General features: G+C 40.8%; 5 protein-coding genes, 1 non-coding gene and 1 pseudogene across 10 annotated transcripts; 3 read left to right on the top strand and 4 right to left on the bottom strand.

The window, feature by feature from the left end:
* The first annotated feature begins 1486 nt into the window (after window positions 1-1486).
* On the top strand, window positions 1487-5545 carry LOC139290142 (UPF0450 protein C17orf58 homolog). Its single transcript, XM_070911839.1, has 5 exons — window positions 1487-1559; window positions 2261-2902; window positions 3877-3963; window positions 4811-5002; window positions 5358-5545. Exons 1-5 carry the CDS (start codon window positions 1487-1489, stop codon window positions 5543-5545), a joined length of 1182 nt encoding a protein of 393 aa, XP_070767940.1.
* A 5594-nt stretch (window positions 5546-11139) lies between these two features.
* On the bottom strand, window positions 11140-53899 carry LOC139292065 (nucleosome-remodeling factor subunit BPTF-like). The gene is made up of 36 exons (XM_070914213.1): window positions 53326-53899; window positions 49824-50646; window positions 46875-46926; window positions 46551-46719; window positions 43763-44014; window positions 42870-43070; window positions 41696-41884; window positions 41137-41312; window positions 40573-40752; window positions 40048-40229; window positions 39633-39764; window positions 38652-38781; window positions 37576-37711; window positions 36840-37133; window positions 34590-36702; window positions 32105-32229; window positions 31441-31569; window positions 31003-31153; window positions 30557-30596; window positions 29929-30154; window positions 29322-29471; window positions 25796-25926; window positions 25443-25557; window positions 24974-25191; window positions 23852-24089; window positions 23424-23707; window positions 23030-23143; window positions 22491-22652; window positions 21831-21913; window positions 18850-19075; window positions 18291-18613; window positions 17537-17710; window positions 16701-16893; window positions 15853-15937; window positions 13550-13736; window positions 11140-11348 (listed from the first exon to the last, which is right to left on the bottom strand). Exons 1-36 carry the CDS (start codon window positions 53897-53899, stop codon window positions 11312-11314), a joined length of 8994 nt encoding a protein of 2997 aa, XP_070770314.1. The 3' UTR covers window positions 11140-11311.
* A 1394-nt stretch (window positions 53900-55293) lies between these two features.
* trnas-aga (transfer RNA serine (anticodon AGA)) lies at window positions 55294-55375 on the top strand. The gene has a single exon. It is a non-coding gene; the product is annotated as a tRNA-Ser (tRNA).
* Window positions 55376-56009: 634 nt separating this feature from the next.
* On the bottom strand, window positions 56010-64496 carry nol11 (nucleolar protein 11). The gene is made up of 18 exons (XM_070921118.1): window positions 64350-64496; window positions 63700-63813; window positions 63318-63374; window positions 62516-62664; window positions 62206-62263; window positions 61783-61924; window positions 61201-61407; window positions 60444-60520; window positions 59873-59996; window positions 59560-59651; window positions 58928-58993; window positions 58641-58825; window positions 58217-58342; window positions 57704-57955; window positions 57407-57485; window positions 57178-57270; window positions 56841-56948; window positions 56010-56683 (listed from the first exon to the last, which is right to left on the bottom strand). The coding sequence occupies exons 1-18, from the start codon at window positions 64494-64496 to the stop codon at window positions 56570-56572; spliced, it is 2190 nt and encodes a 729-aa protein (XP_070777219.1). The 3' UTR covers window positions 56010-56569.
* Window positions 64497-65859: 1363 nt separating this feature from the next.
* On the bottom strand, window positions 65860-70851 carry LOC139302469 (beta-2-glycoprotein 1-like). The gene is made up of 8 exons (XM_070926177.1): window positions 70758-70851; window positions 70216-70392; window positions 69595-69691; window positions 69075-69151; window positions 68571-68759; window positions 67741-67920; window positions 67246-67443; window positions 65860-65921 (listed from the first exon to the last, which is right to left on the bottom strand). Exons 1-8 carry the CDS (start codon window positions 70831-70833, stop codon window positions 65860-65862), a joined length of 1056 nt encoding a protein of 351 aa, XP_070782278.1. The 5' UTR covers window positions 70834-70851.
* Window positions 70852-74658: 3807 nt separating this feature from the next.
* On the bottom strand, window positions 74659-78483 carry LOC139295030 (beta-2-glycoprotein 1-like; annotated as a pseudogene).
* A 2377-nt stretch (window positions 78484-80860) lies between these two features.
* On the top strand, window positions 80861-218616 carry prkcaa (protein kinase C, alpha, a). 5 transcript variants are annotated; one of them, XM_070917047.1, is made up of 19 exons: window positions 80861-81165; window positions 83631-83662; window positions 134908-134990; window positions 156725-156836; window positions 158291-158419; window positions 169627-169783; window positions 170017-170151; window positions 170492-170585; window positions 173357-173383; window positions 175047-175076; window positions 177200-177343; window positions 177483-177656; window positions 180517-180608; window positions 180953-181015; window positions 181362-181500; window positions 196937-197017; window positions 199217-199324; window positions 207879-208019; window positions 218364-218616. In XM_070917047.1, exons 1-19 carry the CDS (start codon window positions 80999-81001, stop codon window positions 218526-218528), a joined length of 2073 nt encoding a protein of 690 aa, XP_070773148.1. In that variant the 5' UTR covers window positions 80861-80998; the 3' UTR covers window positions 218529-218616. The 5 variants fall into 5 exon arrangements, with proteins under 5 accessions (XP_070773148.1, XP_070773178.1, XP_070773153.1 ...); XM_070917077.1 differs by lacking the exons at window positions 173357-173383; window positions 175047-175076 and adding an exon at window positions 214644-214667 and having other exon boundaries at window positions 207879-208016; window positions 218382-218616; XM_070917052.1 differs by lacking the exon at window positions 173357-173383 and having other exon boundaries at window positions 175047-175080; window positions 177204-177343.
* The last annotated feature ends 15145 nt before the right edge of the window (window positions 218617-233761 follow it).

Here is a 233761-nt window from a genome sequence, read left to right as displayed (position 1 = left end):
TCTTTATAAAAATGAAAAAATGCTTGTACCATTTTGCTTTGTGGATTTGATATTTCTAATATTGTTACTCTCATGTATCAAAAAAAAAACTGACATTTCCATCAAATAAACAACTAAATTACAAAATAACATCTGTTGTGCTCAATGTGTCAAAACATTTTTCTAAATCAGTCCAAAACATCACGGAGGAAATACACTGAAGTTTTCTTGACCCGTCCACAAAAATCCCTATTCTATCAATCTTAATTTCTTGCGGAATCAACCAGTCACCAATCAATCACCATGTCACCACATCCTAGTTGTCTGTAACTGTGACCACTGGAGAACAACACAACAGTTAAGGCTTGTTTCTGACTTCTTCAGTTTGATCTCTTATTTTGAAAGTACTTGCCGGATATTTTACCATGTTATAATATCTGCAATGACGCAGGTGACCGTGACCACTAGAGAATATTGAAACACTCATGTTCATTTGTGTTCTCATCAGATTACTTCAATTTGGTGACTATATTGTGAAAGTGTAAATCGGAAGTTTTAGTGTCTGCATCAACGCTGGATTCACGGATTTAATGTTGTTCTCAGTGTGACCACCAGAGGGCAGCGAGGTCTCATGACCAAATACACTCAGGGCGACCATCAATCTCCAGCCAGCATCAAGGCGGGCTCATGTTAGAGGAGAAGTAGCTTTTTTGCTTTATGTTTGATTTGTTTTCAGTATAGTTGATGGTTTAAAATGTGAAGTAATTTGTTTGAGTGTAACACAAACCTCTCAGTAATATGTTCATTAATTCTTTATTATTCTTTCTTCTATGGATCAGCATTGACTAAATATCCAGAAAACAAGCTTAGTAATAGTGTTTGAATTCAAACGGTATTTATTTTTAGTTTATAGAGGTGAGAGTATGAGTTAAACTGTGTTTCATATTTATTCTCATTGTTAGCATCCCAAGATCTCCTGTAATTTTTGATTTGGTTCATTTTGTAAGAAGAGTTTAATTAAATTGAGTATAAGTATAGAGGTAAAAGTGAAAGCATGGTTTACATTTTGTAGGCTATTACCTTGTCATTTGCAAGTGTCTTCATTCATTTCAAGTGTTAATTGTAAAGAAAAAAATGTAATTTTTGATTCTCTGAAGTAGAGTGTATTTTATGCACCAACATTTAAAAAAAAAAAGTAAGAAAGCAAGTAAACCATCAATACAGATACCAGGACAAATCTAGTTCCCTTTTTCATAAAATCCTACTTTGTAAACAACAGAGAATATCTACACAGATCCACCCCTTTATATTGTAAACAACAATGGGAGCATTTTTAGAATACATTTATGAATGAAAGGAGTGTCAAAGTGTTTATTTCTGTGTTGGGGGACGTCCCACCATCTCTCTTTCCACCCCATCCCATCTCGCTCCTGAGCGGCCTGTATAAAAATCCAAGAATCCCAGCTCCGTGGCAGTCCTTCACATGTGTGCACACCGAGCATCCAGAATGACAGGGATTACTCTGTTTCTCTTGTTTCTGGGGATTCCTCTTTACAAGACTGAAGAGCGTGTTGTCAACGGTGAGTGTAGACATTTATTTTATCACTCAGAATAGTAAGAATTTATAGCTTTGTACATGTTTGTGTTGGCGAAAAACTGATTTTTATCTACATGCTCACTTTGTTGTTTACTGTTTAACACTGGGGGATCTGTAGCTTTGGATCTCACATTTTGTTATTTGTCTAAATATATATATATATATATATATATATATATATATATATATATATAAATATATATATATATTTTTTAAACAATACAATTATTTAAACAATAATCTGAGGCAATTTTGTCTGTATAATTCCCATGGGGAAGTATTACATCATAAGTAAATTACATAATGTGATTTAGATAAAACGTTAAGTGAGAAACAGTTGACATCATTTTATAACTTTGATGGATTGGGGACTTTAATGACTTTGGTTCATTTAAAAAACTAATATCTCAGCTGTAGATTCTTATCAAGTCAGACATTTCCAACCCACACATGCTAAAGGTCAGTGAGTGTTATACTGTAGAATAAAGTGTCAAGTTGTCATGATGAAAGCACAAACACAAACATTTGTCAAACTCGACTAATTAAAAGAAAGACAGATCCTAAACCATGAAGTAGTTCCAAGGAACAGTTATTATGTGAACGAAATCAATCCATAGTTGTAGCTGTCTGTAGGAGCAGAGGAGCTGTGATGTTACATTAACTGTACTGTTTGTGTCAACCCAGAGCTGTACACCCTGATAGAAAAGGGTCAGACCAGCTTTGTGGATCCGGCTCCGAGCAACCAGAGCCGGCTGGTGGTGAAAGAGCCCTCCCTGCCCATCAACGAGCTTCTAGAGAAGAGCAGCAAGACCCTCCATCCTCTCCCGTCTGCTATCTGGCCAAAGCACAGTGACCTGGCCCCCATCCCTCGCCACCACAGTCCCCACAACAAGAGCAAAAAGGGCCCCAAGAGCGACCGTCTGGTGGAGCACAACAGCGAGAAAACCAGAGGAGAAGTCGCCGGTCTGCTTCCCAAAACCCCCCTGACAGGAGCTGCTGCCGCCACCAACCGCACTGTGCAGAAACCCAACCAGGACTTCCAGTCCAACATCAGTCCCCCTCAGCAGACTGAACCAGACGGACACCCCAACTCCAGAATCAGGGGTCCGCCCCAAACACAGCCGCAGGCTCAGCCGCACCAACCGGCCCCCTCCCCGCGCAGAGAGCCCCCCAACCGACGGCTGGACCCAGAGGAGAACCGGCCGGGGAAGTCCAGCCTCTATCAGTCAGGTATCGGTGCAACGACCCGGAACAACAGCCGCCCGCCTGTGGTCTTCAACCGGCGCTCCTCCAGCCTGCTGTACCAGTTCGACATCCTGAGGCGAGGTATGGGAGGATCTGTTGCATCCTGACCTCAGTTTTAACACAGTCTCGTTAAACACCGCCTGTGGGGTCCACATATGTCAAAAGATTGTTTTTGAAGTTTAGCCATCTGGAGAAAGTATTTCTTACCAGCAACAATCTGTGCATTCTGACACTTTAAAATATGATATTACACAATCACAATGACTCAAACCAAATACCAGTCTCTGAATGAAGTAAAAAGCTGCACTTGGGTTTCACTTCTCCTAATATAAAATGTGTTTCCTGCAAAGTTCATCGTAAAACATTTGATCACATAAAGAGCCAACATGGATTTTACTTCACTCCTGACAAAACTACCAAATTACCAAAATGCCTTCAAACAAACAACAAACACATTGGTGTACCCTGGAAGGTTGAAACATGCTGACCGTGTCATTGCAATGTCCCTGGTTTGAGTCCAGCTGGGCACCTTTGTTGCATGTCATCCCTCATCTCTGTCTTTCCTGTCACTCTTCACTGTCTTCTGTCTAATAAGGGCTAAAAAAACAACCTACCCCATAAAACACCTACATTTCCTTGTGGAGATAAGTCAGTCACACAGTAATACCACATAAACTAACACACAGAGTTCACAGAGTTCACACAGAAAGTGATAATGACAGTGATGGTTAGTGAACACCCCCTACCACTAATTACAACCACTTCCCTCAAATCTGGCTGTCAGTGTTTCCCTTTGTGTGCAGTCTTTTGGGAGCGAGAACTTGCAATGAAACTGATGCAGAGCAAACGAGGAGGTTCTGACACTGTAATCAAGATGGAAAATGTGTCACGGATGTGCTCCCATCACACATGTACCACCTCCTCCGGTCCCGTGCGGAGGAATGCGATGCCTGGGTTTTGTAATGACAACCTTGACGCAGGAATGAGAGTCAGACAGTCACTCTCTCTTCTTCTCATCCCTCCGTCCTGTCCTCTGCTTGTCTTCTTCTCCGCAGAGTCCGACTTCACACATGATGCCTTCTGTATGAGCGAGTGCAGGAAGGAGAAGGAGGAGAGGGAGTATTACTGCTACAGTGAGTTTGGTATGTACCCAATGAGGGAGTTTGTCAAAGGTGGACAAACAAAAGTACATTTTTATGATACTGATTGATCCATACAGGTCAATTTTGTCAAATAAGTAGCATCACTGAACATTTTGAACACATCCCTGTCTGTATGTAGATAGTTATTAGCTAATTAATTACCGTCTACTTCTTAAATTGTGAGTTTTGATAATAAAGTACTGTATATATAGCTGTGGCAGCTAAATATGAATTTTGAGGCTATCAGGGTAACAGTTTAAAAGAATAGTTTGACATTTTGGGAAATATGTCACGATGAGTGATAAAACTTTCATGTATGTGTAATAAATATGAAGCTACAGGCAGGAACAACTAGCCTGGCTCTGTCCAAAGGTAACAAAAATCCACCAACCAGCACGTTTAAAACTCACTAATTAACATCCTGTTTGTTAAATCAGTACAAAATAAAGTGTAAATACAGGTGTACACATTTCTTGGAGTCTCTGCTTGTTGCCTGGCAACATCATAGTGACTTTAGTCATATAAACCCGGTAAAAACCTCAATGAGTCATTTTTACACCGGGTTTTGTTCAATTAAAAGTGCAGGTTGGTGGATTTTGTTACCTTTGGACAGAGTCTGGCTAGCTGTTTCCCCCTGCTTTCAGTCTTTATGCTAAGCTAAGCTAACTGGCTGCTGGATGTAGCTTCATATTTCCTGGACAGACAAGAGAGAGGTATCAATCTTCTCATATCACTCTGGGCAAGAAAGGAAATAAGCGTATTTACCAAAATGTCAAACTATTCCTTTAAGAAACAAACTGAATTTCCAACATTTTGACATATTTTGTCTTTCATGTCCCTTAAACAGCTGTCAACGGGATAGTTCACGACATCGATGTGTTGCGCAAAGGAATACGCCTCATTACACTGATGGTGAGCAGTGACGGCTTCTACAAGATGAGCCGTCTCTACGTGACCCCAGACAGCTTCTTCTTCAAAGTTCGCCTTCTGGTCCTGGACACCTACAAGTGCAGCAAGCCCTGCCCTGACATCAAGCTCGGTGAGTGTTGCAGGGTCGCTCGAAAGCCTCGTACAACAAAAGATCTGGATGAGAAAATCTTTTCAGTGCAGCAAAAGACTAAAACTATGTTGACTGTGAAAGTGTGTCTATTAACTATACAGATTACTTTTTTGAGTTATTGAGTGATTTATTAGAGAATAAAGAGAAATATGAGATTGATTTGAGTGTCTAGACCCATAAATTAAGTTTCCACCAAAGTATTCCTCTGTGGCATGTGAGGATTCTGTTTTCCTGAGATCAACAAAAAGCAGTAACAGCTACTTTGTTTAGTGCAAACTACTCGACTGGGCACTTTCTCCCAGTCACTTCAACATTTCCTCTATGTGCTCCCAAGGGACCAGATACATTGTAATGGGCCAGATCTACCACCGGAGGCGCCATCTTCCCAATGACCTCCTGAACCTCCTGGGGGGCAAACTGAAGCCCGGAGACGGCCTCCTGCGAAGCAACAACTACGTCAAGAGGTTCAACAAGCGGAGGCACCAGAAAGCCCTGGAGGCCACCCGCTCCAGGTGTAGGTGAAGCAAAGAGGAGACTATCGCCCCCTGCTGCAGGGGAAGAGACACTGTAGCTCACCTGAACTGATCATAACTAACCCCTCAGTATTGTGCAAGGCAGAAGACATTTTGCGGAAAGGCATTGGATTTATTTTTATATGGACTGCTGTGATGTGTCATAATCCTGGTTCATCGATCTGTTGAGTTCCTGAAGCGCTGACTCTTGGTTCTCTTTGATAGAAAACACAGGCAGCTTCAATTAAATGGATTTTCCATGATCATTTTGTAATGTTTGGGGCATCAGACAAGGGTGTCCCTTCAGCCCACTATTGTTTTCTCTAAATAGCTACTCCACTCGAACTCCTCATTCATTCATGGCTGGTTCATGAAGTCCCTAAATTGTAAAATTGGCTCACGTCTCTCCATTTAGCATGAAATTAGTTTATAGACTGGGTATATTTTATCATCTTGCATCAGCATTCGCAAGGGCATTCTTCTGTTTTATTCATGTGCGTTTAACAAACATTGTCAGATCCAGCCTCCCACTATAATCCAAGCACACACATGAAGACGCTCACAGATAACATTGGCGCAGTAACTCCTCCCAGCACATTTCCAAAGCATGCTCTCATATTTAACAATTGAATACGAGATCTAAAACACTTTCACATGATATCAAAGAGAAACATATCTTCCATACACACATATTGGCTTTTCAAAATAATGCCAGTCGCTTGGTACATTTTAGGAACTGTAGGAACCAACAGGAGGATCTCATCGTACAAATCCAACATTTTTAATCATGTTGATTCCTTTGATTAATCCACGATGCTTCTGAATTGATATGAATGCAAAATGTTGTATTGCACTGAATAGTATTGTTTTGTAACACTCAGTCCCGTGCATGTTGTCACTGTGGTTGTTATTGGTAGGCAGGAAATGCACTATTATTCTTACAAGGACCAAAGGGAGGGAATGAAGGGCCTGAAAAAGCAGCAACAAACCCCCAGTGAAGGAGGAGGAGGAGGAGCACAGGATCTTTGCTTGTCATGAGAGCGGCTTATTTTTCTAACTTTAATTATGTGTCTACGGTGAAATATCTGCCCGAGTAGACTGGGACATCAGAAGGGGCCTTGCTGAATGAGGAAGGGGGTGTGTTGTTGTAGGGACTAAGCCATAAATCTAATCACAGGAATCTGATCCTCTCCGCACCTGGACACATGACTCGGAAAAGAGCCTCCGCCACAGCTCCTCTTGTTTTCTTGCTTACACACAAACATGTACTCCTCTGGGAAGGCCAAAAGCTCAAAAAGGGGTATTTAAAGTATTTAGGCAGGATCAGAGTAAGGAAGAGGTGGGGGAGGGGGGGCAAGGTGGAGGAGAAATAAAGAAGGTTATGTAAAATGACGGGGGGGGGGCTGAAGCAGGAGAAGGGGTGTTGGGTCTGTCTTTCTAAAGGGATAGCTTCTTATTTAATCAGAAATCTCTGGCTTGATTGTAGTACGACCCCTGAGCCCACGCTTCTTCCGAGAGGGGAAAGATTTGCACTGAACACTTACATTGCTTTATTATACATGAACCCAATAAAAATGTGTATTTGTTTTGTACTCAACGACCCTGTGAGGAATTTATTTGTCTTCAAACCGACCCTCCACTCACGCAATCACATCTGCCCACTGACTGAAACATTGATCCTCATTATCATTCCCAGTGATTGCATGAGAAGGAGCCCCTAAAGTAAGACACTCTAATTAGAGTTTAACAACCATGGTCTCTTTTCTGGCCTGCGGGAAGAGAGACTGACTTGGGAACTTGGACATTGAGGCAGGCAGGGCTAAGCCTCTTTTCTCCCCCTCTGTCCGTCTGTCAGCTGGGCCGGTCAGTTCCCAGGCTCGAGGAAGCCTCTATCTGGGATCAGCGCTGGAGGGAACAGATGCAGCAGGCGGGCAGGAAACAGGAGCCTGCTCCACATCTTGGCTACTATCGCAGCGGGAGGACATTCCTCATCACAGAGGATGTAAAGGAGGAGGAGGGAGAGAGAAGAGAGGGGGAGGTGGGAATATCTCTCCATGTTGCTTCCTGTGTGATAGCCCCCAAGCCACAAGGGGGGAGTGAGAGAAAGAGGTAAGGCTGGTGGATTGAAACCACTTGGGGCTTGTGGTCATCTGCGGTGCTTGCAGCGTCCGTGCGAGCCTCTGGATTCATTTAGCGGTTTGTGTGGGGAGTTGAGAGAAGGAGGTGGGGGAGGAGGGTGTGAGAGGAGAGTGAGAGGTCAACCTCGGAGGTGGCTTTTATGTGTCATGTTGATAATTTGATCACAGGAAGAGTTTGTATGAGTGTGTTAGGGGTCATGACCTTGTCCTTACATTTCCCTTAAAGGTCCTGATAATTGACAAGAGTTAAGCTGAGGGGTGAATTTGCCGTGTCAGCCGAATTAACTCAGTGAGGGTATATAATGTAGTGTATTATGCACCTATAAACTAGTCATATTTTTATATACTAGAATATAATGTGCTCACGTGTGTTTATATATTGAACAATAGGATAGATTTGAACTCAGGGCCCCTCTAAAAGATGGAGCCTCAAAAATAAGTAATAATACGCGTGTTGCTTATCATAAGATTCCTATTGTTTCAGTTCATAATGTGCATAATGTGGTGCCTATAGTATTAACAAACAAAATTACAATTAATTAAATTACCACCAATTGCCACAAGGTGAACCTGGAGCCTTTGGGCCCCCGAAGGTCTGGGGCCTTGGGCAAGTCCCCCCCCACTTTGCCTCTTTTGGTGATCGATCAGTTCTTTCCGGGCATTTGACACAAATGATCTCACTAAGAGACAACAGCCATGCTAGTGGCACTGTGAGGCACTGATTTGAGCTAAATGCTACTGTCAGCATGCTAACATTCCCATAATGACAATGCTAACATGCTGATGATAATATAAATATATCTACAAATCTTACATCTATAAAGATGGGGGGCAGATAGTTTCTTCAACATTGACAAAACATTGCCACACACAGCCGAGTCTCGAGTCTTTCCTCTGCTGTTAAATCTATAAAAGGTCTCATGTGATCACTTCATCATTAGTGTTGCACGGTCAGGAACCAGCCTACAATAAACATCTACTCTTTTCATAAATTTGACTTATTTCTGTTTGTTGTTTTTACTTCTTCTTCTGTATTTAATTTCTGTTGCTATACATATGTTTTATGCTCTTGAAAGGTGCTTTATAAATAACCTCACTTATGATGCAAGAAATGTGCAAGACTTGACTAACAATACAATGCACAGTAGCAAACCTGGATAGCCCTGTGTGATGAGGTTAGTTAAACTGCTCTCCAGTGTGTCTAATGAGCAGAGACAAAGAAAACACAACTCTTTTGAAAACTGGTGTCAAAAACATTACTTTATTACCTAGGATGAAATGTCCTATCAAGTACAAAAGAGAATCTCTTCGGAGTTGCCACAATCTGTTAAAAACATAGAGTACTTTTTTTTATTTTTTATCTGCAGTTACGTTTCTTCAACATTACTGAAAAAAAAAACGGAGAACTTTTCATCGATATGAATAAATAATACAAGAAATGCAATGTCAATATAGACGTTATGTTGAACTGGTTGGTTTCTTACAAAAAAAAAAGAAAAACTCTTTACAAGAGTTAACTGTGTCACTCTACCCCATTCAACATCTTTATGCTCACAATATGCAGCACTTTTAATATAAAGGGCAATTTCACCTAAATGTAGAGTTCACTTCAATTAAAGAGAAAAAAAATAGACAGTTAAAATATACAGGCGGGCTTAGTTGCTGGTTCCAAGAGTGAAAAATAAAAGTTTCTACTGCTCTAAAAATCTCTTCTCTCTACATATTTGGACAGCCATAATATACAATAGAGATTACAAACAGTGGATGAAACACATCTTCATCAGATTACAAAGAGACGGACATTTGTGTGAAAGACACACACAAACACAGAAAAGAAGACAGAAGCTACATTATCTCTCAACTCTGCTTACACACACTAAACATGTGAAAAATGTTACGATTGAAACTGAAACATCTCCTTAATTTGAATGGTTTTTGACAACTTAAAAGACGACTGTATTCGTCTTGTGACTGCTCCCCCTCCTACAAAACCGATAACAGATTACAAAAATGTTCCCAAATATGCTAAAAATGTCAGCTATAAAATTTTCATACAAACCCCACGGTACAAAGACTCCCCATTCCCCACTCAAAGTTTACTCCCAGACATGCTGCCGCAGACCGCAACATAACTGAGTTGATGCTGAGTGGAAAAGTCCATTATCCAATTACTTAACCATGCTTTGAGGGCGAGTTGAGAGACATATGTGAGCCAACCTGTCAACTTCAATGAAGGATGCTGGAAGAAGTAGCTGATAGATAAGGGGAGAGAGACTTACAGACTCAGCCACTGACAGAAAGTGTGTATGGAGGGCGGTACAGTACATGTTGGCTAGTTAAGCCTTGTACAGGTTCCACCTTCCCCGAAGGCGGCCTAACAATCTTGTTTCCTCACTTCTTGTCCTTGACCTCCTTCAGTAAGGGGTCGAGTTTAAAAGGGAGCACAGAGCTAGTTAAGATTCTTCACTTGCATTTCAGAAGGACACAAAATGAAAAAAAACAAAAAAACAAGAGGGGCAGGATGTGGTGGGTGGGATGAACTGTCCTGGGTGTTTTCCCTCTGGAAAGTAACATGAAAGTAACAGCCCTCAGACAAAATGAAGACCCCTTGAATTACATGAGTGAGTGCCGTCTACACCCATATGTGGTGATGTTAATCCGACAGAAAAATTCAGCTCTTTTCTACATTTCAGAAATCTCAGCATCAAGCTACCGCGACAGGGAATGTACAGCAAAATGTGACACATGACTGACACATTCAGATCTGATGTGTCACCAAGCGGGGTTTTACAAGGATGGAGATCACGCTGTGTGGGGCTACACACCTGAGGGTGTAGTCAAAATAACTGGGTGCAGTGGAGTTAGGTGTGAAGCATGAAAGGCGACACTGCGCCTGATGTTGGCTCAACAAAGTGGATCTGAAAACTGATTTAAGTGGGTTTTTTCTGGTGGGGGACAAAGTTTGTCCTACAGCACCAATAAAAGTCGTTTCAGTCGTTAAACATGACAAGAATGAACTCCAACTCCAACTGCACATGGATGTGATGCCAGCAGCTTCAGCATTTAGCCACATATGAAGCAGAAGCCAGCTATTTGTTTTCATTTTGACCGTATTAACATTTCCACCTGAGGCAGGGACTGGGCTTTAATGGGACGTTTGTGTCATAAAGATGTGACAGGATGAAAAGAAAGCTTGCACCTCTGGGTGGGAAGATCAAAGCCGACACTTTGCTATATAGGACACACAGAAATGTTGATCAGCTACAGAATGAACACAACTCTTCAAGAGTCTGCTGCTGCCGTGACATCAGACTGAACTTCCAACCAGCCGACTTATCGACTTTATCTGCGTTTCCCATCTGGATCTTTTCTCTCATGGATGGGATGCAATGGCGGGAATGAAACAGGCTGCCAAACAGAGTCCATGGCTGCCCTGCCCGAGACTTCTCTGCCATTATGTCCACAATGATGCTTTGGAAGAAAAGGGGCTTTTCTCTCCCTTTAGCACTGCAACGGCGGCGTTGGAGGTTGGGCGCTTTCACACCAGTTCGTGCTGAGCCTGACTTGGACCACGGGGGTTAATCATTGAGAGGAAACCACAAGGCCTGTCTTTTTGACACTTGGATTTTAGGAGGGAGCTAAGAGGCTGCTGACTGTAGTTTGTTGTTATGAGACCTAAAGAGACGGGCAAAGAGAGGAGGAAGAAAACAGTTGGAAAACTTCTTGTTGTTTCCTTTTTTATTAAAAGCTTTACAATATGACAAAAATATGCACTAGGGGAAATACAAAAAAAAACAAACAAACAAAAACATGTATTGGATGCCAGTGGGTCAGACACTTTGACAGAGATCAAGCAGCCATGTTGGTGAAATGTTATCGAAGTGTATGATGTGATGTCGGCCTGACAGTGTATATACAGGGACTTTTTTTTTTTTTAACTGGAGACCGTCAAGCTTACCATATTTAGAACAGGAAAGCTAAACTACATTTTTCCCCAATCTATCTTTACAGATCCTACCATTATTTCCTTTAGAACATAAAAATAGTCTTCACAAAAAGATATAATATGCACATGAAACATTATACATGGGTACAGCCAATAAAAATAAACTAATAAATGTTGCATGCTTTTTTTTTTTTAATTCTCGGCTAAGAAATGAGGTAAAAATGTTCTGCTGCAGCATGTTATGACCAAGACGATAAACAACAGTTCTGTCAAATTAAAAGATAAGTTATCTGTGGGTGCGGAAACTTAAGTCCGATTTCACAATCAAAATTAATAGCTTTTTGTTTTTGTCAAAACTGAATCTCGAGAAAGAGAATGACAAACTTCATATTTTGTCTTATATCCAACTCAAACATAAACAAAATATCAGTCATCTGTTGCAAGAAGTGTAAGAAAATACAATTTCCCTTGAATGCTTTGTTACCAACATGGCTGCCATTATTAGACAGTAGAAACTTTTTTTTCTTTCCTTTGTTTCTAAAATAAAAAAAGGATCACACCTACAGTGTGGTTTAATATCTGCAGTTTTTAACGCTGTTTTAAACAAGTAAAAACAGCAACATCTGGGATAGCAAATTATTTGTTTTAAGAGTGACCCCGGCACCCAGGAGTTTGACATCACAATCTGCAAGAGAGAGAAAGAGAGAGAGAATGGATGGTGTAAATACACGCGGGTGCAGCACATCACCGTTTTTAGGCACATAAAGCTGGATGCAAACCACAAGACTTACCCAACTAATTAAACATCAGAGCTGAAATCAGAGAAACTCTGTGTGTCGAGATGAGACAAGGCCCAGATCTCACTACCTCCAATTAAACTCACCATGAAATGTTCAGCTTGTTCTTTAGTACAGTAACCAAATTAAAGCACAACAAAGCCACAGAAATGACAATAAGTATATGATATATATATACATATCATATATATCAACCTTGTAGTGTGCATCCACCCACAGCAATCACATCATGCAGCGATGGCGATGCAGTGAGGTGAGTTTAGAGGCATGACCAGATAATGGAGTTGTTAGGGCCATAAAGAACAGAGTTTGTAGAATTGTTTGGATTAAACAGAGCTTTGGTTCTCAGTCTGAACCTGAAAAGCCTGGATCCAGCAGGTTTGAGCTCAGTCAAGCACCAATTTTATGCGTACCTATAATGTACAAATTGTATGGTGAAATAGTAAAAACTCCCAGCTCAAGTCTGATCATTCCATAACTCCACTGAAAACAACACAGCAGAAAATGCACCTTCAGTAAACAGTGAAAGCCGAGGCAGATATGTTGTTATGGGTAGAAAATCAGATGCCTGACGGCTGAATGAAGATGCCACCAAAATGAAAGTAATGCATCCTTTGCAGCGCCCTGAACAATTCAGGCTATTAAAATAATACAAAATATTATTATCATTCTTAAAATGTATTTGTGTGAGATTTATGATTTATGCTGACTTGTTCCAGAGACAGAAGAAGCCTGCTGGTTATCAGTCATGACCCAAAAAGAAAAAAGAAAAATGATTTAAATGTTTAGAGGAAACAAGATGGTGACCCAGGAAATCAAAGAGACAAAGGAATCAATGAACTCCATCAGTGTCTGACATGTATTTTTCCACGAGAAGTTACATTTTATTGCTCTCATTGGAGAAAGTCTGAGTCTACTCAATCTCCAAGGAGGTCAGAGGTTGGAGTCAGCAGCACAGCTGGAGCTGCTAATGACTTAGGGTGCTTTTCATTATGCTAACTTATGCTTCCTTCCTAGTATGATGAAAAGCACCCATAGTCTTCATTCTGAGGAGTGGATGCTCTCTGACTCAAGGCCTTAAATCTGTTTCTTTTCCTCATCAGTGCTGATCATCACCATTATCACCATCTTACCTGCTGGCTTTGAAGCCTTTGAGTTTCTGGACAAAGAAGGTCTCCAGAACCTCGGCACACTGGTAGAAGGGCGAGTCACTGGGGTTGTAGTAGCGGCAGTTGTCGAAGATTTTGGTCATGTCTGCTACAAACTCCGTCAGCTTGACATACTCGCGCTTCTGTATCCTCTCCTCCATAGTGGAAAGGTCTAAGAAAAAATATATTTGGTTAATGATTGTATGTACAGTATGCAATAGAAATTAATTTAAAAAAAACTACAAATTTAACTGCAAACTCTTGCCAGATACAAACATCACATGCGCAGAAACAGCAGATAAATATCTGGCTTTCCTAATCGACTTTGTTCCACAAATCAGCATGTCTGCTTCAAAGTAATTGCAGCTTATGTGGCATGTGTTTGACACACATTCAAATATGTTTCCTGGGAGCACAGTTCATCACTTTATATGTGACAGCAAAAATCCAAAACCTCTGCCAGCTTTAACCTCGACCTACTCAGCCTTCCAGATCAGTTACTGAGATCTGACCGATTTGTCATTCCTGAGGAGAGCGTCATTATCCGAGCGTCATTATCTGAGTGTCAAATCAGTGCTTCCAAGTCTGGGTCTCCCATTAAAAGGAGCTTTCAGTGTTATTAACCTGGTTAAATCACGTAAGAAACTGAAAAAATAAGATACAGTTAGTGAGGAAGCTAACTGGCAACAGCCGAGGCTCCCTGTAATCTGCTGCTGCTGCACGGCGTCCCCGGGGCTGCGTTTTAAACAAACATATCCGACTCTTAACCTCCTTAACCCCCACCCAGCTGGCCAGGGGCTTACAAACCTCACGGTCAATATCAAAGACCTCCTTCTTCTCTGTCATCAGATTCCATCTCAAAACCCTCCAAAAACTACCAACGGCTGGCTGCAGCTACAGCAGCCAAATGCTCCTTTTTATTTTCTGAAAACCATCAAGCTCTTTTTCTTGCGGTGGAAGGGAGAGGGGAGGACTAGAGTTTCCAGGACCGGGCCAACAGGAGCAAAGTGTGGGGCTGGTCCCTTTCCACAGGGAGCCCGGGCAGACCCGGACCAGCTCATTAACGGTTTGTTTGTGCTGAAGTTCAAAAAGGCCCCGTTGACGCAAGTCCCCATTTACATGGCCGGTTTGATCTGAGTTGGAGGGCTTCCTCCCTGCTGGCCTCCTGGTGGCTGTATTTTAATGTTTAAGATATAGAGACTGGGTGTTACTTCCAGTAAGGAGCTGCAGCTTCATATTGCCTGAAGCAATTATGAAATGAAAGCAGCACCACTGAGGGAATTTTATCTTCTGAATAGGGATTGCTCCAAATCCCAGTCTTGGTAATTCAGTATTGAGTATCTGCTGGTTCACGAGTCACGATCTTTATATTTTCCTACACAACAGAGCCAAGTGCAACACTAAAAGTATGCCAATCCACAAAAGATACGAATTTTGAAGAGCTCTGCCTTCAGAATATATGGCCTGGACCAATGCTTTCCTTTAATAGTTTCCCATAATATGTTTGTCCTTTAGTTACTGTGTATGACATAATCTAGGGCAGCAGCTTTCGTATTGATTATTTTCATTATCAATTGATAATGATCAAATTCTGTAAAATAGTGAAAAACGTGTATAGCAATTTCCAAAAGCCCGAAGTGACGTTCGCAAGTTGTTCAAACCAACAGTCCAAAATGCAAATATATTCAATTAACAATGAAACAAAGGAGAGAACACTGAACCAGGAAATATTTTATACTTTATCTTGATAAGTGACTTACACGATTAATTATCACAATTGTTGACAACTACTTTTTTGCACCTGCAAAATCACTGAAATAGATGCCAAAAAGGGAAAAGCACATTAATCAGCCTCAAAAACACATGGTATACTGTGGAAAATAGCCACCGCCTAAGTACATGCAATTGTTAGTAAATGAGTTAAAACATGCAACAGTTACATGGTACTTTAGATTTGTCTTTGATTGAGAGTTTCCTCAATATATTCATTTTATTTTAAAAAGGGAATCAACAGGAAATAATGGGGAAAAAAAGGCTCCCTGAGCAGGTCAGTGATAATACTACAAAGGAGGGGAATGCAGAAAAGTGAGAACATTTAATAAGCTCTGTAGCACAAATACAGGCATGAAGAGTAGCTGCAGTTCCAAATGGGACTGGAGGCTAATTCCTGAGTATTGTAGGAGATTCAGCAGCTGGGAAACATTCAATTACAAACCCTGTTGTCAGTTTTCATTATTGTGTTGGTGTGTGTTATGCGGACAAAGCTTTTACACATTTCCTCCACTCACCCATTGGTTCCTTGATAACCCTGTAGTAGTCTGGGGCGTCATTTGTGTCCACTGGCTCCAGGAACGGCCATGCCATTTTATGTGCCTGGAGAGGAGGGAGGGGCCCGGAGGGAGAGATAAAGAGAAAGAAGAGACACTTGAGAAAGCTGAAACCAATGAAGAAAAACAAACAGCACCATGAAAATGACACTGGAAGCAGGTGGGTCAACACAGATGTTCTCTCTTGCTTTCTTCCCCACTACTATCTCTCGCCCTCCCTTCACACATACACAGACCACAGGAGAGAGGAGAGGAGGAAGAGAAAAGAGAGGGAAGCTAGAGAAAATGCCGAGGCCAGGCAGCTGTCCAAGTAGCGCTCTGGGGAGCCGGACCCATCAGATAAGACGGACACAGAGGGACTTTTGTTTGCAGCTCTTACACTGTTGTGGGGCGATGAGGAGCTGTGTTAGTGTTCGGTCTATCACTTGTAATAAAACTGCCACTACAGTGCTGCTGCTTCAGCTACTACTGGGAGTGTTCTTGTGTCTGTACAGTAAATGTGCAGTGATACAGCAAATTCCTTGTAATGTATGTTACTTGGCAATAAACAGTTTCTGATTCTGATGTAGTAGAGAGAAAACCTCCCCAAAATTCAGTTTACCCACCAGTTTGGTTAGCAGAATAGGGTTTTACTGTACTGTACAATATATAAAAAAAGTACCACAGCACTCACTGTTCCTTTCTTCCTGTAGTGTTTTACACCCTGGATGCTGGGTAAGTGAAATAATGTACCAACATTTAATTCACGTTTACATCACTGTATACAGTACACTGAAAGTGTGTGCAGCTACAATAAATCTGACGTTTACCTGTAAGGAACGCAGAGTTCTCCGCAGGCCCTCGTAGTCCTTGTCAGTGAGCGGCGTGAAGACCGTCATGGCGTCCTCTGTCGACTGACATTGTGGGCACACGTATTCGTCGATGTGGTTGGCCTCGCTCTGCAGGATGCCCACGCAGCGACCGTGGTACCAGTTCTGGCACCGGTCACAGCCGATGTAGAACCTGGGAGGGCAGGAACCACTTGCTTTTACTTGTGATGTGATGTAGGGCCCACTACATTGCATCTCAATGTGCTTTGTAAATAAAGCAATTGTTATTAGAGTAAAGCATTACTTTTACATTACTGCTTTTCACATTTAATCAGTTCTTTCTGTTGATTTATAATCATATTAACTTGTGACACAAGTTAAGTGCCTGGTTACTGCTGGCAAGATCTTGGAGGTTTAGAGACAAACTGCTTCTTTATTGATGTTTTACAAAACGTGTTTGCAGAAATACCAATGATGCTTCATTTCTTCATGTTACATTTCTGCTACTGGGATTTCGAACATTGGTGCTATAGCTGGCCTCGTATTACAACATAATAAATCATCTTGTGTCCAATGCACAGGAAAGTTCAAGTTGTAAGTATGGTGGCTTTGTATGTATTGTATATGATTTTCTTTGAAAATAGATTCACATCCTGGATTAATTTCAGTATCGAGTTCTATCGCATTTGCGATACTTGACGTTTTTAAAATTACATTCTATTATGCCTCAACCTTTACAGTATTGACGTTTTGCATTTTAAGCAGAGGGAGGCACAACACACACACACACACACACAGACACACAGACACACACACACACACACACATCTCCTTACTGGGACTCGTCGTATGGCGTCTGACAGATGCAGTACAGCTCCTCCGTGTTGGTCTCCTGGCCCCGTTTACACTCCATACAGATGTAGTCGTCCATCTTCTTGGCCTCCTTCTCCGTGATGCCCACACATTCTCCGTGATACCAGTTGGTGCAAAGGTCGCAGCCAATGTAGAACCTTTAGAGAGAAAAAGGTTTTGTCACTCATGTCTCGCAGTAGACACGATCATGGTTTTTAAAACAACATTGTTTTTCTGCTTTAGTACATGACCGCATTGATACAATTAGCAAATAGGGTTAACTTTTGGGTTCAATTTTTCTTTTTTTTTTACTAGAGAGGAAATTCCATCTCTCGTCCTAATATTGATTCTACAACCAGTGCTTGCTTACAGGCTGAATGAATGCTCTACACTTGTTGCTGCAGTCTGGAGGCTTGTGTTTGACCAGTCAGCCACGTTTAGAACCGTAAACTCTACCCTTATAGTTTCTGGACCACTGGAAAGTACAACCTCAGGAGCTGGGACCTTTTGGGAGGCAGGAACCAAAACCAGTACTACATTTCTGTAGTTGAAATGCAAGTTAAGTTTCTGAGTTCCTACAAAGGTTAATAGAAAAGTTCCACCGGTCAAATTAGATTAAATTTTTTTTCTTTCTTTGGGAATTCTTTCATTTAAAACAGTGTTTTACTGTGCCTACTGCTACCGTGTCTCCCTTCAGGCTAATAAAATTTGGGAGTATTTGAGAGAGCATCATCATACTTGGTCTCGTCGTAGGGCGTCTTGCAGACGCAGTAGAGCTTGGTGTCCTTCTTGCTCTCCTTGGTGCTCGTCGTCGAGATCATCTTCTTCTTCTTGGACTTGGCTGACGTCACGGTCTCCCTCTCCTCTTCCCGTTTCCTCTTGTGTGTGGAGGTGACGGTGGTGGTGAGGTGGTGTTGAGAGGCGATGCCATGCGTGTGTGCCACAGTATGTTGCTGCTTGTTGTGGGCGGCAGCAGCGGCGGCCTGGGCAGCCTGGTGGGCTGCAGCCTGAGCCCTCTCCTTCTCCCTCCGCATCCGCAGCAGATCCCGCTTTAGCTCCTCCTGAGGAGTGTAATGTCAGGACAGATGAGAGACCTCTATATGGTAAATTCAGATTCTGTAATTTATGTTTAATGATGTCGAAGTGATAAAGTTCTTTCCAAAGCCATTTGTCACACCTCTTCATGTTTACCTTTTAAACAGTGTGCAAAATGCAGAGTGTGTAAATCCATTTTCTTATTTTTCGGCTGTCTTGTCCCTCCCCCTCCCCCTCCCCTCCCCCTCCCCTCCCTTCGTACCTGGGCCTCCAGCTGCAGCTCCTTGTCGAGAAGTGCCCGCTTTTTCAGGATCTCCATCTTGAGGCTCTCTTTGTGCCGGTAAAGGAGCGAGGAGAGCTTACTGGCGTTGGCCAACCTCCTCTTTGCCTCCACCACCTCCTCCTTCTTCCTCCTCTTGGCCGCCTGCCTCTCGTCCTTGTCTATCCGGTCCAGGATGTACTTCATCACTTGGTTGCATACGATCATCCTGGACAGACAGACAGGAGAAGGGAACATGGGGAAGGAATTAATTACAGACTTTTGTCCTCCTGGCCTTTAAAAAGTTACAAAGGATCATAAATGCATACTGTATAGAATAGTAAAGTACTGTATATTGAGGACGAAAAGCCCCTTGAATACAGAATAAAAATGTATAGCCTCGCCTAAAAACACAGTTCCAGAAACAGCCCTACTGAATCTAATGAGGACCCATGTGAAATAGTGCTGTGGCCCATTCAGGTTTTTTTTTTTTTAAATTTTAAAAGGCATAAAATACACATAATACTCCTGCTGAGAGAGAAGAGAAGGATAAAAGAGCAGGGAGGGAAAGGATTATCACATATCTGAATCTTGAATTCAGAAAGTCAGTACAGTCGAAGTCACAGAGGAAGAAAGTTATCCCTCTGACACACCAGTGGGCAGGAGTGGAGTATTAATACAAACAATGCTTCAATGTTTCAGAAAATACAACCTGCACGGCTATTGGCTACTTCAAAAATGCGAACATCTAACTTTCCACATGTAATAAATGGCATGGCGTGTCAATGAACAATGAAAGCATTTCTCTCAACACAAGTCCTTGAGGCATTCTGGTGGCTCAGTTGTGTGAGCTATGCAACTACAAAGTACTGGGTTTGACTAAGGTTCTGGACTTGTATCCCACTTCTATCTGGCTCTAAATCTTTCCTTTTCTCTGCTGTGAACTATAAAATAAAGACTAAAATGCAACAAAAAAAATGCTTTCCCCAACAACTTCCACTTGTACTTGTACTTGGAGATGCTTAGGGGGCAGATGGTTGTAGCTTCTAAAAAACACTTTCCGCATGACTTGACAGACTAATCACACAACCAAACAACATAGCCTTTTAAAATCCTGACCCTAACATGGCTACTTCCTAAAAGCGACGCAGTTGTGTCATCATCCCTGTGAGAACGGAGCACTCAGAGCAGTCGTGTTACTGGGCCACGTGTCTTACACATGCTAGAGGGGTTTTTGGTTGTCCAGTGTTTATTTGGTTGAAACTCTGTGCTTCAGTAGTGGAGTGGAGCTGAGGGTCGGAAGAGAGGTATGGTGAGAGATGGACAGATGACGCCTGGGAAGCCACACTGCTCTTGTAAACATGAGGAAGAAAGGTCATACACGCAAATTAAAGTGCACGTGGGGTTTCAGGGTCATGTGTAGGTTCCTGTACTGTGTGATGCTATAACTTCCTCCAAATCAAAAGGAAACAGCAGAAATGTTAAGCAATGAAGAAGAAAGGAAATATGGGAGACACTATAAAAACCAGGAACATTTTGTCAAAATTGAATGTCAGTATATTACAGTAAATCAAGATAATTCATGGCTCTGTGTCTCCAGTATGTTCACTTGTGTTTGCTAACATTCACAACTGACATCGAAAATTGTTCAGCAACAGAATAACACACAAATACATCCATGGTTGCTGAGGTCAAAGATGGGCCAGGGTTCCTACGAGCACTGAGGTACACACTGCAAATGCAGCGTGAAAGTGGAGGGGACTAATGAAACGGGACACGCAAACACACGCAAGGTGATGTCAGAGTTCGAGATTATTACTAAGAGAGTCATGTTTTGAAGGAAAAGCAAGAGAAAAGGATGACATGAAGAAATGGAAAAGGATGAAAAAATAAGCAGAGAGACAGACAACAGACAGAGCTGCTGTAGTGATGTCACGGCAGTCTGGGTTTGGTATTTCAGGTTTGTGTGAATGGGCACAGTGTTGACACACCGTCTGTGGACATAAACACATGGTTGTCAAGGTCAGCTGTAGGTCAGAGTATAATCTATCTACAGCGTATAATACAGGAGGGAAGGAGGAAAGCCTTTCTAAACATTTCACTACTTCTTGGACTTTTATTCTAGAGATTCTATTTCAGTTTTTATAGTTGTATAGTTTTAACTCTGCTTACAGAATAAAATTGCACCTATTTGAAGGTAACAAACATCTTGAAACTCTTCAGTCATTTGGGAGCTCCAGTACCTGGCTCTTAGGAAATACCTACTGGAAACTGTTGGGCTCATGATAGTACACCAACAGTAGTATTTGTCACAGGGGTGATACTAGGTTAAAGCAAGAAGAGAATTCCCCCAGCAATCAAGAATAATGCCTGTGATATTAGTAATGAAAGTGAGGCTACTCTGAGTTTTCTGCCCATTTTAGACAGTACATACTCAGAGGGAAGCTACAAAGAAAAAAAATATGGTTATTTTATCCCAATAATTTTGTAAACTTGCTACATCCCTATATATCAGTGTATTTTATTGTACAACTCCTCTCATTTATGAAGGGGTTTGTCTTTGTGTTCTTGCTTGTAGGGTCACAGTGAGTACATGCAGCTGTTGGTGGTTACACACCCAAAAGTTCCCATGCTGTGTAGCACCTCCCGACGTGGTGTTGCACAAAAGTCAAACAGAGAGAGGAGAGGAGAGTGTACAGAGTGCCGAAGTGATGTTACAGTTCCATATGATCGGGAGATGGACACAAAAGAAGGCATCAGTTCAAGTGAGAAAAAGTCTCACATATAATGACCCTAAACTTAATTTCTGTGCTGTTACTGTTTCCATTTCTATGTTGTATATGTTCTTCCAAAAACATGTTGCCACAGTGCGCCTGATTAGTGAGAAAAAGCCCTCCAAAATGATTCAAAATGACACCTTTGACTCCACGCAAATTATAATTTTTGCATTTTCACACACACAGTGACAAATTATGGGCACAAACCTCTGATTCTCTTCTCTCTCTGCAGGCGTCATGGTTTTCTTCTGCTTCAGGTGCTCGATTACAGCGTTTTGTTTCATCACCACCTGAAACACACGACACAGGAAGATGTCAAACCACATTTTCAACAAAAGAAAAGATATTTACAGTTTGAGAGGAAATGGCTACACAAAACAGGAGACTATATTCGCATAACATATTTCAATCAAAGAGTGGAAAAAAATTGATAATTAAAAAAATTACAATAGAATCATCTGGATTTATTAAACATAACTAAAGTCACAAAGCGCAGTTGAATTGTGTACTACAAACATCTATAGAAATTGGTTATTATTAAATGTGACCAGGCAGTATAGTATAGTATGTCAAATACACACACACACACACACACACACACACACACACACACACACACACACACACACACACACACACACACACACACACACACACACACACACACACACACACACACACACACACACACACACACACACACACACAGCATTAAACCCAAAAACACAGAGACAGTGCCTGAGCTGTAAAAATAAACCCAGTCTTTGTGGAGGGTTGGAGGATGGTGACTGTTTATGTAGTGATGGCAGGGAGAGAGCGAGCCTTGGACTGAGATGGATGACCTGGCACACAAACAAACACACACACCTGTTTCTGAATGATGTCGCTCTGGCTGGCTGCGTTGAGGGCTTGTTCTCTCTTGGCCTCTGCCGCTTGTCTCTTCTTCTGCTGTTGTTGTTCTCTGAGCTGCTGGATCCTCTGCAGCTGCTCCTGGACAGAAGCTGCCTGGATGGTCACTACATTCCCAATCTGTGAAGACAGCATAGTGTGGTGAGGTATACAATTTTAAATACTCTAGTCTAAATGTGTAAAGTAGTGGTGATCAATCAATTGATGGACTGAATGATGCTGTATTTGTGTAATAAAAAAATTACTAAATTCTGGTTTAAATATCACCGTTACCCCATTACTGATATATAGAAGTGGTTTAAGCAGTTTATAGGGGGAGCATTCAGCTCTGTTTGCCAAATAGCCACTAAGAAAAGCTAAAATGATTTAATATTTTACTCTTCAATCATGGTATGATACAACACAGAAAATTTCTTATTTTTGTTTTCATCAAATTTTACTAAGATCAAACCCCCTTGGCAAGATCCTATGAAGGTAATATATGTAAGGGTCCTTACCTGTCCTCCCTGAGCTGAGGTGGTCCCGGTCTGTTGTATCTGGATAGGAAGCTGCAGTTTGATGTGCTGTGGCAGAGAGCCTCCACCCTGCTGGGCCTGCAGCTGGGCCAACACCTGTGGTCACAACACAGAAGATACACAGATTTAGCCGGCTACATTACAGGCACCCTTAATTTAATAGGACTCCACCTTAAGAATGGCTGGATAGATTCAATTAGCAGTTCAAGGAATGGGTTTAAGTTTGAGCATGCACATTCAACATTTTTAAAATCAGGCTGGCTACAGACTTACATACACCAGCTTTCCAATACAGTAAAGTCTCCTACTGTTGGACTGATCTGACCCACAACTGTTTTGGGAAGCGGAGTGGGGTAATGGCTAATGATATATATACCTGTACCTGCTGCTGCAGTCCAGACATGCTGATGAGCTGGGGCGTCTGCTGCAGCTGCAGCTGGGCAGTTCCTCCCTGCGTTTTCACTTGCAGTGAGGTGGGAGACTGGATGGGCATGTGAGGCTGCGTCTGAGGGGGTAACTGGCCCTGTGGGGTGGCTGACGAAGGGGTGCTGGTGGTGGCCAAGGGGGTCGCCCCTGCCTGGACGGGGGCGGCAGCCTGCTGGGCGGGCTGGGCTGGGGTTTTGGTGGAGGTGGAGTTGGGCTGGCCGGGAACTGTGGTGGCTGGAGAGAGAGAGGGGGAAAGAGGATCAGAGATTTCCCAATCATTTTCACGTGTTTACCTTAAAGTTAGGACAACTAGATAAAAACAAACCAGTCCTAAAATGCTTTTCTGTCAAGTGGATCCATGCTTGTTTCTTATCATACCTGTGCTTGATGTGGGTGTGGCAGCTGAGGCCAAGGGGGTGAAGAGGAAGCGCTGCACCTGGCCGTTAGGCAGTGCTGCCTGCATGAGCTGCTGACCTGGTCCTGGGATGACGGTGACCCCTTGAGGTATGACCTGCAGCTGACCGGTGGTCTGGCCCTGGCCCTGAACCATCACAGTCAGAGCCTGTTGGGTACCACCGACAGCAGCCTGCCGATCCACACCTGAAGCCTGCTGCTTCTACAGGAGGAAGAGAAGAGAGGGGAAGGCTCGTCAGTATACTGTACAGTCCAGTTTAATCCAAAATGACTGCCTGTGGTGAAAGATTGTGGTTGTAACCATTATCCAAAGCATCTGTTCATTTTAGTAACAAAAATGTAGTAAAAAAGTAGCAAAATCTCAAACCTCGTAAATTGGTGAACGCTTTCTAGGAGTCAAACCAAATTTTACTTAAATCCTGTGTTAACAAATCAAGTAATGCTCAACACACTTATTTCAACCTGCCACTGGTAAACAATATCAGTTTAGAAACAGTGTGCTAAACTGATATTGTTTACCAGTAAATCCATGGCTCATTTTCATGGATTTACAACAATCCTATTGATGGGCTTTGCACATCTATTGATAGTAACAACTCCTAACAACTTTTGTAGTTGTTGACTCTTATTGCAATTAATTGTGAGAGAAAAATCATGTCAGTAAAAGCTTTGTTTTGTCATATCTTACACTGAACTCCTGTGAAACTAAGTAGTTTTGACATTTTAAAGTTAAGATGATATATTTTACTTTCTGTGGAGACAAGGGTGTTTGCACAGTTATAATAAAACTACCAACAGATCATATTTATACATAGCCAATGAATGAATCTGAATATTTTCTGCATCTGAAAGTCTTTTTCCTCTTACTGTAATTAAAGGAAAACATGTAAAGAGAAATTATGTTTACAGACCAATGCAATATATTCATCTTTCAATACCAAGACTATACCAAGGAGTGTATATAACTGATATACTCCTTGGCCATGGTATCCTTTATTTTAAATGATTTGTCAGTGTGTTAACTTCAAACCCTGCACACAGGGTGACACAGGACATCCTGGAGTTTTTGGCATCTCCCTCACTAACCTGTGTGAGCTGCGTAAGCTGTGCCAGGGTGAGTTTAACCTGGCCTTGGCCCTGCGCCCGCGGGGTGCCGGGTGGTGTTTGGCTTGCTGCCTGTCCTGCTGTGGTGGGGCTGGCCGCCCCCTGGCCAGTGACAGTGGCGACAGGGCTGGCACCAGATATTGCCGTGGAAACTGCCTGGCCACGAATGATCTGAGTCACTACTTGCTGTCCACCCTGACCTGGAAGAGAAAGGTGTATAAAGATGGCACATTTAACAAGACGTTCACACATGCAGACGTTAAGTGTTTAGCATGGTATAGAAAGAGGCTGGAAAACACACACAAACATCCGCCCACACACTGACTTACAGAGTGGGGACGAAACAGTTCAACTTAAGCTTGTTGCTAAATTTGCTGCCAGTTATTATTGAGGGTGAGCTGTTGTTTGTCCAAATGAAAAGTATTCAAACTCTCATGAAGAGTTACATTACCTTGCTGGACCACGAGGGGTGTTCGGAGTATCGTCTTTCCCATTGGTCCTGTCTGCTGAATCGGTGTTCGGATCACTGTCATTCCTGGACGGATCTGACCACCAGCTGCCAGAACCTAGAAGGATATTTTCATGAAGACGTTACTAATTATTGTTTCAAAGCCAGCATCATAGTAGAAAAACATAGTAGAAAATGCAATGAGAACAACAAATAAACCAGCGGGCAATAGAGGGAGATAAGAAATAAGCAAAACAGAAAATGTACAGACAACAGTTGTGACCACATAAATGATGAACAAATTGATTAAAACAAAAACACCTCTGTGGATACTTCAGAACAGGGAGAAGGCATACCTGTTGCTGGGAGCCTGGGGTATTGGGCCTGATGTTGAGCGTGGTGGTGCGGGGCTGGAATGTGGTGTAGGTCTGGGTACCGCCTGCTGTGCTGGATGGGATGATACCCAACACTTTCTGCTGAACCACACCTGCGGAGAAAAGAGAAACAGAAAGATATCAGAGTGAACAATGAGAGGAAATGAGAAGAAAGAGGCATCAGGAGAGGGGTAGGGTGAAGACGAGGTTTCCACGGAAGCAGTTTGTAAATTCTAATAATCCGTGAAAACATATTCATAAACGGTAGAAAGATGAGAGAAAGACAAGGAGGAACAAGTGAAAGAGAAATGAAATGAGGAAGGGAAGGGACAGTTTATGTAGGTCTGGAGTTTAAAGAAAGCAACAGGGTAAGATGTGTGCTTTAAAGATAGAATTTAATTGTCAGCTTTTTTTTTTAGAGATTATTATATTTATTTGTCAAATACCTGCCTTTACTACATCAAATGCTCAAACATCCCGAATACAATTATTGATGTCAAGCAGAGGTGACACGTTTGCATGTTACAAGTAAGCAGTTGTACAGAAGTCCTGCATTGAAACAACTCAATCCATTATTTGTGGGCTTCTTTCCTTGCTAGATGGCCAGCTTTTGATCACAGCGATGGTAAATATTAGTGGAGCAGGTAAACAAAATCTTCAAAAGTTCACTGAAAGCTTAGTTGGGTTTCCCCCAACATACCTGAACCCCCTCATAAATTATGCATGAATTCAGATCCTACTTTTTAACTTTAATCTGACAAAGGAGCGTTTCATATTTGTTCACCAGGCTCTGTGCCTTAATGAGCTCACGTGAAGCCGGTGGCAGAAATGGAAACCATGAGAGTGTCGCTCTTTTTCCTCTGCTGCTGCTGCTGCTGCCGCCTTCTTGCTGCGGTTTTTCAACCGCAACCGAGCAGGTAAACCTATACATCAAGGGTTTCCCTCTTCAAACAGGGACGTTAAACCCGGTCGTAAGACCAGGGGAGTAGCTGCTCTGGTCACACACATCAAACACGCTTTTCTATGGACTGGCTGTTTGGAGAGGTCGGGGAGTTGGGACTCCGGTGAGTGGAGAGGTACACTTTTATTCAAAAAAGACGGAGGGAAAAAAAGAAAAATGGAATCCCGCTATAGAGGGCTACCTGTCTGGGAAGCAGACCTCAGGGTAAACTTGTTTTCCTGCCTAACTTCCTTAAGCCCTTCCAAAACAAACAGGGCGCCCAACAGTCATGCTGGATAAATACACATGTCCATTAAATGGTTACACTCCACCTGAACTTAGTTTCTCCTTCATGGTTACTTCAAAAGGTAAGAAAAATCACTTTCTTTGTATCCTTGCTGAATATCAATCTCTCTGGTGATTGCAATGTTTTATTGAAGCAGGGCTGTATTAAACAATACATTTATTGTATACTGAGATGCTTTTTTAAATGGCATTATCAATGCATCACGTTGGAAAATTAAGATCTCTTCAGTTGTTTCTTTTCCATATTTCTCTGTTAGTTAGCTTGACAGAAGATAAAACAGGAAAACAGTTATTGAAAAGACTGTTAAAAAGGTTTAAACCTGTAAAAATTGAATCCATATCTATTGGGAAAAATGTGGACATAGCTTAAAAGGGTTCTTTATTTCCCAGATGTTTTTGTATTTTTCATAGAAGCAAAGTTTCAGCTTCAAATGGTGCATTTTTATTTCAAAAATACATCTAATGTGTGCAGCATGCAGTCAGGTAATTAATAATAATAAATGAATAATCCACACGGGTGCTGTCAACAGCTTTAAAGGAGCATGTCAACATGACAGACCACCTCTACTGAGTGTTGAGCTATATCTATCATCCAATAATTTGACAGGACCACAGACAGGCCAGGTGGTGCTCGTACAAACCATCGCCTCATCCGCAGTGTCAATATTGACATTTCAAGAAGTTGAAAAGCACCAAACTTAAGATAGTACAATCCTCAATCCGCAGTCTGGATTTAGAACCTCAGACTACACAAGTCTACCATCCCAAAAACCATCCAGCCAAAATAACAGCTTACTATTAGATTACCATGCCGACAGGACACAACCAGACATGATGTGCCACACCAAACTAAGCTGCTGACTCATGAGGTTGGCACATAGTGGGCACCACAATGGGGTTGGTGCAGACCAGGCTGCCACAGTATCCCAAAACACAGTGAGCGACTGGCTGCTTCTGAAATAGTAGCATCCTTTACATTTGTTCAGCTGGGACCAAATGGAACAAAAAGCTTACCTAGAGCACAAATACACTACCATAGCTGGACTTAACTAAGCTCAGCTTAACATTTGCAGTATGAGTTCATTGATTGAACTATCTCCTCCCTCTTCCTCTCTTGCTCAGACCGAGTCCAGCATCTTTGCATTCAGTCCTTTTGTCCACCTGGCAGATCTGAGACTGTTATTCATTCTCCTTTCAGCTCTGTTTTGGTCTCCACCAACTCATGAGAGAAATATCTAGGTCTTTAGCTGCTAAATACTCCAACTATGTTCACCACCTAGCTGCGAACGCTGTCTGTCAGGTACTTTATATTGGCCTAAAACCACCATTATGAGAGCTGTGAGGGTGAACCAAAACAGTAAAGTTGCAGGCTGGAAAACCAAAACACTGAGCCTAAAGACAGTTTAAAGCTCTGTAGAGCAGAGGGAGACTGTAGAGTTGGTGATGATTTCTATGGGTTAACATTAGACATAGTCATTTGATCCATTGTTATTCTAAAAAATATATAATATATTAATATATACAATGTATCCAGCACAATATTTCAGGGTAAATATATAACATCACTAAAGGACAAACTGAAATAGCAAAATAAAGCCAACAGTGAATCACTGAACAAATCAGGGATGTGGGCAATAATTCTGAGGTCTGGAGTGAGCCTGATAGAAGTGCTGTAGGTGCACGTAATTTCAAGGATGTAAAGAAAAACATGGCTGCATTAGTACCATGGTAAAACTAACTGTGACAGCTGTGTGACTGATTCAGAGAGGCAAGTAGCCAGTGTGTTTATTAGAGACCAGCATCTGAAAACTTGAGCCCTATATCTCTTCTAAGTTGTGGGCTTTTAAAAATCACGGTGTACTTGTGTACTTGGCTTATTGACAGTGCCAATCAGGGACAGAGGAATGTCTAATTTGTGTCTAATTTGTAGATTTCAAAACATTTGGGCCTGTGGTAGCTGGCACCAACAACATTCAAAAAAGAATCTGAAATCTGAAAACGGACTCAGTCCTTCTAAAGCACCATGTGCGTGGTTGGCACGTTAACTTGCTTACAATGGCATCCAATTAACAAGCCAGATCTAATTTGGATCCGTTGACACATTTGAAATGTCTCCGCTGTGGGTCTGAGGTGAAGCAATGAAAACACAAATATACATGCATCCTGAAATGGTGCTGGGTGAAAAGAAATGTCTACACTGAATAAATGTAACTTGTGCCCTCCGTCTGCCTCCAAGGTGTGACTTATTAAAACCTGCCGTACCTCCTTGTGAAGTTGGCACGTTTACTGTGACGATCTTGCTGTTGGCGGGCAGTGGCAGCTTGGTGGTCACTACCTTTCCACCCACTGAGGTTCCCGTAATCTGGAAGGTGTGCCCACCAGACGTGGCCATGGTGGTCTCCGTGCCGGCTCCTAATAAAGCAAACAATTACAACATAACGTCAATAATAAACATCACCACGGTCTTAAAACACAACCATATGCATGAAATTGGAAAAACAACATGTTTTCAGAAATCTTCACACTTTGTTGGGGAAAGGTTAACATTGTCTAGTTTATTACAGCCAATCAACTTACACACCTTTTGTGTCTAAACTACCACAGCTGCAGTGAGTCACACGCATTTGACAGCACAAATGAAGACACAGTTATACCTATTATGAGTACATAAGAGAACAATGTCTAGTAAAGCAATTATAGATTATACCATGATGCTAAATGTGAAGCTGAATAGTGTCTAGTGAACACATGTATTATGATTTGTTCTGACATGCTCTGCTACTTAATTTAGGTAAGAACAAAGAGTACACTGTACTCGCCTGCAGACTAAAGACAACATGGCTATTAGTTACAATCCTATGCAAAGTACCTTGGGTGCTTTGACCCTGTTTGACCCAGGTGGCGAACGACTGCTGGAAGTTCTTGTTCTGCTGGAATGTGACGGGGGTGCCCATCTTGGTGGACAGTACCACCTTGGTGTTGGGGGTGCCCTGGCCTGACAGTGAACCCACGATGACTTTGGGTGTGGCAACAGGCGTTGCGGGAGTCCCCGTTGGGGTAGCTGCGACTGAGCCTGGTTTCTGCTCCAGACGTTTCTGAGATGGTATATAAGGCAGTACATTAACATACGAGTATTCAATAGAAAAGCCAAATTATAACATCAGGTGTGTAGAAATTAGTTATTACAGTGGTATAGATTGGTATAGACGGTGATGTTTGGTGATTAGCTGCTTGAGACCATCAGTAGAAATGAATGGACCTTCTGTTGTCTTGGTCCAGTTTTCAGTCTTTGCTCGAAAAAGATTAAGTGTGTGTAAATCCAAGCAATCAAACATTGTCCTTTTTAAACGTGCCTACAGCTACATGTGAGCTTTTTCCTCCCACAAAAGTAATTATAAGCCTTAGTTGAAACAAATGTTTAAAAAAGGCTTACTTGAATGTGCCTTTGAAGAAAATGAATATTTAGTGGAAAGACTGCTGAACTAAACCACACTCACCTTGGCCTGTTCTGCTGCCTGTGCTTTCTCTTTCTCCACCCTGTAAAAGAAAAAAGAATCTGTCAAGCTTACAACAGAGCCAACATCTGTAAAAAATAAATAAATAAAAAGTTTATACTCTATTAATTTAATGTACCCAACTCCAATCTTTTCATAATTGTTATTCATAAAAGTTAAAAGTGATTATGACGTGGGCAAGGTGATAACAGGTAAATAGCACGGATTAAACACCTTTTGAGTATCAGCCTGAAACAGCTTTAACCTCTAAGTTTGGCAGGACAAGGCTATTTACTTCTAGCAGAGCCAAGAGAATATTTGGACTTAGTAAAATCACCATCCTTAATAATATATGATCCTACAGTTTAACATATTTAAAAATCATTCTGACAGATTGCACAATTGATGCTAGTTAGTGGGTGTAGGCACAACAGGTTTGACCCGCTGACCTTTCTGAGAAGGCTCTGATCTCCCAGAGGTCCAGCTCCTCCTCAGCCACCCAGGTCTCGATCACCACTGGGCCTGTCTGCTTGGCAGGCTCAGGCTTCTTGGGGCGCAAGGCACTGGAGCGCAGCCCCTTCCTCTGAGGAGTGTGGGTTTCTGGGATGGTGGACAGATGAATAAATTAAAGACATAAAAGGGCTGTTTTGAATGCATTTTGTGCTTTGCTAGGGGACAACAGATCAGTGTTATCATGTCCTATTTATTAACATTGCAATACAAAAACAGATGTATACAATAAATGCATAGAAATAGAAACAGATGACTGAGTTCATCCTTTTTTTCTCGACTACGATCATGGTGTTGTCTAGGTAATCCAAAACTTGCATATTTTTTGGTCTGGGACACTTCCAACTTTTTCTTCATAAATAAGAAGTCCATCTAACCTTTCGGAGTCTCAGGCACTCCAAGGGGGCAGATGATTTTGCGGATGCAGTACTCTGAGCGAATGCCATAGGGTCCCACGTCACGACGCTTGATGATCTCAGTGGTGGTGATTTCAGTATCTGATGTCTCTGTAGCAATGAGTGGGGATAGGGCTGGGTTGGTATGGTGATGAGGAGGAGAGCCCGAGAAGATGGAGGAAATGCACTCCAACATAAAAACACCCAAAAGGAGACTGTAGGCTGTGACAGCCATTTTTGCATGTTTCTCTGGGCCAACACAGGGATAACAAGGATAGCCCAAGTAAATATAAGAAGATACTATCAAGTTAAGTCAACAGCAGAAATGCTACAGTTTCTTTAACACCAGGTTGAACGACTCCTGTAGAAACTACATCTATTATCCACAATATAGGTGAAAATGAGCATAAATACAGCAGACGATTCATATAAGAATCATATAAGAAAATTAGGTAATGGTATATAAACATCCAAAAATAATATCTTTTATATCATATATATATTTTTTCTTTATGAAACACAATTAATTCCACCCTCAAAACCAAAACTCAAATTTGAGTAGTTCTTTCCCATCCTCCCAGGGTGAAGGACGTCTTTATCTGGAGGAGGGTGGATTGCTTTGGGAGGGTTGGGGGGGGGATTCTACCTGTACGTGTGGTGCCGACAGCAGCGGATGGTTTGACGGCCATGTCATCCCATCTCAGACAGGCCCACAGGAGCCTCAGCATCAGGCTCACACCAGCCAGAGACTTCACTGTCTGCAGGCGATACCTATAACACAACCCAAAGGTTCAAGTATTAGTCATATATAGTTGCATGTGTATATTTGTCCAAGTATTGTGTGTTGTTTACAACTTCACACCTAAAGAATACTGCTATAGTGAAAGAAACTCCTGGAAAATGGAAATGTCTGTTGTGCACATTTTAGGAAAATTCAATTTAAGTTTTAAACTAAAACATAAACACTACTGATAGAAAGAATACTTGTTCTCGAGCTATGAGCTGAAGGAAGGCTTTTTGGCATTCCTCACTGCCCCGGTGTCATGCAGTTTGTTAGTGCAGGGCAACTGACCGCCAGTGACTTGCTCAGTGTTACAGAAAACACAGCGCAGCACGATCATGGAACAGGAAAAGGCAGACAGACTGAGGTTTTTGGTGATGATGCTGTCCCCTCATGACCATTTCTATGAAAGAAACAGATGGACTGGCTGCCATCTTTAATCAGTCATTTTATATGCTAATTTGGTCGAGGACTACAAAAGCACATAAAACAACAGTTTTAACTCACAAAGTTCAAAGTGGAAGCTTGTGCATATTTCATTTGGTCCTTTTTTAATTTAATGAACTATTTTTGGTGTAACAGATAGTGTGTCTGAGTGTAGAATTATATGACAGGATGTCATCCATCAATGAATACGTTTAGTCTTAGATGAAATATTCCTTCCGTGCATCATTAAGGCCGGAATAGCTGTACAGACAATGAACTTGGCACTTAGGACATTGTCATTTAAAACATCTTGGACATCTACAAAAACATGATCATCACACGGCTGTGTGTGTATGGGGCTTGGTGGATATTCTCTTTCCCATGTGTAACCACAGATGGGAAAATATCCCTGTGTTGCAGGGCTGGGTCACTGCACAAAGTGAACATCCTGACACTTCTCCGACCGCCGGATGATTCACGACTGCTTCGGAAATCTGAGGTCTGGTCAAAATAACCAGAGGTCCCTGTGTGACACCAGGCTCAGAGCCACAACATTGCTCAAGGCCAAAGCCACGAAGATCAGACAGGGAGGGAGACGACGTAATGAACAACAAATCAACAGGACATGGCACTCTGACAAAAGCAGGAGAGGGTTTAAAGGTGGATGCTGAAGGGAAATAGTATCAGCCTTATTCCTACTGTTGTCTTTTGTAAACATCACAATTGCATGTTTTAAGCTATAGCTGTTAAATGAATGTTGTTATAAAAATATTTCAACTACTGTCTATAATTCTATAAGAGCACAAAGCTACACAGGCCTAAGGATAAGTTCAAACTATCTTCTGACTATATTTCTGAGTAAATTAACTGGATATGGATATTTCGATAATAACGTGTAATATGCAGGTGTTTTACTTATATAAGTAGAAAATGTTCTGTCAATCTGATTAACTTTCTTATTTTTGGTTCGAGAGAGACCAAAAGTGCAGTAAATATGTCTGCACTGTCTAAATTAAGACCATCTTTATTGCCACATCACTAGACAGCATTGTGTAATCGGTTGATGTCAATAATGAGTTGGGCAGAACTGAAACTGAAAATATATGGTAAATGTGGATAACTCCTGCTCATACTACCATGTACCACAGCCATATGTTTTGATTTCCATTTCATGGGATCCAGACTTTACATACACTGTACTGTGACACTGAACACACACACATCCTTGACGAATATGTGGCAGACAAACCTCTTCAAGACCGATACACTTTCTCTGGCTGGCTGCTCTGCTACAAAATATAAATCCAAGAAAAACTCTGGGGGTGTCCTCTGATTAAGGTTTATTTAGAAACGTTTTACTCTCAAGTGAAAGCCATATATGAAATACGGGAATAAGTGAATTCCAGTCTAGCCTTAATTTTTAATTAAAAGTACATTTGGAGTGCTGCCATTGCAGGGCTAGTAGACACAAATCATGTCTGACTGTCAAAAACTAAAAATTATACAGTCCAAATTAAAAGTCCATTACAAATTAGATTTGGCCTTTCTCTATTGGAATTTGCTTCTTCATTTGGAATTAAGTTTTGTGTCTCTACGTGCAAAAGATCCACAGTGACTTTTTGGACCATCGTCTCATAGTGAAATCTCTAAGTTGGCATGTCCTCTGTATTTACATTGATTTCCCCCCTCACACAAAGTGACATGCGTGTCAGCTATCAGTTACACTGTACTTGACCCACTGATCACTGAAACACCTCAAATACAAAAGGTGAAATCCACACAATTAAGTGCTACTTAACCAGCAACTTTGTCAGTGAATATGGTGCTCAATAATTATGTTCAAAGTGAGCACAAGGCGGACATTTGTTAGGGTGAGGAGTGTGAGAGAAGTGTGTGAGAAAAATAAAAGAGAGAGTGAGCTTACCTCCAGGTGATGCCAAATGTAGGCCTGGGTGAAGGATATGGCCAGATATCTGACGCTGGCTTGGCATTGTAGCTAAATATGGGAACCTCACGGAATCCACCTCGCCTCCCCAGCACCTTCATGTCGTCGTGTGGCAGTACGAAAATACTCTTGCGGTTGCTCTTGGTGACAAACTTGCGGTAAGAAGGCAGGGCGGTGTCTGAGCGTGTCTTCTTGGTGCGGGAGAACTTGAGGAGGCGGACGCGGCCCTTTGTTGATGAATAGTCCTCCTGGCTCACAGCAACAGTTGACACTGTTGTATCACCACTGGTGTCGGTTGTTGACTTACTGATGGAGGCTGAGAGTGCCGTCTTCTGTTCTTGTGTCACTATTTCACTCTGGCTGTCCTCTGACTGGCCGTCGAGCCCGGAGGAACAGATTTTGGTCACAGTTGTTTTGGTCATGGTAGTAAGGGTGGACACTGCGCTGCTTTCCGTTGTAGACACCACGGGCATTGTCATCTCTCTAGATAAATTTGATGGCGATTTGGCCATCCTCATCTCTGTGGAAACTACTGTCGTGGTGGTTGTGGAGGTTGTGGTTACCTGGGTGATGATGGTCTTGAGTGGGTCTGTCGCCCCACTGTTACTATTCTCCTCTGCAAAGTCGTCGCTCAGACTAGACTCCTCAGCTGAAGGTATAGGAGATGGTGCCATCCTGATGATCTTGATCACAGGACTGGGTTTGGTCTCCGCAGACTGAAATGGTGATGTGCTGTTGTGCTGTAGAGTGCTCTGAATATTAGCTCCAAGTGCGTCTATGTTGTTCTCCAGCCTCATCATCTTCAGTGGAGGTTTGTAGTCCTGGTCCGATATCGTCTTGCTCTCTACCTCTACCTTAGAAGCTAGGCTTGGTTGCTTGCCCTCAACCGCTGTACTATCGTTTACAGGGGCCAAATCTCCGTTCACTAAAGGCTTTTGCTGTGTGCTGTCCTTCAATGACCCAACCAGCCCTTGTTCTTCAACTTTACCAACGCTGTTCACCTTGGCACTGTTGGTAAGCATGCCATTATTTGAGCTCATTACAGAGTTATTCAACATGCTTTCACTCCCCAAGCCATCATTACCATTTACCTGAGGGAGAGGAGAAACTGGCTCGGGAGTGCTATCGCCTTCAGTTCTACCTTGTCCAATGCCTTGCATATTTTCTTGGTTCTCCTCTGGCCCTGTGCCATTTTCCTCTGTACCCGAAAGCCCTGAGCTTAAAGTTTCTGGGTTTTGCTCAATGCGTTTAGAAGGAGATGTGTTTTGACTGCTTTTTTGGTCAAAAACACTTGTAGATGTCCTTACAGAGTCCAGTTTCAAGTTGGGTACCTCAGACCCTGTATTTTCCATATGTGCAGCCTTGGTAACATCTGATGGTACACTGGCTGTTTGTTGCTCTAAAGAGCCATGAATTCCCCCTGCTGTTGTTTCTTGTACATTAGGCAGTTTGACACCCTCTTGCCCTGAACTGTCTGACATAGTTTCTTTTGGCCCCGTAGTCCTTTCCACCAAGCCTGCCTCCAATTCCTGGGGCATGGAGGTGGTTTGGTTTTGTGGTGATGCTGAATCTTCACCTTTACCTGTACTGCAAATGTCTTTGGGCGTGGAGTCCAGAGCAGGAGAAGGAAGAGGAGGAGTGACATCTGTAGTCTTAGAGAGTTCAGCCTGACTCTCCCCTTCAACCTCTCGCCCTCTAACGTCTCCTGGCCCTGGAGTTTGTGTTGTGGAAGATTTCTCCTCAGCTTTCACAGCTTCGCCCAGTGCGAGCTGTGTCTGAGCGAGAGTATGGGGCTTGAGTGGCGACCGTGGCCGAACAGGAGTGCTCAGAGCGGGAGTTGAAGTGGACGAAACTGGTGCAGGAGTCTGAGGTTTGGAGGCAGACACCTGCCGCCTCTGCCTCTCTTCAATGATGTGCTGCTTCACTCGTCGCTCCAGCAGGCTGTCCAGCTTGGAGGACTTCACCTTCTTCTTGTAGGGAACGCGGGTGAGGAAGCCCTTGCTGACATCCACTACATCGTAGTTGAAGGGTCGTGTAGGGCCGTCTTTAGGCTCCTCTTTCATGGGAGCCTTTTTCTCCTGAATACTGGACCCTGAAGAGAAAATGAATTCAGACTTTAATAGGATACACAATATTTAAGTAAATGTGTTCCATAACATAAAACACAACTCATACTCCACATGCAATTGAATACAACGCTATTAGACACTAAGTCGCACTCTGTCATACTTTGCTCTTCATCTGATTGTGAGTCTGTGGGGTCCACCTCCATCTTTTCAGGAGACTCATCTGCTGACAGTTCCTCTTTTTCATCCACCACTTCTTTCTTTTCCTCTTCCATCCTCTCATTAGACTCCAAATCTTCAACTGACATCAGATGGTCTGTTGCAGGCTTTGAGAGGCTAGAGGAGTCTTGATCTTTTGCCTCACTGCTAAAGACAGCAGCTCCCTGAGCTTCTGGTTCAGCTGCACTGGGCCGTCGACTCAAGTCCAGCAGGGTACATTTCTTGCCAAGTTTAGCATCTTTGGAAAACACAGTGACAGTGAGAGTTTATTTTTCAAATTAGTTAATGAACATTTGAAATAATCAGTAGTAGTTAAAGGTAAAAGGATAAACAAGAACACAAACTATCAGTATTAATAAACAAGACTCCAAACTATATGTGTGGTCTTTGATTAGCTCTTTGATCAAATCAATTGATGAAAACCGAGTGAGCAAAAAATCTTTTCAAAGTTTGGAAAATGTTCAGTACAATTTTGAAAGCTCTTTAGAGTTTCAATGACATCCACAGACACATCAAAAGAGAGACTTAACTCATTGAATGCCAACCAACACACAACGACATCATTGAGATTACTGAACGAGAGACTAATTCACTCAGTCAAAGAGACTTTAAATTAGAGAAAACCAAATTCCAAATAACTAAAAACCACATTTTAGGCCCCAAAGTCTCCCATTCCAGACCTTCCAGTTCTTTGCGGTAGTTGGCGTTGGTGTTGCCGGGAAGCCTGGGGACAAACCGCTGCACATAAGTCTTACTGATCCAACTCCAGCCCCCATACCCCGTAACGCGATACTCCTCTCCTTTCTGCTTCCACACCTTCACACAAGAAAGAAGAAGAGGACAAGAAAGTAGAAAAGGAATGAGGATAAGAGGGATAAAGAAACAACAAGACGTGAAAGGTTCAAATGGATAAAACGTAAATTGGAACACACAGAAAAAAGGGGTGGGAAAGGTATAAAGAGATTAAAAGTTTAGAGGTTATTCACACACTGATCACTAATTGCTGAGGGAAATGACTCACAGCTGAGCTCAACTTGCTGCATCAAAGAGCCCTTGATGGTCACTCACGCACGTACGCAAAACATACACACCAGTGTTTCCCACAGCAATGAATCAGTTTTCCAGGCATTAAAGTCTCATTAAAGAAGTAGACCAGACTGAAATAATATTACTGTCAGCCCATTTATCAGTATGTTTCATTTTGTGTTGGCAATAGTCAGGATGGCTGCATCTTATCAAATCCACACTTATACTGCTTTTCAAGAGTAAAATTCAAGCAATTTTCAAGCACTTTCAAGGTACCTAAGCCAAAAATTTCCATTCTGAAAGCAGATGGTCGTCCTCATGACGCCGGGCTTACAACAGAGGCAGAGTGGAGGGGAACGGAAAAACGCCCCCTTCTCATTTTGCCGCCCATGTCAGTCAATCCAGCTCCGGTCCACTCCAGTGACTGCATGTCATGCTCATTTACATGAGGAATGGATTATATTGTGGTGTGCATAAACAAAGGTTGTGATGTTGACAAGAAAAGATGTTGGTCATGCACTCAGCAGTCAAATGACAGGGCAGGGCATAGCACAGAGTATGTTCTAGAGTGTGCAACCTTCCTGATATGCACATGAGTGCAAGAGAGTGTTCCTCGTGTGCATAAATGGCAAAAAATATCTAACTCCTGACATATTAAACTCATATTGTACCCTTTTTGAAATAATCAATTGAAAAGACTAAAGAATTTACAAGTTCGTATGTGACCTACCTGGTGTTTAATTGGAAAGGTGTACTTGACCCAGGTGGCCTGTTGCATTGTCTCCTCATCCTCCAGCTTCTTCTCCCTCTTCTTCACTTTCTCTTTCTCCTCACGCTCCATGGATGTCATGCGGTTTAACCTGAAAACATTTTTTAAAACCGTCAGCAATTGACTCTACCCTAAGACTAGTGACGTGGTGCTGCACAGACAACGTTGTGATTTGTAGCTCGCAAAAACCCTGTTGTATGAGGTGATCGTTCAGTTCACAACAATCTTCTTTTAACCCTTCAGCCGTATATGTATAACTTTCTTATTATTAAGTGTAAATAAACTATTGGAAAGCTTCTTGAGTAATGTAAAAGTATGATTAAAGCCCTGATTAAAGATGAGGAGATGATAGTTGCTCTTGAAACAGTTCCATGAAACACACACACACACACACACACACACACACACACACACACACACACACACAATCAACAATTTGCTGAAATGCAACTTGTAGAGCTCTCTCTCTCTCTCTCTCTCTCTCACTCACTCACTTTGATGCTCACAGTTCAGTCACACACATATACACATTCTGGTCCTAACCTTGTGAAACCTGGACAATCACTTCTTTAAAAGGGGCGTTGTGGTGCTGAAGCAGTAGTAGAGGCAGAGGTGGGTGGTACTGGTAGTGGACTTGCAGTCTAAATATTATGCCTCACAGCTAGGGTGGGCCTTTTGATCTGATCTGGTTATGATCTCCTCTGCCTGCGAAACTGACCACACTTGCCCTGTGTACATGCTTGAAAGTTTTTAACGTATTTCTAAAATACATTTAAAGTGAATTTGTGGAGGGATCCTGTGACTATTATTTATGCGTGTTTGAGAAATGTAATCAGTACGTAAAAGCACATATTTATGAATACATGTAGTATGTATATAGTATGTACAGTATACACACACACACACACACACACGCACACTGTATATACACTATGTGTGTACCTGGTATGGCCCAGTGAGTCCTTCCAGACAGGCAGCATAGCCACAGGTTTGATGGCACACTCCAGGATGGCCAGAGCCAGTGCAAACTCTCTGGCCTTACTGCACATCTGAACTGCTTTGATCCAATTGGTCCTACAAAACAAGAAAATAAACATTAAACACTTTTAAACGTATCTCTTTACTCTGAGCGCTTTTACTTTTAGGCTGCATTTAGTTTTAAGTTTTCAGTCTGGTCATGGTAAAAATGCCACAAGTCTGACTTCTCTTTCATTTCTACGCATAATGTGATTTCATCGCTGAAAGGCACCAACACCAACATGATTGACGACCTAAAGTACTAAAACCAATATCCACTGAACATTTTATATGGTTAAAAACACATAGCAAGACACAAGTCCCTGACTCTGATCTGTACCTGTGTGAGGCCCAGTTAGGGTGCATGAACGGTGCTGGAACATTGTTCTCCAGCTGGATGATGGTGAGTCTCAGCGTGGAGATGGTCAGAACCTTCGAGCCATAAATGGACCCATTCCACTTAAACTCTCCTGCTGGTGTCATGCAGAACTTGTGGGAGAGATGCCGCCTCTTGTCGTGGTCCTGATGAAAAGACAAATTAAGTAGGCTTTAGTCGGGGGTTAAGCTTAAGCATCTGGAAGGCCGGGGACATTTCACTGTGAACTTCATATCATCTTTGTTAGTGTTCCATTTAATATCTGGCTCGTCTCTGGTCCAGTTTGAAAACTTCTTCTTTTGCATGGGCGGTGGAGCCTATCCTGGGTCACTATCCCATCACATACAGACAATCATACCTGGGGACAATTTATAATCGCCAATGGATGTCTTTATAATAATGGGAGAAACTCTTGCAAACACGAGCTAGAATCCACTGAGTATTTATGAACATTCAAATGGCCAAACAAATAGTCGTCATACTACTTGCCTCTCTGTGCTGGTGTTTGTTGAGGGCCACGGCATTGGAGCTGTACTGGTTATGATAGACGCGGTATTTCCCCTCCTGGCCAAGCTTGAAGTATTGGCTGAGTGTCCCCTTCATCACCACGTCCTTGCTGCTGCGTGTGCTGACGCGGGTGACGTCACCTTGTGCATTTACTACTAGTACCTGTAGAGGTAGGAAAAAAAAGATATGTGTAATTTAGATTTACTAAAGACGGTTGTATGACAACAAAGTTCATAATCCAATCTATGATACAATGAACAACTCGTTGCAACCACCTGCTCTGAAAAAAATAAGCATCGTCATTACAGACACAGACGCTGCAGTCTTGAATTTAGCTGAGGTTGTCTCGTTCTTGCTCATCAGCCTTAGAGTCCTGTGATGTTTTACTAGGCGACAAGTTAGTTGGGGACCACGTCTCCAATTCCTCCCTAAGGCCCTTAACCTCATCTTCATACATATATTGTCCAGCTCTGGGCACCTGTGTTAGACACTGCGATTTATTTATTTATTTTCCTGAAAATCATTATCACCCGTGGTTCTTCTCACCTCTTTGCCCTCTTTGAAGACCTTGTTGGCTTCGTGAACAGCAGCAGCCACTTGTTGGTTCTTCAGCTGGCTAAGCTTGCTCTCTGGATTCCTCAGCCGGGTCACCATGCGAGTTGCTGAAGACTTCTTACCGCCAAGACCTGTCGTCTCACCGTTGGCCGAGTCTTTACTGTCCCCTGGAAACCCAATGACAAGTTCAGTCAAAGACGGAAGAAACCAAGTCACATGCAGTTGTAAACTCTATTTGAACTAAGGCCATACGATGTGCAATGATCATTGACAGCCATGCCCTCTTGACAGTGGTAACATAAATACTCGCTGTTATATGCTTGTACCGCTTTGCTCATACAGAGAAAACTACCTTGTAAAATGGGCTGCTAGTCTGTTTAAGGCCTACTAACTGGGATGTACAATGTGTAGATGACTAGTATGATACAGAGGACAGGAATCCATTTTTCTCTTTTGCAAGAGAGACCAGAGTACAGCTGAGTGCATTTTTCCACAGTATAAAATATTACAACAAAACAAGATGTAATTAAGATGTATTGTTCTGTCAGACCTGTGTCATCAAAGCTGGCCAGTGATGACTGGGAGGACTTGTCAGCCAGGTCTGGAGGTTCAGGACCTCTGGGAGGGACCCCAGCTCCCATACTGCTGTTACTGTTCTCCTCGCTGGTCTGGGAGGGCTGGCTCAGGCTGGGGATGCCATCTCCACAGACAGGGACAGAATCTGATGATGGGTTTTCCGCTACACAGACAGACAATCAAAAAGTATTGACCGTTACATAAACAAGGGTAGCTTGTCTAGATTTTTTTGTTCTTCTTTCATGGTTCGTTTAAGTCTTCCAGCAAGGTACAGGTGTTAGCCCAGACTGAAATTATTGAACTACAAAAACAAAGCTGTCAAATCAACAAGCTGTCAAATGTGACCAAGAAATAGGAGGTCCTGCGCAAGTAGAGGCTCAGTCTTGATGAAGACAGAAACTTTCTTGTGATACTTCTCAAAATAGTTAAGGCTGTGGCTCCCTCTACTGATTAGTCATGCGTAATGCATGCACCAAATAACAACTTCTCATGGAGGGAAAGCAACTTGAAAGCAAAGGGCGACCGGTCCACGCAAGGCTAGTGCACACATGCCCACACAGACCTAAACAACGAATGGTGAAGCTCTGTAATTATTAAGGATGAATATGTGATAACATATCTTCAACAAAAGACATTACTCAAACAGAAAGCTACCCAATCAGAGGTTGTGGCTACAAGCCAGCAGCAGAAGAAAAGCTTTTTATAAGAATTAATGCACCAGGCAATGTGAATGCTGCCCCCAGTTGACTGAGGCTCGGTTCTAGTCATGCTGATTGCAGTGACAATGCCATCTGATTGCAAATCAATCGATGCAATCAGCTTCTCAGCTCTTTAGAGAAAAAAAAGGAATTAAGAGCTCAAGTGTGAAAGTGTTCCAAGGCTGAAGCCAGGTTTCAAGAAATAAAAGTTGAACAACTGAACACAAAAGCCAGCAGATGGAATGAGAGCCACATGCAAAGAGGCAAGCTGGGAAATGGTCAGGAGGAACAGCAAAGCACTGCGGGTATATGGCGGAACAAGCAGGTCACTGGTGATGTTAGGGGGATTCAACACACAATCCTGTGAAGTTGCAGACTGCGGCAGTAAAGCAGCAGATCCCCAAAAAGAGCTTAATGAGGTCAACTTCACCCCGAAATGTCCTTGTGTACCTTCGGTGTTGTTAGAGACCTCCATATGGGAACATCCCTCTATCACAGCCTCTATGGTGGAGGCTGGGGGCTTTGGAGCCTCAGTGGCCAGGCTATAGCTCACGGTGGTGGGGATGGTTTGTGTTGGAGCAGAGGTTTCTGGAAGTATAGATCCGTCTGAGATGCTACTGCCACTACTGCCAGTGGGTGGAGCTTCAACAACTACAGATGAACAGCAGCAATGTCGAAAATATTGTGGATTTTAGTTCATAATGCATACATAACTTAGAGACAGTGGAGAGAAGCAGTGATGGTTGGAGCTGACAAATATGGTCAAAACATAAAATCATTCATCATGAATTGGGGAAAAAATAAATAAATCATCTAAATTTGGACATTTTTGGCAAAGCTACATATATTACCTTTACAAATGTATCTCAACTTCTGGGGTTATCTAAATTTGCTTTTTGCTGTGATTTATATTCAGTATGAGTATTCTCTCATGGCTAATTAGACGCCACTTAACGAAGATGTTAGCGTTTTGTTCTCTTGCCCATGCAATAACTGTCTCATCATTCTTTATTGCACTGGATAATACGTATCCAACAAGACACCAATATAAATTAACAAATTAACATATGTGCTTTGTGAGTGCCGAACTTGTTGCTTGAGTCTTGAAAAAGAACACAGCATTTCTAATTGGTCTAAGAGTCTTAATCAATAACTAATTACACTATTGTGATGAAGTCCTTTTTACAAAGGCTCAAAAACAGAATAGAGTGGAGGTACTGAGACCCAGTGAAACCGCTTTTTAGGTCAGACGTTACAACGATTTTAATGTTACTATTATCATTTATTTTCATATTTGGTCGTGTTTTTCTGAATACTTTGTGAAATATAAACGTCATAATTACCTCCAGTTTTGATGCCATCTCTTTTCTCTTCTGTGGCCTCCTCTTTTGTCTCCTCCTCCTCCTTTGTCAGAGCTTTGACCTTGCCCTCCTGCTGCCCCTCGTCCTTTAACTTGGCCTCTTCATCTTCCCTCTCCACATCCGCCTCCTTCTTCTCCTTCTCCAGCCGCGCTTTCTGGGCCTCCTCAGCAGCCCGTCTCTTCACCTCCTCCAGCTCCTCCTCCTTCTTAGCCCGCAACCGTTCCAGGATCTCCTCTGGATGAAAGAGGAAGATGTAAACAAAAGGATGATAGTTGTAAGAGAAAAGAAATGAAGGGCTGAGCCAATAAATAGCCCAGAGTGTAATTTCATGATAATCACACTCAGGAGATGTGATCAACAACACAAGACAGGGAAAAGCAGACAAAGTAATTCATCGAAATGACCATGATGATACTGAGAACACCCTTTTTAAAACTACAAAAATAATCTGAAATGAAAAAATTCATAAAAGCTCATCAGCGATGAATAAATCACAAAATACACATTAAAAGCCAGAACACTGTTGAATTAAGCTGAGTCGAGTTGTGGAAGGAAACTAGAACAACAGCATCTGACTAAAACTCAGTGTAAGAAATCAAGTCTTCAGGTAACAAAGATGACTTGGGGACCATACCAAAATTAATACTAACTAGGACAGCAACTAACGATTATTTTCATTATTGATTAATCTGCTGATTATTGTCACGATTAATCGTTTTGTCTATAAAAAGGTTGTGAAAATGTGAAAAATGCTCATCACATTTTCCCAGAACCCAAAGTGACGCCTTCAAATTGCTTCTTGCTTATTTTTTTCTTCATTCATTGCAGCTCTTATACTTACAGAAAAGACAAAAAAAAGGTGTTTTTGAGGCCCCATTATGCTTGAACTTTATATTCAAACCCAAAACATGGAAAAGACATAGAATTACAGAGACTGTTTAAAGAATTTAAGTGACACGATTTGCATGCTGTTTCGTTGATGTTTAGTGGGAGCAATTCAAATCCTAACCTGCTGTAAAACACCACAATTAAGTTAGATTGTAGTGTGTGGTCAGGGGGCACAATGGTACCATGCAGTGTTTTTGATTTATCACTCCAGTGTCATAATCAGCAGCAGCGATAGTCACATATTGAGAGGTAAGCACATTGGGTCATTAATACACAGTGGAAGACTGTAAAGTCCTTTGCGAGAGCATGACTCACCAGTAGCACCATTACAGATAAACTGAGCAATATAAAACCTCCATCTGCACTGATAGGCTATCTGTATACATTTAACAAAGCAGGAGACAGATGGTTAACTGATGTTGTTCGTATTCATTTGACTTCTAATTGTCATTTAAAAATAGAGGGAAACACGTCAAAGTTGTTATCCTATTCCATCCTACATTAAATCACGAAGAAGGATGTGAGCAGGGCAGCACAAACAAAACCAGAAAAACGAATTAAATGCAGGAAGGACAATCCAAAACACTAAAAACAGAAAAATTCCAATCCTGAAACTAATCAATCAAATGCAGTTGACTAAAAACTGAACCAGACTATATTGTGTTTGTCTGTGTGGAACAGCTTCTATGGAAGATTCAGTGGTCAAGTTGTTTTTGTTTAATACATGTCTTGGTCAGAGTGTATGTAGATGTTATGTCAGTGTTCAGTCTGGCTCACCCAAATAGGAAATCTCGCATCAAGCAGAACAAACAGTACAGTATGCAAATGTTGAGGCTTTCCTTTTATTGACACACAGAACAGGAAACACCAGCTTGTTCCTTCAAATTATGTGGATTGTTTTTTTTCCTCTTTCCCCCCTTTGTTTTATCATCACTGATTTACAAATCCAGAGGCAGGGCTGACACATTCACGATTTCCTTACCAGGTATGACAGTGAAGAAGAAGAACACTGGATGAAAGAATATTTCTTCTGCTTCACACTTGGGGTGCAAAAGTGGACAAAATATCCCACATTTTATATGTGACAGTCATAAAGAGACTGTGTAGAAAACCTGGGTTTTAACGTGACAGAAATTGAATTAAAACGCCTACCTGCTTTCCACATAATGGCGCTTTTGTTATTTCACATACTATCATTTTTCAAATGTTTCAGGATTTTAATGCAGTCTTATGAATTAGTTGTGAAAACAGTTGCCAAATATACTAAAATATACAAAAGTTTGACAAACGCTATATCAATTCTTTCTTTAACTTATCTGTGCACAGTAGATGCTTGATGGAAGTGCTAGTTTCCACTCAAGCTGTTGCATCAAAGGTTAACACCACATGCAGCAGCACCATTTACAGTGTTGTGCTACTTTCCAAAGCGTAATAGTTATGAACTTCCACTGCACAGCAGCCTGAATGCTATAAACAAGACGTGCTCACAGGTGCAGCATTTTCACCGACACAGCAAGCAAAAAACATACACAAAGATTTGGTGGACACCCTGCAGACAGAAAGGAAGGGATGAGGGACTAAAGGGAAGCTCAAGTGCTGGGTACAGGCCAAACTGCGACCAGAGTAAGGTTACATAATAGCTGGGTTGATTCCTATGGCTGAGCTATCTATGACTGGGTGGCATTCATGAGTATTGGGGAGAAAGCAGGCAGAGGAGTAGGAAGAGACAGACAGAAAGAAAAAGGGAAGAAAACTCTCTTTGGGCTTAAAGAGATCCTTCTTCCTCTGTGAGCCATGATTAAATTTGGCGACAGAAGGCATCTCAGATCCTCTGAAAATTGGTTTATTTCATGAAATGGAGAAAGAAAGAAGAGCTCTTTACCATTGGCTGCAGTGAGGAAACACTTGTTGCTGCCACGGGCTTTGTTGGTTAGGTCCTCAGTGATGTCCATATGTGCATGCACCTCGTCCCTTATCTCCTCAAGTGCTGCGTACAAGTCGGCCTCCCAGTACTCCTTATCCAAACAATCTATGAGCTCAGCTACCTGGACCTGGGAAGAACAGAGTTAGGGCATTAACAAGAGTAACAAGTCTAAGTAAGCAAGTCTTAAATAATATATAATATAATATAATAATAAAATAATTCAATTTTATTGTGTGAAGAGCATCCAATCCCAGTAAGAGAAAATGATTAGGTCGCATATACCTTGGTGCTGTAGTACCAGATGGCTTTGTCCTCATGCTCACCATCCTCCTCACTGTAGGGGAGACATGAGAGGAGACAGGAGGAAAATTAGGAGACAGAGAGGGGTAGGACAAACAGGAAAAATAAGATAAGCCTGTCAATAGATACATTTATTTTTTTATTTTCACATCGAATTTACCAGGGACTGCAGATTAGCCAGTTGTCTAAATCTAAACCCTTACATCCATCCATTATACGCATGCAAGTATTGCAGTCACAGAGCCGGCTTGAGTCTCACAGGTCACATGGCAACAATTTCCCAATAACAACTGATCTTAGAGGTTAAGAGTGTTTTCTAAGAGCGTTTCTGCTTAAAATTTTATACGCGCTTCCCAAAACAGCACTTCAGAGCTAGTGTACATGCTTGGCTGTTCTTGGAAACGTTGGCTGTCCATGGTGCTGAAGTAAATTATCAACTGATTTTAAAGTTGCTTGTTGTATTTAACTGTAAGTTGAAATAAATGAAACAAATGAAAACAATAGCATTTAGCATAATTCTTCTACATATTATTATGCTGACACTATTATACATATATGGCAAAAAAGATAAATGTATCTCAACTATAACTCAAAAACTAATTAAAATCTTTAGTTAGGAGTTATGGCAGAGTTAAATTACAATTTGCTTGAAATAACTAATCATCAAAAATCATAAAATATAATACAATCATATCGTCATATAAAATCCCACTGATGATAAACAACAATACTAAATTATTACCTGGCTCCACTTTACACCATTTTAATTCATTAAAACACAGAGAAGTTGAATAATCTATATAAAAATATAAATTCTCCCTGAAATAAGTGAATATGTGTGAACTGTACGGCCTAGCACAATAAGAAATGGATGCTTGAGTATATGTAGCAGCAGCTACAGAGTGGAATATGTAACAGCTTTTTGCTCAGCATGGTCAATGCTGAGGGACTGTGAAGCCTGAGGCCTGTAACAGAAGTGTCTATTCAGCATCCTCCACTTGAGGCACATGTGCGCGCACACATACACAAACACACACTTCTGTGCACATCATTCATTGCACGTACATCCAGTCACACAAACTTTCCTCTGTGCACACTACTTGTATGCACAAACACACACAGCCTCTGAAGGGAGAGGGAAGATCAGTAACGCAGCACCTGCTGGGGGCCAATTTGGAGAGCAGGAGAAGCAGAAAAAGAAGAGAGTAAAATGCAGCGATGACAAACCGCGGGCCACCTACCCTCTTAAATCTTATATTGTTCAGGTGAACTTTATGGTTTATGTAGCAGGCCTTCTGCTGCTGCTGACCCAGCACACACACCATCTGTGACTGCTCAATACCAAGGTAATTTGCTAACGTATGGGACCAATACTGCTGATGGTCAAGTTATGTTAAATGCTATGGATGGATACAGTTATTTTTGGTTTATTAAACAGCAGGTCGAGCCACCGTGCAGACCTGCTGTACTCACATGCAAGATCCTAAGCTTGTGGTATGCTTAACTTTGCACCTAAGTGCTTATTATTTTTTTGTCACTGAGAATAAAATGGTACAGCAGTGACAAAATGTACCATACACATTCCTGCTACATCATGGTTTCATACACGGCATAGGGAAGTTGTTTAATATAACTCAGGCTTTAGTCCTGTAACAGTGCATAATGCATTCTGCAAATCAATTATCATTAAACAAATTTGTGGCATGCATGTTTGACTTTCTTAGTACTGGTCTAGGCTTTTAAAGCTGACACAGTTCATTTGCAGTACATTTGAAAGGGTCAATGCAGGTAATTCGGCCTGGCTTCATGACCCCTCTGCTGACCTGGGTTGAGCTCTAGTTGGACGTAGCCTGGCTTTGAACACCACAACTCTTTGGGGATGGATATTTAATTTACAGTTACAACAATAACAATTCTGTGTTTAAACTATAGGTGCAAACAGTCTCTGTGTTGCTCAGGGATAAACCTGTGACAACATTCCCTCATAAATGGAGGGGGGTCAAATACAGGTTGAACATGTGCTCAGTAAAGCGTGGGTCTCCTATATTAAAAAGGGGTATTATTAATGCCTTGGATTAGCAAGGAGGGTAGGGCAAGTATAATGCCAATCACACAAAGTGCTTTTTGTAAAGGTATATTGTGTCTCAAGAAGATCACAAATCTTACAATGGCCAATCTTTAGATGAGTTGGGGGAAGAAGTAAAATGATACACAAATACTGTTGCATATTATTATAATACTGTGTAATAACAGGAATGTGCCAAAAGGAAATTACAAGATTACTGGCCCTATCTCTCATCCTTATGGTGTTGTTTCTAATTGTTACATGCAGATGGTTTGTGACATTCATGAACACTTGCATAATTTGGCGTCATTGCCAACTTGTGACAACTTTGGAGACTCTGCTTCAGAGCTGATTAAACTGCCTTGAAGCACACTGCTTTTCTACTATTTACTCCAAATACTGGGCAAATTTGGGCAACTGTGTGAGTTGGTGCACTGTAATTGTGCTACCATTTTGGCAAGGACCCTACAAAAAAGATGTTGAATAAAGACCAAATAAACATGTTTCACACAGTCAGTACTAACCATGTGTTTCACTAATATTTGCATATTCTAGTAACTTTGACTAATGACTAGGCCTGAACAATGAATCTAAATATTATCGAAATTGCAATATGGCCAAGTTCAATGACAGAGATGCCTACAGATTATATTCTCCAGATGTAAGGGAACACGCTTGTTTGGTACAGACCACAGCATAAATCACATCATCATCATTTTTCAATTTTTTTCAGTGAAAATGAAATGCAAAAATCCCACTGAAATTGTGACTATGGTGTTTTTTGCATATCGTTTAGCCCTCGTGCACCTCTACTGTTGACTTCTAGCCAATAAACTTGGCACATAAATGTAACATTGTGAACTTACACGACAATGCGGCGGTCAAGGAACCAGTATTTGCGGTGGTGTCGGTCATAGCCGACTGGCAGCTGTCGAATAAATGGTCTGCTCCTCTGCACTTCTGGGATGCAGTCTGCCACACCGGGTACCTTGTGTGCCACACACACCTCACACTGCCACTCGTCCTCCGGCACTTCCTGCAATGGCGGCTTCACACACTCCAGATGGTAAACGGCTGAACATGTCTCACAGCACAGCAGGTCACCTAGGCGATGGCATACCCTGCAGTGGTCGTCGTAGGCAACCACCCCTTCCGACATTAGCTCCTCCCGGGCTATGTTGGTCGCCAGGAACTGGTCCACCAAAAATTGGAGAACCTTGATTTTGCTCTCCAACGGTTCATACGGGTAATCCTCATTCTCCTGGAAAGGCAGAATGTGCCGGTACTCCGGGTCACTCTCACAGTACGCCCGCACCACCTCTGGCCAAGTCATACCATCCACAAAATACAGAGTGGAGTTGACAGAGTCCTTCACGTCAGTGGGACCAAATGTGGTGTTGGAAGTGTCCTCCTCTCTGAGAATAGCTTTGAGCAGTGAGATGTGGGTCTCTGCCAGCAGTGTGCACTGCTCCTGGCTGGCAACTGCTGCACAGAAATCCTCAAAGCGGAACGGGGAGAGCCGCAGCACCGAGCCAAAGTTTCGGAGGACTTCGTAGACGGCAGACACATTGAGGAGCTGTGAGGTAGGAACCAGGAGATCCTCAGAGGATTTGGGAAGCTCCAGGGGAGGAATGTCCTTTGCCTCAAGGATGGGAGACCGCGGTCGCATTGCCCGACTCCTTTTCCGGCCTGCGGGAAGTCAAGGGAAAAGAGCCAGGAGTGAGAAGAAGGGTGGCATACAAAAGGAAAAGCAAATGTGTATATAACCCCCTGCTAACATTGTGCACTACCCGTCTACTCTTTATAATAAATGCTAGTTAATAGGGAGTAACTCTAAGCATTTGAAATGCAGATATTTGAAGAGAAAACCAACGTGTTTGCAGAATTAAAAGGACCATTGTTGCTTTGACTCACCACAAAATGTTAAAACACTGTAACTGTGAGCATTTTCATCAGATGCACAGTATACCACAACAGACTGAGCTGTACTCTCTGATTTTGCACTACTACAGTAGGGGGATACCCCTGGGAAGACTCAGGACAATCTAGGTAGAGTCCCTCTTCCAGCTTGCCTGGTGGCACTTGGGGGATCCCCCTAAAGGCACTTGGGGAACTCCAAGCTTTAAATTGTGTTGTAATAAAAAGGATACAATAACCTAACATACCAATGTAATTTAGATGACCCAACAACTTATCAATTCAAAATATTCAAATTCAAAATACTATATAGGACTAGTGGAACATCTAGTTTGGGGGAATCACAAGCTAGTGCTAATGTGATTGAGGTTATTACTAATACAGCGTGACATTGGAGATTTCACGTTATAAAAAGGTAGACAAGTACATTCTTGTCCCAAGACAATAAGCTAATGCTCCCACTTGATTTACAAGCCTGCCTCTTTCCATTGTGTAATACATGCAGATGGTGCGGCATGTACTGTGCCTGCATACTATATCTGGATTGTGTGTGTCCGAGTACATAATCCTTACATTATCCATTTCTGAACCCAGTAATGTGGAATACGCCTGCATTTGTGGTTGATCTGAATGGGTCAGTGCAGGTCATTCGACCGGGAAGAAACATTTCTTTGATCACTGTAGGATTAGTATTCCATTACTATTGACTAATTACAAAACTGCTATACCCTTATAGTAGACTGGTGTGCGCTTCAAGCCTTCTCGTGTGTTCCTCTCAATATCAAAGATACTGTAATATAATCCTGTAAAATTACACCACTTTATCCACACTGTCTGCCATGTTCTATCTTCAGAATAAACACTGCAGTAACACAGAAAACTGGAAGTTGATAACTGTTTAGCAAATATATTTTACATATTTGTATCAGGTCTGGTATAATTCTGAGGTTGGGCACTGATGTGTAAACAGGGACGGGACTACAGCAGCAGAACTGGCTGCTTCACAAATGGTGACAGCCAGGGATTAACCTGTGACAGCAGTCTGGTATGAATGGGTCAAACAGGGGTTGACCGCCGCAGGTTCATTATTCTGTATCAAACGCAGGGATTGTGTGTAAAAGTGTGTGCGAGTGTGCAATGTGTTAGAAAGCAGCATGGATATGTGTGCCTGTATGTCCATGGCAGTGAAAGCACCATATCATGTCTTTCTGTCTGTCACACTCTGCTGCACAATGCTGCCATGTTCACATGTCTTTAGGAAAAGCAGGCGGCCTGGCCATTGGAAGTTGAGAGGTATGCGAGTAATCCCTGAACCACTTAAATTGCATCTAAGACCAACCAGAGTGCAGTGAAGTGTTATAGGGCGAACAAATCAAGAAATACAATCTACGTTCAAATGTTTCTTTCCAAAGAACATTTTTGTTTCGAAGAAAAATGTATTCCAACAAGCTCTGATGTCACTCTGATAGCAAAAGAGTGAGTTTTTCTGTTGAAGAGATATTGAAATGCACAAAACACCCAAGTCTGGATCACCCATACAACTATTTGTCTAATCACATGAAGAATTACTTCCAGTGGCTGGTACACTGCTTCCAGTGCATTACCTTACATAACAGATGTGACAATTGACTTTGCAGACATAACTTCATTAACAAAACTGTCCATAAGTGGGACTGTGGTGGATGTAATTCGCTCACCTGATAAACATAGGAGTGGTTACTATGGTAACGGTGCACCACGTAATATTGTAATGAGTTAGTGTTTGCAACAAGTGAAAAAAAGAGCGCCTCTCTTCAAAACAAAGGCCTGTCAAACTCATTTAGCTGCATTACGCAACTAAAATCTGTCTTCTGACATCGAGCAGGACAAGGCACACAGGGCTTGTGCGTAAAAAATACAATTATGTATTTGACCGGTATTACTTTAATTTCAAGTACTACAGATTTAGAAAAAGTAGAACTATGAACTGTTAATCCGAGGCCAATGGGATACAATGTTTACAAACTACGTGCTTTCATTGAGCGTAGTTTACATAGATAAAACTGCTCTATTGTGCTTTTACATAAGTAGAAATACTGAATGAATGAAATGAATGGAAAGTGTCAAACACAGACCAAACGTTATGTTTCTCGGTGAGTATGAAAACATGTTAAATACAGCGCGCATAAAAAAGACACGTTAAAAAAAAGCATGAATAAATTCGTCATTATAAAATGACAACAAAAAATGTGCTGATCCGACAAAAGTCAAACACGAGAGCCGGTTGAAGCGTGGAGCAGACCTGCAAGCCAGCAGCAAGCAGCGCACACGGTAAACAAAGGCCTGTTTCTGAGTGCAAGCTCCATTTTGAACAATGCGGCTTGGTTTCTGTACTGAGCTAAAAATAAAATGCACACTTTAAGTAATGCAAACCTGCTTTGCTAAAGTGTGTGCACTTGCAAACGAACGTACCTGGGGTGCTACCGAGCGTGCTGTGGCTCCTTAAACTACTCTCGGTACAGTAGCTGGCATCATCATCATCTGGTAGTTCCTCCAGATAGTCAGAGTCGTTACCCAAGGCCTCCTCTTCTTCAAGATCCGACGAAGGGTTGTCGTTCAGGAGTTCATCCTCGTCTGACCTGTAGCTTAAATTATCATCCTCCTCGTCGCTGTTGTCGTCGTAGACCACCTTGGTTTGAGGCCGCCTCACGCCGCCTCTACTGCCGCGGCTGCCTCTCGACCCCCTGCCTCTCCCTCTGCCTCCTCTGCCCCGCGATGCCGCGGCCGCCACCGCGGTGGAGGCTCCAACTTTCCTGCGGCCCCGGGACGAATGAAAGTTCTCTCGGCCGGATATTTCTGTATCCACCTCCGCAGAACCAGTGCCACAAACGCCGCCACTTTCTCCCCGTCCCCGGCCCCGTCCTCTGCCTCTGCCCCGTCCACGCATCCCTCTACTCCTGCCGCCCCGAGAGCCGCGGACTGGCCCGGGCGAACCTTCCCGCATCACGGCTGCTTGTTTGGGCGGCCTTCCTCTTCTCCCCCTCATTGTAGGAGAGTGTCTCTTCTGTTCCGCTTCAATCTCGGTGCTGGAATAAGCCGCGCACACCGGAGAAAAGCGGGGGAGAACAAAACCAACAGATCTGGTGACTGTTCCCGATAAGTCCCCACCAAGCCCCGGTCTCAATTTCAGGGCGGAAAGCTCAAACTGAATGGCCGGTGTCCCGCTCTGGGTCGCCTGCAGACGCCATTTTTCTTCTCAGCTCTCCCTCCGTTGAAAACACAGCAGGCCCCAGAGCTGCGTAAAGCTAGCCACGGTTACCAGTTATTGTACCGGACGTAACGTGCATTTTCCTTCAAAGTAAAATCAAAGTGAAAATAAGAAATGCAAAGATTTATTTAATACACTGATATTCAGAACATAACACAAGTACCCACCCTAATTACATTAATTATTTGTTTTCACCGTGACCGTTTGCATAATGCAAAAATTAACTTTAAACGTTTCCTTCCAATGAGCTGACAGTAACAGATCAGGAAGTGCACTTTTTATCGTCTAACTTGTCACTAACAGGCCTGAGTGGATGCGAGGTCACGTGACTCACTATTCTACAATAGACGCAATTGCCGTGCTACTTCACAAAATTAGTTATCCATGCAAACGCTCTCCGTCAATAGTACTTTATTAGCGTTGGCTGGCTCTGGTGGATGGTTTTATTCACAGGTGGGTCGAGTGTATTCAGCGAAACATCATCGTTCGTTTTCGGCCCTGTCGCCATCGTCGTCACAGCAGAGCGAGTCGAGAAGATAAGCATACGTCCGACATTGTGCTCTATTACATGAACCTAAATAAGCCTTCATGAAAGTTAACAGCTCACACATTTTCATGTTTAAAATGACATAAATGTTGAAACGGTGTGTTATTGTTTATTAAACAAATGCATTTTCAATAACTTTAGATTTACTTTTTTATATATTACAAATGAACCTGGCTCCATTTACAGTGAGTTCAGCTAACTGAGATGCGGTGCTGAGGTCCTGCTGAACAAACCTGCGCTCAAATCTATTGTAACATTACGTTATATCCCAAAATAACGTTTAACCAGAGTAGCAATAGATGTGCAGTCGTGATCTGGTGGTCCACGACACACTCCACTCTTGCATGTCTCATGTGTCGCTCTGTGTTTGACTCGGCGACTTAGATAAGTTAACTCTGAATTTCTGAGATTCGTTTTTGCGTTACTTTAATTTTACTTTACTTTAACTCGTTAATTTGGTTAGCTACTTCAACAATAGACAAAACACAGCCCAAGCTTCAGTCTAGCCGACTAAACAGAAGGGAAAGTCTAGTTCTTACTGACATTCATCACAAGATAATTACATAAATCAATTATGTTAAGAAGATTATTTTATGTAGCTACTACCATAACAGTATTGATATCTGTTGTCGTGGCCGAGTGGTTAAGGCGATGGACTAGAAATCCATTGGGGTCTCCCCGCGCAGGTTCGAATCCTGCCGACAACGACTAGCTTTTGTTGTCTCGGCAATTAATTTGCATTATGGCGGGAAAACAGCCATAATCTTAACTCCCACCAATTAGCTGTTAATGGGACATCGTGGTAAAGTAGATGCAATGCTTTAGCTAAGTACACCAGCGTATCTTGTAGATCACCGCTTTCTAAGCTAAGTGCCCGTAGCAATGTTAAAAAGCAGATATTGTTTTCGTAATAACTTGCTAAATATCATTGCTACGATAAGTAATTGTTGTAAACATTTGTTGGATTAACTCTATGATTATTTTTAATCACTAGCTGCAGACCCTCTCTTGTAGATATTATTTTTCTTCCAATCGCTCCCCTCATAACCCTCCCAGTAAAGTCAAAATGTTTTGCAGTCAATGGTAATGGGCTATTCTATTAATTTACCGAATCAGGCCACGTGTGTTCCTGTGCAGCAAGTGGTGAGTTGAAGCACAGTTGCTGTTCTAAATGTTAAGTGCACCACACCTGCACAAACCCGTTTTGTATAAGACAAAATATTGTAATATTAATACAAATTACTGTAACCTTTTGTTATCACAGTATAAGTGTGCTGCAGGAATTATGACACCAACTTAAATGCATCCAACATTTAGTCACATGTATTTCATAGCACCATTTAATAAAAAACGACACAAAAAGTCACACATGGATTTACAGTTTTCTCACTGTTATATATTTGTATTCAACATAAAAGGCTTTCCTGTGGAAAACCCAGTACAAAGTCACAGCTGACAGATTTACAAAAATTCAGTTGTGTTAGGACACAGAAAAAACAGCCATTCACTCTCACAGTGAAGTGTCCCAAGAGTCCCATTGTGATTGTTACAAACTATTACCATACATCTTAGGTGGCTTTTGTGTGCATGTTACAAACCTATTATTAACCACTTTGGCATATGAGCAGACTTAATTTATCATGTAAACCATATTATCTGAATGGTCCAATGTTCATCAGCTTTAACAAGTTTAAAACGTGGTTCAAAGGCATCTGCAACTTATTCAATGCCTAAATTACAACAAGAATTATTTTCATATACAGCTAAACTCATGCATCTTCAGATGTCAAAAAGCACTAATTATTATACCATTTCGGACAAGTATACAACCTTGAAAACACTACAGGTGAAAAGTTGGAAGGAGACAATATGCTCAATGATTTATTAAAAGTATACACTTTCTAAAACAGCTCAATGACTTCAATGGAGTATTCTCCGACTTCCTTCTTCACCTTCATCTTATTGAGCTCTTGAAGGCTGCCCTCGATCTTTCCAAGCTCAGAAACCAGTCTCACCTGAGGACACAATAAGGCATTCGGTTTATATTTTTTCCCCAGATAACCTTTCAGATGTAACAAACTTATTTAAAACAAATTTTGCATATTTTCACACAGTTTTCTCCAATAAAATTTAACATGCAGCCAGTTACAGAGCGGATAAAAGGGGAGTTACCTGAGACTTAACAAAGCTGTGGAGGTTCAGCAGTAAGCCTTTGGCCTCTGGAGTCATCACTAGCACTGTGAAGTGGGCGTCCAACACTAAGCATACCCAATCCATGACCTACCATCAAATGCAAAGGAAAACAGTTAGTATTTTCATTATTTTTTACACTGTAACGAACTGAATTGTTGCATTCCACTTTTTGTTTACAGCTATTTTGTGGTCTGTCAGCAAAATATTTTTCTGCTTCCAGACCTGTCACGTAATGAGTGCTGGTGTGACAGACACTAGCTGCACTGATATGTCAAGTGTGGCCTCCCTAATTATGTAGTTAGACATTGATACAGACCTGAGTCAGACTTGGTGATCTCAGACCATGCATCTGTGGGACAGCATCTTGGGAATATTTTAGGTAAAGGAACTGCAGGTATCGGAGGAAAAGCTGATCGGATGAGAAAGAACATTTACATTGTAAACACAGGGTCTTTTCTTTAAGCATCTATAGTTAGTGTTATGAAAATATGCAATGGGTATGGTATCATTTTCAAGATGAGGAAAACTAACTAGCTGTTACTCACAACAACATTTTGGGAGGAGAGATCTTTTAGGTGTGGGAGGAGGTAAGTGTCAGTGTATGCCGTCTGTAGGACCTCATTTCTATGCAGCTTGAGTTAAGATCTCATACTTTCATATTTCTATGCATTTTTAAATTAAAATCATTACTCACCAAACAGTTTACAATTATGTTGGTCAACTGACGACGCAAGGTATGCAACAGAAAAACCTTCGGTTGACTGTAGCTGCATCATAATGAACAACAAAACGTGACAGAGGTGAAAATATTGTGTCTGAGTGCCTGTGCACTGGGAGGATACAGTAGAACAGCCTTGTGTAATCCCACTGGACAGATCTGTTCTGGTGGAGTTGAGGTCTTCTCCTTGTCCTCTGCTCTGGTCTTAATGACGGTGCCACCTCCACTGAGGGCGTCTGAGTGGTCCTCGTTTAAGGAGGTGGGGCTGAAACCGTTCTGCAAGCCACCCTGGCCATGCTCCCCAGCCATTATGGTTTCCATGAAGGAGACACAGTCAGGCCCCAGGCTCACTTTCTCTGCATCGACGTCTGGCATACTGCAAGACAAAGGTACAAGAACACCCTTTTATTTTTTTTGTCAGGCTAATATATAGACTACCAAACCGCTAAATCACTTAGGTTATACTGTATGCAGGATATTTTATCAGTACTTTTCATCAAACTAAAAATACCAACTGTTTAAAGCCCCTATTTGCAGTACTTTGGTGCCCCCCAGTGGTAGCACAAAAAATGGCAATTCATGCCCATATTACAGTGTTCATTGAATGGGTTGTGCACTCCAAAACCATCAGTCTTACCTGATAAAGGCCTTGAGGCAGGCACAGGTGACAACTTCTGGGATGTCGGGGAAGAACTGCAAGCAGAGCTGACACAGAAAGTAATCCTTCCTCTCCAGGGCCAGGAACACAAGGTCAGGACACACACTGTTGAAGATCATGATGGTAAATGGTCACATTCAACAGAAATAACACTGGTTGAAATACTCCACCATCTGTAAAAATGCGTTCGGATCATTCACTTCATGTTTTCTGCATCATTATGCAAACCAACTCAATTATGACATTTGCATTCAAATGCAGGTTCTGGCATTTATTAGAGTATAAAAGTACAGAACTAAATTCTGCAGACTCAAGGCAGATTAAATTGCCAACATTTTTGTACTTCAATTTCCCATTAAAAAAACAAAACATCATCCTGATTCCATTTCCATGCCTTACTGACCTGTGGCAGAGGGACTGGGTGCGCACTAGCTGTGCCAGGGTGCTAGGGGTGTAGAAGGCTGGATCTGCCAGGCTCCGAGACACAAGGGTTGATGCTAGCTGCCCCACTGAGGGCTGCAGTTCCTGGATGTCTGACCTGGAGAGGAGCCCCTCAACCTCTTTCTGGACCTCTTCTACTGGTGCTGTCTGCGTGAGGAAATTAAAATATTTTGTAATTATAAAAGGACTTTTTTTTGTCAGCGCTGTTCCAGTATTTTGCGTGAGAGCCATGAAGAATCACATTTTTACCTCGATGAGCTCCAGAACCTGGTCAGTTGTTAAACTAGGTGCTGATTGGGTCTTACGGTTCGTTCTCTGCATGGGAAGACACAAGAATCCAACCATAGACAATATCATTGACAGGAGCAATACTGACCTATTACCCTTCAGGTGGGCACTACATTCAAACACACACACACACGTATACACACACAACTTTGGACACTTCAGAAGCAGTCAATTTTTGATTAGCAAAAATTGTGTCACATTCCAACAGATACTTGAGCTATTATGACTCAAGTGTGGGTGTTTGTTTATCCAGTCAAGTTGGGATGAATACTTTGAGACAGACTTCTTTACATACTAATTTTGCCATTATAAATAAACGTACCAATAAAAAGATGTGCAAGATAATTTTGTGAACGATGCACAAATCAGGCAGCAGCTACTGTAAATTACAATTTCACATGGAGCTAGTGCTAATTAGTACCATGAATAATGTGTTTTATATACCGTTATACATACTGGGAAACACTAGGCCAGTTTTCAAGGCAACAGTGTATGGGACTGAGGCACCAGTAATTCAGGCAGCACTTATCTAGCCTCTTTCTATCTTTACAAGATCCCTTATTTTGCCTTACTAACACAGTTATCCAACATACCGTCTTCCTGGTCTCTACTGTTCTAGAGGGCTGAGCTTTCTCTCCATGCAGAATGCTATTCCAAGATGGTACAGAAGCTGGAGCTTTGGACTCTGTAGGGGTCAGAAAAACACATTGTGTCAAGTGAACGTGCAAATTTGCAATGTAGAAATAACTATCAGTGTCACAACATCATTAATAACAACCTACTACATGACTGAATATGTATTATTCAGTATGTTACTGCAGTATTATTTATTTATGTTAAATCTGTGTACTCAGGCATCAACAGTTTGTGTCTTATGTGTGCCATTACAAATTTGTTTTAGCTCACCTTCAGTCTTGGCCTGCCTTAGTTTTCCCAGGGCAGAGGCCAGGGAAGATTTGGGGCACTCATATGGAATAACAGAGAGGATTTTCCCATGTGGGATGAATAACTTGTTGGAATACATCCATAGCTAAATCAGAGAAAAAAAAGAAAATTAATATAAACAGTATTTAACAGTACAAGTTAACATAGTTTAACAGTGATTGTAAACTGCCATAAAGTTGTGAGGAGGGATAGTGAGCCCCGTCACAGTGGAGAGCAGACACAATGCTCTACCAAAGTCATACAGTCCTCCATCAGCACCCAGCAGCTGGAAGGACAGGGAACCTTGGCCTGCAGTTATAATAATAATAATAATAATAATAATAATAATAATAATAATAATAATTATGATGAGGGAAGCCGAATGGGTGGTTCATGCATACTTCTAACCTCAGAATGTACATACTGGTGAGAGTAACTAAAATCTAAAAATTGGTATCAGTATATTGTTTCATCGGATGATCAGAAAACAGAACCATTAGAAAACAATTAGCTTGGTGGGTTATTTGCGTTTAATACAATAAAGCATTCCTACCTGTCCGTAGATTTTACCCGCCATCTCTTTTCCTGCCTGAAGCGTCTGGAAATTGGTATTCCAGATGCACAGGAAGTCTGACAAAATCAAAGGCAGAGAGCCATTCAAGAACCACACACACTCACATCAGATACTGGAGTCACATAGCTTCAAGTCATCATTCGAATGCATTTATTCCAAGGCCCACATGTGAAAATGACTGCAATCAAAGGCAGGAGTGATGTTAGCCTTGTATTCCTTTAAGGGCTAATCATTTGAACCTATAAATGAATGTAAGCCTCAACAAACAAAATTCCTTATTTCCCCTCAGTCAGTCATCAGACCCATTCTCATTATTGTGTCTGTTTTGCCAGTGCAACCTTTTAGTTAAGACTGACCAAGCAGAGTTGGTTTTTTTGTGCATTATTTGTTAAATTTTATGTGTACACAATGCTAATAAAGTATTATTTCCTTACAGGCAGGTAACCTAATGTATAACAAAGTTTTGTCACTTTGCCAGTGTGAACTTTTCATACTTAAAACCTTTAGGGCACAGCTCTAGTGTTGGGCATGCTGACTCACTGGCATGGCGACTGAAAGCCTTGTAGTGCATCCCAGATTGACTTCATTAAGATCTGTCGTTCTTAAAATTGCACTTTCGGTGGAGTGAAAACCAGCCAGATGCTGAGTCTAATTACATCTTAAAACTTCAAGCAGATATGTCTGAGTAGAGCACTTGCTGCCTTCTTTTGAGGCGGCGTAATTAAACTGCATTTACCTTTACCAGCTCCGGCAGAGGGGTGTGGAACCCCCACAACAGCTACATGGGCTTCATCCAGGACCAGGGCTGATGCTGCATCCAACAGGCCCTCACCGACAGGAAGAGCCAGCAGCAGGCTACGGGGCAGCGGAAGAGCCGGGACCCCCTCGCCAGCCACCAGGCCCCGCACAGAGACAGCACTCTGATACACATGACCGTTAGGGTCTGGGTGGCAGGAAAATGATGAGGCACAAAAGGTAAAAAGAATTATTGAGGGAAGAGATTAGAGGGAACTAATAACATCTATCTTACTTATCTTGCATGATACATCCTGTGTTTGTGCAACACAATGTATAACCTCAAACTGTTTTTGATACCAAGTGGAGAGTGCATCATGTAATCAAGAGTATGTTAAGGCATGTAAAGGCAATTAAGTTGCTGCCACTGGCTAGCATTGTCAGCAATTAAATGCGTTTTCATTTTTGTTGTGGGTGATTCATGTCATCCACTGTGTTGAGCCCCATTTCATTTCCACAAAACCTAGCCTGTGCCATCAAACTCTTAACACTAAAAATATATTCACAACAAATTCACGCTTACAGAGATAAAGCAGGTGGATGTGTTTATCCCTGTAGGAGGCAGAGACGCTGATCGGGGAAAGACCAGACTCCTCTCTCTCCAGCCGGTACCTCTGTAGGGTGTTGGGATTCAGTCTCTGCAGGTAGAGGAAATGATCTCCTTTCTGTGGGAAGACATTGACAGCCATTCAAGGCAAACAGGCCTTTAGACATACCAATAACAAAGAGTTGATGCACATGTCCGTGGAGAAAAAGAGGATAGACAAAATTAGTTATTGATAAATGGTCATAAAATACAGACACAGGCACATAAGCATGCCCTCAAAAGAATTGTCTTTACAGCTTAGTATTGTGACACAAATGCAATGAATACTTAAAATTGAACTCATTGAATTGTCAGCTTTTGTATCTTTTGGCAAAAGCCAAACTATTAAAATTATGTTACCTGTTCAGTTGTGAAGATGACAAACTGCTGCGACTCTGCCACTATGTTGGTGCTCCACCTACAGACAAAAAGAAGAATTATCAACACGCTACAAGAGACAACAGGTCCGCAGAAATTAGGTTTTAATATTTGAAATTGAATTGTCTATATATAAAGTTGATGTCTGAACAACAACGTTGGGAGATGCAGCCTTATAACAAATGTCAACTGCTAAAATTGAACATCTCTCAGGGCAAATTCTGAACCTCACTCCCAATCCGGATTATAACACAAAGGATTTACTGGGGCTATAAGGCACAGTGATAATGACCTAATGGCCTCTTCTTGAGCCAGGACTTCCTCTATGGGCTGCTGGGGAGCTGAGAGGAGAGAGTCCAGGAGTCTCACAGCTCCTCTCTGGAACAAGACCACAGGATCCCCGCCACGTACACAGTGGACCCTCCAGACATCTGATGACACCTGGGGAGAATATAACAGACAGGATTAGCAATTGCGATATGTATATAGTTTGTGTTAATTGCAGTTTGTATTGTACCTTGTGTACAACGACTATCGTGTGACAAACTCAATAAAATGTTGATCACAAAAAAGAAATAAAGAATTACACCAACTTCCAGATAACCATAAGTCACCTCATCAAATATCTTTTCAGTGGATCAGAATACTCACATACTTCATATGGTATGTTAAGTAATCACAGACAATAACTACCATTTAAAAGAAAAGATTTCAGCAGTGGAAAGGGAGAAAACTAAATTCTTTGTAGTTTCAGTAACCTAGATGAGGCACAATGGTAATGTTCATATGGAGCTGGTACAGAGTGCTTCACGGTGTGAATAAATCTTGATGGAAACACCACGAATGCCTTTGAGGAGAGACTGTCCAGAAGTGTACGCCATTATCCCCAATTGTATGATTCATCATGTCTCACCCCTCTCTGTGACAACAGGCTTCTGACCTTGCCTTCTAGTGTGGCCATTGGGAACAGGTTTAAACCCTTCTGCCTTTAGACATAATCAGACAACACATCGAAAAAACTAGTTCAAGCGTACTCTTGCCTTAAATGCCGCTAGAAAAGAGAGCTGAACCATGAGAGCCATGTTCACACTTACAGTTGCTTTGAAGGCCTTATCTAAGAGTATGTCTTCTTCCTTCCAAATTCTGATCACCTTAAAAAAAGAAAAAACACAAGCAGACATTATTTTGTGACAGCGTCAGGCAGATATTTCTGAAACTTCGGCTCTACAGAGACATCAAGAGTTAGTACAAGTTTACTGAAAAAGCAACATTTCAGTCACTGCTTTTTCAATGAATAGTGCGTGGGTAAGAACTAAATGGTGGAACTGGTTCATTTTTGCACAATTTCAATCTGACAGTGAGTCAGTAGGGCTCTATACAGATGCTGCTGCAACCAAAGCAAGCACCAGGATCCTTATTTTAAAGACGTGTGTGCTCATGTCCAGCTTGCCTCTACAAGGATGACTGAAAGTCTACCTTGCTGTCTGAGACTGCCACATACTCCTTGCTCTGTGAGTTGTAGACTGCTGAACAGGTCAGGGTCTGTCCTTGTTTCACCGTCCAGCTGCTCAGCGGCTTCTGGTCTGAAACCTGTCGGAGAAAATAAAAAAAGTAGACCCCCAGTAGGCTTAAGGTTTCCCTTCATCTATATATCTACACTGGTGACTGTAAGACTGTTTGATTCCGCCGTAGACTAACTTCTAACTTCTAAGATCATGACACAAGCAAGTGAGGCCGATTGTGACATTTACTGAAAAGGAGCTGCTTGGTGAAATATTAAGCGGTATATGGAGCTATATAGAAGCCTAGCAATTCAAAGCCATCACTAGTTAGCAAGATGTGTGTGTCTTGCGGTGGATATAGCGATCGTTAGCTAACACTTGCCTGTTTTTGTAGAATGGCATGATGTTAACTCCAACCTATGCGACCTTTACTTACGATTTTCACTGAAAAGGAGTCAGTGTACTATCACAGCTAGCTGAGGTATCCGTCTTGTCCTGTCTGTTCTGGTAGTTTCCGTCACTGTTGCTGAGAACAGCCGAGGATGCCAACACGAGTTATACAGGTCGCCCATATCAGCTGGCCCAGGTTGGGAGAGACTCCTCAAAACAAACGTTAAACGTTACCTTGTACAGCGTGACGGATCTGGTTGAGTCGGTGACGACGACATGGTCGCTGTCTCTCTCCGCTTCGATCCCCTGAATGCCTGAATGTGACAGATATTGAGCTGGTACAAGTCCGCACAACGTGTATCCCTCATACAGCGCCGCCATGCTGGACGAGAAGAAAGTGGTACTCGTCGGATCTCGCGAGAATAGACGAGTGTTTCTCAGAAGCCACCGGAACCACCATAGTGCTGTACGACCTACGTCCATGGGTGATTTAAAGTTGATAAAATGAACGTGTACCACGTTGTTTGACAATAACATGTTGTATCAGCGTGTCCCAACTCTTCATGTAAACTATGTGATGTTTACACCAAGTGAAATATTCAATAAAAAATGTTTTTTATGGCTGCACCATTCCTGAAAATTGTAAATATTCTCGGTTTCATGATGTATTTTGCGTCTTTTCAGATACATTTTCTCCATAATACATGTTTGGAAACTTTAGAATCAACACAACACATTACAATAAAGTTGTGTTAAAAGCAAAGTTTGCTGAATAGTATGAGAAAAATCAGGTCATTCAAACCAAACCCCAACAATTCTCATGTAAATTGAACAATTTTTTACATGTTATGAAATATACACTTCGATCTAAACACACTGTTTTAACCTCTTTTGTACCAACACAATATAACATACAGGTCTACATACATCCATACAGATACAGTCAATGAGCTACATATAAATATTTGTCTCAGGGACAGTCTGGATTATTTCGGCTGTATGTATTCAATAAGGTGCAGCAACTCCACTATAGACAAACCAACAGATCGACATTGTCATCCTTAGAGCTGCTTGCATGGCTAAAAATAGCAGTGTTCGCACGTTTCTGATATTGGCCATTGGTCAGAACAACGGGTATCTGTACACAAATTACATTTACAAAAGGCTGCTATACCCTTAGGATAATAACATTTCAAAGCATCCACTGATATTCATTCATTTACATTTTTGTGTGTCATAGTTGTTGATTAGTATCCTCCTTATAATGCAGAACAAGACGTAACAATTGTAATCTTGGAAAAATCAACCCATGTTTCCTAGCACAGGACTGACCCACAATTTCATGTATATAAAAGCCTTGTAGCATTAATGCTAATTCAGATTTTGAGACGTGGCTAAATATGTTATGTTATGTGTTTCCCCACAGCCACACTCTTGTTATTGATTGTTGGTACAATTTCCCCCCAGGGATCAATAAAGTATTTCTGATTCTAATTCTGATTAATGACCATTTCATTCATCATTCTCAAGAGTTTGGAAAACTGTTATACAATGAACAGTCTTATTCAGGACTCAGGAGTCAGATAAAGTCATGTCTGAAATGTTGAATTTGTGGGAAATGTGTTACACACAACAAAAAGACAGCTTGAGTCAGACCATGCTCTTTAATTTTAGAGACAAGAATGCACAAACACTTATTCCATATTGCTGTAATTTATCACCAGAGAAGGGATCTGCTGCTGTTTCAGCACTGTCTGATTTCTGAGGGAAGAGAACTTGACCTACTTTCATCAACTTGGCCGGGGTCTAGAAAAGACACAGACAGACACACACACACACACACACACACACACACACACACACACACACACACACACACACACACACACAGATATTCATAGAACAGGTTAGAATGTTTACACTTACTATAATAGAAATACAGATCCTTAATAATCAAAGTGTTTTTCACAGCACAAAACTCTGAACTATGATCTGACATTCACTGAGTTGCAGGAACAAATAGAGAATATTGCCATGACACCAAAAGCATCTATTTGTTTCGCTGTGTTTTGCAGTCTAGTGATTATTTGTAGGAGGCTGTAACTATGTCACCTGTACTGATGTTTCAGTTTTTGAAAAGTGTGTTATGATGAGAATAATTGTTATTGCAGTCTTCTTAATTTGGGTGATGGTAGCACTCTGCACACACTATGCCATCAATTTTGTTTTGATTGTTACATTAGTGCTTCTCTGCTTGGAATATTACAAATTGGAAAGTCTGAATTGGGATAAAGGGGAAAAAACATGCAAACAACAGAGATAATGCTAAATGACCTGTTATGTCCAGTGATGCAGTAATTTATTCATTTTACATATTCCTGAATATATAAATCACAAAAAAAACAAGTCTTGTCTGTTCTTCTTTGGCTGACTAAATTATAATTCAATTAATTGCAGCAGCAACCTGTTTTACTGTGATTAAGGTCAATTCCTATTTAGACATCAAGGATCATCACTCCCATGTCTACGGTTGGATTACCAACCTGGCAAAGCAGGCAACTCTCCTGAGGCCTCAGATCACCACAGCTACCAAAGGCCCCAGGTTTACTTTGTCTGTTTGTCTGTAGTAATTTCAGTTCTGCTGAAGTTAGTAAGAAACAACCAAACAGAGCTAAAAACCAATGTAAAAAGTTAGTCTTGATGTGTGTTAACAGTGCTTGACTCATGATAGAGAAGCTAATGTGATTTTCTGAAACCAGCTGAGGGAAACAGGACATATTGAGGGCAAATACTTTTGAACCCAGAGGACAATAATTTGGCTATGTAACACTGATGTTCTGATCATATTAATGGACATATCTTATGTTATTTAGAGTTTTTAAAAGATGGTCCCTTTAAATTCATTTAAATGTGACAATTGGAGTTGGAAAAAAGCAGTTAATAACTTCAATTGTATTTAAACAGCTGACACTGCAAAGCTGGCCCACCTGATGTATTAGGCTGTGAGGCTGAGGAGTGATAGTAAAGTGACAAAAATAAATAACATTGAATAAAATAAAGCATATCTAATGTTCTGACTATTGGGCTGCTTTTCATGATATATTGTTCTTTTTCATGAAATATTTTTTACCTTTAAAACATTCTGGGATTTTGAGATTTCCATCGATGCACTGAGTTGGCACTGCATAACCACACTTCCCAACCTTGTCCTCGCAGTAGACTGAGACAATTTCATTGTGCAAGACTCTGTTAGGACTTAAGTCTTGGATCCAGATTTTCTGTCCATTGTATAGTATCTTTCCCCCCTGTATGCCAACACTGCAAGGAGCTGTAAGTCACAAGGAGAAGAGAAAAACATTATACAGGAAAGTGTTATACTGTTTGTGTCTCTACACGGGAGATTGAGAGCGGCCTGCTGCATTATATTTACCTAATAGGATCTTATCAAAAATGATGTGTTATGGGATTGAAATGAAATTGAGAGTAAAAGTATAGGAGTTGGATTGAGACCGGTCCCAACAGAAGTCTGGGACATAGCGGAAACAGGAAAACTTAAATCCAAACTGGGAAACAGTTGCAGCTATCACCGAAATGTGTAATGCTGTAATATTGTTTGTAGCCCTACCGTTGCAGGACGGCTTTTTAGACCAACCCCCATTCTGCTGACAAACAATCTGGTGGCTTCCTTCAATTACATAGTCTCCTTGGCAGCCATATTGGATTGTTTCCGTGTAGAAATATCTTCTCTGGTCGTTGTTTGACATGAAGCCTCTGTCAATGTCCGTTGGTGGATTGCAGGTCACCACTGTAAGGGGAACAATTTAGTCCATTCATTAGAGAGACTGCAAATTTTTTGCCAAGTAACCCCTGGTGTTGCAAGTGAAGTGTATTGGAAAATTTCCCCTGAATTACTGAATTACTCTGAGTCAGTAATTACTCTCGTGATTTGCTACTCTTTGCTCAGCACAAAGGGCAGCCAGAAAGCTTGAAGCAAAGGCTAAAAATATTCAGATTTGGTCTGAAATGGCAGAAAATGGAGCATTTTACAGACATATGTAAAGTGTAAATTTAAGTCTTGGGTGGAATCACATACACTAGGAGAATGTATGTTGTGTGTTTTAATCATCTGTGATTGTGTGTAAAGAGCTTAGAAAACATTAAAAACAGAATATTTACAATTCCACAAAATCTGGGCAAACTACAGAAGTGGACCTTGTGGTGAAATTGGTTTCTCTTCTGCTAACACTGAGATCAAGAATGAACTTTTATAAAGAGGTTTGACAATCAGAAATGTCACAACAGTATAATTCACACATTTCATTGCTGGAATGCTAACGTGTCCTTTGGCTCACTTTTACTTATCCTACAATAAAACTTTGTAGCAGTAGTTAATAGTAGTAGTAGCCACAATAACTAATCTTTGTATTACTTACTTTGCTTTTCAACCCTTCATACCTCGACATTTAGGTGTCTTGGTCCAGTGGCCACTGGCAGTGCACTCTGCTCTTGCATCACCAAAGATTACGTAAGGAGGCAGGCAGCTGTATGTCCCTCTGTCGCCGTAATGAGTAGTGTTCCCTCTGACCATCTTGTCATAAACTATCATCCCAAACAGCGGGATTGGAGCGAGACCACAGGACACCGCTACAGGGGGAGAGACAGAATATGCCAATTTATGTATGTTGGCAGATAATGCATGTTTGTGCTGTTTGTGTGTATTTTTATATAATTTTGCATGACTTGTTTGGTTTCACAAAGGGGCAAATTGAGTGATAGCGCAGTTGTGGTCAATTTTTAGATAACTGGTACATATGTGTTTCACTGGCCTAATATCAAGTTGAGGGAATTTTTTCTTCTAAGACCACAGTAGAGTTTGTACAAGAGCAACCATATATTGCATGTTTTGTGCTTTCTTTTTTATTTCTCAGGTCATGTGGAAGGATGTAGTGGATTACATACGTTTGCACTTTGGTTCTGGTGAACTCCATGTTCCATTGGCAAGACACTCAGCTTTGTTGTCTCCAATCAAGATGAACCTGTGCAGAGCAGCCATGTCATTCAGTCAGTTTATGCTTAGAAATAAACACAACACATGATGGTTGACTCAAATCAGGTTAAATGCATTTGAAGCCAAATGTTGATTGTTAAAATAGTGGCCAGATGCACGCTGAGTTTGGTTTATTGGCCACCTTACCTACACCTGATATGTGACGAGTAGATTGGCACTGAAAACCTGTGTTTTCAGTTGATAGCTCTGTTTGTTGTGTATGCTGATGCTTAAATAGTCAAAGTCAACTGCTTAATTGCAAAAGTGTTTTCTTGGAGCTATATTGTCTGCTAGATAGAACTATTTGCCTGATCAGAGGTTCTCCATTTGCATTTTCAAAAATACCACCAGTGTATCAGGGGCAGCAAGGTGGCTGAGAGAGAAAATGACATATGTCACACAATGAAATTCAACAAGATGTTCTTGCTTTACCCTTTATTACAGGTATAGTTGATGGTACTCTGGTACACAGTATCCTCATAGTACTGTTCTCCATTAGTCAGTGGATCAGGATACGGGCACTGTTTTGCTGCAGGAGAGAGAGTACAGTACAGAGAACACGTGTAAATGGCAGGTCTTGCCTTTCAATAATTTTTTCATGAATAATGCCAACACAGAATGACATGTTTGCTGTCCCTGCTGTAGTTGTGTACAACCTTAATGAAGTCAAGGTGTGATCTAGTTGTGCAGACTAAAATGTTCTCTGTTTTTTATTTTGCCAATGATCAGAGAACAATACATATTCATATACTGCAACATAAAAGAAAAATCTACAGAATATTTGAAATAATCCAACATTATGTGCTTATCTACATATCCACAACACAAATAATGAAATAGAATATTAATCAGAATCTGGTAGAAATGGTTTACATTGCTTCACATACTTGCGCTGCATTTTTTTTCATGCCACATAGAAACTAAGTCTTCATTTTATTCCTGTTTCCTGGAAAATTACATTACTTTTAAACTTGAAAAATAAGTGTATGAATTTGTAGTGCAAGATGATTTGTCTCAAGACCTCAAGTTCTCACTAGAATAATGGAGACCCACGTGTGCACATGAATTTGGTTTTTGTCCATTGTCCACTGGCACTGCAGACAATCTTCCGAGGGCCTGAGACAGGGGTGTATCCCTCTTTACAGGACAGCAATAACTCCGCACCGGGGCTGAAGTACCTCTGTTGATCATCCATCTTAATGTTGCCATCTAGCTCAGGCCTACCACATACTACAAGGACAAACAGATTTAATGAATTGTGTATAGACTCTTAAATTATATGTAGTCATGTGCTGACTGTGTTGTGCGTGTGTGTGTGTTGCAAATTATGCCATGTATCAAACCAATGTTAAGTGATATGCAGTATTTGCATACAGCAGTTTCGTTACCATATTGTTATGCTGTTTTCCTAAACAACAATCTTCTGACAACAGAGGAACATCATCAGTTTACTACAAAAATATTTTCAATGCAGCTAATTTAAAATTTAAAATACAGAGATTACATGATGCATAGAAACAGCGAAGTAGTCGATGTGTATACATGCAGTTCAAGCCATACAATGTCAAATAATAGCCAGAAATAACAGCAAATACCGCTTTCTTGTTGGGATGTCCCGAGGGTAAAAAATACAAATGGACATAGCAGAAACAAAGTCAGCATGTGTTCCATCCTTGGTAGAAATGTACAGACGTTCCTCTGTTCGTTCCTCTGCTCTCTGGTTCAAATACTGAATCTCTGTCCCCTCTTTCACTGCTGTTTGTGTTTCTCTAAAAGTAAACAGATAAGAGCAGCATGAAGTAACCGCTTGCTGCTGATCCTTGTTTTGCTTTTTTTCTGCTTGCTATTTGCAATAACAGCTTGCAACCCTTGTGACATTTTACTGGAAGTGAAATGCTCCAGCAGTGGACTTTCCCTTGTTCCCTGCACTACTATGACACAACAGACACGGTAGACCTTTTTTTTTTTTGTTAAAATGCCATTTGACCCGATTTTGCTCTTGTTTGAATGGCTTAGCAAAATGAGACAGAGATACTCAAAAACAAAACAATACCATGGAATAATGAGTGGTCCATTGCTGACAAAATTCATCATGGTTTGAGGTGTAAGAATCATTATTTACAGAAAATTGCTAATGGCCTGTTTGGTGCCCAATGCAACAAAAAAGAGCATCAAAGCCAATTAACTTTGCAATCTCAGTACATACAGCATATAGAGATTATTGCATCAATCCTCAGAAATGTGTGAGGTCTAAAACAAAAATCCATGCGTAATATGATAAATGAATAAATGATCAATAAAAAGAATACCTCTGCCGGAGAGCAGCTACAGATTTGAATATGTTGAAATAAAGTGATCTAGTAGTTCAGGTCAAAGTGTATTTGTCCATGTAATCTTTACAAGGGTGCATTACCAAAGCTATACAACATGTTATTACCATGTATTTAACTATTCTTATTACACTTTAAAGTTTTATGGAGCTTTTCCACTAATTTTAACATGAGTAGCATTAAAATGACATGAGGTGAGATCCACAAAGGCAAAACATGCATGCACACACACTTGGTTGGTTAAAGGCAAGAAGTTAAAAGTATGATCTGTGTATGTATAATTTTGTGCCATTGTCTTGAAGGAATTTCATTTCATGAGTTGCAGCACCTCTGTGGGTTGTTCACACCATAATATCACATAGGAGTGGTTACACCACAGTCAGTAACGCTTTTCACGCCGTCACCCGCGCTGCACTGGGACACTCTGACCACGACATGGTCCACCTGATTTCTGCATACAGGCAGAAATTAAAACTTTCTAAGCCTGTTGTGATAACTTCGAAGAAGTGGACCAGTGAAGCTGCAGAGGACCTGAAGGCGTGTTTGGACTGTACTGACTGGGATGTTTTCAGGACTGCTACCAACAGTCTGGATGAGTACACAGAGGCTGTGACTTCATATATCAGCTTCTGTGAGGACTGCTGCGTACCAACTCGGACCAGGGTGAGTTATAACAACGACAAACCCTGGTTCACAGCAAGACTGCGACAGCTGAGGTTGGAAAAGGAAGAGGCGTTTAAGAGTGGCAACAGAGCAGAGTTTAAGGAAGCCAAGTACAAGTTTAGCAAGGCGGTGAGGGAAGCTAAACGACTGTACTCAGAGAGACTACAAGACCAGTTCTCCTCCAACGACTCTGCTTCTGTGTGGAGGGGGCTCAGGCAGATCACCAACTACAAGCCAAGAGCCCCCAACTCTGCTAACGACCGACGCCTCGCCAACAGTCTCAACGACTTCTACTGTCGCTTTGAAAGTCAATGGGACAGTCCTGACACCATTCCCCACACCATCACCCACCAGCTCCAGCCCAACAGCCCCAACCCCCTCATCACACCTGGGGCTGAACTCTCACACCTCCTACCACCACAGCTGCCCCCCACAGCGCCCCCCACTCCTCCAGCATCGACACCTCTGTCTGTCCTTGAAAGAGATGTGAACAGACTCTTCAAGAGACAAAACCCGCGTAAAGCTGCTGGACCAGACTCCATCTCCCCATCCTGCCTGAAGCGCTGCGCCGATCAGCTGGCTCCAGTGTTCACGGACATCTTCAACACCTCACTGGAGACATACCACGTGCCAGCCTGCTTCAAGGCCTCCACCATCATCCCTGTCCCCAAAAAACCAGGGCCCACAGGATTAAATGACTACAGACCCGTCGCCCTGACCTCTGTGGTCATGAAATCATTTGAACGCCTGGTCCTGTCCCACCTCAAATCCATCACAGACTCTCTGCTGGACCCCCTGCAGTTCGCCTACAGAGCCAACAGGTCTGTAGACGACGCCGTCAACTTGGCCCTACACTTTATCCTCCAGCACCTGGACTCCGCAGGATCCTATGCCAGGATCCTGTTTGTGGACTTCAGCTCTGCCTTCAACACGATCGTCCCGGCTCTTCTTCAGGACAAGCTCTCCCAGCTGAACGTGCCTGACCCCACCTGCAGGTGGATCACAGATTTCCTGTCTGACAGGAAGCAGCACGTGAAGCTGGGGAAACACGTCTCAGATTCGCGGACGATCAGCACCGGCTCCCCTCAAGGCTGCGTTCTTTCTCCTCTACTCTTCTCCCTGTACACCAACAGCTGCACCTCCAGTCACCAGTCTGTCAAGCTCCTGAAGTTCGCGGACGACACCACCCTCATCGGACTCATCTCTGGAGAGGATGAGTCTGCCTACAGGTGGGAGATTGACCACCTGGTGACCTGGTGCAACAGCAACAACCTGGAGCTTAACGCTTCAAAGACAGTGGAGATGGTTGTTGACTTTAGGAAGAGCGCAGCCCCACCCACCCCCATCACCCTGTGTGACTCTCCAGTGGACACTGTGGAGTCCTTCCGTTTCCTGGGCTCCATCATCAGCCAGGACCTCCGGTGGGAGCTGAACATCAGCTCCCTCATCAAGAAAGCCCAACAGAGGATGTACTTCCTGAGGCAGCTGAGGAAGTTTAACCTGCCACAAAAAATGCTGGTTCACTTCTACACCGCCATCATAGAGTCCATCCTCACCTCCTCCATCACCGTCTGGTACGCTGCTGCCTCCACCAAGGACAGACGCAGACTGCAGCGTATCATCCGCTCTGCAGAGAGGGTGATCGGCTGCAACCTCCCATCTCTTCAGGACCTGTACTCCTCCAGGACCCTGAGGAGAGCAGGGAAGATCACTGCCAACCCCTCCCACCCCGGACACCATCTGTTCGACCCCCTCCCCTCTGGCAGGAGGCTGCGGTCCATCAGGACCAAAACCTCCCGCCACAAAAACAGTTTCTTCCCCTCTGCAAACACAAGCTATACGTTAACGTACATCACCCCTGTCCCCACTGCGTTACATTAACGCACTCACCCCCTACTGGACACTTTATCTGGACACTTTACTTTATTCTGGTCACTGCACTGTTGTTATTTATCTTATCTTATTTTTATTTTTATTCATATTCTTATTTTAGCTTTTATATTCTACTTATTTGTTATCAAAACAATAGCACCTTCAGACCACAGCAAATTCCTTGTAATGTATGTTACTTGGCAATAAACAGTTTCTGATTCTGATTCTGATTCTGATTCTGAAGGTCACATGGAAGTAGTGAGGGAGATCAGATTCACATTAAACTCACACACAAATAAGGTGTGAATTGGTGTCAAATCACGTGGGAGAGGATATCAGATGATTGTGGACACACATAGTTCAGACCAGAGTTTTTATTGTAACCTCTGTACTTGGGTATGTATTGACAGTATGTATGGTACACATCACCATTTTACATCCTTATTTTATTAATAATCACTGCTATTACTTTATTATTAGTTGAAAATTACATAGCAAAATAAAAGATGAAGGTGACCAATAAAAAAAGTGGCCTCTGGTTTGTAGCATATCGTAACAGAAGCATTATTCACGGTCCAATCATTCATATCCTGTATGGTGTACATGGTATTTCAGGTCACTCTGTGCAAAGTTATGCAGGTCTTGCAGGGCTTGTGGGGCTTGCAAGGGGTGAAGCAGCACACATTGCGATTTCAGATGGAAGGGTTTTGGCCCTGAATCTATACTCCACCATGCCTGGTTCTAAAAGCAAAAAGCAAAACAAAGGCAGCTATATTACTGCTACCATAAAATAAATGACTGCATGGAAACATCATGGGCTTTTTCCAAAGACATCTGTAAGCCATCTGGCAGACTTATCATATCAACACTTTTTAGGGAAAAAAGCACTGGATTGCCCAAACTCAGTTTTGAGTCAAGAACCCTTCCTTGTCTAATGTTTGCACGTATCCCAAATTTGATTTAGCCACCACAGTAGACACAGTTTAAAGTTTAAAGCACATTTTCTCTGTTAAAAGCATTACTTTCGTCTTTGGAGAGATGTGCACTGGTCAGTCTTGATCTTCATCTCATACCCTTTGAATACACTTTTGTAATCGACTTGCGAGGTGATGGCTATGTTGCTGGCAGTCGTTACTCAGTGAAAAATTGTGCGACGAGCATCCAAACCGGGAACTAGGTGGAACTACAGAGGTTTGAATTGGATGTATCGAGCTGACAAGAACTCACCCTCAAAGCACTCTGGGATGGGGAGGGTTCCATCCTTACAGGTGCTGGCCACCAGGTAGCCACACCTCTCTGCTCTGTTCAGACAATAGAAGACAACATGTTCTCCATGGAGGACCCTGTTGGGTTTCATGTCTGCGACCCAGAGCTTCTTGGCGTTGTAGAAGATATGGCCTCTTTTGATGCCAACTGTGCAGGGTGCTGGATTGACAAACAGAGCAGTTAAAGCTAATTCACTCAGTGGATTACAACATTAGTATTTGGTTGAAGCTAATTTCATTACCGCTCCCAAGTTTGCATGAAAGCAGAGCTGAAGGTTAAAAAGAGTTTATTGTTTCTCTTTACCAACCCAGGGGCCGGAGACTCTCCCAGCCTGTGATGCACAGAAACAATCTGAGCACATCTGGATACTTTTGGTTTACTAGTTGACTGCCGATTAACTGAATCCAGAATCTTTTGCAACAGTGAAACATAAATTTCCCCCTTTTTCCCATGACTCACCCCTGCAAACTGGCTTGGAAGACCAGTTTCCTGTGTTTTGGCAGTGTATCTCAGCCTCACCATCCAGAATATAGTGCTCATTGCAGGCGTACTTCACCTTCTCCTTGTAGCCACGTTGTCTTATCACAGCAAAGGTGATGAAGCCATTTGGTATGCCTGATGGGATGGCGCAGCTCACCTCTGGGACGATCAAAAATGTGAGTATTGCATAGTTACAATTGCAAAGGGTGGGTGGGCTGTCTAGGCAAATAAATTGTAATTGATTTGCCACATAACTGATCACAAAAGAGAGAAACAGATGAATGGGGAAGAGATGGTTAAAGAATATGGAGAACAATTGACATCGTTTGCGTACCTCGGCACACTAGTGGCTCAGTTGCACTTCCATCAGCCATGCAGGATCCCCTCTCATAGCTTGGCGCCTTGGGTGAGTTACACTCGTATGTCCAGCCTTGACCATACATGGTGGTGGTTCCAGTAATTGGCTTATCGGGGACAATTATTCCATCTCTAGGTGGCTTGGGCAGCAGACAATACACAGCTGTAAGAAGAAAAACAATCCCACTATAATTGAACTGACACCCACTCTGAAGCCTTTCTTCTCTGTGAGCCTTAAGAATGCACAATCTGCATAAAGCTGATGTCAAATTGTTGTTTATACTACTTTCTAAGTTAATCACCTTTAAATATATTCTAAAATTGACTATAGTATAATTGACTATATAAAAGTTGGACATATTCTGCATACTGCCAAAAAGGAAAAAGGAAAACGTCTTATCAAAATAATAACAGACACAAGTACATAGTAACAGAAATGAAGCAAATGCAAGTGCATCAATAAACAAATAGAAGACCAGTGACACTGAGTCTGTTACCATTTCCACTACGTATTTTTTCCTGCAGTACCTTTGCAGAGAGGTGGTGGATTGCTCCAGGAACCATCATGTAAACACCTGCTCTCATTGGCTCCTTGCATGACGTACCTGATGACCAAAAGTTCACAAGTTTATTCTGACATGTGTTTACTGTAAACACACCTTTACAATGATCTGTTCGGAACTATAAAATTACTTTTACTGCCATTCAAACTTACCCGTCATCACATGTGTAGTTGAGCACACTCTTGAATGGAGCCTCTGTCCTCCCCATTGCTAATGGCTGCAGAGGTCTGGGGATTGGGCACATCTTAGCTGTCTACATCTCTTGTACGTTAGACAGCACTAAGCTCATCATTACTGATTGTGTCTCTCATCTATAGCAGCTTTTGTTCTTATTGTTCTTATACCTGAACCACTTGACCACCAGAGCAGTTTGTGGTTTGGTGCCTTGCTTATGGCATGAAAAGAATACATCTGCTAAAAGTTCGCTTCACATTTTAATGGCCAGTCTTTCTCTTTTATGTGAACATTTCTTTTTTTTTTTCTTTTTGTCCCTGGCTCACATTTTGTTTACATACTGCATAAATATTACAGTATATACTACATATTGTGGAAGCACCAAATGTGTGTTATTTTTGTCATTGGTAAATGTTTAATGTCAGACCATATACGCTTTTGAAAACTGATATCCCTGTATTTTTATAAAACTGCTGAAAACTCATATTTTGCGCTTGTATTCTTAAATTCACTGTTTCCTGATATGTTTATCCTGAAAATTTCAAAGAGTTAATGATCCTCTCAGAATTGTGTTCTTATCCTGGTGAAGAAAAAGCTCATGAAACAGCATTTGGACCTCATCATGAGACAGGTGAAGCAGATGAAGAGAGTTATCGGAGTGGGGAGTTATTTCTCTATGGGAGACATTATAGGATTCGTTTAAAAGGTCAGCTGGAGCACAGTGCATTTTTCTAAGCCAAGTTATGCTTTCAACTTGCTCACACGCTCTACATTTGGATGGGTTGGAACTATTGAAGAATTACTGGAATTATTCAAATGTAGTAGGAGTAAAAAGTCCAACACCCCAGTAAACTCACGGGAGCATGCCAGGTCTGACTGCGTCCACTCTCCTGTGGCGGTGCAGGTCATCCTTCGAGGGGTCGCTGTTGAAGGCAGGTACCCCCGTTCACATGCCAGGGTCACCTCTTCTCCAACCTCATACACACGTTTTAGGGTCAACTCGTCAATCCCGTCAGTGACAGGAGGTCGGCCACATACTGGTGAAAGACCAGAAATATGATTTGAGAAATACCTGGGGCAGGATCCACAGGAATAATGTTCACATTTTGCAGGTAAATTTTGAATTACATTAATAAATGTAAATTATTTTTTAGATATAACACAGCAACAGTAGCCTACACCCCGTAATCCATTGTGCAGATTAGAATGTTGTGAATTGTTGTGAAAGTTGTGCAAACTTTACTTCACTCATGTGCAAAAGGTGCATAAGATACAAAAATGCAAATAGGAAAAGGACAGTGCTTGACAGCAAGTTAAACAGGAATACTGTACAATTAATTATTATCATGCTCAAATAAACAAATAAAGCAATTGTCCTACTCCATTTTACCTTTCTTGGAAGTTACAGTTGTGTATAAAGCCACTTGGCTAAGGACCAGCAAAGCTAAAGTCGGAGCCATCTTCTTGGGAGTGAAGTCTTCTCAGTGTCCCTTGAATCTGGGTGGGGATGGGGCCAACATAAGGACTGCTGGGTAAACGGGCCCCTGATAGTCTGCTCCAATCAGATGCCAGTGTGTGCTGCTATTGATTGAGCACAAAGGTCCTAACGCCTGCATATTTACCTAGAATTTTGATTTGATTTGATACAAGAGCCAGCAGCAGACACACAGTGTGATGTAAACTCATAAGAAAATGAAAGACATACACACACACATACAGATTTTTCATAAACAGTACTTCAACCATATATTGCTCGTTTTAGTAATACTCAATGGCTGTTTGCTAAAATTAAGCAGAGAAACAACATTGCAGCAATAATGCTAGATGACAAAGGGCTTTGCTGTGTATGTGCTCTAGTTTGGGTTAACAAAAAGTTTCCTTTTGGTTAGGTTAGGAAAATCCAGGAGGTACAGGTTGAATCAGCATACATGAGCAGGTAGTCCAGTTTATTACTAAAAATAGAAACTCTGTGACCTGTAGAACCATCATCACTGAAATCATGCAATACCTAACTCGGTCAAACGATCAGCTGATTACCAGTATTTCTCTTTTTCTTTTACTTTTTTTCTTTCTCTCTGGATGTTTTAAATGGACGCCAGCCCAAAATCATATGGTTTCAGGCAACAGCAGACCTGGTTTATCTAACCTGATTTAATTTGCAAATATTTGTCTTTCACATAAGAAGGATTGGGATGCTGGTCAGTGAACCTACGGGAATTGGTGAACTTTTTGGTGAAGTGTTAGAGAGAGTGAGCAAGCCGAAAGAGTTGGTCAATAGCTGTGAGAAAATGCTTCAGATGGGAAGAAATGTAATCGAGCCGAAGCAAACACCAGCAGCAGTGGGTGTAATCAAGGAATCCAGTTAAAGACATATTCATAGCTACAGCAAAATACATTTTGAAAAACACCATTAGCTGTAAAGCACAAACAATGTGAGCTTAAATGGAAAAGAATACTACTTTATTGATCAAGTAGGACATATATCTGCTTATGTTTAATGAATTATGATTTTGAAAGATTGATACAAAGCAGGACATACAAAATGACAATGCACATTGTGGACTCCAGGCCTGATGAGGGGCCGGATACGGTTGGTGTCATGATAACCTGAGGCGCAGGTGTAAGGACAGTAAAGTAAGTGCAATTCCCAATAGTGATCTCACCAAAATCCCATGTTTTCTCTCTAGAAAGCACAAACATAGACGGATTAAGAGACAATGGGCCCCTGGGCACAGACATTTATAATATAAAAATGTGTAATGCGCTATTTTTCCGCACGATGACGCCCCAATCCCAAATTCCTGCAGCGGGACCTTGGCCTCCTCCCTCCCACCGCGGGTCCTGTTGCGTGACATCAGCCGGAGTGAAAAGGAGGAAGCGGAGCGGAGCCGCGTCAAGTTACACAGAGATACACGGACCACGAGCAGGAAGTTTGTTTTAGGAATAAAATGAGCAAAAGAGCCTTTTGAACAATCGTGCCACAGCTACAATGGGATGGAGGACAGTTAAAAATCATATGCTATAAAATGTCCACTGATTTAACATCCAATACAGACTTCAGCAGAAGTAGTCTGGCCATTCAGAGATCCCTACTTATGACCTGAAGGATGAAGTAGCTGAAATTGTGGATATAATCTACAATACTCTGTGTTTAACAGTAGAAGACTGAATATGGCATGACAGGGCTCTTTTTTATGGTTTAAAATGTTGGTGGGTGTCACTTTCATGTATTGTTCGATAGCAAGGGTGTCATGAACTTTGTGACTGATACAGATACAGGGCTACACTGAGGACACCAAAGGCTGTTTTTTATGGCAGTGAAGTTTACATCTACACTCAGTTGAAAGTTTCACTTTGTATTGTATTGTGTGTGTTGACTTGTAACAATGTAGTGCAACTGAAGGCCTAGTTAGTTGCCCACTTTTAAATCAAACTAGACAAAACCCTTATCCCGAAGCCCTTATCCATAAAAGCTCCATGTGCATGCTGCACAGTTGCTGATTTAGACTATTTCATGGATAAAAAGGCTTGACATTCATTTAAAAGAAAAACTGACTGTGAAATAGGTCTTCTAGGCCTCTGGGTCCACAGGGTCCAACATTTTTTGTTGATCCAACTGGTGCATCAGGTCCAGTTCAGCAGCTGAGTTAAGCCTCAGGACTGAAAGTGGAAATAGGTTGTTATGCATGCTTTAATAATGTATAGATATTCACTATACTACCCTGGATAGCAACTCATGATCTCATTAGGCTTCTTCTAAAATCCAAACTACTGTCCTGCATATAAACTTATATTAACTTGACTTATGGGGAGTCAGATAACAGCCTCTTCCACAACTGACTGAAAGTAAAAAAAAAAGAGGAAAGACTTTTACTTTGAAGGCGTGGGCCGGATCTAGCACTTTTCCCACTGTGGCTAACTTGACCGCGTGGGGAGCTGTCAGTGGAGCAGCCGAGCGGTATCGACAGGCAGGGAAAGCCCTCAGACAGTAAGTACAGTGTCTCCGGTGAAGACCGCCGCTCCGCACTCTGCTGGCTCCACGCTGAGGGCTGCGCCTCTAAACGGACTGAAAAACACTTCAAGACAGCGAGACTGAGCTGTAGCACTGATTTGTTTTCATTTTAGGGGGACATGGCTGATGTAAGTTCAAACGAGTCGTCCACCGCGGACGTAGCGAATAGGTTTGCTCGCAAAGGTGCTTTGAGGCAAAAAAACGTCCACGAAGTCAAGAACCACAAATTCATTGCCCGGTTCTTCAAGCAGCCGACTTTCTGCAGCCACTGCACCGACTTCATCTGGTAAGCCTTCCGTCTCCCACCTCCACCCCCCCTGACTGCTGCCTGTTGCATATTGGATAACTTCAGCCGCGTACACTCGATGATGCAACACAACTTCAAGCTAACTTTCTCTTCTTAATCCTGCAACCTCCACACTTTCGAAAGACTTTCTTACTCGCAAAGTGGCAGAACACGGGTGTCTAAAAGTAGTCCGCGTCCCCCCTAGTACGTTTTACTCCAGGGATCCCAATTTGTCGAAATTCTGTCCAAGCAGTCCCACATGGGAGGGGTTACACTGTTGTTTATGTTATTCGTGAAGCGAATATTCATTGAAAGATAATAGCTGTTAGTAGGAGAGCGAGTGAAACGTGTATTTAGGTTTGTGATTTTATAGACATCCTTCAGTTGGGAAAATCTCCAGTAAGATTAGAGCAGTCATTTTCATGTTTGTGGGACTAAGTGGCTCCAGAAATTCCCAGGACTTCTGTTTGAGAACGTCACTGGTGCAGAAACATAAATTAACACATTTCTGCAGGATTGTCTGATCAGTGTGGACAGGCAACTAACCGTTCATTCTGTTAAAGTCCACTTTTCGTGGTGCCCTCCCTGATCAACACATCACTACTGTGCTGTTGCCGAAATGGGACCTGGGTTAAAGTCTTTGGATGAGTAATAAGTTTCCCTTCCTTGCACGTAGTTAGGTCATTAAAGCCTTCCGTTTATTGCTTTTTTTTTCACAACTCAAGCATTTATTGCTACAGAAGCCTTGCATAGCTGCAGGCTGGCTAGATTATTAGAGGAAATTCTGCAGTTTACTGGCAGCGTGAGCCCATATGGGAAAGCAATTCACCTACACTGCAGAGGACTGGCCCAACATATGCACATCATCAGAATTGTTATTGTGCTGTTTGTCTAGCGAGATATCAACGTAGTGATATCTTAACTGTGAGAGGAGTAAACTTGCAGACAGCTTGGTAGACTTGCACCCGCATTTACAGTCCTCTATGGCTGCAGGTGGTAGTGTGATCTCAGGCCTTTTTATTACCTGGGGCTCATAACCTTGAGAGTTTCACAGCATGACCTGCGCCCTACCAAACACACCTCCTCAGCACAAGCACATGCTCAACATGAAACTTAAAGGCAACAACTTGTTGCTTTGCTTTGTGAATTGAAGAAGGGTGCCTCTCAGTGCAGGTTGGGATGTGTTAATCAGTTTGGGATTTGTCACTAGGTTGTATTTTGTATAGTTTTCAGTATTTATGTTACAGTTTTAGTTTCAGTTTCAGTTGTTGAAAAAAATATAATTTCTTTTGTAGAAACAAATAATATTCTTTGTTAATTTTTACTTCGCACATTAACAAATATACTAACAACTTATATTAAACAAAAAAAAGCACATGCATATACAGTATATTTGTATGCACAATATATATATACTGTTCATATATGTACATATGCTCGTGTCAAGAACGTTGTTTTCTGTCCTGACAGCGTGATACACCGGATGGCCAAAAGTATGTGGACAATCAAACATTACACCCCCGTGTGCGACTGTCGAACACCTCATTCCAAAACCATGTGTGCTAATCTGCTGCTTCCCTCATCTGTAGAGGCTTTGTACAAGATTTTGGAGCATGGCCGCAGGGATTTGCTCCCATTCAGCCGCGAAAGCATTAGTTAAGCTGACACTGATGTTGGGTGATAAGGTCTGGCTCACAGTCGGCGCTTCAGGTCATCCCAAAGGTGTCGGACGGGGGTTGAGGTCAGGGCTCTGTGCAGGCCAGTCAAGTTCCTCCACGTCGAAGCGCACTGTTGTCTAAAATATCATTGTATGCTGTAGCATTAAAGTCGAGGTGAAATGAAAGATTCCCTTTTAACGCTTTTAGATCACATCCCCCGGTCATATTGTGCACCTATCTAATGATATACCGTATGCCAAAAAAAATCACAAAAAATCTATTTCTTTGTATTATATCAAAATCCAGTCATGATTTCTTCCTGTAAAACTCATCAATCAGTCTTCAGCTTTTAGCGGTACAGAGCTGAGATAAATTAGTTTGCTAGCTAGCAACAGCATGGTATGTCGGTTATGACACGCCCACTTTTCAAATTCCTCTCAATGTTCGATACTCTCAAAATGCCGTTTCATCTCGACTATAACACTCCCCTTAACTGGAACTATTGCTCGAATCATGAAAAACACAAGAGTGTCGACATACTTTTGGTCATAACGTGTTGTTGAGCGTATACTGTGTCCTTAAATATTTATATTGTTTTGGTTGGGGAAGGGGACGATAAATGCTCCCAGCTAAATATGATGACTTGAAAGCTCTGCAGCGCTCATGTTCAGTGGTGATGTACATTATGCAACACCCTGTCCCTGGCATGGACGAATGAATGAGTGAATGAATGAATGCATTTACTGTGTAAATGTGTGAGTGAGAAGAGTAAACAACTATTTAATTCAGCCTTATTTGTTTTCACAGGGGATTTGGAAAGCAAGGATTCCAGTGCCAAGGTAAAAACAAAACTGACTGACATCTGACTCATTCAGATATTATGAGACCCATGTGCGTGTATATATATATGTGTGTGTGTGTGACATGTACAGTATGTTTCTTTATTTGTTTGGTGGCCCGCGTGAATAACTGATTTGTCTGTGCGCATGTCTCTGGTTGGTTCTGCGAACTGCAGATAAACATGAAGGATAACATGACAAAATGATCCCGACAGACCAAGAGTTCCCGGTCTTAAGGGCATATCCATCGTAACTCAAATTTTCATAACCTTTATTTTCATGCACCAACCATGCCGCTCATGATTTGTTTGCTATTTTGAAAGCATGAAATGATTTGTTTACCCACAGTCAGGGTAGTGTTATTGTGGTCATAATTTGTCTAAATAACGTGGCCTGAAGGACACGAGCCTAGAATAACATTGTTTTTCATTAATTTACAGTATAGCAAGTGTTCGGCAGCATAGAACTATAGAGAGGGTTTAATATTATGCGTTAGTGTTTCTGATATCTATGACACTGCAAGCAGTTCTTTTAAAGTTGATTATCAAAGTAATAATTTGAATTTAATGTGCTTTATAATTGCATACTCTCAGTAAGTGCTTCCAAATAAGCGAAGCGTTTGCTTAGAAGAAACAGGCCTGTTTTAATGGAAGCGTGTTTGGTATTAACTGTGTGAGCTGACAACAAAAGAATGACAGGTGAGACTATTTTTTGAGAAGGAGGCGGGGGGGGGGTGTATTTCCCACCGACCTGCCATTTTGAGCTTCAGCATGCATCAACTCTCAGAATTCCTCATCTAATGTGGAAACTTTTGGTCTTGCCAAAGTCTGTCTCAGTGCCCAGGTAACCTGATGTTTCACTTAGATATATATCTTATATAGATATATATAAGATATGGTCTTCAGTGTTGACGTCACTGATATCTGGATGTCGTTTTCACTTTAGTTTGTTTCCCGAATTTAATCATTGACATAGATAAATGTCTGTCAAGAGAGACCCAAAAGGAGCATTCACTAGTGTGTGACACAGTGATAAAATATATAAGAAAATGCAACATTGTAATTTAAAAGTGCTTTTTTAGTGATGTGTGAATTAAAACCAGTGCTCCCACATACTTCAACATTTGATCACAGACATTTGTTGTTGCATTTTTACAACTTTTCTGAAAGTTGTAACAGTACTAGTTGTTATCAGATGACGGATATTTTTTTTTCATCTGCTGCGAGCGTGTTAAAAGTGCCACAATATTTCTCTACGGTACAATCTGCATCCAGCGGATGACTTGATTAGAAAAGGCTCTCGATGGATTTCCTTCTCACTGAGTTGTTGAGCAGAACAGACGACAGCCTCTCTCTGTTGGAGACTCAAAGATAAACACTTTGCCATGCCAGGCGTTTGATCTCAATGATTCAGAAGCTCTTCCCTTGAGAATGTCGGAGAGTGATACATACAGATGTCTTTACTGAATCATTACTCATCATGCTGATACATTTAGATGGTTCATGGTGTCTGGGAAAGGTTTACATATAGGAACATGCATAATAGGCTGTGTTTACATGTAAATTCATCTTTTCCCGTCGGGCATGGTGGCCAACAACCCAACACCCACTCTTCTATGTGATCTCCTCGCACGGAGGTGAGATGCAGTCTGCTCTCAGGGCTGCTAGTTTTTGCTCCTACTCGGGTGAAACCAGACTCAGTAATGAGTCAGCCCAAGGTGTCGGAGTGTTGACAGCCCAACATGTTTTTGCATAACCTGACATTATCGTCAGCGTGTCCGCCAACCCCCTCCTCTGCTTTTGCAGCAAGTTGTCATTTTCATCCTGCCTCATTGTTACTGTCACAGCTTTTGATACAGGAGAGGAGAAACTGAATGTTTAGAAGGACGTCAGAGGCGGCAGGATGGTGCTCTGGAGATATTTCTTCTGCGTCAAACACCGAAAACATTCAGACAGCAGAGGATCGACTGACCAGTGCTTCTTCTTCCTTCATAAATCCATGCCTGGACCTCTAAATAAATAATGGCTGCCTTATCAAGATAAAGGTGCTGTTCAAGGAGAGAAAGGTCCCACTTTATAATATCTGTTTAGCCATCAATTATTAAACCTAAGCTTTTATAAAATGAGGGTTGAGTCCTCCAGCAGAGACAGCAAGCCTCTCAGTCGTTACTTGAAAATGAACTGGAGAGTGGCATTTCTATAACAAGAGTGACATTTAATTTCCAGCCCTGCAAATGTCCCTTCTCTAAGAATAGAGTGGGCTGCACAGTGTTACTATCACATATGTAGTTTGTAGTGTCGTCAGCTTGAAATTGGTTTGATCGGGCTTTTCTTAATCAAAACTGTGTGTCATATATATATATAAGCTCACTTAAAGGGGTTTATGCTTGTGTGGTTATTTGTGAGGACATTTTGGGATTAGATATATAAGTCCATACAAAGTGCATTAACAGTTTTGCCAGCTGGGATGTCAGATTTGTCATCAACAATACCTTGATAATTACCAACTGATAACTGATTGTTGATTAATCATTTTAAGTAAAATTGCCCAAATTTCACTGGTTTCAGCTTCTCAGATGTGAATGTTTGCTGGTTTCTTAGTCGTCTACAGCAGTAAATTTAATATCTTTGGGTTTTGGACTGTTGGTTGGACCCAAACAAGCAATTTAAATGTGTCAACTTGGGCCATGGAAAATGATTGTATGATTTGAGGATGCACTGATGTGAGTATTGTCCATTGTGCAACACATTAACATCACATGAACTTATGTGGGCAGGTGGAAAAAAAAAATCAAACCACTCTCAGCATGACACCTGCGATGAAATGTTAGAGCAAAGTTAATGTTGAGGAGAGTTTAATGTTGTGGAAACAAACAAGCCTATCAGTAACCACCTTTCTAGATGGTATCTACATTGTGAACGATCTGTCTGTCGTCACTTGGCTACTTTTCCAGAGGAGTCTTGTTTCAAGGCCTGCAGCCGTTGTGCAGCTGAGTATCTCAAATCACCTTATAGTTGACATTGTAATGCAGCTGGGCAATTTGTACCCTTGTCACTCTGCAGATTTACCACCCAGATCTTGTTAGGTTCACACTGTCTTTGGAAACCTTGGAGCCTGGGTTGAGGGTTAGAGTTTCCCATTTGGTTTTCCTCTACTGAGGTTCTGATTTACCAAGGGTTAAGCTGACAGTGTCACCCTGTTCTGTGACCGGTTTCACATTCATTCAGCTGAACATATTCATAGCGAGCCGCAGTCCGCCTTAAGTGTTTGAAGGTCAAGTGCCTTCTTTAAGGGCACCTGTGTGGACACGTATTGAAAGGAGTGTTACTGTAATAATCATTCCTTGCTCCAGATTTTCTAGCCAGTCCCGGATTTCTGCTACAAAGTGCCTTTTCTAACAAGATGTGGATGGCATCATGAGGCCGTTGTGCCCTGCCACTATAAACTGAAGCACGAAAGCATTAGTAGAGCATCTAGTCCCACTGTATTGATCCTATTTCATATTGTATTAATAACAAGCTTTTTAGTCCACCCTAACTCTGCTAATGCTCTCTCTCTTTTGACAGATATGAAGCAGGAAACCTTTTCTTGGACCCCAAAACTTTGGCTCACAAATTGATGTTCTTTCTGGCTTCTTGGTAAAATGGCTGTGAATGCAAAAGCAATTTGAAAAGAATCTCTTAAACTGCTGCTTTGTACTGACTACAATTTAAAAGCGTCTGAGGAAAATTCCTCCTGGAAGACATATTTCAACAAAGACTAGAAAGGCAGATGTGAGAAGAGCAAAGAATAAAAGGAGAGATGGAATGAAAACCAGAAGGCTTCACAGAGAAAGTACTCCAGTGGCGCACATAGTAGTGATTGTACAAGTCTGGTTTTCTGCTCGTAACACAGATCATTTCTGGAGTGTTGATGCAGTCGATGGATTTGTGCTTAATGGTTTCTTGAGGAGGACCTCTGAGTTCCTCAGCAGATTGGACATGTATTGGCAGACTATAGACAGCTGATCCTCCCAGTGTTCCCTGATGCACATGAGGAGAAGCTAATGAGTTTTGCTGCTTTCTCCCAAGAGAGACGACTACTTGATGTCCAGCCATACAAGTGAGAGCGCGCACAGATCAAGGGTGATGATTTTTATGATGATTTACCCCTATCTCAGCCTGCTAACTAAATGCATTTGAACCAGTTGTTGTTTATGATTGTGTCTGTAATGAGGATTAAAAAACAACAGCAAACCCATCACAGAAACCAAACGGCACTACAGTATGAACCTGGCAGCATGCATTATGATAACTCTAACCAACCAAATACTGATACATAAACCAGCCCTGCCTCTGTGTTCCTTTGATGGTTAGTGGTCTTGTTTGATGTGTTAGACCAAACTTTGATAGTGTCAGACAAATAATCATGGCTACAAATGTTTTCATCCGCCAAATCCCGTCAATGCACAGAGGTGTTGTTTACCTTGTGCAGTTCAGTGTTTGGACAGTGCTCAGAATATCCTTGTGCACATCCGCCACAGTGTCATCCCAATAACGGCTCTGTTGACAGTCCATGGAAAGGTAAACTCAAGAGTGTCCATGGTCCTGTCTGTGCTGGCTTGCACTCACATTCTACTGTCGCTTCTTATTGTTGTTTTATCTTTCCATTTTCAACTTGCTCAAACAGCACGTGCTTCTCAACTGATGTTCTTCCTACTTCGTTTGAGTGCTATACATCCTGGAGCTGCATTAGGAGCCTGGTTATGATGCTGAAGGCTCAGCACCATGGAAGTGTCAATGGAGGCCAGAAAGACGAGGCAGATTGAGTACACAATACTTATCTAGCCTTTGGCCTGGATTCATTGTAAGTTGCACAGTTCAAAGTGTTAGCCAATGACTACAAATTGTTGAATGTATTCACGAAAATGCAGACGTCAAGACCTAGGAAGCTCCCTTTCAGTTGTGTGGCAGATTTGTATGTCATACAATCAGTAATACGCTGGTTCATGCTTTCATTTCTCCCAGGGGTTACACGGCCTATAATAACCTCCATCTTTTCATGAGAGACGTGAGAGTTTATTAAAATGTCAACCTCAGGTGGCCTGAAATAAACCACGTTGATGTGTGCCTCAGTGAGTAATGCTTTTACAGTGAAATTACTGGAAAACAGCATAGACTATCTCCGTGGTTAAGCAGCTTTTTTCAATTGTGTTTTTATTAGACAGCAAAAGATATTACATTTCTAGTGCACAAAGTTATATGAATGTATGGTACCACATCTTTTCAGGAATAGCGTCCTTAGTTTCTCCTATCAAATGGAAGGCAATTATATTCATTTAGTGTTGTAAAAGCAGTGTGCAGAAAACAAGCAGGGGTTTAAAACCCTCAGTGATGAAACTTTGAAGTGCTAATCTAGCAGCACTGTTATAGTTTTCATAAGTGCCCCTTCAGATTCTGGGCATGCTAAAAAATTTATTTCAATATCCAGAGACTTTTTTCCTCCAGTTTTCTGTTAGCAATTGATGTGCTTGTTTGTGTATTTATTTATTTATCCACTCAGATATGGGGAAGTGATGCAAACTTCAAACAAAAAAGGGAAGAGCAATTTCCGCCACAAAAGCCTTAAACATAATTTTCATTCCATCATTTGGCCCTCCAAGAAATGATTCTGAGAAGAGAGGAGAGACATGAAAGCCCTGTTGACTGTGGTCCGGGGGATCCACATCAGCCCTCAACCTCTGTCAGGGCTGTGAAACCACCGACCACCCTGCATCTGTTGCTTTATCTCTGCTACTTTAATGCCTGTGCCTTTGTTTGTGCCTTCCTCTCAGTTCTTTTTTTCTCCTCTGTTGTAAAGCGGCGGTATACTTTGAACAAAGTAAAAGATTCATTGCTAACCGCTTTGATGCTAAGAGCTGAATTTTGTTTGTGTAGCAAGTATACTGCCAGCTTTCTCTTTTTCTTTTCTCTCCGTCTCTGTCTTTTTACTTATTTGCTTGTTTGCCAGACAGAAAACTGCTCTCTACAGTGCCCTCTGTCCTGGGTGCCTACAGGGTTGCTCCCATATGCCCACTTTCTTTCTCTCTTTCCACACACACACACACACACACACACACACACACGTCCAATCCCTTCATCTCATGCTAGAAATTAGCAATCAGGGACTTGATTTGTGCTGGGTTTAACATCGCATGGCCATGCTCTTAGGGTTAAGATGTCCCAACTGCTTGTCCCTTAATACAGTTTTGGCCCATAGTTAGATGGACATCAAGATACTTGATTTAGAGAACGGAGTAAAGAAGAGGCATCATGACGTGTGTGTGTGTGTGTGTGTGTGTGTGTGTGTGTGTGAGAGAGGGAAGGAGGCAGAGTTCAACATTTGCTATATTTAGAGTTTCTCCTCGGCCCCCTGAAGAGACACACTGCTATGCATAGAGTTGGTTCTGTTTACAGGAGGTCACTTGCTCTGTCTTTAGATGGCCACTGTGTGATTACATAAGAGACTTGACTACGGACACACATGTTAATGTTAGTTAGATGCTAGCAAGTTAGTGACTTGACCAGGGATATCAAGCCCTGATTTTCATTGAAGTGACTAGACAACAAGCTAAAGTAACTTCTGAAACCATTGTTTAGCAGTTCTGTCACAAAGAGCATATTTTTGTTTTTAGTTTAATTAATCCAAAAGATCAATGTGATTGGATACAGCAGTCTGCTGTTGCCTGCTTTAGATCTGCGTTCTGACCACAGCCATGTAAAAACATTGAATGTGTATCCTGATAAGGCTGTTAAACACCAATATTAACCAACAATATCACTGTATCAATATTAGTATTCCTTTTTCCTTATTACAGTCCAGTCAAGTCTGTCACGCACATTGAGAGAGACTTGTAACCTGCAGAAACTGACATTTAAATTGCAGACGATGATCAGGACCATGTACTTGTACAATGCTCCTGCCTGGAGAGATATGGCCTATCTGACAGAGACCATAATAAGTAATGCTGCTCCGGCAAATCCCCAGCAGTAAAACCTCTTAGTCCTAAAGCCTCCCCAGCTGTAAAAGGGTCACCACCATGGATTCATGTTTGCCATAGAAAGTAGTTAAAAGAACTCTTAGCTTTACTCTTTATTACTTTCTGTCGACTGTCTGATCCATAAGCACAAGAAACAGTAAACATTAGTGTAAAAGCTACTCACTGGTAGTGATATCAATGCATTGCAATTACAATCAAGCTTTGAGTTCTGTAGCTGGAGCCAGCCAGTGGCTTGTCAGAAGAAAATGAACAGCAACAAAAACACTAAAAGTCACAATAGCTCTGCAGAACCTTGTTCACTAGGCGCTGCTCATTTTTGACTGGCTGGTCACTACAGTCCTCAGGTGGAGACAGCAGTAACCTCTTGGACAAACATGAGCAGCAGGCAAGAGCATTCGCTTATAACTAGTATGTAAAGCTGCACCTCTTATGTCTCTTAGTAAGGTGTTTGACCACTTCTAGCCTCCCGAACAGCTTCAGTGTGCCCTGAACAAACATGTCTGACTTGGTGTCGGCCCATGTAGCAAATTTGAACCATTTAACCATTTCAGTGTTAGCTATTAGCTGCATATCTTTGTTTAGTTGCATTGAGTTGAAACTAAATAAATTATTTTTTGGATGCACTTTCCCTGTGGTCGTAGAAAGGGTGTAGTATTTTACAGAACAGTTACTGAGCAGATTATATTCAGTCATAAAGAACAAAAAATAGAGTCTCCCTGCACTATTTGGATGACTCTGTTGTTATAGTCTTGGGAATGCTGGGTGCTGTAAATTGGCAGTGCTACTGATGTATAATGCTTTAATGCTTTCTATGAGCATAACTCTGTACTGGTGGATTATGTGTTTTGATTTGCAGAAGTGTGTATTGTTTCACTTTACATAAAGCCGATATGTTGCGCAAAAGTGTGTGAGTTGGTTGTGTTTTGTTTGTTAAGCTAGTTTGTGTTGCCTTTGACCAACTTCATTGTCGAGCATAATGCTTTGAAACAGACATAAATATTTCCTAATTAGACCTCTTTTGATGAAATGGAAAAGACCGATTCAATGTCAAAAAAGGATTCCAAATAAATTAGAAAATGCAAATAAATGTCACTCTTGACTACATTATGTCTGTGTCTTTAGGCCACAGCTGAATAAAACTTTAATATCTCTGGAAGGTGAATTTGGAGGTGCTGGCTAGCAGCCTGGTTCTGACTAGAAGCAGCATTGCCAAAGCAAACTGTATGGCCATTTTGGATTTCCCTGAAAGCCTCTCGCCTCTCTTCCTGTTTCTTGACAATCAATTCAGACCAGCTGCATTAAGATTAGACAAATCCATCATAGTGGTCTGCATTATTTATCACGATGCATTTGGGGGGAAATGCTTTGTTGTGCTCAAAATGCACCTCATAGCTCTAATGTGCTTGGCCGTGTATAAGGTAGTGTTTGCACAGAAAAATGCTGCTGTTTGTCATATTTGTCAGCCTAGACTGTGTTGGAATATGTAAATCCCAGTGCTTACAGAATGTGCATTCATCACAAATATTGCTTTTAAATTTAGCACTGATGCTCAGTTGAATATGTCAATATTTGAAATGGTGCTGTGGTGTTTGTTGCTCCCTTGCTGCAGTTCACTCTTTTGAATCTGTATTAGATTACCTTCTGGGCTTCCATGGAGACCTGGACGACACGTTGATGCAAATCTGCTTGTCTCTTGGCACAGGACGACTGCTGCAGGGAGGGAAATACATCCTCTGACACCTGCATGTCATGAGATAATAGAGCCCTGTTCAGTTCCTGATTGCATGCTGTCATGATGTAGCCCAAATCTGTTTCACAGTTTGATAAGGGGATTTGAGTGCAGGAAGGGGACTGACTGAGCAGTCCCAGGTGGGATGACGTCCGTGCTCCTGCTGTCGTGCTGATGTCACATGGAATTTGAATGGTCAGATTTTTCTGTCTCTCTCTATCAGTTGGAAGACACAGGGCTTTGTGCTGTTGTCAAATTTTGACAAACAATGCTGAGCTGCAGGATTTGCGATCTTTGCAATGCTGGCACAGATACTGGATTTGACCTCACTGCTCTTAGGCCCTCTTCACATGTCACTAAATCTGTGTAGGAATGTCCATTGATTTAATAATTGCAGTGGTCATCTGTGATTTTAATTCCATGTTGATATGCCATGTCTATAATGTTCAACACAGACAAGACAGTCAAGACAACATTTACTTTTATTCTTTTTCTGGATGTGTGATTTGAACTGTTGTCGGGACAAGTGGTGGATTCTGTGGGGGAATATCTGAACAATGCAGACATAACGTTTTGCATTGTTAAGTAAGGAAATGGCAGAATTTGTGAAGCCTTGACATGAAATTCTGTCCACTTGTGTATATACGTATTCAGTTTTACAGTTGTATCTACTAGTTTTATCTACGCAACTATTGCGAATTTTATCTTTCCTCCTATACGCCATCAAACATTAATGAAATAGCTTTTTAAAAGATAAGAATAGCTTTTTCAATGGCCGAGTGAGTGCATTGATATTATTGTTGCATATTAGCGAAAGTTTGTCTCCATGTCTCAAACCCTTGCCTTCAGGTACAAGTGTTTTGAATGTAGTGCTTATACTGTGTACATTCAATAAAAACTCAAGGGAAAAGTATGTAAAATAGGCAGGACTACCCATGTCAGTAACAATGTGGATTTCACACAAATTAGGGGCAACCAAAGTGACTTAAGCACAACTAGAGTTGACACAAACAGCTGTTTCGTGTTTTACTGACACACTGTTGGAACGATGTGACCCACATGGAGTATTATTCATTTGCCTTTATTAGATGAGTGTGACATTTTATCTAAACCAGAATGCAACAGCAATCTGCCTTTTCTTACTACAGCATCAACATTGTTACAGTGTCTATTTGAAGCAGCAATAAGATTTTTAGCAAGCCCTACTTGTCCATGCTTGGCCTTTGTAAACCAGAAGCAAAAAAATAGTTTTTACAGGAGTCTGCTTTAGTGTGTGCCCATATTGATGTATGTAGAAGAAATTTGTATGGACAGTGTACCGATGTAAGGAAGGTCCTCGTCAGCGGCTCCCTGTCAAGGTGTCTGCTCTGTGTTTGCTCGGGGGAACTTGAGATCATGCAGGAGGAAGCGTTTGGCAGCTTGGTTATAATGGTTGAGAGCATGCAGATGCAACATGGTGAGCCAAAGTCTCAGAGTCTCAACATATAGTGGTTGCCCTTTGGCTTGTCAAGAATGGTTATAGTTGATATTTATTGTGGCTAGTTAGTTTTACAGGGCTTTGTCAGGACTGGCATATTTATCATGGCAAATGATTTTCAGTTGGTTCTAATTTTGAACCAACCATCTGAAAGTAGATTTAACATTGAAACCATAGACCTGGCTTTAATCATCTAAATGGATGATTTTAAAAACCATTACTACTGCTGCAGGCTTGTCAGGTTTGGCTTGTTTCTTGACTCACTATTTTATTTTATAAACAGTGTTAAGCAATCATACATGGAGGAATCCACCATAGAAGGGGCTGAGATACTAATTCTGCACTGACAGCAGCCTGTGTTCTGTACAACATAATGCAATACAGCCACAAACCATTTTACCTTTCCAGTAAGATGCTTTTTCTTGCTTTTGTGTTCTTGCTGCTGCTATTGACATCTCATTGATAACAGTGTGTTGCTCTCTCTGCCTTCACATATGGACATATGGACATTCTCGTTGCGTTGTTTGGGTGTTGTTTGAGGGCATTCAGGGAAGTTTAGGAACATAACTGAATTTAAAGGAGGTGCGGCATGCAAGGGACAAATGGAAACAACAGAATGGTAACTCATATCAGCACACATTATCCCTGCAGATACACAGTGTCCTTTCAGAATGCACCTATTTGTGGTAGTTAGGTTAGTTTGACCTATTACAATGCAGCAGTAATGGTTTTTAAAATCATCCATTTAGATGATTAAAGCCAGGTCTATGGTTTCACTGTTAAATCTACTTTCAGATGGTTGATGATAATGTTTTGAGGGGCAGAATGGTATCATAGGTGCTTAATGGGAGCTTAATGGTGGCTTTTACTTGAATGAAACACTCATTCAGACTGTTTTTTTTGTGTGAATGGAACCACCTGTTGTTCTGTCATTTGCTCGTAGGAAGTGTGCCCGCTTACTGGGATTAACTTTTGGGCTGGATGCGAGCAGCAGGGAACAATCCTTCCCTTCGCTTCTGAATCGATGCTGTAACATTGACAAGTCACAAATCCCACATCTGTCTGCATGCAAAGTAGGGCTCTGGGCTGGCTGCAGTGTCCCTAAGCTGGATTGTCTGTCTTGCCATTTAACACAGACCTCATGTTGGCCTCTGCAGTTAAATAAAACCCTCAGTTTTAGCGCGCTGCATTACATCGATGGCTGGTGACCTTCAGAGATCCCCAGAGGTCAACATCTCAGGACCAGGCACTTTACTGATCCTTGCTGGTCTTCTATATGGTTGTGGATCTATAGCTGCAGGTTAGATAGAATTTGCCTTTAGTTCTTATCAGATTTAAAAGGCAGGCTTGACATAAAGACATGAAGAAAATCGAAGCCCTTATAATATAATAACAACCAGCAGTGTGATCGGGAGCAGGGGTTTAAACCACATGGATTCCTTTAGGTCTGGCTGAGTGAATCTTTTTTGATAATTTGATAATATCACATAAACAGTCACATACAACAATTTCCTGTGTTAGAGTGGGGTGAATTGTTTGTATATGAACAAGCTGGCGTACATATCTCAGGGATGAATGTGTGTACAGCCGCCCATATTTTTCCTCCTAATATGGTGAAGTGAAATTAGGTTGTATGCCTCTGAGTCTTAACTCTTTTCCCTCCTGCCTGTTTTGTCTTTGAAATTCGATCTTGGCGTCTACAGAGTCATGGAGCTGTAATGGATTTTTTCACCCTCAACACAGTTTGGAAACCTGTTGAAATGTTTCTGGTGTTCACTCTTGCCTTTCTGTGTTATAGTTGCTCTACCGAGCTGGAGAAAGGATTGCTGGAATCTTGTGTCTCAAAAGCTGTTAGCAATAATGAGCTAATGCAATCAATACGGAAGAAGCAGGTTAAATCCATCAGTTACCCAGGCAGATTTCTAACACCAACGTTTTTCGCCACATCCTGGGGGAATTTGTGAATGAGAAACCTATTGAGAAGAAACTGATATTGTAACTGCTTTCTTCCCCTTTACATCAATCTCTTCTCTTGATTAAACAGGCCACAGGCTTTTATTTTTTTCCTCCTGTAGATTTACCAACCCCCCTTCTGTACTGAATAATCCTGATGATGATAAGTTTCATTGGGTGTTATCGTCGCTATCATCACCAGTAGTTACAGCCGCATGTGAGTCGCTAAGCCTGTATGACCAAATGCGCAGTATGTTGTCCATTCTGCTGTATTAGTTTGCTTCACAAACAAATGTAGGGATGTACAAAGACTCACTGACACACACACACACACACACACACACACACACACACACACACACACACAGATCGGTTTTAAGTTATTAAAAGTGTCATTTAGGTCTGTATGTCAACATCTGCTCCCTGAAAGTGGTTAGCGGTGGCTGTCAACTTAATCCATATACAGAGCATATGGCCTGGTTTGTTGTTGTTGTTATATTATATCACTTGTTCTTATGATTTCTGCTTAATTTCTTGTCCATCACATATTCCATGTTCTCTTATTTTTTGTTCTTTTTCTTCCAAGACGATTTATGGATAAATAATAATATAATATAATATAATATAATATAATATTAATAGCTTATGTACTTACAACACATTGGGTTAACTAAATACAGGTACAGGACATCCTGGATGCGTGTTATGATGTGTGATACAAGTTTGCAACTGAAGCCAAAACTTTATTGTATGTAGGAACCAGTATTATATGACTTAATAGGCAGATACAGGGCAGTCACCAAAAATAGCAAAGAATTTAATTGTATCGTGGTGTTTCTATTATTTTGTCCACCCTATTTATAGCAATAAGGGCAGCTTACTGGCTACTGAGTGTGCTCGTGCCTTGTAATGGAAGCATTGGCTAATCATTGTCAGGGTGAAATAACAAGGAGGACCACGCTCATCCCATCACACTCATGCCTTGGAGGCAATGAAATGGAAATGTGTGTGAAAACAAGCAGTGAGTGCCGAGTGAGCTTCGCTTAGGCTGTAGTTTCATCAAGAAGTCCAGCAGACTAATAGCCTTCCCATCTGGACTTCAGGGTTTCACTTTCAACCCAGACGTGTTTGCATTTGAGCCACACAGAGACAGACAGAAATCCAATTAAGTCTTAAGTCTGTATTATTGGCTCATAAAGTAAATATTTGCCTGAAGAGTCTTTCTTTCTTTCTCTTTCACTCATCTCCAACCTAGAGTTCGTATTGTCCGGCTGAAATCGAGGTGGTTTGACAGCAAACGTGGCAGACATTCTCAGTCTGACACCTTGTAGCCCCATAATAACCCAGACCACAGTTTCCAATTAGACTGTATTATACAGTTTAGGTTTTAAGTAAAATCACAGGGTGGACCCAGTATTACATAAGTCATTCACAGGACAAGTGTGAGTCAGCTGAGATATACTGTACATATATCTGGATATAAAAAATATATAACACTTCAATAGGCTTCCGTCATGTTGTGTTTTGGTGCTGATGCAGACCAGCTACCCTTACCTTGTTCTAGTGCTTCAGCTCTAAGGTCAGTGCGCTGCTGGATGGTGAGGATGGCAACTTTGTTTTCTCTTTTAGCTAATGACTGTTAAGCCTTTTATTTACAACTGGCAGACTTTCCCTGTCTGTATGTTTATCTCTCTGTCATTCTGTTTATACAGATCATGCGACTCAGAAGTAACATGACCGGGAGATCATAACAAGGCTCCTGCTAATGCTTCCGGCTGAATGAACAATTTAATTTCTCCGGCTCTTAACCATCGTCATCATGGTTGCGATGTGTCCTCACAGACACTTTGTGATGTTGGAGCAGTAGTCTTTGTACTGCTGATGGTACTGAAAGTGTAATTACATTATCTTCAGAGGCTTTGCTTTTATTTCATTATATCCTAACATTAAAAAACAAACAAGGTTTCGGTGTAAAACAAAAGTCAAAAGCAACAGATTTGGAGTCCATCTGGGACGACATCCGGCAAAATATGAAAGGCTAGTCATTACCTTTAATTGCTGCATAGATGAGAAATTCAGCAATAGAAATCTCCGGACAATGTTAAGACAATTATCCCAATCAGAATTCAACTGACAATGGCACACAATGGTTAGAGTCATATCTTAAAAAGATAATAATACTCATTACAGTTCTTCCTTTTAACACTGGAGCATTACTTGGCAAAATAGCTTGAAACATGATTACTTCTGCCTGCACAGTAATGGCACATATGAGAAGGCTATTATATAAGCAGTCATATTGGGTTGCTGAAGGTTGTACATTGTATAATCTTGGAGGTATAGTGTCCTCACAAGCTTTTTAAAATTCAAGTGCAGCTTTTTGTTGAACGCTTACATAACATTTAACATTAAGTGGAACATTAAGGGCACACTGCAGCTCAAAAGATACTGCTCTGCAATTAAATCAAAATAGCCATATTCACTCCATCTTAATTATATCTAAATAGCGTCTGTACACTATCAATGTCTTTGAAGGGCGGCATAAAATATGACATCTTTCCAATTACACAGAGTCTGATGAATACAACATAGACAACACGGACAGTGATGTCTGTTTTTGATCCCATTCTTCTGTCACAACATTTTCTGTTCTCAGACCATACATTTTAAATCTCTGTTGGGTTGTACTTTCCCTTCCCCTTGCTTGTGGGTTTGAGCTCCCCTTCATATCTCTGCATTGATGTTTATTCCTTCTGAACAAGAGAGGGAGTTTGTGGGAGGTAAAAGGCCACACCAGTTATATGAAGATATGTTATAAAGTTTCAATTTCCACATCACTACATTCATTTTATTGATGAGAACAGATGTGCTGTATAGAAAATAATTTCCTCCGATGCTATCGACCATGGCAGACATCAGTAGCGTTCAGTAATGGAGGAATGAACTGTTTCAACTCAGGCTGACCTGAATTGACCTCTTGCTGAGTATTACTGAGGGAATAATGCACATTGGTAAAAATGCGAGGTAAAGGGACATGGATTCTACTTAATAAAAGGTGTACCTTCCAGAGGTGCGCGCCACTTTGGGTACGGATCAGAATGCTTTTAAAACTGAGAGGGTCTGGTTAATCCATGGGGAGGTGCAGCACCGAACATTACCAAGGATTAGAGAGGGATATTACTGTCTGAATGCATTAGAGGTGTATGAGATAGCTCCATGATGGAGCATAGACTAATGCAGGCTCTGAATTACAGTGTAATCTGCATTTAATTGCCTTGAGTTTTGTTGTGATAATGGCATTATCTAATGGAAGAGCTCTAGAAGGGTTTGTACGAAGAACAAAAGGCAGGGGAAATGGAGCAGGCAGAGTCACAGTTACAGATGTGGGACGCTCACTTTAGGATGATTACACAGGTTAGCAAGCTGGAGAGATTTTTTTTTTACCCTAGTTACACAAAGATCCAGTTCATTACAACTGAGATGTTTTCAACAAAATGTCAAGAATGCAAAAAGAGGGTGTTTGGATTGAATACAGTTGAATTGCATTGTACAGCTTGGAAATGAAACACTTGTTTTGGAAGAGGCCTTTGTCTGTGTGTAATTTGCATGCCTTCCAGCAATTGTCAAAACAAGACTTGCAGGCTCTTCCCGTCTCTCAATCAAATGACACGCCCAACTAATAAAAATAAAACTAATACCATGGGACATGTTAAGTTACATAACTTACACTGATTGTGACAACTCTCTCTATTAAAATCAGTTCACAGAGCACGAAGAAGTAGAGCAAAGGCAAAGATTTGTGGCACTTCCTGACCTGAGGGCTCATTGTTTATGAGGTTTATTATTTTCACACACAGTAGCAGATGCATGCAACTACTAATGCGTGTACACACACACACACACACACACACACACACACACACACATGTTTATCCCTACCTTTGAAAAGGGCTGTTGCCCCGGTAGCAGGGTTAAACACTAAATATTGATTTGCTCAGTCCCTCTCTTGCTTGTCAGTGAAAAGCCAGTCAACACATGGTATCATTATTTCCCTTGTGTTCACCATTATCTGTGTTAACCTTTTTGTTGTCAGTATCTGGAAGAAGAGGAAAACCTTGTGCAGAAGTGGTATTTTCCCAGTTCAAAGTGGACTGTGTCGTTAACTCACCCAGGACGGAAAATACCAGGCTAAATGTCACAGGCTGAAAAAGAGAAACCAGACTGTTAACTGAAGCACAGAGATTGATCAGTTTTTCAATTCTACCAGTTAGAAATCAATGCAAATATTCATCTATGCAGCATAGATGAACTGTCAATATAGTTCAGCTCTTAAATGGAAGGAAGAGCTCGTGACAATTAAGCAGGACTTTGAGTCTCTCAGGCAACTCTAATCAGTGTTATTGAAGGCAGAATGCTTCACATAGTCTGTTTAAAACTGGGACTAGAGCAAGTAATACCACAACACCAAATTATATTTATTTATTTTTGAATCTTTGAATGCAAACTTTGAACACAGTCACTGAAAACAATGAAGCTTCTACCTTGAGGTTTCACAGCCTGAAGCCTCTTTCACACGCCTATATCAAAGTGTGTTGCTTTCATAGTTTATTGTTGGTTGACAGTTAATTACCAAATCACATCCTTCGTTTTCAAAGTACAAACTGAAGCACATGCAGGCTTGATAACATTTCTAAACTCTGACAGTTTGGAACATTTGTTTAATCGAAAATGTGACATAAATATTGATCCTTTGCTTTTCATCTTGGAAGCCTTTCTGCACACCTCCCTCGCTCGTGTAAGAGAACTGTGAGCTTCACCTTAATTAAACAGGATCCATCAATCGATGCTGATGAGATGTGTGTGTGTGTGTGTGTGTGTGTGTGTGTGTGTGTGTGTGTGTGTGTGTGTTTGGTGGGGATGGGGAATGCTGAATTCCTGATTAACCTGTTAGTAGGTAGTCTTACAGCTTGCTACCAACAACCCCTGTTAAATCGAGTCCAGTTTAATGAATATTCAGATTTCAGCCTGAATATACAATTTTAGCCTCCCTCTTGAAACACACCTCTTGCACATGATTAAAGTCACACCAAATCTTTCATTCCTGAGCTACATTCAGCATTAATGATCCATGCATTTATGACCTAAAGCATGAAATCATAACCTGGTAGGGAGGGGTTTCATCCAGTCAGGACTAATTCTTATGAAATATTTTTTCAACCTTTTCAACCGAGGAAATTAGTGAAACGGATAACCATAAATCGCTGGTACACTGATGATTAAATGAAACAACTTCTCCTTCCACCTCAATTGTTTTACAGTTCTCAGTGGCTTTTTAAGACATCATGAACAGAAAAGTTCAGTATACATCCATTTCCCTTTTACTGTGTATAAATAGTTAATCCTGCAACACTCTGTAGAAAACCATTTAACAATCCTCTTTTAAAAAATTCCCTTTGTTCCACTAATAGATCTTCTAAATGACAAGTTAATCCTGCCACAGATTGCAAAGTGCTTTATAATCCATTTGCACAAAGACAAGATGAGACTTAAGTGACTTTAAGCCAATGTAATATTGTAAACATAAAAAAACAATGTTTGAGGGAAAAACTGAGCTGGCTGTTAAAACAGTATCAACATGCAGCTCATCTCTAATGCTACTGTGGCTTCACTGAAAGCTGAGAAAAGGTTTTAGGAAAAAATAATCATGTTCTCTCCATGTTCTGTCCTAATATTTCAACGAACTGGAAGGATTCAACAAATCCAATAAACATAACTTAAAACCTCTTGTTACCATCTGTGACAGCATGTGGCTGGTATTGTTTTCACCTTGTGAGTCTGTGTGTGTGTCATCATGGCGAAATGTGGTCCTGGACACACCTACTGTAGCGGGAGATGCCACAGAAGTGGTTTTGAGTACTTTGCCAAGTGTTTATGTGTCTGTGGACAGAGTCACAACCGTGCAAGATGCAGTCACAAAACTTTACAGGTGTGTAGTTGAGATCAAAATGAAGGCAGAGTTTGAAGATGAGTGTGGTCTGAGCAAGGGGCGCAGGAAGTAGGGAAGGGGCCACTTTACGCACCTGACCCACATTTTTTAAAGTCACGGATCACTCTATCCCAGTTTCAATCCTTCCCGTCTACTCAAAGACATAGTTCACCTGTCTCGTCAAACTCATGTCTCTCATGTCATGTGTTCCATTGCACCAAACACACAGATGTGATGTTGCAGCTGGTGTCATCCCGTAGCAAGATGTTCTCTAGTTTTTTAAGTACTCATTACAATTCCTGGAATTTTATGAAAGCACAATGACTCAGAAAACAAAACATAGAAAATTTGTTACATGACTGGTTAAGAGGACAGTTGGCAGTCAGCTGCCATCCATTAAAGGCTTACAGAATGTCAGGAACAGTTGATGATGAAGATGATGATAGCTGCTGAACCTGTGCAAAGGGAAGGGGGTGGATAGTGAGGAAATTACACCCCAGTGCAGGAAAATGAGTTGTCTGCACACTGAATATTGCAAGCTCCCAAAAGTTTAATGAGCCATTATTTCAACCATAAGGGTTTACAACAATGGTCTGATGTCTATGCTGAAGCTGCGCACCCAGATTTACACATACTATCACCTCATAATGCAGCCACCACCATTACAGAAGTTTCTTTCTAACGGTTATCACTCTCCTTATAGCACCCGATGAAACCATCCACCACACTGAACTATCCGCCCAGACTGACTCTGCTTAAGGCAAAGTGGCTTTTACAGCAAGCTTTTTAGGAGAAGTTTGTTTGAACTTAGAAGCATTTACTCATTTACGTCAGTTCAATTTAGATGCACCAAGACGCCTGGAAATATGCGTCTGTCTTTGTCATCTCCAAAGGAAACTGGTGAGGCTTGTTTGGACTGAGAACATATTTCAAACCATCAACAGGAAACAACTCCAACACACAAGAATTTATCTGCTGATGTCTGAAAGCCATCTGGTTCAGATTGGAAAACCTTATAAAACAAAAGGAAGTCTAGACTGATGCTAGCATTCAGCTGCTGATATACCTACCAAACAGCTTAAATCTGGATTTCTGGAGTCTTGTCTTCATGTGTTTGACTCTCCATTGTGCTGTTGACTTGGTGTGAACACGTTTGTGTAGGCAACACAGGCATTAGTTCAGTGGTTCTGAATGAACTTTCCATGTAGGATAGGAAATGATGTTGTCTGACCTACTGTACATCAATCTAAATGGGGCCTATAATGCACATCTGCATTCCTTGCAGTTTATTAGCCTCGTCATACATGCTCATGAGTGAGTGCTACGACCCTGCAGTGAATATTCAGCAATGAAAGTGTGCCTGTAATGTGTTTCTATTGTCATTAAGTAATTTCTTGCCGGTTCTGTATTTGAGGTTTGCTAAAAAAGATGTTTATCTCGGAAGCAATTCCACCATGGGGTTTATTTGATCAGAATTACTTTTGGTGTCGATGGATCGCTGTTTCACGTCAGGTGCCCATTGGATGACCCTGAATCACAGAGCATTTGTTTGTGTTTGTGGGTTCACTGAAAAGCAAATAGATTCCTAAAGCGAGATGAGAGCACTTGTTGTTGTCCACACTATGAGTCAGCATTTGATTGTTGACCTTTAGGAATGAGTCATAGAGGATATACTGTGTGAGGGGAAAAGGGTGTTACAGCTGTTTATTCGGCCATGAGAGTTGTAGCTGTCATAACTCTGGTTAGAAAAGGTCTGAACTGGGTGTGTTCATGTTCGTGTGTGTGTGTGTGTGTGTGTGTGTGTGTGTAGTCTGCACTCTTGGTTTTCTGCACAAAGTGGACATCTGTGTGTGTCTTTTAGCTAAGCTAACAGCTTCTTGCCGTCTGTGTTGTTTACTGTCTGTGTGACTGTATAATCCCATTGTTTAATCTCCACGGCTGAGGATTAAAGTTGATGGAGTACGTTGTTATGACCTGAACAAAGGTCTTGTTGTAGAGGAAAGATATGTCAGGGAGACACATCTGGAAGTCGGTAGTGCACCGGACACCAACATTATTGTTGTACAGTGTTAATATTTTCACCTGAAATGTTCCATGAATGCTTTACTTAGCTGATGACTCCATTTTTAAATGTAGTTTCAGTCCACAGTCCACTGAAAGTCTCAGTTTGTATTGTTTCACTGTTATCGGCAGGCTAGCAAGCTGGCACATGCTCCAGGTATCGTTCTGCCAGATAAACGCGTATGTCTTACCAACACTACATCTTACACACACACACACACACACACACACACACGCACACATTTCTTGGTGTGAATATTGGGTTGCAGTGCAGTGCTGTCTTTTTCCTTTGTTTTACTTGATAAGGGAATCAAGTGGGGGATTGTAATAACATTATAGTCCAGTACATTCTGAGACTGAGGATATCGCCTGAGATGGCACTTGCAATCAAACTGAGCTCGTTAAATCCTCTCGTTTTACACACCAGATGATCTGACTAAGTTTTTTACCTTTAAACACCCCGACTATGACGATGTTTCTGTGTCTCATTTGTTGCTGAGTGAGATTTTTAATGAAATAACCACCTTCAGCAACAAAGTTATCGAATCAACTTCAGTGCTGGCACCCCCAGTTGAAATACTACTGAAAAAGGCTTTGTTTACGTGATAATTTTATGGTTTAAGAAGTAGTTTCTTATCTCTTATAGATGTATTGTTTTTACTTCTTTTAATTGATGTTCTATTAAGTGGAGTACTTAACAACATTTTAATGACAGGGAAGTCTACTCGCAGTTTAGATTGCTGAATTTAACTGGTAATCCTTGAGATCCTTCTTCTATTTGTTGTATTTTATATTATAACAACTGATGCAAAATGTTGGTTTGTCTGCAGCAGGATGTTGTAGAGTATGACTTTAATTTCACATTCAATTTTTCAACTATTTGATGGATTACATTTGGTTAAGACATCCTCAGGATGTCCCCCTCAGGATGTGTTGTTGGTGATCCCCTGACTTTTCCTCTAACGCCATCATCACATCAAAACTTGTCCATTTCTTTGGTTTATGACCAAATACCTGCAAAACTAGTGACATTCACATCAGCCTCACTGTACTTTATGTTTAGTGATATATAGCAAATGTTAGCATACTAGCAAACTAAGATGGTGACCATGGTAAACATTATACCTATTTAGATATGTTAGCATTGTCATTGTGACCATGTTAGAATGCTGACGTTAGCTCAAAGCACAGATGTGCTCTCAGTCTTAAGTAAAGTTCGTGCACATGGGGGCTTCCTGAATTCAGCGATTGTAGCTGTATGAGAGTTGGAACAGGTTGTACAGACCACGTAATTGCTGTTCAATTGAAATTTGATTCCCATGATGTTCTTGTATTATCCACTCACCTTAAATCTCTGTGGGTAAGGATGAATTCCTCTTTAAATATACAAGAGGGATAACATGAATTTATTTTTCTTCCCCCTCCTCTAGTTGTGATTTTGGACCAGCATCTTTTCAAGCCAACCAAAACATTCCAAGTTGTATTTCTTGGAAATTGTCCACACTTTACTTTTTCCTTCAGCTCTTTAAGCTTTTCCTGCTTTATTGTTGGCCTCATGTTGTAAGAATCTGGAAATTTTACAAACGGTCATAAAAGGTTTTTCAAGTAGATCTTTGTTCAGATTTTATGATTTTTTTGCTCAAATAATAAGCCATTACTTTCTTTTTTATAAAGCTTCCTTCCATTTTGTTGTAGTTCAGAGCCATATCCTAATAATAACCGTCATAATTTTATTTTCTGGGTCCATTGCTCTGTGAAAAATCACAGGTCCTTTGGCTCTAACGCACTCATCTTTAAGGCAATCAGATGCCTTGTGAGGATACGGCGCCTGATGATCTCCTGATGAGAGAAGAGAATTTAAAAAGAAAAGTTGAAAATACAGAAAAAGAAAAAGAATGAATGTCGAATGTGTGAATGTTGAACACATGGGACTTGCATATAATTGCTGTTCCACTGTAGATCATTTAGCAGGCTTATTATCTTTGTCTCTTTGGTCTTTCTTGCTCCTTCTCCTGCTCACTTTCCACTGTGGGGTTTGTCACTCTTTGATTAACTATTTATTTAAGACACAGGCTTCGTTTGAAGTGTCACAAGCTTAACTATGGTCAAGGGATTGACCCCTTAACCAAAGTTAAGCTCGTGGTTTTTGCTGAAATAGATCTGATTCCGCCATGTCTTTTCATATTGCTGATGAAGCTTCTCATTTATGTAATAGATAGCAGGTCAACGTTACTTTGGTTGTAGCTTCAGTGGGGACTCATCCATCTCCATCACTGCTTTGGCTGTATCTGTTTCCTTGCTGAATTATTTGGTTTATAATCTTCATCATAATAAAATTATAAGATGTTTGACTGAGTTATGCACTGCAGAATGATACTGTACAATGTCACTGCAAAAATGGATACCTGTCAGATTATTATGTTGGTAAAATCAGAAACATTATATTACACAATAAAATGTAATAAATGTAAAAGCACACATTGAACATTCCTTCAGGAAAATAACAGGGACTTTGCATTAAGGTGAGCATTACTCCTTAGCAAGGTGCTTTCTATTGGCATCATATACAAAATGGTAGTATTTGGTTATTTGAGAATGTGAGTTCTGATGTGCATATTGTCTATAAAACACTATTTCACAAGAATTTTTCGTTACAGACACTCTTCCACATTGATGAAAAAATAAGTGGTGTTGTTTTATAGCACAGAACAGGACAGAACAGTTTGCATTTAACATTGGAAACTTTGTGGCCGTACATTTGACATCAAGCGCTGTTGTCCTTTTTCCTGTTCTGCCAAACTAATGCATGAATAATGGCACCTGGCAGTGTGAGGGGCTGAGGGAAATACTGTTGGTAGCAACATCGACTCTGCACCAGTTCCTGTACAGGAAATTGTACCATTGTGAGCAATTCATCTGGGAATTGATGCATCTTTCTACTGTATAGCTTGTTTTTGCCCAATGTTGATTTAAAAAGAACTGGACTTGCAAATTGATTGTGATCTCTAGCTGAGAGGCTTTGTCTACACAGAGGCTCCTGAAGTGTTTATGTTTTGTCAGTGTTACATGCTTTCATTGGACTCTGAAAGACCTGGGGCTTTTTCATGTGTTACGTTAATCGGGGGCAGGGTGCAACAGCAGGCATGGTGTAGAGTGACGTGTCAGAAATATAATTGCTGGCTTGGGGTGCTGAAACATCCAAGCGATGTGACAGTAGATTTTGTAAGGTTTAACAGGTGAAGCTAACAAAATGCATGATTAGCATCAGTGATTATGGGCTGAAGGGCAGAAATAATCTTATCAGAGGTACTAATTACTTGAAGGTAAAGAGGCTGTGAGATGAAGAATTTGCTGAAAGTGTTGACATGAAGCTTACTTCTGAGCACACAGCAGACCTATTATCCTGATAATCTCAGGCTGATCATTTGTGGGGACATTTGATGACTGCAGCGTCTGTGTAACCAACGAGAAAACCTCCCATTGGCTAACAGTTGCCTTTTGGATTTGAACAACTGTCTCAAGCTCTCTTTTTTCATTCTTTACACAACCATTTTTTGGTCATTTTTCCTGTGTACAAACAAGTGCACACAACACCTCGGTTGGACAACATGTTGTACAAACTGGTTCGTTTCAAGCATACCCTGACTTTATGTAAATATATTTTGTTATGTTAGGTGTGCTTTCATTGTAAATACATATTTGTGGAATAAAAAAAATCTAATAGATGAATTAAATTAATAGCAATGAATTAATTAAGGAAGGAAGGAAGAACTCTTGCCACTAACCAGAAAATTAAGTCACGCAAGAGTCCTGACAAGACTTTCTTGACGCAGCAGCAGCAGAAGCAGCAGCAGAAGCAGCAGCAGCGTGCCCACATCCCTATGAGGAGATAGAAGATAAAGAATGGGAAAACTGCTGTTCGTTTTGGGGCAAAGGTACAACAAAAACAAAACCAGTAAAGATGCAGACTGTTCACGCTACACACTATTAAGTCTTAGACAGCCCCAATGCCCCTCTCAGTGTGTAATTCATCCAGTGTGTCAAATAAATCTGTGCTTATTTTGAGCAATGTCCACCCTTGAACTCATTGCATGGCACAGCTATCATTGAGCATATTAGTCAAACATTTCATCTGCTGCTAAGTGAGTGCTTCAGGCAGCATCTTGGGCTGCAGCACTGGTTTGACTCAAGCTCAGGCATTTTCCGTAAGAGGCAGATAAAACCTGAATAGATTCAGAGAATTTTGCAATTGATTGCAGATTTGGCGAGGAATGAAGAAGATTAGTCTCAGTTGATGGAATTTAGTTTGAGGGCAGGAAATATGGGAAGTAACATGAAAAACAACACTTCATGGACAAAGCTGGAATGCATGTGTGCATATAAAATGCTAGTTCAGGCCTTTTTTTAATCATTCCTCATGTGTGCTGAAACTCCTTAAAGCTTTAGATGGGCACCGCTCACTAACACTTCTTCCCTTCCTCTCCCCTCCCATCCATCCATTTGCTCGCAGGCACTCTGTCAGCTTCACTTAGCTGCCCTGTCAGCGATTACTCTTTATGTAAACATGGACCACACACACACTTCATCCCTGTTTCTCCTGCAGCTAATGACTTCTGATGTCACAATCACAAACCTATAGTCTCTCTTTTTCCACCTGCTTGTGCACACGATCGCACACACACATCAACAGGCACTGTGCAGCTTTGCCTTGTATGATGCTGCTACTTCTATTACTGAACCTTAACCTTAGAGATTGAACCTTTTTCTGCCTCAAGGGACACGGATGAGTGGCAGATGATACAGGAAGAAGCAGTGAAATGGGAACAGAATAAGGCTATAGCATTGTCTGGCTGGAGCTTTTGTGGCGCCTCTCCCTGCAGAAATGAACTTTGGTCAGGGAGGCGGTGGGGTGATGATGATGCGTAGTCTGTGTGTATTTGGGTGTGTGTGTAGTGGTGAGGGCAGGAAAGGGTCAATGTACACTGCCTGATAGATCAGGTCTGTTCGCTTCCTTGTTGCATTGTGAAGAGAGGAAAGGAAATCTTCGAGTCATTTTTAGGAAAGAAACATCTAATGAAATAATGTCAGTAGTTCATACGGAATAGTGACTTTTTTTACACAATAAACTGACCATTTCTTGTGCTGAATCATCCAAACTGAAAGTTACTGTTCTGGTTTATCTTTATTTTCTCCCCCCGAATCTCCACATCGATGAACATGCCGGGTGGACAATTGCGCTTCTTGAGCCAAGCCCGTACATATGGGCCAGTTTGAGGTTCAAAGAGAGCAATATGGATATTTTGAGCAGGAGGTGAGGGACCTGGAGAGGAGAAAAACGCATGGCAAAAAAGTAGGAAGAGAAGAGGAAGAGGGAGGAGAGGATCTAGGCCTTCTGTGGCAAGGCGAGGTGACAGCCAGCATGAGGTCATCTGTCACTTTCTCACAGAGTACTAATTTTAGCATTATCACCCTTTCTCCTCCTTCTCTTCCCCCCCGTCACACCACTTAGCATCAGCCGCCGCCTGCTTCCCTTTGTGTCAGCCGAGGCTTGCTGGTGGTTACAAGGATAGCACGTTTGACAACGCTGACTGTGTGTGTGTATGCGTGTTTGGGTCTGTGTGTAAGCCAGCAAGAGAGACAAAAAGTGTGTGTGTGCGCCTGGATGTAGTGGCCATTGTGGCTCTGACTGTTTTTTTAAGAATAATATATTGTCGTGCTCGTGCCACACACATGAATCATCATGAACTAGCTCACGAGCTGCGTGCCACTCAATCACTTCATGGGCTCTGTGACCACTATCGTAGTGTGTGTATGAATGTCTGTGTGAGTGTGTACTGCTGACAGTGATTACATGATTTGTTTCTTGGATAAACTCCATTCACTCCCTTTTGATGTTTGTGTTCTGTCATGTGCCATCAGAACGTGGATTACTGATAAAAAGTAGGTCCTTCCAGAACACAGGACTGGCATCTACTAACATGCAGATTTCCTGCCCTGGCTGCAGCTTGCAGACACTGTAAGTGCAAAAATGCTGAAAGAAAACAATTAGTTAATTAAACAGTCAACTAAAAAAGTATCAACAACAATTTTTATAATTATTAATCATCAAGTTTGTCATTCAAGAAAAAAAGTGCTAATTATTTTCCATTTCCAGCTTCTTATATATAAGGATGTACTGCCCTAACCTTTACCTTCTTATTTTAAACTGCTGGTTGGACAAAACATGCAATTTTTAGAGCCTTTGCCTATAGGAACTTGATGAGCGTTTTTCACAGTTTCTTGGCAGTTAAATGATGAAATGATTCATCGATTGATTGAAACAATAAATGATAGATTTGTTGATAATGAATCTGTTTTTATTCTGGACCAAGCCTTCTTGGTTTTAGTGTAAACTCTTGTTTGCAGCTGCAGTGGTTTGTTGCCTCACTTTTGACATGACATATTTCATCAGTCTATAATATTTTATTTCTACAAAACAAACAAAACATTTCTGCCTCTAATTGCTGCTCGTGGTCTTCTGCCTTCGAGCCCTTTGTTTGACTCGTCACTCATTCCGCACTCCTGCTGTATCTGAAATTTCGATTTCAGTGTGTCTGATGAGGGAGACATTTGTATCATGTAATGTATCTTATAAGTGTGTAGCCTTGAATTGTGTTGCACATCATTTACTGACCAGCTAGATATCACACTACTGAATCATGTGATTGATCTGCCTTTAATGTCATCCACTTATCCAGGCACTGTGGCATTTGGCAGCTTGCTGTTATGAAGATTAACTAGACCACGTCCTTTTCCTGACATTTAATCAGTCACTGCTTCCTTTACACCAATTTTCATCTTCCTGCTGTCCCATTATTGGTTGTTATTTTCGGCGACAGGAAGTCATAGGCGATATGGATGGCCACAACTGTGTGTTTCAGCAGCTTCAGTTAACATCCAAACAAGCGGGAAGACGCATGTGCACACACACACACGCATACACACACAGGGTTGACATTGCCCAGTTCATCCATCATCTGCTCTGAACTGACATGTCTCAAATATGCCCATGTTGGCAGACCTTAATGCAATCTGTTGGGTACTTTTTTTTTGTGCCTCCGATCTTCCCCCGTCTGCTTCCTTTCAGATCTAGAGATCTACATAGACATGGAATTAAAATCCAGTCAGATAGTTTTTATATACTAAGTGGATAGTAGTGTATCTGGTAATATACTCAATCCTTTTTTGCTTATGTAAACTGCATAGAAAGATTAACATGGCTTTAGAACTGTTACTCAAAATACAAGTACGTAGTCAATAGTATTGTCTCCAGGTGTGGAAAAACAATAAGTTGCAAAGGCATTCAGTGACTACTTCAGTGTCAACAGCAAACGTTAGAACAAGGCTGTTTGCATTCAAGGCTCTGTCGTCATGTGAGCTTGTTATTTGCATCGGTAGACCTGCTTTCCTTATTCCACCTTTTGTTTGCAACATTGACAAAGGATGTGGTTGATTTCAGCAGTGCACTGTGAGGCAGCCTCTTCATAGCTGCACTCCCTTTGCCTTTGTGGGCTAATGCAATTTCTCAAAACCACAGAGTAACTGTTAGAGCTCTTGCTGCCTTGACATTTGTTGCATGCTGGTGTGACAGTGAAGTATGAAGGCCTCACAATTGTTGTTTAGTGCTGGTGTTCACAAGTTGTGCGAGATGCTGGAGATAAACCTGCTGTCAGAGCGAGAGAAGAGAGGTGGAGAAACAAGAATTTTTTTGATTTTGTAAGAAAAAGAAAGAGGAAATAAAGAAATAAGAAAGGGAAAGGCTCAGTTATGTAAATGGCAATAATGCTCTAGTGATATCTTGGAGCATTTCCAGCTCCGTGGTGTACACCTCCCCACACATTCACACACACCCACCCACACAGACCCACTCAGTGGAAGGCTGTGGAGAGTAATGTCCTGTCTGACTGCAGGCTGTAAGAACCACAATAAGCAGTTTCTCTGGCCAGCTGACCGCAGCTGAGGGAGCTGAAGGAACAGAGGAAATATTGTCTGAATGAGCGGACCAAAAGCTGAAACAGGTCACTGTAATTAAGCTGTGAAGGCATGTTTTAAATTTCTCTTCACTATCTTTTCACCTTCTCTTTTCCGGGCTCTTTCATTTCATTACCCAATATAACCACAGGGGACATTAAAGTTTTATCTTTTCTCTCATTAGTCATGTCTAGCTCTTATTTTCTTGTACTCCACAGTTTTTCTTTTTTCCGCTGTAAAATGTTCTGCTTTATGTGCTGCCTCTCTCCTCCCATATACTCTACGATGTTCTCCTTTCATCCCAGCCAACCTTTGCTTGGGCTCATCCTTTCAGGTATTCTTAGTTGAAGGCAGAATGAGTAGGATTGGAAGGACAATGTATAAACTCATACAAAAAAAATCATCACTTATTACCCACCCAGTGTGTGGCGGTGTCTTTATCTGCTGCGACCCTGCCCTCTGCCTGTATTTTCTTATTTTGCTGTGTTCGTGACGTTTCTGGGCGTCGGCTGGTTTTCTGTTGGACAGGTAGGTGGTTAGCTTAGTTAGCTTACTAAAGTAGCTTTTCCATTGCAACAAAGCAGTATACGTACACATGAAGTCCTACTATCAACCAATGCAAATAACTTAGAGAGAAAATAACCCTTAAGGTCTTAAGTGCTGAGTTTGAGTTTAGAATAATTTTCTGTCTAACACACTAGCCACGTCAGTTACAGCAGCACTCCCAAACCATTGTCAGAGACTCAGTGCTAATGTCTGTAGTGAGCTGCTATATAGCTGATGATTAGGTTAATGCCAACAATGTAACAAAAAAAGCTACACCGTCCACAGTCATGTTAGCTAATGTCAGCTGTATTCTGTGTTCTGGCAACTGTGGTCAGGGGGGCGTGTCGTTGAGCCGGGGGGGAGGGGCCAACTGTGAATGTTGTGTTTACAAACCGCAACTGACAAATCCTGCTCATTCTGCTTTTAACTTGCATTCATGCCTCCTTTTATTCCTTGCTCACCTTGTCTGTTCCAGGTCAGGGATCCATCTCTCTGCTCCTTTAATCTTTTTCTCTTTTTTATCCTCAAATGCTTGTGCAGTTCAAAGAGGCTCATAATAAACGAGGAGGAATGTTCTTGGATGACAGTCTGGCAGAACATAACGTAACCTGCTCTGTGTTCGTCTTCTCAAACTGAAATGACTCGGTTGACTTGACATCCAGGAGTCTTGTCTAGTGTCACCACTTGTTGACGTTTCTCTACATTTTATGATAACATCACATTACTGACATTTACACTGTGGATGACTATGAAAACATTGCTCATGGTAGATCATGCCTGATTACAGATTATGTGCTTTTATACAATATTAATGCAATAAAAAGATGCAGCATGTTACCTGTAGTAGTAGTAGTAGTAGTAATGAGGAGAAATGCTGTGGTATGAGATCATATTTTTGTCAGTGCTCCTCACAATGGCCACATCATGGCAAGGGGGTAATATTTATTTTTTTTTTTTTTGCCCGGGTGTATATATAATGCAGGCTCGGGCACAAATGTATGTATATACAGTTACTACACAAACGTTTCAAAAAGATATACCTTAAGAATGCATTTATGACTCCATACATGCTTTACATTATGCAAGTCATAATATATGACTATATGAAAAGTCTGTTATTTTCTATATCAGAACACCTCAGAGTGGATTACTGAAGTTATACGATGGCCACTTGCCACAGTTGAAAAAAGTTTCTTATCTCTTTGTTAAAGTTTGTCTGTAGTCAATTTAACCTGTGACTTAAACTGTAGGCTTCTGTAAAGATACATCTTCTCTTCTGGAGTCTCCGCTGGTTGCATGGGAGACTCCAGGAAGTTACTGCACCCGGCCAAGAAATAGCCCAGCACATAACCGCACATAACTTGGCACCTGGGCGTTTTTATACCTCTGTTTTTGTGCAGATTAAACAAACAAGATATATTGATTGATATATCATAAATAATGAGATTTAGAGCTGCTGGTAGGCTGATTTTTTAACTTTGGACCGAGCCAGGCAAGCTGTTTCCCCCTGTTATCAGTCTTTGTGCTAAGCTAAGCCAACCGGCTGCTGGCTGTAGCTTCATATTTACCATACAGACTTGAGAGAGATTTATGTATTTCCCAGTATTTCAAACCACTACTTTAACTGTGACGTATTAGGAAGTACTGTTGCTATAGTTACCTGCAGTTTAGTATACCAACCTCACTGATTCACTGTGTTTGAGGTTATAGTACAGTTTTATCAGAAAAAATGATTTTCTCTTATATATATATGTATATATGTGATATAGTGTGACTGTTAATCACAAGATGTCAAGTACTATTGGAAACATGTAAGTTAAGTAACACAGTTTATTTTAATGGAACGTGTTTAGTAAGGCTTGTCTTTCCTCAATTTACAGCAAGCTGTTGCATAAAGTGACAACTTTTGGTGCCTTCAGGGCACACTTTTTGGAGAAAGACACACACTCTCACTCGTGTGTACGTCTATGTGTGTGTTCTGCTCTCTGAGTGTGATGTTAAGTGACACCTGAATGCTGGATCCTGTTATTTAAAGATAAAGGCAGACATCAGGCCACCTCTGCTTTGAATAAATTCACCCCATTATTTTCACATGATAAATACATGTCTCTGCTATATCTAGTCTTATTTTTGGCTCATATCAGGTATTGAGCACACAGTGATCTGCACTCGACATCTGGTGAATGTCTAACAAAGTCACTTTTTGTGTTTGTCAAGTCACAATCAGATGATGGCACATGAACACATGATGAATAAGACCAAATGTGGAACTATATGCTGTCTCAGTCACTCAGGATATACTGTTAAGATTTTGTCTCAGTAACTCCCAAAATGGAAAGATTTTTATAAGAGTTTAATTATTATGTGGAGATATTATTGGTGAGAATGAAGTCTATGATTAGAACAGTCATTATTTCACATTCTGTACCTGGGATAATATGTTGTGGATTAATTTTTAATAAAGTGAATCCGTTCCTCATTTTGTGAAGGGTCCACTGTAACCTCACATGGGCCTGAAACTCTTTTACTCTTTTCAACCTCGCAGCTGTAGCTTAATGCACATCTACTGCAGTGTTTACACACTGTTTGATAAAGGTTGTGACATGCATTAGGCTGTCTGCCACCACACCTAGTAATCTCCTCTGATTATTTATAGCATCTGCAATGCTAGCCCCCCTGGGAGGATGGAGAGGTTTAAACCATTGTGAACCAGTGTATGTGCTCTCTTTGTAGAGGGGTGTTAAGTGTGTGCACGCATGTTTCTTTCTGTGTATGCGACACTGCTTCCACTCTGGCATGGTCTCAAAATATTACAACTGCACATTAAGACCATGACCACTAAGAAAAGTTCACGAGTTCAGAAATACACCAGAAGAAAGATGTTACTCTTCTCATGACCAACACTAGTCTTTGTATAGTGCTGTTGTCTGGCTCACTATTCTCATGGGTGGGAATGCCTCGTCTCTCAGGGTAGTGGGGGTTACACGCCCTGGGTAAACTCTTACTGTGTGCATACAGGCAGAAACAGAGAGACACACCCCTCTACACTCCTAAGGAATCCTCATATACCGTGCACTCTGGAGAAAGACGTAGTGTAGAGAGATGGCTGTGTGTGCTGAGAAAACCTCTATTGCAGCAGGGTCAATAGAGTGAGTCAAGGAGATGAAGAGAGTAGCAATCTGGCTTCAATATTACAGATTCACATGAGGAGTTTTCACCATGGAATAAAGCTCCTTTTATATCTACTTCCTATTTTAAATAGTGGTACTGTAAATTTGCCGTCATTGGTTCCAAATCCATAGGCTATGCTTTCACGCCTGTGAGTTATTCTGCGTCCTGGCCTCAGCTGACAGAAATGAAGCGTTTGCAGGCATTCTGGGGGCGTTGGAAGTAATGAAATCCCAGAGTACTGCCAATAAAAAACAATTTTTCTCTGAAATGGTGTCACAGTGTTTTCTATTTATTAGCCTGTTCTGTCGTCGAGTACAATTTGTATCCTAGAGCAATACCAGGAACTGCAGGGACATTATCAGAGATCGATGTGTTTGGCTCCATCTGGAGCTATAACTCAGCTGGAAAAGATCTACTGTGTACGAAGCACCGGCAGTGCTGCCTGAGAAGATAGAGAGAAGACGCAAGCGAGGGCAGACACCTCAGTGCTCGCTCCTAACTTCACGTCTCAGGGTACAATCGCGTCAAATTTGTGCCATTAAATCAATGGTGGGGTTATTTTCCATTAGGATGCAGCAACAGGAAGTGAGTGATGTACATGTGTGTTTCAGGGGCACACAGTCGATTTTTTAGGTACATTAAAATCAAGAGTCGCAGCGGTTATTCATTGCATGCTGTATCTGGAGGCCAAGGCACAGTAAGGGGAACCTTTTTGCTCGTACTGCAGTTCTTGATAGTCTTGCTGTGCTCTGCTAATTAAGGTAATTCTTTTTACACTGTTGTGACAGTTTAATGTGAAAACACTGGGTTTTTCCTAGTAAAATATTTCTTTGTAATCTCCTTTTCTTACATTAATTTCCATCACACTAAAGACACCTTCTCTTTCCTTGCACACACGCAGATACTGTACACTTCCCTCTACATCTAATCCATATATTTCTGACTAGACATTTCTGTCTACTGGTTAGACCTCGGTTGTGGTGTGTGCTGTTCCATTGTTACTTTTCGAGCAGAGAAAGGCTGTAGCTCTGACACCACTGTTGTATATTCTTTAGTGAATCCAGTTGATTTTGCTCCTCTGCACAATAGATCAATTAACACATCCAGCCTTCTTGTGTCAGTGTTTTAAAAGGGTGGTCTCCCTAATTTCAACCTCTTCCCGTCAAATGTAATTGGGGAGCTGTGAGAGTTGATGAGGTACTTTTAGACTGTCTGCCCCTGAGTTCTTATTGTCTGACCTCACAATTGCAGGTTGTGGGTCCTATTTCAGCCTCAAGACACTGTCTAGAGGATGAAGTGTACTGTAAGTGTTTTGTGCTTTTGAGATCAGCCATTTCTCTGTCTGTCTTTCTGTCTACACCCTCATCATCTCACTCTCATTTCTCTCTCTCCTTCGTCCTCCCCCATATTAAACCTTGTCATTTATCCAAAAGTTGGCTGGTGTTTGCCTGTTCCTGCAGCACCATAGCCTCGACCCCCTGATTAACTTGCTGATACTTGAGAACTGGCTGCCGCTGAAACTGTTCCTAAGCTGTAATTGCACAAAGCAGACACAACGCTGACTAATTAGATGGGCAGATGAATGAGAATGCCCTAGCTGACATCCTGTTGCTTATATCTCTCCCGCCCCAGCACTTTATCAGCAATAACTCAGCGCCAAAAGTGAACATGGTACCTCAGAGGAGTGTGATTCTAAATGAAAACAGACTGCTAAGAACAAATAAAAAAGCACAAGACAAGCCCATTCCAGCATTACTACCCTGCACTCAAATACAGAAACTCTTCTAGGGTTTTAGAGAAGGGAATGCAGTATAGTATGATAATAAGAGACAAATGTGGTATAAATAATGTATAGTGTATGATATATGATGGATGTTGGAATGTAAGTGCTCTTGCAGGAATTTAATGGCATGATCAGAAGTAGACTATTCAATTCAATTCAGTTCAATTCAATTCAATTTTATTTATATAGCGCCAAATCACAACAAAGTCATCTCATGACACTTTACAAAATAGAGCAGGTCTAGACCGACTCTTTATAATGTTATTACAGAGACCCAACAGTTCCCACCATGAGCAAGCACTTTGGCGACAGTGGCAAGGAAAAACTTCCTTTTAAGAGGCAGAAACCTCGAGCAGAACCAGACTCTAGGTGGGCGGTCATCTGCTTTGACCAGTTGGGTTTTAGGGAGAGAGAGAGAGAGAGAGAGAGAGAGACAGAGAGACATAGAGACAGAGAGACATAGAGACACAGATAGACAGACAGACAGACAGACAGATAGGTAGGCAAAGATGTATGGCAGCACTAACAGTAGAAATAGCTGTAATATTAGCTGAGATTAATAATAGCAGCTTTAATAGTGACAGAACTACGACTAAACATAATAACTGTAGTGATGAGAGTCAGGCAGGCCCATGGTGGCAGCAGCACCCAGGCGTACCAGGACCACGATCCACAGCGACCTACGAGTCGACAAAGCACAAAGAAACTCCGGGGAAGAAATAAAGTTAGTAACATGCATTGGACTGTGATGAATGTGCAAAGATGAAGAGGAAGAGGAGGAAAGCTCAGTGCATCATGGGAAGTCCCCCAGCAGTGTAGGCCTATAGCACTTACTTTGTGCCTCTAGCCTAATAAACGTAACACACACAACACAATGAAATGAAATCACAGTCAGTACCCCCTGAAAATATCCTGGGTCAAAATGAAACACCATTAAAAATTGTGTCCTTGTCCTCCACTACAGCAAGTTAAATGTGAGCTGTAGGAGGCTTTCTCACCGGTCGATGTGGTATTGACGTCTCAGTTTTGGCCTTTATGGTAAAATCCTTGCATGGTTTAGAAAAATGAATTTTATAATGCCACCTTCAGTGCAACCTGAAGACAGTCTTTCTTTGCCACACAGATGTGTCTTCTTGGCCACAGTGTCACTGTGTTAAGGTATCACCTGTTATGGAAGGCTTTAAATGTCAGTGCACGACGTTGAATTATCATCAAGACGAGGGAAGTGTTCACATTTGTCAATGGATAAAATAAAATGAAATAAAATATAAAATAAAAATACAGTGACATGCTGTCTTCACATATATGCTTTGTGTTGCAGGGGGGGCTGTTTTTGTTCCTTAAAAATGTCAAGTTGGCTCTTCTTTGATTTGACAAAAGCTTCTTCTAGGACCTGGTTTGAGAGGTGCTTGAAAGCCAGTCAGAGTGCGCAAAGAAAATGGTTATAAAAATGTTGAGCCCTCTCTAAAACCATTTATTGTCATGCACAACACAAATGACTTTCCAAAAAATCTTGAAACAGTATATTAATCTTTCTAGTTCATTTTTGTAAACTTGATTGGTTTGAAATCAAGGAAGCTGTAAGCCAAGATTCATATATCAGCTCACATGACAGCCTTGTTGACAGTATTCCAGCTCATGCCCTTGTGGAGAATGCCCTTCCCAAATTTTCCTGGTGTAAACAAAAGCACGCGAGCAGATTATGTGGATTATGTGATAGATGTTATGCATGCTGAAGTCTACAGGCTTTCATTTCAGCTACTGTACTAATTATTTGCTTGTAAATCTCAACAGTTAGCTTTAGCTTTCCTAAATGATCATATTGTAATCTGTATGTAGAAGATGGTTTTGCTAAACAATTTGTCCCTTTTTACACTCTCAAAGCTATATTTTTCTCAAAAAACTACCATCAAAATGGCTTTTGGTCAATAAACACATTGTTTTACTGCAAATGGAAACGTCAGTTCTGGCCCCCTCCCTGGGGTCTGTTTTCCTTGCCCTGCAGAGAGTTTAACGGCTGTGCTTTGGATTAGCCCTGCCTTTTTGAAATCCCATTAAGACTCTACCCTATCAGTTACTTCAAATCTCAGCTAGGGTAAGCTTGCTTGCAGGTTTGGTGATTATAGACCGAATACAGTATGTACTTATATGCTATTCTGTCAGCAATATTTTGTGATTTAGTTATAGAGGACCAACTACCTGTTAATTCCAATGTAATTAACAGCTACATGTTGGTGTGGCAAAGGGTTAGGGTTAGTTTTTCAATTTATGCAAAACATTGTACACACATCTACATATGTTTCTTTGTTATTTTAATTGGCTACCAATGATTGTTGAATCCTCTGTGCAGAGTTTGTACAGAGTTTATTAAGTCTGTGCTAATTCATAGTTATGAATCATCCCACCACAGTTTTGCAAGGGAACCTCAACAACTCTGAAGATAAAATATTTAGATTGCTATTGTGTAACATACTAGAATGTGATGATATGGTCAAAATGAACACATGTACAATGTATCTGCAAGTTAGTGTGCTCTATAAAATGTGAGTAATGGGTTTTAAATGTCATGTCATGTTCTGTCTCCTAAATAAGCTTCATATCTGCCATGTTAGTAAACACCAGGTACAGTATGGACCTTGAGACTTTGTATCTGCAGTGTCTGACTAGTCCTTTGCCAGCTGTGTTAGCTGCTATACAAATTAGACAATGTTAGTATGCAGGATATTACAGCATTACATCATCCTCATCTCACAATGGGTGGCAGCCAGGAATGAGTAGTGCAGTGGACTCAACTCTCAGACCAGTGCCAAGATCTCCTTTCAGAGATCAATAGTGTCATTTCATTTTAAATGTTTACCCGTATTCTCAGTCTATCCAAATACCAAATGATCAGTAACAAAACAAAAAGATCTGTATGCTTGGCAAATGTAAGACCCTGCGTGTATGCTGTGGAAAAACTGTCCAAACAAAAGCCAGCTGTGTCTCCCCTCGTGCTAGCCTGGAGCTTGAAACAGGAAGCTGGGCCCAGCCCTCTGAGCCTGCTGGGCGGAGGGCTACAAGGTTGGTATGAGATCCTCCTCTGGAGAAACACTGCAGCAGCTTGTGTTTAAAAATACATTCTTTCATCTGCTACGGGCCTTTAGTTAGGTGGAGAAATACGAGTCATTTGAACTTTATCAACACAGTGACAGGTAACAAGGCTTGTGTGATGCCATGAAAATAAGTTTAAAAGTGAGGGATTTGCTTTTCCGAGCAGGCACTGACTGGCTGGTCTTGTTGCATAAACAGTCATAAAGGATTAGTGTGTGTGTTTGTGCGCATGTGTGTAAACGTGTGAGGTCATTGCTAAGAGGCCCGTATCGTCATGGTTCGTGTGGAACAGTGTAGCGCTCAGGATCAAGGTGAAGTCAACCTCTGATAGAGTGAGTCAGGAGTTCAGCAGTTTCCCTGGCATGCAGTAAGTTATCTTATCCTGAATGAATGAAGGAAGAAAGGCCAAGAGTTATTATCTGGATCTATTAGGCACTTTTCTAAAGATCAAATGAAAACAATGAAGAAGTAATGTTACGTAGTTAACATGTTAATGTTGTTTTTTGCCAGAAAAGGGCACAGTGGAAAAATAGACCTACATGATATATTAATCCCTGTTGGTAAAGTGGTTGTAAGTGACAGACTGCTGCACCTACCGTTTCACTTTGTCACTCTTATATTAGAAATGCTGGTTGTGTGGATTACTTGGTGCAGCATGATATACTGATGCATTATATTTATTAGGTATGATATTCATTCACTCATTCACTGCCCAACTAATGATACGCCGAGACATCAGTGCTTCCCATATACAGTTTATGTGGGCAACCCATTCAGATGTATTGCTCCATTTATCAGATTGTTAGAAAGTCTTTTTATACCTTAACATAGACTGGAACAATGTCTTCCATATGGAAAGATAGCTCTGTCATGGCAACCCAGAACAACCCTGGTATTGCTGCTCATGGACATACAACACTGTCTTTTTAGACCAGGAAGCTCAATGCAACACTATAAAGTAGCCTGGAGGTCTACCTTACCTTGTTCTCCGGCTCTTGCTATATTTGGGATTGAAACCACTCCTAATCATGCGGCTGGTCAGCACCGTCTCTCGCACTGGCACCCCAGGCTCTTCTCAGCCGTCCACCATAAAGGTGCAGATACAAACTGGATCACAAAGATGCTAACTTCACGACTGATCTGCAAATACATAGTAATTTTGTTCCAGCCTGTAAAAATACCACTGTTATGGTCACATTCCTTACCTTCGCTTTGGCTTTACAATTGGATACTTCTGCTGGTGAAGTGGCCCTGGTCCACTATTGTCTTGCTTTGTCAAAGCCAGGCAGGCCATCTCCCTCCAACCTGACAGCTAGTCATAACAGGTGAGATGTTGTGACAGCCTCAGAATGCGGTGCTGTTATGCAGCCGTCCCTGAAATGTTGGATATGCTGGAGCTTCCCAGCACGACCCCTCTTCCCTATAGACTTAGAAACAGCTGTTGGTTTGAGAAAATCTGCTGTAACTTGCATAACCAAATAAGCCAATCATGCTAATAGCTAATACATTATAACTACAGTCTAACAGTTCTCAGATTACATGTTCTACCAAGGTTCCTAATTGTTTTTTGCTCACAAGTTATTTAATTTTGTCAAAGGATGTTGCTTTTTAAGTCTCAGTGAATTATTAATTAATATTGATGGTGTTCCAGCCAACATTTCAGTACTTTTTGGCGCCCAGGGCTGTTTTTCAATATATTCTATTTTGAGTTGTGGCATTACACAGTGTCCTCAGGGATGTTCACTGTACACAATGTCCATAGCCACAGAAGCCGAAATGGTTGAGGAGACCCAGTGTGAGAGCTGGCACAAAGCCAGGTCAGGTTAATCCACTGATGTGCTTGACTGAAAGTGTTGAGTCTTTTGTCTCTGGCTCACAGAGCTGTCCTCGTGGGAGAACAAATGTTCACACCCAGTGGGCTTGTGTCGGTTTCAAATGCTGTCTTGACAGCATCTGTACTATCTGCTAAGCGGGAGTTTCCTACTTTGTTCCTCACAGCTCTGCTGGTTGGGATGATCCACAAGGGTTTATAATCTGCTTTAAAATCATCCCGAGTTACTGTTAGATGGAAATGTATGCATTGTTTTGTTTCAAATGTCAAGACCATGGCATTTATTGACTGCTGAGACCTTACTTGGTGAGCAAAAGAATCAATTTGTCCATCGTAGTATCGATCGTACATGCTGTTAGTCTTACAGTCTCACGTGTAGTAGGTGAGTATCTAGAGTGAATGCTCATCCTTGTATCCATCAGTGCTCAGACTTGTTTGACCTGTCTCTCTCTGTTTAGATGTAAATGAAACACTTGACCAAGCATCACACACAAACAGAGCCAGAACTGAAGAAAGATGATGGTGATGGTAGTTCACCTGGACCAGCCAATGGGGTTGTTTTGAGGACACGTGAGCCATTTGCCTTTAATGCCAGAGAAGAAAAGCTATAGAGGCTGCGACCGTGAACATGCATGTTATTCCCTCAGTAAGATGTTACCGTGGGTGTGCAGCCTAATTCTCGTCCACTTTTGTTTGCAATAGTTTAAGTCCTCCCGCTCATTTTTTCACTCTTCATTTTAGAGGCCATAGTTTACTTCTACCTTTTAAAAGTTGTAGTCGTGTCTTAGAGGAAAGGAAAATTGCATATAGATTTCTATGTATCTACACGCTTGCAAGTTCTGTATATTTGTGCACTGGTTGTTATACTTGTGCTGTCCAAGAAGATCATCATTATCCGTTGATTTGATTCAAAGCCGTTTAGGGGCTATTGAATCATTTATTTTAAATCCCAAAGCACCCCGGCTCTTCAAAACAAGTCAGCCATGTGTGAAAAGGCTTTCTTTACCTCAAAGGAGTCAGTCAGGCATTTATCAGGGGCCGGTTTGCAGAGATCAGCAGCATCTTGAAGAGAATCCAAAGTATGTTTTTCACTCAGACTGACACACACACACACACACACACACACAATCAAACGATTCAAAGGCCATGCAGCATGCAAAACCAGTTTCATTAGATGAATGAACATCCCACTGCATCCAAACTCATCTGTGTGCTCGGTAAGGATCACTTAGTTCAATCAACAGGATGGATAATGGATAAAAAACCTGCCTAGTAATTTCCTGCTGTGATTGTATTCTTTCTATTCTAATATTGAGCAGTTTCCTAAATGATCATTGACTGCATTAATGATCAATAATCAATTAATCATTCAAACATATAAAATATATGATATTTCCTAAACATTTTTCAAGCGTTAATATTGCAACACTTGGCACCATTAGTTCAACTATATCGGAAAACATCAATACTGATTGAACAAATGTACCGGGAACAAATATTGCACAAAAGAGTGTTGTACCAGATTTGGGCATGGTTAGTTAATAAATTCTTAATTGATTCATTTATTAACAGATTAATCATTAACAGCACTAGTTGTATTGTATGTCTCTCTCTGTGTATATAACCAGCATTCTGAAAACATTTTTTTAAATTGATTTTCTTCATTCAGTACCATCATAAATGATGAATGACATGCTCACAAATGCTAGCTGTTGACCTTTTTGGGACGCTATCTTACCACCATTATTTCCACAGCCTTTGTCATTCTGGGTCACAGCTTGAATGGAAAATAAGATGATTTATGTGCGCAGGGCCCCATTCACCTCAGAGCAGCCCCTTACAACTGCTGTACCTCTGACTCTCTGCCATGCTGTTTCTGTCCTACCTGTCATACTCTGCTATTACGGCTGATTCTAATTGTTATACCTGCAAGGGTTCCCCCTCGAGTGCCCATTGTGTAATTTGTGCAGACAGCAATCCCTTCCATTACATGCCATGCCTCTTGACCGCCCTCCCCCACAAGTGGCTATTATGTGTGCAGACTCCTTCTCACTACGTGCCAATTACCAGTGAAGGAAACGCCTATGCATTTTCTTTATAGACATCACTTATACAATCAGCTGTTTCTTGAACTGAAGATTGATTAAGCCTTTTAAATCCCCATAGTCTTCGCTATGCTCAGGAGCTTTTGATAACAGATGGAACGTAATTGCCAGTTTGAATACAGAACCTGACCAATATAATTGCTTTCTAAAAGCATCTGGACTGGATCGGGGTTTAAAATCTTATCCCGCAGTGGGCCGATGCCCAGTGGAAACATTTATTCAGGATCTCAAAAACTTTGTGCAAGGATTTAAATGTGATGAGCTTGATTTTAATTGGATCTTGTTTATAAATGCTCAAAAAGAGCATGGGGAGTTGATGTATAGTTAGACCTCAGTCTTAATGATAACTTGCGGTGCATGCATGGAAAAAAAAAAATTCCAAAACACTTTAATTCAATCTGGCCAAGGTTTCAGCCCACAAGCTGCGTCAGTGTTGTAAGATACATATACAGTGTTTATACAGATATACTTGAAAGGGACCTGAGTTGCTTTTGTGTCCGTAGCAAATTAACCTTGGTTACATAAATGTCTGTCTGGAAATTGAATAGTGCAGTTAAAGGAAAGGAGATCAGCCTCAGCCCTCACAGCAAAGACATTCAAATGCTGTGCCAGAATTCTCATATAACTGTTCAATGGGAATATTTAATAAATGTGGCAAAGTATATCTGTAATGGTGTCCAAAGACCAACCTGAACCTGAATGACTGTGTTGGGGTGTTCAAATTGATCTGTGTTTCATGTGCAATCAATATGAATACCGTGATTGCTGAATGCAACTTAACCCCAATTTCACTGAATAGCTGATAGGTATGAACCAGAATGTGATTGTAAATTCTCCCAGGGCATTGTAAGACATGTCCATAAGACTAAATGACTTGCTAAGGTGGATTCTTTGAATGATATTTCTTCCGAATCTGGAGAATATATATATCTATGAATTTGATTTTTTTCCCTGTGCATTTTCACTGCCTCATTTTCAGTATCTGCTATTTGTAATAAAGCAGACGAAAGAACGATCATTAATGTGCAGATAATGCTAATTGTAAACCATCTGACTTATGTCATTAAAGCCAGGATCATTACTTGGTTAAATGGCCTGATTCAGTGTATGTTTTGTTATGTGTCTGCAAAGTTGGTGAGTGCAGCAGCTCTGAGCTTTTTGTTCATTTTCTCAATCTTTGGAAGCGAGAAGTTCATGTTCAGAAATTATCAATGTTTTGTGGTGCTATTATGTTTTTTTTTTACAACAGTGATTGTGTAGAACAGGAGAATACTTAATGTTGCCTGTCTTTCTCAGACCAATGAGAGTGGCTCCATTCATTACGTGCCCAAGGCTTCAGTTCTTCAGTAAGATAGGTTCCTGAATTTCTTACAATAACCTCATTATGGCTTGTTTCCTTGGAAACTGCCCTTCCTTTGTCCCAGTATGCCCGTGCCTCTCTTAACATTTAGTACTTCAAGGCGAGCACTTAAGGTGCAATACAAAAGCATTGTGGTAGACTGTTATGCTCTGCCCTTACCTGTAACTGTTCTGCTTCATTAGCAGAAGACAATCTCTTCTCTCTTTTCTTTCTTTTTGCAGTACGTGCAGGTGTGTGCCTGGTACGGTATACTGCATATGTGTGATGTATACTAATTCATGCACAAGTTGTTGTCAGGGACTGCATACTTTAGAGAACATGGCCCTTGAGTGTTGGTCCTTTGGAAGAATCCAAGTCCAGGCCGAACCCTCACCTTTTCCAGAAAAGACAGTCCAGTCTCACAGAGAACAGAGCTAATGGCGCATTAGGGCGGACCCCTTCAACTTTCAAAGTTTATGACAAGGACATTGCTCTTAAACAGTGGAGTGTAAAGTGTAAATATCACTGGGAAACTGGGGCAGGTTCGATGATACGTCAGTTTGCAGTTGTGGTGTTTAACTTCAACACATGATGCATGACTGGCAAACAGTGTACTGGGTTAAGGGTGCCTTGTGATTTACAGCCTGGTAACAAGAACAAACAAGGGGAGTTTATGGCTGATTTCTATTATTTACACCCTTTTTCATCTGTCCAGTGCATGTATCAGATTACCAGTGATAAATAACCACCTGACCTGAATACAGATATTTGATGAACATGACAAGGTCATCTGGTGTCTCCTGACACTACAAGTTTGCTGATTGCTTCAATAAGCAATTGACCCAGTGCACAAGGGATTGAGGGATACCGAGTGATGTGAAGGATTTGCAGTTTATCAGTAGCAAAGTGCCTTTATGACATCATGTGTCTAAAAAGGTGGAATTTGGAGCATCCAGCCCCTGAACTGGATTCTCTCAAGAAGCTTAATATAATCTTAAGACTTGGCTGAAGTCTCCCAACTTCTTCCTGAACAGTCCAGGGGTTCTTGAAAGCTTTGAGTCACAAAGCTTTTCTTAAATAACTGAACTTTACCGCAGGTTTAGGTATATTTCACTGCTATTGCTATTTACAGTAGCATTGAAACTTATACGCCGTGATTTTCAATTTACTTTCACTGTTCTGTATCACTCTTTTCTTGTGTCAGCATTAAATAGCAAGGTTTCTTGTAACTTAAAGCTTTTGTATGTTGCAGTTTTTTTCCCAGCAGTAGTTTTCAATCAGACTTGTGTCAGTTTTAAAGTATTTACAGTATGACAGGATTGTAAACAATGACGAAAGGGGAAGAACCTGTCTATGTGTAATTTAGCTGTACAACCTGATGTGCAAGTTGCTACTGAACAAACAGCCAGTATCTAATTACGAATAATGTTGAGAACATGATAATCAGACCTCAAAACTCATTATGTTTTCTTAGTATCTAGTTATACAAATAGAGTTTTCACTTTGAATTAAAACGGTCCACAGCAAAGCCTGTGCCTTAACTTGAATAACTAAGACATTGTTGCTTCAAAGAACTAATGGTCAATTTTTCAATTTTGCTGTACTTGCGATTTCTGTGAAGGGAAAGTGTTTAGAAATGTATGGTATGGTATCTGATATCTGATTAAATATAGCAGATGATTTCAGGATGTTCAAAATGTTCAATAATGGCTCTGCTTTACTCCAGCGATGGCTGTGATGTCATTTCATGCTGTATACTGTAATGTAATACCAAAACTAACATTTCGTAGGACAAGCTGACATTATCAGGCGACATGTTGGTGTAGGTATCAAATTATACTGCATGGAATCTGAGTGTGAGACCATTATTTTGAAGTTTATTGCAGTCCTCATGTCTGCAGCTAACACAGTGGTAAACAACAGCATAGCACAACATAAACAAAACATAAATAAAGTCACACTCTTGGCCTCTTCTACCTTCTGTAGTCTTGAAACGGCATTGACATTATACTGTAATTATTTAGGAGAAAACTGCTGCCAAGTAGCTTGATTTAAAGTGAATTTAGTCATCACAGAGTTTTAGAGAAAACCAAGTTGCTCTACTTAATGGACTTATTTGCATGACAATTAAAAGCTTAATGCAGGCTCCTAAAGTACAAGGTTTATTGACTTATTCAGTAATCACTGTTATTTAGTATTACATGGATGCCATTAACAAGACTTTGACAGGGAGTTTAATCAATGTCCACAATAGCTGGCACTTGTCCACAGTAGCCCTTTTTACTAAAAAAGTGGGGATGTTAGAGACAAGTCTAAGCAGGGATAAATCAAAAAGCACAATAATGTCCCTATTTATTTTTCATTTTCTGCCATGGTGTTACTTCAGCTGATCAATGACCGTCCTATTATGAATTGGCTATGGCTCATGTCACAGTGATGTACAATGTTGTCAGTTTTAATATCCAGACCTTGAAGTTATGATGATGGTGAATACAGTCATCATGTGCAAAAGCTTTATGGATGGTGTGGATGGTGATGCACCCACTTCAGGGTTGTTGTCCTTTAACATCACTCTGTCATCATCCCTGCAAATGCTGCTGAAGCCATAACCGCTACAGGTGATGGCATGAGTAGCACTGCTACTTTTAGAGTTAGTTGTTGATTTCATTCATGATTTTGTTACACTGAGTTTTGTCTTCAGTGTGGAACTGTGTTTGCCGGTAGTCTTGGAGATGGTAGTGGAGTTTAGTGTTACACAGATGTGTCAGTTTGAAAGTATACTTATACTTTATTACCTTTTGTTAATACAACTAGTAGTCTACAGCCATGCTAGCAGCTTTGTGAGGCTGTTGTGTAGGCACAGCTTTGCTGTGAGCTAAATGCTAACATTTAACAGCATTAATCATGCTATTGGATGGATTGCTATGACATTTAGTAGACACCTAAATGTCATGGCATTCCGTCCAATAGTTGTTGAGATATTTCACTTAAAACCAAAAATGCCAAACTCATGGTGATAAGTCATGGGGGTAAAGTAAGGTGATGACTTAAGTCAGTAGACTTCGCCCTCTAGGGAACATGAATGTCTGTACCAATTTACATGGCAACCCATTTAAGGGTTAGGGTTAGTACTTAGAGTATTTGAGATATTCAGTCTGGACCAAAGTGGTGGAGTGATCGACAGACCACCATTGCCATGCATACAGCCATGCCACTAGCATGGCTAAATACCATTTATAACAGTCATGTTAAGGTCTTTTCAGACTTCTCTTTTCAGAGTTTCCCATCTATCACATCTACAGTATGCTCAGTGGTGAAGACATGATTTATGCAGTTCCATGCTTACAATAGTAAAAAATGGCTGGCAGAAACACTGAAACACTGGAATTTATTTTTGAGATAAAAGGATATGAGTTGCAGACAATTTGGATTAACCCTTGTGTAAGCCTGCATTCAGTAGTAATTTGCCTAATATTTCAATACGTTACCTTGTCAAACCAGTGGCCCTGCTTGTGTGCTGGACTACCTTATTATGCCCATCATGCCCATGTAAATACTATCCATTCCTGTGAGAGTGCTCAGTTCACTTGTTCAACAACTACTGGAAGTTGATTTGTTCAGGTTTTAAATCAAAAACTTCATGTTTATAGTATGGAGGCGTACCCTTCACTAAATCCTGCAGTTTGTCATGTAATGTGTGTTTTGCTCAGACAACTGGAGCACCAACAGCATCTCAAGCAGTGACTAAAAACCTTTATCCAAGCCATTTCCATATACCATTTTGTCCTGTCAGATCTTAATTGTTCCTATGTAATGGTTTTTCTCATTCTCCTTTTCATAGCCATGGAGTTATTGTTTGGTGACAGTGGTGAAAATGGTCCAGGCATTCAAGTGGAGAAAAGAGCCAGAGGGGATAATGAAAGCTTCCCAGTCTGAGAAGGGATGCTTTTGTCAAGGGCACCAGTGGGCTGCAGGGACTCTTGATAGTTAGATCAAAAAGCTTTCTCCACTACAATACCTTTGTTTTAGTGGGGTGCCTTGGAAATACATCCCATTTACATACCAAAGAACTGTTGAATTAAATCATCCTGTTTTTTTTTTCTCATTTCCTGCCTGTATTCAAGACTTCAGGAAATTGCTCTTATGAACTTGTGACCTGGAAAAAATCTGGAAGAAATTGATTTGCGAGTTTGGGAGTAATAGTGGGTCTGAGCTATGCTGTCTTTTGGGAAGAAAAGTGATTTTACTGTCTGTCGTGCTGGAGGGAAATAAGCATTGATTTGAAAACCCTCATTACACTCTCACTTGCTGTATAATTAATTCTGTCCAGAGAGTAAGGAAATTATTAGGTCAGAGGCAGACAAATATCCCAAGTTACCCTAACAAACCTGTTGGAAACACCACATTGTAGTTTCCTTTCTCAAAGGTGACTAAACTGTTGTCAGAGGTAACACCTCACATCTCTGAAATATCATTTCTTGCAGGATTTAAGAAAATGCCGCCTACATGACTCTGTTAGCCTTAATTGCTTTATATTAAACTGTCAGTCCCCAAAGTCCCTGTTTTAATCCAACAGCTTTTAATAGCAACAGCTTTTAATAGAAACTGACCACCATGACCCTGATGTCAAAGTCAAGTCAAGTCAATTCTTTTTATATAGCCCAATATCACAAATCACAAATTTGTCTCAAGAGGCTTTACAATCTGTACAGCATTCAACAGCCTCTATCCTTAGACCCTTTTAAAACATTTTAACAGAGAACAAATGGAAGAAACCTCAGGAAGAGCAACAGAGGAGGGATCCCTCTCCCAGAACGGACAGACATGCAATAGATGTTGTGTGTACAGAATAGACCAACATAGTAAAATGGACAATCAGGATGACACATTTATACATTTAAGATTGTAAACATATATGAAGAATTGATCTGGGAGGACTGAAGTATTTTGGTACTTTACAAGCTTTATAGCTCAGTAGCTTTCCTAACGATTTTCTAAGATAAATATGCTTGATTGATATATTAATCAACACTCATCACTGTTGAAATATAGAGTTCATTATTCCCTGACAGTAAAGCAGCTACTATGAAGCCAGCTTGGTGCCTCTGCCTCCTAATGGAGATGTTCCACAGAGATGGAGTCAGAGGTGATGTATGTGTTAAACCTCTAAGTGTTGCCCCAGAACAAGACCACAGAGACAACTGATCACAGGTGGCCGAGCTCTAATGAGAACTGCAGTCGACGAGTTTCGACCTCCTTCCTCATCAGCCTCTACCGACTGCCTTCTTTATCTCGTTCCACCTCACATATCTAGCTTCTCCCTCTTTCCTCTCTCTTTGTCTCTCACATACTCTGGACAAGCAAGGCCAATTCCATAAATCTCTGGAGAAAATACTTTTTCAATTGCGTGTATGTTACAGAAAATAGTTATCCTAACCAGAAAACATTGATTTAGGTGTTTGGATTAACCAGTTTAGCTTGAGCAGCAGGTTTGTGTAAAGAGGCATGTGACGCCCCTCCCACTGTCTTGGAGGCTGGCCTGGTCAGCCTCAGTAGACAATTGGCTGATAGTGAAGGGTTGACCCTCTCATATCCAGTTAATAAAATCTACAGTAAATTTACAATATAGTATTTTTCGTGTAAGCTCTTTTGAACACACATGTCTGGTAGGCCTTACACAGGAGAAGAAAGTGCTGTGGTGAAGAAAGTGCTAGCAGTAGAAGAGCAGTAGAATAGTTTCAAAGATAATTGATTGCTGCTGATGAGCATCGACGGCTGAACAGACAAGGAAACAAACACCCATACAGAAACTCAAACTTCAGCAGAAGCAAGACAAAGTTTGGCGTAAGCGGTGCTGGCTGGAACATCCTGTATAACCCTGTGTGTCTTTATTCTTCAAAGTGTTGGTGTGAATTTGGCTACTCACACCACTATCAGCTATTTACTGTCGGATGAATTATGGAGGTAGTGAATCAGAGAGATTTATGACCTGTCTGGTTTGTGGTTTGGTGGAGGTTTGAGTTATGGGTCATGGTTTCATGTTGGTTATTGACTGCACTGACCGATAGCTCCTAGGAGGTGGGGTGGTTGAGTTGTGGTGGTGTGATATGTCTGTGTGTGGGGGTTGTATTGATTTGCCATCATTACATGCGAATACCAACATGTTGGTAATCCTAACTCTTTCCTCATTGTTGAGTACTATGTATGTAAAGATTAGAACTTATCATATTGTGTGGTTTCTTGCCTGAAATACAGGTTGAGTCAAAGCTCCTACTTATTTTTCCTAATTACTGATATTAGTATGGGTAGAGAAGCTGGCTTGTGACCACATCGCTGCTGTAATTTACTTGTGAAATCTGGGCTGGGAAAGTCGATTATCTCAACAACAACTACTACTACTATGATATATTTCACTCCAACTGGAGCTTCTGTGTGAATATTTACAACTGTAGTCATGGTGTCGGAGATAAAGAGCATTCATGCTCCAAAGGGAAAAAAAGGTCTGTAGATAACTGGCATGGGCTTGGTTGGTCCTGCCAAATTCTTAAAAAGCGTAAAATGTTCAGATATGTCCCTTGCAAACCATATTAATCAGATATTAACCATGCAATCAGCTATGATACTATTGAGGCTGATGTTCTGAAGAACTTGAGAAGGCGAATTTCACCCACGTAACTGGTATCTGGAGCAGAAATCCGAACGATGCTGTTGGTATTGACCCAAGCACTGTGTGTGACACTGCTTAACTTGAGTGTCTGCCACCCACTTAACAAACAACCTTTTACTGAAAAACTACTATATGCACTGCAAAGGACATTATATCTACATGTTCTGATATATATGATTACTCAGTTAATTTCCAGTATTTTGAACAAAAATAGACTGCAGTAAATACATTTCAATACATTTTTTATTGTATTGTTACTAGCAGGGCTTGACAATGCCTATTCCCTGCTGAACACTGATGTTTCTTACAACTGTGGGCCTTTAAATATTGATTGAGAAATGAAAAGTGATATGATAGAGTGAGTATGCAGAATGCTAACAACACACTTCTTTCTGTATAGCAAACAAACAAGCGGAAGTGCAGTTTGTCCATACATGGCGTGCGTAATGAAGAACAGAAATAATACAGCAATTAGCTACTTTAGAGATACAAACGTTGCTGCTGGTCAGGAGCCAGAGAAAGTTGCCTTGACATAGGAGGAAGAACTAAGGAAGAGCGGTTATGAAAAGAACAGACAATGTTTCAGCGTTACTTGTGAATGATTTTTTCATAGTTTGAACCTGATGACCAATGGTACAGTATGTAATACAATATACAGTATAAAATATGCATAAACTTTCATGCATATGCGGACATATGAGCAGAATTGAATATGCAGAGAATCAACTGATCTGTGGCGATAATGCGCATTTTGACAAGACAGAAATGATTCCCTTTGAGTTATGATACATATAATAACGTGTCATATAAACCTGATTCATGAGCCACATTTCAGTAGAATCTAAAACAGTTTTAAATGCAAAATATGTTCTCAGTAAGTATTACACATATATGCGTGCTGATGGGATGTGACATTCATAAATATCTGTCTTTATTCATGGTTTCAGGGGAGGCAGCTCTGTGATGGGACAGATGGGGGATTGATGTACAGGGTTTGACTCATACCAAAACATCAGTGATCAGAAGTCAAAAATAATAACCATGTTCACATTCACAGCAGCACTGTCATTACTCAGTTTGTGTTTGCATGTCTAAATCATCATTTAGACTTTTACACTAAACGATGACACATGAACGGGTATTTAACTGGTAGCCATACACAATGCATGAATGTACCAGTAGTTTGAGTGGTCCAGATGAAAATGGTGAAAAACAAACAACACAAGATGGTGTTTGATTTTGGTGACATATTCATTGGTCAATGATGCTTTGTCTTTACGCATCACCTGTCAATCAGTGTCTATTTGGGAGGTTCATGTGACTTTTTTTGTATTTTCTGTTGATGATAGTTTCTGTGAGAAGCTTTGCTATGTCTGCTCAGCCACGGTGGCCATCACGGCTCACCTTTAGTCCTCAGTTGTTTGTGTTTTTTGGGTGGAGCTGTTTGAGAGGGATGCAGCGGAAAGACGAGAGGCGATCTGTAGGTGGATGCGTGTACAAGAGTGAAAGACACATTACTTTCTTCCACTGCTGACACAGTAGTGAAACTGTAAAACTTAAAATCAAGCAAGGTCTCTGAAAATGCATCACAACACTGATGCAACACAAACCACTAATGGAGTCTACTCAGGGTTACTCAGTGCTAAGTGAAGACTATTGAAACCCACCTATTCAAATGCTTTCATCTCATGCCGCAAGTGTTGGCCTTGAAAACATTAAGTCTGAGGAGGAAAAGGAGGGCGCTCTTGTCTATCAAAAAGAAAGAGCTGCAGAAATAACACTTATCCAGACACCTCCATGGTGAACAAGTGACGTGGACTTGCAGAGGCTGAGAATATGTAGTTTTTGTTATTTGCACCATCCAGCTCACACAATTATCCCCCTCACCCTGTCTTGTCTTGGTGTAAGACGGTTTCTGAGAGCCAGTAACAGGCGCCTTCCTCCACTTTGAGTCGGCTGCTTGCTTGGCTGCAGGCTGCAGTGCACTCAGTGACCTGGCACTGAGACCATGAGAATGACACCGTGTGCTCTGATGGTGTGTAGGTGCAGTTGTATGCTAAGTGTGGGATGCGTTCTAGGTGGATACGTTTGTCTGCATTTGGGTGTGCTTCATGTGCATGCAAAAAGTGTGAGTGTGTATATGTGTGTGTGGTGTCTGCTTTAGCTCCTGTCATGTCAGTGAGGAGGTGGCACTGTGCTGTGCAATAAGAGCAGTCAGCCTGCAGGCAGTACTGGCCATCTGGACACATGGTAAGGAGCCTAGCCCAGACATCAGTGGTTTTTCAGTCCCTCTCAGTGTTATCAGATCTCTGTGTCTTTCTGCTGTCTGTTTACACATCAGTCAACAATGATACATTGTATTTTAACCATCTCACTCTTTCTCTCCTTTTTGTTGTCTCTCTTTCTCCATCTGTCTGTATATTTCTTTCTCTTTGAATCTCTCTCCTCATCTATTAACACTCTCCTCTCTTTTCTGCAGTTTGCTGTTTTGTGGTCCACAAGAGGTGCCATGAACTTGTCACGTTCTGCTGCCCAGGGGCAGATAAGGGGCCTGACACAGATGTAAGTAACCAAAGCCCAGCTGCTGCCTCTTGCGTGTTTCTTGGTGAGGAAGTGCCTTTCCTGTCAATAAACTGGCAGGCCTACCTGTTTTCTGAGCACACTTGCTCTCTTTGACACACATCCTTGTTGTATTATGAAGCACTGTAGCAGAGTAGGCGGAAGAAAAATGACACTTTGACAAGCATCACTTTCCAAGTAAAATGATAAAATCAGCTCTCTTTATTATGATGTTGAGGAAGCTAAATATTGATCACAGCAAATTGACTCCCATAAAAAAAATAAAAATATATTATTTGCATTGGTAATACAAGCTCAGCATCTTTGTTTCAATAGATCTCAAGAAAAGAGTTCTGATCTTTTACTCTGGTATTATCTATTCAAATGTTAAATTCAGTCGACTCATGATTGAATCACAGCAGCAGCAGGTGGCTAATTCAATTCATTCATTGTTAATGTTCCAGTTGAGTCACTGCGCGCCACCTTTAGAGAAGTGATTTGAATATTCCCCAACCCCTTAAGAAGAACTAAACTTTAGATTATTCTCTCCCTGTAATAATGCGATCAAAGTCAATATTTTTTCAGGTTGTGACTTCAAACATACATACTGACAGTGACCTTCATCCGCAGAAGAGTTACGGAGTTCATCGTATAACTCTAAATATTATTTCTAGTTCATCCAGCAGCAGAGTTCATACACAAGTCGACAGGCAGATTACTGTGCCATTAACAATGACCTGCTCTGGCCCAGAGACAGATGGGAAATGTAGGAGTGGTGGCCAAAACCAACACCTTCATCTGTCTTGGCAAGACCAAGAGATACTCACGGTACTCACAGCTGGTTGCTTGCAACTGTCTGAATTATGATATAATTATGATCATGATAACAGTTAAAAGAAAAACTGGAAATTTTGAATTGGTTTAATGAATTGAAATTTGTCAGTGAAGCTCTCACTAAAGCTCTTTCACTAAAAAAGCTGGGCTTTAGCAATAATATTGTTCTCTGTTACAAACATTACATGCATGAAAAAGGATTTCTTTCATTGGATCGTCAAAATCATTTGCTTGATGAATATCAGCTCTTGTATGACACGTTCAGTGAGGCCTCCCATTCGCCTCTTCATCTGCTGCTAGTACCAGCTATGTGCCATCAGCCACAGTTTACCTGCTTGCTAAGTGTGAAACTACATTTACATGCCTGCTTGCCTGCCGGGCGTGCGTAGCCTCTCAGCGTTACAGCAGCACAGCTTGGCCTCTGTAACTGGAGATATGTCAGTGTGTCATTCAAGATCATCAACCCAGACTCTTTGAATAGAGCGCACCGCGGATAACACAGAAGCCGTAACAGCAGAAAATAGTCTGAGCCGGGGGATTCTTGATTTGGTTCAGAGTAGTGAAGGAACATTAGGTTCATTGTTAGCAGGACAGTTGACTTTTAATGACCTTTGACATCTGTGTGTGTTGCACTGACGCCAGTTTCCCATTTTTGCATTACACAGAACGCAATACGTCTTTGTTAATTAATTTGCTAGAAGCTGCTCTTTCATTCTGGTTTGATACATTAAAAATGTTTCTTAGTTAAAGACTTTAGGTCATATTCTTTATTGATGTTGTATCAACAGCCAAATATCTGTTTCCGTGCAGAACTCTCATAACCCATCGCTAGTGTACTTGCTAGTGTTGCTGTGGTCAAGCAGATCTTATGAAGCTTTTTACTTTAATGCTATTTGTCATTGCCACACTTATATATAAGGATAATATGTTACATGCTGTATACTTATCTAACACACTAACAGCAAGTCCAACTACAGCAGACTTTACGTAGAGAACCAGAGTATTAAGTTATTCTCAGCCTTTTGTCCATGCAGGCCCTCTGTATGGTTTTATGACTTTAAAATCACCACACTTCATGTCACCACATGGCCACCACGAACCAAATATCTGTCTTTTAAATATGTTATTCTTGCCATATCAAAATATTTGATGCTCCCTTTTAATATACATTTCTGTGCACTTAGCAATACTGTTGCCAGGGGCAACCACACACATTACATGGCTTGCTGCCTCCCGGGTGTGCAATCCAGGAAGGCAATAACTCCCATGGCCAACAAATATCCTGAAGATCTGCAGTATCTAGGCTACCTGCATTTTATGACTCACGTCTGTGTTTTATAACTCCCCTACTGGAAGAAACAAAGTGTGCACAAAGATGCATCTTTTCAGTAGCAAACTCGTCATGAGCGGCTAGCCTTGGTTTGAGGGCACAAGATTACCATGAATACATTATTCCTCACAGCAACAGCCTCAGGGTAGGCTGCAGATATGCACATGCTCACACGTGAGAACTGCTCTGTACAGCCGGTCTTGTATTTTGCCACAGAGCACATTCAGTGTCGCTGTTTGAGATTCAGTTTGAGGGGGCCATTTTTGAGGAGAGAACTAACACTTGATTCATCTCCCAGTTTCACAGGGATTTGCAGTGGATGTCTGCCACAGGCTTGCTGCTGATATTACTGATAACTGCTTCTCATGAAAAATTTTACATTATTGTTGAAATTGTTATGTAAACTGGTAAAAAAGGTACCGGTAAAATTATTGTATGCAGAATTATGTTAATACAACTAGTTATCTACTGCTTCTGATTTATTAGCAGCAGATTTATTAGGAGCATGTGAACGCCTTGTCAAATATATTTTGGTTGTCCGCAACGCTGTATTTTCAAAGCAATATAATGACATTGCGGAAAATGCTCGAATGTTTGTTATTATAAGTCTTGAAATTTGTCTTGTAAATGTCTTGTAAAATTTGGCTCTTTTGTTGGTTTCTTTCACAACAATTACTAAATAATCTGTGTAAATGAAATTGCATGCCGCGTTATGTAACCATGTAACTGTTTTGGCCTCGAGGTGATCATTTGTAGTAATCGGTAACATTATCATTTGTAACCATATTCCTTGCTAGTATCAATTAGCCTGATTAAAGCACTTCATTGAACAAAATGTTTTCGTTTGACTGCCGGGTGTAACGTTACTAACAGGTCGAGTAAGTTCAGTGCTTTACAGGACAAGACCATCAATAATGCAAGAGCTTCCCGTTTCACTACAGGGGCTCAGCAGATGAAACTGAGAGGTTTGATGTGCTTTCGTTTGCGTGGGTGTGTGGCTGCTGCATCATTGATGTCCACTTAACCAGTGCAGCACATATGACCCGGGGCAGTCTGCAAGTCTTTTTGCACTGATTTCCCCTCTGCTTACACACACACACACACACACACACACACGCACGCACGCACTCGTATATATTCAGACAATCACCGCGAGCCCCTCTGGGCTGTTCAGGGCACAGATAGCTGTGACAGAGTAACAGAATTAAGCAGTAGCACAGTGCCCTTTCTGTCTCCTCTGCTTGGAAAAAGACAGAACTGACCTGATGATGACATGGCAGCCTGGCAGAGCTCAATACTCACCATTTTGCCATTTTGTCCCTTTTCATGGTGATACTTAGCATATAAGGATGTTCTTCACAATATCGACCGTTAAAATGGCATCAAAAACAAAGCCTCTAAATCACTCAGTTAAAGGGATGCAGCCATAAAGTGTAAGCAGACCATCAGTTAATTTGCCGTAGGCAGGAGTGATCTAATATTTAAAAGGGCAAATCACACAGGAGGAGATGGTTTTGGCAGTCTCCAGCAGGTCTGGGAAAAATAGGTGTTCTTTTTGCAAGGCTTGGGACACACGTTGTCTAATTGCAAGGACTCTACTTGGGAATTGAAAACAAGATTAAACTGGAGTGGAGCTAAATTACATCATCTGCGCCACAGGCATCACAAGCAATGGTGTTTTTTCATCTGTATTTTTAGTCCATTTGCTTCTAGCGAGGGTGTTGGCCATCTCTTTTTAACAGGCCTGTTTTGGCCCAAAAGTTGCACCTTGTCATGGTGTTCACCATTTCACCATTGAGCCAGCCGCTGGTGCAAAGAAATGAATCCAAGACCCCCTACAATAAAGCAATGCCTGTGCAGACCACTGTTTGCAAACCATGCTGCTGACGTTGTTGCTGAAATATCAATTTAATTTTTAACTCAGAAAAAAGGATGTACTCAGCATTGTCCTGTTTCTAAAAAATATAAATGTAGATCATTTTTATTATTGTTATTTCTAAATTACGGAGATTCACCCAAATATTTTGTGATTGTCCACCCTTCTTACAGCCTAGTAGTATTCATTGTTTGCTTGCCTGGATGTAAATGTAGCTGCTTATGCCTGTGTGATGTAATCAGTATCTGCATAAGTCAGCCTCCCACCCCTTACCAAGTCGAATCCCAGCACATGCTTTTAACTCACGCCCCTATGCAAACCTTGGCGCAGACACTGCTTCCAAGGAAACATGGCCACAAAGAAATTTGATGCTGCATACTTGTGCTTAGTGCACAGATTTTATTTTGGTGTATGTGCTGACGTGCCCTGCAGAGCCCTGTCAGGGTGCACTGTTTTAGTGAAATGAGATCATTGTAGACTCAAACATGCCTGCAAACACATACGACATGCACATAAAATCACACTGTGAGAAGTGCCAGATAGGATTATCTCTATGGCCAGTAGCTAGAGCTGCAGCCTGCAAAACGGGTACATGAGAGGAGACACGAAACAGCTACTCATGTCCTTCTACAGGGAATAAGAGAATGTACTCCACTCATATAGTGTGTCTAATGACGTTTGGCCTCTTTCACCAAGCTGTATTCATTGTCGTCGATGAGCCACCCCGTGCGTGACGTGCTGTGATGTCATTCTCTGCTCACAGTGTGTAGAGCTTGTCATATGATATCTATATAAACACTGGTTGCTCAGAGAGTGTGGTGGATGAGAAATCAAGAAAGAAGGTGAAACTCTTTGACGTTAAGGAAGCCATTACTATCACTACAATCTACCAATAGATTGGAGACCAAACAAGAGGGGGGAGAGTTTAGGATGGAGAAGAAGTGGGAGGAAAAGGAAATGGAAAGGAGATATCATTTCCAGATAATAAAACAGTTAGGACAACATGAAGCACTGCATAAATGTCAAGTCATATGAAGGATTTGATCTTAAGGCCTGTGGGCTGTAATGCACTGTTTGAAAAATCCTATGATAATTTGTCAGCGTTTTTAACCAGAAAAAGATAGACTGCGTCTACAACAATATGGAGATCATTAATATATGAGAAATCCTCTTCCCAGAAAGGGCCTTTTCTCCAATACTGAGAGAAAAGTGCTGTTGGTAATACATTCGAATGAAGTCGCTGCTGGATGTTTGTTGCTTATGCCTTGCAGTAGACTCTATATCTGTTTGGACAGGGGCTCACACAAACGTTCTCATCTTAGACCCTGAAGGAATTGGGTCTCCTGAGGGGACACAGGCTAATATAAACAAATGTGTTGGCTCACAGAGGCGTTCTCAAAAGCTACTTTATACCCCCACTTGATGATTTGTGTAGATAATATCACGCGCAAAGACAGTGTAAAAGTTGGGTTATTGCACTTTTGACAGAGCATGATGCTGTAATGCTTGTTTTATACCTAACCTAGCTTTAACTTTGCAAGTAAGTCTTGGCAGAATCAAAGTAAAGGCAGTTCTGGTTGCTGTTGTCATAGAGCAGGTTGAATGTGTGACTGTGTTTTTGTGTCGCTGAAAAATATGTTGTCTTTGTTTGGAAGCTCCCCTAGATACTGGGAAAAAGAACAAAACAGTTTGAGAAGAGTTTGGTTTCTCATAATGTTACCTGCTTACAGGTTAGGTTTAGTTGATGATGTCACCTTCAAATACTGTGATTTGTATGATAGAGGTCACATTAGTATTAGCGTTGTCTGGGCTGGTAAACACTGAAATATTATGCTTTTGACATCTGGCCTCAAGCCTCTTTGATTCTCTTCAGTGCATACAGTCAATGGCTTGAAGGTTACTCAGCCGTTAGAGGGACATAAGGGGAGCATCACCGCTGCACTTTTTGACAGAAGGAACATTGTTAACTATCAAATAACTTGCTGTCTGTACACAGCTTAATTTAACGCATCAGGGTCAATAATTAGTTCATCATGGGAATGTCAGCATAGTCCAAACCAAATTCAAATAATCATAACGGTAATCTGTCTATTCCTAGTACAGTTTGATTTTTATGAAGCAAGCCATCTCAACAAAACCAAACATGTTTCCTCCTTACATACCAGTGTGTGCAGTAGTTGATGTGATGCTTCTGTGAAAGATGCTTCCGAATCTAACAACTAATCTAACCTAACACTTACAGTACAGTCACAGCTGGGATGTGGCGAAGTTTACTGTCAACCCAGAGGAGCCAGACGTTTCCACAGAGTTGGCGTTATGACAAATTGATAGAAGAATAAAATGTATGCTCTGGAGGGAGGAGTTAAGTACACAGACTCATATCATCAGCTTTTCAAAATATTACAGCAACTGACATTTGTAATTTAGTGTGTCAAGTCCAAAGAAAATGCCATCTGTTGTGGCGCCTATTGGTGTCATTAAAATCACTCAGGGTCATTTGGCTTTTTAAGTGCCTTAATTGATCGTTTTCACATGTTTATATCCGTAACATCATGCGATACTAATTTACCCAGTAAAGCTGTCAGTGGACCAGAGATTGTGTACTCTTTGTGTGTGTCACTGTCACCATATTGGATGATTTTATTTCATAAAGGCTATTTTCTTTTTTGAAAACAGGTTTTGGATTTTTGTTTCGGTCAATTCACATTAGTCCAAAACTGTTGGTTTTCTTTTTGATACTTTTTTTGCACATTTTAACTGAAGTCAATTGGTACGCTCTGTACATTGCAGCTTTAAGTTACAGGGAAAATTGAGCCTTTGAAGAGAATAAGAGATAAGTCACTTTTCTTCATAAATATATCATTGATTCCAGCGATTATCAGTGCTGACTTAGAATTGATGGAGAGTCCCCTGGGCTGCCTGCTGATGGTATTTATACACTCTGTGATGCTAATGAACACTAACAGATCTTGAGTCTCTCTTGCTAATGGCCTGTGACGTGCCTGTCTAAAAAGTGGTTTGATCAAGACTTTGCTGTGGGGAGACGATGCAGAAGGGTGTAAGTGCTTACATGCTCTCAAGTATATGTGTGTGTGTGTTGGTAATGGTGGAGGATAGAGGATGGGTGGGTGCACTGGGAGCTGCTGAATCACTTCCTGGTGAAACGTTTCCCATCGGAGAAGTATTAAATTGCCGTTGTTTCAGCGTAATCCTCCATGGCCTCAACTAAACCTTGGTGAGAAATTCTCCTGTGTTGTCATCTACTTGACCTTTCAACACCAAGGCAGCTCTTGAAAGCCACTATTTGAAAGACTGATGCTTGACAGTGAATGCAGACTGTGTTTCCTGCACACCACACCTACACTGTTTTTCACACAGATGTTTGTCATCACCAGTGCCTGAAATGAAGTTTTCCTCATCCACCTTTCACTTCACTTGCCTCTTCAGAGAGGTATCGAGTTGTAACCTTTATCTGTTTTTTCTGACTTTGACTGTCGACTAGCTTAACAGGAAGCCTAGTAAGGTGATCAAAGAGATAAGGTCTGATCCTTCTCCCTAACCCCATAACATTTAAGCTTTAGTATATCACAACAGCTAGGTCTATTCTGAGGGATAATACACAGCCCAGGGCATGCACCGAAGCCAATAACTACTTGAAGAACTGACATATAGCCATAAACCGCCAGTTCCAGCCATATGCTGCCACTCTTTAATAGTTTATAGATCTGAAGATATGGACTGAATAAAAATGCATTTTTATGATTGGGTAAGATAAGATAATCCTTTATTGATCCCCAGCGGAGAAATTCTGTTGTCGCAGCACAATGACAGCAATAAGTACAGATAAGTATGGAGGTAAAATGATAAATAACACAGGTGAATACAAACTATACACAAGCATTTGTACTGTGACCTTTGGACTGCGTAAAACTCTTGTGTTCAATAAATGGATGGACTGTGTGATGTTGCTGTCATCTGGGTCTGTGCCGGAGAGCCCTTTGAAAGCCTCTCTGGTGGCTCTGTGGCAGGGTCGTCTGCCAGTTTCAGACCCTTCAGAATCAAAGGGAATCTTTCTAGAGCTGCCATTTCACACTGACATTCAGGGGATATCAGCCAAAGAAGAGCCAGAAGTACAGTTTCTCAGCTTAAATGCATTAAGACCTCAGCTTGCACCTCTGTTTCCAGTTGAGTTAGAGTTTGATTACTGTACACTAGGCAGTACGGAGGACACTGACACGCAATGCCCTGTTTGACAGTTTTATTGTAATTTGAACAACACTGCACTGTGCAGCTTTGCTCTCCCTCCACTGATGTTGCAGTTATTGATGTTCTGTAATGCTGCCTGTAACATGATGTACATTACAGGAACAGTTGTCTTACCGTAAGCCAAGAAGTCACTTACCTGCCTTAAGTTGTCATGACATACAAGTAAAGAATGACACTTCATCTCCACATCACAGATTAATAACTGTGTACTGGAGGCACCCAGGATGCACTGGGCTTCTGAAGGCTAAACGGTCACATCCCTGTTAGTTCAGTATGATGGGAACCACAGCAAATCAGAATTCCTGTCTCCTTTAGCTCAAACACACACACACACACACACACACACACACACACATAAAGCCACCGAAACATAATGAACATAATGAAGGATTTTTTTATGCAATATACAAATAAACTATATACACACAAACACACTCAGAAACTTGCAGTGCACTGAAGTCACACACAATTTAGTATCCAAAGTACACACACACAAAAACATTCCACCAGTCCCTCTGAGGTTTGTTTACAGCAAGTATCTGGTGGCCCGTCTTGCTCCAACCATGTTAAGTATTACTAATGAGCAGCGCATGGGAGAGTTGGAACTGCTCTTGACCCTGAATCAACTCTGTGTCACAGTTCCTGCAGGACAGGAGTTTGTCCTCACCAGCGCCTGCCAGCACACTACAAAAGTCATCCATCTCCCAACTCTTTGATATCAGTATTGAGTCTTAAAGCAACCAGTTGTTTTTTGCATGTTTTAGTGTATTAACTACCAGTCATGTTAGCACTCCATCAGGTTTTATATTAAGTTCTTTGGCAGACATCAATTTCAGATAACTTCGATATGCTGTAAGAATAAACCTTCAGGGATTTCACTCTGTTTGGAGATTGGTAATTCATGATTCTGGACATTATCTTACCTTTGTTTTATCGCCAAAATGTCATTGTCACTGTGTTGTAATGAACATGGCTGGAGTGTGAATGACACCATCACTGTGTTCAGGGCAAAATAATACCTTGGGTATTGGCATGAAGGTAAAGGCATGTTTTTTTTTAAAGATCCTGTCAAGTAGGCAGATGTGCTTTAACTACCCTGCATGTCAGTGCACACAAAAACACTTGAAATAGAAGCAAGAGAGGGTCTGAAGTCTAAACTTGATCTTGCATGTAACAGTGAGGACTGAAGCTGAACCAGCAGTAGGTCTGAAGCTCAACCCCAGAAATAGAATGATACAAGATAGGTCAGCCTGCCTCTCTACTTCTGTATCTCAAGAGACTTAGATAGAGTTTTCTGTACTTGTGTTTGTTATTTATTGTAGGTAGATAACTATAGGTTTACAAGGCATGGAAAAAAGTCTATATACTGAGCGCTTACCGAACAAATGACTAGATGAGAAACTGGAAAGTAATCATCTTACAGTGTTTCCAACAGGTTGGCAGTTCAAGCTGCATAGTTTGTGGCATTAATTGAGCCAGCTTTTTACTGAAAATGCTTGAGGTAATTCAGTCTCTTAATTTAGTATGAACCAGTGAGAAAAGGTAAATTATTGACCTAACATTGACCCCTGGGATGATCCATCCGTCTATTATTATTCCCTAGGATTCAGGCCTTCATTCATTTCATGTTTACAGTAAGATTTAAAGGAATAACGACACAATAACTGACCAACGCCATTATGCTCGTTGTAGATTATGAATTCACTTTATGGTCTACATGCCAGTGCATCTGTCAGTGAGAAATGAAACATCAGTTTTGTGCATCACAGCATCTGAAGCAAAAATGTACTCGGATGGAAGTCCCTACAGTGCAATTAACCAGTGGAATTACTAGCATTTCTGAGCCACTGTTGTTGACACAGTAAGTATTTCCTGAAACAAACATATTTCCCCTCAGCCAGTTTTGAGCCTGACTTCTGTTTATAGAAAATGAGTTGACCTACTGTATGTTTTACACATTAGGCCATAGGTCCTGTGATCTGGGTCTATATTAAATAAAAAAATAAAATAAATAAATATTAAATGAGAACCTTTCCTTCTTCCTCCCTCTCCTCCTTTCACTCCAGGCACAGGAGTATGTTTGCTGAATTGCAGTGCTAAAAAAACAAGTCTAAAGAAAGTGTCTTTTCCTCTAGTCCATAATTAAATCCCCAAATACACACACGCAGGCAGCTGCAGACACGAAATTGATAGCACGGACAAAAGCTAACTTTTATTGAGTTTTTGTGCGATCCAAACCACAGAGCAAAGACCACAGAAAGCAGAGCTGAACCGCCAAGCCACTACCCCTGTCAGCTGGCTCATTACAGTGAAAAAAGTCTCTGCCAAGACTTTGGCTATTAACTTTTTGAAACACATCTTGTGAAGTGTTTTTAATTATTAAGCACCTGACAGATGGCGTGTGTCTGATAAGCCAATTTATTCTGGCGTTTGGCGTTCGCAACATGACCGAATGAACCAGCAGGTCTTCTTTTTTTCAGTTTTTCCCCTGTTTTTTTTCTACCTGTTACTGTGCTGGAGAAAAGGTTGGCACAGAAGGTAGTAAACAGTGCCGCCATCTTCCAGCTGATGTGACAGCTGTGGCAGACCCCCTTGTCCTCTCCTGACTTTGTGGATGTCACTCACCGCATGTGTGCCTGGCTATGCTAATGAGCCAGTTTCTGCAAATGAACACATCTCTGCAATGTGTGTGGGTGCTGTATTAACTGGGAACTCCAGTTTTCTCCAGCTGTGAAAAGGCAGACAGGAGAGTTTGTTTAAAGGGCACTAAGGTCTCAGAACTGCAAAGAGTTCATTCTGTCTCATGCTGGGCTTTTCTCTGAATAGTCAATTTATATTAACCATGCCAATGATTGAAGAGCCATTCGCTGCAACACCTGGACTTTACAAATGCCCTTACAGGCGACTGACAACATCCTGTCACATTGTCAGCATTCTGAATTTTGAACACAATTCAAAAACAAAAAATATATACTTAAAGGATTGTCCTTGCCCCTCACATTTGTATGTATTAGTAAGTTTGTGTCTGTATTGGCTCAAAAGAATTGGGTCTGATTTGCAGCAGGGGGTTCATAAAGGCCTTCTTGTCACAGCAGCAGTTTAGGATGCTGTTATTAAGAAGTGGGGGCCACATAGTGGGTGTCTTCATCAGCTGTGCTATATTTTCTCGCATGTTAGTAATGGCACATTAATTGCAATTGTTGCTAGCATTAATATGCAAATGTGGGCTCTCAACTTGACACAGGTCTGTTACTTCAAATGTGGCTTGGACTGTGGTAACTTGAAAAATGAAATTAATCAATGTTAACTTAATCTAATACAGTTTAAACAGACACTAGATTTTGATAAAAAGTTTGAAATATTTTGTTTTATTTCTGATATAAAACTGCAGTGTACATTTGTGCTGACTTTACTTGTTTTGCGTATCTATACTTGGGAATTCACTGACTTAATTGTACATTTAGACTGGGAACAGACTCCAGCCTACAGTGACAGAACAAATGGTTTAGATTTGAATTGATACTTGTGTCCCAGAGACTTGTGTCTGTGTCTGATTTTGTACTCTAGGAAAGTTAATTTAACATCTGTAACTATGCAAAATGTACTCACATGAGGGGCAGCATGTAGAGACTGAGTAGATGTGGACCCAGGATAGACCCCTGAGGTATACCACATGGGATGCCTTGGTTGATTTGTCACTACAACTCACAGAGAGGTTGCTTGTTAAATGAACAGAGGACTTCACACATCCCAAACAATTCTAGAGGTGTTGGATGGCAGAACCTTAAGGGCAGAAACAAACAAAAAACCTGCATATAATTAAAATAAAATGTAATGACACAACATTTTTCGGCAGCCACACATAATTATCAAGTTGAACCAGTGAAGTTGACTTAATTGTCAAGCTTGTCCATAAAAATTGCAGGAACAAGAGCACCCAAGGCCATGGTACTACTGGGAGAAGCACTGTGATAGATGGCATTCATTCATACAAAGTCAGTCAAAAAGGCAACTTGCCCTGACAACAGTTAAAAATGACAGCTATTATATCTAGCTCTGCTAGCAGACAGATGTGTTAACAGATACCACACGGCAAGGAAACCCCCTCTGTGGGCTGTGGTGACAACCTGCCCTCCCTCTCAGCACTCAGCAGCTTAGTGAAAGGCCAAGAGGAATCAGGGTGGTGATTTATACGCTAAAAATAGTAACCTTGCCTAGCCTAACACCTCATGTCTGGATAAATGATAGCTCTATTTTGTTCTCTTTAAAGCTTCTCCTCACCTTAGTAACCACAGGTTTTACTCCTGTAGCTGTAGTCTTAGACAGGGATATTCACTAGAAAGTAGCCAGCAGCGAAGTGTGTGTTTGCGCCTGTGTCTGTGTATGTCTGTGTGTTTGGGGGGAATAAAGTGATGGCTAGCTGCTATTGATTGAGTCATTCTAGCTTTACGTGACATGCTCCATGATGCTTTAAGCATTTCGATAAAAACACGCCTTTGTGTGTCCATCCATGAGTGACTGTGATGTGTGAGTGGCACAGTTTTTCTAATACAATGGGTTTGATGGGAGGAGGGAGAGGTGATTAATATGATGTAGAATATAATTAAAAGTTGAAGGGCTGCAATGTAATAACAGTGACAGAATTAGGTGACACAGTGACACAGACTGCCTTGCTTGGTTCAACATTGTTAGGGTGTCATTAGTACCATGTGAAGGGGCTTTCACAATGACTCTTTCAAAATGAGTAACAGTTGCTGTACCTAGTCGGCAAATATCGTAACACAGGCAGAGGGTACTGCTATTGAGATTTAACTCTTTGAGATTTAAGAAATTGTTTTTAATGGCAATTCAAAAATGTTAAATTGTTTGATTAGACATAGTTTCAGTATTGTCAGCATGTGTATCATTGTAGACTATATGCAGTGTAATCAGAAACTTAAACTGTACTTATTCTTCTGTTTTTCCTAAGCATACAGTAATAGTCTATGAGAGAGATAGATAACTGTTATGGTTCCACCACATCGCACTGACCCACTTCTAAATGCCAATTATCCCTGTCAATCAGCATATAGCTATTACTTGGATATGCTCAGTGCAAACTAATACCTGTTGCTGCTGCTATTGATTTAGGAGATTGTCAAACAGGCACACATACTCTCAAACATTTCCTCACCCTTTCCAAAACACAGATTTGGAGTAAAAGAAAACCACCCTGTCGTGCAGTGTGTTTTCACACAGACACAGGCAAACCACAAGAGAGGGTGACTCAAAAACTGGTAGGAGCCTCCTGCCACCTCCATTTCAAATGTCACCTCCCAGTGAGGAATGAGGAGTAAAAGGGGGATGAGAGTATTGGGTGAGGGAGTGAATACAAGAGGGGAAAGAGAGAATTCAGAGGGGAATTTTGGTGGTGGTCAATGCTTGTTTGACGCTGGATATTAAGGAAATTGTTCCCCTTCAAGCATCACTGTAACAACCCTTTTCTCAGTCCTGAAGGGAACAGATGGGTCAAAGAGATAAGTGAAGGAAGGATATGACAGAGAAGAAGTGATGATCAGTGTGTCTCATTTCACACTCTCTCTCTCTGGCTGCAAATGTCACATCAGGTGGATCTCTTTGGACTCTGCGGGAGGCAGGTGGACTGTATTAGCTACCCAGCCTCTTTGATGATGGCTACACTTGGGTCATTCCATATTCCTCCATGCAATAAAACCAAAAAATAGAACCATTGGTGTTGTTTTGATTATGAATAGCTGCTATTCCACTGCCTGAAACTGATTTCGAGGGACTTGCTATTAACCCCTCAGTATAGATTGCAGTCTTTGTCTTGTTAGTTCACAAGTGAAGTGAGAATAGCAACAGTTCAAAGACTGGGAAGCAGTCACAGTCTTTCACTTACAGTCTTTCGTTACAGTCGGCTTTGTGCAGTAACATGATTTCTTAATCATCACGTATAAGAGAGACCCAGTTTCTGAAATCTGGATAGAGAATTAGTGAAACCTGATTTTCCCAGCTAGATTTCTCCTGCCTGGAGAAAGACGATTCCTTGGCCATGTACATGCGTAACCGGGTTTCTAATTGGCTTTTCATGTGTACAGCACACAAATGCAGGACAAAGACTTCAGTCAAGGAAACTATTGCTGAGACAGCAGAGTGGCAGGATGAAAAAAAAGATCATTACACAGGGCGGTACATGCTCATATTCATAATAAGTCTATGCCAAGTCATACTAGAGCTGAAACACCAAGTAACCCTTTAGAAGTCTAAATAAGTCTGTTTCCACCACTGAACAGTTGAGCATTTGTGAAATTCAAATATGTGTGGAAGGAAGCAGCTTATTGAATCACTACAACACTTAAAATAGGTAACAAATGCTTCCAAAATAAGACCAGGGATGGGGAAGAAGTCTGATTATTGACCTGCTGTGTGTATATACAGTTATACAGTAACCAGGTTGCTACAGTGCAGATAAGTGTGTTGTCCAATTTGTTGCCTTGTTTGTGTTATTGTAATTGTATGATGGGTGGTGGGGAGGGAAGAGCACAGGTCTTCCTCTCTGTCTGCACCTCCCTAAACATCCTCTGACTGGAATCCACAATGAACCACACATCAGGAGTGTATGCTGGTTAGATTTTGAATATTTTAAGATTCAATCATTTTGTGGGAGTTTGCAGAACGCTGTTTGTTAGTTTAGTTTTCAAGAAGGCTTAATGCAAATTCAGAAATCGTCATTTTGTGTGCATGTTTGATGTTGTTCTGTCCTAACACACTAGTGTGTAGTAGCTTCACAGCCCATATGGTATTGGCATTTCCTGCCAATTATACCTGTTAACTGTGTTAACTCAGTTACACTATACTAAATCATGTGCTCTCTGCGTCCACATGGTAACTGTTGATATAGAAATCACTCCAAAATAACTGAATTCATGCATTTGTGTACTGGTAGTAACCAGCTTTAATATTCATTATAATGAGAATCTGCACATTCGTGTTGTTCTTGTAATGTGTCTAACACTGTCCAGACTGCTGCTCTATATTACATATATAAATTCATAATACAAACCAAGCATCCTCCAAATTTAGCCAGCAGGTGTCTGTTCATGTTGACACAGGCTGACCAGATGACAAGATGCACAGTGCATTCACTTAGTCCAGCTGAAACTGAGTTAAATGTAGCTGCAGCACCAAGCCATCTGTTCAGTACTACAGTTGTATTTCAGTCCTGATTATTTTTAGTAGTTTTGCTTTTATTGGTATATTCAAGGTGTTAACATATAATGTCCCTGTGTGCTTTGAAACCAAGGATGCTGCTCTTGTGTTGCATGTATGTTAATGAATGCAGTTGGAATATTTAATCTTATAGTTTTCTGTCAGGTTATGTTGCAGTTTCTATGTCAGTCTTTAAAATACAATCCTGTTGCGGTGTTATTCACTGGACTTTTTATGACGTACGTAAGTCACAAAGTGTCCACCAGGGTGTTATAGTAATATGATTATTGATTTAAATTTATGACTCTTGTCTTCAACATCATCCACCTCTGCCCTCCCTCCCCCCTTCTGCTGGGAAGCCCCTCCTCAGCTTCACCCTGCCAAGCTGTTCATTAGCAGGGCCTGGTTGGCGTCCTGTTCGCTAATTAAACTGGATTGGAGAGCCTGGCTAATTAGCCAACATCACTGTGTTGACCCCCTGTGCTTCTGTTTTCATCACTATCTCCTGGCTGCCTCCAGTCTTTTGATCAGCCTTCTGCCCTGTGTCTGCTTTTGATCTGTGGCTTCACATGCAAATCTGCCGGGGATTACTACAGGGCAAATGCTAAAATACATTTAGGGATTAGTTAAAGGACAAATAATAATGAAAAATACTTTACACAACACACAATTTAATTTTTTGTGTGGAGTGAGTTTTACCTGATTGCAATTCTGTCTTTCAATAGAAAGTTTGTATTGGCTCTAACTCTGACTTGTAATAAGAAGAATAATGGGTGTCTACTACTGCAGTTGCTACAAAGGAAGGACGCTGATGTTGAGATTCTAGTTCTCAAAATTTGACCGATACAACAAGTGGATAAGCATAGTGTAGGTGGTGGAGGAACCTGTTCTGCTGATTGAAGGAAACAGGAGGAATGTCTGAGATTTGTTTTGTCCTCATTATCCTTATCTAGGTCATAGACATCATTGATCATTGATAAAATCACCATTTGATATAAATATAAACTCCCCGTCTATCAAAGGATTGTATGTTTATTCTGTGTTAGAATTTATAAAAGTGCCCTTCTTGTTTTTCTGTTGTTCAGGGTCACACAGAGCTGTTTATTCCAAATGGCTTAGGGAGAACATTTTCATCTGTTCTGTAATTACATTACATCATGTCTCTGTTTTTCTGAGAACCGCAATCCAGTTGTCACCATACTTTTTTGTAACAGCTGGATACTCTGCATACTGATGCACTCATTTCAGCACAGACTATGCAGACACAGCCCTTAATTGTTTGCTGGATTAGGTACCATGGACTGGCAATAAACAGTGCGCCTGCCCCAAGAAAAAAAACATATAGACTCTATTGTACAACATGGTGCTCCCTGTCTGTGCATGTGATATCTGGGTAATCCTATTGGCTCTCATATTACCAGTAACCAAAGGGCGACCTCCTTGCTACATCATCCAGTCGACATGTACCACCCCCTGGCTTTGTTTTGCCATTATGGCCTTCGTGTGTTGAGCCTAGTGATTGAGTTCATCATTGCTTTTGGCGTGACACTCTGCTTCCCCCACTGTTCTGGTAGGGCAGCGCCACCCAGTCTGTCTTCAATTTCCCATTAAGACCCAATTAGGCTATAATAGGGGATAGAAGCCACTGGGGTAAACCTTTCCATCCCACAGCTCACAGAAAGGATGTTAATGGACAACTTTGTGTGCTCAGTGATGTGAAGCCGGGTACACTCATTTACAGGTTTCATTTTCTGCACATTACAGCTTTCCCTGGTGAATCTTTAAATGGCACCTTGCAAATCAGTCAGAGCAGACAGTTTACCATTGCCCAGCTTCAAGTGGTTCGGGTATCAGAAAATGATTCAGTTACTAGTATGATTAATAATGAATTACTCATTTCGGTAATTTATCAAGTGAAAATAACCAAATTGAGTAGTTACAATTTCTCATATATCAGGATTTGCTGACAGTCTCTTTGAGTTTAGCCATGCTAGAGGTATTGCTGTAGGTACTGCATGGCATAATGTAATAACTCAAGATGATCCTCTGACTTTTCATCTAGCGCCATCATAATTTGTCCAAAACTGGTTTATGACCAAATTAATGACATCAGCCATCAGCCTCTGCTGTAATTTGTGTTTCGAGCTAATTAGCAAATGCTAGCATGTGAAAACTCTAAACTAAGATGGTTTGGATGATAAACATTGTACCTTCTTAATGATGATAGCATTGTCTTGCTCACATTAGCATTTAGATAATTAAATAAGTGTCAGTTTTCATGGTCTGTAGTGGTTGACCACTTTGTGGCAGGCACATACACGTGTCAAACATCTCTCTAGCCTCCAGGAACTGGATGCTTTTGCTGATTTACCACCATCATCACCTCGGTTGGCCTGTTATGATTCCGTCTTTTTGTTGTGAGTGTTTTCCATTATCTGGGAACATTTAAGCCATGTTTCACCCATCAAAAGCTGATGTGACAGTTGATAAAAATACATGATCCATCTTCAGCTGAATGTGGCTCTTAGTCGTTGTCACTCATTGATGGAGGGAACAAAGCAAGGAGGGAGGGGGGGTAATCCCTCAGGATCAGCTGTGTGGGTGGACACGAGTAAGTCCAGCTGGCACAGTCTCTCACTCTCTTTCTCTCTCTCTCTCTCTTTCTATCTCTCCACTGTCTGTCTACCTCTCTCTTTTTCTTGTCTGTCCTTAACTAGCACACTGACTGCTGACCTGTACACAGCGTGGTCGGGGGCGCTAATTGGACAAAATGCCCTCTATGAGATTGTAGTAATTTGCCCTATCTCTGCATGAAAATGTTAATTTGACAAAATGGCACAGTTTAAATATTTGTCGCCATTGTAGCTGCTTCTACTACTCTACTAATAGAATCCAAGGTAAAGTATGATTTGGACATAAATTGCACAAAAAACAGTATGTGAGTTATAGTTGTTGACAAATAAACAAATAAACAGGTATATCTGCTCACAACTACATTAGAGTGTGTTATAAATGATTTATTAAATGTTTATATACTGCCTAGAAATGCTAAATAGAGGGACTTAAAATGACGGGTTACTACTTTAAATGTTTTCGAAATATTTGTAGGTACAATAAGACATGTTTTAACTGTCCTTTAGCACTAAATGACCATAACTGAAGGCTTGTATTGTTGTTGATGAATTATGATGATTGAGTGATTACTTCATCAGGGCTGATATTGTCTGCATTTCAAAAAGTCACTTCTTGGCCGTCAGTTTCAGAAACAGGCCTCTGCAAGCTGTGTCTAAGATGATGTTTCAATTCCTTGGTGTCCAAAGAAAAAAATAAGCCATGAACTTCTTACTATCCCGTTAACATTTGACTTGTAAATCAGAATTTAATACAGGGTATCAAAATTAAATATGGCAGCTGAAATGTGATCACAACAGCTCTTTGTTCCAGATTAGGATTTATTACATACATGAATGGACATCTTAAAGTCAGACAAAGGAAGCATTTCTCTTTGTCCTATAAAGGTGTAAAGCCTCTGCACACTGACAGGCAGGGAAATTGCAGATTGCAAGCAAGATCTAAGGAGCCTGAAAGAGTCTCTGTTGCATTAGTCCAGAGGCCAGTGTCAATCTGACTGAAATGGCAGCGAAACAGCAGCATTGATTACTGTGGCGCCTCGCCGTGTGACGCTGTCAGCTCTCACTGAGATATATGACCTGCTGCTCCCCGTACTGATGATTTATTTCTCCCGGGTCAAGCTCTTTTCATTCATTTCTCATTTGACACTGTATTTCTCAAGGTACAGAAAGAAATAGGAGAGATATTCTTAGCACTGCTGTGTTTTCCTCCATCAGAATAAGTCTCTCTCTTTCCTGTGACAATGAAGCTCTCCTGTTCCCAGAGAATACAAAGACAGGTGTTCTTTCAAATAAAAAAAACTTGGACTAGCCTGGATAATGTTCTTAATGCAAATCCACTTAAACAAATTCCAACTCTGAAAGAGATTTACAGTACAGCACAATTTGAGAATGAGCAGGAAAGCACTTTGAACTGGCGCTTGGAAAAGTGCCAGTCCTCCAGTTTTCACTCCAGCTGAGAGTGCTTCATGAGCCGCTGGTTGAGTGCACTACATGAGTGAATGAATGAATGAATGTATGCGACAGGGACCCTACGCTGTATAACGTGAGAGCAGCAGTGGCATTCTAATCAATATACATAATACCACTTACCTTCAAGTGGTGCCCAAATATTATAACAGTAACATTTGCCATGTGGGGACTTTCGTGCATCGTGCTGTATGTTTGCATTGGCATGTTCACTCTTTTTCATTTACTACTCAGTGTACAGAAGAATAAAACATGGTGATAACTGGTTCAGCTTGTTCAACAGATCACATCAAAAAAGTGTAGGCTTTACTTAACACCCTCAGATATTTACTTAAGGTGTTTACATGTGCCTTTTGTTCAGTTTGATGCCATATTTTATTGAATTGTAAATGTTATGTATTTCAATTGACAGAGTGCCAAGTGAAATGGACTCAACTTGTGAATGTTACATTACCATTTTGGTGGATTGCATGCAAATCCTGGGCTTCACACACACACTCTAAACCCTAAACCCTTGACTAGGGGCGCTTGATCAACTCCAGTTTATCCTGGAGGTTTAAGTTATCACCACTTATTTGACGGGATTCTTTTTAGATGGTATAGGAATAATGTAGTCATGCAGCTTGACTGTGACTTTGGTCCCACTGAATCTGCCGTGTGAGTAGCTCCTGTAAAATCCTCACTTACGCACCACTGAAGCAGAATTTACATCATCCTCGTCAATAAGATGTATGAAGTATGTTAATAACATACTTATATGAATAAGCCACTGACAGTGCTCAATTTGATTTGTGCATTACAGTGCCACCTGCGACATCCTCTTGATAAAAAAATCGTGTCGCAAAATAAACCATATGCAAATATTTTTTTCTGATTATATGTGAGAACAATACTATAGACTGTTGAAATCAGAAGGTATGTTGCAAGACATGGTAAATAAAAAAAAGGGTAGAGTACTGGAATTTGCATGTAGGAAAACAGCCTAACATAGCAGAAGCCAACAAGAAGTGTATTATCTTTACAAAGACACGATTGCAACCAACAGCTCCTTTATTACCCAGTCTTACACACACTCATGTGCCGTGTTACACTCTGAATTAAACCCTAATGTTTTTCACACTTTGACTAATGTAATATTTATGTAGAGAGCCTAGAGCAATGAACTGCGATACTGCAATAATAGGAGGCCAATGATGAATGAATGGCTTTGATGACTATTTACACATACGTACACAAACCATTTACTGAATGGCCACAAGGACAACAATACATGAGACAGGAGTCTCAATTTTTTGTACAATGCACGCATTCTCATATATGGCAGTTTATGACACTTGTTATGGAGTCATGAAAATCAAGAAGCAGCGTCTTTTACAGTGTATGGTAATAACTGAGAATATTTAATTGTGTTTTCCCCACAACACTCTTTTTATAGGTAGGTAAGTGTGCAGTATGGCTTTAAAAATGATTATTGTAACTGCTGCACTGATCTGTACTTCTTGTTTGTGCTCTTGATTTTAATGTGAAGCCCACTGAGTACAAACAACTCAATTCTCACTCACTGATGTGATCAAGGAAGATGGAAAGACAAACCCAGAAACAATGGTTTAATAAAAGGCTGTTACAGATTGATTGACCACAATTTCAAGTTGTATAAGAAAAGAAAATAAGTGGTCATTGTGGTCCCTTGGCAATCAGCAATGAATTGTCTTCTGAGCGACTTTAATTTTCGGGGCACATAATGGTGTCCTGTGATGCAGCAGGTTGATTTCAACTTCCATTTTTCCTTAAATGTTGTGTGAGTGTCAGAGGATAAAGGATGCAGCCGTAGTTGGCTGAAGTCCTTTTTTCATGATAGATATTTTGAAGTTATGGCCTTTCAGTGTTGAGAAACTCCTAAAGGTTTTAGGTTTTAATCATTTAACCTGCCATTGCAGTTGGCTTTGAATCAATTCATTGTCATCAATCAGTGTTTCTTTTTACCTTTTAGTGTCCAGTGTTTAAGTAACTTAAAGAACGTGTTCTTAAAGTTTTAACTGACGGACAGTTGGTAATTTGCCTTTTCAGTCATGCCATTATTTCAGGCTTTTTTGTGTCTCTTTGTCTCTTTTGATTCCTCCAGGATCCCAGAACGAAGCACAAGTTCAAGATCCACACCTATGGGAGCCCCACCTTCTGTGACCACTGTGGCTCTCTGCTGTACGGCCTCATCCACCAGGGCATGAAGTGCGACTGTGAGTGCTTGATTCAATTTCTGCAACTTCTCACTCAGTAGTTACCAGATTTAAATATATTTATCATATAACATTCAAAATTCAAAATTGAAATGTTAAAGTAAATGTAAACAGTGTACAAATAATTTCTTTAGTGTAATATTTTACAATGAGTCTATGCTTCATGAGTCGTATAAGTAGCAGTTTATAATATAGATTCTGTTCCTAATTTTAGTGCCTAAAGCTGATGCTTGAACAGGAAAATGAATCCTGCACCATTCTGTTATGCAGGTCAATGAGGCATAAGTGTGGCATGAATAGGAAAGTAATGGTTTGCTATAAGTGGCTCTACACACATTATGTTCTGTTTTAGAGCATCAGTCTCCTGATGAAAACTCTATTGTTCCTCTCCACTGAATATCATAGGCTTATGCATTTCTCCTCCTCCTTGACTTTCACTCAGTGGAATCACATCATCTATTTCCAGTCTGCAGCTATGTTCTCCGCACCCTGAATAGGCCTGCTATCGGAGCTTTACCGAGTCCTTATTAATATCCCGCCCTCACTCTTCTTCCCTTTAATCTTGTGTTAGTGGATTAGTCTGAATGCCTTAATGAGCTCCTAAATACATTATCCTCCACCTGCTACAGACCACCAGTTATGCCTAATGATTGCTCCAGGGTGTACATAAATAGAGATGTGGAGCGGTACATTATTTTGGCAGATCAATTGCACCTCTAGTCACACCACAATAGGATTTCACTGTAGTATCTTTAAGCACTGGTGAACCACAGGATAGTGATACAGTAATAAATGAAGTGTGTTTGTATAGAATAAGGTAGCAGCATAGACATTATTTATTATTTTTTACCTATTGCCCCGCTGGCATGATGATGTAATCATTGGTAACTGTTCCCAATCCATTATAGAGTGGTTCAGCTGGCTGACACACATGCCATGTATGCATGACATCACAGGGATAAATCTGGGTCATAACCTTGTTATCTCCTCTTTCACACAGCTTTCAGAAAAACAATTTTTTAATATTGTGCCAAACATGTATGATACTTGGAATTAAATTGAAACATGTCCTTATATATATATAGGTGAAGTACATCTAGCAGCTTACTGTATTTGAACATTAAGCCATAAGAGGCTGCACACATTGCTTTTATAATATGGTGTTTTATTGATATCATGAATTATCATTATCAAAACTATAGATCATAAGCGTTTTCATTTTAAAAACGTATGTTTAAAATACACAAATGCTTGAAAACATAATATAATCAACAAATTGCAGTCTTTGGCATGTTCATCAGGAAATTTACAACAGCATCAGTATTTCAGTCAATTCTAAGAAAGCCTTGAGCCATTCAGTTTAGGTTGATTTGGATCAAATACATAATACTCATCTTTATCTGTATAAAGCTTTCTTCCCTGAAGTCTTTTATCTCCTCTCTCTGTCCCTCCAGCCTGCGATATGAATGTCCATAACCAGTGTGTTATGAACGTGCCCAGCCTGTGTGGAACCGATCACACCGAAAGGAGAGGGCGTGTTTTCCTCAAGTGTGAGGTCAGCGTGGACAAGCTGCACGTCACAGGTAGGCTTCATAACCGCCCCTCTCTGTTAGCACACACCAGATTAAATGGGCTTGAAAAGAAAAGGTGTGATGGACCTGAAGACACGTGTTTGTATGTATGTACATGTGTGTCAACGCAGGGAGGCTGGGATGAGGGTGTAGGTGGGAGCAGGCGCTACTCTTCTATTTCGATTGTGAACCTCGACACTTTGCCCTGTTTTTGTTGATGAACTGGGCCTGTCTAATATCACACAGACCTTCGCTCTCTATCCCCTGCTGCCATTAACCTGAGTTGAACCTTGCTCGCCATTAACTCTACGTACTTGTGATGCAGTGAATCCACCTGCTAACTGGGTAGCTGGCCTTCTGACTATCAGCCATCAGTATGTGGCAAAGGCTAATCCATTTTTGGTGCACGGATCGATAGTGCCTCTCCTGCTAAACACTCCCCTCTAAGAAACAATTCACAGTTACGACACACTTGGAAGGCAATCCCAATCCAAATATGTATTCCTGCAGTGGTGTGTGGTCTGCTGCGTGGGCCTCGTGTTGTTACTCTTTTTAAACAGTCACGACTTGCTCAGTGTTGGCTGGAGTTTGTGATGTAACTGAATTGTCTCTGCAAAGCGAACTTGAGCGCTTGATATATTAATTTATGTCTCAACAGAATACACAAAGACAGGATCAGAGCACTCTGCTTGTGAGCGGGGTCGTGGCTTTACAATCATCTGCCCTACCATTATTCATTAGAAGGCTATTCTACATCATCATATCATTGGCTAGTCCAGCCGCTTTAATTACTGATGCCTCCGGTTTCAAAGGAACACCTGGTCTTTGCCTGCCGAGCTCAGAAAAGGACATAATGAGATACTATTAATAGCATTTATTTAATGTAATGTAGTGAATAGTGATGTCCAGAGACTTTTCACATTCTTTAAAAAATCTACTTGTAGATTTGTTAATATTGTGTGAACAGCTAAAAAAAAGAGCAAGGCTATCTGAAAGAGATGTCATGTTTAATTTATACATTATTGTTATGGATACAGATTCTTGTCTCTATGACTCAATCTGGTCCCTTTGTCAGTCTCTAAACAACAAGATGTTGTAGCATGAGACATGTCAGCTCGGTAAGCCACAACATTTTTGGCCTAACAAGATATCCATGAACTTAATTTCCTACCACTATCTGGTAACTTTGCTGTTCATTAATGTTGTTATTTATTTATTTATGCTTATTCATCTTTTGCATACCTTGGGCATTTTCCAAACACAAACAATGCATACGACAAGATGTAGGCTTAAGTATTTTAGTTTATAAATCACAAATTATTTGACAATTCAGAATTGTTGCAGACAGTGTTGAATAATCCTCTGAGAGCAAATAATGGCTGACCAGCTGCTGTGGTTAAGCTGAGATAATTTCATGCATAATCCGTGAAATGCACTGTATCTGTTGTGACGTTCCGAGTCCCTGGTTAAAAGTAGCACAAAAATGAACAGTGTTTGTTTGATACTGGTGTGCGTGCAGAGTTGTCAGAGTTTTGAATATACAGGGAGGGTTCCGAGATCTGTGGTCAGTACAACAGTGTGTTCTTGTATAGGAGCCCATTTTGTCCCCTTGTATTTCGAGGCATGCTGTAAATCCCCCGGCTGTAATGATAGTGCATTAGCACATCTGCTAGAATAATAGTGACAGCAAGAGGCTGACAGCAGGCACACATAATCATTCAATTAGCTGGCTATCGGGGGTCAGTGCATCATAAGACCCTGGCACTGAACTTCACTGACTTATTTACAAATTATCACTAGTAGGAAGAGGGTGAATGTGGGCAGCGAAGTGGTGCAGCACCTTCACGCACGCCTAAAACAACACAAACGTTTATTTGAGTAATAAACAAAAATGACTTGTGCATGTTTGGCTCATTCGGTGCTCATGTTCTGAGATCTAAAGCACTAAAGTTTGCTCTTCATACTTGCGATTAGTATTTTTGCCCACAGTCGAGCTGATTCTGAAGTTGCATTCATTCCAATTACACTTGCCATTTGCCAAAGTAAACTCAAATAGTGGAAAAGATGGACACAGTACACAGTACATAAAGCACTGATTATGATTTGTGATGACTAATATCATGCATGGTCTTGCCAAATGTCTGGCTGTCACCTTTGGCAAGTTTGCTTTTCTCAGCTAGTTCAACTATTAACTGTCTGTATCACACAAACACATATACTAGTTTAATTTTCAAGAGAATGTGTTTCTTTTAGTTGCTGTAAACACTGTGTATCCGATCTACGTCTTAAAATTGTTAAGTCTAAAATGTTTTGAAATATCTTAACAGTGACAACAGTTTAAACACAGTTGAGCTCAATGCAAAACATATTGAGTAAGTCATATAATGCACAAATATTTATTCAAGGGCTGAGACCTTGTGTTTCCCCTTAACATGATTTCATCTTTCACAGGCCAGTCATCTGCTTGAATACATGTCATCTTTGTGCAGTTAATGCAGTTTATGCTGTCAATACATTCTCCTTGTGATTAGGAAGCTGCAGGAGAGTTATTTAGCATTTGGAGGCAGAGGGATGTTCACAGTTATGGAACTGATTTCAAATTAAAAGGAGAACTGTATTTCAAGATGAAATCTTAGTGGGACAGGAAACACACTGGACATCAGGGATGGGAAACCACAATTGTCACCTGCGATGGTGTTCTTGGCCCTCTGTGGTACATAGTAGCCAATTCCTGATGTGGACAAAACATGCATGTTATCACTTGCATGTTTTCTCTCACTTGTGTGTGTGTGTGTGTGTGTGTGTGTAGGTGTTTGTATAGAACTGCTGTCCCAGCCCGCAGCCCACTCAAGCCAGATTGTATCATAGATTACATTAGCTGCTGTAGACGTCTTGCAGACAGCCTGCCAAACAGAATGGTATTACATGGTGAGGAGTTTAGCTGGGAGGAGGTGCAGACTGTGAGGAGCACAACATAACATCATTTTCAGATGTATCATTCCCCAAACACAAGTGTGATCCTTTTATTAGGATGTGTATGTGCTCACTGTGTATTTATGTACGCATTTTGTCTACCATTAGGATGTAGCCACTGGGGCTAAGCTAGCTGTTGATGGTAACTAAATACCTCCAAATGTAAACCACAATGTCTTGTTTTCTATGTAAATATATGTTGAATACAGAAGAGGCTTTGGAGTTCCTGGAAAGCACCTTTGACAGAGACATAGGGTAATGAGTAATGTAACTACTTCTGGCATGGAGTAAAAAGTAAGTAATATAATGTTTTTTTCAGTGTGAAGCAAGTAATCAGTCATTTATTACATCTTTCATGTAACTTGCCCAACACTGTTTATGATACCTGCTTTGAAACAAAGGTGAAGCCGTTGATGGCTCTAATAAAAAGGTCTATTAGAGCCATGTGACTTAACGGAAAAGATATACTTGAATTACAGCAATACCTGTTTTATTTGGCTTCTAGTAAGAGCAAAGTGCCATACTGACATCTGGTGTGGTCTCTGCAAAGTGGTCAGGGTCTTTGTATTCTTCAAGGTGGTGGTTAGCTAATGCTCATTATGTACACACACATTTTCATAAACATTTTCCGTCTAAACCTGTCGCTCAGTCAAGAATTATCTCACTGTGTTTTACATGAAACAATATTTCTCCTTAGTCTCTGTCATACCTGCAGAGTTTTTTAATGGGGATCATAATTACAAACCAGGTCCCACCCAGGTATCCACTGAAGCCAGGCGAGCCTTTAGTAATCTAGGAAATGTATAATGTAACAAATCAGACATACTTTGAATGTCTGGAATAATCAACGTAATATGGTGCCTTTAAGTCGAGAGGGAAAGCTTCAGTGTGCAAGAATCCTCCAACCAGCCCACAGTGCACACACAGTGTGCACACACACACACACACTCAACTTTGAGTGAAGAGTCACTCCAGTTTCTTTTGGGATTCACCAACGGCCGGAGCCAAATGTTCAACAGGAAGTGACATGGCTGCCAGGGGAAGCAGCTGTCCTTTAAACTCATACATGGACCCACACATGAACTCTAACCAGACCAATAGAGACAGACAAACAGACTTTCTGGCAGTGACACTGAGATGGCAAAATGAAATATTGAGTCACTCAGAAACATACAGATATTTGTGCAGTTTCCAGAAACACGAGTTGTGAGAATGTGTGTTTTTTTTCTTTGGGTGAATGGAGACGGGACTAGAGGTGTTGAAGGAGACAAAACAAGTTCTGTTTCTCTGGTGAAGGACAGACGAAGCCCACTAACCTTGTCCTCCGCCTCTCATTCCTGCTAACACACAGCTCCTTTCTGTCCGTTGGTGCTGAGGAAGCCGCCCTCCTGTTTGTTTCAGCAACACTATTGTTCATTGACTCGTTGCAAATATCCAGAGTACACTTGGGGGAGGACATTTCTGTAATTTCTGTCCATATTCTTATATATAGACTCATCCTCATCACTGTGTGTGAATGCCCATGCAACATGTGCACGCACCCTTGCCGCCTGGGAGTGTATGAGAGACAGTGGTAATAATTACATTTCCGTTTTGTTCCCTCGTTGACTCACCCAGTTCTGCAGAAAAGCCTCATTTAACAAGCCCTCTGCTCTCCCTCTCACTTCCCTCCTCTCTCTTTTTTTTTTTTTAATCTCTGCTTTAACCTTTTCATTAGATTTTTCTTCTTGCCTCAGTGTCCAAATATGTTCTCTGCTATTTGCTGCACTAATGCTGCTGTAGGAGTCAATTTGTTTTATATGTAGGTGCAGTGTAGGTGTGTGTAGGTCAGAGTGGATATAGATGTGGGTAGATCAGGGAAGCCAGATTTTACTTTTGAACCTTCTGGAGGTGTAGCGGCCCTTTTCAGTAAAATACAAAATCCACCCTAAACACTGTTTAACATCTTCTGGCTGATGCAGCGAGCAACTATCTACTTTCCATTTCTGAGTCTATTTTACTGCCGCTTTTGATGGATTGTCATTACTGTAGATAACTTTCCAAATGTAACATCAGAAAGAGATATTAACAGTGCAGCTACATTGGAGGAAAAATATCTATCTGAAACATTAGTGGTAAATTTTGGTGTCTACAGCCACACTGGGAGAAAGAGGGATACTGGAATGCACTGCAACCACAGCTTTCATCTTCGTGATCTGGTCATATGCTGCAAGTAAAAAGTATCTTTAATGGTGCTCGGTGTCATTCTCTATGCACGTTTACTTTTTATCCGGATAAACATCATACTGTACATTTATGTCTGCAGAAAACCCCTTTTCTCTCTGGGAAATGTAGGAAAGCATGAATTGAACAGAACAATTCCACAATGGTTTGTAACATATGTGTTACAGCAACTCCTGTGTGTAATAGCCTGTGCAGCAACACTGTAGTTGCATATGTTTCTCTCTCTCTCTTCAACACTTTTATCTCTTTTCACTCATCTCCCTATGTCGCCTCAGTTTCATGCTTTTTAAGGCTATTTTAGAGTGCACACTGTGGGCAGAGTCAAGTGTCAGATTTTAACTCTACATGTAAGTATCAGCAAAAAGAACAGTCTGGTGCAAAACACCAGATGGAATTAAAGATTAAGTTGTACTAATTATCAAGTCAGAGAGAGAGAGAGAGAGAGAGGAAGTTTGTGTGTATGTGTGTGTTGAATAATTTTTAGTCATATTCATATTCATGCAGTTGCATGAGCTTGAGCCTGCAGAATCACTAGGTTGCCCTGTTCAGTTCTCCCTCCATATTTAGTAAATTTCTTTTGCAAATATATGGACTTTTTGACATTTCCTGTTCCCCTCCCTCTCTTTCTCGCTCAGCACATCCTCCTTCCTACCCCTTCTTTCCATTGAGCTAAGCTGAGATCATGTTGATCAGAGTCACTAAATTAGTGAAATGTCAAAGTTCGCCCACTTCATTTATTTATTTAGTTGTGTAATTTCATGTCTTCAAATTCTCGATCAATACACTGTTTTCTGCGCTGCGTGCAGATCCACAGAGCCGATTTGTCCCCTCTTTATCACTTTCATGTTACCTGTAAGTTTCTCCTTCAGTCAGCCAATCATTGCTGATTGCTATTAGAAAAAATGATATCCTGCCTTTTACTCTCGGCTTTCTGAATCCAAGGAAGACTTGCTGGAAGGTAGCGTTGGGGTTGGATCGAGGTTCTGTCTGGGGTTTGGATGCAGCCTGCAGGTTGCCAGTTGATGATTGCTGCCCAGTGATCAGAACGCTGCTGACTTACTGCCACTGCTTCCACTCCACAGCCTTTTCGCTCAGTAATTTCCATTTCTTTGTAGTGTCTGAGTCATCGTGCAAAAAAAGCCAATAGGTTCTTGCAAAGAGAAAATGTACTTAAAATTCTGCTATTACATTTTCCCTATGAATCAGACTTAAGATGGAGCAGCTGACAGCACTTGTGTTGGAACCAACGCCAGCACCTTTCCACTGCAGGGTGTTGGCCATTGGGACAGCAGCGTCTCCGGTCGTAATGTTCTATAGTGAGCTCCTTGGATATCTAACTGTGTGCTCGTAATGAAGATTAAGATAATCCATCAGAACAGTACTGTAATTATGATACATGATTATGATATCTGATGTGGTCTGTAATACATTTGATATATACCCCATTACAGTTCATTTTCAGCCCACATTATGCTTCCAATTTTAAGGAAATTAATCAATTTTGCTGAGATTTTTGCTTAGTTCACTAGTGTGTAGCATATACAGTACACACCAAAACTCATGTGCCCTCCATGTGTCATACTGGAGGTATGCTGCTCACTCCACTTCCTTTATGCTGATGTAATATTACATTATAAAGAAAACAGTCCTGCTGTTCAACATGCCATTTTTTTTTCAGGGCGGTGTTTAAGTAGTGGGCTTTCAAAGGAGCACAGAGTTACGCTGAGGGGGTGGAGAGTGAAACTATTGGTTTAAGTTTTATAGACTGTGTTTACACAAGAAGGTGAAGAACAAACATGGCTGGCCTCCTTTTTGAGGTAGGGTCATCTGGTGTCAGCTGAAGACGAGGCTTTGTGTGTTCATGTGTGCGTGTTTTCACAAATCATGTAAACTCTTGAAAGAACGTAGGAATGAATGAAAATGAGTGGCTTGCTTGTAGTATCACTGTGTACCCTCAGAGCTTAGGATGTTGTCGTATAAAATACACCTCTAACTTCTTGTACAGTGCAGGAACACTAAAGAAGAAAGTACACTATTTAAACGTGATCCTCTTTTAATGTGATGGTCTTTCACTAGTTGCAATCGAGTTGATATTTGCGCATTTGATTGCTGCCATCACTAACCTAAAAAACATGGACACATTTTTCTGTAAGATATGTTGTTGACAGTTACAGTAAGGAGCAGGTGTTGACCTTTTTGAGAAAATGTGGTGAAAAAACACTAGGGCCATAAAAAATATCAACCCTTTCTGACAGCAAAGGATTTTAAGGAAAGCTGTGTGACACAACAGGGACATCCACCCCATCTTTGTATGAACCATCTTTTGTAGTTTGTCGTCATCACATTAAAACTCACACATACAGACTCTCTTTCGTTCAGTGTCTCTGTGGAGCTCGTAGAACAGCTGAACTATGTTGCTGTGTGATTTCTGCTGCCAGACTCCCAGAAGTCATGTCATTGGTATTCCCAGTCTTTCGCCGCTGCCCTGCCTCGGCTCCCTCTTCTCAGCATGGTGCACACTGTCTTCACGACATTTTAACATATGCCTCTGCCTTTCATCGCTACACTTCTCTTCCTTCTTGCACGGCCTTTCTCTCTTCTTTGTTTTTTTCTTTCACTCTTCATTCTGTTTCATTTAGCAAAAATAGACTCAAATGACAGATGTGCATTTTTACTGTCTGCTGGTCTTTTTCAAAACGGAAAATGCAAACCGATTCATTTTTCCAAGTTTGTTTTTTTGCAAGCCAACAAGAGAGACCCAGACTATTTGTGCTAGTGCAACACTTAAAACTTAGCCCAGTAATTTCAGTCTGCTTCATAATGAGCCTTCTAAATGGTGTGCAACAGTTCAACAGTATGATCAGGGAAATCAACAATTAAATCTGTCTAACAGTCCAGATATGAGCAACATGTATCAGAGAGAGATGTAGAAGCTCCCATCTTACATGTGACTGTTTGTTTCCTCAATAAAAAGGAGTACAACTGTATGTAGTTTGCAGTAGATTAGGTAGCAACCAGGATTACAGAGTGAAATCATATGTGCTGATTAGCTGTTGTAAGTTCAGAGCGCTCAGCAAAGCTTGGCTGTATCTTATATGTGATTATACAAAGCTGAACTCATAAAATAAGCTGTTCAAGTGTTCAGCTTGGCTCAGATTTTCTACAATCTTATCAGGTCAACAGATGTTATTTTTACAGGGTTCTGGTTAGTTTTAGTCGAAGCTCGGTTGGATAATACAGAGTTCAACAAGTTGTTGTTTTTTGTAGAAACTGCACTGCATTTGACTTGTGCTGCTGTTTAAATGCAAGCCAAGAGAGTGGTGAAGACTTGTATCCAAGCAACTATGTTACGGCCCCCTACACACACCCCTGCCTCCTTTGTCCTAATGTTTGTGTGTTTGTGTGTCTATTTGCATATATGTGTGTGTTTCTAAACTCATTTGCACACAGACAAATGGAATCATTATGCACTTTAGCTCTAAGACATATACTAACTGACACACAGTAGAAATTCAGGTTTTTCATTTAACAAAGAAAATTTGACCTTTAACCAGGTAACTTGGATTGTGATCGTATGTCTCTGCAGTACAGCTGGAAGGAGTTAGGACTACACACACATCTTGTTTAGTTTATGCCATCAATTTAGGTGGAAGGAAAAGCTCTGTGCCAGCCAAGCTAAATTAGACAGTCTATGATGCCCCCTACTGGTCATGACTGGAAGTACAGTTTGTAGTAACTTAAGAGGTACTTAACTTAATGGTCTCTTGTCTTTAGTCCGTAAACACATAATCTCATGGTCCAAGTAAACTTCAAGCCGCACAACACATTTTTTTGTGATCCCAGAAATGTCCAGCGTATCAAAGGGAGTTTTTACCGTGATATTTTTATAGTTTGTATGGTTTGACATAACTTTTAGTTACTAGTTAGATAAAATCACTGTCATCACATAAGAGTCTACTCGTCCTGGACAGGATGATAAACTAAAATAGTGATTATTTATTATTTGGACAAATTATATTACATGAAGCTTGACCACTGATTGTATTCCACAGTCACATAAACAAGCACAAGCCACTGAACAATGTCCCCTTTTAGGTCTGTTTTATGGATGTCATTTGGGTGCCGTGACTTTGCATACACATGTCGAGCATATGAAATATTCAAAACATGGCCTTCACTATACAAGAGTTAAAAGTTGAATGTGTATTCACAAATTCACCGCGTGGATGTCGACTGCCACTTTCTTCTGTTTTATACATGCTGCTGTAAATAATTCTTCTGATACACAACCTAGTACACGAGTAGCCAAAATGTTTTTCAGGGATACAGCGCAACATTTATCCCACGGTGAATGCACAGACTATGAAACAGACAAAATGTGAAAACCCTTATTGAGCTCAGATATTAAATTAATTTCTATTCCATTTCACTGCTTTTGGTGAAATTGGAAGAGATGAGAATGAAGGAGAAACATCAAGGTCTCAACATCCAAGAAATCAGCAAAAAAAGAAGAGAAGATTTCCAGTCTTCTCTGCTTTGTTATAGAGTGCATCCATATTAGAATGCACTCAAGTGCAAACACAGTATACAGTAAGTTGTTCTTTGGTGCCTGTAGATGGGCTTTGCCCTTTTCTATTGAATTTCTGAGAAAGCAGAGGGTTGCCAGCTAGGATCGCTCAATACCTTCCCACACCTCGAGCTGCTTCTGTAAGCTGCTGTCCGTCTCTCTTCTCAAGTATGCTCCCTCTTGGTCTCTCTCCTTTCTCTCTGAGTGTGTGTGTGTGTGTGTGTGTGTGTGTGTGTGTGTGCGTGTGTGCGTGTGTGTGTGTGTGTGCGTGTGTGTATCCGCATGCTCTACAGCAGCTCACGCCATCACTCATCAAACTTCACACCTCGCTAACATCGCTCAGCACCCAAATCCTCCACCACTGGTGCTGAGAATAAAAGCATACAATAGGAAGGTATTTACTCTTGGCTTATCAAATAGCCATCTGATTCTATTGGTGCAGCCGCGCAGAGAATTAAATGAAGCCACTTTGTCATGGAAGGTTTTAGCAGCTGCTCAGATAATAAGATATGATCATAATATAAACTACTGCACTGTAAAATGTTTGTGGCAGAAAGAGACTCATACAGTATTTGTTGCTTTTGTGAGTGCTTTCCTGGACTGTCTCAGTGTTGTTCTTTTGCCCTTTGCAACAGTTGTTATATTAACTCAGGGGTGACAATCCCTAATTTGTCCTATTAATCCTATCAATACTGGATCTCATTCAGAGTATTCCAGTTAAGAAAGTGGGTTTAGCATACTTGCTTAGTGCTTTCCTCTCCAGGTCTAAGGTCAGTTAGCATCTTTGCTACTCAGGCAGCCATTGTAGTATGACTGACAGAGCCACATGCAGGGATTTCTGGGGTCTCCGGGGGGGGGCAAGGCAGGCATTCACTTTGTCCCTGCAGGGATGCGATGTGTGTAGATAAACACAATATGTGTGTGTAACTGTTTGTATGTCTAAGTATGGGCAGGGATGTGTTTATGTGTGTGTGTGTGTGTGTGTGTGTTGTACTGTAGCTCAGGTCTGGCAGTGCTCCAATGCTCAGGGCTAATAGAGTGCAATGTCCCTGGTGTGCCCTGGTTTACTGTGCAGCTAAATAGAGCAAGAAGCCTTCGCCTACTTAAGCATGACACAGCCTACAATTTTGATTCACTGTTCTCATTCACAGCATTTGCTCCCCTTATGGCCCGGCACCATACAATCCTCATATGAGTCGACTTGCCGTTTGATCTTGAACACCTGCAATTTATTCGATTGATGTTTTTCCTGACCTGGCAATGTGTCATTTAGCTATTGAAAGTGGGCTTGTTTAATAAATCCCTCAGGTGTTACGGTAGCTAGCAGCTCAGCATGGTGCAAATTGAAACATTATATAGAGTCACTCATACTTACATACACAAAAATGCTATGTGGTTCATCTGTGTCTCTGCAGACAAGTGAACAATTTCTCCCTCATCTTTGTCCCCCTATCAGTGAGTGAAGGCAAAAACCTGATCCCCATGGACCCCAACGGCCTGTCTGATCCGTACGTCAAGCTCAAGCTCATACCAGACCCCAAAAATGAGACCAAGCAGAAGACCAAAACCATCCGCTCCAACCTCAACCCCAAATGGAACGAAACCTTTAATTTGTGAGTAAATGAGCTGTTGTTACCTCTGTCCTAGCACAGGCTACACTACACTTTTGGATATTTCACAATGTGACATTATGATTATTGTGGATGTAGTGTCATCAGTGCATCAAAAACTGTATCAGCTACAACGACTGAACATGTAATACTAAACTTACACTGGTCTGCCCTGTATTTGTTGTTGAATGTAACTCTACATAAATAATCATGTGCACCATCTCTGTGTTGTGTAGCAAGCTGAAGCCTACAGATAAGGACCGCAGGCTGTCAGTGGAGGTGTGGGACTGGGACCGGACCACTAGGAATGACTTCATGGGGGCCCTCTCCTTCGGCGTATCAGAGCTCATGAAGGCTCCAGTCTGTGGCTGGTAACGCTCACTTCCATGTTGTTATTGACCCTCATCTATTGTTTGAAATTTCACACTGTGGTTTTAACTAAGTTTGGCAGCAACAGTCGGTTTGTCTCGGAGAAGAGAGACATATTAATTTATCATTCACTTATTTAATTGACAGTTGTGTTTGTATCTGCTTTTGATATTGTCTGTCATGAATTGTAAGGTGGTGCCAAAAACCCCAGAGGCAAAGAGACTGTTGGTTTACCAAGAACTATATCGTAGACTGTGTTTTGTGTTTCTCTTTACGTGTCCATCCTCATTCTCCCTGTCTGTCTTCCTCCATCTTCCCTCTCTTGATGTCTCTCTCTTCCAGGTATAAATTGTTGTGCCAGGAGGAGGGGGAGTACTACAACGTTCCCATCTCAGAGGAGGATGATGGGAATGAGGAACTGAGGCAGAAATTTGAGGTGAGGACTTTGCTGAAATAATCACCATTGTCATTTGTTTGTCCGTCAGTCTGTTTCTTAACTTGAATTATTAATGTCTCATCTAGAGTGTGTACAACACTGAAGCGTATAAACAATATCACCGTGTGTCTACAGTTGTACAGTTGTGGTTATGATACATTTGTTCTGCTTTCTTTTAGCTTCTTGTAAATGCTTTTATTTTTTGGTCCACGCTTAGCTAGCAATAAGACTTTTCTGTTGGGAAACATGTAAAATATACAGTGGTCTTTATGTTTACACCAGTGAATCTGAGTCATTGTTTTTGATGATGTGTTAAGTCTCTATCTGACACAGCCCTGCCTAGCCGTGTGACTAAGGCCAACTAGCATACTCAGCTGTTTAAAGCGGATGGCTTCTTTCCTAAGTCACTTTAAACGTGTTAATCTCATTTGAATAAATCCAGATAACCTTTTCCTTAATTCACTATAAACGGGTGAGTATGAGTGTTCTCATGGCTGGTCCAGCCACTATAAGCCCTAAAGCAAGCATGTGTATTAGTATTTGGAAATGATATCGAATGGTCACATGCTGTCCTTAGCTACAGCTGTTGAATTAAAATTGACAGTTTGCCAGCTGCAGCTTTCAAAGGCCTCACCAGCTCTTGGTCTCTGAGAACTCACTTCTACAGTGAACGTGTGGGTTGTGTGAACGTCACCACTTGTTAGCATTTTGTTTATACATCAGAGTTGAATCAAAGCAGCCCACCGACAGCCTTTGATATGTCTTTTTTTCCCAGCGGCAGCTGTCTTTTAATCTTCAGGACCATTTTCTTTGACAAAGACAAGGTGTTTTGATACCGCATCTCGTTTTAAACTAGTTTTTGTGTCATGAGTTAGTTTATAATCAGGCAGTTGCCAGGGACACTTGTTTCAAACATGTGGTGAGATTGAAAACATGAAATTTAGTTGTACTTTTTTTTGTTTAATGTCAAAAATAGTTTTGCCATAGAAGTTATTTGATGCTCTGTATCTCAGGGCTACACTTTACCAGTAGGCTCCCTGGACATACTGTAAAAATTTGTATAGGGCTTTTTCACACTTTGAAAAAGCACAGCCTGTGTTAAGTTTTTATTTGACAACAAACTAGCTCTCACTGCACTGTAAGCAGTGTAGTTGATGTTTGCTCTATTCTGAACACTTGCAAGAGGCTCAGCTTGTAGTTGGTTTAGTGATTTGTGAAGTTTTAACCAGACAAATTCAGTATTTCTTGCATTTTTACAGGATGAATGTGAACAAACTTATTGACCTATCAATTATTTCTTCTTAATGAGATGCTTTTCAGTTAGGATCCAACATGATTTATACAGTTAATAAAATGGTAATGAAGTTTAATGATGATGATGATCATGATCATGAGCACAGCACCTTTCAATTATGAAGGAAAATGTGACTTTTATGAACATTCTTGGAGAGTCAAATCATAATTAAATCATAAACTTTCACCCCTTAAATGTCACCCAAACACACGTTCACACACTCACACATTGTGCAAGACCCTTTTCAGGGAGGTCACTGATGAGACACAGTTGCTTGCTCTTTTCCATCATCCAATTTGCTGCGTCGGTGTGTCTGGCCTGCTGAGAGTGAAGCAGCTGTGTCTGTTGTCCTCTGATTGTCTGCCTCTCAGTGGGAGCCATGGTTACCGAGAGACTTTTAAAAGTTTTTTTCCATGACATTTCCGCTACACAGTTGTGGGTAAAATGAGAAAGAATGGAAAGGCAGGGTGTTAGAAAGGTCATGGTTGGGACTGAAACCAATGCTTGAATGTAGAATGTATATTATTTTGGTGATAGAAGGGATAAAATTGTCTGGTCACACCCTGTTGATTTGTGTGCTGTACTTTCAAGAGCACTACCGATGCTGTGCTGTGTATTTATTGAAACCCTATACGTATTTTTTATGTATAAATTATAATAAATGTAAAACAGAATGTAAATTATACATTATTTCCTGTAACCCCAAATTTGATTTACCCAAGTGTTGAGAGGCATTACCACTGCAATCAAGCTTTTTTGCAGTTACACAAAACATGTCAATTTTGGAAAAAAAATTATTTCCAGCTTCATAGCACAGAATGAAAATGAAGCTGTTGATGACATTGCAAAGGTAATTTTAGATCTTCATACAGAATGTGAGGTTTATGTTATGATGAGGGAGGACAGAGAAAAAGAGGTGAAGAATAGGAGCGTTGATTAAGGTCAGAGAGGAGTCTGACCTCCTATCACTTGTCTGCATTAGGTTGTCACGGTAACACATGACCTACAGTACGTGTTCACCCACATGGGATGCGTGATACGTCATGGTCAGACCGCTTTGTGTGTCTGGGTTCAACAGCTGGTCACACACAAGCTTGTACTAACTGTACACTCACGCACAGAAACTTTATTTTTAACCTAAAGATAATTACCACCATGGCAATACTATTTGGTATACATTAAATTAAGGCAGTGTTTTTAATGTCTCCAGGTCTCAAAATGTCAATGTTTCATCCACATGACTTTATTGTCTCTTTTTTGGACTCTATGGTCTCGAGAATGTGCCAAGTTCTCTCTCCTTTTTCCTCTTCATAAACCCCTCTGTGGTTCTCTCCCTTTTTTCCCGTAGCTTCCTGCTCCCTCCTGTGTGCTTGGTGAGACTTACACTGTACAAAAGCTTCTTCATCCTGTGTCACACTGTCATATTTAATGCAAGAGTTTCTCTCTTCCTCTCTCCCCTTCTTGCCCCTGCCCTCAGGACTGCCAAATTAACTATAATCTAAAGGTAGCCCTCTCCTCTCCTCCTCTCCTCTCCTATTCTCCTCTCCTATTTTCCTCTCCTCTTTTGTCTTGTCTTGTTGTGGTGACATGTTCCTTCACCTCTCCTCATGTCTGATCATTTGTATGTGGTTCCAAGCTACTGCAAATAGATCCAATTTACTAACAATTTCTTCTGTATGTGGGTTGGGTTTTCTAAAATATATCAAAACGATATAAAAACATACAAAAAAAGCAAACTATATTGCAATAATATTGTAATAAATCAATGTTTGTACAGTCTTAATGCTCCTTTTTTGTACTATCTCATCATTTCTTCAGTTCACTTACTGCTTACTATATGTGGAACACTGAGCCCTTGGTAAAAGGTGAATTGTGTGTCAAGTGAGAGTAAATTAGCTCTACTCTGTCCTCGCTGCTTCCTGTTCCTCCGCGTTTGTCAGAGGATTGTTAGTAAATCCCGACGCTGTACTGCTCACAGGTCATCATGGCTATACATTTGTCCGCATGTGTGTCTTTATATCTTCTATATGTGTCTCGTCCGTGGATCACTCTGCCTGTCTACATCTTGTGTGCTTACATCCTTGTCACGACAGATATAACCTGGAAGCATATGGTCATTCATTAAACATTTCATTGTTGCCTGAGATCAGACTTCACATTTAGACTTCATTAATACTGGAACTGTGGACCACGGAAATATTCCACACTGGGAAAATATTGATGAGGAGAAACAAAACCAATTGTGACCACTAGATGTCAGCATTGAACTGAAATACAATGCCAGACCAGTTTCCAGAGCAATGAGCAACTGTGTTCCTGTGTGTGTGTGTGTGTGTGTGTGTGTGTGTGTGTGTGTGTGTGTGTGTAAGTGTGTGTGTGTGTGTGGGCAGGGTTGTATTTGTGTGTAATTCACTAGGCCTTCATCAGTGTGCTCGCGAGGTAACAGTGTATTTTTACACCCACACAATTGTCACCTTGCTTCTTCTTCATAATTCAAGATTTGATTTCCACAACACCTTTAAATTTTGTTTTGTTGACATTTTCTCAATGGAGTACAGATGGGGTTTTCACTTCACCCAAGAAATGCAGGACATGTCAATTCAATTTCCACTTAGTTATGGTGCTTTTGAACTTTTCTGTGTGTTATTTCTCTGTTTCTGCCACAAACTTTTTTTTTTTCAATTAAGGATTTTCTCATGATACAGATTTCTGCAGACTTCATGTGACATGTAACTCATTGGAATCATTTCTATGTAAGGTAACATGAGGCCAGGGATTGCTGTGGCACTAAAAACTGAAACAGAAGCCCACCAAGAATAACTGATAGCAGAGACACTGAGCTTTATCATTACATCGACTAAGAAACTGAATCTAATGTGGATCGGCTTTTACTTGATCCACTCACACATCAGTCTACAATAACGTGTCTGCTCCTGAGCGCACCAGTCCAAAGGCTGAAGCACAATATTTAGTGCTATAGTATGATTGCTGCATCTTCATTCATGTTCTGTGTGTGTGTGTCTGTGTGTGTGAGCTGGACTCTCTGGATCACCCCTCAACTATCTGCGTATAAAAGTGTTGGTTGAGTCAGCCATTGTGGCTCACACCTATACTGAAGTGTACTAAGTGAGTCGGCCCTTTTGGCTCCCTTCTCCCTGTGGTTTCAGGACCAAGCAGTTATGGAAGACTCTGATCAGGTGCGTCCGAGTGGAAGGAAGTAAGGCTGTTGCTCGCTCGGCTCGGCCAGACTCTTTTCATTGGCTAAAGCTTACAGGTGTGCTGTGATCTGGTGCGGTCTGCTCTGCTTTGCGTTTCTCTGCTGCTGTCCCAGATGAAGAGCAGACTATGGTAGATGCCATTAACCAAACTAAAGATGCTCAGCATTGGTTGTCTCAAGTTAAATTTCTTAATTTATTCAGAATAGTGTGAAATAGTCTGAACTGGGCTTAACATGAATGCTTAAGTGATTCCTGAGAGTGAAATGTGATGAATCAGGGAAATTGTCGTGTTAGCTTGTTGTTGGATAACACGTTTTTTTTTCCTTTCTGGGCATTGCTTCATTTTGTCAGCAGATATTGAAGGATCTGAAAACCCTTTTCTCCACCCAACTCAAGTTGGTCTTCATCAGAGATGTCTTTCATACAATATTTTGGATAAAAGTCACACATGTAGTGCAATTGTTAGACATTTGTATGCTAAAGTGACCTTCATCGGCAGCAGGATGACAGAGCTCAAAAGGGGTACGATTTCCCTGTTATTTGCAAAGATTTAGATTAGGATCTTCTATAGCCAGCCAGCCGTAAAGAAATTTGACAAATTAATTCCAATTTGTTATAGACCTTGCTAAAGCTAAACAATGACCAGCTCTGTGTAGCATGTGGTTTAAACTGATGATGTCGAGGTTCAGCATGAGTTTGGATCTGTGTTTGGCCTTGGCTGAGTGTGAGTACTGAACGTGGCAATCTTGGTTGTGTTCTTGTGCAGAGGTACAAAAAAGTATGGAAAATTACATTTTATATGATTGTTGTTTAGCATTCAGACTGCCATGAAGTATTTTTCAGTATAATGCACTATAGTTTTCTAGAAAGCTTCTTGGCGCATCTTGCCATGCTGGGAGGTTAAGCATGACTTTGGCATGAAGGAAGTGCATAGAAGAGAATCTTTTTTGCATTTTTTTCAAATACAGGTGAACGTGAGGGATACTTGCATGCACATAAACCACAGCACCGTATCCTCGTCTTCATCACTCTAGCAGCCATGCAACTTTGTCCTAGTTAAAAGATCATCAGTGAGGTTATAAGGTTTGATGTCAGCAATTGAAATAGCGTTTTAAGAATTTGCCTTTACCACACAATTAGATGTAAAAGGTGATTTCAATGATGTGATGCCAGTTTCCAGTTATGCAGGTGCATCTTCAAAATAAGTGATATGCAATAGTCACAAGATAAACATATATATTTATATATATAACCAATAAAAATGTAACAGTTATATTTTGAAGTATAAATAGTCATGTGCCATGCAATACAACAGTCTTTGCATGTTGGTTTTATTGCAAGAGGTTTCAATCATGTCTCGTAGATTCTTTTGGTCTTCACTAAAGAAACACATTTCTTTTAGTTTTAAGTCTCTAAATTGCAGAAAATGTTTTAGTGCTTTTACTTACTGTAGTAGTTTGTCATCATTCTCAGCATTCCCCCTTTAAGCCAACAAGAACAGCCAGTACTGAGGTTTTAATTCGTTTGAATGAGAGTTACTTGTTTGTTTAAGATGGCTGAGTCACAGCTTCCGCTATGTATTCGTCAATAATGTGACGAGATAAAAGACAATGTCAATGTATTCTTATGTTTGCCACAACAACTTTTTTAAACTGTGTCTGTTTGTATGGAGCCATTTTTGTGTGTATCTGCTCCACAACGGCACCGCAGTCTCATTTCACTCCATTAATTGTGTGTATTGTGGCTGTGAGTGAGCGAGTGAGCACTGTGAGTGTGTGAGCACATGTAGAGGAGCATTTATTCAGGAATGAAACTCAATCATATGAAATGTATATGTGTATGACAATGGCTGTAAATTGGATGTGTTGGTCTGGAAGTGTTTCTCACATGTCACTTCGAGAGGAATCCACCACAAATAAGCTTCGTCTAAGTTTAAACTTGGTTCAGCATCTTTTACTGTCTTTTTAAATTTTAAACAAGGTCCACATTTTAGGAGTTAGTTATCTTGTGTGAACTACACAGTGCAGCTTTATGTCGTGTGTGTGTTACTGCATTTTAAAATGTGTATCTCTAACACACCACCCTTTGTGCCCCGAGTGCAGAAAGCCAAGCTAGGCCCAGGTAAGAAGGTGATCTCCGAGACGGACGACAGCCACTCCAGCCAGCTGGCGTCCAACAGCCTGGACCAGGTCAAACTCTGTGACTTCTCCTTCCTGGCTGTTCTGGGGAAAGGCAGCTTCGGCAAGGTGAGGCAGCTGTGATCAGCTCAAACATAAAGTGTAACTGGTAACAGACAGCATGAGACCTAAAGGAGCAAGAAAAATTAGGTTATACATGGAAATGATCTTTTCCTAACTTTCTGCCCCCGTGTCTGTCTCTCTGAAGGTCATGCTGGCGGAGATGAAGACCACTGAAGAGCTGTACGCAATAAAGATCCTGAAGAAGGACGTGGTGATCCAGGACGATGACGTGGAATGTACCATGGTGGAGAAGAGAGTCCTGGCCCAACAGGACAAGCCGCCCTTCCTCACACATCTCCACTCGTGCTTCCAGACTGTGGTAGGTAAAAATGCTCCCGGACACGCGTCAGGACAAGTCACTCCAGGTCAGGTTAGGTCAGGTCAAATTAAGTCATGAAGGGGCTTTTAGCTAAACAGCTTAGTCATAAAGTGTTGTGGAGAGCAGTAGAGGACATGCATGACAAGTAGAGTAAAAAAAAAAAGAGAAGGGGAAACAAACAGATCCCAATTAGAAGGCTGAGGTTTGTTGTGTGTGTGTGTGTGTGTGTGTGTGTGTGTGTGTGTGTGTGTGTGTGTGTGTGTGTGTGTGTGTGTGTGTGTGTGTGTACAAAAGCATGTGTCTGTACGTGCATCCACGTGTGTGTGTATAGACTATGAGTCACAACAAAACCAGAAATGGAAATGGAACTTCCTAAGTCCTCTTCAGATTAACTTCATTCATTTTGGAGCTTAACTGTCTTGGAGAATCATTCAAGGTGTAACAATACCAGCAATAGTAGCAATAACAGCTGCTGGGCTCTGCCTCAGTGACATTATATTCAAGCTGGCATTGAGTGATGTCCTGTCTTGACACATGTGATGTCAAATTTGGCGTTTTGACATGTATTGACCCCTTCAAATGTCGCCAGTTAGTAGTTCTGTAGTGTTAAAAGGGTAGCCCAGTGATTCAGTATTGCAACTCCGTTAAGTTGGGGTACATGGCAGAGACAGTTTACTTAAAAAAATGGTGGAGCAAAGGCTGAGATATCCTGACTTTTAGTCTCTAGAATTGGTCAAGCTCCAAAAACACTGGATGAAAACACAGTAACTTGATAGCATCTTTCATAAGACCTTCCCTGCCCCCCTAAAAGAGTATAGTCTCCAAGCCCAGGTTGAGATAACCCTAATGACATCATCAGGGTTATTTTCTCAGACTTGACAAAGCTCAGAAAACACTATACAGTCTGAATAGCCATTACAAGTACATTGATCTCCATGTGTAAAAAATGGTCCAGTGCCCCTTTAACAACAGCTGTAGTAGCGTTGGTAGTAATAGTGGTTGCGCTGTAGCAGGTGTCATATTGGTATTTGTTCTAGTGGTAGCAGGAAGTGCTGTAGACATTTGATACAAATGTAGGGTGATTAATTAACCCTGGAAAGTCATTAACCTCTCAAGGGTTTATGAACATAGACATAAATGGAAAGGAAATCTGGTGATTTCAGGACAAATAAAGTTGAAAGGCAAAGCCTGTTATTTAGCTGTTACTGAGTAAATGTAGAGGTCTGATGAAATTGTGAAATGTTGGTTTGGAAGGATGGTTGGCAACTCATCTGAGGAAATTATAACTTTGACGCTCTCAACAGGGACCTCCATATTTTTGAGATACTGGTTTTGTTTTTAACCAAATATAGACATACAGCATGGCAGCCACATGCTTTTTTCATGCCCCACTGCTCACATACATTTTAGTCTAAATGTGAAAGAAATCAACGTTTTACCTAATCAGAATGCCTCTCAGTAAATCTACCCAGACCATTGGTTTGGTTTGCGCTGAATGGCCTCACATCTATTAGCAGATAGATTTCTCAAAGAGGCCGAGCTGAACTATAGCAGCTGATTAGAGCCGCAGCACGAGCAGGCAGATGGAGGATGGGGGAAATAGGAAGAGACACAGCTTGACAGGCTCATAGCTTATTCATGAATACACACACACGTTCATGTGTGTACATTCACTTGTTCATGCTCCCACTTACAAAAACAGACTAACTCACTCTCACACTTTCACAACCTCTCTCTAGTATATCCTCAATTTCTTTGCAGCCTTTTTTAGAATAAAAGATTCCTTGCACCTATACTAAATCATCCTGAACATATGCACATTGGAGACGGAAAAGGAACTGTCTGTCTTTTAGTCTGTAATATTGAGTCTATTTGGTATCCATCGTAGTTTGGAAGGTCACATAGTTCAAACAAAATCTGTCAGCGCTTTTGTATTGAGATACTGTGAGTAAAGATAAAGTTTTGAGAAACATAAGCAGCTAAAGATGAGATAAAAATGAGAATTCATGATGAACCAAGCATATTAACAATGTATAAAGTAAATGATACCACAGTATGTGGATATCAAATTAACATAAAATGTGTGAGGTCGTGCTCATGATTTCAGTTTAATTCATTAAAGGTTTATAGTTTACCTTCAAAGTCTTGCAGGAATTTTATTTCATTTTATTTCTCTCTTTATATGTTTTTTTTTACACTTTAGCTTCCTTCGATAGGACGTCTTGTGCAGCAGTTGACTTTTTAGCATAATTAGCTGAAATACACAGTTTATATTGTGCATTTGTTTTGCTAAGACTGCATGTTGTCAGCATCCATTAGAATGAAAACCAGCTACAAAAACAGGACTACAGAAAGGTTTAATGTGAGAGGTAGAGAGATCTAGAGAAGGTATAGTGTGGATTTTGCTCAGGGGACCGTCCAGGGTCAGATCTGCTTTGTCGTGGGTAGTGACACTTTGTCAAACCTGGTGGAGGGTCAGCTTTGCCGCCAGTATGGGTCTGCTGCTATGTGAGATGGGTGGTAGTCAGGGACTGTCAGGCCAAATTTGTCATGGGCAGTAAGGGACCAGCACTATTAGACAAAGAGAATATTTCCTGACAGATGTCTGTGTTGAGTGTTTTCTGTTTTGTTGTGGGCTTTTTAGGTCACCTTGTCATGAAAGTGTAGCAGGAATGATGGAACGACTCAGACAGGTTAAATGGAGGCTGCAACACTGAAATGTGTCTTTCTGTACAAATGTAGAAGTAATTTCACAGCTTTTGTGGAACTTTGCTGTTTTTATGTGCAAAATAAAGATGTTGCATACTTTTCTCTTCTCCTCTACTGCTCTCTTCTATTGCCTCTATCTCTATGACCACAGGACCGTCTGTACTTTGTCATGGAGTATGTGAATGGGGGAGACCTCATGTACCATATTCAACAAGTGGGCAAGTTCAAGGAACCTCAGGCAGTGTAAGACATGTCAATTTATTAGCAACTGGTGTTGTAATCCTACTGTATAGTGAAATATTTTCTACTGTCAAGTAGACATTCCATGTTCATTATAGTTTAAGATAATTATTATTTTAATTTTCTAAAACATCATTGTATAGTGTTACCAAAGTGGAACCTGAAATTTTCTTTGTAAAATTATCTTACATGCATGCTGGATTATTACTGCAGCAAACATGTAGTAATATGGCCATCTTGTAAAAAATGTGATTTATCAGATGGAGTTATTTCTGGAATACAGCAGAGCTTCTTTTTTTAAAGTTTCCTTGTGTTTTAAGTCTGTAAATGTGTGGTTGTTATTGCAGGTTCTATGCAGCAGAGATCGCTGTTGGTCTCTTCTTCCTGCACGTTAAAGGAGTCATCTACAGGTGAATATTAACACAATTTACCCACCTTAAACACAGAGCATGCTGTTCTTCAGATTCAGTGGCTGCATTGAAAGTAATAATCAGACATTTTGTGACATAATAAATGTCTGTTTTTCTGCAAGGAATACCATGCAGTAAAGAGTCATTGTAATAGGAAAAGCTCTAGCGTTTGTTTTTCTGAAACACCCAGAGTTTTATTAGCTGCAGCCACTGGGGTTTATTTGGAATAAATAGTAAAATAATATATGAAAGAGGCGGTAGGGATTGGCAGTGAAAGCTACCTGCTGAAACTAATTCTAAGGTCAACATCTTCAAAGATGTTTTGAATGCCTGTGTGCTTCCTCAGGGATCTGAAGTTGGACAATGTGATGCTGGACGCTGAGGGACACATTAAGATTGCTGACTTTGGCATGTGTAAAGAGAACATGACAGAAGGAGTGACCACACGCACCTTCTGCGGCACTCCAGACTACATAGCCCCAGAGGTAAGGCTGAACAGGGAGAGATGTGCGTGCGTGTATGTTTGTGTGCGCGTTTGTGTTTTGATGCATGAGGTCATCTCTGTCACTGTCTGGTCTGAGCCTGTGTCACCCTTGTGCCCCAGATTAAGGTCACTGCCTCAGGACAGACACACACACACACACACACACACACACACACACACACACACACACAGGCACACACACACACAAACTCTCTGATGACGTAAGCATTCCAGTCAGACAGACGGCCAGTGTGTCCGCTGGCGAGTCCAAACTTAACCCAAACATACAAGCTGGAGTCTCCGTGTGTCCCAACGGGTTTTCTCGTGAGCAAGTCTTATCTTTATCAGAGTGTTGTTTTCATCAGTTTCCGCGTTAATTATTTCATTTAAGACAAATCCACTTGATTGTCAATTTCACCTCGTCATGTGGGATCATGATTGTGGTCTCTTTGCCAAGGCAGATATGTAGATGTTTGTTTGTTTGTGTCCTTGTTGAGTGGTGACATCCATATCAAAATCGGAACATGGAAAGTTGGTCACACATCGTTCTGTTTTCAGTGTTCAGGACTCAGGACTCACACTAATATAATATTTTGTGCAGACAACCGTTAAGACCAACCATTAATAGTGATCCGTGACTTAAAACAAATGTGGGCCAGGGGCGTAAAGCTGGGGGCTAGTAACAAGACCAAGCAAGTCTGACCAAGCAATCATTTGGTGCAATACCCAATGCTTAAGACAAAATTCAGTTAGGATAAGAATCTACCTGACAAATGGTGGTGCTGGTAAAATGTTGTGATTTTACTGACAACAAACTAAATGTTTAGATTTTGTTATTGTTTGTAATCTAGTAATATGCTTGTTTTGGTTAATGCATTGTTTCGATTGGTTTAACAATGACCCAGCTGCTGGAGCAAGCAGTCACATAAGTAAATCATCTCAAAGAGGTCTAAGTGCCATCCCCAATGAGTTGCTAAACAAAAACACTGCCTGTGATTCATGGGATCTGGAAACCGGGCTAAATATCCATAATTCAATGCCATTTTCTGCCTGTTAATCTATTTATCAGTATCTCTTAATTTCACCCAATATAGTAACAGGAAAGGTCTGATGCTACAGCTTGCAGCAGTTTATACTTACTTACTTACTGATTTAGTTTGTCCCATTCTCTAGTCATTATCAGTTAGTTGGCTTCTATTTAATAGTGGGCTTGGATATTGATCCTCTCTAAAAACCCCTCTGACAGACTGGGAGGTTAATTCCGCCACACAGACGCAGGGTGAACATGCTGTGACCGCTGACACTAATGCGCCAGTCAGAGATGACACAGCAGGGGGCAGGGGCTACTGCTTCCATAGCACTCTGAGCCAGTGCACACATTTAATGTCACACACATACACATGATGTCACATGCATGGCAGCATGACATGCACACAATTCTCCATATACAGATACATATCTGTATCCATACATGCTAAAAATAGACACACAAACCCAATCATGCACACACCCAAGAACACTCCTAAGTGGAGGCTGACCTTAAAGAAGGGGCTCACAGTGGTGACATTTTCAGATATAATCGAGGGAAAGTGCTCCTCAAATTGTGTGTGACAGAAGGATCAACTACAAATTACTTTACTAGCTGAATTTGACTTCAAAGGTTGCTTCATACAATTCACTTTTATGTCACTTTCTTGTTGTTGGGGATTCACAACACTTTCGTTCTTAAGGCGTCTCTGCAATTATTGAACATGCTTTAAGTGTATACACATACACTGTCTGTAGCAGCTACTGTAGCGCTGTATAGGACATTATTTTGGCCTATGTTGATTTGTGATGTCAGTAAGCTCAAAACCCTGTTCCACATTGGGTAGTGTTGATCTATTAATCCTGCATATAGATGAGTGTTGTCTTGCTGAACTCAGGAGAGATCATGGCCAACTATGTTTGCAGGGTCTTGTCATCGACCATTGGTCCATTTCTTAAATTTGAACAAAATGACCAAAAATCACATTGAGAAGTTGTACAGTAGGTGTTCAGCTCTTGGGAGGGATTTAATGTAACCTTTCTGATTGGACATGTTTGGCCTTCATCATGTAGGTTACGGGGTGGTGGGAGAAAAACTTTGATCATTTGGATCCAGCCATAGTTTCCAATATGGACACCATCGGTATCTATTTACAGAGGCAGGGTGGGGAGCACCTGCCACCCTGAATAAGGAAAACTCTCATGCAACATGGTGTGTGAAATCTTTGTCTTTATATGAGCTGCTATAGTGAGGTCACTTCTTAAACATATCTGTGTTTATGGGTCTGTGCATGTTTGTATCTCAGTATGTGTGAGATACTGTAGCTGAAATATTTTCACACTTCTCTTTCTCACACACACACACACACACACACACACACACACACCTACCCACATAACACTATCAGTGAGGGAGTACATTTCTGTGTAGAGGTGGGTCCCTTGGTTGTCAGTACACATGTGACAGAATGCAGTAGTATTCCTGCTGATAGTCAACACGTACACACACACACACACACACACACACACACACACACACACACACATACACATGTGCTAGCACACAGTTTTTGCTGTGTTTAGTCTGACCTATATAGCCAGTCATTGGTTGCTCCTGTCTGGGAGGAATGCTCACACTAATGTGAATTTACACCTCAATGACTTTGACACAGAGAGAAAGAGATTGGGAGGAAGCGAGAGAGAGAGAGACGGGGGGGGGTTGCAGAGAGGCGACATAAGGTATTAACTGTGAGGAAAAGAGCAGAAGGGGACAAGAGTAGCTGGACACTGAAGGAAGGAAGCAGGAGTTGAAATGAGAAAGAGTGGCCTAATGATGACATTTCACCAGAGCGTTTGAGGATATTGAGCTGTCTGACACGGGCCATTTCTCTCCACGCCCTAGTTAGTCCCCACTGCAGTGTGGCATTAGTAGGCATGGGTGTTCACTTCCCCCTCACTGAAACAACGGTTGTAGTGTCAGGATGATATAGTACAAATGTAGTCATCGAAGAAGTACCTCTTGTTAGATGCTCATTACGCTGTCGCTGAGCTGGTGTTCCTCCTCAAAGTGTTAATGTGTTCTAATACAGGATAGACTGACCTATTAGACTTGACATATTGTCTAACATATTGTACTTTCACAACCAGCATTGACATGAGTACAAGAGTGGTTTGTCTGGGACATTCATTTTCTCTCAAAATTTAACTAAGTTCTCGCACAGGCTAGTAACTTTGAATGGTGTATTGCTCATTTATAAGACCCAATTGTTTTTGCTTCGGGTGTCTTGACCATGCATGATTCAGGGTTGTTTAAGATGCAGAGATGTAGCTCCATTTTTGTTGCTGAATAATGACTGTGGCTATTCCTTATTTCTCATAAAGTTCGAGGACTAGGAATAGCAACCCTGAGTCATCATGGAGTTGTCGTCTGGCCGCATGCTTTTGCAGTGGCAGCTCCAATTTTAAACTCTTCACCAATTACTGAACACTCAAACCAGCGTTTTCAGATCCAAGCTATTAGCAGTCCTACAAAATCACTTGGTAGAATAAGCGAGTGTGAAGTGAGAAGAAGTCAGGGGGGAAGCAGAAGGTGAAAAAGAGAAAGTGAGAAGGAAACAGCGAGTGAGACAGAAATGCAGAGAGCATGGACATGCAAGCATCCTGCAAACAAGATGGCAGCCATGAAAAAGTTTATTAAAAACTTCAGTAATTACAGAAATGCTGTATTTTTTAAAATCTTTTTTTGCATCCTTTATATTGGAGCTTGATAATAAAACCTTCCTCTCCTCTCAATTAGTTTATTATACTCCATATGCATACCACTACAATGTATTGTCCCTTTTTGGGTTATTTTTGATTAACATCATTAGTGTTGATAAGTTGATTTTCCTCTCTAAAGGGGCACTCCACCGTTTTACACATGAAGTTTAATTTACTCGTCATTAGGAGTACTATCAACCTATGAAAACAGTTGTATAATGTCTGGTGATGTCATCAGGATTATCTGGGATTCGGCTTGACACTTACGGTTAAATACATAACAAAGAGCCTGCGTTACAAACTGTAGTCAGAGTTTGAAAGATATGGGTGTTTACCAAGCAGGGAGGATCTAAGGAAAGATGCTATCAAGTTGCACTAGTGAAGGAAAACCAAGGGTTTTGGGGGCGTGACTCATATGAGACTAAAAGTCAGGATCATCATCAGTGAATGAAACCAACCACAGTCAGGCTCATACAATACAGAGAAATGCTTTCAAAAACAGACCACTAAAACATGGCTTGATGCACACTGTATTTGCTCCACAGCACACACATTCCTCAAAGGGATCCGAAAACAACAAAGAGGCATATATTCACGTAGTACCCTGTAACAGTGTTGGTCATAAGGACGGTGTTGTGTGCTGTAGTATTCAACCACACTGACTTGGTTTTTATCTGTTTCTGTATGGAGGACAGGGTTTGTAGGAGCAGAGGTTGCTTCCTGAGTGGGTTTGCGTGTGTGTGTGTTTAGGGAGGAGAGTAGCTTTGAATAGCTAGCAGTCTGATCCACAACTGTCATGTAGCATTAGGCCTAATGGGAGAGAAATGTCTGCAGCAATGCCCATGCACACGCACACACACACACACACACACACACACACACACACACACACATACAAATGCAGACTGTTCAAGCCACAAGCACAGGTACACAAATAAACACAGACGTGCACAGATACTCAGGCCATTTTGACTCAACAAAGATATTATAGAGCAAATAACTGTTGAATTATATGTATATAAAGATGAATGTACACATATTCTACCCTCTCTCACTTCACACACATGTACTACAGTGAATCAGCGGAGCTCTACTGGCCAGAGGCTTTCATACAATAAAGTAAAAAATAAAACAGGATGAGAGCAGGGAATGTCAGGCACAGGACATGCTTGTCTATTTCCATCATTCGCAAACCTGGCAGAAGGAGAGAGCACTTTATGTGCAAACAGCAAAGCAAACAAACCTATCCGTACATAGTAAAGAAGTGGAAAACCGAAGATCTAGACGCCACATGCTGGTTCAGATCACGAAGGTCACCGTGCCTGAAACTGTAAATGTCCGCTGGTGTTGTTGCAGACAGGCGATGGGTGGCAAGGGCAGCGAGTCAGAGCAGCGTCACATTAGCGCAGCGCTCTACAGGATGGCCTGAAACTGATCTAAACAGTCGCTTTTGTTGAACTCTAATTGTCCTCTCTGCCTTTTTCCTTCCCCTTTCTCTTTCTTTTTGCCTCACTTTCACTGATTCTGAATCCGACTTTTCCACCCTCCGCTGACTTTTAAGTCTTTCTCTCTTTCGTTCTTTACTTTCTCCACAGCAAGTAGCGACGGCTGAGAGGAAAACTGCTTGTGACAGTGTATCAATAACATGGGAATACAGCAGTGAATAATACATGACTAAATTGAATTTCTTGAATTTATAGAAACTATAGTTTAACTTTGGGAAAATGAAGAAATCTCTTTCTGTATCGCTGTCCTGGTCTGTTCTCTGCTAGCTTTAATGACCAAGACAAGAGAATTTGTGTTGCTATTTGCTACAAGGCTAGCCATGCTAGCGCCTCTGTTAGGCTGTACTTAGGCAGTTATGCTAATGTCAGCATGCTTACAATGACAATGTTCATATACTGATGTTTACCAGGTAATGTTTGCCATGTTAACATCTTAGTTAAGTGTATTTGTATGCTGACATGTAGTGCTTTTTAGCACCAAACAGAAAATACAGCTGAGGCTGATGGGAATGTCGTTACGTTTGCTGGTAGATTGTTCTAAACCAAAGTACAAATGAAAATATTGGCCAATGATGGCGCTCGTAACAAGTCAGGGGATCGTGGTTCATCCTGTGGAGAATATGAATGTCTGCACCATATTTAATGTTGAGACATTTCACTGTTAATCAAAAGTGTCGACTCTCTGGTGGCTCTAGATGACAAGTCAGCGTATCAATAAAGTTGTTAGGGTCTATTGTCTGGGACGCATACAGTAAATGTCTGAACCAAAATTTGTTCACTAAAAAAAACTTAGATAGGAATAGCAGATATTAGATAAAGTTGGGGATATCTAATCCACTAGGGACTGTAAATGTTTCTATAAAATGTCATGGAAATCCATCCAACAGTTATTTGATCTTTCATTCTGGACCACAGTGGTGGACCGACCGACTGACCAATCGACAAACCCACACTGCCATCCCTATAGCTACTGTGTTAGCATAAAAAAGTAGTAACAACAGATACTGTTTACACTGTATACTACATCTCATCCTGACTGAGAACCATTTGTTGCTTTTTTGTGATAGAGTACTACAGTTCCTACAGCAATAATTTTAATTTATAGTGTCTCTGGCATAAGAAAGGAAAATGTGTCTTTATCTCATTGTTTTTGATGCCATCTGACTCTCTTCCTCATGCTCCCTCCCCTGTCTATCTCTCTCTTTCTCCCTGCCCCTTTCTATCTCTCTTCCCCTCTTTTTTTCTTCTCTTTTTCCCATGACACAAACCGACGTGAGGCTGCGGATCTCCTTGCTACATTGACCTGATGTGTCTAAATGCTTTCCATGCTTAAATCTCTTATTGCACATGGTTTTGCAAGAGAGACTGTGAGGTCAATTCTCAGTGACACAGTGCAACAAATATACCACATTAGGTCCTCGCTGTCTAGCATCGTCGTAGTTCACCCTGTCATGGTAAAACTGTTTAACAAATCAGTATTAAGTATTAAACAACTTGACTCTCCTCATTAAAGATGTGGCATATCTGAAGTGCTCAAAGTTGTTGTCTTAGTATATTGTGTTGTATTGTATCGGAACTGTTCTATTTTTGTTTAGAGGTGAGTAGGGAGATCAAGAGCGAGTGTTTTCACCAGTAAGACTGTTCTGCTTTCAGTTTACAAGGATAAGGCATTATCCCTTCTCATACATATTGAAATATCTTAACAGTGGCAGAGCAAATCGTATGTGAAAACAAATCTTCAGAGTGCGTAACTGAATTCATTGGCAGCAGTCAGGTCAGGCTGAAGGTTGGCATGATTCCTGCAGGAATAAGGATTTGAGCAGGCGAACTCAGGGATTTCACCCAGAGGTTTCCCTCACCATGGAGTCTTTGACCCTCGAGCTAATTAAAAACATTGAAGCAAGACAAGGGAAGGGGGCTTTTCCTTACTGCATCTCCCTGCCTTCTCACCAAAGGTGAGGATTAAGGCTTAGCCCTTCTCACCTTCTTGAGGCGCATTTTCTCATACATGTGTTCGTCACTTTCACATTGTGCTGTCACTCCGGGTTATAGTCTCATTCTTATTCTGTTTCTTGTTGATATGATCTCAAGGAACTTATGCACATTCACAGATGGAACAATACGCCAGCTGTACGTTTAATAGATGTGCATAGTTGTCATGACTTTCACGTTTTGTAAGGGTCAAGCAAAGCGCTGAAGAAACACTGTTGTGTGACTAAACCATAATTTTTAGGATTGTTATACTGAGATGTACAGTATTTCTTCTGGTTTATGACTCAAGGTCTCATAGAATGTACTGTATTGAGATTCAGCCGAGATAATCAAGTTACAAAGTCAGTGAACAACAGCTTTGAATTAATTAATGGGAGCTCATTTTGAATCTAAATTGATACATTGTGGATCACAGATTGGATATGAATTGTTCTTTCTAAGCTGACCATAAGTAACTCAAATGTGAATCTGTTTATTTGAATAATTAGGTGCAGTTGAAATCTGGAAAAGAGCATAATGTAGTGTAATTTGTGATACAAATGATCTATTTCTATGCGTTATTTAAGTGACTGTCTGCAAGTAATTGCACTAGCAAAGTTACAGAGTGGTTTTGGGCACATCGCTGTTCATACTGTACAGCAGAATACCAGTAAAAGTACAGAGGTTGCGATCACTGTCTGCCCAGACCCAGGACCTGGCTTCCATGTGCACATCGACCTGGTCTCCTTTCTGAAGAAGCAGCACTACCCCATTAGAGCCGTTGTCTGTGACGTCGGAGGCGGTTGGGTGTTCAGCGGTGCCCACAACAGCCTCACTATTCTTGTACAAGAGTAAAAACCCAGGGTTTCCTGCGTTAGCATGAGAGTAGACGGTGAAGTGGTAAACTCCACTAACCGGAGCTGTAAAGACTCCTGAACAGGAAGATTGAAGAAGAAAGAGGACGATAAGTCATTTCAAAATTAATGTTGCATGGCATGAAGCATTAACACAATATGACAGGGTTAAATGAGAAGTATCACAGCACTGTTCTATTAACATGCAAATAGATTCCAAGAGCAGGCAGGAATTCACCTAAGCAATGACAAGGCAAGAAAAAACAACTTATGGAAAGTCCACAGTATGCTTGTATGAGCAGGTCCATTGTATAATATAGGAAGAAATTAGAAAAACAAGGCCCAGGTTCATAAGTGATGAAGTGCATGTAGGGGCTAGGAAAAATGTTTTCCAGTATTGTGTATGGCATTGAGCTCACATGTGAAAAACAAGGATGCTGTTAATTAATTCAGTGATTACACAAATATGTTCCTGCAGTACATTACCTGTTGTTGGATCATAGCTGTCACCAATGTTGGTGATGACTTTCTTGTAGACAAGAGTGGTCTCTGTGTTAAATGGCCCAATGTGCGTTTGGTTCTCTTCCAGTGCAGCTGAGAAAGCCACTTTATCTGTCAACAAGAAAAACAACACTGTTGAAAAGGCTACAAATGTGTATTATATTTTTTTGTATAAAAACAGTTGTTTTATTATCTTTAAGGTGGAAATGGAAGTACACAAAAATGAGCCTCCCATCTCCATAGTTTATACTTTAAGTCAAACTTCAACCTTCCCATGTTGATGCAGTAACTTATTTACCCTCAGTTATTGATGTCTTCACCTCTTCCACGACTGCAGCTGTTTGGTCAACCTTATTCCTCAGCTCCTCTTGTACAGTTTGATTTCTTTCCAGTTTGACTGTTAACTCTATAATAAAAATGCATTAATTGCAATAAAATGTATCTGACGTGAGATGCATCAAATTGAAATAATGACTTTTTAAATTAAAGGAGACAAATATTTATACTGAGCAACAGCATAATACACAGATATTACTATAAACCTTTAAAGCCAATTTAATCATTTATCATATCAAATCAATGCAGATGTGGATACACTTCATCAATAATTTTTTGCTTGCCTTGACCAGCTGTTCGAAGTGCCTCCATCTCAGCCTCTGTTTTTTCAAGCTTTATGTTCATCTCCTGGTCCATAATCTCAGCGGCATTCAGTCTGGCGTCAAACTCTGTGGGATTATTGGAGGAGATTGAAAACAGTCTGAACTAGGTATTACAAAATAAACATTATAGATTAACAGTAAACTGTTAATATTATGGTAGTAAATGCATGTTTGAATAAAAGATGGTAGCTGCATTAAAAACTGCATGATATCAGCCATTATATCTCATTTAAATCAAAGAAGGGATCAGATGCTACACAGTGTTTCAATCGCCCCTAATAACCTAAACACGCATTCATAATCAAATGTAATTTTCAACACCATAAGGCCTACCTTGATGAGCTGTCGTGAGAGCTTTGATGTCCCTTTCCATGTCTGTTGTTTTGATCTTGAGCCCCTCACTCAGGCTCTCAGTGACTCCCAGTCTGGCTGCCAGTTCTATCAGAATGAAATAAAACCAAATGGACAAATGACGAGCAAAATGTGGGTAATGTACAGCATCAGTGCTGGGTGGATTAAAAACAATGCAAAATCAAATGAGTCCACTTCAGATTAGATGATATAACAAGATGAGATGGAGGGAAGGCTTGACCGCTATTACGAGACTGTGACTGGTCATGATATCCTGGGAAAATGATGGAGTTTCCTTCTTTGAGGAAGTTAGGGAATATCTTTTTATTTTTTTTGTACATAATTCTTTCATTCATTTATTGCATTAGATCGTATAGTTTCAGTTTTATTGTGAGAAACAACATTAACAAACCAGGCAGGGGTGAAAATGTCTAATGTCTCATCTTACTCCTCAAAAGAAATGTATGGTTGCATAGTATTGGACATACCCATGCAGGAAAAATGCAATTTATTTACCTTGATCAGCAGCCTGCAGTGCCTTCACATCTGTGTTCACATCTCCAAACTTATTCCCCAGCTCTGTCAGTCTGATGTTCAGCTCTATTTGTAAAAAACAAACAGGCAAATTAATACTGCATGATTCTCCCTTCAGTCAAATATAAATCATGAAGTGAAATTAGATGAGCTGAGGTGAGAATAAATCTACCTTACTCTGTCATAATAATTAACTTGTTTGTTTGTATTACCTTTACTTAGCTTCTGTAGTTGTTCCACTTGTGTGTTTTGGCCCTCCAAATCACTGGCATTCAGTCTGGCCTCCAGTTCTGCTCAGTGGGGATGGAAGAGATATTAGAATCATTAGAATAAAGAAACAAGAAAACAAACAAACTAGAAAAATGGGATGATAGATAGCATACAGAACTGTAATCACATATACAGTAGAGTTTGCAGCTAATGTGTGAGGAATGGAGTAGATGATTCCACATCTCGCATTCTTTTTCAAAAACCAAAGAGCAAAAAAAAAAATGTATTGAAAATATACTGATGTACATAATCATACAGTGTGAATGTAGTTCATTTACCCTGATCAGCAGCCTGCAGTGCCTTCACTTCTGCGGCCGCGTCTCCAAGCTCATTTCCGAGTTCTGTCAGTCTGGCGTTCAACTCTATTTGTTAAAAATGAGCGAATAAATACTGCATGACTTTAACCATTCAGTCAAAGATAAATCATGAGGTGAGATCAGATGAGCTGAGATGAGGATGAAATCTACTTTGCTGGTCATCAATTATTGACTTGTTTGTTATGTTACCTTTACTTTCCCTCTGCAGTTGTACCACTCGTTTGCTTTGACCCTCCAAATCACTGGCATTCAGTCTGGCCTCCAGTTCTGCTCAGTGAGAATGAAATAAAGATGAATAGAGTAAACAAATAAAAACATGTAAAAATATATTGATAGATAGCATTTAGAATTTATAACTACTGTATATATAAAGGTTGCAGCCATTGTGTCAACTTTATTGGCTTAAAATATCGTCCTGCTTCTTTATTTTGTCAAGTGCTCTCATTTTGATTATTAGTATTTTAAAAAGGGCCTCAGCTTATGTCCCATGTTGTGGATAAAGGTACCTTACCTGTGTACTGCCGCACGACTTGCTGCACCTGCTTCCTCTGCTCCTCATCCTGCATCTCGCTGACTCTCAGCCTGGCCTCGTGGTCTTTTTTACAGAATGGAAACAATGTCAACACCTCACCAGGTAGTGATAGAAACTTAATTACACAACACATAATTCATTTTATTGATGAACAGATGAAAGATTACATACATGTTCATTTTACACATAATTATGTAATTATGCTTTCATTTTCATTCTACCTGTAAAGCCTTTCTTCAGTGCTTCCACCTGTTTCCATAGTTCCTCCATCAGGCTGTCAGCGACTATCTGTATGGATGTCTGTTCTACACAGTTGATTACACAAATTATATAATGCAGTATGAGTGAATGTGAAACAGTAAGTAATAATACTATATTTGACATTAAGTCTGAGAAAAAAAGAAGACTTGGAGGATCAAATGCAGAAGATGCTGCATACTTAAACCATACTATCACCTCCCGCACATACCCTGTACTTTCTGAAGTTGCACCAGTTGCTCTTTGGTGTGTCGCAGCTCATTTCTCTGCTCATGCAGAACAGCCATCATCTTTCTGAGCAGAGTGAAGCTATCTGCCTCAGCAGGCCCATCCTGAGTATATGTGATAGCAGTGAACCTCTGTCCCAGGACGTTTGCCTCAGACAGGCAGCAGCCAAGCAGGACGAGTAAAACAGCCCTCATCTTTGAGGTCTGCAGAGTTGTGACACCTGTGGGGGTCTGCAAGAGGGGATTTTAAGCGTTGGTGGAGCAGCGTGTGAAAGCTTATGCAAGGTTTGTATGTTGTTTACGTGTAGTTGGCCGTGTGAAGTTCATGAAACATGTCCATCTGGGTCAAGGTTGGAGGTATTATGATAAGAGGCTTTTACATACAAGATGGAAAAGTAATTATAGGACAGCCATGTAAATGTTGTTTTTAAGAAACATGTAACATGTGATGTAGTTTCCATCCTTGCAGATGTCGTAACAAAATCTTCCAAAAACTACACCGAACTAATTTGTTTTAGTGTTTTAGTGCACATTTACAGCCATGCCTGTCTTTATTACAAAAAACAAGTTCTGGCATATTCAACCATTCACCATGCTTATACAGTTTTTACTATAGAGGGAGACGATGTTTTGTTACTACAGCGACACAAGTCTTTGACATAAGCACTTTCAATGAAACATGAGAGCTGTAGTTATTGAATGCTAACAAAGCAATCACTGTTCAGTAGTTCTGTAGATATCCAGTTAGCCTACAGTGTGAATGAAACACCTGGTGTTAGTATCAACCTTTCAAGATGATAGATGAATTGATGATTGATGAGTTTGTGGCCATAGTGATGTTACATATAGTCAACATTTTTACACAGCTGACATTGTTACATGCAAGACATGCACTACACAGAAACTGAAAATGCTAGAGGAAAATGTGATGTATTGAAGAAGAACTGACGTCACACAGCCTGTGACATTAAATGTGTGCTATATAAATGCTTTCTGCTTCTATAACTCTCATTCAAAGGCACATTAGTGTATGTGCATGCCTGCCTTTGTGTATGGGGGTAAACACGTGGATGTACTGCGTGTCCAGCCGGCTCCCATCAACCCTCAGGACAGCATCATGACAGTAGAGTGCAGAGCTGGAGGTGTGTTCGGCCGCCTGTGTGTGTGTGTTTGTGTGCATATGTGGGCTCCCATGGGCGAGGCAGAGGTCAGGTGTTACGCAGCGAAGGTTATAGAGTGATACAGGATAGATCCGCTTTCACGCACCTTAGCGCATTGGTGTGTACGCGTCTAATGTATGTGAGTTTTTTGTTTCTTCACATACAGTATGTTGTCCATGCATGAGTGTATGTTACTAAGCTGGAGGAGTGTCCTGGGGCAGCATGTGTGCAGCAGAGGTCAGATGTTACTCAGCGAAGGTCATAGAGCAATGTACCCTATGACACACCTGAAGTTGTTTGTGTGTGTGGGACACCATAATGTCCTGTATGTATATGCTTGTGTGCTGGATGTGAGCCTGAGATGCATATTGTCTGTCTGTCTGTCTGTCTGTCTGTGTCTCTACGTCTATCTCTGTCTCTTTCTGTCTGCCCCCCCCCCCCCCCCCCTCTCTCTCTCAGACCCAACCGGTCAAAGCAGATGGCCGCCCACCTAGAGTCTGGTTCTGCTCGAGGTTTCTGCCTCTTAAAAGGAAGTTTTTCCTTGCCACTGTCGCCAAAGTGCTTGCTCATGGTGGTAACTGTTGGGTCTCTGTAATAACATTATAAAGAGTCTAGACCTGCTCTATTTGTAAAGTGTCATGAGATGACTTTGTTGTGATTTGGCGCTATATAAATAAAATTGAATTGAATTGAATATATGCACATGCTCAATGCTGCACCGGCTGCTGTTGTGTGGCGGAAGAGAAATGGTTGGATGTGGAAGTGGGTGTGAAGTGTAAATATGCGGGTCTTCAGAGTGGTGTGAATAGGGTGAAAGCGGGTGAAAGCACTAACCTTGACCAATGTCAGGAAATCCTCGCCAGAGGAAACGGCACAGTTGACAGAGGCGTCCAGTGGAGGTTAATATGTTCTTTTTGTTGAAATTCTTCACCTCCCGTGTCGTTGTCTCTTTTTTTGTTTCCCTCTGTGTCATTGCATGTAAAAGATGTACCTGCTGTGAAGCTGTACCTACCATCACTAACAGTGAAGACTTGATTATGAGTAATGACATTAAGGAGGTTTTGGATGACTTTGTCTCACCTTGTTGTAGACCTTCCTCATCAGACATTAGATTTACTTTTATTTATTTATTTATTTATTTTCACAGTGGGAGCTGAACTTTATCAGCAGGCGCAAACAATTTTTTAAAGACATTATTTGGATAATTCATACCCTAAAATCATATAACCCAGATCAAACCACTCAAAAATTAAACCTAACCGTTTCAGTCATGAAGTACGAATCTCCAGCTCAGGAACAAGTTGGTGTCGTCAGTGTTCAGAACATTTGGACGAAAGGACTTTCGCAAAACAAAATGTGAATGTCAAGATAGCCCCTCCAAATGTGCAAACACTTGCCACTAACAATTTTATTCACAATGGCTTCAACTGTTGTTTACTCCCGTCTTGTTTTTGTGTGCAAAAGTGTGAACTGTGTTTTTCAGCAACATCATCCTGTGAGAACTGTTTTTGTGGCTCTGAGGTGCTCACATCTAATAAAATGATTTACAGTGACTCTCTGTACCCCCTTCCTACGCACCAAATGCTCGCTTCTTTTCAGAAATTTCTAGCTTCCTGTCTTCTTTTCTGAACCATGGCAGACGTTATTGTTGCAGGTGATTGGAAATGTATGTGATTCAGGGGTCATCCTGCATCTCTGTCTACCACAGCTGTGGTCACACTCTTGCTTTATATGTATTCTTTGTCTGAGTCAAATCACAGTATGGAGAGCAAAGCAAGCATGTTCTGTGAGTTTTTTTTTTTCTGCTGTCAAACTTCCTATACATCATCTTAACTATCTAGGAAAGCACAATTTGTGAACAACTTTTGATGTTGCAATGAGTTATTTTATCATTCAGAACTGCTGAACTTTAGATTTACATAAAAATGAGGCAAGCAATGGCTGCGTGCATGAAAAGATATGGATCCATGCTGGGAAGAGGCCCATAGAGTGTGTTGCAGACGCTTTCTGAAATTGTCCTGTCATGGATTTATACGTATGCTCTATGTATTCAGCTTTTGTGGGAGGCCTGTTCGTGTTCACATATGTGATCTGAACATTAAGATGAAGGTTATAACATATGGGAGACTAAACAACATCACACAGAAGGAGTGCATTCATTGTGAGTGAATAATGTGGCGCGTCTTTGCAATCTAATGATATGTACCTTCAGTGCAGACAGAGGTAAAAGAATATAGAATAAGTGTTGAAACGGTGTACTGATATAGTCATATAATCTGTGACGAGCTGCATATTTAATTTACAGGTCCAAGTGATCGCATGTATGTCGTGATCTAGTTCAGCGGCTTGGCAATTGTCTGTTTTTGAGTCAGTGTTGATATGAAAATGGTAACATACTTTGCTTTTAATAAAAAAAAAAATGCAGTGTATCGTTCACACTGACCTAATTTGTCTCTCACAATTGTTTGAGTTAGGCTGAACTTCTGAATATTTTCTCTTCCTTCCTCCACAGATCATCGCATATCAGCCGTATGGACGCTCTGTAGACTGGTGGGCATATGGAGTTCTGCTCTATGAAATGCTGGCAGGGCAGGTGAGTGGTGTACACACACACACACACACAATTGTCCTTATTGTGTAATTGCCTGCTACATGCTCACAGACTGCTCACAGCCACATTATTCCCACGTTCAAGTTCCCCTGGTAGCAAGGCCTAAATGTACTCAGGTGGTGCTTCCTAAAAACCTTCCCACCAGCACCAATGAGCCACATCAACACAGAAAACCACCATCTCCCCTCCAGTCATAGGGCATATCCTATTTGGTTTAACCTTTCACCCTCTTTTAATGTAGTCAGCTGAGCTTATTTTTGAGTTGGGTTAAGACAAGCTTACAATTTCCTACAACCCATTCTTGTGTTTTAGAGTTTTTTTGTGCCCTAAAACAAACAAATTGCTGTTTTCGGAACTGAACTGCAGTGAGAATAAAGGGGAACGTACACATCATCAAAGTCTGTTCACAGGTCTTGGGGAGTACCACCTTCAAAGTGGAAAAAGTTGTATGAAGCCTTTTGTGGCTCCAGAGGGAGTTAGAACGAAGTGAGCTTACCAGACCTCTGTAGCCCGCTACGCATCTCTGCTTGACACAGTGGCTCGAGGCTACATTAGCCACTACTTGAGTTGCATTGTGGGTAATGTAGGTAACAAGTTTTGACGAGGAAGAAGAATACATGGAATAAAAAAGACACTATCTCTTGTTCTGCTGCATCAATTTTGATCTTTTTTAATAGTGGTGTGCAATGCTAAATTGTTGGAATACTCTTTTAATCAAAAAGATATAATCTGCTGCCAGCCATAGGCTTTTGGGGTTCTTTTTAGTGCCTGTGTGCATGTATGTACAGAAAATGAGTGTAAAGTAAATTTCTCATATTTCTGCATCAAACGACTCCCTTCGATTTTTTGTGTTACCACTGATCTGTTTAGGAAGCCTACCTTTTCAGATTCCTTGTTTATTGCTGAGGAAGAGCACCAAACTTGACATGTGTCGCAACAGGAGTAACTACCAGTTAGTCCAAGCCTGTTTGTATTCTTCATGCCTTTAAGTGCCTGCACTTGAGCACAAATTGAGCAGATTCAATTCTTCCACTAACCACTAACTCGTCTGGGAAGCATACTTTTCCACTGTTTCTTGTTTGGTGTTTGTTTAACTCGTATAGCATCAGCCCGAAGAAGCTCTATGTGGAGGTTACATTGGAACAATATGACCTCTTCACGGATTAGCATAGCATTGGCTATTTATAATGACTTTCTTAAAACACCACATTCTAGTGGAAGTTATAGTGGAAACAGACCATGTCAGAGATAAAAAAGCATAATCACCAGTTTGTGAAAGGTGCAGCTATGGCTTAATATATTGTCATAACTGTTTTCTTCATACACTATTAATGTAAATTGATTCAAGAGACATTGACATGACCTCTTCAGAAGGATTTTTAAAGGTCTTAATAAAACATGTTTCCAAGACTCACTAAATGACTTATTAAGAGATGTATGACTTGTTAATATATTTTTGAATTGACCTCATTTCAAAAGGCCAAAAGCAAAATGCAAGTACATGCAAAAGCAAACTCCCCCACAGTGAATCAAAGCATGAACATGGGTATGTTTTTCATTCCCAAATGAACTCAGAGCAAGCTGTTAAACAATTAATAAAAGTATTCAGATGTTCCCTTCCTCTGTCTCTCCCTGCCTTGTGTGAAATCAGGTAAAGAGGGCATGACGCAGACAGGCTATCTCTCCCCGAAAGGGCCAGTGGAGTGGAAATGACGAATAATTCATTTTATAGACTGTCAAAACACCCACATTATGGTTACTGATGATAACCACCCATTGAGGAGGGGGAAAGAGCTGGGTCATCCACTCCATTTGCCCTGCAAGGTCTTCCTGAGAAACTGTTTGCACTGTTCCTTGTTATCTTCTCTCCACTTCTATGTTTTTGTTGTTTGTATTTCTCTGTCTTTTTCTCCCCTGTTCTTCCTCTTGGCACCCTGTTAAGTCAAATTGTTTCTGCCCTCCTCATATTTATTCATTTGAGAGAACAGTTTTTACTATATTTTTTAAATGTACCTGTTGTAGTAGAGTACACAGAGGCTGGATCCCTATGGTGCTACATGGTGACACTTAACTTTCAGCAGTAAAAGGTTGTCAAGGGAACAGCAACAGTTTATTCATCCACTATGTGATAATGGATGAAACACCAACAGCCCTCTCAAAATTATGTCTCTCCACCCCCAGCCTCCGTTTGACGGCGAGGATGAAGATGAGCTGTTCCAATCCATTATGGAGCACAACGTGTCCTACCCCAAGTCCCTGTCCAAAGAAGCTGTCTCCATCTGCAAAGGGGTGAGTGGATGTTCTTTGCCATCAATGAAAAACCTTTTGCCTTTATGAACCAGTTTTTGTGGCGAAGCAAAAGCCATAAACATAATGATCGGTGAATCTATTTGGTATTCATAAATGGTTAACATTGTACTGACTGTCAGTGAGACAGTTTTTTCTGATTAGCTTTTTCTGTTTTACACATTCAGAAAAATGCACTTAAACCATCTGATATGAAATCTTCAGTCTGTTGTCCTGTTTAACTGGGACTGTTTCCCCCCACAAGCTTTTCCCACCTGGGTTGAAACTCCTGTAAATAAGCATTTTAAGCTCTGTGTCTTTTACACTCTTCACTGAAGCCAAAATAATTGAACTTCTTGTAAGAGGGCTACATGCTCTTCCTGTTAGTTCAACTGTAGGGAGGAAAACTGACAGGCTGCGTCACAGACTGCTGTAGGGCTTTTCTTAGCTTTCCGGAGTTAGAGCTAACATATGAGAAGTCTAGCTCTATCCGCTGTAAGAACGAAGTGTAGGCTTTTTTAGATACTGTGTGGGAACTCATCTACAAGTTCCCTCTCCTCTTCCCGCTCAGTTCCTGTGTCTTTGACATTTACATTATTAAAACATTAAAGGGAAACCTATCAGGTCATCCGATGTATTCCACACGAGCATGACTGTCTGTTTGGCACAGTAGCTTGATGAGCTTTTTGTTTTAAAGGTTTATTGCTGATGCTTTGTAGCCATTTTACAAAGCTTGTTCTGTAAACTAAAATATACAGTCATGGAAAAAATTATTAGACCACCCTTGTTTTCTTCAATTTCTTGTTCATTTTAATGCCTGGTACCACTAAAGGTATATTACCTGAAGAATACAATGAACACGACAAAAAATGCAGCTGATTACATAATACTTTATGTCCTATTTGACATGCTTAAGCTTAATTGTATTCCCAGGGTATATAAGAGGCCATTTCATGTCATAAGCAGCACTGCACATGCAAAGGCCTGGAGTGGTTTCCTGCTTACATTCAAGCCGTAGCACAACTCAGAAGTTGTCAGCTCTCACATAATGCCTAAAACAAAAGAATTATGTGAAGCCACAAAGGCAGCCATCTTGGCACTGCTGGAAATTGGCATGAGTGAGAGACAGGTAGCCAAAAAACTGAAGATCTCCAAGACAGCCGTTCATTACATCAAGAAAAAACAAGCCCAACATGGTACTACCAAATTGCTAGCTGGTCGAGGTAGGAAACGTCTTTCTACCCCACGAGATGACCGTGCACTCATCCGTTCCTGTGTCAGGAATCGTCGTCAGACCTCCAGGGACCTTAAAAATGAGTGGGCACTGTCGAGAAATGTGACTTGTTCGGCAAGGACAGTTCGAAACCGACTTCTTGAAGCTGGTCTGAAGTCACACAGGGCACGGAAGAAGCCCTTCATCAATGAAAGGCAGAGGAAGGCCCGGTTACTCTTTGCTAGGGATCGGACTGTTGATGATTGGGCTAAGGTTCTCTTCAGTGATGAATCCAATTTTGAGTTGATGCCCACTCCAGCCAACTTACTGGTTAGGAGGAAGCCTGGAGAAGCCTACAAACCAGACTGTCTTGCCCCTACAGTAAAACATGGGGGTGGATCAGTGATGATCTGGGGTTGTTTCAGTATGGGTGGAACAGGGCAAATGCAATTGTGTGAAGGGCGAATGAACCAGGTCATGTACAGGGCTACTCTTGAAAACAGTCTTCTTCCATCAGCTGGAAAACTCTTTCCTGCCTCGAATGACTGGATTTTCCAACAAGACAATGCCCCTTGCCACACGGCAAGGTCAGTTAAAGCCTGGATGGAGAACCAGAACATTCGAACCATGCCTTGGCCTGCTCAATCACCAGATCTAAATCCAATGGAAAACCTGTGGAAAATCATCAAACTCAAAATGGAGAACCACAAGCCCAAAAACAAAGCAAATTTGTTTGAATTTGTGCAACAGGAATGGGCTGCTGTGACAGCAGAACAATGTCAGAAGCTGGTGGAGAGCATGCCAAGACGCATGGCTGCAGTCATCAAAAACAATGGTTATGCAATCAAGTACTAACTCCTGTGTGTATCATGTGACTAAAACAGACAGAAAAGAAAACATGGAATGCCTAAAAGCACTGTTTTTGGCAGTACAATGCCATAGCTATTGATGTAAGAACTTAAGTGATTTTGGTTATTATCAAGAAAACCATGGAAAATGGCTAGATATCAGCTCTTAAATTAAACTCTTATGAGCTATTTTTGTTGTTATCATTATATTTGTCCAAACAAATGTACCTTTAGTGGTACCAGGCATTAAAATGAACAAGAAATTGAAGAAAACAAGGGTGGTCTAATAATTTTTTCCATGACTGTATATACAGTGCTGAACAAATTTATTAGACCACCTGTCATAAAAATGAGAAAACACAAATATTTTAGAAATCTGTCAAAAACTTGTTTCAAACTAAAAATTGTATTGTTATTTATTAGGCAAATAACAAACTGGAACAACTAAATAGTCCTTATTCACATATATTAACCAAAAATCTTAATATTTTGTATGACCTCCTTTGGCCCTGATAACTTGCATTCTTGCAACCACAAAACAAATTTTTCTGTTGAGGAATGCAAGTAAATAACTGTAATTTGGCATCTCAATCAAAAAATAATAATGTGCTTTACTATTTTTTTCTGCTTTTTTGTAAAACAGTAAATTTGAGAATTCATGGATAACAACAATAATTATATTTTAGCATTAAATATATCATTTTGATTAAAGAGCTTGGCTTGCACATACTGGTGGATTAACCATTACAGAAACATAAAATATTTTGGTAATCAGCAATACTGTTAATTTAGGGCAGTGGTGGCAAACACCTTACACTGGGTGGTGGTCTAATAAATTTGTTAAGCACTGTATATATAAATTTGTTAAGTAAATATCATCTCCATATGTTCCCTGGGCAGTGAGATTCACCACAATGTGTCATTTGTTTAAGCAATCGGTCAGTATATTTTACACTCATGCAGTAGTAAAGTTATGATCACTCACTAACAGAGTGAGCTGTCTTAAGTCAGACCAGTTTCTGAACAAAAGCACCCACTGCATTATTCAAATGTAGGTTTTTGCCAGAATTGATATAATTGCTAAGGGAGATTTTTCACTCTTTTGGATCAAGAATGTTTTCCTCCCATCACCTTCTCAACTTATCCCTCCATATCTTTAGTCTGCAGTTTGTGCACATGTCAAAATTAACACAAATATAGTTGTCTGATATTAATGGGCAAATTCAAAATAGATGTGTGGTTTAGCATTTATTGTTGTAGCGCAACATTTTTAATTAATTATACTGATCCGTTGAGATGTGTTACCCAGGACTGGTAACAGGTCTGCCTTCTGAGTTGCAAGATAAGATTGTTTTTCATTAGAGATAGCCGATCCCTGTAACAACAGAGGAGTAGTTACACTCAACAGGCTCCTGGGATGCTGTTTCTGCCACCATGGGTAAGTGGCTGCTGGATCTCCAGAGACAGAGGGAACTGAACAGTACAGTGGGTCAGTGCAAGTCAAGCAGGAAAATACTGGGACATACTAACTGTTTGTCTCATTTTATGTCAACAACAGAATGTTTTGAAAGCAGATGAAAGAAGAAGGAACAAAGAAAAAACATTACTCTTTATGTTTGGATGTTTTTTGGATACCACCTAACGGATTCAATGATATTTGCAGTGTGCCCCACTTTACTGCCTCGCAGAATAAAGGCAAAAATCACATGTAGGAATTGTGCACTTATTTACTCTTTAACCTCTGTTAGTATGACCTTCATTTGCACTTTGTATGTACTCCTCAGAAGGCAGAAAGACACATTTGTATGCCAATACATGCTCATCCTCAAGGTAGCTGATGTACATGAAATATGGATGAATTTTGGCAGCTGCCACAGTCGCTGATGACATGGAGTTCACCTAAGGACTATTTGATGAGTGAAAGATGAGAATTATTTTCGACACATTCTTCATGTTAGAAGCAGCAGAGACTCAGGTTCAGTTCCTGGCAGCAGTGCTTTCTTTAGCCCCTTGAAGATAAGGCTGTATGACACAAAGATTATAAAGCATGTGTATATAAGCCTCGCTTTTCTTGAAATGTCCAGAAATACTCACAAAGGTTACAGAAAAGCACACATTTGTGTATGTGCGTACATACACAGAATTTAATAGTGAAAGTGGCAGTTATATTTCTGTCCAGAGGCAGTGCAAATTCAATGAGCTGTGCAATAACACGCTTTGTCTCCTTGTCCCTTCCTCAACTCCACTTGTTTCTCTTTGTCCCCCCCTTTCCTTTTCCCATCGTTTTCTTCCTTCTTCATTTTTTTAGCTGTGTGTGTGCATGTGCGTTTGTGTGTGTGCCCTGGTCTCAGCCCAAGTCCCTGTCTCAACCCTTGTTTGGCTTGGCTGCAGCATTTCCTCTTAATGGATACATAGTGCTTGCCAGCAGCCTGACCCACAAAAGGGAGAGATGGGAGGGAAGAAAAAAAACAAACAAGAGAAATAAGAGAAAGAGTGGTTAGAGAGAGATAAAGAGGGGTAGGACGAGGAGGAGAATACGAGAGCAAAATGGGCAGGGAGCAGGACAGGAGAGGTGCTGTTGGAGGGAAGAACAGATTTTTTGTAAAGTGATGCTAATACAGCGGTGGATAATAGTAGCTGAGGATGCCAAGAGTAACTCAGAAGGACACAAACTATACGGTATATATCTGTTGTATGCAAACTTCATTATGCTGGTGGAGTTTTTATTGTGCAACTCTTCATACAGATAACCTCTATTCTTAGCAAGCCCATATATACTGTACAGGTCATTATATTTTAAATAGGTCACAGATGTAGATACACATTCATCTAAGTAATGGGGTGCTACATAAAGGTTGCCCTTTTGAATGCTATTGCAGTTCATTGTGATCACTAGAAAATAATGAGAGTGAGATAGATATACATAAAAAATGCATTTGTTGTGTGAATTATGACGTAGAGGTATATATCAGTGATGAGATTTCTTGAGCTCTGTGGCAAAAGCATCCCGATAAAAAAAAACATGGGATAGCTAGTGCCTCAATATCTCTGAACACTGCATAATATCCTCAACTAAATCCCAATGGGGCAGTCAGTTTTCTGTTTCTGTATTGTCAGAAGAGAAGGTAAGATTTAAGCACATTTATTATTTACACAAGAGTGGCTCAGATTTTGCCTCAGTGGATCCCCCCGTTCTCTCAGACTGCAGAAAACTAATTGGGGTCATCACTGGGATGATGATGATGATGATGATGGTGATGATGATGATGATGGTGTGTCTGTTTTCAAAGCCTTGATGTACTGAATCACACAGTTTTACCTGGCCAGACTCCCTGCTGACTTAGAGACCCCATCTGCTTTCTCTTTTACTTCATCACTCTCATTCTCTTGTTGTCTCGCTCTCCCCTCCCATCCCATCAAATATATAATGATTTGATGTACAAGTTATGTACACACTAAACCTTTTGCTGACAGTTCATGACATGTTGGAGCCACTGAGATTTGAATGCAGAACAGTTTACAGACAAATGTTGTCCATGAAGTGTCAACACCACATTTTCCTTTTTCAGGAGATAATTATCCATCACGCTCTCTATAGCAAAGTAATTCAAGGACTCAAGAGTTTTAGAAAAAAAGCTTGAGTGTTTGATTGACATGGTTGCGGGCCAGCAGTCAGTCAGTTTCAAGGACATTTCAATGTGTAAGGTGTGTCATTTCAATGGTGACAGCCATGTGTTTGCAGCAGGATGCTTTCTCACCCTCAGTGACAGTCCTGTGAACAGACAGAGAGCTGCAAATGACTTTTTCTTCCTCGTCAACAGCTGTCTGATGTACTCTGCCAGCTGGATGCACTCTGCTAGTTCAGATGTGGCCCTCACGGCCCGTATGTCAAAGGAGCTTGCAGGAAAGCTGGGCTACTGCAAGTAGAAATTACTGACAGAAGTTTGCCATTTTAGCATCTAATGTTGTCGAGTTAAACAAAGGAAAATCTGCCAGTGCAGTAATATATTTTTTCACTTAATTTGTCTGTAATTCCACACTTTTCTGTCCTTATTTTCTCATTTATGAAACAACAACTTATAGGAGAACAAGGAATAATCTTACTGCAGAAAGTTTCGCTTTATATGTGAAGACAAGTTCAAGCCCTTGTGAGATTCCCTGTTCTTTCAGAGAAAAAGATTCATTAGTATAATATTTTACTGTATATTGTGTTGTATCCAGGGCATACTATGGACAGCACACTTTCACCCTGAATGGCTGTCAGCATGTCCTCAAAAAGGGCCTGCCACAGCTAGTGCGTGTATATGTGTGCGTCTGCGTTAAGGAGAAAAAGAAACAAATGGTCATCAATTTGGATGCTAAAAAAAATCATGAACACATAGCCCAACACTAATAAGAGGTGGTGATATTTTAGAAAGTAATATTTGAATAGTGTTAAATGTGAGTCAATTAAATCAATCAGTGAACGTAACAAAAGCCAGGGGACTGCTTTACATAACCGGTGTGGAACAGTGCCGTTCCAAGTGTTTCCACAAGCAGCCATACAGCTGTTTTTTTTGTCAGTAGCTCTGTTAGATTAGAGAATGGTGGATGTTTTGTGACGTGATTTGATTTCACATTATCCAACATGCTTTCTCAGCCAACACTGTCTTGCAGTTAAATGTGAAGCAGAAGGTGTGTATTGATGCTGTGTGTATCCATCTTTCCTCATTATTCCCGCTGGTGTTTTCACACAGAGTTCATGATGAGGTTTCAGCACCCTCAGACTAGGTGCAGACTAAACAGCACACACAAGGAACAAATACTATTTTGTCTGGTCTTACAGTATACAGTACATCTTCTTCATCAGAATTCTGTATATGTTTTAACTAGTGAAGATATTATCTCTCTTGCGGAGAGTCAGAGAAATGAGAAGATGTTAATGTTACGTGTTGTTTCCGCCTGTTTCCATTACTTATGCTAAGCTGAGCTAACCCACTGCTGACATGAGAGTGGTATCAATCTTCTGTTCTTGTTTCAAGTTTACTAGAAATCAAATATTGAGTAATGTAATGCAACCTGGCTGACAGGCAAGTGTAAGACTAAAAGTGCATACCTGCCTTTGGTCAGAGGCTGTAGTAAGATAATTTAACATTGGTTCCTTCTGCGTAAGAACAATAAAACACACAGAGCGTGATTGCTAAACATGTCATATAACTGCCAAGGTGACTGAGCTGCATGTGAAGGTGTGCATCACAGATTAGGGATTTAACTGGAGGTGCTGCTCTTGCATGCTTGTATGTGTGTGTTTTCTGTGTATGCACGCATGTATGTACTTTCTCCTAGAAGACATACACTGCACATGATACCAGAGCCAGGAAGATAGCCTATTTAAGCATTTAAACTAGCTCAGTCAAACAAAACACCCAGTTCCATTTCAGATTCCAGTGCATGAATAAGTCATTTTGTCCTTGGACTGTCAAAACTGAAACCCGCCAGGCTTTCTGTCCGTCTCCATCTTCTTTCCCTTCCTTAGCAATTCAGTCAGGACAAATCACTGCACTGAGGCGGGAGTGGTAATTCAAAATATTTATGTAAATAGTGTGACTGGTGGAATTCCATATACACACAGCAGCCAGTCAGCGATTATATTCCATTATGAATAAGAATTGCTTTAATGCATTTAAAATTATGAACAGGCCTGTTTGTTTCCTCCTCCAGGCCAACTTGTATTCTGTTCAGTGCAATCAGCAAGTAAAGGCTCACTAACTGTAAGCTTAACAAATAAACATTAAACACAAATGTTTTTTTTACACATTATTTGGACATTTATGTTAAAGTAACCAGTTGGCTCCTACATGATTTAACAAGGACAGATTTTGTTGTTGGTTATGTTTCCTGTGATTGCTTTTTTTATTATCTTGGTTTGCTTTTTTAACAAAGTGCAAACTGTGTCCTCCTGTTGTCTGCAGTGGCAGCAGTTCTCTAACGGCAGAACAAGCAGAAGGAGAGGAAGAAAAAAAGACTATTATATCACTCTTTTTTAGACCCATCTGTTTAGCTATCGTTTACTGACCTGGAAAAGAGGTGGAATCACATCACAAAACACATCAGTGAAAGAACACAGGAGCGGGAGACAACAAAGTGAGAGTTTTACTGATGCGCTAACACTGGCCACTTCTGAGAGGGATACAGCCAAATGCTGATATTCATTGTTTTTCCGTGATCTGTGAAATTAAAATCTGCATACTTTATTCTGTATTCTGTAATGCTGAAAGGGAATGTGTTCCCCATTTACTTTAGAAATTGAAGAAAGAAAAATGTTTTTTCTTTCCTTTGAAGTTGTGGAAACCAATGAAAAACCGGTGAATCATGCATTTCACACGTGTTTCACAACAGCAAATCCTATACGATATGGGTATAAGAAGAATCTCCACTGTGATTGTGTGTGACAGCACAATTTATAGTCTCTTTGTTCTAACTCCCTGTCCTCCTTTTTGTTTCTGACTATGAGCAGTTGATGACCAAGCACCCGTCCAAGCGTCTGGGCTGCGGCACTGAGGGAGAGAGGGACATCAGAGAACACGCCTTCTTCAGACGCATCGACTGGGAACGCCTCCAGAACAGGGAGATACAGCCGCCCTTCAAGCCCAAAGTGGTAAGTACTGTGAACACACGCTTTTACAGAGGGCAAAGAACTTCATTAGGATTTAATTTATACTTCCTAGTGTAATTAAGTGTGATACCACTTGGTATAATTACTGTAACCAAGGTCAAGATGATTGGTAGCCTCTCTCACATTAAGTAAATAAGTCCACATTTCCCATTACACTTGTCTGTTTTTGTCATAAAGGAAATGTTGGACTCTATTTTAATATAGGTGCGTGGTGCAATGGTGCATGGTGGATGAAAAATAGCCTTAGTAATCTGTGTGGGCTGATGAGAAGACTGTAAACCTCCTCAAATGAATACATGAAACAAGCACAAATGTTATATTTCCATCACGTTTTCTAAATAGTTTTTCAAGGTTTGACTGGCGCTCTTTTAATTACGTCATCTCTTTCTGCCCTCTTATTCTGCGATGGTTTAATGGAACTGGACCACCAAATGTTTATCTTGATGCACCCAACTCCTAATATTTGCATAACATTAATGGATGAAAACGCACATTCATCTGCAAATTTGCACCACATTTAGATTTACACCTGAGTACTGGCAATCCAGCAACGTCTACAGTCACAAAAGTACCACTTGACTGCACTTTGCACCATGCACCTTGATGCACAAAATCAGCACACTTTGTTTTTCCTTTGCCTCATTGCCATTGGTTGGTCCGGGTTTGTTTTCTCGATGGCTTTACGTAGGTTGTGTTTCCTTTGGCTTTTCACTCAGCTCATTATCTGACATTTTTAGAAACTCTGAAAACTTTGCTTTTACTGGAACAACAATACCATGTTATTATTTTATGCCATCCAACATCCTCACTTTGTGCCATAAAGCAATCAACAATCTCCCCTCAAATTCATCACAATGATAAATGCTATTCTTGACAGCACTCTTGTATGTCTACAGAAATTCTACTTTTAATTTAGTATTAATGTGCCAGTGACTCATTGATATAAAATTGATTTGAACTGATTTATTATTGCTTCTCAGACTAGTGTGTGTCACATACCAGTGCATGCAACACAATACAGATAAGCAAGACAAGTAAACAAATACAACTTTCTGAGCTGTATGCATCTAAACAACAACAGATGTGCTCATCACTACAAGACAAATCTGTAATGGCAAGATGTTTTATGTGTTCTTAGCATACATTTAGTTTTGCAGTATTTAAAACAAGCTTAGGTTTGATGAGAGAGATCTGAAATGTATCAAAAGCAGACTGTAGATTTGTAATGCCCAGATTAAGAGAAGAGCCAGTGGTATATAAAATAGTGTCATCTGCATAAAAATGTACATCACACATTTAGGGTGGGTGAGATGATATTGTTTATATATATATATATATATATATATATATATATATATATATATATATGTATATGGTGAATAAAAGAGGACAGAATGGACCCTTTTGGTCCACCTTTACTAACATTAAGGGGATGCATATTCACACATGATGAAAGTTTAAACAACACACACAGTACAGTGTTAGGTATTCAGTGTGCAATATGTCAAGTAAACAGTGTTCAAGTAAAATTAAACAGTTGGTGCATAAATCCAGACTAAGTTAGTTACAAGTTATATAATGCGTTCAAAACCAACTTTTTGGAATATCAATGAGATGCTTAAAATGAGATTTACATAAAAACATTTCCTGTCTTTACCTCTCTGTAGTTGATGGTGGATCTTGGTTTGACTGTAAGGGCTTAAAAAAGCTTTTTCCTAAATCTGAACTGCTGAAATGTTTCCAAGGACCACCACCCCCAAAAAACACCATCACACACACACACACGCACACACACACACACACACACACACACTGTCCTCATTGCTGCTCATTTTCATAAGTATTGTATTGCTACAGTCTCCAAACCAAGCGTGTTTCTGTCAGGACAGTGTTTTGAAGTCTTTTCTTTTGCAGCCAGCTGTCGAAAACTGTCAGACTTGAGTAAAAAGTGTACCTGAAAGAAAATGGGTTGCGAAAACTGGTTTTCAAATACATAAAGTGATATTTCACTTTGGTAGAGAATTTCATTTTCCATCAGGTTTTCTGTGACATGATTTCATGATTCGTCGTCTTGGATGTTGACTCCACATGGAATATGCACTTTTAGTGTCCCGTAGGAGTTGACAGCGGACATAGTGGGAAAATTCAGGAGAGGACATGCAACAAAGTTAAGAGAACATATTTCAGACCATAATGTTGTACTTTTTAAACCCACTGAACTAAAACAAATTTTCCAAAAATGTATCTTTTCTAATAATTCTAGGATGATTTACTGAAGATTTAATACGATAATGATTATTTAATACCTCTGTGAAAAAGAAGACAAAAGAGCAAAGATGGTTTGTCTTGCGGTTGTAGTTTGAAATTCTGTAGCTGCGAAAGTGCAGTTTAAAGCTGTCACCACGGCAACTAAAGTCTCAGGTAGGTATCTCAAAACCTTAGCAAATAAAACCAAAACTAACTCCATAGTTACAAGACGTAAGTGGAAAAATATCTTTTCTTTCAGTAAATTGATAACATTTTTTTCAAAATGTTGTCAGAGTTTAGTCCCTCAGCCTCGGCGTAGGTAGACAGAGTAATGGCAACTATTAGCAGAGTTCAATTGTCGATAGTGGTGGGTATTAGGACGTCACTATATTATATAGTCTCGCTTTTATGGTAAATTATCCTTGCTGTTGATGGTGCCTTATAATGTATTTCAACACTTTTCTTGTATTAGTGAAACATCTGATGCACTGTAATTACATACCCTACCATTTACAGTTGCTGTTGATGTGTGTCAACCATCCATCCATCCATTCATTTCGTGTACCTGCTTATCCTGTGCAGTGTGATGGGGGGCTGCAGTATAAAATGATCCCACTGTTATTGCATAAGAATTACACATACACACACCAACAACACCAGCACATATGCAGGAGGCACGTTGTTGGCACTCCAATGTGTTAGTAAATTTATAGTAAATGAATGTTGTTATTTGCTACATATGAGACCTGTTATTACAGTAGGCCTCACTATAAGAAGGTGACTGCATTATACAGGATATATTCAGGTATGTCGAGATAGCTGATGTAACCTGACTGCAGTCCCTTGTAACGCTCCCATTAAGAGTGGCTGACAGTGCCAGGGATGTATCTCAAGTTAGGGAAGTTATACCGTCAGTGTAGTCTACTACACACTCCAAGATAATTGATGAATGTCAGGAGTTTTAAGTGTTTCCACACTGACAGCAAAACCAAAGTCAGGACTACACCAGCATTATATAAAAACATGATAAAATAAATAATTTGCTCAATGAACAGAATCGTTACATTAAACATGACATTGAGTCAACCTGATGTGAGATCTAAAAGGGCCTTGACATGACACTTGTTTGTATGCATGGTTTATATGGGCCATAAGTAATTCCAAAGCCTCTCATCTCAATGTATAATTCATGTTACATCCATTTATTATGAGTGCATATCTCATATAGCTTGCATTTTGCTGCACAGTAAGGGGTAACTTTGAAATCTCTTGAGAGTACACATGGTCATGTAGAGCACACACTCTTACTCCCTGTGTCTTTCTATCATTCTCCTTCATATATATATACATACACACACAGACTCACAGACTAACTAACAGAGTTATTATAAACTGCATTTATTTAACAACAACAACAAAAGAACACCACGCAAAAGGCAACAGAGATGAAGTAGGTCACTCAGTGTCTTGTGTGTGTCCCTTACATATTCAGTTTAAATATTGTAGTTCTCTTCTGTTTCAACCCTCAAGGGCTCCGGTTCCTCTAATAAGGTGAATCCTGACCTCTTTGTCCATGTAGTCTCCCGCTGAGTGGATTTGCTGGGTGTCCTGGAAATGCTGTGTGTGCTTTGTGTGTGTATGTATGTGTGAGTAAATGTATGTGTGTGGGAAGGTTAAAGAAAGTGAGGGTAAACAGAGATTGAGAAAAGCAGGGGAGGAAGATTTCCTTGCATGTCCGCCTCGTCTCTGTGTCTATTTGCTGCATATGTGTGTAGGAGGGGAAATCAATACCGGAGAGAGAGAAAGAGAGGAAAGCTTCTGTGCTTGTATATTTGTCCACACTGAAATTTGCAGGGAGGTGGATGCATGCAAACGTGCATGTCCTTTGCACAGTGCATGCTTGCATGGGTCTGGTTTTAGATGCAGATAAGGGTGAAAGATGAGAGAGGTGGAAAGAGAGTAAGGAAACATTGTTTATGATCCCTGTAACCACCATAACCTGCTCTGTAACGATCCATCATGTCCATCTCACTATGCCATGTAATACAGCGCTGTCTGTGAGTCCATTACCACCATTATACACCTCCCTCTCACCCCTCACCAGGTCTAACCCTGCCTCTCTAATCCACTCCTCCTCCTTTCACCTTGCGCATCTATTCCCCCTCAATCTCACTTCATCCGCCTGTGACAGCTGTGGAATTGCAATCAATACACCGGCTGCACCCAGCCGAGAGATTCAAACCATCTGTATCTGTAGGACCGGGGCTTCAGACGGCACGGAGGACACAGTCTGTGTGGTAGAGGGAGTGTCAGGGCAGGCTCAGTTAGGGTTGACCCATATTTATAGTGCTGGATGCTGTCACTACCGCAAGTAACAAAACAAGCACATGATTAAATGCCAGCCACATCCAGCGAGGTATGAAATCAGGCTAATTTCTTTGTGAGTACGGCACACTTGATGTCCACATGTTTTATTCCCACTTGTGGATGGCCACAATCGCCTTTATAGCTGAAGGGAGGGGAGAAGGATGGAAAAAGTAGGTCAAATAGGAAATTGCTGATTGATAGTGATGGGAGCGGTGAATGAAGGGAGGGAGAGAGGGCAAGAAAGAGTGGGAGAACTTAGTCACTGCACAGAAGTCTTGGAACAGTGTCCAAGGAAGGGATGTGCATGCCTGATGGGATACATGGACACTCACACGCACACAGTCACATGCACACACACACCCAGAAAATTATGGCAATATGGATGAGTTGTGACTCACTGTAGCTGTAAGAAAATGAGAATCACAGACTGTTGCAACTTGACTGAGCATGTCTGCCTTTCCCCTTTTTGCTTACGGGACATATGAGGGAGCATTTTCAGTTTATGTATTTATTTTTTGAATATGTTTTTTTATTTGTTTCCTAATTTCTATCACATTTTCCATAAAATCTGTGGTTTATATTTCAACAGATGCAGAGTCAGATGCATTTAGGTTTATATATTAAAGGTCCAATTTGTAATTGCTTAGAGGTTTGTTTACAAAGTCGAATTTAATATGAATTTATGATATGAAAAATTTTTCCAGAATGAAATTTTACAGCTGCAGGAGTTTGTAGTTGTAAAAGTGGGTTAAAAGAAGGCCGAAGATGTTCTGAACAGCTTATCTATGACTTAAATGTCCAATTCTTTGGAGCATGTGAATAGCCAAAGCACAAGTGGTCATGTAAGATTGTGTTTTATCTTTACCTTTCTGCACCAATAACCCATCGATCCAACTCTGCTTTGTAATTTAGTCACATTACACATTCATGAAAATAATTTTTAAAAATGTACTGTACTGTACTACTGCATTACAATGTGTTACTTCCACACTCAGGAATTTTAAGAATTAAGTTGTCTGCTAATGACAAGCTAAAAATCAATCAAAACAAAGCAAAATGTTCAGGAGATTATGACAAGAACAGATAGCTTCCCATGCCAGTGGCTTCAGGGAGAGGGAGGTAGAGAAAACGAGAGAGTCATGGCACAACTCTTAATGGAGGTAGGCGCTCATTTACCATCCTAAGTAGCTGAATGTTCTTTTAATATGCTTGAGTGCAGAGGCGTGCGCGTCTGTATATGTGCATGAGAGAGAGAGGCAGGGAGATTAAAGATGAGAGAAAGTAGGTCAAAAACCCATGTAGGACACTATGTCACCGTGTATGGGAAGATGTATCAACAGCATAATAGCTTTGGTCTCACGCCATAAGGGTTTGGCTGGCTGAATCACACAATGAGAAATAGGAGACGTAAGACCAGCCCTCTGCTTTCTCCGAAAGGGCAAGTTTATGTTTCCAGAAATGTCACAAAGGCAGTGGCACGGATTTTCATAACCACAGTTCATAACCTAATTTTCTCCTTTTGTTCTTGTCGAGCTGATCTTTTGAGCTTCATTTATCTTATGGGAGAAGCTCATGAGATATAGTTTCTAGTCTCTTTAAGGTCCTTTATTAGTGATGTGTGCTGTTTCATAGAAAACTGATTTCTTTTTTTAATTTAGAAATTATTCAGCATAGGAACATGCTAACCACTGTTGCAAATCTAAAGTCCTACATCCATTATGTTGAAAGAAGACACGGACCAGGATAAATGAAGTGTGTTTGTCAAATTTTTCCAAATATTCGTCACTTTTAGTTTGGCAGCTGAAGCTTCATCCTGCATATGCTCTGCGTGCACACTGGTAGGAACATCGCTTGAGAGCAGAGGCCTTTTGTCACAAGGAGCGACTGATCCAGAGAGGGACGTCTTGATGCTGGCTATTGTCAGTGGAGGTCAGAGTGAAAAATATGTTGCTTCACTTGAGCGACGGATTGGTCAGTGATGGATTGAAGAAGACAAGTATACAGAGAGACACAGCAGTTAAAGGATGCAGGCGATTACCCATCAGGCTGTGTGGGAAAGAGAGAGAGTACATTCAGAGACAACACACACACAAGAGCCACATTTTCTCCCTATCTTGAAGTGTGTGTCCTGCCTGCTATCCACTCTGACTGGGCGGTTCTGGCTTGGAGCAAGTGTCACCTGTCAGTGACAATAGTATGGAAGGACATGAGGCTTTTTAATGTTCTGCTGTGTTCACTTCCATTAAATCGCCCCACGTGTGTCAAGAAAATAAAAATAGAAATGTCCGTACCTGTGTGCCACAGTGTGTTTGCTTGACAAACTCAGACAGACAGACAGACATTCCTAAACACACATAACACAAACACAAACATACACATACACACTTAAATATGATGTCTTGTCTGTGAATGTAGGGCAGCAGTGGATAACGTCTATTAGTCACAAATGAGTCAAGAGTTTCAAAGCCAGGTCACAGTTGGTTGTGGAGTCAAATACCAACAATTAAAACTGATTGGAAGCGACTGAATAAATTAGGAAGTGATGTACAATGGCATCTATAAAAATGTCCTTCTTTTCACACTTTCCTCCAAAACAAATCATCTTAAGCTGTGGATCAGTGGACCGTGGTAGTGCCTGTTCCTGGTGGCATTGCAATGTGGATCTCCAGTAAATCCCACTGGGGGATACGGGTCCTAAACTTGATCAAAACTTGTGTCAGTCAGTAGTAACAGCATTTATCATCCAGAAAGGGGAGGGATGTTTTGATGTAGGAGATTTCTGTCTGCTGGGTTGTTTTGAAGCAGTAAACAGGTGATATACTAGTGATATTAGTGATATATGGTGATAAATTTGTCTTGTCCTGGAAAAGTTTAACAGGCTTTAATATTCAGTTGTCAGTCCTATCTAAAGAAACCACAGCTACTATTAAAAATTAATTGAAAATAACACATTAGCTCAGCAGGACACCTCCCACACGATAATCTGATTTATTTTGGCGAGATTGTTAAAAAAAAAAAAAAAAAAGACTAAAGAATGGTGTCCAGATCCACCAGATCTATCATTGTCAAAACGTTAAACGAATTAACCTTCCTGTCTTGTTTATGTTTCTAGAGTAAGCCTTAGGCAACAATCACGGGACAGAAAAGGCAAATCATTGAGTAACGTTATAATCTGCCTGCCTGAAAGCTGCCTGTTCAATATGTTACTTTTGCAATGCTTCATACTGTTTGTGGATAGTACCTGAAACTCTGATGTAATGTTTGGTGAGATATTGCCTTGTACAGTCACAACAACCCTTTGAGTTTAATGCACCAGCATTTATTTCTATGACAACAGTGCCAAAAGTGCTATGGCTGCCATCCTCCTTTCTTTCTATTCAAGTCCTGTGTTAGAGCCCCGTGGCATTTGGATTCACAGAGTCAGTTATACTCACAGCCAGCTGCAGAACAGTAGCTCCAGAGGGAACATGAATGCTTATCAAGTGGTGCACTGGGTCCTAGCAGTGCAGTATATGTGTATGTGTATGTGCGTGCATGTGTTTGGGTGTATGATTGTGTGTGTTTACGAATGCATGCATCCATGTAGGTGTGCCCAGTGTGTAGGTGGACAGGTGGATGAGGATAGAGAAGGATGTTATGTACAGTCCTCTCTCTTTCTTACTCACTCACTCTTTCTTTTGTATGCTCTCTCCCTCATTTCGTCATGGTTTTCCTCAAGTAAAGACTGAAGAATAACTTAAAAGAGAAAGAAACTCTTCATGGACCGAGTAATCTATTGTCTCTGCCGTTCTGTAATAACAACATCTCAATTTGATTCGAGGTGTAAAGTGATTGACGGAACATTAAGTATTGATACTTTAAGCTTTCTATTTACAAGAAAGAAGTCAAAGGCCAGGTTGACACATTTTTGGTAAATATGTGAGGTGCAAAAGTTGAAAGTACAGTGCTGGTGATTGTGCAATTTGAAACAGGGTTAGATGTGTATGACACATTACTGGGTGTGGTTGGGGCTGACATCATGATATCATCTTGTTTCTTCTCCTTTAAAAGAATGGTAGGAGTACCTATTTTGTGTTAGAGGGTACACTCCTGGAGCAGATCCTCCACAAAAGCTAATCCTTAAAGGATACCGATGGCGTTGAGTGGCAGGCGCAGCATCACTGCAAGCAAATATACAGCACCATAAATTAGATTAGCTTGGAAGGAGATGAAACAGCTGGTTTTCATGTTCTCTGATCTCATAGACATTGCCTGCCTAGTGTTGGAAATGATTATGAGACAAAAAGCACTACATTACATTGGTGTAGTTTTTCAACAGGATCTGGTAATGTGTGCTTGGTAAAGCAATTAAAATAGCATGTGAGATGAGTGAGCCTTGCAATATGTTCTTTTGCTCTGGTTTGAGAAAATAAGTCATGCAAATGCAAATCTCAGTAATCTCACATGACCTCAAAATTGCACTGTGTTACTTGATTGTTACAAAAACAGCATGTACTGCACCTCTCCTTTTCAGGCGAGTCTCCAAAATACAGAATGGGGCACAAGAATGAGAAAAACCTGCGTGCTGTGTGAAACAGGACCACTTCTTTAGCAAAAAATAAGTAATATAATAATACTTAACCTGCAATATCACTGTTTAAACTACATTTGTTTTTATCTTGAAAGCTATACTGTGGCCATACATGATTTTATTTCAGTTAGGGAGAATATCACTACAGCAACAAAATGGCAAGAGGTCATGTGCATGTTGCGAGATGTGACCTCCCTTTTCTGAGAGATTCTCTGAAGTGCTAACTCATCCGCCATGTGACATGATCCGTTTCCATGTCTTTCACAAAATTTGATTACCCTCTCATCATACAAACATGAAAACACTTTTGATGTCTCCTGTTAAATACTGACAGCTTGCCTCCCTCTTATGAACACACTAATTAACCCTTTTGTGACCTTGTTGCACCTTGATGCTGTCGCTATTTTTGTTCAAGGAATCATTTTGTTCTTCTGGAAGATAATTAGCTTTGATAGCTGAGGGTCAAACGCACACAAGTACGTACATATCACATCTGAGCCGAGATGAAGGAGCTGCATCACAGGAGGTTATGAGGTCAGAGTAAACACAGTGCGCCTTGCTGCAGAGGTCCTGACACAATTTCCTCTCATAGAATCAATCCTGGGCCTTGTTTACTGGGAACTGGATTGCTGTTCACAGCTGCGCCAACGTTGCTTTGGTATTCAGAAGGGTGCATTGTGATTCAGGTGAATGAGATGTAGAGCATGTAATCTGATGTTGTTAACTTCCTACTGCATATAGCAGTGGGAAAAGTGGGGGATCAGGTGGGAAATGTTCTCCATTTTTGTGCAGGCCAGGGGACACGGTGAATATGCATTTGAATTAGTCGACAGGTTGAACTCACACATGTTGCTTGTTGTACTGTCCATGCACATTGTCTAGGTGTCCAGCCCGGTGTGATTTTATTTAGTCACATGAATGGTGGTGACAATGGTAGTGGTCGATGATGGTTGATGATCATGCTTGTCCTCTGCTTTTGGGCTAATTTGTGAAAATTTCCAAGAAGTTGCCATGCCGCACACTTCTTCCAGCGCTCCAAGTTTTTCATGTCTGTTCTGTCTCGTTGGTCTGTTTGCACTCTTCACATTGTTTTGCATATCCCATGTCTAAACGTCTCCTTCTTCTGTCTCTCTTTTCTACAGTGTGGCAAAGGAGCAGAGAACTTTGACAAGTTCTTCACGCGCACCCAGCCCCAGCTCACACCTCCGGATGAGCTGGTTATCGCCAACATCGACCAGGCCGAGTTTTCAGGGTTCTCTTTCATCAACCCACAGTTTGTACACCCGTCGCTCACTAACAGCGTATGAGAAGGACGGGGAAACCTCCCCGAAGAACCTCCCTGCTCACTGCCACCCACTTAAACCAACCGCCAACCTAACATCTGACCACAACTTGATCAAGGCCCACTATAACCCTTTATGTATTGGTTTTATTCATAAGCAGCGTTCTTGGGCATGCATATTTTGTTCTGTACAATATATTTGCTAGTATAGATTATATAGATTAGATTGGCTCTTGGCCATCATGAGAAATCATTTCCTTTAGTCTAACGATGAGCATGTACTGTAGACAAGGACGCCCTTCCTTACCGCTGCAATCTGTATTGAAGCTTTACCGTAACTGGAGGCACTGGGACAGAAGGGTGTCAGGCTTTATTTATCTACAGTATGCCAGTATATGATGAGAGAATATTAAAGGAGCATTTAAGGCTTGGATTAACTAATTCTGGAAAAGATGCCTGTGCTTGCAAATCTCAATGGATAAACATTATGATCTACAGATCTAGTTGGTGGGTCACGATTTGTTTCTATATGGATAATGATCACAATATAGATATTATGTGATGACCTTAAAAAGGCAGTGTAGACTCTATAGCCAAATATGAAGGACAGGTGGTGCAGGCGTTGAAACAGCACCTTGTGATTCAATGTTTCCTGTATCATGTTTACAGATTTCTTTCCTTCAATCTCATGGTGATGGTGTAAAATCCTGTTTTAGTACAATTTGATTCTAACGAGTCTCAACTTCCAGTGTGCGTAGCAGATCAACTGAACAGTTATCTCATTAAATAATATGCAGCCTGTAAAAACACAAATAGGTGAGACAGATAGGTATGAAAGTGTGTCAGGGGTTGGTTCCAATTTGTCAAAACTTAACTTAGCTTAACTGCTTTCACACACTTTCTCATCCACACACCAATTTTCTAGCCCTTACTTGAGCTACAGATTGTATACTTCCCTTGTCAATAATTTTGTGGACACTATGTGGACACACAGTAAACAGCAATCAGTTTAGTATGTGGGCAGTGGCAAAACATTCTTGCGAAAAAATCAAACCTAAAACGTTTACAGTTTGTTGTGTTTTAACACTAGTCAGTGTTAACCACTGTCTCTGTCCCATGCTATGCCTGTAACTACAAAGCCTCCCATTGGTCATAAATGTCTCAACAGAAACAGTACATTTTGATGAACCGTTGTTTGTTTTTAGAATATAACGTTATGTCATTGTGTATTAACCATGCAATGTTATATTGCATACAGTATCATGCCCTTGGGCGTAGATAAACACATTTGTTTCTTGGGTACAGAAGTTGCAAATCAAAAGCAGCATTTCTTCTGACAATGCTTTGTTGTCCTGGGAACAAACTCGTCCTTCAGCAGGAGAACGTCAACATGATCATTACGAGTTAAATCACTTAAATTTTGCATCCCTTTTTGTTTCTTTAAAAGTAGATTCCTTTTTACTCTCCTCTTCTTTTGTGATCTCATACATATTTTTCCATTAGATCAGATTAATATTTTAATGTATCTAGTATCAGTGCATAACTCATTTGTAAATAATCATGAGTTATTTAAAAAGAGCATAGCAAGTTACAGTTTTTATACCAACACCTGAATGTGCTTTTATTACATTAATTATATAAACCAATATTTGTATGTGTAAAAGATTAAACAACCAAGAAAGTAACCCAGTTCAGATCAACTTTGTAACAGCTGGATGTCTTTAATGGAGTCCAGATTTAGCAAGTTGTGAAATATATCAGTTCTACTTGTTTTTGGCAGATTTACCAAGTCTTTTTTTTTTCTTTCTTTCTTCATATTCAATGATTTTTCGCAAATTGTGCGTTGATTTGGATGCGCATCTGGCTGTTGAGTGTCCTTCTGTATCTGCATGCTGTTGGTAGGCATCATTCATGCACGTGATATGCTAAATGCTGCATGCTACTGAGTATAAAACCCCTAAGAGTTACAACCTCAAAGTGATACACCACTCAAAATCTAACTAGAGGTACGAGTCACCCCTTGTAGTCTTTAAAGTTTGTACCTGTTTCATCCTTTTTGAAGAATATTGGCCATGGTTAGTTTAAATTCATGTTGACTACAATGGATTCCAATAGTCACTTTTCACTGTTGGAAAAAAAAGTGTCAAAATGTCCAGAAAAATGTCTCAAACCACTCATGCATCATAATCCACTTCTTCTCTTTATGCTCCGTTTATTTCAAACGCACATATTTTTGCTAAAATACACAGTTTCGCTCTCTCTCCTCACACACAATCTCTTACAAACCCACCTTCAGCTTGTTTGTAGGTCTGGTCAAGCCTATGGGAGGTGAATGTTTGATACTCAAAAGATAGATTTAGGGTGGAGTATCACAGCGCGGATCTAGATTGGTCAGATTTAACATGGCCATTACACACCACAGCCTGATAATGTAAGAGTGCTGATCTTAGACCAGCTAGACTCTTTAAGAGATGGTTGTAGGGTACTCTACTGCACAGAAAGTCAAGATTCAATGGCACAGTCTTGCAACAGTAATGAAACACCGGAGTCCTAATGCTCAGGCAGATTTGTAAACTGTGTGAAAGCTAGCGTGAGGAACAACAGTGATTTTACCAAAATAATGCAGATCACTGGTGATAGAGAACATAGAATAGACTTTTAAAACTACTATTTAAAAGACTTTCCTGAGACGTAGTCCCTGGTTCTAGATCAGTGCTCATTTCTGTAGAAGCTGATACATTATGGCCCCTGGTTCCTTTTGCTTTCACCTGTTCAGAGCGATGTGGAACACTCAATCCAGATCTGCGGGGAGTTGTGACTCAGAAGCACTGCTCGTTGCTAGACCAGTAGGACCACTCGCTCTCTAGTGTCTCATGAATGGGGTTTATGTTATAATCTTAAATGTTGTGTTGTTGTCATTTTGTAAATTCTTTGTTTATTTTGTTGTTTTCTTTTCTTTTGCTGTTGCCAGTTGCTGTCGGTGTTGTCAGTTTTATTTCTCTAGCTCCTGCTCAAGAAATTCAGGAATGTTTCAAAGGATATATCACATTAGGATACTTGTATCTGACTGATAGAGATAGGAACTATTGAAACGTCTGTAATTTTTCTCCATGTTTTTCTAAGAGTTGTGCTCTCCTACCGTGTCTCCTGTAGTATATAACCTTTTGCATGTGCCAAACCTGGAAAACATCAGAACCCGATAATAGCAGCGTTGCACTAGCTGTAGTCACACGGATGACTCTCAACTTCTGAGACCTGCCTGAAGCCACCCTTGCTGTTCACTGTTGGCTACATAACATATACGGTAGCATGCCGCCATGAGTATACCAGTGCACATTGTGTCAGTACAATTTACAATGACAGTCAGTTTGACAGATGACTTACCACACACGGTCCTAGATTTTCCTGCCTGTCTAGCCTTGGGCCGAATTGTGTCTGAAAAAAACATTTCAACTTTTGGAGCTTTTGATTTAACATCAGTGAATTTCACAGAAGTGAGAGAAAATATTTCTTGTACATACTCAGAGTTTACTCAGCAACAGTCTTGCCCTTGCCTGAGCCTATCTTGCACCTCTGTATGTGCTGACTTAATAGTTTAGATTCATCCCTTTAACAGACTCTCTGATGACTTGCTTCCCAGTCTTCTTTCTTCTTAGAAATATTTTCAAAATGTCAAGTCACAGTCAGTGTAGGGCATGGAAAAAAAGATTACTTACTCTCCCCTTGTGTGCCTTTCCCAACTTGAACAGATATACTGTACATCTTCCTAATCTTCATCGTCCTTGCTCTCATCTAAACTCTGTACTCCATATGTTTACTCCACTTACTGTATTTTTAATCCAGTAGTTGAGTTGATTTACTCACTAGTTTTTACTTTGTTTTATGTCATTTTAGTGTTTCAGCACATTTCACAAATGAATGAATGTGAATAAAAGTAAAAGGAATAAAGCTCTGTACGCTTTGGTCACATAAATGGTCCATCATCTGGTCTGTAAATCAGAATTTTAAGCCCACTTTGTTGTTTGATGACGCCAATAACCTTTACAGTCATCAAAACTACAACTTGACTCATCCTTCTGTGTCTGCTTGCTTTACCTTTACCTCCCTGTGCCTATAAACGACTGAATAATGTAGTGAGTTCATCGATATACGTATGGACAATGTCAGAGGATGATATTCGGGGAGTGAAGGAACATTGAGCCCAGGTGATTGATGGGGTGAAGTTAAATGAATGAAAGGATAGATGATGATGATGATGATGATGATGATGATGATGATGATGATGATGGCTTGTTTGAAGGACAACCCCTGTGCCTCGTCACATTGAACCATCCCTCTCTTGATGTCTCTTGTATGCCCTCTTTCACTCTACCCGTTCCTCCTTCCTCAGTGCCTGGGCCAAGTCAATTCCACCCCTCCCCCCCCCAGTGCACCATGGCGGAGTTAGCCAAATGTTTACATTCTATTTGTCCTCACCTTTTTGTTTTTGATCGAATGGATTAGGATGGCCAGAAAATAATGAAGAAACTTTCTGATGTGAAGATTTTATCTTAAATATAAGGTTTTGAGAGAGAGCTCTGTTATGATTTCTCAATTGGCATTTCTGACAATACTCCTTCAAGGAACCTGTTCGCTTTAGAAGAATCCTGTTTAACGTCTTCATTTCTTTGTAGTTAGTCATTACTCTCCGCTGTGTCCTGTTCGTTGTGAAATCAGAGAGTTGAAGTGAGCTGCCATCTTTTTGGCCGAACAGAGCACAGGATCAATGATGTGCAGGAATGCCTTATTCCTTAACCCATACAGTAACATGGTCTCTAACTCTCCTCTCTTTGTTCATTCATAATCTCAGCACCCCTGTCCTTGTACATAAATGACTTACAGTAGATATCTACATAGACTGTAAAAGAAAGAATATATTGTATTTTGCAAATGGTGTATGTTTGTTTTCTTCCCTTGTCAGCCTGAAACGTTTAAAATGAGTCTGAGCTACTTACCTTGTAATTGATTGTGTCATTTGTACCTAATGTATGATAATGCAAATAAAAAAAGGAAAATGAGGTCCATACTTCTGCAAGTGTTTTTTATGTCACGTGTGACTATAAAAGTTAATGAACACATTATATTATATTAAAACATATAATGTGGCTTTCCAATGATGTTTTCTGCAGATTATTTGTTTCCCCTTTAACTGGGAAAGGTGCATGTTGGTCTATTTTGAGAGATGTCTCATTGGTGTTATGGTGACACATCATTCGTCAAGTTTTCTCATTCAAAAGTTAGCTTTCTAGTTAACCCAAGGTCACTGAAGAAATTCAAATAATAAACACACAATATCAACCATTGCATTAGCAGAAAAGAGCAGACCCTCCTCTGGCTTCCCCTTGATTTCAACACATCTGAATACACTGTGTGTTCATGTGCGTGTTGCCACTTACAGTAGTAGTATGCATGTTGACAAAAAAGACATAATATGTTCAGGGCAGTATGTTGAGTCGTAGACATGTCTGTGAGTTTTTACCTGTTTTCATAGGTGTGGGTGTTTGAATGCACCATTGTGTGGGTCTGGTTGGTCGATAGTGTGTATGTCCCAATTGTCACCATACTAAATACCTTTTTTTTTATGAAACAAAAGCAGCCGCCATGTCAATTGCAGTGCCTCCCTATAGCAATTGATTATAATGTAACGTCTGTTGTTATTTTTCCTCAAACAGTAGCATCCCGTTGTTTTCAAAAGATGTACATAACAAAGTTGCATATGCTTTTCTACTGTCTAGACAGAATGTGGAGTTTTACAGGTACTGTATGCTCATTTTAGAAAGAGATGAGCTGTTATCGTCAAAGAAAAGGAGAAAAAAGGCAAAATTACGTAAAGAAAGCATTCTCTTAGCATTCACAGTGAGGTGTTCACCCAATCCCACATAGAAACCCAGTTATTGTATTGATCATTGAAAAGTTTGCCACTAATTTCCTCCAACCTTGACCTCTCCTCCACTTTGGACTCTCCTCAATCTTGTTAGTCACAAAACTCCAGTACCTATACATATCATACCTCAGGTTCTTACCAACTCTCTGGATAGCTTTCATTTATCTTAGTGATGTTTTCTCAAATGAGGGACCATAATCATTATATCTGCTTACTGGCAGGCAGCCAATGTCCTAAATAGTGGTCGGAGTGATAGGAAGCAGTTTGTAAGGTTTGACAACACATTGTGGTGTATTTAGGCTATGTTACCAACCTTTTATTCCTTGCTCTACTGTTCTTTAATGTCAAGTGAGCATGTCATAAGTACTTGACCTAAATGTGTCATTCCAATTAAGACTTAATTACAATTTGTTAATTAGATTAAATAAACTGGATTTATTCTCTCCTGGTTATTATTGTAATGCAGACACACACTGTGCACAATTATTCTTCTTCACGTGTTTTCATACAATGCATAGCTGCCATGTGATTACAGAAAGCCCTGCAGTATGTTGGCTGTGGAACCAGCTGGTGTGTGAGCTTTTGTTTAACACCTATATGTTTCAGTCCACTGGTTTCTCTCGTTCTCCCTCTATTACACAAACAGACAAATGCACACACGTACACATACACACACATCGTCAGCATAACTTCATCTGTTATGAAGCTGCTAGAGCTTAGTCATATACGACCATATTGCTTTGTTATGTGAGCCGTTCTGGCCTTAAGTAAAACAGATGCATTATTGTTACAGTCTGATACACTTTACCGTCTTTGTGAATAATGACTCGGCCAGGGTGTGTTACAGAAGGTGACTGAATGATTTATGTTTGCATTATGTGAAGAAAGAAATGAAGAAAGAAAAAGAACAAATGATGATACCTCTGAGTCTGCATGTAGTCAAAATTGTGTCCAAATTTAGTCCACATTCTTGTCGACAAGAGACCCTGATTTACAGAAGGGTTTTTTGCACTTAATCGCACCATAAACCTACAAATGACTTTCCTCTTTCACTGAGAAGATATTGAAGTTCAGTGACAGCGAACTAGGAGGCATGCTTTGTTCTCTACATAGTCCATTCCCATGGGCGGATTATAGTGTTTAACTTTTAAAGCTTTTAAGAAATTCTCACTTCACCTTGCACAGCAAGGGCTCAGTGTTTCCCAAGTACCTGAAGGAAGCCAGGAAAGTTTACGTTTGCTGTAAGTGTTCAGCCTGGAGGAGCCTGAATTATGCTGCTGGCTTTTATGTTTGATCGTCAAAGCTGAGGAGAAAATAGCAGAAGAGAGAATAAGTTTGCTTTAGCAGCATACAATGATGAAATGTGTGAGAAATAAGCTTCTGAGCGAAGAAGTGATGCACAATGGGACGAGAAAGGTCCTGATTGCCTTCCTGTGAGGTCAATAAGAGGTTACGTGAAAGGCCAAGTCGGCGCCAAGCTGATGGCAGCCTCTTTTTCATTCACTCCTGCCTGCGATCAGTCGGGAACAGAATGTGGTGGTTAGTCACGCGCATGGGTTTAGCCAGATGCTCCTAAATGACTGAATGAATGTCCATATGCTCAGAGATGGTTTGTGCTGAATTCAGTCCGACAGCAGCTCAGAGTCTTTATAAATCTTTGCCGTCATGAACATGTGACCAAATGCTATTATGAAACTATCACATTTAACACACATTTAGTGGTTTAGCGAATGAGTTAGGTTGCATTCTTAATTTGTCTAATCAATGTTTTCTGCAGTTACAGAAGGCTCCTGACCTCAAGTGGAAACACGTGACAGACTGAGATCTGACCTCACATGGAATCTGTTTCCATGTGAGGTATGAACCAGATGTTACATAGATGCATTTTACTGAGGAGTGGCAATACAAAAAAAGATCCAAAGCCACTGAATGATTCTGTGTTGAAGGCTCTTCTTCTTTGGCAGAATATTCACTTCAGCTTTGAAGGCACAACAAAACCACAGTTTGTGTCTCCATGGGAGGCCAATTCAAAGGGGCAGAAACAAATGGGAAGAATTTGAGGAAATAAGATAAAAAGACTGCCAAAAAGAGTTCCCATCAGAGCAGCTTTAATACTCAGTATGTTGTGTCTTCCTACTGAAGCCCATTCTTTATTTATCAGAGCAGGTACACAGCCACAAGCTAGTTGTGATATAAGAATATAAAACATGCGTAAAATATATGCTGTGCATTTCAGGACACCATAAGAACTTGGAGGGAATTTGTTTGCACAAACACGTAAAACAGTGTTCGGTTTCAACCATGAACTCATTCAAACTGTTATTCCCGCATTCCATGCACGCAGCATCACCCACCGCCCCCAGTCCTCCCGTCCTCCTGTCCTCCGCGCACCTGAAGAGAGGTGGAGTACGGAGTTGGGCGCCACGTGCCACGCGGTTAGTGCTGGCTCTGATAGTAGTGGTGCGCGAGCTACGCATCCGCCACGCAGGCTTTTATCGCGCGCCAAACCGGAGACAAGACAACACGAACGGAGTGAACAGAGGAGAAACAAGAGGAGAAAGAACAGAGGAAGAGGAAGAACAGTGCTTTCCTCATCGAGTCTTCTTCGTGAAGGTAATAAATCGTTGTATCTGTGTGCGCTATCTTAAGTGCGTTTTTGTAACGTTAAAGATACATTTCATGGTCGCTATTTTGCGCAGAGAAACGCGCTGTTGATAGTTTCGCAGATACCAAGCGATGCTTTGTTTGTTGTTTTTCATGCCTGAGGCTTGTTTGAATACTTCAATTGTGAAGTAGACAATTTCCTTACAACCAGCATAGAAGCTCCTGTTAACATACATTCACTCACTTTACCAACATTACTATGTGAGGGGTGTAGTTCACTCTTTATTTCATTGTAGGCAAAACTGTATTATAAGCTGCACTTCGTTGGATCAAATTTAGGACTTTTTGAAGAATGTCAGGAGGCTATTTTAAGCTTTAAATGACTTTTAAAGATGTATGTATATAATTGTCGTCCTTTGCTTCCTGACGCCCCCATTCAACGCAGAAACACAAGTTCAGAGGCGTTCAAAGCTAAACTCGACTCTGTTATTAAAACCCTTCAAAATTGCGATATGGTAATCGAGATATAATGCACTGTAGTTTGAAGAAAGACAACGTGGTCTTGCACAACTACTTGTTTTTAGGGTGATAGAAAATGGAAAGAGAGAAGGAAGAAAAATAGAGTTGTTGGAGATTTGTGCTCTGCGCAATTAAAAAACCGTAGCATGTAGTCTAAACCTACAGTCGTGACCCGGAAAGTAGCTCCCATATGAAGCGCCAATAAAGACGTGGGGTTAGATGACTGAGCTTCCACTACAGTTTTGTTTAACAACACGCTCAACGCGCTTTGTTATTGACTGACTGTTCAGCACCGCGGACAGCGATTTGAGCTCGATCCACAGATGAAACGGCAGGCGTGACAAACAGCTGGCTCTGATCACTTTACAGAGGATGTAGCCAACAAATAGCCTCCGGCTCAATACTGATTTACTTAACCACTGACCAAGAATTACAGTGATACATTAGTTTTAGATGATCTGAAAACTACAGACGAAATAACGTGAATTCAGGAGGTCACATATATTTAATGTATTATTATTATTATCAGTGTGTACATTGATGCTTTTATGAGATTTTGTTAATTTTGGAGGTTGCATACCTGTAATCTGACCAGTAACTGAAACACAATAGTTAAAAAAGTAATCTGAAAGTAAACAAATCTTGAGATTCAATTGCAATTTCATCTCCTCATTAACAGAAATTCAGATTAACCTGGAATATGTTTTCAGTAGGTAGCCCACAGGCCTACTTGGCTGACATCCAACTCCTCAGTGTGCCAGCCAGACATATACTGTTACAGCACACATTTAGACCGGGATGGTGTGGGCTGCAGGGGATTACTTTTCTGCAATTGCAGAAAAATGGTTTCTAGCAGCTGTTCAATACAGGCTGCACTCTGGCTGCTCACACGTTCTTCCGATGGGAAACTACTTGTTGCAGTGAGACAGGCATTGATATAATAGGTTGTTCGTATTACCTGGACATAATATTGTAATTGTTCAGACTGTGAGTCAAAGATGGAGAAATGCCACTTGTGTAACATTTTGTGGTTTGTTCTGTTTCAAGTCAACCTTGAAAAAAATACATTTGTACTATTGGCTACTCACTTTTTATAGATCATTCGTTTTTCGTCTATGTAAAAGTCTGTTTATCCAGACAGTTTTCAAAGAAACTCAAAAAGGATTTAATTGAAAGTCAGTTGACCTAAGTTAGACATAGTATTTGACTGTTGCCATCATTAAAATGCTTTCGTCTTCATGCAGAATCTCATCCATGTTGTCAAAAGCTAAACTGACTGACTTGAGCCACATATTTTAACCCCTGGCTGGTAGTCAGCAAATTTATTTTTCATCTCTGGTATGCAAGCCTTCATGCAGCTTTACAGGCCAGTCATAATGGGCCAATTTCAAAAGGTTCAAGGATCCACAGAGTGTGTTACAAAGGGCTTTACAGCCCTGTCCATGTGTCCTGTCATTAGCAGCAGCACCACCACTGTTCACCGTTTACCAATGTGTCGCTCCTGCCAACAAAAACACAGCTGTGTCTGCTGCGAATTCCATACTGAGAGATGCTCAATGTCTTCAATGTGTATTGGACTGCTGTATTATTAAACTCTATTGTAATAACTAATAGGTCAGTTGGTGTTATGGCTAGTTAGCCAGTTATGACAAAAAGCTTGTTTAATAACACTTTATGGCAATATTAGTAAATGTAAGATTAAAAATATATTAGGTTTTGTTCGTAAAACTGTAAATTCCTTTTGTTTTTGTTTAGGTTTATGTCATGATGTGAAGAGAATATTTATTCATTAAAATGACAGAAAGACCCTTGTTTAGTCAGGAGATCAGATGTCTAGGAGCACGGCTTAGCAACAGTAGTTGTGGGTACTGTTTTGTTTTCCTTTCTTAACCCTTTAGTAACATCACTCGCTATTCTTAGAGTGTATATGAAGCATGCTGCACCTCATTGGTTCCAGCAATCACTCACGCTGTGAGGAACATCCTGATGGGAATATCGTCAAAAAGTCAACACGGTGCTCTCCGGTGATCACAGCCAAGAGTGTGACAGTGATCCACTTTTTAGTTTTAATTTAGATTGGCCATGTTTAGCACTGTGGCTTTACACAGACTCTGGTAGCCATTGTTAAAGTCATGTATGAATTTCACTCAGTTGTTTCTGGATGTGGACTAATGATGCAGCTGTACAGTAGAATAGCCTGTGCATAAACGTATACTTATATAATATTATTTTGGTCACATATTTAAACGACTGTGAATAGCATCTACTTTATCTCTAATTAATTCTTGTCTTTATTCTGTGTTTGTGTACCTTCGTGACCTCCTATGTCCTGTATTTTTTTATATTTTGTTTTATACACTTCTTTGATGTATTTGTACTTCTATGTCTTTCTCCTGTTTTCCTCTGTATCCGCGCTCCAGCATGTAAAATGCACTAACAAATGGGAAGCCTTGTTTTGGGACTCGCTCATCAGTCCATTCATGCTTGACTAATTCGAAGGCCTCTCTATATAGTGTTGCCTGGCGACAGGGCCAAGTCAAGCACTTATAAATGGGAGACTTGTTCTCACAACAAACACAGAAAAATGGATGTTAGTGCTATTGCTGTGGGTCACTGTTTTTTTGCCAGAGTCAATGGAGTGTCAGCCCTTTTAGAGATCACTACTGTGCCATTCACTTGGGTTGTATTAGATTAAATAGACCTATCTGTCATCTTTGTTACAAATATGTCTGCATGGAAGGAAGCAGTTCAGGACAAGTGTCCCTAATGTATGCAAAGTTTTGGTCAAACAGGTCTTTGAAGGGTTATCTTTACTATTACTGACTTATGATCATCAAAAGATATGAAATGCAGAGAACAAGCTGACTGACAAGCTCTTTGTCCACTATCTGATCATGATACTGTATGAAGGAATACACAGGGGATGACAGCTCAAAGCCAAAACCATTTGCTAAAAGACATAAGGGAACTGCCTTTGGAACGTCATGAAAGGCTTGGGCTATATCCAGAGCTGCCTCATCCAATTAAGATGACATTACAGACGAGAGATGTACTGCATTTTGATGCCGGCTGCTCTAGAGTCTTGAGGGTGAGCAAAGAGAACACCTCCTAGATTAGGTCAGCTGGTTCAACCGTTTATATGCAAATGTGTGGCAACATTGAACAGCCAGTTGACTGATTTTGTAGCCTGAATCCTGTGATTTTAATGCGGAGAAGAGGTGAGAATGTGACACAAAATGTTCCGCTTCATTCTCTGTCTTGACAGCTCACACCACCACCACCTCGCTCCGCTGTTTGCCAGATGATGCGTTGTAAGTTGTCTGGCCTACAGCAGGGATTTGGCTTGAGCTACTGTCTGCATCTTCTCATTTTTGGAAGGCATGCCTCCAAGGGAGGGCTGAGGCATCTCCAGAATTAGTGAGAAATCATTCTAGCTTGTTAGCTCCCTACTGGAGGCTGGCATAGCTCAAAGATAATGGCTGATGTACAAGAGCATATGGAAACAAAATGTCCTCAGCGACATAATGTTAACTCTTGGAATCACAGAGTCTGGGCACCAGACAAAACAACAATGGCTACTGTGTTCAGATTGGAGTCCTTCCAAACAGGGAACATACCATTAGTTGCTCTGCTTAATCATTAATGTTACACTAGCTGCTTCGTTATGGTAAATAACTGCTCAAAGGTTTGACCTACTCTTCCCAACTGCACAAAAGAATTGCTCGGTTGTTGTGTGTTTTATTTGGACATGTACTATTATTCTAATCAGTTAAAAAAATTACCACGCAGGGCCTAGTTTAATATGCTAGAAGGGGGGCTCTGTTAAAACTTCAGAAACCTTCATTATAGTCTGAACTTGACTGTAGGCTTAGAAATGTAATTTTGTAATTTGGGTATAATTCAAAGGGGTTTCCTTCTTAAATACAGTGTTCACATAGCGTTAACAATATTAATGGTGAAACGGCTCTTGGAGATTTGTTTGACAGGATGTGTGGCTTGTGTGATATACTCTATGGTGATATAACTGTCCCGTCATGTGACATGTGTGGGTCTGAGAGAGTATGATGTCTGTATGAAAATGTGCATGTATACTGTAGGCATGTGTAGTGTTTAGTGTGTCTGCTTAAACTGTACAAGCAGATATCAGCAGGCCGATGATGAGGGCTGCCAGCTTCATCCAGCTGTGTCCGTGGCTTGATGACATATCTCCTCTCCCGTGCACTGGACTGCCATTGTCCTCAGGCTCCTCCAGCCAGCCCTAGCAACATCAACCAACAGCGACTAACTCCCACAGTGTTAGTTGCCTGTTGTTGTCCACATCAGAAGCAACAGAGGGACTGCACTCACAGTAGCTGGGTCAGTAAGCATGCCAAAAGAGATCCACTGACAAACTCTCCACAGACATGAACAAATACACAAATTCAAATGAGGGTGTCAGTTGTTTGGCATTCAGTGCTTTTTACCACGGTCACATATTCATATTCAGCTAATTCAGCTTAAATAGACTTTTCGAGCTCTACTTTGGTGGACAGTAGTTCATTAGTTTGTGATATATTGTTTATCTTTGAAATTGTTTTACCATCAACGACAAAGAAAGATGGTCACTAAATTTAGGATCTTATGTAGCGCTGATGTGTTACACAGCAGGTATATCATCAAAGACTACTGCTGTGTCTTATATCATGAAATGTGTTTAAATCAGAAATCATGTTGATGACATTTTCCTAATTTACTACACGTCCAGACCAATAATTATATTTTATCTTTTCTTTAGTTTTTTCCAGAAAAATAGAATTGAAAATGTCATGTTACATTATGGGTCAGCTGTTTTTTTGCCCTGCCTTCTCCTGATCAATCACAGATATGGTTTGCCCTGGAGGTCTACGTTTCAACATAGTATTCTACAACAGTTGAAAATTGCAGAGACATCTGGGTTACTCTTCCATTGGATTTCCAATTGTTCTTGGAAAATGTGGTATTTTTGGCGGCGAGCTGTTTAAATTAAGGTTGACAGGAGGTTAGATGCATGTTAACAAAGTAGACAGAAGAGGAATGCCCTACTTTTGGTGATGACGTGCCCTTTACTCTTGCAGTGGTGTGCATCTGCCTTACTTGATGCCAGCATGTGGCCTCTTGTGGCTTTGTTCAGTATCACATCAATGGTTGAAAAAGTAAACGTTATTTTTCACTTTTAGTTGAATCCTGTTAAAGAATGTTTTTACATTGGTGATGTTATTGGTCTTCTGTAAAACTGCAATTTTAACTAGATTCATTCAAAAATGTAGTTTCGGTTTTTGCACTAGAGAAATACATTTAAGGGTGAAAGTAACAATTGCAAAGCTTCTGCTTGAATTATCACCATGTTTAAGCAGCAGGGGACTCTAGTCACAGCTCCAAATGTGAAATGCTGATGTTTATGCAGGAGAGAGGCTTTTTTGTTGGTCGCAGTGGCTTTGAACGTCTAATGAGAAACATTTCTCAATAGAATTAAAAACCTTTTTTTCTCAACTGAGATCAGTCACCATTTATAAACCTTCAGAGCAATGAGTAGAGTTATTAGTATTCATGAAGGCTTGAATATGAAGACTGTGTGTGTGTGTGTGTTTAGTCTGAAGGGTGTAGATCTCATCCTGAATCTTACACACATACCTGTGGGAAATACTGTTTGTTAGGCTTGGGTTAATCAGAGGTCATTATTTTAGTCAAGTATATAAGAATAGGCAGCACTTAAACATCAATTCTCTCATTTAGTTGGTGTCCATATAAAATTAGGGGTTGTGAATTAATTTGCCTAATTGTTGATATTAGCCATTATACTTCCCTGGACCGGTGAGTGCTAAGCCATGGACAAATCATGCTACAGTACAAGGTGTTCTAGCTAGCGAGCTCACTTAAACATATTTAGTTGGCCCATGCAGTGGTCTCATTATGCTAATATTACTCTTTACCATACAGGTGGTGAGGGGTTTGTTGCTGGAACAGGAAAATATGCTGCTGACCCTGATTATGTCTGCTCTTTTTCTAAGCACTTTGATTGTGCTACTGGAAAAAAAGCAACAAAAAATGAATGTCCAAATGCGGACTTCTGGCCTTAGTTAACACCTAATTAATCGAAGCCAAGCTACCAAGGTGACTGTAACTCAGCACAGCCTGTACCCACTTCACAGTAAAAGTTATAATCTTCACTGGAAAGCTTTTATTGTGAAACAGCA

This window comes from Enoplosus armatus, chromosome 2 (genome assembly GCF_043641665.1).
Source record: "Enoplosus armatus isolate fEnoArm2 chromosome 2, fEnoArm2.hap1, whole genome shotgun sequence".
NCBI classification, from domain to species: Eukaryota; Metazoa; Chordata; class Actinopteri; order Centrarchiformes; family Enoplosidae; genus Enoplosus; species Enoplosus armatus.
This window is presented reverse-complemented; position numbering and strand designations above follow the sequence as displayed.

Excerpts from the sequence above, each read along its gene's own strand:
- LOC139290142 (XM_070911839.1), top strand. The coding sequence starts at position 1,487 with ATGACAGGGATTACTCTGTTTCTCTTGTTTCTGGGGATTCCTCTTTAC. Across the intron at positions 2,903-3,876 it reads GTTCGACATCCTGAGGCGAG|AGTCCGACTTCACACATGAT; the intron begins GTATGGGAGGAT and ends TCTTCTCCGCAG. Across the intron at positions 5,003-5,357 it reads CTGCCCTGACATCAAGCTCG|GGACCAGATACATTGTAATG; the intron begins GTGAGTGTTGCA and ends TGTGCTCCCAAG.
- LOC139292065 (XM_070914213.1), bottom strand. The coding sequence starts at position 53,899 with ATGAGGGGGAGAAGAGGAAGGCCGCCCAAACAAGCAGCCGTGATGCGG. Across the intron at positions 31,154-31,440 it reads AGTGCCTGAGACTCCGAAAG|AAACCCACACTCCTCAGAGG; the intron begins GTTAGATGGACT and ends CCACCATCCCAG. Across the intron at positions 18,614-18,849 it reads AGCTGCAGCTGGAGGCCCAG|GAGGAGCTAAAGCGGGATCT; the intron begins GTACGAAGGGAG and ends TACACTCCTCAG.
- nol11 (XM_070921118.1), bottom strand. The coding sequence starts at position 64,496 with ATGGCGGCGCTGTATGAGGGATACACGTTGTGCGGACTTGTACCAGCT. Across the intron at positions 63,814-64,349 it reads GATCCGTCACGCTGTACAAG|GTTTCAGACCAGAAGCCGCT; the intron begins GTAACGTTTAAC and ends TTTCTCCGACAG. Across the intron at positions 62,264-62,515 it reads GCTCAAGAAGAGGCCATTAG|GTGGAGCACCAACATAGTGG; the intron begins GTCATTATCACT and ends TTTTGTCTGTAG.
- LOC139302469 (XM_070926177.1), bottom strand. The coding sequence starts at position 70,833 with ATGGAACACATGCTGACTTTGTTTCTGCTATGTCCATTTGTATTTTTT. Across the intron at positions 70,393-70,757 it reads GACATCCCAACAAGAAAGCG|TATGTGGTAGGCCTGAGCTA; the intron begins GTATTTGCTGTT and ends TTGTCCTTGTAG. Across the intron at positions 67,921-68,570 it reads CAAGACACCTAAATGTCGAG|TGGTGACCTGCAATCCACCA; the intron begins GTATGAAGGGTT and ends TTCCCCTTACAG.
- prkcaa (XM_070917047.1), top strand. The coding sequence starts at position 80,999 with ATGGCTGATGTAAGTTCAAACGAGTCGTCCACCGCGGACGTAGCGAAT. Across the intron at positions 170,586-173,356 it reads AACTGAGGCAGAAATTTGAG|GACTGCCAAATTAACTATAA; the intron begins GTGAGGACTTTG and ends CCCTGCCCTCAG. Across the intron at positions 177,344-177,482 it reads GGAAAGGCAGCTTCGGCAAG|GTCATGCTGGCGGAGATGAA; the intron begins GTGAGGCAGCTG and ends GTCTCTCTGAAG.